The 222,582-nt window shown below is 40.0% G+C and overlaps 4 protein-coding genes and 1 long non-coding RNA gene across 12 annotated transcripts; 4 read left to right on the forward strand and 1 right to left on the reverse strand.

Annotated features, from left to right (window-relative positions):
* Positions 1-26,239: 26,239 nt before the first annotated feature.
* Positions 26,240-31,398, forward strand: LOC116440785. 2 transcript variants are annotated; one of them, XR_004238765.1, is made up of 5 exons: positions 26,240-26,807; positions 27,561-27,680; positions 29,175-29,334; positions 29,451-29,640; positions 30,928-31,398. It is a non-coding gene; the product is annotated as an uncharacterized LOC116440785 (long non-coding RNA). The 2 variants fall into 2 exon arrangements; XR_004238766.1 differs by lacking the exon at positions 27,561-27,680 and having other exon boundaries at positions 26,245-26,807.
* A 3,208-nt stretch (positions 31,399-34,606) lies between these two features.
* SNX9 (sorting nexin 9) lies at positions 34,607-95,305 on the forward strand. Of its 2 annotated transcripts, none has more exons than XM_032101939.1 (18): positions 34,607-34,711; positions 52,954-53,040; positions 55,421-55,495; positions 56,632-56,754; positions 70,255-70,438; positions 71,219-71,372; positions 72,788-72,872; positions 73,576-73,701; positions 73,989-74,106; positions 77,000-77,130; positions 78,535-78,638; positions 80,327-80,430; positions 83,144-83,221; positions 88,368-88,444; positions 89,357-89,446; positions 90,953-91,067; positions 92,496-92,587; positions 93,232-95,305. In XM_032101939.1, exons 1-18 carry the CDS (start codon positions 34,700-34,702, stop codon positions 93,277-93,279), a joined length of 1,803 nt encoding a protein of 600 aa, XP_031957830.1. In that variant the 5' UTR covers positions 34,607-34,699; the 3' UTR covers positions 93,280-95,305. The 2 variants fall into 2 exon arrangements, with proteins under 2 accessions (XP_031957830.1, XP_031957831.1); XM_032101940.1 differs by having other exon boundaries at positions 71,222-71,372.
* A 13,796-nt stretch (positions 95,306-109,101) lies between these two features.
* Positions 109,102-177,526, forward strand: SYNJ2 (synaptojanin 2). 3 transcript variants are annotated; one of them, XM_032101941.1, is made up of 27 exons: positions 109,102-109,568; positions 120,016-120,102; positions 129,751-130,021; positions 132,450-132,675; positions 140,965-141,048; positions 142,834-142,895; positions 145,662-145,758; positions 148,754-148,926; positions 149,334-149,415; positions 149,641-149,790; positions 149,881-150,046; positions 151,929-152,120; positions 154,227-154,311; positions 155,590-155,730; positions 158,641-158,833; positions 160,556-160,714; positions 160,921-161,077; positions 163,012-163,129; positions 164,925-165,143; positions 166,383-166,461; positions 167,711-167,879; positions 168,283-168,429; positions 171,014-171,148; positions 172,203-172,315; positions 173,025-173,133; positions 174,411-174,613; positions 176,366-177,526. In XM_032101941.1, exons 1-27 carry the CDS (start codon positions 109,448-109,450, stop codon positions 177,143-177,145), a joined length of 4,518 nt encoding a protein of 1,505 aa, XP_031957832.1. In that variant the 5' UTR covers positions 109,102-109,447; the 3' UTR covers positions 177,146-177,526. The 3 variants fall into 3 exon arrangements, with proteins under 3 accessions (XP_031957832.1, XP_031957834.1, XP_031957835.1); XM_032101943.1 differs by having other exon boundaries at positions 174,411-174,604; XM_032101944.1 differs by lacking the exons at positions 109,102-109,568; positions 120,016-120,102 and having other exon boundaries at positions 129,931-130,005.
* A 2,857-nt stretch (positions 177,527-180,383) lies between these two features.
* SERAC1 (serine active site containing 1) lies at positions 180,384-205,553 on the reverse strand. 2 transcript variants are annotated; one of them, XM_032101946.1, is made up of 17 exons: positions 205,475-205,553; positions 203,046-203,137; positions 201,668-201,704; positions 201,221-201,357; positions 200,822-200,911; positions 199,776-199,907; positions 198,092-198,213; positions 195,942-196,070; positions 194,495-194,608; positions 193,045-193,207; positions 190,671-190,821; positions 189,801-189,942; positions 188,928-189,028; positions 185,785-185,882; positions 185,067-185,249; positions 184,557-184,700; positions 180,384-182,646 (listed from the first exon to the last, which is right to left on the reverse strand). In XM_032101946.1, the coding sequence occupies exons 2-17, from the start codon at positions 203,134-203,136 to the stop codon at positions 182,516-182,518; spliced, it is 1,965 nt and encodes a 654-aa protein (XP_031957837.1). In that variant the 5' UTR covers position 203,137; positions 205,475-205,553; the 3' UTR covers positions 180,384-182,515. The 2 variants fall into 2 exon arrangements, with proteins under 2 accessions (XP_031957837.1, XP_031957836.1); XM_032101945.1 differs by lacking the exon at positions 205,475-205,553 and adding an exon at positions 204,316-205,420.
* A 9-nt stretch (positions 205,554-205,562) lies between these two features.
* On the forward strand, positions 205,563-208,251 carry GTF2H5 (general transcription factor IIH subunit 5). 3 transcript variants are annotated; one of them, XM_032101947.1, is made up of 3 exons: positions 205,563-205,671; positions 205,907-206,020; positions 207,637-208,251. In XM_032101947.1, exons 2-3 carry the CDS (start codon positions 205,986-205,988, stop codon positions 207,815-207,817), a joined length of 216 nt encoding a protein of 71 aa, XP_031957838.1. In that variant the 5' UTR covers positions 205,563-205,671; positions 205,907-205,985; the 3' UTR covers positions 207,818-208,251. The 3 variants fall into 3 exon arrangements, with proteins under 3 accessions (XP_031957838.1, XP_031957839.1, XP_031957840.1); XM_032101948.1 differs by having other exon boundaries at positions 205,568-205,621; XM_032101949.1 differs by lacking the exon at positions 205,563-205,671 and adding an exon at positions 205,755-205,777.
* The last annotated feature ends 14,331 nt before the right edge of the window (positions 208,252-222,582 follow it).

The raw sequence follows: 222,582 nt of genomic DNA on the forward strand, positions 1-222,582 counted from the left end.
GGATCCGGCTCCCAAAAATACCAATGTGGAAACCAGCCATACTCTTGTCCACACACAAATTTTAAAAGATACAGTTACTATAAGAGTAGCACAAAGGATCGCACTGTGTCCACGGAAATCAAAGAGTGGTATAAAGTCAGTAAGTCCTCTGGAATCAGGTAGAAGCTGGTTGAGCTGGTGGTCGGGCAGAGGTGACCTCTGCGATCTCTGGAACCGAGGCTGAGACTGGAATGGCTGAGGTCTCCGCTGATAGTGTGCCAGGGTGGTCAGGATCCTCAGGAGAGGTATTTAAGGATGCTCTGAAGGGTCTCACATTCTTAGATGGGATCCACCTCAGGCCATTCTCTGTAGAAACACAGGCAAAACCCCTTTGCCATGTGATGAGGAGATAAGGTCCCATGATCTTACCTGTTTCTGGGTCCTTAACAAGGACTGGGGCCTTCTGTTTAACCTCTAACTGTTGGTTATTGCTGAAGTGCCTTACAATCAGAGGGTTGGGATCCATCAGGGAACAATTTAAAAACTTAAAAACATACAATGCCTTCTGTAATCGCTCAGCTGGGGTAGCATTCCCCATTCCCCCTTTCTGTTGTAATAAAAGATGCTTTAGTGAAAATAATAAAGTAATAGTAATTAGTAATAAAAGATTGCTCAATGATAGCTTGGTCTGTTAAGGAATGAGGAATCGCCGTTTTGTATGTCATTCCCCAGAGGGCAAGAAAATTTGCAACTCTCTGGGAAATAGACACTGGGCCATTATCAGTTTTGGTCTGTGAAGGAGTTCCCAAGACTGCAAAGGCACTCGGAAAGTAATGGCAAACATCTTTTGCTGATTCTCCTGTATGACAGGATGCAAACAGGGGGCCTGAAAAGGTGTCTATAGAAGAATGTATATACTTCAGTCTGCCAAATTTGGGAAAGTGAGTAACATCTGTTTGCCAAATTTCAAGGCTCTGGAGTCCTCTAGGGTTAACACCTCCAGCTAGAAAGGGAAAGGAGTGCCTTTAATAGTCTGGGCACACAGCCACAATGCTAGAGGCTTGGCAAGAAGGCAAAGCGAAAGCTCTTGCCAGTGCAGCAGTGGAAAAATGAGTGACTGATTTTTGCCTGGGAAAAGCAATCAGGTTAACACCCGCTCAGGTAGTGTAGTAGGTCTGTCTGGCAATTCCCTTCTGCAATAAAGCCAGGCAAGGTAGTGTGAGATCTAACATGCATTACAAAATACAACTCTTGTCTATTATCTAAAAGAAAAACAAGTTGTTGCAGCCAATAAAACAACTCTGCATTAGGCACATCTTTCAACACAGCAGCTTCAGCTCTTTCCACAAGTCGTTACTGTGGCTGAGCTGTGTAAGTCCAATCTGGAATCACCTGCAGTTGCCAGGCAAAGACTTGAGGCAAGCTTCCATTGGGCATCTGTGGGGCTGGCATCTGCGAGGGCGGCTGAGGCATCTGTGTCAGAGCATGGCACTGCCATCCTGCACTCTGGTTCCAGTTTCCCTGATGTCCTTGGAGCAGGCGACCTTCGGAATCATACTTAGAGTGACACTGGTTAGCAGAATGTGGGCCTCTGTGGCACCATGAGCACGTGAGTGGTTTTGGGTTTATCTCCCTTTTTTAAGTGACCGGGTTTGCCGCAGCCAAAACAGACTCCTGAAGTTGCAGGGGACCGTCTCATGGCTGCAATATTGATGTTCTATTATTGATGTTCTATTTGTGCATATTGATGTTCTATTGTGCCAACATGGTTACACGCTTCAACCATTTCAATTAGAATTGGATTTTGGTTAGGCAGGGACTTAAGGAGTTTTTTACAGTCTGCGTTTGCATTCTCAACAGCAAGCTTCAAAAGCAAAACTTCACAAGCATCTGCATTATCAATTTGGCGTTCGAGCGCCTGCTTAAGGCGGTTGACGAACTGCATATAAGATTCTTGTGGCCCCTGGCCAATAGTCGTGAATGATTTCTGAGACGTTTTTACTTCAGGGACGTTCAGGAAGGCTTGGTGAGCCGCGTCTTGGGTTCCCTCAAGGGCTTCCCTGGGAATCTCTCGGGCTTGGACGGCGGGATTGGTATATGGTCCCATTCCCATAAGCTGTCTAGTTGTGAGGCCTGCCAGGGTCTGATTAACATGACCCACATAAGATAGAAGCAGATCCTGTAGACCTTTTTCCCACTCCTTTTCCCACAAAGCGTTTTGAGTGGGGGATAGCAACAGCCATGCCAGTGTTTTTAAGTCATATGGTGTCATGATATGAGCGGCAAACACACAGTCTAGCAGGCTTACAAAATACGGTGAACTGATACCGTGCTCTGTGGCCGCCTGCCAAAGCTCCTTAAGCTCTGGGAAGGATAGTTGTTCCCAATGGGCAGTTGCCTTTCTTGGTCCTGTATATAAGACCGGCGCCACAATTTTGTCTGCAAAGTCTAAATCCCCTTCCTTTAATGCTTGTTGTTTCAAGTGGACCCAGGTATTGTGAGGGTCGGGGGGAAATAAATCTGGCTCTTTTTCAGGGTAGATGGGTCCAGGGTCAAAAGGATCCTCTCCTTCATCCTCACTGCTGTCAGCTGTACCATAGCCAGCAGTAAATGCTTTTCTAGATGGTGAGGAGCCCCTCTCCCTTCTTGTTGCAAGGGGGACGGGAGCTTTTAGTGAAAGAGGCACAGTCTCTTCAGATTGTAAAGAGCTCTGAGGCTCTGCTTCTGCAGAGGGGGGGCAAGGGGCATCCTCTTTATCTTTAGGAAGAGATTTTTCCTGAGCTTTTAAAGTTTCAAAGATTACTTTCCAGGAGGGAATCATCTCTGCAGCAGCTTTATCACCATCAGCTACAGCATTCCAAAGTTCCACTCCTACTCTATCCCACAGATCCGCTGTACAGATTGTGGACTGAGTTACTCTTTGCAGTTTAGAAGCAGTCCATCAGAGTATAATTTTTAAATCATGCGCAGGCAAAGATTTGCCTTGCTTGTCTAGCAGCTTTGACATAAGGCCAAACACGTCTCTTTCTAGGGTGGTCATCCCCTGACCCTGGCCCATAGTTCCCTGCAGCGACTCACCTCCTTTTCAGAGGATCAGTTGCCGGCTGGCATGGCTCCCGCTTCTTCCCGCGGCTTAACCACAGTTCTGAAGGCTCCCGCTTCTCCTGCGGCTTAACCTTCGGCAAAGTTACTGAAGTTCTGCAGGGCGTCACCGACTGTCACTTAAGAGCAGTCCCGTCCTCACACGAGGCACCAGATGTCAAGTGATGGTAAGCAGTGGAAGAGACAGGGCAGATTGCTTGGATGCAATAAGCCGTTTTTATTGATACAGAGCTGAGTATTTATACCTTTTCAGCAGTAACTAAATTCTTATATAAACAATAATCACTGTAACAACTATATCTGTGTTTCTTAATAATATTGCAAAACTAGAAGCTAGCACTAACCGACACAGGTACATACCAAGCACGCCTTTCCCTTACTATTTTGTGGTAGGCTATTTTGTGGTAGGCTGTGCTGCCTGCCATAGCTTATGGCCTAGCAACATTACCATGTCCACTGCTGACATGAGTTTAGCAATGCTCTCACTTCTGCTTTCTAGCTGTATCTGCACAAATAAGTATTGCTAGAAGGCGCCCTGAAAGCTTCTAGCTTATCCTTGTGTCCCAGGGCGTACAAATACTTGTCTCTGTCACACCTGAACTGTTTATGGTTATATCGTGTTTAATGAGGGAGACTCTCCAGGCTCTCACCTTCTGTTGCTTCAGCAGCCTGAATTCATTAGACACGTTTTCTTAGGCACTAAATTAAATTTTAAATTAAATTTTCTTACAGTCTAGATTAAATCTCCCACAAGGTGACTGGTTCCCATTATCCCTTCTCATGGCTGTTGGGGGTACGTTGGGCAGGCAGCGCTTTTCTTGCCACTGGCACCTGAGTTCTCCTTGGGTAAACTGGTTTGCTCTGGTCAGGCTCCATCTCTCTGACCATGTTCATTCCCTTTCTCCCACCTCTCACTGGACTGGCAGCAACCCTGTGGAAAGCCAAATCTGAGACCGGAGCCCCAAGTCCTTTACTGAAGAGCTGTTAGCCAGCCTGCTCTACTTGCTTGAGCTGTGCTCTGCACCGTTTCCATGGGACACTTGGGGCTGTTCTGTAAAAATGAGTAACTGTAGTGGTTTGGGGAGACTTTATCAATTCCGCTTGTAAAGGTCTTCAATGGACATCTTACAGAAGATTCAGGACATCTTACTGGATTTGATTTTATTTTTATTTTATCCCCAAGATGCAAACAAATGAAGAAAATCTGAACAAATACTTAGATCCTATTATCTTACCTGAAAGTGTGGGGAAGATAATGGAGATTTTAAATAACTTCATTTCAGTGGATGCATTGTGACAGTTTGTTAAAGCCAGGTCATCCAAAATTCCTCATACAACTGATATAATTCTTTTGAAAGAAAACTTGTCTTCATAATACAGTTCTGATAAAGTTTTGGTACAACACAGATCATTTAGAAATGGAGGTCTCTTGGGAGATGGTTGGGGAAGGAGAAGGGGAGAAGGAAAGAAATGGAGTAAAGAAGTATGTATTTCTACAGGCATGAACTATTACCTGGTTTAAGTCTAACTAAGGAGATTGTACGTAGTTCTGCACTTCAGGATATGTTCTGCTGAAATCATTTGGATATATGGAGTCTGTGCTTTGCTTTTACATGCAAGTTCTGCTTGCTCAGCATAAACAAATTTTATGCTCCAGCAGCTGCTTCCTGGTTGCTCTGTGGAAGGGACCTTAAAAGCAGCACATCCCCTGCTCTCACCCCAGAGAAAATAGCATAAATAGCAAATACCTAACCAAATGGAACATAATGTATAATTTCAAGCCACCTTCCATTTGCAAAGCATTTGTGGATCTGCAGTGTTCATTTAGTCCCTCAGGCTCCCTTCTCAGTCATGGGGAGCACCCAGTAATGCTGCAGTAAGTGCTGAGTCCACTTGTTCTGGTGTGAAATATCCTGGGGCTCAGCTGCCCCAGCAGAAGTCTGAGCATGCAGACTGGTCAGTTTGAGGGTTCTTAGCTCCCTCCTCTCCCATACTTGAAATGCAGTCTCTTTGTATGAGAGATGTATTGCTGTATTTATTTATTTATCAGAGAAGTTGAATTAAGCAGCATTGCTGATGTTCTGTGTTTGATGAGAGGCTGCATAGGGCCAGAGGGGTGCTACTGTTCACTGGCAGGTAGCACGTGCCTCGTGCTGTGGTTCATGTAGTGCTATAAGGGTGTTCAGAGGATATGAAAGGGAGCTCTAAGGAGCGGGTGAAAGGTGTGTAGGTACGTGTACCTCCTGCCCTAAACAGGCAACTACACTTCCAACAGTTCAGTCTTTTCCAAAGCAGTTTCAATCATTACCTACAAATGGCTTGATGAGACGGTTGTAGAGGAAGAGAGAAGTATGAAAGACAAGTAGAACCTAAGAATGCATGTTGGGCTCTGGTTCAGCTCAGCCCTTGGCAGAAACCTTCTGAAAAGCCTGGCATCTCAGCAAGCAGAGGTGAAGGTAACAGTCCTCAGAAATCCTGCAATAACATCACTGGCCTGGAAATAACAGAGCTCTGAACTGGCCACTTGGCTGAAGCTATCACTTCCACAGAGGTTTGGAAACAAATAAAAAAGTAGGAAACACAAAATTAGAATAGTCATTGCTATGAAAATTTGATGCTTCATGAACACTCAAACCTCATGATCTTTCCAAGCTGTTTTTTGTTGCGATGAAAGCCCTCTTTTGAATAGAAGGTAGTAGCACTAAGGGGTTTTTTTGTAAGATTGGGAACCATTTAAGGCACATCTGCACAGTAATCATAGGGTAATTAATCTTGGTGTTCAGTCAGCAGACCCAGTCATCTGGAGCAAGTATGCTGTGCAGACCTACCCTGCGTGACTGAGTCGTAGGACTCAGGAAGCTGGGTGGCTGACTTGCTGTGTGCGATCTCAAGCAAGTTGTTTATTGTCATCATGTTTACTGTACCAAATGTTCTACAAACTGGTTGGGTTCATTTTGGGAACTAATGTTGTGTTACAATACAAAGATGCAGTTCCCAGGCAGAAAAGCAATTTCTCCTAATCTTCTGTTTCCTCATACATAAAATGTGGTTTCTTGCTCCCTCCCTCCCTCCCTTCCAGAGAGGAATTGTATTTACTTAAATTTGCTTACTTCAATGAAAACATGTACCAGTGGTCTTGAACTTGAGAATTCTGGGGTTCAGGTTTATCATGTTCTGCAGTCCCCAGGTGCTCCAGGTTGCTGGAGTAATATGTGCTATAATGTGATGTGCTTTAAGAGTACGTTTTATCACCTTACAGATTTGTCAGGGATTAAGTATTTTTCACACAGACCTTTACAGTATAAATTTACTACTTGCATATGTACACATGTACCTACACCTAAACACATGATAATAGCTGTATTTGTGTGTGGATAAACGTGTTCTGACATTGGTAGTCATGGCAGGTTACAGTCAGCAAAGAGGAAAATTGCTCCCCTTTCTGAGTTACCATCAGGCATTAAACTGCTTCATTCGGGGATGCTTCCTTCTTGTGCCATGCTGTAAGGAGAGAAAATGTGACAATGTTGCACTTCAATTGAAGTTTATTGTATTATTATATACTTACTAAGAAATAAATTGATAAATTAAGTAAATACTATATTATTAATTAGTATATAATGCAAAATGGCATCATATTTCTGAAGTGGAATGTGCTTCCTATGGTACACTGCTGAATGAAAGCTTGTGGTGGTTTTGACCATATGTTAGATGCTATACAGGGATCTAATGATAGCTAAAATAATGGTTTCCAAAGTCTGCTTCTCAGACTACCTGCAATTTTTGAACTTCCTGTTAGTAGTCCATTAAAAAATGAGCTGTTCTTGTTTGCTGTTGCTGCTGTACTAGACTTAACAGAAGCCGAAATTTATAATTTGTTTTTTAATTTGTTACCTCAGTAAGAAAAAAATGGTTGTTATTGCCATAAAGATGTTATCAGTTGCTAGCAGAAGGAAGAGCACTTATTTTCAGTCTAGGAACTGAACTGAGAACCTCTGGCTTTGTCAGACTTTTTCAGGCAATGTTTCTACAGTGTCTGCCAAGCCACATGATTCTGTACTGAGCTGAAACCTTTTCTTGCTCTTCCAGAATCTTTGTGGACAGATTGCAGTCCAGATTCAGAAGATCTTGGTGCAGCTTTGTTGGTTTCATTATAAATGTCCTTCAGATTTCTGAGAGTTGCACAAGAGTTCAGACATGCCAAGGTGTTGAAATGCTAAGTCATGTCTTTCCTCCCCCAGCTGTCTCTCCAAGGCATCATGGAAGCGCTTTCCTGAGGTATATTGCTGCCACCTTCCAGATCCTGAAAGAGTTTTTATGGAGTTCTTATTTTTAGATCCTACACATTGGTCATAGACAGGGTGGTACAGCTCTGGGGGTAGACTGCACAAAAATGACTTTACTCTCTGTGCTGCCCCAACCAGTGATAGCTGTGAGCTCTCTGATGCTCTGAGTAGCAGGTTGGTGTCCTACAAATTGCTGCAGCTCAGGCTTATCTGATAATACCTTCAGGAATCCAGTGCAGCAGAAAAGAGCTGGCAGAGTGCGAGGATCCACACTTCCTCATCCGAGAGGAATGCAATGCAGATGCTCCATAATTATGGTGCCACTGGAGATTTACTTTCCAGTGTGGAGACCTTGCAGTGACATCAGCCTTAGAGCCTTTAGTGCTGCCAGGGTAGTTCAAAGCAGTGACCGTGCAAGCCAGAATCTAGGCCAGTCCCTTTTTAAGCACATGCAGTTTGAAGAGAGGAGGAAATATTACGACTTCCAATACTTGGGCTGTGGCCTGAATGAGGCTATCTCATTGTTGGCACAGATCAAGTGTACTTGTCTGTCTGGCAGACGTGTGCTGGGAGACTTGAGAAGCAGGATGAAATGGTGTTGTCCTAATGCTGGGGCTGTCCTTACTGGATGCAAAATATGAAAGGGAAGACAAGTGTCCTTCCAACTTCTTTCCTTTGCAGTCTAGCACTCTCCCCAATGTGGACAGCAAGTTTTCAAATATCCCAGTAACTATGACCACTTCCTTACCTTTGTGGTTATCCAGAGCTGAACATGTGTCCATGCTGTAGCTACTCTAGTTATTAGTTAGCCTTCTCAATCCTTATTAGTATTTCCTAGGAGTGTGTAAGCCAGTATTTTCTGTGATCTGCGTTTCTACACAGTGCATAGGTCTGTATCCATAACACAGTCTTACTTCTGTGCCTTCTTTTGTCCTTTCAACCCACATTTCAAGATGATTCAGATATAGTCATGTTTTCTAAAATCACTACACCTTTGAAGGGTAGATATATGTTATTTTCAGCCTATCATTAAATCATACTGGAAACTGAATGGCAATTTTCCAGGTTGTAGCTGGGGTGGTTTGGGTTTTTGTTTGTTTGTGTGGTTTGTTTGCTTGTTAGTGTGGTTAGTTTGTTGTTGGGGTGTGGTTTGGGTTGCGGTTTTGTGGTTGGGGTTTTTTGATTGTTTGGGTTATTTTGATAAGCCAATAGATTGCAAGGAGAGGAGGGGGTTTGATTTCAGTCAGCCAAAGGTAGTGACACATGCCTACAACAGACACAGGGGAATGAGGATGAGCTGTAGCTGCTTGGCTTGCAACTGCTCTCCCAATGCCCCAGTGAACAAGAAAAGATACCAACAGCTCAGTGAATTTTATTTCATTCTGAAGGATTTGCTCTCTACAAATCATCTTACTGGAATGAATAACTTCTTTCTTACTGAAAAGTCCAGAAAACTGTGAAGAACTTCTATAAGTTAAGTTCATCTCAGCAAACTTCAGGAAAAGAATAGTTTTTATCACTCTTTTTCACTAGCACTAGTGTATAAGTAAAAGCTGTTCTGTAGAAAAGTTTTGACTAATATCACAGTTTTGTTCCTTAAAAATCCACTAGTAGATCAAATCTGTTCTACATGAAATTAATTTAAGTATTTCTTTCTTTTTATTTAATTCCCTGAGAGCAGAAGCGGTGGCATCTGTAGTGTGCTAATAAACCATTTAGGTTAATTCAATCAGGGCTGGTTTCACATGAGAAGGTTCCTGGAGCTGGTTAGTTTCTTTATTTCCTTATTATTTGGAATGATTTTAAACATTTTGAGATGTCTCTGTACAATTAATAAAATAGAAAGAGCAAGTTTGAGAAGTAGAACTATGTGTTACTTTAAGTTGTAAATTTAAATGTTGCTTCTTCTTTAGGCTTAATTACACATATAGCATAGAACCAGAGCAATTGTCAGGTCACTGATCTGTTTAGTCCAGTCACATTTGATTGCAATGGCCAGAAGGAAGATGCACTTATGTCCTGCCGTGAGCAGTGAGGAAATCATCTCTCAGAGGAAGGGCAGGCCCAAGATATGAAACCTGATGACTTTTAGCTATTTCATAACATCCAGGATGGTGATGTTAATTTTTTTGTTTAAAAAAAATAACTATAAAAAGGTGGGTTTGTGTTTCCCTAGAAATTTCCAGTGCTTTTTATTCCTGCTAAGATCTTGGCATTTGTGATACATGTGGTAGTGAGTTTCCCTGCTTAGTCAATACATGTTTCCTCCCCCAAAAAAATTTTCCAAACACTTTGTTTTCTTACTGTTGATCTCCATATTAAATATTTTGTTGTTGTTGTTTGGTTTGTTTTCTCCTTTACGTTCTGAGGCAAAGCAAACAGATGCATTGCTTGTCTGTGGTGCGAGGTCATCAGTGAATTTAGGCTTACTGCCATTTGCTTACATGTAGAGACAGATGCAGGGCCAGTTCTTAAGATCAGCACTCCTTGTAGATCGTTCCTCTTCAGACCAAAGCTCAGGACCCCTTGGGCTGTCTCCAGAAACAGCTTTCTCCAGGACTTGCATCCAGCTAATCACTGGAGCTGAACTGGGGTACCTCCTTTTGTGCAGCTGCCTACAAGTAACTGCAGAAATTTAACCATACAGGTGTGCATTTAAATGTAGCAGTGTACAAAGCCTTCTTCAACAGAGGCTGAGAGAATATACATTAATCTCTCCATAGAGCATCTTTCAGCTAATCATGGATAGATGACTTCTTGCATGGCACTTCCACAGTGCCTACATGGGAAGCTGCAGCATTAATTAGGGTCTACAAACAGTGCAAATGACATTTCGACTTCTGGCCCTCTGATACTTGTGCAGTGGTGGCAACAGCCAGTATCTGTCACCCAGTCCCTGTGCTCAGCCTCTGATATGTTATTTGCTCTTAGAGTACACTTCTATAAATCCACAGGGGTTCCAGTAATGCAGTTGAATTCCAGAGAGCTTTAATTATGCCCATGCTTTTCTGTTCCTCTCCCCTGGTGCCTGCTTTTAGTGAAGTAAGACCTTGTGATCAGAAGGGCAGGAAAGGCTGACCACCAAGGTTGGGAGGTTCTGGGAGAAATACTCAGGCTTTCCTCCCAGGGCAGCAAGAGACTGGGGCAAGAAGGGTTTGGCTGCCTTGTGGTTGCTTGTGTTGTTGATCTCTCAAAGCAATTTTTAGAAAGCGAAGAGAGATTGCCTGAATCGGTGTTTTCATAGCCTTTGTGCATGACACCAGCTTTTTTGCATTGCATTTTTTAAAAAAGGGGTGCATTCTGCTGCCTGCTGCACAAATATCCAGCTGAACTAACTCCATCCCTATCCAGTGAACCAAGCAGTTTTGTTTGAACAAGTAGTTTTCTTGGTGAATAGATGCAGAATAAATGAGTGCTCCCAATGTACACTCAGCAGAGGCCAATGGTTTAGGTCGTGTACAGCGCTAACTGTGCAGTACAACAATTTTTTCCCAAATTAGGGTATTTGAGGCTCAATCACGTGTCTGTGCAGAAGGTGTTCCCTCAGCAAAGCACACAAAACCTTGTGCTCAAAAACAGCTTTACTTTTACCAGGACTGATTTGTGACCTTTTTTCCCTATCATTTTGCCATGTTCAGTAAGACATGCCTGAGGTGTTGTTCCAAACTCCCTCTGGGTTCTTATAAAAGACAGTAAAAAAAGCCATGCTTATTTATCTAATGGTGAAAGTCTTGGATTCCACCTTCTCTAGGTGACAAGCTGTAGATGCTGAAAGGGTTGAGTCTTCTCTCTTCAGGGTGTATTTGCAAGAGAGAACTTCAGATTAACAAAGTAGGATCACTAGTATATCCCATTTTCACTTTATTTTAGAGCCTGGAGTTTTCATTTTCCTTTCTGCCAAACTTTGTGCTGTCCTCTCCTGCTGCAATTCCTGCCTTCCCAAATGTTAAACTCTATTAAGTAACTAGCACTTCAGAGCCAACCTGAGTCCTAACAGATTGCAAACCCACTGTGAAGCAGAATGTCCTTCCGCATGAGGCTGGACAACATTCATACTGCAGATTGCAGGTTTTTCACATAATTATCCACGTACTTGATATGAGTGTATGAATTTATGGGGTAGTAAATAGTATGATTTGTCATATAAAATTAATGGGGTTTAATGCACATAGCCTGTTACTGTGGATGCAGTATTGATTAAATCCCTTCAGTGCAGTATAGCATCTGTGAAGAACAGCTTGCCCAAACCCTACTTCTGAAACACAGTGACTTATCTCTTCAGGTGACTTATTAGTCAAAGCAGCACGCTTTGGCTTTTCTTCGCCAAAGTGTGAGATCTGAAATATTACCTAGGACCAGATCATTCCTTCTGCAAAAAGAGGCCTGGGAGAAGCTGAGGGACAAAATCTCTGTCAGCAGACTGCACCAGAGTCCCTCACTGGGGCAGGAACTGATGTACCATTGAAACCTCCCCAACGGGTGGCAAAACCTGGGACCTTACAAGACCTAGTAGAAGATTGTGTGCTTCTGTGTAGGAGCTTTCCCCCATGGCAACTCCCTGAGCTGCAGCTGCCTTGGGATATTTATCCATCAGTGTGGGGCTGTTACTGTTGTCTGAGGTGCTTCTTCAGTACCTGTCACTGTCACATCTGAACGCTTTGCACGTGTCCTGCACTTGCCCAGGATATGTGCTGGCAGCTGCTAACAGCACACTGCACCTCAGCCATGCTCAGCCTGCATGTGGCCCCAGGCTGAGGTGATGAGGATGGTTGGGCTCTTCCACAACCTCCCTTCAAGTCCTTGAGACGGACTGCTTGTGCCTTCAGTTCTACACCAGCCGTCACACCCAGCTGGTAAAGATCAACTCTGCAAAGACAGTGGGCACCTTCTACCTGCTTTGACAATTTTGGTAGCAGTGCAGGCACTTAAATAGGTGACCAGTGCTTAAATTGTTTTGAAGACTTGGTGTGAAGCATTTGAGTAAGGCTGTGTTATAGCCAAGAGTTGAAGTTTGCCTTCCAAGGCCAACTGACTTACTCCTTCTGACCTCTTCTGGAGAGGAAAAAGGAAGTCAAGTCTTCTGTTCCTGCATCGCTCCAACTGCATTTCCTCCCTGGAGCAAGGCCCCAGCACAGTCCTTGCCTAGTGAATGGGAGCCCATCATTGCACCTGCCTACGGATTGTGCCCTGCAAGCATGGGGTCTGTGGGGTGCACATGTGCCCAAGTTTCCCCCTTGCTGGGCACTTCAGTGCTGCATCCTTGCAAGAGCAATAGGAATTATAAAGCAGCCAGCCAGCTGGTGCCCTGGCAAGTATTTAAGCTTTGCTTAGAATAGTTGTGTTGGCCAGAACTGCACAGCTCCCTCTTCTACCTTCATCCTGGCTGAACAAGTGTAGAAAGACACCTCTCAGTTCAAGAGCATTCCAACATCTCCCCTGGTGCTTTGAAATATTTTCCTATCTCTTTTATCTGTTAATATTGGCAAGTGTCTGTGTTGGCAGCTTTCTGGCTTTTGTCAGAAGCCATTGGGTTGCTCTGTTAAGCTTCAGCACCTGCAGCCAAATGATAAATGACCTCTAGCCCTGGGGGGTTTTTTATGGCTGAGAAAGAAATGCCACCATATCAGAATTTTAAAATCTAGAAGCTAGGGGGAAAAAAAGAGAAGTGACTATTCATTGTTGTTAATAATAAAACCATGGTGTTATACTGCTAGTCACATTGTGTGTGACATGTGGCAGTGAAGAACCCTTACCAAACATCACAGAAATGTAAAATATTATTAGGAGGAAATTCTCCAGGCAACAACACACTGACACAAATCTTCATTCTGTATTGGTTCAGCCATTTGGGCAGCACTACTTCCCTCTCATGCAGTAGGTGTGTTGGTGTAATGGCTGGTATCTACAAAGTCCCTCACTGTTAGCAAGGACATGTGGGTACCTTCCAAAGCAGAGCAATTCCATTCCTCCAAATGCCTCTCTGTGTCCAAGGCTTGGCCTGTTAGTCCTATCTGCAGCCCTTTCTGTGCCCTCCTTCCAAGAAGAATGTGGCAGCCAGCCAGCATCTTTGAACAGAGAGGATCACACTGTTGGTAAGCAGAGGTAAGCCAAGATTTCCTTTGTTACAACAGAAAGACAGAGAATAGCTCGGTGTACAACACATTTTCCCAGCTGCAGGGATCTGCGCTGCTGGAGCTCAGGAAAATGGCTGTCGGAGTTTAAAGATTAGCAGCAGCATACCTCGAGTCACAGGATGACTCTGCCCCTTGCACTTTGCTCTGTCCCCGGCTGTGGGCTGGCTGCCCCAGGGAGACAGCTGATGCCTCTGCTCTCCGAAATAGCCACTGTTTCCTTCCTGGGGAGAGCTGTCCTGCCCAGGCAAGTCCAGCTGCATTGTCCTTTTCCAGGGAGGGAACTAGGGACAGAGAGGTTAAATGACTAAGTAAGGCCAAACAATGAGTCAATACCAGCAGTCGAACTGGAACTCACGAGTCCTTGGCTTCTGCTCCCGTGTTTTCCCTCCTGCTGGAGGAGACGGGAAGCCGAGAGGCGGGCGCCTGGGAGAGAGGCAGCCTGCAGAGGACGGAATAAACACCCTCTTGTGCGCCAGTGAACACAACCTCGTCTGTCTGCCCCTGTGCGCTGAGAAGGAGTCCAGTGTGTGCTCCTGCCATAAACTGGAGAGCCAGATCCTCTCCTGCACTGCAGCTGCTTTGTGCTGCCCGGAGGAGCGTGGCCCCAAGGCTGGCACGGCTGGGCAGGAGCGGACACCTCTGGCTTAGCGCGCTGTGCCGTGACAGCGTTCCCTGGGGCTGCCGGAGGGCTCCTGCCTTGGGAAAGAGGACTTGAATGCACCTGCAGGTGGCTGGCGGGGGGCTCCTCCAGCCTCCATAATTTGAGGGATTTTGGGGAACCTACAAGACACCAAGATCCACTTGACATCCAACTTCTGGGCACTGTCCTTGGCCACCGCTTGTAGTGTGACAAATACAGAAGAATGTGTTACAGTGTTAGCTCATTAGATGAAAATAGTTTTTCTGAAAGCGCTGCATACTTTTGATCAAAATTATTATTGTTATGAATCCAGATGGTTTGAGTTATATATCTGGATGGTTTCATGCCAGATTTCAGTCCAGACTGGAACTTTCACAATTGAAATCTATCCTCTCCTTGAGGGAGTTGCTCATGGAAAGAAAAATAGACCTTAAAATGCAGTGAATGCAATATTAGAAATAATTTTCTTACAGTGTCATTTAAAATTACATAAAATTAAAAAACTTAACTGCTTTACAATTTTAATGTAGGCCTTATATAGATCTAGTGAAGTTGTCAGAGGATAGTATAAGCCTTGAATTAAATAAAGCTAGATTGGTTGCATTCCTGGCCCTGACAATATGAGGTGACTAAAAGGTGACCTTCATTGACCTCCTGCCTTTTTATTCCAAGATACTTTTGACCGTTTCCTGGCTTTGTTTAGCAGAAGCATCCAGCTCTGTCATGGAGCTGACAGTCAGAGTGCCATGCTATATTTATGCTTTACGCAATATTTGTGTCAAAAAGCCTCTGTCTAAACAGACTCGATGTCAGTAAGAGATGACCCTGGAACAAATGGTCTGAAGTCCCAGAAAGCTGATCTTTCCCAAAAGTGACTAATGGAAATGGAAAATATTGTCCTGAAACAAGTCTGATCCAGCTGTGTGCATCTGATTAAAAACATCAATTGCTAGGGTTCTAATCCAAATAAATTATGACACATTTTGATTAAACAAAACCAGGAAATTTACCGTTTTTAGGATGTGTTTAAATGTGTCAGTATCTATTATCACATATACTGATACTTTTGGTATCTATTTAAAGGGACCCCAATGTACAGACAATACATGCTTTTTTAGCCCAAATTACTTTTGTTTCCTTGCATCCAAGATAAAAATTCTTGTCCCCCCCTAGCAATCCATCTCAAGATCACATACAGCTGGTTTTCCTGTAAGTCAGCTGCTTCCTTCCAGCTGGGATTCTGTGCAACTGAGTGGTTTTTTTCAGACCTTGTATAGGTCTATCTGGAGTGTTTTCACTGTAATGAGTACGCTACATAATAGTGGGGAAATTTTTTTAAAGTGTGTAACAGAATATAAAATCTGAGGAAGTCTGAGAACTCAGACGAGAAGAAGTCAAGATGAGAAAAATTATGTCATTTCAAACATAAAACATAATCACCAGTATAGCTTAATCCAAAGAAATTCATGTTAGCATCAGCATGCCCATATGAGTTTGGAAAGAGCTGAAAATGCTTCCTAGCACCATTCTTCTTAGGGCTTAGAATATCTAAGAATCTAATTCTAGTATCTTAAATAAACAAACAAACAAAAAACCCAACTCAGTTCATCAGCTGAAAAGGAAATCTAATTCTTAAGATGTATGCTCCATGTACATATCAATAATCATAATCATCTACTTCTAATAATTTAGTAATTACAGCCAAACTCTAGTGGACATAGCAAATGGTGACAGTGGTGGCAAGGATTACTTCAGAGGAGATATGGCACTTCTTTTGCAAGTAACACAAAGTGTAATATTAATAGTACATTTTCAGGATGTTGGACTGCTTGAAATACTCTGATCTGCTGAGATTTGGGTAGGTGGCTTGACCAGGAATTCTGCATAACATTAAGGTGCTGATATGCCTTCTAATTACAGGGCAATGTGGCAAAATCAAAATTTGGATTTAAGAACTAGTTTTCAGGAAATTTGATCTCCAGTAAGCAGCTTGATACACAGGGCAGAAGGGTACAGGAACTAAAAGCTGTATGAGATGATGTATGTTAATGCCCATGTGAGTTTTTTAATAATTTATGTTAGACAGAAGCAGTATGGGACAGCAAAGAGGATTGTTCTTGGATCCAGCATGAAGTGGTTTCACAGCTCTCCTAAAGAAACAAGAGGAGTTACTTCAGTACAGCAGCCCTTATTTCTGCCCAGTTTGTTTGGGGAAAGGGTGAGCCAGTCCATTACACACAGTGCAAGGGAATGTCCTCCGCTCTGCCAGAGGATGGCAAAATAAAAATTGCCTCAGACTGAATCCATCTGTCACCACAGTATGTTTTGCCCTCTCTGTAACAATGTGGTGATGGCAGTTCCTGATCACTCTGGCATATCGCCCTAAGGCAGACAAGGAGATTAACCTAAATTTAGCATGATATTGTTCAAAAAATAACCCCATCTCTCAATTCTTTTTCCCTAAGTAAGCAACAGCATTCTGATAAGTGGAGAAGGTAGGAAAGGGAAATGCCTTTTTTGTAGACTAGAGGCCTCTTAATTGCAGGATACCATCCATCTTCTCAGGATGCATCTGACACTGAATTTCCTCCAGTGGCTTGTGAAAAAGAAATATTTTATCAAACATCCTGAATTTCACTCCTGTTTGGGTCTAATTATGTCATTTGCTAGTCAGGACGACTCTGAGATACTTAAATATGCAAAGATACTATGAAGTTCTTTGAAGGTCTTTTAGTAAATTATTTTGTAATTATGCATAAACCCAATCTGAAGCAGATGCATACAGATAAAGCAGTGAAGGTTGATTAAAGTTATGTAGGTCATTAGAGTGAAATTCAAGACTTGTGTTGGTTTATGTTCTTACTGCCTCTACAGGATGCAACCTTGATAGTTGCTACATGATCTAACAGAAAAAAAATGTTGAGTCTTGCCCAAGGATATGTGTTAAATCAATTTCTTCTGTTGTAAATCTAATTATTATCTAAATTACATAAATCCTTATTTTGTAGAATAATTGCTGCTTCCTCCAAAGTATTTGTGACAGGTATCATAGTAGCTATCAAAGGCTGGCTTTTCCAAGACTTCTATGCTCTGAGTACAAGATTCTTCTGAAAAATTTCTCATTTAATGCCTGCATATAAGCTGAGCTTGCGTTTGTTTGGACAGTTTATACTATGCTGGAAAAAGTAGACAGATATTCCACACAGGGAACTTACACAGAGCCAGTTCTGGGTTTTCTTGTGTTTACTGGGTCATTTCTTTCAGCAGGTCTCTCTGTAGGTATGAGAGTACAAGGAACTTAGAGGAAAAAGTAGGGTACAGCCGGCGTTGTTTTGAGGATGAAGTTCAGCACTAGCACATGGAAAGGACTGTACATTTGCCTGTGCTCCAGTATAGGTTGCTTCTCAGAGACATGATCTTGTCACTCACTATGTTTTTCAAGCTCTTCCTGAATCTCTTGTCACATGTTCCTTATTTGTGGATATTGCATCAGAGTAGCGTGAATGGGCTCTATGTGCTGATGGGTGGAGGAGTGATTTGGCAGAGGAGTGTGATTCACTTTGTGAAGAACTTTGGCCAGCAAGTCATTAAAACGCGCGTGCGCATGCACACACACACAGAGCGCAATCCTGTCTAGGGAGGATATGTAAATTGTGAGTAGCGGAGGGGATTAAACTCCTGCTGACCCATCGGGCTTCAAGAGCTGAGAAAAGGAAGTTGCCTATAATCCAGAGCAAAGCACGTGATTAAATAGCAGCAAACTCATGTTTTAGGAATCCCTGAGTGGGTAATTCAGCCTTTTCAGGCTGCAGTGATGAGTCACTGAGTGTTTTTGTGGGTGTGAGCCCTCAGGTGAGGAAATGCTGGCCACGTGGAAGTGACCTCGACAACAAGCTCACTGGCACAGATCAGGGGCTGTTCTACAGCAGAAAGGCAGTGGGCCAGCAACACAGAACACATAGTTTAATTGTAAGGTTTGGACAGAATAATGATTTGTCAAGATTTAAGAGCACAGCTCTATTACATGTTTGAGGCAATGTAGGTGCTGTTAGCATCTAGCTCAACAAGTGATAATTATACACGCTACCTTCAAAAGAAAAGTAATCTGAGCTGCAGTGAAATAAAGTTGTAAAGGCAGCAGTGACTGGAAAAAAACGTGAGGATTTTCACCCTTCTTTGTCATTGCAAAGAGCTGACGGAGAGACATTCAGATTTTGGGTTTGGAGACTTGTGATCAAATATAATGTTGTTGTAGACCCATCAAAATCAATTAAGTTACCTTAAGCATGGGTTCGGTCATATTTCTGTAATTACAGAATGGTGTATCCATCTTAAAATATAGTACTTGTACAAAATGCCTAAGAAATCTTAACACACTCTAGAGGTTTTAAAGTGCATATGAAGTTTTGACCAGGTAAGTATGGGTAGCTGTGTGTACTTACTCAATAGCTCTCTGCGATATTTCTGTGATATTGTGTAAAACAGATTATTTTGTCATACTGTAAGTACCTTCAACAATAAGTTATCAAAAAGCAAAGTAGAGACAAGCTAGCACTGCAAGCAAAACTACCTGTCCCTGCATAAACAGTGCTCCTGTGCTCCAGGAGAATAGACAGACAGACAGACACCGCTGTAATTGTAGTGAGGGCCAGCACCTTGCAGGCATCAACATTGCTGGACAATGAGGGTTTGGATGTCACGAGTTTCCATGACCTCATTGCTCACAGAAGTTTGTTGTCTGGGCAGAACTGCTGTTGCTGCAGCAAGCCAGCTCTCCCCCTGGCAAGGACTGGGTGAGGAGGGCAATGAGGGGGAGTTGCATTAAAACTTGACGAATCACTGCTGCTACTCGCTGTTTTAGGAACTCTAAGAAGTTAGGAAATACAAGACTTGTTCCTCTTTACCTCCTAGATTGCCATGTAGGAGAGTTCATAGACAGCAACAACCCAATTTTGCAGCCTTCTCCAAATCTGGTGGGTTTAAAGGGCAATCAATTTAAATTTTATAAAAAGACAGCTCTGCCTGTTGGCAAGCAACCTGCTGCCTGCTCATTGTACTGAGTCATGCTCCATTCCACAAAAAGAAGTTAATCTGTCTGCCCAGCCACAGCTCTGACTTGTGGCTCAACACAAGGCTTGATCCAAAGCTTGTCCGCGGTCAGTAAAGGGGTGTCTGTCAGCTTTGGTGAGACTAAAACTCTGTGAGGGTCCCCAGTATCGAGATAAATCTGTGCTAGGGCTCTTTGGCTACAAAAAAGAACACTTAATGTCTAGTTTTAAGAAGCAGCATGAAGATTGTAGACTTGAGCAGAGTGTGGTGTTTGAGCGGTGTCAGTGCCCGTGGATTGTTGAATGGAGTTCATTCAAGAACTCCTCCGCTCACCAGGCTGTAAAGTCTCCATTAAAAAACAAACAAACCGACCAACCAACACTTCAGTTTTATTTATGCTATTATGAAAACCTGAAAAATGAGAGAAGGAAAAAAAGGAAGCTGTTTACAATTTCCTGAAATTTGAGAAAATGTAAAACGTTTTGATTTGCTATTTAAAAAGGAAATTTCCTGTAGTGAAAAACTCTCTCTGCTTTTATAAATCCAAATGTACACATTCTATCAGCTAAGGCAAAGCCAAAGGGTTTGGAACTTGGCAGAAAGTTTTACTAATGAATGATTAGCATTTATCTTGCAAATAATATTGTTTTGTTTCAGTCTTGCATAGGAAAAAAAAGTATCTGAGTTTTAAAAGCCTCCTCAAGAAATCATTACCATAAACTTAAAAACACCCGTTGCACTTGAGAACAGGGAAAGTGGAAATTAGCATGCTGTGCTGACTGTGCCCTCCTATAATTTTCCCTCTTGGAGATGGATAAAAAGCTGCTTCCTCCCATGCCAGTATCTGCTCTAGCATTTTCAGTGTCAAGAGAGGAGCAGATCTGGTCTGGGAGCATCATCTTTTGTGGGGAAAAATTATCTGCCATGAGTCCAAAGAAATGCCTGGAAGGGTGGAGCTGATACAGGGCATTTTGTGAGACAGCTACGACTTGGTGGCTAAACCACTCTCTAATCTGTTAGCACTTTGAATTTAAATATGGTCACTTTTATAGTGTTTTCCTCCCACTTACAAGTTCCACAGTCCCAGAGAACATGAAGTCCTATAGAAACTTCTTCTTTGGGAGATAGATTAATCCAAAAGGATCATAAAGTATCACATGATTAATACTGTGCATTAGGCTTTGTTTACTTCATAGACTGTAGGTTACGGACGGAGACGAGAGATCTCTGTAGGCTGATCTTTGGGACATCAGTTTATTGCAAAGGGTGTGGGTATAGGGGCACTGCTCAGAGCTGCCAGACTCAGCTCGGAGCAGGCCCAAGAGAGCAAGAGAGTAAGCGAGTAAGTAAGGAGAGAGAGAGAGAGAGTGTAAGAGTGTGCGAAGAGTAAGAGAGGAATGGAATAGAATAGAATAGAATAGAATAGAATAGAATAGAATAGAATAGAATAGAAGAGAATAGAATGGTGAAGTCCTGGTTACAATACAATAAATCATCTTCTGTACTGAATATTCTAATTGTCACTAACCAATCTAATACAAGATACAAATCCTATAGCATTTACATACAGCCTATAAGAGTTCTTATATTACGATAGAGTGTTACATCTTAACTCCTAAAAACTACTCTTTGGACCCCTTCTGCTGAGCTAGTAGGGTCTGCTCTGACCCTTGGACCTGCCTGCAAGCAGAGGGTATTGTTCAATCAAGAGGGGATTACCTTCAGTCGGCCATACCATTGTTTTCCAGTTGTTCAGTAACTAAGACTTGGTATTTCAAAAGTGGCTTTCATTTCGATGTTGCCTGTAGTTTTCATATTCCCAAAATCTTTTGTCAGGCAATCATATTTATAAGGCTTTCCTGTTTCATCTTCCCCAACAATAGACTTTGTTAATGAGGTCAAAACCAAGAACTTTTATTCAGAGGTAGACTCCATCCACCTACATTTTAGCTCATTAAAAGCCAGACATCCTGTTTCTCTTCTCCTAGTCCATTGACCTCTGGCCCTGAAAGTCTTGCTCTGGCTATGGGATGGCACAGAACAGTTTGTGGCAACAGCTCCTCCACCTCATAAAAACCCCAATGTCACTGAAAGGACTTTGTGGACTAAATTTTGTCTCCCTACACAGGGTCTGTACTTCTAGGTGATGCTTGTCTACAGGTCCCTTTTTCTTTCTTTTGTATTCATGTGTTACCTCTTGCAATTTGATTTTACTGTAGTAGAGAATTTCATACTTTAATACCATTGAACTTTTGCCTATTTGATCATCAGAGGTGCTGGAATCAGAAGAATTCTGCCAGCTCTTCCACATACTTCCCATGCAACCTTGTGTACCATGCACTTGGGCTGTATAGTATCATCCTTACTCATGTTGATGACCATGCAAAACACATGAGCAGTCCCACTGACTGCTCTGGCTAAGACACGTGAGTGAGCAATCACCAACCCAAGCAAAGGTTACAAAATCTTGTATGTAACCTCTCTGCACATGCAGAGAACTGTTAACTACTAGGAAACATTATTATTTCATTTCCTTACTGAGTGGTGCAGGCTAAAATACCTTAGCAGCCTGAGAAGAAAGATATAGCAGAAGGGTAGTGGAATGACAGGATGAACCTATTAAGCTCCCCAATTTACGCTGCGATATTTGGTAGCTTTGATAATTCTCTCTCCAAAATCCCAAACAGGAGACTTCCTCCCAGGTATGAAATATTCTGGGTCAAGGCCCAATTACTGTCTCTGAACTGTGCTCCCACCTGGCCTCCTGCAGAACTTTTCTCTCAGATCAAGCATCATGATCACATTTAAATATTTAATCTTCTTTGAAATATGTTACTGAAAAGCTTAACCGAAATCCATTCAGAAAATATCTGTTTCTGACATAAATTACCATTTTTCCTGATAGGGGTTTGTTTGTTTGTTTCCCTTTGACAGAAAAAAAAAACCATGTTGTCTCTGCCAGATGAGGAAAACAGGTCGTGTTGAAAAAGATGTGGGTAACATGCTCTTAGCACCCCCACCCCCAAACAAACCAATGGTAAATGCTACTTAAAACAGGTTTAATATATCTAAGAGATTAGGATCAGTCTTTGTCTCTACCCTAGGTAGCCTGCTTTTAAATGTGACCTCCTTTCCTTGCTTAGACAGATGCTCTTTGTCTGCTGGGACCACTCACCGTAAAGCCATCCTGACAGCTACCTCGCTTCCCAGTCTCTCCTGAAGGGCCAAGACTCTTCCAAGTGGTTTCCTCCTACTAAAAAGACTATAATTAGCTGCTTCCTCCATTTTCCTCTCTTTAGAATTGGCATTACACAGCCTTTCTTCCTATCTTCTCAAGCCTCACCCCCCACCCTGTCCTGCTTTCGGACCCATGTGAAAGGAAATGCTATGCATGTTGTTTAATAAAGATGAAAAGCGGAGTTTTATAGTAAAGAATCAACACTTTCTTCCTTTCCCATTGGGCTGTGGCTTCTCTGTTACCCAGAATAAATACTACCTGCTTGTTTCTGAGCTATGACTTTCTCCACATTTATGCTAAATATTGTTATTACCCTGTTTATTTCAGTAGCCCAAATATTAAGATTTCCTCTCTTGCTCTAGTGTGTTATTTTCCCTTATATATAAGTAGCTGCATAATAAACTTTCCTATCCATTTCTATCAGTGGAATAGCTTTTGAAAATGTAAATCCAGCAACAGTACTCACAGATTCAAAAACTTCAGCTAAGAATGTATTTTGAAAAAATGTTATGAGGAAATTCTTGGTTTATAAGGGATTTGAAGCTGAGAAGTCTCCAAAATCTTATAAGCAGAGACATTTTCTTACAAAAAGTGTCAGATACCATTATTCTTTTACCAGAATTTACTGTTGATATTTTTAAACTTCTCCAAAAACCCCCCCAAAACAAAGAGAAGAAAACCCAATCCCCAAAATCTTAGCATCTTCTGAAAACTGGCTTGGCAAATTTATGGAACTCGTCTTAGTTAAAACAAATTATGTGCCAGCTTTTCAGATTTTTCCTACTCAATTATGCAGGTCTCAAAGCTCAGATCACCAAAGAAATGGCTGAAAAGCTATTTTAAGTTATTTCATGTGTTAGTTTATCCAAGCCAAGCTTTGTAATAAAAATGTGACAATTAGCATTCCTTTGTAATTTAATACAAACTTATTCCTTTTTAATTTATTATAAATTTATTCCTTTTAAATTTATTTCAAAGGAGGATAGCTTTACAAAATAATTTTCTAGCTTTTTGCATAGGCTTTGGCAAGTACACTCTTATCTACTGAACTATGTGTGTTTGAAAATAGATAGACAGTACTTGAAACAGCAATTCTGAATTATTATGGAAGCATAGCTGTTAGTATGTATTTCTTTTTAGCCTTCTAGCCTAGGACATTTTGTAGGACACATATTCACTTTGCCAATTAAAGTCTTGTGTCAGTCTCAGTGTTGAGAAGCCCTAAATCCTGTTGTTTGTTTCCATACTTTGTTTCTGTCTGTTGTATCCATCGGTTCATAAATCTGAAGTCTAAGTTGTTGAATCCAGAATCTCCACCCAGTCCAAAAGGCCTCTGCATGTCTTTACACACCATAACTTTCAAGATAGTTACCCTCTCAGACCTATAGAATAAGCACCCAGTTAAGTTTTGTGTTTCATACTACTCAGATGACATACGAGACAAATTTCACTTATTCCTTTATTGCTCTACATAAAATCTGATTCCACCTCTTCAGCTAAGGTCCTTATTAATTAGTATTATCTAGCAGAATTTCTGGTAGTCAGAATGCAGTAGGTTGAACAAGGACACATCTAAGATGCGAGCAGTTTCACCCATACTCTTGAAAAACACTGAGACTACTGAAGAACTTTATCTTACTCCTTGTCTAAACTCAAGCTTATTGCTGGGCTTTCATGGTCAGGATCTCTGCTGTCATAGGTTGTGTGCACTGGTATAAACCAGTAAAGTAAGTGTATGCCCTAGGAAATCCAGTGTGCCTGGGGATGTTCTCCGGCCAAAACGGAGCCAGAGAAAAACCTCCTGGTTTACCATTGTCAGTGATTGCATTTAGCCTACCAATCCAAACAGTCACAGGAGACTGGCAAACCTGTGGGATTTCTGGTAATCCAAGGAGTACTGTAAATGCTTGATTCTGTTGTGTTGTCATTAGCACAACTATCTTTTCCATGGGCTGATATTCAGAGCAACAGCAGTGTGCCACTTCCAGAGATTTTGTGACTATGTGGTATCAGAAAGGAGAATCAGTGGTATCAGAAAGTGTGGTATCAGAAAGGAGTGCTCATTGTAGTGAGTACTTATGCTGAAGTTATGGGGAATCCCACGAGCTGTTCTGCCCTGAGGATTACACAGTAAAACAAGTGGCTCTCATCTTGCTTGACAAATAAGACACTCATTCAATTTAAACAGGTATACACTGTGACATCCTTTATCAGAGGAGACAATTTTCTACTTGAGAGAAAGAATGGCCAAATAGTGATACAAGAACACAAAGCTGACACAGAAAAGATGTTACACATTCAGCTTTTATTTGAAATGACCTTCATCCCCTAGAACAGCCAGGGCACTTCCCCATGCACTTCTGCCACTGGTGGCAGAGAATCAGCCTTAGAGAGAGCAAAGTGCAGTGGCAGCAGCAGCAGCATCATCCCTGCCAGGCCCCAGCTCTCTGCTGATTCAGGTTGTCACTGAGCCAACAGAGACTTTCATTGCACAGCAGGTCATCTACCAATGCTTTAAAACAAGACTGCACCCCCTTTCCTCATTTGACCAGCTTACTGAAAGCTCATAGCAAAATGTGCTGGTTTAACTTATCCTCAGGTGGGTAACATTCCAATTATTTTGACATTGTGAAATCTGGACTTTGCTAAGCAGGTAGGAAAAATAAAAAATGCTATTAGGTTACCCTGAACTGTCTGTTGGCATTCATGTCCCAGACGCCAACTGGTTGGAATAACAGCTATCAGGCTCAGTTATACTGGAAAGACACAAAGCAAAAACTGCCTGTTGATGGGGATGCCTGAAGGAGGGATGGTGTCAGAGGAACTCAGTAGAAAACAGCCTGAAGTGTTTCTTCTCACATGCTCTGTAATTAAACATAAGAGTGAAGACTTCTCTTCAGAAAAAAACACTCTTAAGGGAGACTTAACATCTTACATAAAAACGAATGAGAGAAAATCCATCCAGAATACAAAATCCAAGGCTGTCGCACAGCCAGAGGCATTTGGCTGAGGACAGTAAGCCAGCAGCAATTGCTGCAGGGAAAACCACTGTAGATTTGGCAGCAGAGATGTTTCCAGGCAGTCAGGCCATATGAATGGAATAATAGCATCTACATGGATGGGAGATATGCCTGCTGGATCAGATCTGGATATTCTGATGGTTGATTTAAAGGAACAGTCCTTTTTGTTTAGGAAGAGCATATCTCACTAGGCATAGGATATCCATGGATATGTTTGCCTCTGTCAAGGAACATCTCTTAGCTCCAGGTGAACTGTGTTTTTGTGAAAGTTCCGTCTTGCCTGTCTCTATCCTTCCCCAAATCATGTGACTGAGAGGCTAGAGAATTTAAGTCTTTAAGTCACCTGTCCTTGAGGAGAAGTCTGCAGTTACAACTGCTTTTGTGCAAGGAAGCTGCTGAGCAGCTGTAGCCTGAGGAAAAAAAACCCAACCAACAAATGGTTGTTGCCAGCTGGGGTCAAAGCAGAAGCTCAGCAGGGTTTGGTTGGGGATTGCTAGGGAAAACAGTGAAGAGGTTAGCAATGGGAGAAGTGGCCTGGAGGATGCAGTCAAAAGTGAGTTTCTGTGAGCTGGGAAAAACTGCTTGGCAGGTTAGGAACCACCTGTAGGGACGAGGATGAGGTAAAGCCCAGATTTTTATCTCACTGCAATTGCTTCATTTAATTGTGGTCTGCGCTTCTCTGCAGAGACCCTGAAAAGGTGCTAGGAAACTCTTCAATTTCATTGCCATTAAAAATTCCAGGGAAATCTCTGGATCTGATGTGGAATTAAAGCTTTGAATTTGCCTGACAGACAGGTCAACTATTTAGAACTGTGGGAAAAATGTTCATTGTGGCTACACTCCTTCATATAGAAGGGCATGGTTGTAGACTGGATGGCCGGAGGCTGCCACCAGTCCTACCTCACACAGATGCAGGGTAGATCCTGTATGTTTGTGGTGGAAAACAAAGCTTAGAAATAGAAGATTCACAAAAGAAAACTAAAAATATTAGTAGGTTTCATGACTCACGGCAGTGCTTAAGGGGTTTTATGTTTGTTTCGGTTTTTTTAAAAGTCGTATTACAATCACATTTTCTCTTTCATTTGTTATAACTTTAAGGAGTATCTTTTCAATTTAACTTTAATTTAATTTTGTGACATTGTCTGTAGCAGCAGTTTTTTATTCTTCTAAACACCTTGGACTGATGTAGCAATGACAGGAAACACCAGCAACCTCCTGATAAAGAACACCTTTTGGGTAAACCCATCGCCAGAGACACACTGAATGATGTGATATGCTGAAAAAATGCACAGGATGAGTTCAAGAAAATGAGAAAATGTACTTCATCATCTTGCAGGTCTTGTCCTCAGCATCTCTCTGGTAAGCTCACTGAAGTAATTTCTAAATGTCAGCTGTTACTTTCATAGCATAGTGCTTTTTTATTTGTTCAGTGACTGTTTTTTATGTCAAGAGCAGCTGTGTTCAGTCTTTTTTCTTTAAAAAAAAAAAAAAGGGGTATAGCTTAGCATCTGAAAAAATTGGCTTTGTGTGACTAACCACAAACAGGACACATGACTGACTGGTGCTGCATTTGCTATGTTCCCCTTCAGTTTAAACCGTTTGAACAAGAATATTCTGTAAACTTAAAGGGGAACTCTCAATTTACAGAATATGTTTAGAGCTCCTCATCGAAGCAAGCTCCAAGCTTTATCCTCTGTCAAAAAAATAAGAAAATCTGTACTCTGGAAAAGGGAGAAGCAGAATTTGCTCCCCTCTGTCTTCTCTCTTTAACCTCAGTGTAAGAGTCAGATTTCCAGGAAATATTTGTAGGGTTTTTGACAACTGCCTTTCCTGGGTAGCTAGAGCTATCCCTAGGGCTGTTTCTGAATATCTGAAGAAAAGAAGTGTCAGCTAGTACGAACATCTCACATGCAGAAAGAAGTGAAGCACTTAAATCCCTAATGTATAATTTTTATTTTAACACTGGTAATAAATTAAATGCTTGAGTAGACTTATTGGTTTTTTTAGTAATACTGGATTTTTAAAAAAGGTTTGAATACTTAATTCTATAAAGTATCTTGGAACTGCCAGCTATTTAATACTCCTACTAATGAATGATCTTGTACCCTGCAGCCAAAGAAAAATGCTTTTCTTCAAAACCTAATATGAGGCAGTGATTACAAAAAACCCCATAGATACTTGAAATTTTCTGACCTGCCCACAGTCACATAATTTGCTCAGCAGCAATGCAAGGTATGCAGCCTACAAAGCCTCTTTTGTAGCCCATCATCTAGCCATAGGCTTTCATTTTTCTTCTCTTGTACATTGTTATCTCTCTACTAGGATAGCATGATCTCTATTGGTTACAATGAGCAGAAACAAATCACAAAATGTAGGGTCAAAAGGACCTTAAGATTCCAAGATCCTCCCTCAAGACAGGAGAAACTTATAAAAGGACTACATCTAGTTTATGAAATTCACGAAAGTATAATGAATTTCAGGAAAGCTTCTACTTTCTCCCTTTATTTTATCCCCTCTTGGACTTGTCTGGGCTAGAAGACAGATTATGCTCTGGAGATCTAACATGGGTTGACTCAAGTGAGAAATATATATGCACTAGAAAGAGGCTTCATAACTCTTTCTCTAGCTGCAGGACACCCTAACCCTACTACAGAAAATGCAGATGAACAACAGCTAGTGGAAATTAATTGCTTTGCTTCTGCTTTGAAGCATTTCTCATCACCTTTACCTGCGTTCATTAAAGATGGGTTTATGAATGCAGGGGAGCTGCTGATCAGCAGCTTCTGTTGTGAAATAATTTCACTGTCAATTATTTCTAAAGGGATCAGTGGCTCAAAATAAGATTTGAGGGGTAAAGGACACTAAGGCCTGTTTTAGTCTTTTGGTGATCTCATAAAATGAATGCTACAGGACTGAATTCCTTGTATATGGAAACACAGTAAGCTAGAGACCCTGAAATCCCCAAAATCTCCATGATGAAAACAGAAAAAAATGTAATGAAGTAATAAATTTTTAGAAATGGAAAATCACAAACTATTTGAAAAGTCAGAATTGTATTGCTCCAAAACATCTTCTGTGTCATGGGGGAAAAAGCGTGAGTGAATGCTGTCCACACTGGAGAGCAATCAGTAAACCAGGGATACAACACATTTGAAATCCATGCTGGTCAGGTAAAATGATAATTCTTGTTTCATAATAAAGAGAGCACATAAATTACTTTGTTTACATTTAAAAGTATATACTCATGACAGAGCATTTATCCACCGGGTCTGCAGCTTTGCATGCTTACCATCACAATGCAGAGCAATGCATGCCTTACAAAGGTTTGATACTGACTGTCCTTTGAATTTAAATATAAATGGCCATAGATATATGCCCATAGATTTGATCTTACTTTCATTAAGCTGTCTCAAAAAGCTGCAGCCTGGTGCTACACAGGCAGACTCACAGTGTGCTACTGCTCCCCTCCACAGAAACTCAGAGACCAGTGCAGGAGAGCTCAGACCATGTTTGTCCTGCAGCCTTCTGTAGCTTTCTTCTGAGTGAGCTACTCAGTGAGGACAAATAGCTGGACCTTCATCTAAACACATCAGCAGAGAATAATCAATTACATCTTTAGCACAATCAACTGTCTTGTGCGTTGGAAGACAACTTGAGTGCAATCTTAAGAAGCAAAAGCTTATTAAAGTTGACAGGACCTCATCATTTATGTACTTGTATGTTTAGGTGAACACATAGTGGATCCCACTCCTGTTGCTTTGCTTGTTGAGACCGCAGTCCCCTGAGATGTGAGGGCACAGCAGCTGGCACAGCCCTTTCGCCATAACAGGAAAAATGGAAATAAGCCACAGGCAGTCAGCACTCCAGATGGAAAGGGTCACTAGTGGTAAGAATCAATAGTGTTAATGGTATGTCACTCTTTTTAAAGCTAGTAAGAAGAAAAATGGAAACATTTATCCCTTTTAAAATATACTTTTTACTGAACTGTATTCTATTTTTCAGGAAAGCTGAGTTCAAACCCTATTGATCCCAACAGCCCTAGCACTGACGCACAAATGAACATAAAGTATGAACAAAAAATCTAAATGCAAACCATCTAAAGTGCATGACATATGTGTGTACAAGTATCCTATCACAGATGTAAGCATGCATACTACCAAACAGTATACAGCTCAGAAGGGAATGAAAAAAAGTAAGAATTATAGTAATGTTAGGTGTTTTGAGAAATGTTTTATCCCTTGCACAAGAAAGTATCATTTTTTGTATAATTTCTTTCAAAGCTTACACTGCTAAAAATTACATACATCTATCATTGATTATTCTGCTGAAAAGTCAGAAAAAATAATACCAGAATTGCTCAAAACATTGGTTACAGTTAAGGAAAAAAGAGAGAAAAAACCTGGTTCACCCGCTACTATCTAAAGAAAGAATAGATCATCATGACCAAGCAAGCTCCTAGCTGTTGCAGCCATGGTGCTCATCCGTAAGGATCTGCACAAGGTGTTTAATCCAGACTTCTCCCTCTCCCTTGAGTGTGATCAAAACACGACCTTTGCAATCAGCTTCACCAAAGAAAAAGAGAAAAAAAGGCGCTTTCAAAAAATTGACCAAGTCCAAAAGCACATTGTAACAACATGTTGTCTCTGGAACACCCACACTTTCTTTCTCTCTTTTCTCTTCTTCTTCTTCCTTCCTTCCTTCCTTTTTTTTTTTTTTTTTTTTTTGGGGTAGCTTTTTCACATCTTCAATGGCCAGCAGCTGTTTTTATGGATTTTTAAACAGAAGATTGAGACTAGTCCACCAAACTCTCGGCTTCACAAAGATGTGTTTAAAACACCCCAACACCCTGAGAGTACAGAATTTAGCATAGCATGGCATTGCACTTTTCCCACAGTGTAAAGAAAACATCAGATTCATACAGGGCACAAAACCAGTCTTGGCTGTGTGTTTATTAGAAATATAAATACATAAAATCAGAACTTAACTTGAAAAGGGCTCACATTATATGCCACAGTTCAGATAATAATGGCACTTGATTACCAGCTCTAAGGAGATAAAATCCTTAAGTTAAAAGCAAATGCCTGAAGCACAGTTTTTCTCAGAACTGCTTATTCAGAAAGAAATTCGGAGATGGAAAACTCACAGTAATTTGGGTGCAATTTTGGGTGCAATTTTCTAAAGAAGCCTTTATGAGCTAGGAAATCCAACAGTATTTCAGGACTGTCTGCCTTACTGTTTTGATAGTGATCTTCCAGCGCCAGGTGCAGAGTAAGATCAGAAAGTGTGTCTGCAATCTCTTAAGCATCATTTTAAACTGCCACGTTAAGTTCTGGGTAAATGAGAGGTAAGATCATGCTTTCCTGCAATGCCATATGATTCAAGATTTCATGTCCTTTCTGTCCAAAAACTCCCAACACAAAAGAAAGGAAAATATTCTTTTTTTCCCCTCAGAATACATTTTGTTAAATGTATTTTTCAGATACATTTGCAAGTGATGCCACTGGACATTGCTGAACAGAGCAATGCACAAATGTGATTCAGCAGCTGCTCCCTTCCTGCTCTGCACAGATAACACGAGGTTTCATGCATGTGGCAGCTCCTATCATTTTCTGTCCAAATCTGGGGAAGGAGACAGAAGATAGGAGGAAGCAGTATTTTATATTGCTATCTAGCAAACTTCTCAGAAACATTGAAGAAATGGTGTCAACACACCTCTGAAAGAGAAACTGCTGCTCAGCTGAGAGGAAACATGACGCCCAAAGAACCTCTTGTGAAGAAGTGGATGAAGGTGTGCAGATACGACTTCTGAAGATGAAGAATACAGTACTATTCTTGATTCATAAAGCAAGTAATTGCTTGTACAGTTAATTTTAAGGCTTTGAAAATGTGAAAAATCTCTACCCCTTCTTAAGAGATAGTGTGTATCAGATGACTAAGGTAATCATGATAATAAAAAGGAATAAGAAATAGTTGAAATGTTTTTGTGTTAGGTTTCCTGATTAATGTAGTTAGAAATCTTGAGCTAAAAGCATTTAGTGTGGAACAGATGTTATCATGCAGGCCACATTGTTAGGCTTTCAACCAAGAAAAAATTCAATCACTTCTTACTTTATAAAACACCTTTGAAAGGAAAGACCTAGGACAATGTACTCTCTGTATGCCTCCTGCAAAGACTTCAGAAAAACTTGTATTTGACAGCCTGCTCCATTTGCAAAGTTGTTGGCACTAGTGATAATTGTTGCTCAAAATGTCTTCACAGCTGTGGTAAACGCCTCAGGGTCACCTCAGTCACCACAGTGCGTCACCCAGGTACTGCTCAGGGCACAGCCTGCTAGCAGGGAAAAATCCAAGGTGCACCACCTCAAGGAGCTCCTGGGGACAGCGGCTTAAAAACACAAAACATAGTTCTTTCTCCAGATCGTTTTCAATTTGAAGGTTATCTGAAGAACACTTTTTCTTTATCATTCCCCACCAAGTTTGCATAAGTCAGAACATACAAGGTCACTGACTTCCTGTGAGCTTGAAGCTACAGGCAGGCCTTGCTGAGCAGAGAACAGTATTTAGCAAATGTTCTCCATGTCCCTTCTCAGAGTCCATCTTTAATTAAAAAATCTGCATAGCACTGTTGGCAGGAGCTTTTCGTTTGATGAGGCTCTGCAACAGATCACTTCTCCGTGGACTCTGAGTTCCTGGGAACCACTGCAGACCAGCTAACTGCAAAGATACACACCTAGTAGAAATCTGTAGAGAAAAGTCACTTATGTGCCAGGCAAGGGATTTTCTTCTGTTACTGATTGTTTTTTTCTGAGTTGGAAATATTTGTTGTAGCATACATGGGGGCTTTAGTACAAAGTGAGTAATGAGTCAACTGTGTTTGAAAGCTGATAAGCTCCACACAGAGCACTACACTTCAAAACTACCAAAGGCTTAGATATGTAAACAACCCCACTGAAGCCACTGAGATTTCTTTTATGTCTAATGCTAAGCTAACATCCTGTCCTAATTAACTAGGACATGGCTTGGTAGCAAAAAAGTAACTAATTTTGGAAGTTTTGGAAATGTTAAGTGATTTCATTAGCAATTTGTGGCTATTTGGCCCTCTGTGTTAAGAAATAATAAATCTTAACGGCTAAAAAGAGATATGTTTACTTGCAATCCAAAGTGATTCCTAAGAATATCTTCATTAAGACAAGAATTACCAGCAATTAATTGCAAATAATATTGGAAAGCTCCCATAATAAATTGTTTTTTTCCAGACTATTCTCTCACACTGAAGGAAACTAATATTTCCTTCATCCCTCAAACTTACCAAGTAAGATTTATTTTCAGGAGTACCTCACAGTGGAAAACAGTAAACTGGAGGCTTTAAGCATACAGAGAGGCTGAACAAATCATGACTGTGTTCTTCATTCCCCGGATGGCAAGCAGAGCTCTGCTAAAGCACACTGGGTAGTGGCTGCACATTAAACTTTTCTGGCAGCTGTGCTGACCACAGGTAAAAAATGACACAGACTCGAGCTTATGCTAAAGCCACAAGTTTATTATATTTCACATAGCAAAGCAGCATCTGGAGAAAGGACAGAGGGTGCTTCACACACCTATCAGTTTGGGATCCCTAAGGGACACAGTGCTGGGTCTCTGCGTTTCATACCTCTCCCCTTTTTGTAAGATGTTCACTAGAGGATTGGATCAAAACATACTATGTTGGAAAGATTGTTGGTGGGAAGGTGGAAAAAGAGGGTCTCTTAGTACAGAAATGATGCCAGCTTCACGGAGTTTTGCTTCTAAGGTGGATGAAATGCCAGTCTGTTGAGGGACCACATGGCAAAGCTCATGCTAAATACAATACTTCTGCTTAAAGGTGGTGTCCTAAAAGGTCTTTTGTGGGCCACACACAAAGATTTCACTTTAGGTACTGCTGTTACAGAGAATAGGAAGTTGGAAATGTTGTATTTATTTGAATTCTGAAAAAGATAAAAAAAGAAGTGAATGAGTTAGAAAACTTTTGAAGTTAATCAGTTCAATCACTCAGAAAGTGGTGGCAACTGAACAGCCAGCTTCCTCTTATTTCCTCATCCTCACTCTCCATGGAAACTATTTCACAGGTCCAAGGTGGAAATTTTTTTCCAACGTAAAAAACCAACCAAAACCGGTGAACATATTTCTCTCTTTTAATAAAGCTCTCACTGAGAAACTATACCAATAGCAGAAGAAAAGCTTGTAATTCTTTGGGCAAGGAAATACAGATGTAGAGTTCTATGCAGTTTCCCTACCGCTTACCTGCCTCCTAGGGCTCTCCCTGGCATTCCTGACTGTTACACCGTGTATTTCCTTCTACAGAAAGGAAACATCTTCTGATTCCAGGCCAACCACTACACAAATACCAATGAGAAGCTGCACTTTTTGGATGGTGCAGTACCTTGCGTGATCTGCCACTGTATTTTCATATTCCCCTTCTTTTAGACTCTCATCTCATCTCTCCTGCAGGCTGGAAGTCAGGTAGGGTCGCAGTTAGTTTTTATGATATGGTCGTAGTGTGCCCAACAGGAATGCTACCGACCTTGAGCAGCTCCTTGGTGCTTTTTACTGCTGCTGTGCACCAAGACCCGGCTGAAACAGGTCAGGGGTGACGCACAGCGCCCTGACAACTGCGGATGGAGCATGGCCGAGGAAAAAATTGCTTTCCTTGCTGTACAGTTACTTTGAAATTTCCGTTCAAAGGCACCCGAGGGGCACATAACGCCTTCCTGCGGGCTCTCTTCCCCACGCGAGCGAGAATTTGAGGCCAAACTCTGACTACAAAGCGAAGCCCTTTAGGGCACTGGGGGTGGGGGAGGTTCGTCTGCCCCCATCGCCCCCGGGACCGGCCGGGGCGGCTCCCCCGGGGATCACCGCAGCGCAGCGGGTGCCTCCCTCCCCCCAGCCCTGACAGAAAGGCTGCGGGCAAACAGCTCCGCCACTGCCTCCGGGTGCCGAGCCGAGCCGGCGGAAAGGGCGGCCGAGGCGGGGGCATCGCGGCGCGGCCACATCAGCCTCCGCCTGCCCAGCGCCGGCGCTCGGCTGCTGAGCCGCACAGCGGCCCCCAGGAGGCGGCGGCGGCCGGGGGACGCTGAGGAGGAGCCGCCTGCGCGGCCCAGCGGCGGCAGCGGGCGGGCCGGACACACCGACCGACCGATCGAGCAGCCGCGGCACGGAGAGAGGGAGGGAGAGAGGGAGGGCAGAGCGGCAGCGCAGCCCGCGCCGGCAGCGCCATGGCCACCAAGGTGAGCAGCGCCCGGGGTTCGGGAGGCGGCGCCGGGGCGCCCTCTGCGCCCGCGGGCCCGGCCGGGCGGGTGGGGGTCCCGCGGCGGACGGGCTGTGTGCCGGGGGTCGGGGAGCCGCTCCCTCTCCGGCGCCTGCCCCTCGCCGCCGGCCGCGGGAGGGAGGGAGCGCCGCTCTCGGGCCTCGCCGCCGCTGCCCGGCCCCTGGTCGGGGCTCGGCGGGGCAGCGGCGACTCCGGGGCGGGGGAAAGTTGTTTTTCTGCTGTGTTTGTGCCCCGCCGTCCCCACGCCTCGGCGGAACGACCGTAGGGCCGAAGAGCCGCCGGAGGCCGAGTGTGCTGCTCCTGCAGCCCGGGCGCCCCTGCCCCGCTTCCACCGAGCCCGGCGAGTGGCGGGGCGGTGGGAGAGGCCTCGGCCACCCGCGGGCCCCGCCGCCCCGTCCCGGCACCGGCTGCCCCGGCCCGCTCGCCCCCCGCGCCCCCGGCGCGTCAGGGCAGCTGATGCTGACCCCCTCGGTGGCATCCCGGGCTGGCTGTGCTGGGTCTCTGGTGGAGTCCAGAGTCCGCACTGTGCGACCTCTTAATAGTAAGCTCTGATTTTACACAAGAAAAAAAAAAAGACAGGAAGTTAAATTGTTCAGTTCTTCAACAGTATCTGCTACTAATGCAACTGTCAAAATTAGCCCATCCTATCTGAAAATATCTAAATAAACAATATTTGTTTACTATATTGGTTGATGAAAGCACCTCGGCTTGTGTAGGTGTGAGTTAACATCCACCAGCAGCTCATCTGTGACTTGTCTAAATATCTCAGGAAGACTTTTTTGGTATTTGAAGTATTACTTTGAGTCACCTGATTCCATTAGTGTGGCCAGCTGTTTAAAAAACTTCCTTTTACTGAGGCGGTTCTCATACAGTGTACTACTTGTGTTGCAGTTCTCAGTGCTGAAGAAATTCCACATCTTTAACGTGTCAGATTTAATGTATAAGTAGCTGTCTCTGTAACCATGTAAGCTGATGGTGGCTCATGTTTTAATGAACTTTTTCAGAAGAACAGAGAACTTAATTTTAGGATTCAAAATCACTTAGGCAATTTAAAAATACAGTGAATATAGTCAATATAGTGAAATTTATGTTCCTTTTGAGCTTTTAGAATATTGTTGATAGATTTGGTTTTAACATTGGTGGGTTCCACTAATTTATGGGATGTGTGTATGAGTAATTTTTAATCAATCTTGTAGGTAGCAAGAAAATTACTTCTGGTGTGCATATACTACATAATACACAGTATGTTAGGCAGATACTGTACTAAACCAGTTTACTGTTTCTCTGCACGCTTTGAGGTGCAGTATCCTCATGGGATCCTGTGTTCTGTGCCGAACACGTGATCCATTTTATTCATACATTTGGAAACATTCACTTTGCTTTTCTTTAAATATTTTTGAGACATTGTGGTCCCAGATGGAAGGGCGTATAATTTCTGACTTCCTAACCTGGACTGGCTTGAAATCAGATGGTGCAGTTTTTTTCATTCTACACATTGCAAGATATGGTAATGTACTTTAACTTGAAGGCTAAAATTGGTAAGTGGTAGTCAGTAAAGAGTTGGTATTTTATTGTTATTATTTTCTTATGCTGAAACTGAGAGCAGTACTGAAGAGCTTACTTAATTTTCTGTGAGCTCTACTCGGGAGATGGGTCTCTCTCTGCAAACTGCCCTGTTTTGGATTGTAATTTGTTCACGTTGTGCGAACGTCAGCTGTAGTAATGGTTACATTGTTTTTTTGAGCAGTGTAAGGGCTGAAAAAACAGTTTTTAGGAGCTCGGCCAACAAGCTAGTCATCATTTCATTTCAAAAGTAAATTTTGTTATTTAAATTGTAAACAAACTTCTCACTTTCTGCTTCTGCGCCTTCAGATTTGCATCTTTTTGGAAGAAATATGCAAAGTGTATTTGTATTTTACACAAAATATTAACAAAACTGAACTGTAGGTAGTTGTCTGTAGTATAAATTTTTTGAACTTTAATGGTGTAAAATCCTATATAGCTGATAAGGGTGACTGACAGTCTGGCCTGGCCTGTGCTGTATGGGCTGTTAGCGTTTCCTGTATTAATTCCTGTTTAAACTAGAATATATTTTCCAAGGAAGGCTGGGGGCAAATTCAGTCTTGATTTGAATGCTTTCAATGATGGAAAATCCAGTCTGTCTTTTTTTTTTTTTTTAACATCAACTCTCCTAGTGTTAATGCTTCTTTATTTTGAATCTGAACTTGCCCAGCTTCTGTTTTCAGCTTTATCATTTTCTCTACAATATTTACAAATGCTTGAATCTAGGTGTTAGATTTTGTGAGGATGGAGGATGCAAACAGGGATTTCTTCCATAGCTAGTTTGTAGTCCTTGGCCAGTTTTCTTGCTCCCACTTTGATAAACAGCAATTAAATTCCTAGAGTTTTTCTGTATGAAGACATGGTCTACAGTTGTGTAATGGGCCATTCAAAATCAGTGCGTTTCTTATTGAAACAATAAAAGCTTTTAGGGGAAAGGACTACTATTTTCATACCAAGAAGCCTTTACTGATGCTTTCCTAGCATATTTGTTAGCTGGCAATTGGTAGGGAGTCTTTTGTCAAAACAGGTTGGGGTGGCTGTAGGCCTCAAGCACTCTGAAGGCTGTGCAGGCTGTGTCTGATGCTGTGAGCTAAACTAGCAGTGGCCATTGCTCCTTCTCCTTTCTTGCTCCTCATCTCATGGTGTATGTACATCCCAGGAGTCTACTCCAACACTTGTCAGGCCTGTTTTTAAGCTACAGTAAGTTGCTGAAATAGCAAAAAAAATTACTGAATGGAAGCAGCGGAGCCATTCCTCCAGTTCTAGGGAGTTGCAGTAGTTGAAAGTTTGCTCAGAGCTGATATGGAAGATTGGGTGGGGTGGTATATTTGGGAGGGGGAGACTTTCACGAGGAAGGGTGGAAATATACCTGGGAAATGGAGGATCTGAGGCTTCTGGAGGCCGTTCTTTTGTTGGCTAGGTCCTTACTGTAGGTTGGCAGTGGATTTTGTGGTTTGCTCAAGGTTACATGCTCTAAAAACTGAAACAAGTGTTAAACCCTATCAAAATAAGAAAAAAAGAAGATTGTTTAGGAGACTTCCAAAGTTTTGCAGTCATTTAACTGAACCCGACTTCAGAGGTAAAGCAATTTCACGTCCACATTTAAGAACCGATGCTTTAAGCTAGATACTTTTATTTTCGATGCTTCCTTCAGAAACAGAGTTAATCTTACTAATTCTTATTTTTTAACTGTGTCACAAATGATTCCAGAAAGTGCCTGAACCTAAAAAATTTTCAAAACTTGGTCACAAGGAAGATGCAGTTTTGTAAATGTCTTTCTGTCATAGTTGCTTACAAAAGCCACAGATGAGATTGTCATTCTTCTATTTGTTCTTCTGTGATTTCTTTGGCCTTTCCTATTCTTTCCCCACTGGAGTTTGCCAAGTCCCAGCTTTACTCATGCCCTTTCTTTTGTTTTTGAGCTTCATTGAATAGGGAGAGGTAGAAATGTCAGGGAGCAGTATGCTGGTTTTCAAACAACATTCTCCCTACCTTAGCCTATTTTTAAACTTATTTATTATTTTAGCATGTAGGCGAGTCCTTTTCTTGAAAAGGCTGATTTTTAGCCATTTGTTAAGCCCTGATTTCAGAAGGAAGTGATGTTATTGAGAGAACTGGATAGGCTATGGGCAAGACAGTTCTTCTAGAACCTGTGCTGCTAACATGTGGTGAGAGTTTTAATTTAGAAGTTGAAACTAGGAGCTGATTTATTGCAGTAACATCATTGATGTTGGTGACATTGGTTTCCCAAGAGAGGTATTTCATAAGGCAGCTGTTGATAAGCTTCATGAAGTTAGGCCCCTCTTATTGTCAGTACCAACAGTTTTTTCTTTATAACTTTAGGGGCACTTATATTCCACCATTATGTTCTTGATTGTTCGATGGTTTGTCTACTTTGAGGACTCATTTATCTGGTTCTGGTTTTAGGACGGGGCCCTTTTTTATGGGAGATGAAAGCTTAGACTGAAAATTCTGTTCTTTAAAGAAGATACAATGTAACAGTACTTCTAAAACAAGGAAATGCTGTTCAAGACTTTCTGTCCATCTAATCATGTTGGATTTTCTCTTGTGAATATCACTGGCCAGGTATAGTTGAATTCATCATGGTTCTTGCAGTTGTGGTGAGGGAAGGTCATGATTTACATATGAAAATTTCAGGTAGGGAATGGTAATAGCACATTAGACTTAAGGATTATTATCCTTAAGTGTGTATTCTTCCTTTCATCTTTCTTTTTCATTCTCCATTGCTCTCTAAGCAGTGTAAGGCTTCCCAAAGAGGTCCCACATTTTCCATTATACCATCACAAATCTGTATGTTTTCATTGAGTTGGTCAGAAACAATTCTTCGTTCTGATTTGCGCTGGGAAGTGAAGCACCCCTCTGTGCTAAACCCTCCAAAACACCCGGACTTTGTGTTCTGTTAATCTACATTTTGTATTTTCCTAACTTTGGAAGTAGACTCCTCTCGCAAATCCATCTTAAGGGAAGATTCAGTTAATAAATCTTAACACATCTGTGAGTTGGGATGATCCTCTAGTATGCAGATCACGTCATAATCCATTCAACATGTTCCATTATCTAATTCAGCAAAACAAGACATAAAGAAAAAATGAGATCACAGTTGATCTATATATGTAGGATGTGATGGAACAAAATTAGTTAGGTGAAGTAACAATTTTGATTTCATGGTCTAATCATGTGAAATGTTGTTTGGGTTTTTTAGGCAATTATTAAGTAGATGTGGGGATACTTCCTAGGGCTTTTTAGATTATTTTGGTTTGGTGGTTTGTTTTTTAAGGGGCAATGAGATAGCTAGAGAAGGTGAAAATGTTTGGTAATGCAGATTGGCCACAGATTCCTGACCTATTGGAGGAGTCAGATGTTAGGATGAACGTGAGAACCGATATGGTCTTATTTTATGAAGACACAGGTTTTCTGTTCTTTTGTCTTTCTGTCAGGCCTTATGCTCTTTTAAAGGTTCAGTGATATGTGGTTTGTGTTACATTGCAACAATTACGAGTTCAAGGTTTCTCATTTCTGTGCTGGAAAGCTGGGGAGCTGGTAAGACTCTGTGTGATGCTGGGCTTGAGTAATGATTCCTCTGACTCAGTTTTTCAAAGTTATTTTGAGCACCTAGGCATTGAGTCATCAGAGACTCATTACCAGAGGTCATCATTTAAAAGCATGATTACAGCAGCTAAAGAGAAGGAAGTCTGGTATCAGATGTCATAAGCTACATCTGGTTTATAGATTCAGGGTTTCAGATTTTCACTCTGGCAGAATTTCTCTGTATATTGATTTTATTTCAGCAATAAGTCTTTACAGTTAACTGTAGTTTCATAAAAAAGTTTATTTTATTCCATTCTTTCAAGGTTTTCCTGTGAATTATCTTCCTCCTCAGATTTTCAGGTCTTGAAAAAACTCTTAGAAGAGTGTATGGATATTCAATAAACTCCTCCTTATTTGATTAGGGCATCTGCCAAATTTCAGAGTTTACAGAGATCACCAAGGTAAAAATCATTTGAGAATTTTGCGATTTCAAATATGTGGGCTCCCTCCTGTATTAAATTTACGAGCAATTGCAACATTGATGATGTTGGAAGCAGTCTTGCAAAACATTTTAAAAGCAGGTAATAGAGAAGAGACTGTAAATAGTGGGAGTGATTTGTTTCAACCAGCCCTGCAGTAGGACAGACGGGCATTTAGATATCTAGAATTATTTTAAGTAAATAGCTATTGCAGTGTTCAGCATTTAAAGCTAAACCTCTTCTATTTCAAGGCATGTTTCACAATTGCATTTGCATCCAAACTCACTTGACACTTCTTGGAGGGCTGAAAATCAGAGCTTGTGCATTTATTTTCTTTAGTTGTATTGCTGCTTTCTCAGCAGTTTATGATTGGAAAGGAGCTTCCCAAGTAACAGAAAGTTCAAACAACAGAGCAATCTTGTAGTAGTCCAAGAAGCAAAATTCAAGTGCTACTGAAGAGAAAAAAAAAAAAGCATATTGCTTACTGGAAAATTTAATTTAAACTCAGAGCCTTATCATTTTTTTTCCAAAACAGTCTTTATCTTTGAGCTTCATATGAATAAGAAGCCTCTGGGAAAAAAAAAAGAAAAAAGACATTTAAGACCAGAATCATTTAACTTTGATAGATAGTCATCTGTGAGACCCATAGTAAGGGGAGAAGGGCACAAGGGACAGCTCTTCTTGTAGGGAGCTGCCATTATGCAGCCTGACCCAGCTGTTGTGTAGTTGTGAGGAGGCATTCAGGACATGGCAAGGTATGAAGGGCACATGAGCTGTCCTGGGCACTGCTGGTAACAGGGTGTGTGCTCATCGAAGTGTGCTGGGTAAAGTCAAACCAGTGACTCTGTGTGTGAACTTCTTTTTTTGTGGGTAAAAGCTCTATTTCCTCCTGTATTTTGGAGCAGCTCTTCCCCCAGGTCCTGCCCCTTAAAGGAAGCCACTATACAGGAGGGGTTTCCAATGTGCAAAATAGGTGGCTGGAAGGAGGAGGAGGTGGTGAGAAGGTAGGCAGTGCAGTTTGTGGGAGGTCTCTGGGGAGTCCCAGCAAAACAGCTGCTTCTGGGGACAGGCAGCCATGTCTGGCCTGGGGTTTCTGCAAGTGGGACATGCCCAGGTGAAATCATTCAGTCTCACTCTTGTAAAACAGTGGGACTGATGTACAACTGGTTGATGGGTGTTCTTTCTTACTACTTGTCATTGAGTTACTGACTTCTGCTCTGAGCTGCCATCTGCTCCTCCTTGGCAAGGGAACTGTTGTGCTTTTATTTTGTATATTCATATGGTATCTCTGTTTAAACACAGTAGGTTTTGGACTTGCTTTTGCTTTTCCCAGCCTTCTGAAACTGCAGTTCTCAATGTTCAGAGCAAAAATAAGTTGTCATCTCAATTCAAACGAAGTGTTTGCTTTCCTGGTTGATAGAACAAAATGGCTAATTTTAAAGATCAGCCATAAAAATTGTCTTAGAATAGCTTTAAGCTGTTTCTCCCTTCTGTATGAGGATTTTTTTTTCCACTACAGTGATTATATAAGTGGTTTCCAGAAGAAAGACTATTGATATAAGACTATTACATTTATTGTTTCTTCTAGTTCTGATTTAAATTCAAGTATTGCCTGGAGAGCCTATACAATTCATCTTTCTGCAGCAGTAAGGCAATGACTGATGAGGTGCTTCACTTCACCCTATACCTTCATCAGATTTGAGAGTGAAGCTTAAATATTTTATTTCCTCCACTGCATTAGTCCTGTTTTGGCGGGTCAGGGTTTAATTCAGTAACTGAATATTGCAATTACATAAGATAATATAATGTAATTAGTGCTTACCTAGTTACAGCACAGTTCTTTCAGCAGGATTGTAATTTCCTTCCTTAATTGCCCTATATTTTTCTTCTGAAAATTATTGCTTGTGGAATACAAAATTAAGCATCTTCCTTGTTGCAAATAACTAGACCACAGTCTTGGAAGTTTGTATGAAGGTTGTTGAATTACATTTTTTTTATCAACAGCTCTGTCACATTCTGTCAAGCTGCCAAATTTTCTAGTAATTCATGAGGAAGCAGAAGTTCTAACTTTTTTTTCAGACTTTTTTGATGCTTTCTGTCACTGTAAACATTGCTGGTACAAGAAAAGTTTGTGAGGTGTCCTGTCAAACTTTAAATGTTGCATGACTTAATCCAGTTCTGTCATTCATTATCTCATTATCTCTCTTTTTTGTTTTGTTTTGGTTTTTTTATGCATCTGTCCAGGCATTGTTTTTTTTTTTTTTTTTTTTTCTTCTTTGTCTTAAAGTGGGATAGGCCTACACTGGTAGTGTGCACATTGCATTAAATTGCAGATCATTAATGTCCAGTTCATGTGCTGGGTATTCTCTGGCCAGGTCTAATGACTGAGCTTTGCTTATTTGAGCTGCCATTTATCATGAAATGAAATTTGTAACTTTACTGGGTCTTGTACTTTTCTACGCTGCCAATAGAAAAGCCTAAAATAGCTGTAGGCTTGGATACTTTAGAACCCCAAAAATGTGAACCTTGCCCATTTCTAGAATAAAGAAGCTTCATCTGATAAAATGGTAATGCATTTATGTTGGTGTAACAGTTTCCTTACTTGCGTTCATAAACTATAAGTAAACATAGGCTTTCACATAACAGTGCTTCTAATAAGAGCTAAGAGATAAAAAAACATTAGTATATTGATTAATGTTGGTTACTCAAGTGACAGAGAATTTAGCAGAATTCCATGTGGAGAGTTCATCCTGCGGCGTTTCAGATTCCTTCCCAGCTGCTTTCAGGGAGTGTGCTATTGAGCATGTGTTTTCCTATTAATATTTACCAGTGCTTGGGACTTCAGAGTAGTACAGCTATTCCATTCTGTATTTTATGGATGAAGTTTTATTTGAAGTAGCATCATTTTAACGTGCACTTAGTTTGCTTTGCCGAGTATTCGTTTGCTTATACTGTGCATGTGGTGTATTGAGATGCACAATGTATAATAGTGTGCTGAGTCTGAAAGGGCTTGAAGTTCACTAGATAACCTTCGCAAAACTTTGTCCCTCTCCAATTATTCGGATAATTACTAATTTTTTCTGATTTCTGGTCTCGTAGAGGCAGCACTATTGTGTGACTACAAGCTGTCTTAATGAGTAGGTCACAATGTGGCGATTTTTCTGGTGAATGCTGCTGGATTTTTCTGAAACCTTCACATCTTACTGGCTTTGTTCTTTGGGGACAGAACTGTGAGGGTGCAATACCGATGGCTTTAAAGTTTCAGGCAAATATCAGGGGACTTGGCACAGCAGGCTTCTGAAACATGCCATTAAGTATTGGTTCAGCAAACAGTTGCAAGTGTTGCAGTTTGATTTCAGAGACTCGGTAATGATAAATCTAGGCAGCGATTTTAATCACACTTGAAATAAATGCATCCTGCCTAACATCCGTAAATACAAACCCATGCTGTACTTACTGCAGTTATTACTTGCTGTAGTCGTGGTGAAACTGGAGTTAATGTTCTCAAATTTGAAATTGTTGAGTCCCCAGTTTGTCTGAGGATCTGGAAAAGGTTGGTATTCAGAAAGGAAAACATGGGGAAGTCTGGGCACTTGGAGCAGTGCAGTAAATTGATTCTGAAAAAGATCTGATATCACTGGAGCTCCTCACTCATGGTAGAAGTTTTGCAGTACATTTTTAACTGAAAACTGGTTTATAAGTAATATTTTAAACAAGAAAAAAGCTTTTTAGGTGCTTAACCCAACTGAAAGCTCAGATATGATTCAGGGGAGTATCTGAGTCAGTATTTGGAAATATCTCTAAATCACATGAGTGTCTTGAATGTATTTCTGCAACTGAATTTCCCTTGCTTCAGTGTTGCTTGGGTGCATGGAGATTCTGTTCTTGGGTCTGAAAATACCCCATAAATAAGTCAGTATGAACACACCAAAAGGTAACCAAGCACCTCTTTTAATAGTGCATGATAGTTATTCTGAAAATATCAGAATTTGAATGCTGCTTTTTTAACCCACTGAACTGCTTATAGATAAATCTCAGACTTTAACATTTTAAAGCGCTGTTGTAAATCTGGAAAACATTGCAGTTTCTCTCTGCTTTTTTTCATGCTCTGTGGCATCTACCCACCTGAGTTATAACTGCATGGAAAGAAGCTATAATTTGCTTTAACACCTTAAGATTTTAAGATCTGTTATATTCTAAGACTTTTAAGAGATCTTAGTCATATAACCATTTTGGACCTCATTCTGCATCAATGACTTTTAGTCCCATATGCTTGAGCTGAACAAGAGGCCTCCTGTGTAGGAATTCACTTGAATGCAAGTTCTTGACATGCATTCTGCCTGTAGTGGTGGCCAGGAGACATTTCAGTGGGCTTTGGGGTGTACTGATGTTTGCTTACAGGTAGACAGCTATAAAGAAGGTCATGTTCTGTGAATTAAAAATAAAATGTGTAACAAAAAATGAGTGGGACTAGCTTGAACAGAGTTCAGGTGGTCCTTCATGACCAAAAAATTATTTTCAGCCAGACAGCGAAGTCCTGTGTGGTAGAGCTAATCTGTCCTCACTGAGGAAAGCCCAAGTTGCTGAAGAGGCTAGTAAGCTATTGTGTTTATTACTACAGAAAACATTTCCAAGTCTCTTTAACACTTGAAAACTTGCCTAGACACTTCTTTCTTACACAAAATCATACAGAAATGGTTTCAAGATACGCTTATTACACTTTCATTCTAGAAGTGCCAGTAGTTTAAACCACATGCATGTTGGTGGGAATTGGGTATTGCCTTGCTGTCCCTTACCCTATAAAGGCTTCAGACTTTGTATTTTGTACTTTTTGGAAACTCTTCATGTTTTGTTATCAATTCCAAGATGAGATAGGCCTTTTAATCCAGTGTGAATACTTAATTAAATACCTGCCTGAAATACTGTAGGCACGTGCAGCTTCTGAGGCTGAAGAGATCTCCTTGTTCTGCATCTGTCTGCAAGCATGTTTTACTAGCAGGAAGAAGTGATGCAAGTCCTTGTTTCTTAGCTTTTTGTCTGTGTTTAATTTCTAATGTGCTTATAGTCAGTATGGTTGACTTCAAATTATTAGCTGCAGGCTAGTGAGCTTATTTTTGAGTTGAAAAATTGCTCAGAGGAAAGTGAGCCAGCAGGTCAAGAGACATTTTTAATGTGAATTTGTAGAGTGATGTGAGGATCCAGCAGTTACAGCTGGTGAGGGAACTTGGAATAATGATACCTGGATATTGTGATCTCTCTTCATCCAGAAGTGGAGTTCTTTACTGAACTTAGTTTCACTTTTTGGATGAGTTTGCTTTCAATTCTGATGTTGCTGAAAGCAGAACACAGTTGTATTGAAAAGAAATTTAATACTAAAGGGAGGTTTTAAATAAACAAGTAAATTCTATGTTTTGCTTATTGTTTAATTAAATCATAGTATAAAATGTTCCAGTTTCTTCAGACTAGTTTTCTAGGCAGATGTTGAGCACATACACAAGAAGTGATGTCTAGCACTATACAAGCAATATACATTTTCTCCAGTTGCTCTGTATTAGTTAAAAAGATAAAATTGGTGTCTCTTCTTCATAATAATAGATCTTTATCACTTAACTGGCAGTTTCTAGTATAATGTATAATCTCTTGAATTCCCAAGGTACTGTTTCTGTAGAAGTCTGTCTTAGAAGACAGTGTCCCTAGTGTCCTCTTATGCTTCTATTGTCATTTTTCAATTTGTTTCTTGTCTCTTAAGAAAGCCTGTGAGAGGAACATGTAGGCATTTCTTTACCATAGGCAGAACAAAGAGTAGCTGCCTCTCCAGGCTGAGAGTCATAGGCACTTGAAGAGCCACTTGTTATTTCTGCATAGGCTGTCCAAATGCACACTTTGCCTTGCAGTCTGATAGAGTGTGTTTGAGGGACTAAAATGAAAAGGCATTTTTTGTCAAATCATAGCCCCAGCTGTTTCCTTTATTAGTGGTTTAAATGTTTTTTATACTTTCAAGGCCAGGCTGGATGGAGCTTTGAGCAGCCTGGTCTAGTGGAAGGTGTCCCTACCCATGGTAGGGTGGTTGGAAAAAGATGATCTTTAAGGTCCATCTAACCCAAACCATTCTGTGATTCTGTGATTCAGTGTTGCAGATGATGCAGTGAAAATCTCTTCAGACTTGGAGTACTTAGCTTTTGAACAAGCTTAGATTTCAGGATAAAGGGTAGGGAAATGATTAAGTCTGCCTGTTAGCCACTGTTGGAAGAAAGCTGGTGTCCTCAGTCCTCTTGAGATGGGAAAGATGTGAGGGGCTCCTGCCTGTATTCCTGTATTTATACTGTTTTTCTGGACATTTTGGACACCAGCTCTTTTAGACTTCTTGCAGTATTCTTTATGATATCCACAGTGGAACTTAGCATGTGTTTTGACCTGTGGAGAGTTTTTTCAAAGATGCATTGATTAAAACATGGCAATTTAAGTAGTCCGTTTGTGAATGGTGAGACAAAACAATGGCTAAGCTGTCATTTAGATACATGCCTACCCGATGTCTTCCCTGGACCTTCACTGGTGCAGTGAAGACAGCAAGGGGTTTAATGCTTCTGCTTCAGCTGATAACAAGTCAGATGTTTTGCACTTGTTCTAGGCAGTAAAATACCTAAAAACCAGTAGTTTTTTACAAACAGTAATCAGAGGGCAAATTGCTGTGAAAGATCAAACAGTACAGAAAAAAAAAGCAAAAATAATTTTAAGTTAATTGCCTGTTGTTTGCAGAGTATTGTCACTTTTTAAATTAAATGCTTCATTTTGAACCTTTTTTTTGGATGTAATCAAAAGATACTGCCAATTTCTGACCTGGTGTGTTTGCAGCTAGGTTTTTGGTTTTGTTATTTTCTTTCTGCTTTCTCAATTTCTCTGATCCTGAGATCCCAACCTGTATCCCAGGTATGCTATTTCTGTTTTGTTCTTTTAGAACTGCCCTTGAGAATGAATATTTTATTTCTAAAAACAGTATTTGTGGGTAAAAGTTATTCTGAAAAAAACCTAATACAAGAAACCTCACAAAAATGTATTAAAAAACCAAAACCAAACCCACATCTAAATAACCTATAGAAGAGAACTAATAAAACAAAGTCTGGGAAGAAAGATATGCATTTTCCTCTTCTGTGCTTCCAGCTGGGATCAACATACTGCTTATCACTATTTCACAAGCACTGGATTTCAAAGGCTTATGCTTACTAGACCTACTCAAGAATATATGTATTAACTGAAGCAGTTTTGTAGCAAACTGTTCTGACGTTTATTCATAACAGATGTGTTACTGGAGTTACTTGAGGTGACCAAAAGCCCTTTGTTGTTTATCCCAGCTGAAAGCTTAAGCTGCTATCCTAGAAGAAAAGTTCATCTTCTTACTGACACAGCCATTTAAAATTTAAGGACTTAACTTGTTTAGAGCCAATGCTAATGATTAACTTTTCTTTATTTTTAAATTTTTTTAAATTTTGTTTTTGACATTCTGCCAGGATTCCCAAATTATGTTTTCTGCTCTTCCAGTGGATGCAGATTTCAGAGTAACCTGCACTTTTCTGCCTCATATACTTCCCAAAATACAGAAATATGGAATTTGATCCTCTTTCTGTGAATATGGGAACTGCTGCCACCAACATAAAGTGTTGCCATCCTGCTGCTGTGATACAGCAGTTGTATTTGTGACAGTGGCACAAAGCAATTGAAACCTGTGAATCCCTGTCTCTTGACAAGAGCAGTGCAGGGTGGTTGAAGCACTGAACTGCTGAAGTGCTAACTGTGAAGAGGAATGTGTGCAGTTATGGGCGTTTCATGCTATGAAACTTCTGTAGATATTTCCTTTGTACTATTTGCCACTGCCAGCTGACCAAGAAAAGTTGTGGTAAAAGTTTCCTAAATTGTAACACATGGTTGAAACAGATGTTTCTGTAGAAGTCTGTCTTAGAAGACAGTGTCCCTAGTGTCCTCTTATGCTTCTATTGTCATTTTTCAATTTGTTTCTTGTCTCTTAAGAAAGCCTATGAGAGGAACATGTAGGCATTTCTTTACCATAGGCAGGACAAGGTAATTACAGGCGTAACACAAGATCTCTTTCTAATACCAGTGAAGTCCTGTGCACACCATTTTCAAAGGTGTGTCTAATTTTTGAGTGGCTTCTCCAATTTTTGTGCGATAAAGCATACTTTGATGCAGAACTGTCGTGTTGCAGTCAGGAAGTCCAGTGTTACAAAAACATTTTGCTTCAGAAGTGTGAACTCAAAGAAAAAGCAGTAGTCACCCTCTGTGGGTTGTTGATCATTGATCTCAAGGAAGGCTTGGGCAGGGAAGCTGTTGTAAAAGCTGCTCTGAGCACATCTGATATGCATTAGGTGTTAGCCTGTCTGCTTATGGCTGGTGAGGAATATACAGGGGCTTTCACTGTCCTTCTCCATGGCAGAGCTATCCTGCAGGTGAACTGCAATGCAGGAGAGTGTGGTCCTGTGTACATCAGGATTGTTCAGTTTCAGGGTCAGCTGCTTTTCCATCTCAGCCTAGCCTTGAGTGAAACATCTTGGAAAAGGCAGAAAGATTCTTCTCATGAGAAATAGGTGTTTCTGTTGCTTTATCACCTCTTTCAAGATTCTGGGGGCCATGCAGCAGGAGCCAGTGGATCAGGATGTCTGCAGAGATCTTGGATACTCATCTAGTAACTTAGTGAAGTGACAATGTAACCTTTCATTGGAATTTTATTTTAATGACTTTTGCTAGGCAATTTCCTTCTCATTTATGCTGAAGAGCCTTAACACTGACAGGTATAGTTGCATAGTCGTATGTTTGCTTTCAAAAATAAGTTGGCAAGTACTCTTGGTTTTTTGTTGTTGGGTTTTTAATATTACAGAAAGAAGAGGGAAGTGCTCAACTCAGACAGAAGTAATGGAGGAAAGCTAAGTCTGCTCCAGACCTGCAGAGGAATAATACTTTCACTAGTCTACATACTGCCTTTCAGTGTGACGAATCTTTGGTGTTTGAATATTCCTAGGCATGATTCTATCATAATTCTAAAAAGACAGTAATGATGATTGCTTGCAGTGCTTAGAACTTCTCAATGTTGGGAGGCTTCACACTGTAGTAAGTCAGTAAATCTGTAAATTGGGAAACTACAGTCCAGTTGTATAACTACAGCAGGTAGAACCAGCTCTGTAACACTGAGAATTGCCAGTTTCCTTTTTATTTCCTTCTCTTTATTACAATCTAAATATCTATATCCATACTGCTGAAGAGAGAAATTTTCCTTTACCTCTTACTGGTTTCCCCTATCTTGGACTTGTAGAGAAAACTGCTGGCTCCCTCTCATTCCGGAGAAACTGCAATATATGCCAGAGGTGCAGACATGCTGGGGATCAGAGAGCCCTTTCCCTCTTGGCATGTGCTGCTGCAGGGTTCTGCTTAATCCATGCCAGCCTTTTCTCACATGAGGGAGCATGAGATGAACGTCAGGATGTGTTCCAAACTCCCAGTGCAAATGTTCTGCTACCACCTGAGCAAAGAAAGCAGGGTTAGCAGGGTGTTTTTTCTCAAAGGAACTGACAAAACCACTTCAGAATCCAGAACTATTTGTATCTTGGAGCAGAGGTGGTGGTGGGAGAGGGAAGATATACGTGCAACCAGTAAAAGATACTAATTTTCTTATAGCTAATAGATTTATTAATGGTTCTTTCTTGTTTTGCACATTTGCAGTATTCTGTAAATGAAGCAGTGGCCTTTATTCCACTACAAAAATATTTTAATTTCTGAAGTTCCTGTAACTCTTGGACTGTTTGATCCTTTTGTATATGATCAGAAGTAAATATGAAACACAACAGTTACTGCAACAATTTTTTTTTTCTAAGCTGTGCTTTGAAGAAGTCGTGTTTGTAGTGTTCATTCTGTGACCTGGAATTCATCAGAGATTCCCATTTTATGAATATTCAAAGTGTTCCTAAGCTTAGCTCTAATATTCAGCGTGTATATTGCAGTGCCCAGGAGCTAAAATCCTTTTCTTGTTAAATGCTTTTTTTCATGCCCATTTGCAATTTTGCATGAGTTGCAAAGATCTATCTTTTAAGTCCTGTCTGCTACTTGGACATAATATTTATGGCCAGAAAGAAGGAAAAAGCTTATTGGAAAGTCAAACCATTTTCCATTTTATAGTATTTTGGAACTGATTGTCAGAAATTTAAATAGAGTTGAGGCTGATGTATCTGCCTAGGGAAAGGCTAGGGGGTTTTCCATTGTTAGCCATACACTTATTGATTGAGAGAAAACATTTAGTCACTTAGTGTTACTTACTTTGGAATTGGTTGAGTTTATACTATTTTCCCCATTAAATCTCAGCAGTAGGAGGGTAGTGTTAAAGTTTACTTGCCAGAAGTTCTTAAGGTCTTAATTTCCAGCCTAGGCAAGTGAGCCTAGAAATGCAAGTGAAATGGAGAGTACTGGCAGAAAAAGATGAGGAATGTATTTGACATGTCAATATACAAACCAGATTTCAGATGTACCTCAAATTCTTAATGTTCTGTAATAATCCATTTCTGTAGCATTGCAAATATCTTTCTTTTTATTTTTTTTCCCAAGTTGTTAAACTGCAGGAAGCAAGGTTTGTTTGTAATTTTTTTTCCCTGTCTTCTACTTTTTCTAACAACTTTTGAAACAGGGATCCAGAGCAGGTGAATAGGTGGACTTTGGCATAATGACTTTATTAAATTCTATATATCTGTTTTTTCCTTCTCTACAAACTGAATACTTCCATTTTTTTGTTCTGAGTAACTTTTATTTCACTGCTGTATCTGGAGAATCTAGTATTTGCATCTTTTACTAGACAGAAATATATTTTACCTTTCCAGTCTGGTCATTACTGGGGATGTTTTGCCAGTTTTTCTGAAGGCTGATAAAATTTATCTTTTGCCTTTGTCCTGGTAAACTCATCATTCCTGTGAATAGAATTCAATACTATGGTGAATTACTTGAAAAAGGCTCAGAAGACTCCCTGGTTAAGAAAGCTGCTTTCCCCTTGATTCAGATGCCCAGCATCTGAGTTAAATTGACTTGCAGAAAGTGGACAAATTTTGGTAACCTGCTGTAAAAAGGACATGTTCAACACCTCCATCTACTGCTTTTGAGGGAAGAACTCTGGAGAGTGGTGCTTTTTACACCCCTGCTTAAAATATTCTTGTATTTCAATAGGTGCGTGCTGCTTCTCTTCAGTTTACTTTTTAAGGAAAGCAAGGCAGCTTATTCTTATATTTCCATGGAGGCCAGATGTCTGCTGGAAAGAAAGAAGTCAGTTTTATTATCGAACACAGTTTTTGCCTCTTCATCTCAGTTTTGTGTGGCATAATCTGAAAGTGCTGAAAGCCTCCATTCTAAGGGAAAAGCTTTCATGCAAGGGAGCGTTCAGAGTGCTTAGGACGCATGGTTTTCTGCAATGTTGTGCTGCTGTAGTGGAGAAGACCAAGTGTTTGATTTGTTGTGCACATGGTTTGGGATTAGATTTGTCAGCTGAACAGCTGAAATGTGTGTTTTTTCTCAGATCTGTTTTTATTTACACTGAAGTAAAGTATCTTTTGACCAGCCAGAAGTATTTCCACATGCTACTCATGAAATTAAAATGGGGGGGGGGGAAGTTCTGTTTTCCTCTGGTTTTATGTTAGAAGATGTGTATAGGTGAGGATCATAACAACATCCAGTTTTGAGACAGGCAAGACTTGATGGTAAATGTCTGTCCTTTGGTATTTTTTTTTCCTATCACATAGCTTACTTTCAACAGAAATTATTTTATTGTCTCCTTTGACAGAAAATATTACTTTTTGTTTCATTTCTTTTTCTTCCCCTCACCCTCCAAGTACAAGAGGGGAAGAAAAAAAACCTCACTGCTGTACACTGAATGATGTTATTAGTAAAACCAAGTGTTTCAAACATTTCTTTATGTGGTGTAGTAGCAGAGTCAGTGCTCAGCAAAGCCTTTGTATATCTAAACACTTAAAATTAGGTTGGCTTTATTTTTCCCTCCCTCCTCATGCCAGATATAACAGACCTACTGTCACTGCTTGTTTCTGCATTTGCATAGTTCTTCCCATACAGAGTCTCAAAACATAATTTCACATATTACATTTTATGCACAGCAGTGGTTACTTACATCTGCGGTTACTTTTTTTTTCTGAATTGCTTGCTCTATGAAATACTTCCCTTTAACCAAATTTTAGTTGGAATATGTCTTGTATTAAAAAAAAAAAAAAAAAACGGAATTGTTTTCTAAAGTTAGAAACCTTTCCTTCTTCCCCTGGAAAAAATTGTACATATAATTCTGGACATGACAGAGAACGACCAGTCTTAAATCCTAGTGGTAAATTATCCCAAAGAAGCTCCACATGAGATTTTTATCTTTTAAAGTTGTTGTTACTGTTGAGTTTGCAGTTCAGATCTAGGAAATGTCAGCTTCCTGTGTGCTGAGTTGCTCTTCGTACATTCAGCCTTATCCCACTTACTATTTCTGTAAGTTAAGGATAATTTGTGCTGATACTTCCTTCATGAAATCTTCTACATAAGCTGGAAGCTTCACTGTTACATTCTTTTCCACATACAGGCTCGTGTTATGTATGATTTTGCTGCTGAGCCTGGAAACAATGAGCTGACAGTCAGTGAAGGGGAGATCATCACAATCACCAACCCGGTAAGAAAACTGAGATGGAATCAACTTCAGTGCACTTCCCTGACCTACTTCTACCAGCAGATGGAAGAAAAATGGTGCTGGGTGACATCTGAAAGCCCTGGCTATCCTGCCCTGAAGAATTAGCAAAAAAACTGAATACAAAGAATTTTCTAATAATCTTGTGGAAACAAATGCAATGTTTTGGAGAATAGGACCTCCTCAAACTGTGCCCACACACTTAAGAATGTGCTTGGCTTTGTTTTCCTCTAAACAGAGCTGAGAGACAAGGAAGAGGAAGGAACTAAGGATGGTGATATCCTTTACATGTGAATGCCTTGTCTTTTTTGTGTGTGCTTAATATTGCCCATTTTGTGTGTATGTAATCTTTCAGGTGTTTGCCACTTGCATTTAAATGTGACATTTAGCTCACTTCTAGGTTCTGGGTTTCTTAGTCAATGATTTCAGCATTCCAAGTTTGCTAAAGAACTCGCTACAAAAATTTGTTACTGGATTTGTGTGTCCTTTCATAATTAAAGAAATACAGACAAGGTATAGGGAAGAAACGGTGACAATACTATCATAATGCTATCAATTATGAATAGGACTTTTGAGCACTGATTTTTGATTTATGTGCACATTTTGAATTTCAGTGCACTTTAATTGTTGTATATAATTCTTACCCTTGGTAACAAGGTATTAGTTGATTCTGCTTTGATTTTTGTGTAATGGTATGACTTAGTGAATAGACTTGCCTTTTAAAACAAATACAAACAAAAACTGCTTTATCTTGAAGCCAGATTTTATTTATCTGTTTATATAGAACACATGAATTTTGCAGAATAAACGTAATTCTTTGAACATCCTAGTCATGTGTAATCCTGATAATTTTTAGTTTCACTGATCTTAAATACTTGAAGCAGATATTTAATAGATCCAGCACCCTCTTGGATAGTGTGCTATTGCAGGGGTAACATTTTAAATAAAGTCGGGAGCTTAATGCCATTTCACAAAAGTAAGACTAAATGTAAGTAAAGAGATCACCACTTTTAAGCTAGTTCTCACTAGCTTAATCTGTGGTTTAAGGCAGTGTACTCAAAACCAATTGAAACTTTTTCTGCTGTCCATGATAAATTGCCACAAAGGCTCTTGATCTTTTTTGGTATGATTAGATGGCAATAGCATAAGTCATGCAAGTCCACTGATGATTACTTTTAAGTGTAGCAGTGCAAATAGGACTTCTGGCTCAAGATGTCATTGCTCTTGCAATTTAACAAAGCTAGTTGAATTTATAATCTGAGATGTCTAGTTATTTTTGTGTTCTTGAGTATTAAGCTTTTAGGTATATAAGAAAAAAACAAATGCAAGTTGTTATTTCACTAACTGCTTGATCTTTACTGCATAAAATCTTGAATACATAAGCAGGCTTCTCCTTACAAAGTGCAGGATTACATAAAATTTTGAAGTGAAAGAACAAAATAGGGAATAACCAAATACTTCAATTAAAAAGCAAATTAAGAAAACCTAAAATTCAGTAGTTGCTGTCTAGCATATGTGTCTCCAGTTTTCATCTGTGAGCTAGCTTGACATGTAGCTGTGTGTTCCCTGAACAGCTTGATTTAAACCAGAGCTGGCTTATTCCAGATAGTGTTGTCCTGGAATTAACTTCACTTAACTGCAAAGGTCTGCAGAGCCTTCTTAGTGTATGTAGAGTATGTGTTTAAAAAACCCCGAACAATATCAGGATGTCCCTGAGATCAGAGCTGAACTGTTATTAGTTCTTTCTAAACTAATAGCGTAAGACTGCCTCTGAAAAGAAATGTGAAGCAGAAAGAGTGTCTCCAGATCTTACATGGCATGTGGCTCTTTTAATCTTGAGAATAGCCTTAATATTTCTGTGGGTGGTAGCTCTCACTCATCACACATCTCTGCACCTTCAATAAATGAGGCAGAGGTTTTACAAATATTACCAACAGCTAAATCCTTTGAGTCTTGTTTCTTTATAGTCTATTGATTAAAATTAATTCTTTGAAACTGACGTATTAATAGCTGTGTTTTTCTGCAGTCTGTGGTCAGACAGTTGACTGTGGTTTCATAAATGATCAGAAGTGGTGAAAAATCAATCATTTTCCCCTTCATGCTTGTTAAAATCTAAAGTCCACAATAGCTGTGTAAAACCAGCACGCTCTGCGTTGTGTTTAAATGAGTATCTGCTGCTTCAGCAGCTTTTAGTGAGTTTGTTCCACAGTTTCACAGTCATAACTGTGTTTTGAACATTGACAGCAAGACAGTGCTTCCTGCTGAGCATTTGACATTTGACAGCGAGACAGTGCTTCCTGCTGAGCTGTTTGAAGCATGTTGTAGGATCCATCTAGCAAAATTATTTCTGTATTTCTTCTTTTAGGATGTTGGTGGAGGCTGGTTAGAAGGAAAAAACAGCCAAGGCGAGAGAGGACTTGTTCCAACAGATTATGTTGAGGTAAGTGACTACACTGCTCTGCACTAAGAAAGCAGAACTATGGAAAAGGCCATCCTCTGGTTTGCTGACCAGACTGAAATGCTCAAATAGAAAGCTTGTAATACATAATCTCATTGTAACAACTGTAGCTGGCTTTGGAAACTAGTGCAAACATGCCCTCCAAAGCTCCTGAGCTTCTTAGTGGTTTCCCAAGAAATGCAACAGGAAGTTGTCTATAGTAAATACTGCTGATCTGTAGAACATGAGTTGTTTTGAATCTTCTTTGGGTTTTAGGGGTCTCATAATCCAATAATTGGGGTTTTTTTTCTGTCTGAAGATACAAATGTGGAAGTGAAATGAGTAATGCAAGTTTACAGTGGTGTTGCTGTGGCAGATTTGCCGTGCACTCATAAATCTGGAATGGAGCAACATTTCTGGGGCCCAGGATATGGGTTACCATATCTCAGGGACTACTCAGCTTCTTCTGTTGTCTCTTCAGTGCATGTTCTGATTTTTGTTTAAAGACCAGTTGTATTGTTTTGGGGATGGAATGGGATCTCAGTGCAAAGACCGGAATCTCATTAGCTCTTGAATGGCCCAGTGTCTGCATGTATGCAGGTTGCCAGTTAGGTGGGTGAAGACCTTGCCTGTAATTCCTGCAGCCTCTTAAGGCATGTGCCTCTCTTCCTTCACCGATGTTGTGTTTATTTAAAAAAACAAAAGGGGGAGGGAAAGCAGGATCATGTTGGCTCACATGACCTTGTGTTTTTACTTCAGTTGGCTAGCACATGGTCTAGTAGCTTTTGGCTCTCTGAACTTACTGTCCCAAATCCATTCTCTGAGCATTGAGTTCCCAGTCTCCAGGCACTTATATTAACAACCTTTAATCCCTAAAGAATTTATAGATAGGTATTCACTGCCACAACAGTCTTTCATGTTGCAATTACAAGGCAAAGCAGTTCCATCTGGTGTGGAAGTAAATCCTCCAGAGTATCATGTCAGTTTCTTGTAAAAAATTCAATTGAATTTGAACTTAAAAAGGTTATATGCAAACATCTTAAAGTCTAGTGATATGAGTGTTAGGGTGATTATATATGATAAAGCATAATTTGATTAATTAAAGCATGAAACATCTCTCACAACCTTTTCCATTTTAGATTATAACCGAAGGTGCAAAAGATGGCATTAGCTGCGGTAACTCATTAGCTGACCAAGCCTTTTTTGATTCCCTTTCTTCAAATACAGTTCAGTCCAACTCTGCTGCCAAAAGCAGTAATCAGGTATGTCTTGTGGTTTTTCGGGCACTGTGGGCATGGAAAGTTTTGTTGACGTAATTGCTTGCTGTACTGTATTTGTGAACCTTCATGAAAGTACTAATTAAAGTAATTGTGTTTTCATTAGGGAACACTTTTGTTGAATATTAATTATGTGTGTGTCTGCTCAGATCCTGTCACTGCTGGAAAATTTAGTAGTCTTAACACTTTCAGAAATGGAGCATTTTTATTCTTTCCAGTCTGCAATGATATAAATCTGTTACTACTTCAGTCTCTGTAAGTGCACTCTTAGCACATTTATTTTATTTTCAAGCTACTTGTTTTATGCTGACCTTGTTAAGGAACCACAGCTTTCTTTTCTAATGTCTAATAGAATTAGGTGGTCTATACATCAGCAGCCAGAGTGAATGGATATAATTCTTTCAGAATTTGAGTAAGAGTGTTTTCTTGGATTAAAAAAGATGAAGCAAGTTCATGCATTTTCTGCCGGGGAAGAGGCTGACTTTGGTTTTGCTGCAAGAATATTTTTGTCCCTCTATTCCTAGCTTTTTGCTTGGTGTATCAGTTCATTAAGCAGCAAATATTTAGTTTCAGATTAGATGTCTGAGGACACATTATTATCTTAAACACAAGCTGTTTATTATGGTCTACAGACTGGTGCATGTCCCACATATAGGAAGTTAAACATTTCGAAGTCCATAGCTCAACAGAAGAACAAAATCTGCTTTTTTCCAACAGCAGCATGCAAAGGTCTTTTGTGTTGGAAAGTAAGTGCTTTACTTATGGTAACAACTGGGGACACCCACCTGGTTTGTAGGTCAGTTAAATATCAGTTACTAGTTTACTTAATTGCACCACAGGACTTTGACATGGAGTGAGATCTTCTGAAAACTCTACATGGGACATTTTTGTATGACACTGAACATAGCTGTTCATTGACTGCATAGTGCTTGATTTGTGCTTCCTTGTAGTCCGCTGGACAACGCCAGAATTGTTATTCTGTGATCATGTGTTTTCACTAGAGGACTCCAAGCCTCACTGTGACCGTCTTAATGTTTATTTTTTTTAATTGATGCCCAGTTAATATGTAAGGTTAAATGCAGAACTCTTAAAATGCCTCATGAATTTTTCATGTCAGACTGAGCCAAAAGTATTGATTCTAGGCTAGCTTTCCCTCAGTAACAATTACAGTCATTTGAGCACAGAGTGGGGAACCTCTTTTCTTCTATGCTGTCTGTTAACCTTGCCTCATTTTTTTTCCTACTGTAGTGTTTCTAGCAAAACTTTGCATCTGAGGAAGCTTGAGATATTTGCAGCAGCTACTTGCTGCCAAATCAGAGAGTATCGTTTCTCAGAGGAGAAACATAACTTAATTTGATCTAGGAAGAATTACTTACTAATGCAATACACAGAATATTTTGAATGGTGGTAGAGGTATCTGTCAGAGTTTGTTCTGGGCTTAGCACAAGGCACTTGTTCTTGGAGAAGGGAAGAAAAAAGGTCTAGCCTGTATAGAGGGAAAGGTTAAAATAAAGGTATCTATTATATTCTAAATAATAGAGAATTACTCTGGCAATCTAGTCTTGGAAGTTGCATTTCTAGAGGAGTGAAAAGCTTGAAAATATGGTCACTTTACGCTGTAGTTTACAGCAGTATACTGTCCCTGTAATACATACCGATTTCAGGGTTTTTCATAGAGTTTGGAAAAGAGTAACTTCAGGAAAACAGCTTGTCGCATTTGCATCAAGGCCCTACTCTTATAAGTGTCCTGTTCCTCTCAGTTATCCTTCAAATGCTGTGTGAGACAGCTGGGAGAACCACTGTACTATAGTGCATTATGGTAAAACTATACTGCTGACATGAATAGGAGAGGGAGAGAGAGGAGGACAAAGTGCACCTGGATGCAGTCAAGGCCGTGCAAGATCCAGGGGAAGAAGATTTCATCAGGCTGGTGTCTTTGAGTCTTCAGTTTTGCTGGTTTTTTTCATAGGAGGAACCATTCTGTTGTGTGGTCAGGATTTTATATCAAAAGTTATTTTCATTTTCTCAAGTTTTTTTTCTTTAACTGAGTTCAGTAACTGCTGTATGGTTATATGTAGTTTCTAGAAAGTTGGAGATCTTGATTTGAAGATTGGTTTCCTCAGCTTCTGACATGTATCTGGTAGTTTTCTCTAGTGGCTTATTGTTAATGGGATTTTAATTTGTGTACTAAGCAGTCTGGAAGGAGTTGTGTTTTCCACTTTTGGCTGCTAGGCCTTTCTCCCAGATCAGAGAGCTCTCTAGTGCAGGCATTTTCTCCTTGCAGAAATTCTATGGCTAATTGTCTTCTTAATTATGAAATTCTGTCCATTCATTCTGTCCTTTTTCTTGCTCTCATGAAAAACAGCAAGCTTTCTTCTGCAGTGACTTTGATCCCGTGACGTGTCTGTGAAGCGCGTGCATTGCTGCTGTGTACATTGATAGCGTGGTGTCAAATGGGTTTGACATTGCTGTGCTGGCACAGAAACACCTGATAGAGTGAAGGATTGCAGTGGTTCCAGTAATACTGCATCAGGAGGTTAGGCTGAGTCGCTCATCTCCTGCATACTGACATCTCTCTTTGAGGCACTTCCAATAAGAATACAATCTTCTACTTTGTGGGTGTGGCCCTTCTTCCTAGATGTATTACTCTGAATTTGGTTGCAATAACATTTATGTTTTTCAACACGAGTTTGTTGAGGCGCTTGGGCTTGAGTTCAGATGCACAGTTGCAAGCAACTGACAGTCTGTTCAAATGCTTTAATGACTGACTAGGTCAATATACAAAGCTTTTAATCTTAAATGAAGCTCGTGTTCAGGCTATGGAGAGTTAAGAAAAATGACAAATTATGTGTCAATGTAAGTGGAATAGATGCTGGAGGTGGCACAGTAGCGGAAATGAAAATGTTTGTAGATATATTAGTCTGATAGACTGAATAAGAAATAGCAGCATTCCTAAATGCTGACATTTGATGGTATCTATTATATTTTGTGGTAACACGGGGGGAGGTTGCAAGTTTATTACAAGAAATCTTTATAAATGCAATTCTAAATAAACAGGATGTTTTAGGATTTTTTCTTACTATGACTGTATTGAAGAAATTGCTTTCTATAAACATTGTCACTCTAACATACACATAGTTACACAACAGCCCCACTCCCCAGTTCAGTAAGTCAGAAGATGTTTTAATTCTTGGAATTCCTTCCGTTCTTCTAACAGTAAGTTAAAAAAAAAAACCAAAAAACAAACCAGGTTGTTGTGTAGTCTTCAGTACCAAGCTTTGTTAAAAATAATAGATCTGTCTGAGTTGAAATGGGAGTGTGGTGCTTTTTCCTTTTTTATTTTTCGGAGACCAGTTAAACCACAGTGTTGTGGCTTAACCCTGGTAGGCAGCTCAACTCACTCAGCAGCTTATTACTCCCTCAAAGGAATGGGGGAGAGAATCAGAAGGGTAAACATGGGGAAAATCTTGGGTTGAGATAAAGACAGCATAATAGGTAAAGCAAAAGCTTCACATGCAGGCAAAGCAAAACAAGGAATTCATTCACTGCTTCCCAAGGACAGTCAGATGTTCAGCATTTCCAGGAAAGCAGAGCCCCATCGTGCATAACCATTACTTGGGAAGACAAATGCCCACTCAAACAGCTCTGCTGCTTCTTCCCACATCCCTTTTTGCTTTCCAGTCAAACAAGAGACTTTTGGTTTCCTACTCTGGAAACCATAACTTTTTGGTGTTAAGAAAACATCATTGACTCAAACACTGCCCTACTCCCTGTCTGTTTTCCTAAGAAGGTTTTTGTTGTTGTTCAGTAAATAATCTCCTGAAAAGTAATTAAAAAGTAATAATTAAAAGCAGTTTCTTCTTCTTCCTTTTCTTCACTGAGAAAGATTCAGTAACCACAGCAACACTTTGATATTGTACCCTACCTGGGTTTGCCACAGATGTAAAGTAGAAAAGGGGCACAGAGATACTTCCTAAGGGCAAGAGAAGAATTCCACCTGACCCTTGGCAGTTCACTCGCTCCAGCTCATTCCTTGCATCAGCCATGTCCCAGCAATGGCTGCCTTGGTAAAGTTTGCAGCTGCTCTTTTAAAGAGCTGTCTGAGAAGATGCTGGGGACATCAAAACAATCAGAGGAAGCAGTGAAGCTAATTAAACACAAAATGAGGGGGGAAAATTGACTCAAGGTGACTATTTACACACTTAGAAGATAAGCAGATAGGATAATTTAATGCTGCATCTGCCCATAAAATTTGTGGTTTAATGTATGAAAAAATTGTTCAAACAAATACAATATAAGGAAGCCTTAGTTGCCAAGGATGGAGGCTGTTCCTTGGCTTTTGTGTGAGTCTCATCCTGTTTTGACCTGGTAGCCCTTGGGCAGAGAGAGCAGAGGGAATGAGAAATCTTTCTTCTCTGTCAATCTACTGTTCCTCTGAGCAGCAATGCAGGATGCTAATTTTAGACTGTCATTTGGAACAGCCAATGAGTAAGTATATCAGCACTTATGCTATTTCTATTTGTTAGAGTTGCACATGCATGTATGTTTTAAAGTAAGTTACCTGTAGACTCTCTTGGTATTGGAATAATACTGGCAGTAATGGCACTGAAACTAATATAAGTTTTGTCAGGTTAAACCAAGTGAACCTGACAAATACAGTGAACAGAAAAGCTGTCATTTTGATGAAAAAATGCGTAACGTGTTTTTCTCTTATAGTATTTCTTTGCTGAGTTTCTTCCAGCAATAAAGGATATTCTGTTTCACACTTTTAGGCAGTGCTTCTCATTGCAGCTGACCAAGAGGTTATTAGCTTGGTGGCATTTGGAGTCTTTGTAATTCAAGTATGTATGGCAATACAATCATTAATGTAAAATTCATTCTGAGTTGTCTCCTCCATCTGGGTTGGTTTGGGTTTTTTTGTGGTGGTCAAGACTAGTGCTTCTCTAGTCACAGATGTATTTGCATTTATTTTGTTTGTATTTCAGGTTCAGAGGCTGCTGTTTTAACAGCCATGATCTCTCTTCCCCTATTCTGAACCACATCTTGTGGTGTTTTTTCATTTATCTAACTTAAAATGCTTTAAAAGTTGTGAACAAACATCAGCTCTGTTTTAATGATAGTGTTTGTCTGAATTATTTAGATTTTGTTACAACTATATTGGCCCAAGCTAGTTCTTCTTATTAAGAAGTCAAAACACTCTCTGTACAGTAATTTCATTAGTGGTCTGTAAGCAGACTGTATGTACAATTAGCCACAATGTAGTCCAGCTGTTTACAGTCTTTGTAAGCAGCAGTCTTGAACAGAGGATAGAAATGCTATAAATTTTAGTATATTATATTTAAATTTGTATGGTTTCTCCTCCCTTCCTTCTAGAGCTCAGTATAGTCTTTTTTCTTACTTTTCTTTCCCCCTCGCTGCAGAATAGAAAGCTAGTATTAGAAATGTATAAATGAAAATAAATTGAAGTGCTGCCTGTCTGTTTCAAGGTGGAAGTGGATCACAGCTACATTGACGTAAGAGCTGTAGATGTGGCTTCCCTATATTTGAGATATAAATATAGTTCTTGTACCTTACCATAAGTTGCATTTGTAGAGGAGTTTGTTCCCTTTTCTTGACGCTGATTCTGTAATCACTGCCAAGTCTACTTCTCTATGAAGATGACTGTATGGTTCTTCTAAGTTTGAGATAAAATAAGTATCCTGAGAGTTCGCATTTTTATGAATTACAGATTTTTCCGCTAATTCCTGTTGACCCTAGAGAATCCACATGTTTTGTGTCTTGTGTGTTATGTTGTGGGCAGAGCAGCAAGGCCCCATGGGTAGGTACAGGAAGCATTTAACACAAACCTCTCATGTTTGTGTTGTTTTATCCAGTGGTAAGAGTGAAATCCCTTTGGATAGTTTCTCTCTCAGAAGAAAAGTAAGATAAGTGGACTCTTATGTGTGCAAAACCCTTTCTCTTCAGAAGGCTGTGGGACTTAGGTATAGACAGGAAGAACAAGTAGCAGTGAAAACACATAGTTTGATATGCAGGAACTAAGGCAACTCAAGTTACCTGGTATGTAGACATAAGTTGTTGAGCATGCATAAAGAGAGCACTAAGGAAGCTATTCCCAAAATTTTACTTCATATATTCTAGGCTTTTTGCAATGAAGTGCTGGAAAGGCAAATTGTCATTGTTAAATTTACATACCATAACTCCCACTCCCCCTCCCTGAATTGCTATGAGCAGCAATGAATGCTAAGATTGAAGAAAATAAGTATGGTGCTCCTATTAAGAGTGCAGTATTCTACTTATGTGGAAATTCTGACATGCATGTTATCAAATTCATGTAACAGCATTTCTGTTCTCTGATGATTCTGTGTGTGTGGTAAAGCAGAAGTATTATCACAGAAAGTGTAACTCACCTGTACTTGACAGAGTCCAGTTTGTCTTGTTAAACCAGTATGCTGAATTATCATATAAAATATGCAGGTAGGTTCACCATGGGAGTTATAATTACAATTGTAATTTCTAGTTCCTGTTACAGATAATGACAGTATAAAATCCTCTATTGCTATGTGTGATTTGAAAGCAACTCTTTCCACCATCTCAATCACAATGTTGCATTCAGACTGGTAACAGGAATTTGTGACCAACTCTCATTTAACCAAAGTACAGGGCAGTGGCTTCTCTACAGTACTGGAAACAGTGGCTTTCTTGCTTTGAAATGAATCACATTCACATATTAAAAAATAACCATCTAACATATGACAGTGGTTGCATCAATTCCAATTATAGAGTTGTCTTGAGTTTTTTTGTTGATGACCCAGTGGAATGCAAAGGTTTAGGCAGGAAGTTATTACACTGCTGTAATACTGTGATCACTCCTTGCCTTCATCTGCACCCATACCCTCAGGCAAAATCTGACTATTGAAATAGTTTTCCACAATTTACAGTGTTGGTATGCTTCGTTTCCTGGTACGGTTCACAGAATCGCAGAATAGGTAAGGTTGGAAGGGACCACAGTGGATCATCTGGTCAAACCTCCCAGCTCAAGTCGGGCTATCCTAGAGCACATGGCACAGGACTGTGTCCAGATGGTTCTTGACTATCTCCAGTGAGAAAAACTCCACAACTTCTCTGGGTAATCTATTCTGGTGCTTGGTAACCCACACAGTAAAGAAATCCTTCCTCGCTCAGGTGGAACTTCTTGTGCACTAGTTTCTGCTCGTTGTTCCTTGTCCTATTGCTCAGCACCACCAAGCAGAGCCTGGCTCCATCCTCTTGACACCCTCCCTTCAGATACTCATAGACATTGATGAGGTCCCCTCAGTCATCTCTTCTCAAGGTTGAACAGGACCTGCTGCCTCAGCCTTTACACGTAAGAGAGATGCTCTGGTCCCTTAATCAACTTTGTAGCCCTCCTTTGGATCTGCTCCAAGGGCTCCATGTCTCTCGTGCTGAGAATCCCAACACTGGACACACCACTCAAGATGAGGACTCACCAGGGCTGAGCAGAGGGACAGGATCACCTCCCTCAGCCTGCTGGCAGTGCCCTTCCTAATGCACCCCAGAATACCATTGGCCTTCTTGGCCACCAGGGCACACTGCTGGCTCATGGACAGCTTGGTGTCCACCAGGACGCCCAGGTCCTTCTCTGCAGAGCTGCTTCCCAGCAGATCACCCCCAGCGTGTGCTGGTGCCTGGGGTTATTCTTCCCCAGGACTCTGCACTACCTTTGTTTTCATTTGACTTCTTATTTCATTGAGGTAGTCTTGTGGTTTGGTTTGGCACTGACAGTATAAAGAATGTTTTAACTTGCTAATGGTGACAATCTTGTCAACCCTCCTGTGAGCATTTCTGCTAACTTGCACACTCACAGTGCCATGTGGCACACATGGGTTGCACAGTCCCCTGCACCACAGTAGGGGGCTTACTGCAATGAGTAGTTTCCTTCCTGGGTTTTTGGTTTTTATTTTGTTCATTGAGCACTTCTTTTAAAGTGGAATCGTGGGCACTTGTAATTGAAAGTGATAAACTGAAAATAGCCAGTAATACTCTTCAATTCCTCAAAAAAAAAAAAAAAAAAAAAAGGCAACCGGGGAAACCCCTCTCCTGTATTTCCAGACAAAAAGAGAGTGCTTTTCCCAAAAAGAAAGGATAAACTTTGTAGCTTGATCCTGGGATGTCTAGAGAACATGAAAGAGGAACAGGGCGCCTTTCTTTTCTTTCTGGCATTGCTGTGATTGGAAAACTGTCTGAAATTTCTCATCTGTGTTTCAATAAGAAACCATTAAGAATTGAAATCAGCTTAAGAGAAGACAAGGATATAAGGAAGTGACTTGATTGCCATTTACATGTGCAGATGCGAGTAACAAAAACAGAAGCCTGAGAGAGCTCCATTGAATAAACTATATAGGATTTTTAGTGTCTGAAAGTTGAAACTAAGCAAACTTGAATTAAAAAGAAAATTCCTTGAAGCAGTCAGAGTGACAATAGATGGGTTTTCCCTCCCCTCATCCTATCACTGAGTATTCTTTACTCAAGTCTAAATTATGTATCTTTCTAAAACACCTTTCTGTACTTCAAAGATGGATTTTTTTTGAGCTGAATCAGGACATGATAGACAGAAATCGTCTGCCTGCACTGTGCACAAATAATGCAGCCCTTAGTCCAGTTTGGTTATGAATAACCTTACAGGTAAGGAAATGGGATTGGAAGCAGGAAAAGAACAAAAAACTAAATGCTCTGCTGTTCATGGAAGTGTCTCAGTTTGTCCACTGGTGGTTTAGATTTATTTCCTGCTGAAAACAAGGAGTGTCCAGTGGGTGTGTCTTGGCTTTGTGTGGTTTGTGAGCAAGCAAAGCCCAGCTCTTGTGCAGAGACTAAGTTATGAAGGGGGCAGTGGGGCTGATAGTGGAAGTATTGGACGATGGTTTCCTCTGGAAGGAACTGAGAAGACAGGAGCAGCTGAGGGACAGATGCGTTCCTAGGACAGCATTGCTACAGCTTCCTTGCCAGCTGCTTCTGGAGGTCATGTTGCTTTCAAGTATTTATCTACAGGAGCATTCTAGTATGTAAGTCCATAAAGTTGGTTATTCTTTAAAATCTAGCCCATCTCCACTTTTCCTAGAGGATTTCTTTAAGGATGTTTATGTTGTACTATAGAAAGAGGGCCTTCCTTCAGATGTGGAAGAAATGCCCTGGACCACAGTGCTTAGGTAATGATTTACCAAGAAGAAAGCTTAGCCATAAAGTATCATGGGTAAGGCAGCTGCTTCAGTTATCTACTAATGTGCACACTTGTTCTATCTTAAATACAGCACAGTGAATGCTGTTCTGTGATTGCTGCAGAATAGGCTTTTAGCCCTTCATCTTCCTTCCCGGAGAAAAACACTTGTTTTTGAAGGTGTCTGTCTATATACTCACTTAGTTGTTTGGGGTTTTTTTAATGTATCTTTCAGAGACTGTTATCCAAAGAACTTAAGTTTAGTGTAATGTCTGAGTATGCTCAAGGCTTTGTTTCCATGCAGGTAACTAAGGCAGCTATAAAACTGGAGAGGTATGTTCATTCCTGTGAGCTGTTCAGCTGAGTCACCTTGAGTTTTCTTGTGTTTTCTGTCATTGCTTTGTGCTGTCTGTCTCTTTTAAACTCCTCTTCAAGAGCATAACACTTCTCGATGCAGCTTTGGCTGTCCTGAACTTCCCTTGATCTGATCAGGCTTACTTCTGCTACTCACTGCTTCAGCATGGCTTCTGTGTCTGAGTAGATTTCAAGATGTATTTCTTACAGTTGGAGGTCATTATTTTTGATGGCACTGTTACCTAGGTCTTTTTGGGTACTTAAATCAGTTTTACCATCTGAACATTGTGTTTGTTTTGGCTTTTATCCCTCAGGGGTAGAATGGATCTATTTGTCCATCAGGAACATGCATTATTGGAGAATGCAGAAGGAATCTGCCAGAGACAGATTAGTTGGTCAAGAGATCAAATAAAGTTTTTTTAAATTTTATTTTTATTTTCTTTTTTAAAGATTTTTTAGCCAGGGCAGAGAGACACCTCAGTGCCTTTTCTTTACAGCTTTACTGTCTGTAGCTTTGGATTCTCTGGAAAACAGCAAATATGTCACTTCTCCTATTTAATTCACTATTCATTTGGTAAAGATACTGACATTCCACTTCCAAGCTGAGGATTTTTCTGTTGTGATGGAATTTTTTCTCATTCAATTACTATTAGATCTTTAAAAACCTACTAGACTTCTCTTCCTATCCCCCAGGCTGCACCAGTAATGTTCTGTTTCTGTAGTGAGTTTGAATCTGCCCTTAATGGAGTCCTCTTAAAACATTCAGTAATGGTTCCCTCTGTTGTCCGTTCCCGACATAGCCCTTTTGTCTTGTTTTTTCTCGTAGAACAGTAGGAATGAGCAAGTCCCTAGTAGTCTGCAAAAGGGAAAATCAGCTGCCTTTTAGGAGTTTATCCTTGAATTTAATCTCAGTGTACTTGTTTGACATTACCTTGGGGAGTAAAGAGATGCAGTGCTTCATTTGAAGGCTGATTAGTTTCTTAGTTGTGTGGTATGGCATTTCTTTTTGTGTGCATTTGAGATGGCTTGAATACTTGGATATTAGGTGTGCTGTATCAAATTATATTGACTAAATATCAGCTTCTTGCAAGGACTCTTCACCTTTTTTGTGATGACTAAGGAGAGATCAGAGGATTATCAATTTCAGTTACAGAAAACTAAAGCTGTAAGAATATGGCACTTAATCACTTGCAAAATACTTGATGGTTTAATTAGGGTTTATTCAACCAGAGCTAGGCCACGTAAATGGCTTCTTGTATGGAGATTGTCAGCTGCTGAGATCCACAGAACTACTCACTGGAGCTGAGATTACCCTCTTAATAACTGGTATGTCTTTATTTGGTCCTCCTTGATACTCTGGAACCTTGAGGATGCCAGGCCTGATTCCTGAGCCCTTCTCCATGTTTACTGATGGTTGACTACCACTTAGGAGTGTCACAGTATGTGTGCATGTAGGAAAACATTTCAAGAAAGTTGAAGGGAGTCCTGTAAATGCTCTTTGAAAGTTGTTGTCTATATATATAGATTCCTAAGCCCTCTTAGGAATCTTCCCCTGTGCTTCAGAAAGAAATGTGGACCTTTTGGCTGAAAGGAACTGAGAGGAAAGTAGCTTATTCCACCCCTCTTACAGCCTATAGATGATACACCTAGGGGCAAGACCTTACCCCACAGCTTTCTTGGATACCTCAGAAGTGAAATTTTCTGATTTGAAGAGTGCTTCCATATAGGTACATAGAGATAAGACATCTTGAGAGCACAATTTAAGTAATACATTTCCCTTTGCTGTACAGCATCTGTGTATATCAACATTTGTCTGCAAGTTTAATGATTGCTCTTGACAGTCATTATTTAGTAGTGTTAATATTATTGCCTTCCTCTTTTTTTTGCAGCAGATTTTAAGGTTTCTTTGCCTTTTACTCATGTACCAGATTTCACATTAACTACTACAGAAAAGAGGAAAATTTTACTCAGTCCTTTGGCAATCATCCCACTTCTGGACTTTCATTTGCTAGCGATCAGCACAACATATATTGCAGAAGTATAGGTATATAATATTATGCAAACTAGTCTTTTCTAGGTGCGCCAAGTTCTGTTAGAAGCACACATGCTTCTCCGTGTGGTTGGGCCCCATCCCTGTGTGTTTTCATTTAGCAAAGAATGGATCCTGACTAATGCCATGTATGGTTATTTCTCTTTACATAAACTCATACCAGGTGAACATCGTAGGAAGAGAGCAGACTGGTATAAGCTACCAGCAACTTTGTCATTTGCTCAAAGTAGCACGGTGTATCAGCTATCCAAGAATATTGCTCCTCCAGAGAGTAGTGTTCTTGTGTCAGTTTCATCCTCAAAAAAAATTTAAAAAATCCTCAAGCTATCACTGTAGAAGCTGTCCAAGTAATCTGTCTCTGTCAATTCCTAGAGACCCACGGACACTTGTGAGTCTTTGGAATAATGATTTTTCTCCTCAGCTTGGGGGCTTGGTCTTAATTTCCAGATTCTGAGGATTGTGAACTTAAAGATATAAAGATGTTATATGATATCAGCATCATTTTTGAGTCTTTATGGTTTGATAGTGTCCATGAAATCTGACTTTATTTGAGGAAAAACTGAAGGGAGAGTTCTTATTCATAAGAAGAATATCAAAGTTAAAATGAGAGGAGAGAATATTCAGTGGAGAAAATTGGGATGTCCTGTACCTTTTTTGTATAAGAAACTTTTTTGCAGATAATATAGTTTTTAGTGGGAGTTTTATTAAATTTCCTGTGTTGGCAAATGTTCTAGGATACATGTAAATGTTGTAGTCTAATAATTAATTTATATAAGGCACTTCTTTTATATGATTCTTTGTGATAAAAATAGTGCACTACCATCAGTAGGATTTGAGACTTCTTTTTACAAAACTCAATTTCTCCCTCTTTCGAATAAGACAAGCCTTCTCAGCTTTATTTGCTTCCTTCCTCTTCTCTTTCTTCCTCCTACACTTTGGGTGTGTGGGTTTCAATATGTGTGCAGTTTTTTCTTTCTGCCAGCAAGTCTCTGCACTAAGTGTCTGGAGTAGACTACACTTAACTAGTCAATGTGTTTTCAAAGTGTAGTGTTAAAATCAAGGAGCTGAGCAGGATGCTAAGCTATCTATTAAGCCAGGATGAACTTGAAAATGCAGTAGTTAGAGACATGTCTGCTCTGCACTCCTTCGCTGAGGTTTCCACCTCCACAACAGCATCAGCAGAGGGGGGTGTGTAAGTACCTTCACCACAAGCTTATGCTGAGAGAGTAGGTCTACAGGGAGATACCAGACTGTTCCCTGGCAGATGTCTGTTTTCTTCCACTGCCCCCCTCTGTCCCCCGCCCCCTTCAACACCCCCGTTCACTGTGAATGAGTTAAGCTCTGGCAGGAAAGCTCAGCAGGTTAGGCTTTAACTCCCTAGCTGCCACACCAGTAGTGATGACGTCAGTGGGCAATTTATTATTTGCTTTTAGTAAAGAAAATAAGTATTTGCAATAACCTAATTCTTGACTTCTGAGTTCCAATTTTAAATGCACTAATTTGCTCATGGCTTTAAGTAATTAATAGTTCACAAATACCATACTTATTACGGTGTAAGAGTAAAATAATTACCATGGATGAGATTGCTTCCTAATACTGTTGCAACAAATAATTTCCCTGAGGAGAAGCACTCTTGTTAATATGTATTGGTGTCACATTGCTGGAAAGCTGATCAGTTCTTCCAGGTGCTTGCTGCATGTAAGAGTTGTGTAGCTGGAAATGCAAGATTTGGCAGCTGCTTCTAAATCAATCAAGTGAAGTGCTGAATGCAAACTCAGCCTACCAGCAGGAGATCAAAGACTTGAAGAAGAAAGTATGTAGTTGTTGCTCAGTTCTTCAGCAATTCTTCTTTTGTCTTTGTACAATGTAGGCAAGCATTGCCAATGATCCTTGGTCCAGCTGGAACGTTGGGAAGTCTGGCAACTGGGATAATGGAAATGCTGTTGACAGCTGGGCAACGAAACCTGAAAGTGCACCTGGCCAGAGGAACAGCGCTTCAAATAACTGGGAGGCTGCAGCAGCATTTGGTCATCCACAGGCATATCAAGGACCAGGTGTGCTAATAATGCTCTTTTTATTTTTTTTAAAATAAATTAGAGTAGGTGGAGAGTAGCGGTAAGAATTATTTAATCTTTCATAACTGTAGACCATGGCTTATTTAAAAAACAAAACTAAACCAGTTTCCTAGTAGCACATTGCCATGTGAGTAATCTGGACACTAAAATAATAGGGGTTTTAAAAACTAAGTTGTTTTTTTTTTAATTGGATCCACAGTAACAGACACCTCAAACTTTTATGGAAATCTGACAAATCAAAGTCTTGCGCATACACGATCTGTTCTCAGGCATGTTGTTCAGCTTGTGTAACTGGAACTTTTAAACTCCCTTGAATTAATGCTCTCAGGCCTTTGAAGGAATAGTCTCTTAAATCCTTAGTTTTAAGAAGTGACTAGCCTTTCAGAAGGCTTCTTTACCTTTTTGTAGTAACAGCCTAAATTAAGGGGAGAACCCATAACTGGGGAATGCTAACTTGGGGTCTGTGAATATGGAACACAATTGAATTCATCTTAACACACCATCATCTCTTTTTTCTTGTTAATTTTGTTTTTTTTCCCTCTCCCCCAGTGGATTTCTAGTGCAGTGCTTTGCAGGTTGTATTTGATGGAGATAGTGGTAATTGAGGAGGAATCATAAAATAGAAAGGCTGAAAGAGATTTTAATATATTTACCTGGTTGATTATTTGTATGTGAGTGCTGAAGTACCTGCTTCTGCTTTTGAAGAGAAATTATATAACTTTCTCCTTTCCCTATCCCCTGATCCCTCCTGTACTTCAGCAGCTGCTGATGACGATGATTGGGATGATGACTGGGATGACCCAAAATCAACTTCACCATCTTACCTTGGTTACAAGGAGACTGAGGCATCAGAGGCTGGGGGGGTCCAGCGTGGAAATTCTCGTGCAGCTGCTATGAAGTTACCACTTAACAAGTAATGGAAAATGCAGGGGAAATGCATATATATTGAAGAGAATTGGAATTTGTCAAGATGTTTAAATTCAACATTCTTGAAACAACCAATGTAAATATTACAGTTTTGAGGCAGAAGAGAAGATGGATTTGTAGTTCAGCGTACTCCATAAGCAATCAGAGGACACAGATCCCTGAAAGCTTGAAAGTACCTGACAAAGCTGTATGATTTTTGGAGGTGTCATAAAGGCAAATGACCTTTTCACAATGCCCGAACTTCAAGTCTTTAAAATGTAACTGTCTTTGACTGTTTGCTCTTAATGAAAGTCAGAGGTGGTGGATGGCTCATCCATACAGTAGAAACTGATCAGAGATGCTGCCCCAGAGTTCTTGAGCAATTTGAGTTTCTGCTGGAGAAAAGTTCTGTTCTACTGAGTGCATCATCCAGGTTGATTCTTGAGCCATAGGAAGTTTGATTTTATAGATAAAAATCTTACAGTAGCATCAAGCTTTGTCAGGGTTATACTAGCATTATCTCATGTTGTAGCTTAATGTTTGTTTACTCTAAAACTGCTGTTACTCTGAGAGCTAGTGTGTGGTAATCTCTAAGTGGACAAAAGCAGAGTGGAAAAGGATTGTAGAATAATGGTTCCTTGGGCATGTGACTAAAATCAACTGTGTCTGCATGACTAGTTAGTTTTGTTCATCAGTGGATTTTTATGTCCAGTGTTGCATGAGTACCTCTGCATCATTGTTTACCTGTTGTAAACTCACAAAAATATCTGATCTAAGAGATTTTTTTGTCTGTGAAGTAAGTCCTACTTCACTGCTCATGTTTCTGCAAGCAGGTTGGCAATACTTCAAGGGCTAATTATCTTCCTAATTAGAAAGAGGACCACCGTGTGCTTTTTATAAGTCCTTTTGTAAGACTTTAAGAACATTACAGTGATTTTTTTGCTTTCTTTTAATTGATGGATAAATTATTTAAGATAACTCATGTTTGGAAGCACTTGATAGATCTTCTGTTTATCATTCTTTCAGATGATTGAATTCTCATAATTTGAAATTTCAGGTGCATGAGCCATCTGTGTGTTGTTTCCGGAGAGGGTGGGGCTGCAGAGGAGTGACAGATGTTACTTTGTGTCCTCCTGTTATGTTTGATATGATGGACAGCAGAGCACAAACAGCCACTTTGCTCTGGAAGAAGGGACCTATTACACACAGACACACAAAACACACTCAGAAAACCTGGATGTCAGTACCCAAACCTTTTCTGCGTTTTTCAGTGCAAAATGCTGGTTGTTACAGTAATTCACGTAAATGGTTTTCTATACTTGAGAAATACTTAAGGGTTTTTTTCCTATAATGGCAGGTAATTCTGCATATGTCAAAGGAAGGAGAATCTGGAATAAACTTATCACTTCATTTTATTGTTAGATTTCCTGGATTTGCAAAACCTGGAATGGAACAGTATCTGTTGGCAAAGCAGCTAGCAAAACCCAAAGAGAAAATTCCCATAATTGTAAGTTGGGGATGTGTGGAATTTTTCTGTGTGGGTGGTATGGTTTGTTTTGGAGTTGGGGTTTTTTTGGGTGGATGGGTTTTATAATCCTCCTCACCTTTCCCTGTTTTTTCAACTGAACTTTTATCCTCAAGGTTATTATATGTATTTTGGTCAGAAGAAACTGATACTGAACATATAATTAGAAATAGAAATGTCGTAATAAAAATCCTAAGTGTGATGATGATTATTATTTTCAGTACTTTTTTCCTCATGCTGTATCTGCACTTGTGATGAACATAAGCCTTTTTGGGATTGGGAAGCAGAGCAAATGCATTACACTGTCTATTAGTTATCTAGATAGTTACATGTAGGAGCTACATTTGTAGAGGTTTGCTATATTCAGTCCTGATGGTCAGGTCATTTTCTGATCTAAAAACCAAACCCTTCTGTATATATGCTGTTCTAGTGAAATGTGGTTGAAATAGCCCTAGAATTCATCACTCCTTTGTTATTTGGGAAAGACTAAAATACACAAGATAAATTCAGTTATGGTCATTCATCCTTGCTTGCAAGGATCCCCTCTGTTTCCAGAATTTCCAGACTCTCAGCCTCTCACTGAAATCAATGGAGACTCTCAAGTGAAGAGAGAAGATATTTGTCTCTTTGTTTGCAGTTGGTGCAACATGATGTATTTAAAGATAATATTTGCAATTTCTTACAGATTGGTGATTATGGCCCCATGTGGGTATATCCTACCTCTACATTTGACTGTGTGGTGGCAGATCCCAAAAAAGGTTCTAAAATGTATGGTCTCAAGAGCTACATTGAGTATCAGCTGACCTGCACTGTAAGTATATCTGAAACAGGATCTTTTGTCTCACAAGTATGTGTCATTTGTACATATAAATAATACAGTTTGTGTGACTTGGTAAGAGCATTGTAAGAGTAAGTGGTAGTTGTCATACTTTTTTACCCCAAGGATTTGCTTTGTTCTAGAATTTCAAGTTCTTCTGTATTACGGCTCTAAATCATAAATTTTATTTACATTCCATGTGGTTACCATGCTGGTCATGCTTGTTTCATGTCACTGTGTGCAGATGCCTTTCCAAGTTCAGAGTTGTGTTTCTCTTACAGAACACTAATCGGTCTGTCAACCACAGATACAAGCACTTTGACTGGTTGTATGAGCGGCTCCTGGTTAAATTTGGATTAGCCATTCCAATCCCTTCTCTTCCAGACAAGCAAGTAACAGGTAATTATTCCCAGTTTTGAATTCATGGAATGAGAAATAAGGAAATCACTTTTTAATAAGGTTCAGTTATTTCTTAGTGTTTGTTTTTCTCATTATTTTTAAAGAAGGTGTCAAAAACCCCAACCTTTTACCATTCAAAACTTATAATGAGTTGTTATGACTGACTGATAATAACAGATCAGTACTAGGAGAATCACTTCAAAACTCAGGTTCAATTATCTAGTCCAGTGATTAAAATAAAAGGTAATTAAAAGCAAAAAAAAATCCCCCTAGTTACTACATGAGATAATAATTACTATTGGAGAGAAGAGATAGCTGCTTATGTCCATACTTGCTGATTGGCTGGTCAAACGTTTTTGAGTGGGGTTTTTTTGAGGGTGGGGGAGGGGTTTGGTGTTTCTTTGGGTTTTTCTCTTTTGCATTTGATTGTATGTATGTTATGTGGTAGGAGCTTTGAAACAAAGTTCCCAGAGGAAAGGGAGCATCCCCTGACAAACGGGTTTTTTGCTTCCAAGTGAAATGCTGCAGCTGTTTCTCCTCTTGCTTGATTTCACACTTGATTTAGAAAGCATTTTTCATTCGTATAGCATTCTGCTCTGGTTTGATGTCAGTTCGGCTTGACCAAACTGTCTGAAGCTTGTGGAAATCTTTTGTTCTGACTTCAAGAAAAGTGGGATTGGATCCTGTAAATGCACATACGTTAGTCTTTGCAATAGAATATGACAGTGCCTATGCATTTTCAGTAGTCTCTGGCTTCCTTTCTACAAGTATGTGCTAGAGTGTATGTGAAGAAAAGAATGGACACCTGTATAGGAGTAAAATGCATTACTTTAGTCCATTTCCACTTGTATGTTTTCTGGTAAGATTTTTATACAGCCTTTAGGATAAACAGCCAAAACCAAACATACGAGCACTGGCATGTTGCCAACCATGTGGCTGTGGGCATCACTCAAAATGCAGCAGCTCTGCTGCGTTTGAAGAAAGCTGAGCATTGATGAAGTTGCTGGGATAAATGCCGAGGAAACTGAAAAGTGAGGAAGTGACTTCTTCCCCTTAGCCTCGTGTTTAGAATTGACCAGCATTTTTATTTAAACATGTGCATTTTTATTTAAACATGTAAAAGGAAACCAGAAGACCTGATGGGGTTTCTAGATTTCATTGCAACTGTATCTTAAAAAACTCAAGAGTCTGGCATTGCATCTTGGCAAAATCCATTGCCTGTGAATTTCTGTCTTCTGGAATCTGTGGGAGAGAATACCTTGCCTCATGCCAAAAAATAATAATAAAAAGCATGTCTCTTTCTGAAGCATTATGAGGAAACTGGGAAAAGGATACTTATCTTTCATTGCGTTTAGGAGGCTTCTTTCTGAAGATTGTCTACAAAAGCATTTCTGTCACTTGCTCTTGACAAAACAGGACTCCAGACTGACTTTGTCAGGATGCTGGTTTTGATGATATACTGGCGATGACATGCTTAATGACCAGCATGTAACTTGCAACTGCTGCTCTTCTGTTGTTTTGCACTCCTTGGAGGAATGCTGTGGAGATTTCTGTATAGATTAAAAGTGATGCAAAGGATAATATATATAATATATATAAGTATATATATAAGTATAATATATATATATATAATATATATAAGTATAATATATATAAGTAGTGTTTGACTTTTTTTTTTTTTTTGCTAATTTACAGGAAAAATACCTATACACAAAGTTCATTTTTCATTAATTCTGTTATTTACCTGCTAGTCTTGCTGGTTTCCATATTTTAAAAAAAACCAAAAAAACCCCAAAACCCAAACCACAAAAACCCCAACCTTGTAGATCCGCTGCCATAGTAACTATACAGTAGAATTATATTGAAAGAGTACACGTGTTCAAAGCTTGTTATCTGCGCTGCTATGGAAATTAGAAGAGTTGGGTGCTGGAGGAACCTCTCTTTCCTTTCAAATCCCGTTCCCTGTATGCTTTAGAAGTCTGATGTGATGCTTTTTTTAAAATTAGAAAAGATTCTATCAAGAAGACAGTTTGTACTAAAAAGAAAAGGTTCTTAATGAATACACAGTGATGATGCATTTCTGGTTTAAGAAAAAAGGGTTACTTATTTAGTTTGTGTTAAAAATATCTCAAGTACCAAAAAAATCAGTTACAGTCTTACACGTATGTGTATGTTCTAACCAGTTTATGGGTATGAATTATTGACAGTTTTTGATTTTTTTTTTTCCCCAGTTTACGTATATGGAAATATATTTAAAGAAGGCACTGCTTTTTAAATCTGTGGTTTTTATTTGACTAATTTCAAATGTTTCTGAGCAATGCAATTTCAATGTTTTGAGCAGTTTAATTTCAGTGCCTTGTTGGCTTGTACATGGCAACTTGGACTGTACTTCCTTTTTCTTCAATGTTTTTGAACCTCCTATTGACCAAGATTTTACTAGACTGTATCAGAAAAATACCTGCATTCCAAGCCAGTGCCTGACTTTTTTCTTGGGTCATCTGAATACCTAATTTTTCCATCCAGAAGTTTATTAATTTTTTTAAAAACGTGTTTGAATTGTGGGTGGGTGTTAGGTTTTTTTAATATTTCTTGGCTATCTTAAAAAGGAGGAGAACTCTTGATCAGTAATCAATATAATATAATTTAAGGTTCTTTTGATTTGTTAGCATAATGGGCCATTTATTTTACGAGTTGGACTCGATGATCCTTGTGAGACCATTCCAACTCAGGATTCTGTGATTCTTGTGAGTTCTAAGTCATTAAATTGTTAATACCTCACCAAGAGAATTACAGGTTGTTTCAATTGTTTCAATCAATAAAAAAAGAAATGAACATAAACAAATTTGAAGGTGCTAGCCTGTAAATGTAATAATTATTGTTCAATGTGTAACAGGGCGCTTTGAAGAAGAATTTATCAAAATGCGCATGGAGAGGCTGCAAGCTTGGATGACAAGAATGTGTCGCCATCCTGTCATCTCAGAAAGTGAAGTTTTCCAGCAATTTCTCAATTTCCGAGATGAGAAGGTAGGAAATGAAATAAAGTTCACACACAGACTGGGACTGAGGAATTGCTGTCTCCCAACAGCTCCCCTTCTAACCAAGAGTTCAGGTCTGTAGCCGCCCCACTGCGGGCAGTAGTGACAGGCTGGAAACTGCTGGGGTTCCTAACTCAGCTGATTGGTCAAAGAAGGCATGAAATTGCTCATGTGAAATGCTACACACTATTCCAACAGAGCTGTGCTCTTCAAAGTAGCTTTGTTGCCAGTCTCTTAAGGGATGGGTTTTGTCCTCCAGCAGAATAGGAACATATGTAAAACTCCTTTGGCTGTTGCCCTGCTCTGTCTCTGCTGGATTTACTAATCACTGTGATCCCCTGAGTGGTGCTGCTCTGCTAACAAAAACTACCTCATAGCAGATCTAGGTTGTGTCTGATCCTGTATTATATTTAAAAACAACCCTCTGCCCCCATCCCCATCCCTCAAAACCACAGTTTTTTACTGAAATGGGTTGCAATCTTGCCTGATATAACCAGCCATTTTTTATTCCCCTCATACACACTTTATTATGCTTTTTTAAAAGATATTTTAATATCTTAAGTAAATGATAAATAAAGTCAGAAAACCTTCAGTAAATAATGGTTTCTTCATGATTGAGCTCCAGCTCTGTTACTAATGAGGAAATAAAAACTCTGCTGCTTTCTCCTCAATATAATCATACTTCTAAATACACAAAGACTTAGCAGAAAAAGTAAATTATCCAGTCTGGTCTTAAAAATCTCCAAGGTTAAAGTCCCCTGTGACTAAGGTCACAGCTGACCAGTTTTGAGTCAGAGGTTGGACTACAAACCTCCTGAGGTACTTCTAACCAGAATTATTCTGTGACCCTGTAAGTAGAGGCTTAATAACATAGTAAGTAGTAGTCACGGTGCAATGCTGGTTTGATGGCTAGTGGGGAGTTGTATAATTCTGCCAGCTAGTCAGTTGTTCTTAGTTTCTAATTTATAGACATATAAACAGAACAGATGTTGCAATACAAAGGGAATTTTTAACCACTAAGAACTTAGTATAATAATTGCATAATAGTTTCATGATTTTCTTGAGCAGCTTCTGATATCAGACTTATCCCATGTGCAGAGACAGCTGAATATCATTGCTCTTACACTGTATTTCAGTAATACATAAAAAAGGTCTGTTGACCCAGAATTTAGATAACAAAGTACACAAAGGAGGAGGGGGAGAACTTTGGGAAACTGCAAAAAGCCTTGGCGCCTCTGAAGCTTTCATTTCTTAATGAAAGGTTTTAATTCAGGGGTGGTCTGTTGGTTAACAGTTCTCCTAAACATTTCATTCACTCCTTAAGTACATTCCCTTAAAGAAGGATGAGTGGTGGTCAAACTTTGTCTCTCTCTCTTTTCTTTTTTTTCTTAAGGAGTGGAAAACTGGAAAGCGGAAGGCAGAAAAAGATGAAACTGTAGGAGTCATGATCTTTTCTACAATGGAACCAGAAGCTCCTGACTTGGACATGGTAGAAATGTAAGGTGATTTCATTTTGTATGGGCATTATGCATCTGGGTATACAACAGATGCTGAGATAATCCAAAACTCAAATACTAAGTGTGCACATATATTTATAGATTTGAAGAGGTATTCATCAAGATAGAGCTGAAAAATTGTTTAAATAATGAGATTTTCATATCGACCTCTCCAAAACTTGGTGGAACTCTATGTGATGTCTTTTTTTACCTCAGTGGCTGAATACTGATCCTAAAACAATTTATGCAAAACTAGTTGATGGGATAAAGTACTGTCAGATCCTACGGAATTACATTTTATATTGCTGTGGAAGTGTATTTTGATCTTTAATCTTTCAACAGTTCAAAAACATGCTAGACTTACGAAGTAGCTTAGGATAATTGTAGATGGACCAATAAGCAAAACAGTGTTTCTGTAAAACAGTTGTATGTAATGCACACATAGTATGATTTGAATATATGTAATCCATGAAAAGCTATTAAAAATGGAAAGTGACTTAAATTATCAAACTTCATTCTGGAAGTGCAAATGGATATATTTATTTTATATATGTGTATATTACATATGCATGCACTTTTTAATGTATACCCTGTAGGTGATAAACCTTTGGGTTTCACGGAGTTAAAGACTGGATTTACTATGCAGCCTTTATTTCACTCTTTAGGATTAATAATTTTTCTTAGAAGACCTGTAGTATGCATGACATGCTTTTCTTGCTGTTGTAGAACACAGAAACCTGGATAAAGTTTTGTGTGTGTGTGTGTGGATAAACTGGATAGAAGTGTTTTTAGTAGCAAAGCAGTAGTGTATCTACACCTAGAAATATCCCAGCACAGGCTTTATGCATGTGATGCAGTGCATATTAAGTGGATAAAATAGCTGTGTGGTAGCAGTTCTGTACCAGCACAAAAACATGCACATTTTAAGTCACTAAATAATGCCTGTATCTGTCCTGGGGTGATGTTATGAAGCCGCTTTATTCCTTAACCGTCCGCTCAATGCCCAAGGACGCTGTGCCTTTGAGATGGACCCGGGGCCGCAGGACCCACAGGGTGCGGGGCCGTTTAACAGCGGAGCCCAACGGCTCGGGGGGCTCTGGGGCTCGGGAGGGAGCGCGCCGGGAGCGCTGTGCTGATCTTTGGGTTTCTTTTGTGTTCTGGATAGCTGGAAAAAGGTTCTGTTGGTTTCTCTTGCTCTTTTTCCCTTCCCTCTCCCTTGCCTCACTGCCTCCCTTCCCTCCTTGCCAGTCCGGGGAGCCTGTGGGTGTGGCCCCGGCTCGTCCGAGCCCAGAGGTCTCCTCTCCGGGAATTTGTTGTATTTTGAGGTTTTTTTTATCCTGCTCTACCCTGTTTTCTTTGTGTATTAATAAACAGTTAGTTTTTTTCCACTTTCACTTGCTGTGACCCACTTGTCTTATTGGTGGAGGAAAAGAGGAGGCCCTTTTCCCTTCGGAGGAGATGCTCACTCCGGAGTGTTTCCTCCTGAAGTTTTGTCTCCAAAACTGAGCCAGTATCTAAAGAGGGGAATTCTGAACTTAGTGAAATGGTAGAAATTTCAAGGAATTGATTTATATCTCTGATATTTTTAAGACCTAGTTGACATTACTAAACATTTCAGTATTGTGTTTAAAGTTAGCATAATGCATCTATTAAACTGCTTTTTGTTTTTGCTTTTTCAAAATGCCACAGAGAACAGAAATGTGATGCAGTGGGTAGGTTCACCAAAGCAATGGATGATGGAGTTAAAGAGCTGCTGACAGTGGGACAAGAGCACTGGAAGAGGTGTACAGGGCGTAAGTGTCCTTCTGAACTCAGCAGCCATTTCTGTGGTTCTTTTCTCTCTTTTGTAATGCGTGTAATTCAAGGCACATCTTAAAACTAAAGAAAATCCTGAATTATCATGGGAATTGTACAGCATCCTGGCTATTTGCAGTCTGAGAGTATAAATTGTGCAAGTTTTTTGTTGGTATGTTTGATGTGGGGCTTTTTGTTGGGTTGTTTGGGTTTTTTTTCTTTATCTCATAACAGAAATATCTGGTCCCTGCCCATAGGTTTAAAAATACTTAAATAATTCTAGTAAAGCAGCTAAAGCCCTTGTTGGACCTGTTCTCATATATTGGCCATTTATTTAAATTTAAGTGACATGGGCAAAATAGACCTGTTTATTTGATGAAATCAAATAATTGCATCTTATCAACCCCTTATTTAGGATCCTTGCATGCTAGGAGGAGTGATATAAAGAAGAAATGAGTTTAAGAGAAAAAGAAAAGAAAAACCAACTTGATTCTAACTTAATCTTTAGCCCAATTCTTTTTTTTCCTATCTTGTCTCTTCCTTCCCACAGATATTTAGGGTTGCAGAACTTCACACCAAGTCCCTATGACTCTGCCTGGGCTCTAATTTCCTAGTCCACAACAGTGTTCAGTGTTTGTGGCCACCACAAGGCAGCTATTGAAAGGAAGCAGGTACTACAGCTGAGGATCATAACAAGAAATACTTCAGGGCAGGCTGTAGTGTCTGGCAACCAAAGACCTATCACATAAATCTCCTCAAATCTCCTTGATTTTTTTTACTCTCCGTTTAACTCCCACAAAAAAACCCCAAAACATTGCCCCCAGAACTTGAAGTATATCTCCTGAGTTATGTTTCTGCCTCTTGCTAATCTAACACTACAGTTGAGTATTTGGGGCTGACCAGAGAGAATGGGAAATGTAGCAGCTTCATCTCTCATGGAAGTGATTACATTAGACCTTATATAGGATGTTAACTTTAAATTATTTACGTTTTCCCATTTTGAATAAAAGACTTTCCTTCTACACACCACTGACCTTCCTGCTGGTCAAAAATAGTCTAACATATGACACAGTCATGTGTTACCATGTTAGTCTAACATGGTACAGATCTTGCTTCACTAGCAAGTTATACTGAGGGGAAAATGGAGAGCAGAGGAAGGAATAAGGTTCTTCAGATCAGACTAGAAAAACAGCATTGCTTTGCAGTTACAGACGCAATGATCAAACCAAGGGCTGGCTGTGACTTGTGTTTACAGTAGAAATTCTGTATATTTTGAACTGCTAAAGTTTCTGTAAGTTCTCCTAAACTTACAACACTAGTGCTTTAGATACTGAATGACTCTTCTAATACTTACAACTATTATTTACTTACCTTTGCATAGATGCAGAAATATAGTTGTGGTTGTGTCAGGAATTTTAACTTTCTGTTTTCCAGACATTCATACTGAATACAAAAAAAGAGACTGGTAAACTGGAACATGCAAAACTGAAGAATTTTAGTAGTCTCTTAGGTTTTAAGTTCCCTGTCAGCTCTAGTCTTGACTCTTAATTGAAAGTATTTTTGGCACTTCCTGAGCAATAGTTACATGCCTTCCATTCAGTGATATTTAAAATGACTGATAGTGGAAACTTCTTAAATACATGTGAAAAGAAACCAGAGATTCTTCACTAAAGTTTCCACTGGGGATTCAGTTTCAGTGTAATGACCAATAACAGAACTCTAGTACTCTAAATGGTACGTTGTGTAAGACATACCGATTATCATAAATAGTCTAACTTCTGAAGAAGAGCTTGATCAAAGATAATCAATAAAATTAGGCAGTGGGGGGGAGGGGGTTGGGTTTGGGGTTTTGCGGTGGTTTTTATATCATACAATGGGGTTCTTCTGTAAAAATCAGGTTGTGTGGGTATGCTAGAGCAGGTAGAAGCCTTGTATTTGCCTGGACAGTGTACCCTCTGAATACAAATATTTGATAACAAAACCTACATCTACTTGGGTTTTTTTCTGCTAGCATAAGCAGCATATAAAAAATTGCTTTTGCTTTTCAGATGGCTTTTTAGGCCTCTGGAGTGGTGCTGTTCAAATTGTTAATAATGAATGCACTCATAAATCACAGCTGATTGATTTGTGATCGAGAAATTTATGCATCCATGTTCAATAAATAGATTATTTAAAAAAATTTTATTATTCAGATACTTGCATCATTTTTATCCCTAGATAATCTTGGTTTCTAGTGCCTTTAAATATAAAATTCATTATTTGAGGAGAGTTTAGGTATTATGGGTCTGTATAATAATCTCCTCTCTTAAAATATTAATGAGACCGATTCTCCATATCACACTGCAGCACTTCCCCCTCTTCCTTCCCCCATGAGGGGGAGGGGAAAAAAACCTCACTGTATGCATAGGAGGACTGAGCTAGAAATGCAATGAGATTTCATTTTTTAAAAATAGCATTCACACAGTGTTTCCCCAACTGTTTGTACCTTTCAAGGATCCAGATTGTAAATGCTTTATCCAGTTTTGGAACATGTGTAGTAGGGGAGGGGGGTAAAGAATATGTAAATGTTGCACTAGAGAAAATGTAAAACCTAGTTGTTCTTGATATCTGCTTCTGTCAACTTTTGGAAATGCTGCAGATTTAGTCTCACTTACCCTTGTTGGTTTTTTGCTTTTGTTTCCCCTCTTTTCCTCATCCTTTTCCCACCTTCAGCACTACCGAAGGAGTACCAGAAGATAGGAAAAGCATTGCAGAGCCTGGCACTGGTCTTCAGCACAAGTGGATACCAAGGTACATCTATAGCTCATTTGTACTTCGCTTAAAAAGAGGTATTTTAATTACATCATGCTACTTTTTTTTCCTGAAGATCTTAATGCTTTCCTCTTTGAGGTTTAGATGTCAAACAGGGTTCTGGAAAAAACACTGAAACCTTTCTTCTGTGTATGTTATGGGGTTTTTATGTTCTAGTCTGCAATCTTGTTTTCTCTAGCTGTATAATCTTGTGGTGGGTTGGTGGTAGTGGAAGAGTTTAGTTTGATCTCTTAATATATAATCTGGTCACTGACCTAACTGACCAAACATGCTGTAGGATTTTTGTGATATCAAAGGGAAAGGAGAGAAAATGCAGCCTTGAAAATAGCTGTCACAGAACTATTGTGTGACTTCATGATACAACAACTCCGCATGAGGATGGAAAACTTACTACCATGTTTTGTAATCCGTTATGCGGGCTGGAGGGTTGGCTACTGTAGCGTTTTCTTGTCCTTCACCTTTGCTTCTCCTTTAAGAGCCCTAAAAGAGAGCCTGTCATGTTGAGTATGAAAGTTGTGGGAGGGAAAATGAGGGCATCAATTGCTCAAAGTTTTCCTAAGGTGTAGTCTTTAGACCAAATTTAAAATTCTTTGATATGTTAAGCTCTGTTGATGTTTTCCAGACAACTGGAAAATATGTCCTCATATACAGAGGGAGCCTGTTGAGTCAGTTTTCTCTGGGATTCTCCTTTCAAAGGTGTTTGAGGTTTTGGTTTTTTTCTTTCTAAGCAAAATTACTGTGTTCTAAAACCTTAAATGTTATAGCATAGAAGCTTCCTGAAATCTTTCCATCTTAGAAATCTTTGTTGACCAGTGCTTACTCTGATTACTCATTTATCACTTGCTTTATAATCTTAAAACATTTTGCCCCATAAACAATGTATAAAATACAACCTTCTGAAATGCAGATTTTCTGCTGCTGGAAGCATTGGAAATAGGCATTGTTCTCATAGTTTGTTCTCATTTGTGTCCTGTACCTCAACAGGATGACTGCTTAGTTAGAACTGAGCATAGCATACTGCCTAAAAAGTCACTCTTGGATGTGAGAATGAAGTAGGGGATTTGCATGGTTATGTATTCTTAGCATGGGCTAGAAAACTGTAAATCCTGGCTGGATAAAATCTGTAGTAAGAAGTCTTGAGAAAGGACTGAAGATTGCCTGGCCTCTAGCACATTCTTGTGTCAACGTAAAGGGAAAACAATGTCATAAAGCTAGGATACAAAATTGCAAATCAGCCTTAGAAAGGAAAGCTTTGATTTGATTTCCAGCATCTTTGAATGGTATGAAAAAATAGATCTCATGATAATTTGGGAACAAGGCAAGCATGTCTCTCTTTGCTGTTTGCCCAGTCATACCTGGTTGCACCTGTATCTTGTTGAGGAAAGTGCCCTTCCTACAGATGCCTTTGCCCTGATTCCATGTATTTTGCTCTTTTCAATAATTTGTACCCTTGTATTATTTCCAAATTAATAATACATGGGATTCTTTGCTTTTTAATTTGAGTTCCCAGGAAGAGAGAGCAAGTAAAATGCACATGTGACTTTAAATGGCTTCATCACTGCTGCTCTCACTCTGTCCTGCCTGCTGCTCTTGTATGGATTCACTTGATCATTCCATCAGGTGCGGGTCTATGGATTAAGCAGACTCTCTGCAAGAGATGCAAGCACCTGAATTTAAACTGAGAGGGTGCAGCTTTCCTATCTCAGTATTTAAAAGAGGACACATTGCTTCCAATGAAGAAGTAAGTAGTAGCTAGGCTGAGTATGATGTATGATTTTTCTGGACTATCAGTAAAGAGGAATGGCTCATTCAGCCATGCTTAAAGACACTCAAGTTCAGTTTCTATTGGGAGCTGAATATCTTCATCCTTGTTTTTTTTGGCTTTTTGTTTTGGTTGGGTTGGTTTTTTGGATTTTTTATAATACTAGAGTTCTGGAAGTTTAAGCATATAGGCCACTGAAGATTGCAATGACTGATTTGATGAAAGAAACATTTTTAGCTACTGGTAGCTGACTTCTGACATACTGCATATACTGTTAGTTGGTTCATTTGCGTATTAGGATGGAATGTGTCTGCTGCCCGTACCACTTTAATCAGTGATGCCTGCTTGCTCTGCAAAGCAAGATGTGTGGTGATGTCTACTGCCTTCTCTTCTAATTTCTAGCCTAAAATATTTAAGATTGCACCAGACAAGCTGCACTTCTTAATCTGACTCACTCCAGCTCTTTTTCTCATGCTACAGAATGAGCCTTATCAATTAGTTGCCAGCCCCAGTGTGTGTTAGGAATCTGTCTCCAGTATTTGCAGAGGCAAGGGTACCTTTAAAACTGTTAAGGACACACTGATGTTCTGATTTAAGATTTAACTTGGCTATGGGCCTATGTACTGTCCAGTTGATCCTAAGAATGCGCACTTTGCGAGCATGATCCTGATCCAAAATATGCATATTGGACAGTACCAGAACATGCCTGGAAGTATCCTGCAGCCTGGCAATGTGTTGCCTTTGCTACTGTATCATAGGATACTCTAAGGTTTACACAGCCTTAAATAGTACGGCTTCTCTTTTGCGGTACCAAATCTGGAGGAGTCTTCCTCCTATATTAAGAAAGTGTGAATGACTGGTATGCCATTCAACCTAGTAAGATCTCCTAATCCTACATCACCCCTCAGGAATCCTGTTAGGCAGTTCCATGCAAGTTTCACTATCCTAGCAGCTAGCAACAGGCAAATCCTGTTTTACAAGCTGCTTGTGTGCTGAACATATTGGTTTGAGGCGTACTTATCAAGAAAAGTTTTGCTGCAAGTATTTGCTGCTAGTACATCAAGCTTTGTAACTTTTCTTACTGAAACTTTTCTTATATTGAAACATACTTTGAAAGAGAAGAAAACAAAAGCACTTCTTGACAAAAAAAAAATTCTTCTGCCCCAATCATGCCTTGGAGTATTAGCTCTCAATATGTGTGGTGTATTCCTTCCGAAATGATTATCACTGGCATTTACCAAACAGTTGAACTGCTAAGAGAGGCTCTATTAAACATCTCCAAAAGTCTCCTCATAGTTTTACATCTTCCTTCATCTCCTTATGACAGTATGTAGCCTGTAAACCAATGAAAATACCTGTTTCTCCTCGTGGTTGGGCTGAAATATCTGTAGGATATTACTGGCCATTTTAACTTCTCTTTTTATAACTACCTTCAGTCAATGCTTTTAGGCTCCCTCTGTTTCTTCTGGGGATATATGTGTTGAACACTAACATAATTTTGTTAAAATTTTAGCAACGTTTGGTGCTTTCTGCTTTTCCATTGATTAAAGAACCCCTGACATCCTGGTGTATCCTTGCACTGGGACCCAATTCACCTCTCACAGACTGATTTAAGAAGGCAGTTCCCAGCTTTGCATTGGTTCAGAAGCTGAGAATGCTCAGAATGAAAGATGATTGGTGTTGGAAATGTTTGTCTAGATCCTTTGAAGCTCTGACCTATGGAAGTTCCTTGAATGAGCTCTGCTCAGAAGGGAACAATTTTGTCATTCAACTTAAATATACATACTCTTCCTCTTTGTTCAGATAGGGAAAGTTACTGTCTTTTATGGCGTTACAAAATGAACAGCAACATCTAGACCAACCTGGCTTCTGACTCTGAAGCCACGCCATGTTTTATCCCAAAATCTATGAGTCAGTTGCCTAAGCAGCAGTTACTTCAAGGTTCCTTCTGAACAAACAAAGGAATTCTGAAATACTGAAAATACTTAAGCCTCCCTGAAATAATAAAATTGATCACCCTTCAATTTTTTAAATTGTTTTACAAAAAGGTGGCGATGTCTCATGAATTGTGTACCTCTTGCGTCTCACAATGGGAATTTGTGTTGATTTTTGTTTTTATTTATCCTAATAGGCCCAAATAGGAGAAAAAATAATAGTTTGTTTAGCAGTGTTTGTGTTGCTGGACTTTTTAGTTCTTAGGATATGTCACTTTGCCTCACAGCCTTTTGACTTTATGAAACCAGTCAAATGGAAAGTAGGAATCTGTTGATAGAACTGAACCAACATTCAGTCATTACCTTGTTTCCTTTAGGACTTGCTAAAATGAAGGAATCCTATGTAATCTCTAACGTAGATTAGACCATATGTTGTAGTAAACCAAGATACTTTAATGTTCAGATTAATCATTAATTAAATCGATGGTAATTTTCAATTAAGTCACTGATTAATATCTATAGAATAAAATCAAAAAGTTCATAAAAGACTAACCACTGCCTAATATCAAGACATGTCTGAAAGCATAAGAAAAATATTTTTTTTCTTAAACTAAAGTTTGATACCTGCAAACAATACCTTCGCCTTTCTACTCTCTACCTCAATATGCTTTCTGTACTGTTGACTACATGCTTTGGACAAGCTAACATGGATGGGAAGGTGAAGTGGCATGAAACATACAAGAATGTAAGGCTTGTTTCCATCTTTGTCCCACGTAGCCTGTCATGTTAGTAATACAGTGTTATGAGTGCTTGTGGTGTTGTCTAGCTTAGGATTTATGATGATGTCTGTATTGTTAAGTAGATTGTAGGGTCCTTTGATCTGTTTCATATCAGGATGAAAGTTAGAAACTCACTCTGAAAACCAGTGATTTTTACAGAGCTTGAAAATATTATCTAAGAGTTCCCTAAAGGATCAGAAGTCTTGTTGTCAAGGGAAAACTTACTTGAGCCTCCTTTTGCTTCTCTGAGCTTTGAACAGTTATGGTCCAGGACTGTTGGAGAGCTCAGGGCTAGTAACACATCAGCTTTGTCAGTATCTTTTGTCATCCTCCTCATTCTTCCTTCCTTTCGATCCTGGTAGACTTCCTGTTGCCCCATATGGGGGAATTATCTGTGTATTTAAACTGCATAATGTTATGAAATGTGGAAGCAAATAGTGCTAGTACTGTAGAAGAACGTTTATTTTCTACAAGGTCTTCAGTTTTCCTCCTTTAATGGTCTTTAAAAATTCTTTATTTCTCCTGGCTATAAAAGTATGGGTAGATATTTATTATTGTAAATAGGTTATTTTATAAATTTGCCTTGAATTAAGGCAAGTTTCGTGTTGCAATTGACTTATTTTAATTTGAACACTGATGTTTACTTTTAGGAGAATCTGATCTAAATGGAGCAATTACAGAAGCTGGGAAAACTTATGAAGAAATTGCCAGTCTTGTAGCAGATCAGGTAGGAGTATTACAAATGCAGTGGCATAGTGTGTACAAACATATCACCTGTTTGGATTACTTCTGACTTTTCCTCTTGTATTCAAACACAACTGCTAGTGCTGTAGAGCAGTTAAATAAAATTGCTATTAACACTTTTAAATACACTTGCATTTCCTTTTCTACTCTATGTCAGCTCAGGGGGAATGTGTTGAGAGGGTATTTCTGTGGGTCAGAAAGCCCATACTCTGTTTTCTAAAATACTAAAATGATCATTTCCTCTTTTAGTGTGTTTATTTTCTGGTGTCTGTGAACTGTCTTCATTACTGACACAAAAGAATGATATTTAATTAAGGATAGAGCTTTTGCCTTCCCTCTGCATTCCCCAAATGTCTACAGGATCCAGATTTTGCTGTTGCTCCATATGGGGGAATACCCGTGTATTGAACCTGTTCCATTGCCTTGACATGCAGACATAAATCGATGTTTAGCGTGTTAAGCCTAAAGTCTCCAAAATGCAGATCCTCTTTATCTCAAGGGTTAGTCTGAAAGTTCTTCAAACACCTTTCCAAACTGACAACTAAGAAGATGCTCCTGTGCATGTACATATTTGTATACGTAAACAGGTTGTACTGGGAAGTCTTCCTGGGTGAAAACTCAAGGCAGTTAAACCTCTCACTTGGTGAGCTAGTGTTGAGTGAAACAAAGAACAGAAGCATCTGCTCAATGACGCTCAGTGCCTTGCTCTAAAAAGCTTATATTTTAAAAAAAAACCCTTTCAAGACTTGCATAAACAATTAATATTTTGGTTCGGATTTTTTCTATTGATTCCTTCCCTTTTCTCCCCTTCGCCCTTTCTTGGCAACATAATTTCTTTTCTGTGATGTAAATATGCCACAGATACTTCTACTAATGCTTATGCTTTGTTTATTAGCCAAAGAAAGATCTTCACTTTTTGATGGAAACAAATCATGAATATAAGGGATTTCTTGGTTGCTTCCCTGACATCATAGCAGCTCATAAGGTATGTGAAGAGCCTTTCCTTTTAAGGGCTGGGCAGTAGAGACAGCAGCAAAAGTGGTGGTATGGTACCCTGCCTTTGTGCAGCAGCCTGGCCCTTGCTGCTGAAACACTGAAAGTTTCTGTGAAACTGGTGTGTTGATTTTTAAAATAAGAAGTACTTAGAGGGGAGGGGAAGGGAAAGGAGGGGAGGGGAAGGAAGCTAGGATTTCTCTCGAGATTTGAGAATATCATGACTTTCTGCTATAGTAGAGCAGAAGAAGGTTCATGATTTTCTTCAGATTGACTCATGTCCCAGTGGGGTGAATAGCAGTAGTGTAAATTTGTAATATTTGAGCCTTATATGGTAGTTCATAATAAAACCATATAAGTATTGAAGGAAAACTTGTGTACACTTATATGGCTGGTTTGCTGTTACGTGATACATAATCATGTACTGCCTAGAAGTTTCTTTAGTATCAAAAACCAGAGACTAGATCTAAGCTCTAACATTTCTGGGGGGAAGAAAAAACAAACAAAACACCAGCAACAAAACCCCACCACTTTGTTCTCTGTAATACAAAAGTCATGGTGTATAGTTTTGGATATTCTGCCCTTTTTTTTTTTTGGTCATAGAGTTTTCCTTATGTTCATGTGTCTGCTGCAATGTATTTCAGGAAACGAAATATTGTGAAGTAAATTAAAAAATAAAATTAAAAATATTGTGAAGTAATTAAAACAAGTGCACCAATATGTGGGTTTGGGGTTTTTTTGATCACTTGAAGTGTTAAGTGTATAGAACAAGAACATAAGAACATACTTCTGAGAGCAATGAAGATAAAAGCATATCAGATTTATGTATTCTTTCTTCAGGACACTTACAGTCCCTCATCCCACAGAATCATTGGGGGAAAATACCATAAAAGGAGGAGAAATGTTTTTAAAACTTGAAACATAAGCCTACTGCCAAGAGACATGTAAATAGATTCTCTTGAATGTTGTTTGGCACAAATACCTTGTGCAGGGGACGCGTATCTTTTTATGCTTGTTATTTATGTGACACAAGGATTTTTCTGAATCAATGGCTATACACTGCAATGAGTTGTAGTCTCTTGAAAAATAGTTTTAGGTCGCCTCATCTTGTAAAATGCGCAAATAAGGTTCTACAGGCATCTGATAGTTTGAGGCTTTTGGATGCTGGTCATGTTGATTTATGTTAGTCAGCTGTAATTTGAAACTTGGTCCTTTTGTCCTTTTTGTATATATCCTTGTGTATTACAGCCTGTACCAAACTCAGTTTGCTGATGACTCTGATCATGCCTGTGTTTGAAGTCACTTTTTTCAAGGACCCTTGAAAGCAGTAAAGTGAAATAACAAACTTTGGATGAAAATGTGAGAAGGCAGAATCAATCATTTTGTGTATATGTGTGTATTGAATGCAAACTCAAAATGTAGCTAGTGGCATTTCAGATTACCATGAAGACCTCTAAGTTGACTACTCTTTTAATCTTTCTGCATTTGGTTTCTACAGGGAGCAATAGAAAGAGTGAAGGAAAGTGACAAGTTAGTTGCAACCAGTAAAATAACGCCACAAGACAAACAGAACATGGTGAAACGTGTCAGTACTATGGCTTATGCACTACAAGGTAAACCAAAATTTGAGTTAAATGGCAATGTTGTAGACCTCGGAAGGACTTCTGTTAAGTAGCATAATTTGAAAGAAAATCTTTTACTACCAGGAATAAAACCTGGTCATGGGTTGTTTGTGGGGGCTTTTTTGGTGACCTGCTTAGATTTTTCTAAATTGCAGTTATTTTGCCTTCCCCTTTTTCTTTTTAATCTCACATCACTATTGCGAAAGACACATGTTTTGAAAATGCAGTTTAAAAACCCCAAAACAACTATCCCAGGCTGATTCTTTTATTTGGAAGTGATAATGTCTCGAATTGAAAGTATGGACCCTGGTGCAAGAAGAAAGTCATCATGAGCCAAAGTGTTTTTCTGACTTTCGGTTTAGTCAGACATAATCCATCTCCCATCTGAGATGCTTGTTCTTTTGGATAAGATCTTTATTTCCTGGATGTTCTTTGAATGAACTTTTTCTTCTTTAGATTAGAGGTGTTGTAAATATAAGGTGCAGCACACCACACTAGAAAAACTGGGGAATGAGGAGTCAGGGCTCAGTCCTGCAGGATATCAAGTCATTAAGTGCATCCTGTTACTGACTTCAATGAGATTACTCATTGCTGAGGGGGTTGCATCTTTTTTGGATGATTTAAAGTGAAGAGTACTCGATATATTATGTGATGAAGTCAGAGCAGCACACAAACTTGATTTTAAAAACAACCAAGAACACTCCCCACCTCCTTCTTCTTAATCACAGTGACGCAAGAGGATTGTGCTGTATGTGTGGTAATTGTGGAAGAGACCTCTAGGATGACTTTTACAATGTAGAATATTTCTTCTCCCTCCATTGATATCTCAAAATATATTTACCTTCTTTCAGCCATAAGCTGTGATCTGACAAGAGATGTAGAAAGTGGTGTAAGATGTTACAGATTCAGTAATGCTGTTTCTCGGGTGTCTATTGAAACAGTCTCAGTCAAGAATGGGTCAGACACTACTGGTTGTATCTTTTTTTTGTCCTTTTTTTTTTGAGCTAATTATTTACAGCTGTTGCTTACAACTTGATATCCGTACCCTTGGAAATCTGAATGTCCTAGCCAAAATTCTGTTGGAAAATCTTCAGGAAGGAACAGTTACCTCAGTAGAAGAAAATCCTGCTTGTATTTTTTATCAAATCCTTGTGCACCTGAGTATTGTAATACAAGAACCTGGCTTTGTCCAGGAAGTGTCTGGATTGGTGTGTAATTGATGCCCTACCAATTTGACAAACAGTTCCATTATAACCTGAGTGCTGCAGTCAGAACAGGTTGTGGAAGCATGAGAACAGTAACTATGATGGTAGGGCTGGACACTGAGCTTGCTGCAGAGTAACTAACTTGAACTGAGTGAAACTGTTCCTAATTATAAATGCTTCTGTTAAATAATTTGTCTCCTGGATCTGATTGCAGCTGAGATGAATCACTTCCACAGTAACCGGATCTATGACTACAACAGCGTCATTCGTCTCTATCTGGAGCAGCAGGCACAGTTCTATGAAACGGTAAGGGACAGGGCTTCAGCACTGTTTGCTTGGCACATATTGTGCTGCTACTTTTATAGGAAATACTCACAGGACTTAATCCATGCTCCAACAGAGCAGATATTTGAAGAGTTGTACAAAAAATTGTAAAAGGAATTGTAAAAAAACCTGAAAACTGAAAGAATGAGTTAAAATAATATCCTTCTGGTTGCAGCATCACCAGTTTCCTTGTACCAATCCTCTCTCCCCCAGTACATGTTCACATGGGGGGTCATGGCTTCCGTGGGAACTGTGGGGAGTGCACAGGAGCTCTGTTCTGATGTTTCAGCCTTGCTTCAGCAGGGAGGTGGGCTTCCTGGAAAATCTGGCTTTGTTCCTGTAGCTCTCTGGTGTAGTGCAGTGCTGGATAAACAAATAGGCAGAATAACAGCCCTGCCTACAGTGCTTTCTCCAACACAACTGGAGCAGTGAAAGTAACAAATTAACAAGGCAGAATGTGTATATATGAGAAGTCTTCAGAATGGAATGTTTTGAGAGTCCTGCGTACACAAACCCTGCAGTAATGCCTGCAGTTTTTTGTCACGAGGGAACACCTAATTTCTTAGCCTGCAATAATTTCTGCACAGTGTAAAGTGACTACATATTCTTCTGTTTCTTTGTTTCAGATTGCACAGAAGCTGAGGCAGGCACTCAGCCACTTTCCTGTGATGTAGAGAATAAGGAGTATTCAACAATAAAGAACAACTCCAAAGTGCTTTTTTGATGTGGGGGCAATGCTAATAAAAACTTGTTAGCCTTTGCCAAAAAAAAAAAAAAAAAAAAAAAAAAAAAAATCCCCAAAACCCCCAAACCAAAAAGAATCAGTTGTAAAAAAAAGTATTATTTAAAATTTTACTTTATCAGCCTAAATCGTACAATAAGACTCTCCTATCTTGAAAGCTCTCCCATTTGTATCATTATTTAAATAAAAACAGCTAGTTAATGCTGTCAGTTATAAGGATCAAAATTATCAAACTGATATGTTGCCATGGACTTCATGAAGACTTGTCTATCAGATGTTCTTCCAAAAACTCTGGATCAACATCAGAGTTACAGATTTGTAGCTTTTTTTTTAAGTGGGACAGCAGACAAACTTGAAAATGACTTAATACTCATTATATTCAATTGAGCTCTCCAGCGATTCAGTAACCAGGAGGAATTATATTCGTGTATGTTTCTGGCACATGTTCATGATAATCTCCTGAATGAATGCTTTGTTCTTAAGTTTTGCCTCCCATATGCAGCCATGGCATCCTGCTCCCAGTATGACTTCTGGTAAATATAAATCATTCTTCCCTCTCTTCTTTTTCCTTCTAACTACATCTTGTTCTTGTGGTGCACCACCTCAGACCTTATGTCAGGCTCGCTTTTTCACTATGCACTGTGTAAGAAGACAAAGTACAAACAAGGAACGAGCCATTCAGGAAAGTGTGAAAAGCAGTTTTCCATACCAGCACTTTGACACCCCCAACGTTATGCCATAAGGCACTGGTGTTTCTCAGTGCTGCAGAGGGCCAGCTTCCCCTCTGACAGTTTGCAGTGTTTCAGTAGAGGGGACACTGCCATATCTAACCCAAACTACTAAAAGTCCCAAATTCCAGCTAAGCTCAGGTCTTCGTATAGTAGTATGGTGTGCTATTGGTTCGGGTTAACTTTTTGTTGCCTTTTAACGCAAACCAAAAGGTGACAAAAGTACTGAATAACATCATTAATTATCACACAAACTCTGTTCTTTGATCATCATCTTTTATCAAGTGACTCAGTATCCTCTTCCATACTACTGAATACCATTTGAGGCCTTGGCTTTTCACAGAATCAAACCAAAAAAAGCCACCACCAACTGTGTTCACAATGGGCATCAACTACAGTAATTCACTTCTTGCCACAGGCAAGCAGGAAAGCCAAAATGCAGGTTTTGCTAAAATGTGCCTAGAAAATAAATATTTTAGTTAAAAAAAAAACCAACTAAAAAAGGCATTTTACCAATAAGCCATTCTAAGTGACGGGTACAGTCTGCCAGTTCAATAGTTGCCTTACTCTGTTTTGCATTGGTTTTACTTTTCTGTGCTAGAAGGAAAATCTGGGTCTGCCTGAATAACCAAACCAAACAAGACTAAGCCTAAGTCTAGATGCTTCTCAGTGTCATGAGTTTTGTTCACCTTTTATAAACCTTGTCTTTTTCTCCTTCCAATTTTAGTTGTTTGCTTCCAAAATTCCATAGCGCAGTGTTGTTTGATACAGCCATTTAAATATGTACAAATTGTAAAGAATGTGTATAAATGTTTTACACCAAATGTAAGATCTGCTTGCATGTAGAAGCAGCTTATATAATAAATTGTTACAATGTGTACAGTAAATTCTGAAATCACTTTTTCAAGCCAGCATTTTTCTAGCATTTGTATATTCACTTTTTGGTAATGAAATCTCTTTGTAACGGACTCTTCATTTGGGAGGGGGAAGGGGGTTCTTTTTACCAATCTTTAAATAGCTCCATATGCACTAAAGTTGAAAGTTCTTTATCTTGAATAGACTGTTTTGGAATCTTAAGTGTAAGCTCTGCATTCCCAGTGCAGGGAAGCTATGACAGTAGCAACTGTGTCAGATGCAACATTTTGGCAAAAAAGAAAAAAAGAAAAACTGTTTAAAGACTTCTAGTAAAATGAAGTTAAATTGATAATAAATATTTATGTATATCCACCAGACTATTTTATCTTTTTCTTTGAAATCATCATGTTGGTTTTTAACAGGGTGAATGCAGTATGAGGCAAATCCTCCCTGTAGCTTTTCACCAGCTAACACACGGGCCAGCTGAGGAATGAGAAAGCCTCCATGTGTCTTCCATAAAGCAGGCATCCCAACTGGATGGTATAATAGTACCAGTGACTGCAAACCAGCAAAGGCTACGCATATGTTGTAAGCTTTCTTTATTCAGGTCAGTCCAGCTCGTGGTTGATGGAACCCTCCTGACTGCAAATAAGTAGTAGAGCACAGTGCTACTGTGTATTCCTGGCTGTGTGTCAGCATGGTGTTGACCCAGAATAGAAACTGGATGGTCTTTGATATTTGTTTTTTTAAATTAGACATGAATAGTGGCGTAGTTTAATTGCATGAGTCGGGGGCAACAGAAAACGTGCATACTGAAGATGTAGTCATAAAACAGAAAGAGCAAGTTAATGTAAGACTTGAGCAGTGCTCTCCTGTGTTTTGTTTGTCACAGCTGAATAATTAGTGTCTGCAGCATCAAAAAGCCTTACTGCTGTTTCCTGGCTTATGTTTTCCTTCCAGGGTGAGCCAAACACTGGCACTAGCCCAGTGACTTCATAAAAGACACCAACAGTCCACACTGTTTGGTTTAACTTTATACTTTAATTGCTCATTCTGTTACTGTAACTACGTCCATTTTTTTAAAAATAAAAATGTAGCTGTACAGAGAGGAATGCTACCTGCATGTCTTGCAATTAATCCAACATGGGATTAGACTGCAGCAGCAGACTTTGTTACATGGTATGGTTTTGGAGGTGTACTGTCAACCGCAATTAAGAGTTCTTCAATGAGTCAGAACTTTACATGAGTACAGAAATTTTTGTACTACTGAGTAATTCCTGTTTGCTGTGACAAGATAATTGAGAAAGTACTACATAACATACACTTCATTCTGTAAATCCTAGTTAATACATCAATTTTACTGCTACCAAAAATAGTCTAGTTCAGACTCTTAGAAGGAATTCAGACTAACAGCCTTGTAAAGAAAACTCTCACAAAGAAAGAGGTGCATCTCTTGTGCTGTGGCTTAGTTTGACATACACCAGACACTCAGCCACTCTGGATTGGCCAAAATTACTCCCTCCACCGCCTCAGGGCATGCAGTCCAGCAGCAAGAAAAGTATTTGCTAGGCAAGTGTCCTGCTACTGCTGCTTCTGCCTTTCTCATGGCTTTCCACTAAGACATAAGCATGCACCAGGCAGAAGCCAGTTAGTTGGGAAGGAGTGGGGGGGTCTTTGGGCGGTTGTTTTTTCCATGTACTTTCCTATAACTCTTCTGATAAAATTAATGCTAATACCTGGGGTATTATTAGCATATTAATTACTTGAGCAGAAACAAACCCTTTTTCCTGTCTAAACAACCCCTAACAAAAACAACCTTACAGAATTAGAAATATATTGACTGGCTGGTGACCAGTCCACCCATTCTGTCACGTGGCAATATCAGTTACACCCAGACTGTTTTAAAGAACATCTGAGTCACAAACTTGGATTAGCTGTTTTCTCCCTCTTTTTTTTCTCCCATGGCTCTTTGTACATGAGTTGTGACTCTGAGATCTTTGAAGTATCTTTGGGATACTGAATTTAAACTGGCTTAATTTTCTTGTCCTATAAAGAATGTGTTTGCCTATTTTCCATCTTCTGGGCCTTTTAAATCTTTCCTAATTGGCCAGATTTTTTAAAACTGTCCTAAATTTTTTGCATTCCTTCAGATTCCAGCTACTATACTTACTGCCTTCCTGCTGAACTTTCTGAACTCTAGGTTCTTCTCATCTACAGGGTTAAAAACTGTTTGCTTTACAATAGGATTTATTCATTTCTTTGAACTGGTCCTGTCAATCTGAAGCCAGCTTTCTCATTTTTACTAAATATTATTCTTCCCTTATTCTAACCTGTGGCTGTATTCTGTTAAAATACATTTTTGTATGCCACATTTTTCTGTCAGGACTGAAGCAAGACTCTGTGTAATACTTACTATTTTCTGTTAACAACAGATTTCTGGTACCCTTAGTTTTCCTTTTATACCTACCATCTTCAACAACTATTCATTTTAACATATATTTATATGTTAAAACATATAACTTGTGATCCTTTTGCATTGCCAGCTCATCAAGACCTTTCTGGACCCATCAAAATTTATTGCACTCCTGACATACATTGCACTACATTCACTTCGTTGGCATCTCTGAGACCTGTATCCTCTGTAGAGCAGGAGGGGGTCATTGCTAGGATGTCCTTGCCGTTGTATAAGACTGTCGTGAGGGCTTTGGCAAGCATGGCACCCCCTTACGATACTATCAGCACTCACAGCTAAACTGGGAATCTGAAATATCTTACTGGCATTTCTTGAAGTCCCTTAAAATCCTTATGTGAGAATCCAAACTTTGTGTTTTGTTGGGGTTTTTAAACCTGTCACTATAATGTCCAATGACAAGCTGGAAACAAAGCCCAAAATGACAGCGTGACACTGTTTATCCAGTGTTCATCTATCTCTATTTTACTGGTTTTTATCAAATTCTTTCCCAGCCAGACACAGAATCTTGTCAAGTCTGGTGCGTCCATCAAGTTTAACTCATCAAGTTAAACTCTAGCTGAAGGAAAAGCTGCCTCAACAATAAGGGCAAAACAGGAGTGAGGGTCATTTTTCTAACTGTTGACTAGTTCCTGACTAGTTGAGTCATATTTTTAAGCTCAGTAAAGATTTTGTTTAAAAATTCAACAGCTGGGAGAGAAGTGAAAAGATAAACTTAGCATCTGTTGCAATATAGTAGCAAAATATAAACTAGGCTGCTTGCTGCTGGGATGCATTTGCTGAGCTTGACACACTGCCCCAGAAGATTCCCACCTGCTTGCACTCAAAGACTGCACCACTCCGGACTGGTTATGCCAGCAGAGAAAACTGAGAAGTAAGAAAACTGTGCATGTGTCTTCCCTGTTTAAGTAGTGATGCTTTTCTACCTGGTTACAAATTGCACGTAGTAAACTTAAGGCAAGGACTTTTTTCCAAACCTTTGGGAAGGAGGTAGGTCTAGAACGTTTCTTCCCTACTGTGAGCATGTTTATGCTTACTTGGCAATAGATAAACTATTGGGGTAACAACTTGTGCCAGTCTATCTGCTGTCTTACAGTCTTAATGCTTGGCAGAAAGGAAACAACAACCAAAAAAGCTTCACAAACCCACAATGCAACTGTTTATGAAAGTCTTCCAAAATTTAAACCAAATTCACAATCAGTAAGAGGAGGTTGCTATCCATAGACTGCTATACCACAAAATAAGTCTGCAGGATGGCTACAGGACTTGGATCTATTCAAATGTGCTGTAAAATCAGCACTGGAAAAGGGGAACTTGCAGGGACTGCAGTGGTTTCAGAGGGGATTGAGGGTCTGCTCCTAGAGTAAGAGTGGAGTTCAGAAAAGCTGTTCGTAGGTGTTGTCTGGCACAGCTCCCCTCTGAGCAAGGAGTTTATATTGTAATTATTGAGTGTTAGAATCCAATAAAAATGACTAGTGGTCTTAAGTAATTTTTAAAATAGTAAAATAAAACAGCCCTTCCTGAAGGGGATTTTTTTGTCACAGGGAAAAAAACCAAAACCCAACCCACAAGTAAACAGTGTATTGGGTGTTTGCAGGGGAGCTCGAGCAGACACCTTCAGCTGCACACAGGCTCTGGGCTGTTTCTCACTGCTCTGCGGGTAGAGAACAGTAATCAGCTCAGGTCCACTGCTGAACCCTGGCTGAGTCCGGGTGTGTGTGTGGCACCCAGATCTGGTGATGAACTCCTCTGCAGCATGGAGAAAGACAAGACAGATGTACACCATCACTGTCTGGTTCCACCTGAGCCCCCAGGATGCAACTGCCCCTCAGCTAGCCCTCTGTGGCCAGCTAAGATCATCAAAGTGGTTCTGCCCTGTGCTTTGCCAAAGAGGCTGTGCTAGACAGCTGCTGGCCCTGAGGGCAGAGAGAGGGTGTTGAGTGTGAGTGTAGCTGGCTTCTGGCATGGTGAGGAAATAGTCAGAAAAATCTGTCTCAGGATACCTTAGATTTTTCTCCTATGGGACTCTGGCCACCACTAAATTAAACTCAATAGCCGGCATTAGGCTATTAGTTCAAGTGCACATAATCAAACAAAAAGTAATGCAATCACCCTTATCAACAGGTATAGATGTGCCTCTTAAGGCAGCAGGTTTAAAAGTAGTCATTATAAAGGTTTCTCTACAATATGTTGTATCCTGACTCATCCATTCTGAGCAGCAGCTTCTAGAATTAAACGGAGATTAGTTAATCTGACTTCTCAGAGGCATTTTTAAGATCACAGAGCATCTCTGCTTTTATTCAGGCATACTATGAACTCCATGCATCAGTGTTTCCATGTGGAAAAGATCTGCACCAGTTCTGGCCCCTTCATGTAGTTTGCAGTAAATCTCCAAGATCGGACAAAGTCTATTTCAAATTTCTGGAATAAGTAAAGAGAGAAGTCTGTTGAACTCCTACCAAAATATGCAGGGAACATTATTCAAGATATCTACTCTGCAAGAGCAGCACAGGAAATCTGTCACTGCACCCAACGTTTTAAAAGACATGGAAAGCAATTGCAATAGCTCTATGTATCAGGGTCACTAACTACAAAATCTAACCATCAGTGGACCAGCTGGGCAAAAAGTGTCAGAGACCGAAGCAGGGGGACAGAAAGAGAAGAGGAAGGGTAATGGAATTATAAGGAAAAAAGTTGGTGATGAGGGCAGCTAGGAAGGCAATCCAAAGGGCTAGTGAAGTAGAGGTAACAAAACCAGCAGCAAACAGACATTGCACAAGGTGAATCATAGTGGATGGGGTCTGTGACAGAAGAAGGGCTCTTACTTTTGGCTTCAGAGGGATGACATGAGCACTGGTGTCATGCTTCAGCTTTCCCTGCCCTCCAAAGTTAGTTTTACACGGCCCAGTAATTCTCACACGCCAGGAGCTGGCTTTCTCCCAAACCCACGGTTTTGCTGAGCTTTTCCAGCCACACCCACACAAGGTCTTTCCACTCCACATGCCCTCCCCGCCAAGATGCTGAGATTATTTTGGCCTGCCCACACTCTGTGCTCACCCCTTCCCAAGCACACCAGCATTCCCAGGTCGCTGGTACTACTGGGGTACTACTGGGGTACTACTGGTAATGGTGGCTGAAAGTGAGGAAATGTCGTAAGAATGGTGTGCAGGCTACAGGGGAAGCCTGTACCTCCCTTTCACCCTGGTAATTTCTGAGATACAGACACACACACACAAACACAGACACATATTTGGAGGGGGGAAAAAAAGGATAGTAGCCTGCAAATAAGTTAACTGTAATTCCTGCAACTTTCAACCTGCTTTCAACTTTCAACCCTAGCCTAGCCTACTCACCTATGTGGAATAATCATTTTTGTTATGTGCGCCATGACCCATCCGCAGGCTAACAGGGATTGTTTGAGAGCTACAGGCACAGTGAAATCTAAACCACCTGCAACCTGGGGTGGGAATGTATCATTCCACTGAACCTCAGGCTCACATAATAATTTATATGTTAATAATGAATGTGGCACGAGTTAGAAGTACAGGCAATTCTTGCTGTAAAAGCAATGCAAACATCTTGTTTTAGTGAAACAGAATGGCACACCTAAATAAACAAGTCAAATTGTCAAAAAACAAACACTGACTAGCAAGCAGAATGAAGCCAAATTATGTTTACTTGCACATACATATAGTCTGTGTGCATTAGGATTTAACTGCTGCATTAGGAATAATGTAACATACCAAAATGGTTGTTCAAATAACTTCGAACCATGATATTCCCTCAGTTCTCTTTTCTGGTCTGTTCCCCTCATTCACACACTGTGCTTTGTCAGCTTCCCCTTTACAGCAGCACTGACAGAGATAACACCTCATTCTACAGTCCTCCTTTCCTTTCAATAAAAACATATGCTATTCACTCTGCCTTCACCATAAATGGGGCTGTGAAACAGCTTGACTCCTCGGCCAGTTTGCTCTATTTTACTGTTTCAGTTTTTCTTTAACCTTCTACTGTTTCAGTTTTTCTTTAACCTTCTCCAGTTCAATGCTGGTGGCATACTGAGGGACTCCATTAACTACTCTGATTTGAACTAGTTCATATTCACTGTCTTTTCAAACTATTCAGTCTAAGTTATCTTGTCATAAAGCTGCTGAGGAGGAGAGGAACACCTGAGATTTATTTCCCAATTCCATTTCTACAAGATTTTTCAAACTTTACCAAAAGCAGTTGAAAAAAACCCAAACCCCCAGTCTTCCAGGTAAACATATATACATAAATACGTTCTCTTCCTTCAAGGGAATGTGTTATTACACTGCCTCTTGCTCCCCTTGCTCTTTGGTCTGAAACCCCTCCCAAATCTGAAAATTAATGGACAGGGCTTTCTAAAGCATGGGGAGGCATAATACCACAAAGCATCTCTTTATAAAATGAAATGAAAGAAAGAAGCCTAACTTCATTCTAAAAGCACTACATATGCTGTGCTGGAAACAACTCAAATGGAAAAAATGTCGAACATTTGATCATAGAAGACCAAATCCATGCATGCAAGACATTTTCTGTTCCTTTTAGACAGTGACTGAATGACTCCTTTTGCTATGTGGGTTAGTATCTGGCATACAACAAGTAGTCCATTATCAAAGGTCTGTATCTTAAGAAAGATGCAGCAAACAAATCCCAAACCTTAAACCTGGGGAATGTTTCCCATTGAATTTTGATGTACCAACTGGGATTCTGGATTGTATTTCAGATTTTGGCGAAATTAAGCTGCTCATTACAGAGCCATAAGGCTTCTTAGTAGCTGTAGGGTGGTGGTACTGGTTGCATTCCACAGATCACACACTGTGTTTAAGGCAGTTTTGAAGACCTACGAGAGCTTTCTGAAGAAAAGCATGAAACAGTAAAATACTGCTAAATACTGATAATACATCCATTTAAACTATCCATTACATTAAGATGAAGTAAGCGTCAAACAACAGCAATAGACTTTTGTCCCTTGTGTTCTCCAAAGTTAGTTACTTTTTTTTTCTTTTGGAAAGCATTAATTTAATGTACTTTTAAAAAAAAATCACGTTTCTGAAGATAAACACAGCTTCTTAAAATCTATTGATGGCATGACTTGATTGTATTAAAGAGGTGTTCTCCAAATAGAAAACTATTTTTAACCCTTTCTTTTCCATTCAGATATTTGAATAAATCTGAAAGTTTTAAATGGACAGGTTGCATCCAACATTCACTTTTGTTCACACACACACAAAAAATCCTTAGTTTTGCTTTAGCTTTGTGTTTTATATGCAAGGAAAAAACAGAACTGGAATGTGAGAGAACTTTAAGATATGAGCCTCTATTGGGTTTGTGTATGCATTTCTGTGAACACAGAACACCTGTTCATCTAATTAATAAAATCCTATTATAAAATACTACAACTGTAAATAGCCAGTACTGGACATAAACTCAGTTAACATGTCCTATTATGTTCAATCAACTCTCACTAATGTTTACACATAGAAGCTTCATAAAAGATACTCTCCCTTAAATGTCTGATCCCACTGAGGGCAAACTATAGTTGAATAAGCTTTAAATGAATTAACATTAATTAGTTATGAACTGAGCATGGAAATGCCATTCTCTTTGCCCTCTTTTCCCACACCTCCATTTCTAAATGCCTCCATCATCTACCCTGTATGCTCTTTTTTTTTTTTTTAAGTATAGTTTGTGTTATCCAATAGGACAAAATAACTGAAGATTTTTATGTTAATGGAATTAATTTACAAATGAATCATAGTAAGAGGGATCAAAAGTTAACATCTTCCTAAATAAATAGAGTGTACCATCAAAATTATCCAGAAACACATGAAATCCTGCTGTCACTTGCCTGACTGTATTTTGTCCTTGACTTTTCTGATTTTTGTATGATTTGGTTACTCTAAAAATACAAGGGTGGGTTTTATTCTTTTAACTTATTTAGCTTTCAGGTCCATTGTCTGTATCATAATCAGCTTTCTGTTGTGTTCTTGCATTGTCCACTCTTGTATTCATCTGTTTCTGTCAGGCTAGTTAAAACATCTCAACAGACAATGAAGCTTAGAGATTCTGAACAACCATGAAAACTCTGTTCTTCCTTCTTACAGATATGGAGCATCAACAGAATAGTTAAATTCTTATTTAAGAATGAAGTTAGGAATCACTCTGTTGCAGGCAGTCTCTTCCAGCAGTCCAGTGTCACACCATCTGTGACAATGATGGCCACAATTATACTGCTGAAATGCCCCACCTGCCAATCTGGGATTGCCTCTTCCTGGAGTTTTCTTCATAGTTGATTCATGGAAAAAAGGAAGGCCTTTTTTTTGCCATCCCTTGATATGGGGTAATCAATAAACTCTGCTTTCACTCTTGATACTCAACAGAGGTGTGCACAATTTTTGATCATGAGGCATGTGCTCACTGAGGAAAACTGCCAACATACTTGCTGCAGCTCTTCCTGGGCAGATATTAAGCAGTCCACTTTAAATTCAAATTTTCTAATTTTATTAAGCATTTTGTTTTTCCTATCAGGAGTTCCAGAAAATGAGGCAAGAAGAAGTGGAAAACTCTGTGGCTTTCTCATGTCCTTTGAACATGAGAAAGGGATGCCTACAACTAATCATAAGCATGTCAGTCTGGAAGAAAGAATAAAAATTTTATCTGGTCTGGTCACTATTACTGCCTAAATAAACACCATCTGACTAATGTTGCTCTACTGCACATAGTTTTGGGATGAAGAATGTTAAGCTTTAAAACAGCTGCTGTTACTGAAAATAGTCTCTTAATAAGAAAAGCCTAGTGGCTGTGAATGCAGTCGATCTGCCTCTCTAGAGAGACCTCTTTCATTTGGCACACACAGAGTTAAAATATAGGTGGAAGAGGAGGTGAGAAATTCCACTGACCTCCCAGCAACACAGTTTTTCATTAGCAGCATTTCTAAAAGTGTTAGCACTCCACCAGAGCATGTCTCAACCACTTCTGGAACACTTTCAGAGCTTGAATTCACAGCCCAGTCTTCTGACAGTGTGGAGCTACAGCCTGCAGCCAGATAGACCCTGACTCAGTCTGAGCCTAAAGCTAGTTTGCTTCCAGTCCAGCTACCGTGAGCAGCCGAACCCACACTGTTTATTCACTTGAGAAGGAAGTTTATTCACCCAAGCAAGGAGCTGTGAGATTTAGGCTACTGATATACTTAAAGTCAGGCATATGTTTAGCCGAACCAGAAGCTCAGGTCTGAGCCCATCCACCCACCCCTCCCCCTTCCAAATAATTGGTTAAAGGGTAATATGATACAGATTTATTAGCATTAAAAGTTTCTTTCTCCTGTTGTAAGGATTGCAGACCCCAATGGCAAGGAGTAAGAGGAGCGTGACAAGAAAGGTTGTAAACAGTAGAAGAAATTTGAAAATATTGTCACTGACTGAAGCAAAGAAAATGTCCCTGCATCACTTCTCTTACACTCATGGCAAGGTCAAATGTTCTTTGTCAAAATCTAAACAAATAAAGCATACCAATATATCACTCATGTTTCTCATGCTCTTCAGTTATTTTTGAGGAAATGCAGTTGATGTTGAGTAACAGTGACCTAGCTCAAACTATATTGAGTGTCTTTGTAACAAAGTACCAGATGTTCTTTACTAGGCCAAGACAGGTGTAACCAACTAGAATAGAAAGCTCTTCTCTCAATTTCACTGACAGTGTAAGAGGTGACATTAAAACCCCACAGTTACTTTCAGAGCAACATTTTGAGCACTTTAGCCTAAAAGTGTTGTAAATGCTTCTCTGTGTCAAATTCAGCTTTAAATAAAATTCATTCTAATGTTAACTAGAAAATGTGGAAACATAGTAGAAGTTTTTGCATATTAGCAGCAATTACTTGTTGTTTTGAATGCCATGTGCAGGAAAAAATATGCTGAGATATTTCCCCTAGTTCTTCTTTACTTGCTAAAGTCAAAAGTTTGTCATAAAAGGCAAAACACAAACTGTTTTCAATGATCTTGTAAGCACACACATTTCCTGAGAAATTTGTGACCTCTGAGGCTATGTGCAAGTGCCCAAAAGACCTGAGGAAGTGCCATCATAACTAAACTTTTATATTTAATCTCAGAGCTTCAAAAAGTTACTGAAAAAGCTATTTCAGTAGCATAATATCGGACAAAGAAAAGTATATTTTGGTTGTTTCTACAGTGTATCACCAAAGCTTTTTCTAGAGCCCCAGATTGCAAAGTTCACTCAATAGTACCTGAAGACAGACAAGTAATACAGTAGGGACATTCACCCATTCTATGCCCCAAACTCCAGACAGCTACTTCAGACAGAGAGCAGACAGCTAAGCCAAAAACTCCATGCTCTATCCAGTTCTTCTAAACTCTGTTTTGCAACATGCCTGTTGTTCCTCTTCAGACGGTCTTCAGACAAACAAACAATGCTACCGGCTAAGATCAGCATGCAGGACTCTTTATCAGGGAGGCAGTTATCCGGACCCTGGAAACATCCATTACCATAAGGATCTAGGAGCTGGAGTCATTATAGTGCATAGCAATGCTTCAAAGGTAAACAAGGGGCTAGGGAGGAGAAGGGATCGGAAATTCAAACTAAATGGAGTGACTCTGAAAAAGATAGAAGGGTTCAGAAATTACACTGAGGTGATTTCTACAGCTGAGGTAACAGCTGAATGCTTAAAAATTTGTATAAATGCAGTGTGGACGTTGTCTTCAATGCAATTTAAGCTTAGAGGTGAGTTAAGAGGAACTGAACTTGATTTAGTAGCTGAAGGCTCCATCCTCCTACCATGAAGGCTGCCCCTAAAATACCACTGCTGCAATTCTGTTTGAGCTGCATTTCACATAGTTCCACAGTCAGCAAACATCAGATCTTAAGGATTCCTCCCCTTCTGATACAGAGGGAGAAGGATTTCCCTGCCCTTATGAAGACAGGAGCTGGAAGAGGAGTTGGAAAGAGAAAAGGTAAGCAAAGGAACACTGCTGCAAACAAGAGAGATTCCACCCTCCTAAAGTATTGCCACTATTCTCCACATGCTGAATAGTAGAGAGAGCCCACTGGCTGTTGCTTCTCTCAGCTGAAGGCTGCAGGGGCAGCAGCAGATCACCTCCCACTTTTTAGCTGTGGGAACATTCAGAAAGCAATGCAAATTATCTGTGACTGCTCAAAGGCAGAAAGAGTGATAAAGAACCAAAGATGGGTGAAGAGGGGCAAAGAAGCTAGGATGATGAAATTGTCAAGGCAGGAGATTAAAAGGAAAACTCCACAGAGAAAGGAGGATGAAACAAAAAATTACTGAGGAGGTAATGAGGGTGTATGGCCTGAGTGAAAACAAGTGATGTGCACGACGGAATGAGTTCACCTGAGGGACTCCTCAAATGACTGCAGGAATTAATGTTTCCATGATACTCAAATACATAAGGTCCAGAGCAAGACAGCTCAACACCAAAGGTCAGATAAAAGGTGATCTGTCAGTTTCAACACTTTCCCTTAAAAATGGATTTCCATGCATTGAAACACAGATAGTTTGGTTAGATGAAAAGATCTTATCAAAAGAACACCTTTGCACACATCCCCAGTATATCAAGTAAGGTTCCTATATGAGCCCTAAATTTGGATGTCTTTCTTCGTGAAGGAGGTTAGTAAAATGAATGGTTTTATTCACTGCTACTCTTCACCATTTTCTGATTGTTGCTTTCTCAGGCTTGTGTTTCTAACACAAAGTCTAATTAACCGATTTACTGCTTTTTGAGTGGATGTTTTGCAACACACTGAAGAGATCTGTTTGTAACAGATTCGAACAGACTAAACCAGAGACCCACCTATAAAGCAATGCTTTCTCATACACAGTGCTAAAGGTTTCCAGTTTCCCACCTTCATCTGAGTTTTCCTCTCACATACTTATCCTCTCATAATGATTTGAGGTGCTAAAAAATACTATCCCATGTGCACTTTCTTCAGTATTTTACCCAACAAATTGGACAGTAAACTTTTTATTAACAATCCTAACTTGTGTGCTCTTGGAATTTGCAGTGAAAAGAACTAATGACAAAAATTACTAAGGAGTTACAAACACAGGCAATAGAGAAGGACATACCTGTGTCCTCCCAGGGAGAGTTTGCTCTCATGATGGAGTTTAAAGGGGACTGTGAAGAATTATTCCTTAAAGGCAAAGACACACACACGCACACACAAAAAGGAGTGGGGGGTTTTGCTGCTATTTTTAAACATGTAAGCGTATGATCCAGGGCAACTTTTTAAAATAACATGATAGAACTGTCTTGGGAAGCACTGATTAAGCAATACTTTAAGTATTTCATCTCAAATGAGCACTTTCCTCAAGGGAAAGAGTGAAAGATGTCAAAGACATAAACTGATTCTTGGCCTGCCATTCACATTGGCTAGCTGTTAGAAAGGCATCCCTTTTCTGTTTAAAATGGACCATGGTTAATCCATGTTCTTACATCCTCTAAAACTCCCAAACTTTGAGCTATGTGCTGTCTTGCTTTTTTTATCCTGGTCACTTAATTTCTACAGTTTTTGGGTCATTTCTTTTGCTTTACCTAGTACTTTTAATCTCACCCTACGTACTATAATCAAAGTTTAGGATCGGGGGGAAAAAAGCCTTATGCAAACATCAATTCCACTTTCCATACCAGATCCTTTCAAAATGCTTTTGTAAGGAGGCACCATAAACAAATGTAAAATTAATCTCCTTTCCGAATTACTGCTGGTTATAAAATAAACAAACCAGATGTGTGTCATAGGCAGTACTTGCTTTTCAGTTTGTTTCCATTACGTTCAAAGAAGGCAGGGAAGCTGACATTCCACCTGGCAGCGCACAACCATGACTCACGTTCTCGACGTAAATGTGAGTGAACAATAACAGATGGTAGTTTGGGTATTTTGAATTTCGCTGTTTTCTCTACATATAAATTTAAGTTGTAATTCCTGATGTTAAAAAATTAGAATTCTGCCTGGTTTACCCGTGTATGAATAGGACTACATTTTCTGCTAGAGATTACAGCGAGTTTTTCTCTCATCCGAACACACTGGCGTACCTGTGCCTACCTCCTCCATCCACTCCTTATGGATGAACTCCGGGAAAAAAACAGGACTCACCCTGCACAGACTCACAGGGAATTGTGAAGGGAACCCTGCAACACCAGAACACGTGCGCTGTGCCTTTACCCGAAACTCTTTAATACGCATCCCGCGGGACAGCGCACAGTCAGAAGGCAGCCCCGAGGGGAGCTCCCTGCCAGCCCCGTCGGCGGGGAGCGGCGCCGGGAGCCCGGCGGCCGCTCCCGCAGGAAGCGGGAAGGAGCGCGGCCTCTCCCCGGGCAGCAGCCTCGCCCGCCGCGCCGGCCCGGGGAGCAACTCCGGCGCCTCAAGGCGCTGCTGGGCCCGCCGCGCTCCCGGCGGCTCGACGGCGACCTTCGCCACCCGCGGGGGTGGGGAGCGGCACCGCCGCGCCGGGGCGAGCAAAGCCGGGAACAACGGGCCGGAACCCACAGCGCCCCGCTGGGTTCGGCAGCGGCCGCCGCTCCTCCCCTCGCCCGCGGGCAGGGCGGGGGCAGCGCCCCGCCGGCGGCTTGTACCTGTCCCGGAGGAGGAGGAGCCGGAGCCGCGCAGCCAGAGGGACAAAGTTAACTCTGGAAAGTTTACCGCGGGTGGGAAGAGAAAGGCGGGGAGCAAAGGGGAAGGTCGCTCCCGCCCCGTCGGCCGCAGCCGGGGCTCCCCGAGGAGGAGGACGCAGCGGCGGGGCCGCCCGCGGGGGACGCTCCGCTTCCTTCGCGCTGGGCTGGGCGCCCTCGCAGCGGAGGCACCCGGCGGCCTTCTGAGGCGACCGGCGAGTGGGAGCGGGAGAAGCGGCCAGGACCGGGGACGGGCGCCCGGAGGAGCTCCCGCGGGGCTGCCGGCGGCCCCCGAGCGCCGCGCCGTGCGCCCGACGAGACGGAGGCTCCTTCGCCCCCCCCTGCACCGGGAGCCCTGCGCCCTCCTCCCCGCGGCCGGCGGTTCCCATGGCTCTGAGCAAAGGGCTGCGGCTGCTCTGGAAGCAGGAGCCGGGGCCGAGCGCCCTGCTGGAGGCGCGCAGCCGCCAGGACTGCCTGTTGCTGGAGGCCGGCACCGTGGCGGCGCTCAGTAAGTGCGTGCGGGGGCGGCTGTGGGGGCGCGGAGCTGGCGTGGCTGTGGGTGCCCGTGGGTGCGCGCCTCTGCCTGCGAAGGGGCGCTGGGGTGCAGCGGCAGCAGGCGATGCCCAGGAGCATTGGGGCACTTTCCCCCGTGGTATGGAGAGAGGAAGGGGAGCGCGTAGACCCGCCACGTCCAGTGGGATGCTAGATGCGGAGAGCGCCTCGCCTCACTTACAGCCCGATCTCCAGCACGGTCCCCAGGCTTGGCCACTTGCTGTCGCATTTGGGTGACCCTCAGTACGTGCCATGCACGGAGGGTTGGCCAGCATCTCCTACCGATCCGTGTCCCATCGCTGCTCTGGATGTCTTTAGCCGCCTCACCAGCAGCCGGGTAGAAGAAGCAGGAGAACCTGGCTGCCTGGTGGCGGTGGGGTCTCGGCACCGGGCACCTTTAGTGTGCAAAACTTATCCTCGACAGCCTTGACTGCAGAGGAGGGTCCAGGTAAAGGGATGGGGTCCACCGTCTCTTGAGGAAGTTTCTACTCAGCTACATCAGGTGCTAACTGCCAGTGAAGACAGCCAGCTCACAGCAGAGATGTTTTGGGATGACTGACTTTTCTCCCGTAAAAAAGCCCAGGCTTCTTGCTGTGTTGCCCCTGTGATTTGAACGGTATTTGGTTACTTGAGTGTCTGGCTCTTACTGGAGGAGTCTCGTAAACGTGCTCAGGGTTATCTCACCTTGTGTTTTTGATATTTGTCACACTCGAGCTAATGCAATGGTGATAGTGCTAATGCTGCGGCAGACACCGAAAAATGAGGTGACTGAGAATGTGAGGTGCAAGAAGCAATGCAGGGAAACACATGCTTGTGCTGCGCTCTTAAATTGTTTTCTGTGTGATACCCGTGCCTGCAATCATGCTTCTGTTCGCAGCATTGTCAGAGTCTGTGTTCAAGCAGCTCAAACTGTTGTAGAAAGACCCTGTGTGTACACTGTGATTTGTACAATGTCAGTCACAATGTCTCCTCAGAATCTGGGTCTACTGAGCTGAATCTTCCACAATGTACAGTGGTAGGACATGCAGACAAAAATACTTGATTTTCAGGTGCTGGGGACTTTAGGAATGATGAAAGGCAAAACGGTCATCAAGGGGCAGCTGATTTTCACAAGAATAGTTCTGACAGTGGAAAAATTTTGACCTGTCATGAAAAAGATGTTATTGCCACACTGTGGGGATTTTTGTTTGTTTGGTTTTGTTTATTTTATTGGAGTTTTATATTGTGTAATATTTGGGGGGTTCTGTTTCTTGCTAAATTCTTCAGTAATAGTGGACATGAATGTGTTACATTTTTTCTAGGGGAGTTTTTTGTGTCAGTTTTCAGTGAGCTGGCAGTGAAAAGGCTGTTAGTACTGAGCAGCACTTTACTCACTTTCCCTGATTCTAAAACCTGTTGACATTAAAACTCTGTATTGATATCAGTGGGGTTTGGTCTGTATTTTGTTTTTCTGATAAAAATCTAAAGCACCTCTGCTTCCTAAAACCAATGTGAATGAATAAAATTGAGAGTCCAGTATTTATCTAGCCAGCCCTGAGCCACCTGTAGGACCAGTGGTTGGAAAGATTTGAAATCTCACTAATTAAAGGAATCATCAACATAGAGTAGATTTTTTCTCCCCCAGTGTTGCCATCCCCCATTTGAATTGCTATACCTAAAATGATTTAGTGGCTGGAAAATTGCCCAGTGGAAAAGGACCTGGTGGTGCTGCTCAGCATCCGTCTGAACATGATCCAGCAGTGTGCCCAGGTGAACAAAGAGGCCTATGGCATCCTGGCCTATCTCAAAATAGGACCATGTCCAGAGAAGGACAGTGAAGCCAGTGAAGGTCTGGAGCACAAGTCCTATGAGGAGCAGGTGAGGGAGCTGGGGGTGTTCAGCCTGGAGGAAAGGAGGCTCAGGGGAGACCTTATCACTCTCTACAACTACCTGAGATGAGGTTGTAGCTGGGTGGGGGTTGACCTCTTCCCCCCGTAACAAGCAACAGAACAAGAGGAAATGGCCTCAACTTGCACCAGGGGAAGTTTAGATTGGATATTAGGAGAATTTTCTTCATGGAAAGGGTGATCAGGTATAATGGAACTGGCTGCCCAGGGAGGTGGTGGAACCACTATGTCTGGAAGTGATCCAAAACTATGTGGATGTGGAAGTTGGGAAACATGGTTTAAATGATGAACACAGTGGTACTAGTTTAATGGTTGGACTCAATGATCTTAGACATCTTTTCTAATCTTAATGATTCTATGATTTTGTGATTCTATCATTCTAGAATTTATACAGTCTCTCTTAAAATGTGTTAGGAGAATTCTGAAGTAGTGATTTGTATGGTGTAAAAAGCCTGTTTGCCATGCCTTTTGGAAGTCCAGTGTCATGTCTTGAGACAATTGTAATCACTCATCCGTTGGCATTCAGCCCGCTCCATGGTAATAACTTTGTCATTTTATTTCATTTGATTTCTCTATTCCTTCCTGGGTCGGTTCCTGTATTATAGGAAAAGCTAGTTTGTCCAGTGGAGCCTGTTTAGATAATTTCTTCTGTTTATGCAGCAGAGGACCAGAAAAGGAGGGAAAACCAGTAATAGGTATTGTGATGGTGAATTTAGAAGAATTGTGAAGAGGAAGCTTCACAGCAGGGTGGTAACAGAAACAACAATAATTCTGCTTTGTTTGACTTGCCTTTAGGTTGTTACTAACCATAGAACACGACTGTGGGAGGTTAACATAAACTTTGTATATGTGTGGTTTCAGACATACTAGTCCTAGGATTGTGTTAGTTTTGGCTTCTCTGTCTATTTTCTGTTTCTAAAATAAAGTTCTTTAAAAATTGCATACCTGTGATGAGGAAGAATTATGCAACTGTGCCTTATACAAACCTCTACACTAAATAAAAGCAGATTGGTATACCTGGAGCACTTAAGCTGTACAACATTTTATGTAGTTTTGCAATTGCACCCTCATGTAAACAGAACTGTAGAGAGGATTAATCATAGATGGACAGTGAAGGCCCAAGAACAAATTTTAGTCATTGTTCATTATTAGTTTTTCCATAATTACCAAGTATCTCTGCCCTTGAACAGGCATGACGTCTGCACTTCCAGAGAGTTTAATTGCTTCTATAATAATTTTGTACTAGAAGAAACTTAAACGTTGAATTTAACCTAGTTCAAGTGGCAGAAGGAAGTGGGCATTGTCCTGGAAGAAGTGGTGTTACAAAAAAAGAAATCTGAAAAACCACACACTTGGGCAGACACAGTGTCAATACAGGCTGTAAACCTCTGTCAAACTCCTCATTAAAATAAACACTTTCAAACACTTGTGAGCTAACAATTTGATGCTGTCTTGTGAATGGATGACTTTATACTTTTTCCTCTCTCGATATGCTATAAAGGTAATGATGACAATTTTAGTTGCAAATTGGTTATGTTTCAAATTTCTGTACTCCATACAGAGATTTAATACCTGGAAAATATTTGCATCCTGGATACCAGTAGTGGAAAAATACTGTAAAGATCTCAAATTGTCTGAGATGTCAGCAATTTATAAAATGAGAACACTTGTTCTGCAATGGAAACCTAAACTAAGAAACTTTAGGAAAAATCAAGAAATCAGAAATCACTGGAAACTAGGAAACCTAGTTGCATATCCCTAAACCCCTTGACTTAATCTGTGTAGTGATGCGTTATCAACAGAACAGTTTTCTGCTCTACTGTAAGTCAAATAGTATTTTTGAGGATGGGAGTTTGTCTTCCTCCTCTCATGATGTCACTGTAGGGTGGGGGGTAAAATCCAGTGTTTTGAACTGAGTGACACATTTTTCTGGAGGTTTTGTTTTTTTTCCCTTTTTGGCCACTGGCAATCCTAGAGCTCTAGTTATCTCCAGAAGGGTGGGTGACAGCCTGTAACAATTCTTCCAGGAATTCTCTGAATTAGAACATCAATGTATTCTGTGGAAGAAACCCATAGTCATGAAGGATGAAGAAAAGTTGTCATTGATTTAGAAGTTTTTGCTTACTACAACAGGGAGTATAGATACAGATGCTGTTCCTCCTTGAAACACATTACAGTTTCAGTGGTTTACAGATGAAGTGAACTGCACACGGTAGTTCTGGACTGCTGTCAAGGCAGTTGCTAAACTAAACTAAGGCTATAGTGGTGAAAATATGGTGATTTAACTTTATTATGGCGGGTAATTTCAGTGAAAAGCTGTCAACAGGAGTGCTCTGCTATTGAAATTCAGCATAATAATGTGTTTTCTCAAGGGCAGAGCCAAAGGGTGCAGAGATTTGTTTTTTCCCCGCAAGCTCTTTGATTCTGCAGCTGCTTTTATAAAGGATGTTACATCGCCTGTTACGGTAAATCCTAAATGACCATGGTGTCTGGAAAGTACAGAAGTTCAAAGCTGATACAGTGTGTGTTTTTGCAAATATGTCTGAGGTTTTTCCAGACTTTTACTCACAGATCTGGGAAGTTAGCCTTTACTAGAGACAAACTTACACAGAGTTGAGGTGTGTGTACACTCTGTGGAGGAGTTCTGTGCCTCCTCTGCCACTTAGTTGCAGGTGTGTGTGTGGTTGTCTGATGCAGCTGAGTGAAATCCAGGGTAAAGTCTTGCAAAACCAGGAAGTAGCAATTATTTACCTGTGCATCCTTTTTTTTCTTTTGTACAGAAAGCAGTTTCTGTGCTGTATGTACATTCACTGTTTACAATGAGCTCTGGTTTTGTAATTATGTGAACAACTATGCCACTGAGTGGGGTATGGGAATCAAACACCAATACTTGTATAAGCACACTGTGCATGTATTTCTAAGCACTACACTCTATCCAAGACGGTGAGCCCTCCACCATGGCTCATTTCTACTCTTATGCCAGAATATTCATGTAGCTAGCACAAACTCTTATGAAGTTTTCTGTAGTTTAGTGGTGTTCCAACTTTTTCCCTACTTGTGGAAGCAGTCTGCAGAGCAGAAGTCCTGTCTTCCTTGCTTATGCTGGCAGTGGGCACTTGCAAGCTAGGGTTTCTCAGGCTGAACTTCACTGCTTTAGATTGTAGGAAAAAGTGTGTGTTGCGATTCTTTCGCTATTGTCAAAATGCAAACTGGGTACAGAGAAGAGGGAAGATGTATTAGTGTAAATGTAGAGTGTTGATTACAAGACTTGTTTTCTATGCTAGGAAACAAGTAGTAGTTGTGAGGGATAAATTCTTTGTGGTGGTTATGTCTATAGTGACTGCTGCATGTTTCTATGTAAATATGAGTCATACACGGCAGAAACCACATAAAGATAATGGCCAAGCTTCAGAGAAATCACTAAGGGACTTCTCTTTTATTTTCTTGACTGTCTGCAGCAGCATGGAGCTGGCCAGTAGAAACCCAGTGGTTTCATTAATCCATTATTCTTTGATTGTGACTGAATATGTTCATATGTGCACATGCAGGTATGAAAACATAATCTCTCATTAGAAGCAGATTGTTCTCAATCTCATATAGAAAACCAGGGAATTGATCTTTCCAAAATGCCAATTTTCTGTTTTGTTTGTTGTGTTTTCAACCAGAAACATCTCTTACTAGAAAATTGGTAAATACATTGCTTAATGTTTTAAATATTTGGACTCTCTTAACTATAATTCTGAGCACAGACTTCCTCCAAGCTCTGTACTGCTTGGCCTATATGGTGTTTCTGAATGCAGTCTGACTTTCACAATGCCTGTGTAGCTGGGATTGAATGTGAACAGGAAGATTTTAGTGGTGAAATATATCGAAACCAAAACAAAGTACTTTAAATGTGTCTGCAGATGACTGAAAACACAATTTGGAGGCAAGTTAATTGTCTAAACTCCTATAATACATGACATTGGACTTATTTCTAGGTAAGATGCTTGTGGTAGTGCATATATGGGAGTTTTGGTATGAAATTTGTTTGATTACAGATTTCCCCTTTTTCTGGGAAAAGTTCACACCTCTTTCCCCCAAATGCTAAATGACACAAATAAAGTCATCCCATGACACCAAACCAATGTTTCTTAAAATACTTAGAAATGTGCTTGAGATGACATTCGTATAGCAGTCCCTACAGCCAAGCAGGTGACTATTTCCAGAATCAGGCTGAAAAATCACAAGGGAGAAACAAAATCCATAACCTAGTCTCAGGTTCTTTCTTTTTTTCAAGAACTTTTCCTTCATTTTTATCTTTAAGTTGTAGGTATTAGTATGTCTGTCCTTAATGTTGGACTTGGAATTATGATACCTTTCTCTACCCTCTTACTCCAGTCACTAACCTTTCTGTGCTCCATGTGCTTGGGAGTTGTGCTGATTCTTGCTGAAGTCTGGGGGTTCAGTCCTAAGGAGAGGTTGAATAAAGGAAACTGCCTATGTCTGGCCAGTTCCTGCTAGCTGGTAAATTGAATTAGCAGGTTTTACAAGCAGGAAGTCACACTTGGTTAAGGCATACAGCATAATGTAGTTGTATGTCTTTTCATGGTGGGAGGTTTTTTGGCTCTGAAGTATTTTATGCATGGAAAAGGTCACTTTTAATTGATTTTATTGTAGGTTAGTTTCATTGAATTATTGCATACCTGTTGTTTTGCAAGGGTTGAAGTGTTGAGGTAATGTGCCAACCTTATGTTTACATCAGGAGCTTATTAATAATTAAGGAAAGTGCTTGAGGAATGCAGATCGTGTGCGGATCTAAAGCTGTTATGAACACAGCACAGTTATGGTGATTATTGCAGGAGAGCTGATACTCATTACATGCTTAGTGGAAGGAAAGATTACTAAAGAATTATTAATGAGAAGCTTTAGTGGAGTTTGGTGATTATTATGTGTGCCTTAGTTATTATTAAGTAGTAAAGAAATGCACTATGTAATTTCAAACTAAACTTGTTCTCTAAGTAGAAAACTTTTTTGTTTCTTCAACTTGTGTAGCAGTATTGTGTATTAACTCTGTATGTATATATGTAGGTATCTCAAGTTGGCTGGCTTAAAAGAGGAAGGATTTTACATGTGAGCAGAATATAGCTAAACATGTAGCTCTCATCTTAGGTTTTCAACCAGACCACTCTCACTGTCTCTGCATTTCAGAGATTTTATGAAAGCTGTTGCAGAATAAACCCCCTGATTTTGGGAGACTTAAAAGAGAAGCACAGAAATAGTTTTCATGTTACTACAGAATCACAGAATCCTTAGGATTGGAAGACACCTCTGGAGATCCTCCAGTCCACACCCCCTGCCAAAGGCAAGGTCACCTAGAGCAGGTGACACAGGAGCTCGTCACGTGTATTTTGAACTTCTCCAGAGAGGGAGACCCCATGACCTCCCCGGGCAGCCTCTTCCAGTGTTCTGCCACCTTCAGTGTAAAGAAGTTCTTCCTCATGTTGAAGTGAAACTTCTTGTGTTTTAGTCTATGGCCATTGCTCCTCATCCTGCCACTGGCCATCACTGAGAAGACTCTGGCCCCATCCGTTCAGCAGCTGCCTTTGAGATATTTATATGCATTAATGAGATGTACCGCCAAATATTGGTAAAACTGTATTTTCTGTATTGTTGGAACTTGTCAGATAGTCAGATATTGATATATATTTTCCCTGTTCATCACAGTCCTTTAGAGTTTCACAGAAATTTTTCCCTTTAACGCTCTTCATGCAACAAAGTAGCATGTAAGTTTTGTTCTCTGTGTAGCCACACTCTTTTTGATTCTGACTCCTGTGTCGTAGCACTCTGATTGCTCTAGGAGATGTTTCAGGTTTTGATGACAGTTATATGAGATTTTAATAAGATTTTGAGATTTATAAATGTTTCATTTTAATCATAAGATATGAACCTGCCTCGAGCACTCTGGAGTAATGTCCTTTGTGCAACACCAAGGAGTGTAACAGGACAGGAGACTGAATTCCATCGGTATCTCTAACAAAGGGAATTTACACACACCACCCCCCAAATGTGGTCCATAGGCACTAAAACATTCTGGCCTCTCTGTTTACATGACCCACAGACATATCTGTGCCTGTTTGGCATTTTCCTTTCTTGCTCCTTCCTGCTCCTTCCTTCCAGGCGGCTCTGCTGGTGCTGCTGCCCCGACTGATGCTGCTGTGCAGGCATAGGTTCTGACAAGTGGCCTGCCCAGAACGGCGACATTTCTGTCCCAGTACTAGCAAAACACAGCTATTTGGCTGTGTGTTTGGAGAAGTCCTGTGCCAGGAGCTGACATGTGTGTGATGCCACTGGCTTGACCTGGGAAACCCCAGTGGGTTCCATACATGCCAGTGTCAGGTACTTCTTGCCAATAGTGGAATGAGCTGTGTGTTGCTTAATTCCACACTGAAATAAATTCCGTTCTTTTGGATTGTGCTCTTACCAGACACTTCTAACAGCCAGCTTTCCAACTTGTAATTCTATTTTGAAGAGTATCGCCATGCTTTCGAAGTGACTTTTGAAATGCTTTCAGGTTGTGCCTGGCCTGCAACTTTATGAGCTCCCACATGAGTCTCAGATCTGAACCTCTCGGTGTTTTTCCCATTTTAGATTTCTTCCTAAGCTGGAATATTTGGAGTAAGAATTTTGGTTTTGGTTTTCCCTTTTTATTTTAAAGTAGCACAAGTATTTTAATGTAGACAGGCTCTTAAAGCAGGGAAGAGATTTAAGAAAAACCTGTCAGTATGTTGTTGCTGCTCTTTTCTACTTAGTAGAGATGTGTATCTGTGTCCTTGAACAACTGTTTTGAAAAGTTCACTCAGTTTTTTTTCCTCTCCCCCCTCTCAGGCTCAGTTTAAAGGCACAGAAAGGCACAAAATTAATTTATGGGCATAGAGCAGCAATAGGGGATACACATCATAAAGTCACACCGAGACACCATGGTAATGAAACATCACCTTTTTTAACCTGTTTTTTTAATACCTAAGAGAGTCTTGACAGGGAGGGTTTTTTTCAAAGACTGAAACATTGTTATAGTCTATCTAAACTGGTTCTGTGAAATTGTTTTTATAAGTGCCTGTGAACTGAGCTTGCAGAGTCTCAGCTCTTAAAATGTGCCATTACCGAGTATTTAAGTTATTGTGCAGAGATTTATGTTACCCAATAAAAATCACTTTATCCTCTATCTGCTGATTATGCTTTGCTTCACTGGTGTGTGTGGTATCAACATTCTGCTAGTTTCTCCTGATTTATTCGGTGTTCTAAGAAAGTAGAGTACGTAAGTTGTGAAAGTATGGTAGTAAAAACAAAATTAAGAAAAAATTAACAAGTCTTCTTTATTTGTCAAAAGTGCAAAAATTGAGACAAACATGTTTTAATTGCTCTTGGGGGTTGTCTCTGTTAAGGAATTTTGCAAGAGGAATTGTCCTTCATTTCACTTCAAAGTGTCAGCAATATATGGGATATTTATTTGTTTTCTATGCTTCTCACTGAGCTCCTTGCCTCTTGAGATTTATAAAGAGAAGTCTCTTTCTTTTCTCTTCTATCATCCACTGCAAGCAGTTCAGTTTGTCCTTTTTAAGCCCAGAGGTTTCAGGGGTTTTTAAACTGCCGAAGTTAATTAGGAGCATAAGATTGCATATTATTAGCAAATCTCTGAAAGTACAATGTTGCTGTTTGTCTGTAGTTCAAGAAGTAAAAGGACATTTGAAGGTTACAGTCTACTTTCCTCATTTGGGAGATTAACTTTACTCCTCATTGGGAAATATATACAAAATGCAGACTTAGTCATTCAGAAAGTATGCTGATTTTATGTTAAAGCATCCAGTGACAAGTTTGATCTGTGGTCTGGCTTAGTATCTAAATGTTCAGTATGTGCCTCTTGCAGTTACTTGTTGGAGAAATGCACAAATGTAACCACGAGCATCTGACCCTTTATTTAATTAACTAATTCTTACATCACTAAAATATGTTTAATTCCTCTTGAAATCAACATCTGGTCTTGTGTCTACATCAAATCATGCTATCCTGCATAAAAAAAATCCAGTTCTGTCTGAAATTAGACTGAGAGTCTGGAAGTATAAACTCTCTTTGTACATCAAGAAAAAATATTGTATTTTAGCTTATGGCAAGACTGATTGTTATTTTTGTTCTTATTTTAGAACAGTGTAAATTTTACATGTGATTATATATTTCTTTATTTATTCTGGATCTGATGTGGCATCTGTACCATAGAATAAAATTGTAACTGACAATCATGTTGTTTGAAAATGTAGTGAGTGTTCTTCTTTCTTCTAGGGTGGTGTGTAGAGCTGCTATGCATTTCTGTCCCATCATGTTTTAATCTCTGGTTTTACAGCATTTTAACCCTACTTTTGTACTGTAGTCTTGTTAACTGTGAAATGTCAACTGTGGAAAGCATTGGCGTAGGCAATAGCAATCTGAAAATTTTATAAAGACTGGATAACTAAGTTTCCTGCCTTTCTCTTTGTTTCTTAGCTCCAGAAGAAAAGGATGCAATTAAAGAACAGTATGAAAAACTCATGGATGCTTATGGCTGCTTAGGAGAGCTTCAGCTTAAATGTGGTAAGTGACCATCTGTATGACTGAGATTATAAAATGCCTTGACAATGCTAAATGGTAGTAAGTGGCTAAAGTTGTCTAATTCCTTAAATTGTGAAAACTGGTTGCACCTTGTCATGGGTAGTCTGGAAAAGATCAGTTTCTTTTTCTATTTTGTGCCAAAAGCATATCACTGAATGATGGATGGATTTTTCTTCATTTGTTATGTCTAACATTCTTAACTGCCTGAAGATAATTGCCATTCTTCTTTCCCTACCTCATTTGTCCAAGGCAAGCTACGATTTCTTAATTCTTCTCTTCTTTAAGGATCATGTTTAGACACTATCATGGTCATCTGAGAGTACAGTACTACAGATTGCCAGTTCTTATTATAATGCCTAATTACCTTTAATCATTCATAGAGATAGGGATTTGCAGAAGAAAGCCTCTGGCTTCAATTAGTATAGTTAGGAATGTTTATTGTCATTGATGTAAATTTTTGGACAGTTTGGGAATCTTGATTTAGCAAAGGACTTGTTATTACACTGCCTGCAGGAATGTTAATGGAAAGAACATGTTTTAAGAAGAGAACTGCAGTGATTGATTTGCAGATTATAGGACCTTACACAATACTTAAAAATCACTGATGATTTAGATGCATAAATAAAAAAGCACTGTATGTATTGTTCCCAAGTTGTTACAGTGAGCCCTAATTTTCACTTGGAGAAATGATAAGACTTTTCCGTATTGCTTGGTGCTTGGTCAAGGAGTCTACCACAGGTAGTGGTGGTGTGAGCATTGGTGTATTTAGGCCAGTAGATATAATTGTGTCTTTTTATACCCCACTTACCATTTTGCAGCCTGAGAAATATGACTTGATATTGACCTGAAGAGGCAACTGCAATCTGGAGGATTTTTGTGTCATAATTTAAAACTGTAGACCCATCTAGTCTTTTAAAATGAATGTGGACTTTTTGTTTGTTTTGTTTCTTGTGGAGTTAATTAGACATTTCTCTGGAGATTTATATCAATTTGCTAATGTAATTTAAAACGGAGGACTCGTGATTAGTTTTTCTTGGCACTTGGATCTGTTTTTCTTCATAGAAGTTAATGAATCCTGTTGTAGTAATAAAGGAATGTAGCTACTGAGTTCAAGCTCTTCAAGCTACAGATAAGGGTAGTTTTTGTATGTGATGGGAACCAAATATATCCAATTTTTGTCTTTATATGAAAAGGTGAATGATTTCAAATGGGCTGTGAAATATTCTCAGTCTTACTTTTTCTCATGTCCTTATTTCTTCTTGAACAACATATGCTTAACTTCAGTGCTCTGAAAGTGTGAGGTTTTTCCTTTCTGAGCTTTCTCACTGCACCTCTGCCTTGTTGTAGCATTAGATTACAAGTTCTGATACAGGACTTACTTTGGGAGGGATTGTTAAAATTCAGTGAAAAGTCAGAGGGTCATGCTATAATGGTAAGTGAAGGTAAGCAAACATTTTCTGCTTCTGAACATTTTTTAAAAAGCAAAGATGCATGTCTGCTATCTCACTATTCAAGAGGTAGCCCAGGTTTTTGTCACAGTCTGTTTTTGATCTTCCATCTTACATGTGAGTTCTATCCCTTTAGCTGTTGCCTAAATAAAAGATTAACACTACAAAGGAATTGTACTGGGTTTGTGTAGCAAGATTTTGGTAGCAGGAGGGTCTACAGGTGTGGCTTCTCTGAAAAGCTGCTGGAAGCTTTCCCTGTGTTCAGTGGAGCCAATGGCAGCTGGCTCCAAGATGGACATGCTGCTGGCCAAGGGTGGGCCCATCAGCAGTAGTGGTAGTGCCTCGAGGATAACAGATTTAAGAAGGGGGGAAAATACTGCCCAACTGAAGCTGGAGAAGAGCAGAGCTAAAATATGTGAGAGAAACAGCTCTGCAGACACCAAGGTCAGTGGAAAAGGAGGGGCAGGATGTGCTCCAGGTGCCTGAGCTGGGATTCATCTGCAGCCTGCGGTGCAGACCATGGTGAGGCAGCCGTGCCCCTCCAGCCCATGGAGGTCCAGGGTGGAGCAGAGATCCACCTGCAGCCTGTGGAGGACCCCACACTGGAGCAGGTGGATGCCTGAAGGTGGCTGTGACCTTTGGGGAAGCACACAGCGGACTAGACTCCTGGTGGGACCTGTGGACCCATGGAGAGAGGAGCCCACACTGGAGCAGGTTTGCTGGCCAGATTTGTGACCCTGCAGGGGACCCACCATGGAGCACTTTGTTCCAGAAGGCCTGCAGCCTGTGTGAAGGACCCACGCTGGAGCAGTTCATGAAGAACTGTGACCCATGGGAAGGAGTCATGCTGGAAAAGTTTGTGGAGGACTGTCTCCCATGGGAGGGTCTCCATGCTGGAGCAGGGGAAGAGTGTGAGGAGTCCTCCCCATGAGGAGGAAGGAGCAGCGCAGACAGTGTGTGATGAACTGATCACAGCCCCCATTTCCCATCCCCCTGCACCACTGGGGGAGAGCAAATTGGGAATAAGGTTAAGCTTGGGAAAAAGTGAGGGGTGGAGGAAGGTGTTTTCAAGACTTGGTTTATTTCTCATTGTCCTTCTCTGTTTTGATTAGTAATAAATTAAACTAATTTCCACAAGTTGAGTCTGTTTTGCCCATAACTGCTAAGTGATCTCTCCTTGCTCTTATCTCAATCCACAAGCCTTTCATTATATGTTTTCTTCCCTGCTCAGCTGAGGAGGGGACTGACAGAGCAGCTTTGGTGGACACCTGGCATCCCACCAAGGAGAGTCAAACTACCACAGGAATGCAATGTAACTTTTTCCCTTTTTGTAGAATGTATTTTAGCAGCTGCAAACAAAGGCATAATTGGCCAGCTCTTCACGGAGGGTTGGTGATCACATAGACTTTATTCAGGAGTATCGGCGTTTTTTCTTACTACTGGAAACGTGCAGACCATAAGTATTAAATTAACTGAGAATATTTGTGAAAATACATTCCACTGGGATATTAAGAGTATATCTGTAGAGCAGAAGGGGAGACTTTTTGCCAAGACATGAAAGACGTCTTTGAACATTTTAATTAATCTGTAAATATCACTACTTAGAAATCCAAATAAATCACGTTGTATGCCTGCCAAAGTAGATCATGCTTTTCACAAGAAAGTAGATGAAATATGTGAAACTGACTCACAAAGTTAATGTTTCCCACCCGTAGTAACATTCACTTCTATGTACTTATGTCTGTTAACATGACTCACTAAATTCTTCTTCTTTCTTTTGTGAGATGGATGGCAGCAGAATGAATTGTACAGTGTCTCTGAGCTGTAACTCAGCCAAGATTTTGCTGCCAATGAAGATCTAGCAGTGACAAATACATCTTAAGCAAAGTGTTAAAAGAGCTGGCTTTACAGTGTTTTGTTCAGACACTGTGATGTCAGGAAGAGATGCATACATAGGGTGGTATTTTAACACCATCACCACATAGGTTGTTTGGGTTAATACAGCTGCTGTATTTGGGGAGGCATTCTGAATTCGTTTGATTGTGTATGTACTCTCACTCTTGTACACATACAATGCGTAGTTGAAAGGAAGAAATTTCAAATGCTAAAAAGACAACTAAGTACCTGTCTTCTATTATTTTTGCACTTTTCCTAAAAATGTGATTGTATTTAGAAGAAGGAGAAAGAGGAGTGTCTTTGAGACTAAAATGGTAGTTTGGAAAATCTTGGCTCTTTTCATAATTCTGCTGTAGATTTCCTCAGGAATTGTCAGCTAGGTGGTTAGAAGGTACTGCTCTGCTGTGTTCTGCTGCTATTTTTGAAGACAGACGAGAGGCAAAAAATTTTTTAGTGGACTATAAAATGGAGTAGAGTATATGTGGAGTGGAGATGGAAAAGGCTGAGGGAACATAAGGCAATGGCATGACTGTCACAGAATGGAGAAAGAGTAAAAATTGGAGAAAATCCATTTAAAAAAGAAAAGGCAGTCTTGAGTGAAATAGTTGCAGTTAAGAAGGACAAAATAAGAATTTAATATTGTCTCCTTTTCACTGTAGCTCAAAATAGGCAGCATTGAAATCATCCCCTGAGCTGCAGGGGAAGCAATTACCTTGAGTCATGTAGACAGGTTAAATACAGAAACTGCAGCTTATTATTGTACAGTGTGACGTACCAGAACTGCATTTCCTGTTCAACTTGGATAAAGGCAGTTGGTTTCACAAGAGCTTTTGAAAAAATGGATGGAAATTATTATTGTCTTGTTTCTGTGCTAAATATTCTTCATCCTCTGCCTCTCTTGTGCAACCTAATAAAAGGGCATTCAGCACATATCGCTGTGAGCAAAACATTTCTTACGTGTCTTCACAAGTGTTTTTTACAGATGGTTGTAGTGCTTGATAGCTGTAATGAAGCAAAATAATGATCTTGGTCACATTTGTACCTATTTATCTGAGATCAAAGTCTGGTCCATAAGCTTTGAAAGAATTTTTTTCTTTAGTACTATATGTTGGTCTTGCTTTTTCATAGATGTGTTGCTGTAGAAAGCATGACCAGTAAGGAACACTTCATTTCTTGCTCTAAAATTATTTCAGAGATTTCTTTAAAACGTTCCAGATTGCATTCCAAGGACAGGAGGGACATTTCTATAGTTGTGACCTTCAAGTGCAGTTCTTACATTCCTAAATGACTTTCATCTATATGTACAGTTTACAAAGGCTAATATGAATCAGGATTGTACATTGAACTACTAGTTTAAGTTAAAGGAAAAAAAAAGTCTCCAAGGTGGGATATGATACATAGTCTACAGCTGATGTGCTTGGTGGTTGGTACAAAGTGAAATAAATATAAGAGCCAAATCTGGAACCTTGATCACTTCACAGGAAAAAAAATTCCATTTTTTTGATTGCTTTTTATTGGCCTTCATGCTGGTCCCATTCATCATGCAGATTGCAGCTGTTGGGTGAACATAACATGTTCTCTGCTACTGTATTGAACATAAAATAGACAGGAAATTGCCGTTAATTTTCCACCCATTGTATTTCCATTAATTAATTTTTTTAAATAAGAACTCCTGGGCTTGTCTTTCCAGAAATGAGTTTGGCCTGTCCCGTACTCCAGATATGCAAGGAAGTCCTGAGAGCAGGGAGCCTCTGTAGACTGGCTGCAGTGGTAGTACTGGCAGGGCCACAGACTTTAGGGAATTGATTTAGTGTTAATTCTCCCTTTGATCTGGAGGATGCACTGCCAGCATTTTAAAACACAACTTTCTGTCTTATTTGAGCTTGCACTTAAGGGGTGACTGCTCATTTCATGACTTTTAATACTTTTCTTTCCATGTTGTTGTTGATGTTCTGAACAGAAGATTTGTAAATACCTTCAATACTGTTTAGCTCCTTTTAGAAGCTGTAACCCCATAATATGCTTCCTGGTGATACTGCCAGGTGGGTTTGACTGGACTAGCAGGTAATTTTTTCTTGTGTTTGGTGTTAGTCTGGTACTTCAAATGCTACTTCCATAAAACAGTTTTACTGGAAACTTAAAAGGAGCAGTATTTTTAATTTAATTATAGAATTGGTAATGGTAGTGAGCTGCAGTTTTGAAAAGTTACGTCTGTAGAGATTTGATTGAATAGTCTGCATTGTTTAAAGGGGAAATACCTTCTGGGTTTAAGGAATATCTGGATGTTTCAGTTTGATCTATTTAATTGAAGTTGTGACATTTTCACAGTTTGTTCACCAAAACCAATTTAAAAACTCTTTTCTTTCTTGTGTGATGGCCTCACAAATCCACTTACCAAAGGAAATCCCATGTTGTGTTCATAGCAAGATTGTTTGTTTGCTTTGGAGGTGGGTGGGTGTAGTAAACCAGGAGTGCCACTTCAGGCATTCTTTTATGTTTCTACCCTTAAATTTAAGTGCATTTAGGTTGTGGTTGATACAGCTGCTTTCATGTTGCATGTCTACTTTCAACAGGAAAGATTATGGGTTGTTGACATTTACATAATGGGAAAGAAACCATGTTCGCTTTTTAAAGTTTGAATTTAGAAGTAAATGGACTGATTTTTTTTTTTTTTTCTTTAGTACAGTCATAATCAGCAGACTTTCAGGGACTGGAAAATAAGCAGGAATATTTTTCCTGTGTCTGAAAATGTTATGTTTCTTCCATATTAGGTGCTACTTGGATACATAAAGCTTTTGTTTCATTCCTTGGAATAACATTTGCAATATGAGAAAATGCCGAGTGAAAGCATGAGTGGAAGCAGCACAGTTCTCATTTCCATTACAAACTGGTCAAATGTGTTTATCAATATATATACAAGCATTGACAGCCTGAGTTGAGGGAAAAGGTGGGAGAATTGTTTGAGATTAAATGAACAAATTCCTAGACATAAACTGCTGGTAAAGAAGGGAAGCTCTGTGTGTAGCTGTATAGTGTAGTGGTGAGTAATTTCTTACACCTTAATGGATACATGGCTAAAAGATGAATAGTGGATTAGTGTTTTGGCAGCATTAATTCTGCTGTGTGAGATTCTAAAAGGGTGAAAGGCTGACAGGAGCATTACCTTTGTTCAGAACCCCATGGCTACATCTATGCTGTGAATAAAATTGGGCAGGACACAGGCCTTGAGCACTGTCAATAGGATATTGTGATTAGCTTGTTCCCTATGCCAAGAAGGCATGTGCATCAGGCAAGGATCTTCCTCCTGCAGTGATAGCCCAGAGCTGGTTCCCGGGAACACTGTCCAAATACCACCTGGAATGAAAGTGCCATCAGAGGATGGGGCTTGGAACTTTTTTCCAAGGTACAGAGTCAGAGAGATTTGTGTTAAGATGGGGCTGTGGTGTTGTAGGGTTTCTGCATTCTGTCTGTTTTGTAGCATATCCTGAGTGATTTAAGCAAATAAGAGAGGTTAGAGCTGGTCTGAAGACCACCTCAGCTCACACAGCAGCCTGGGAAGACAAAGTGGCAAAGCAGGCTAGCTTTATCATACCTTAAATCTCTCTTTTCATCCTTTTTCTCCAGTTTTCTGGGCTGTAAGTGTGAGCTTCTTTGCCAGCCTGTCTCTGTTCAAAGGTATAATGCAAAGTGTATGGTGGCTGCTTTGTAATTTGGAGTACTGTAGAGAGACTTATTCTGTGATATATAGAACTGTAGAATGACTTGAGTCAGAGGGGACCTCTCTAGACCATCTACTTCCATCGCCCCTGTCATGGGCAGGGACAGCTTCCTCTAGACCAGGTTGCTTGAAGCCCCTTCCAACCTGGCCTTGAACACTTCCAGAGGTGAGGCATCCACAACTTCTCTGGACAACCTATTTCTCTGTTTCACCACTCCCATTTTAAAATATGTCTTCCTTGTATGCAATCTAAACCTGCACTCTTTCAGTGTAAAGCTGTTGCCCCTTGTCCTATCATTACAAGCCCTTGTGAAAAGTCTCTCTCCATCTTTTGTTATGGGCCCCCCTTTAAATATTGAAAGGTTGTAATAAGGTTTTCCCTGAAGCCTTCTTTTCTCCAGGCTGAACAGCCCTAACTTTTTCTTGTGGAATTACTGCCCAGTGGCAAAAGAGTATTAGAGTTTCAGAAAACCAATCTCCTTGTACTTCAGTGACAATACAATACCTTCCTAGGTGTGAATACTTTTTTTGAGCTTATTAGCTAGTGATATGGGGGAGTAGAGTTGCTGGACCTTTGAATGTGTAAATGAGTATCCCATTTGGGGGTGAGTGGTTGAGTGGAGGAGGTAGCAAAAAGAGTTTATAGTCTCTGGTGAGCAAGTTTCTAGGTAAGGCAAAACTATGGTTTTGGTTGGCTTTTCTGTCATGTTTTATTCCTACTCAACGCCTTCTTAAACTAGAGGATTACTCTATTTAGATCCAGTTATTTTCCACTGGTTACAAGCTCCTCGAAGGACAGAACCACAGGTAACAAGCCCTCTATTATTAAGTTTTTGTTCTCTTTGGCTATTTTAATGCTGACTTTCTCATTTGATCTCTTCTGAACCATTTAGAAAAGTTTAAGGTCACTGAAGGCAATGAAAGTACTTGTACTCTGTCTCAGCGTCGCACCCAGGCAGCTATCCAAGTCCTTCACTACTGGTTTTTGTGACTAACAAAGCTGACTGATATTAAGGCATATTAATAGTGTTTTTATATATTGCTTCCAAATTCTCATGAGTGAAGTTTACTTTGAGCTGATCAGTTTTGTGTGGTTTCAGCTAAGTCACAGAAGCTATTAGCTATCCTGAGAGACAGCTAACTCCTCCTAACCCTTTCTGGAGGCTGCAAGGCAGTATTTGGTCAGTTATGAACTCTTGTGGTGATAACTGATGTGTCTCCTACTCTTAATTCTTTATAATTATGCAAAGTCATGTGCAAAGGAGGAACAAACTATCAGTATTTCTGGCCCTCTGCTATGATGTCGCAAGCACAGAAGACACTTCTTGAAAGCACTCAAGAAGGAGAACACAGCACAGCCTTGTTACAGAAAGAAATGTGATGAACAGAGCTTTTTAGTAAATACCACCTACACTGGCCTTTATACAAAACTGGAGTCAGCAGACCAGAATGAATAAGATCTAATCTCTCACCTTGTCCTGCCATTCCAATCCCACATGCCTATGCAAATATTCTGGCCCTGCTGAAAACCACCCCTAACTCTAGTTTCTATACCCAGCCTGTTATCTGAAAGCAAGGACTCCCCTTCTGGTGTTTCAGAAAAAGAAGAGTTGTTGTGTGAGAGCTGGTGTGCGTTTTCAGGCAGTGGGTCACCCTGGAGGGTTGAAAAACGATCCTACGAAGTGTTCCCTTTAGCTGTCTGAAGCCATACTGTCCCAGATTGTCACCGTGCCCTTAGCTAATTAACTTGCTCTTGGCAGGTCAGTTGTTGGTTCTGCTGTGCTAAATTAATAAATCTTGGCTCATTTCCACCTTTTCTTACTAACTGGAGTGACTAGCATGACGCTGTCTCCATTACAGGCCAATTTAAGTGAATCAGTTTCTTCATAGCAAAACTGGCGTTTCCAGAGAAATTGTTCTACTGTTTCTTAATTGTCATTTCAGAGAGAATGAGCAGAGGTTGAAATGGTTCTGTGTATGACAGATCCGATTACAGTGGTGTTCTCAAGCTCCAAATTTATCTTTTATTTTTGGGGCCCTGAAGTTCAGCTGGTTCATGATTTCACAGTTATGGCAGCTGTAATTGTTTTAGTGATAGCTGAGGTTGTCATCAAATCATGTACACGCTTTTGTGAGAGAAAAAGCAAAATCTCAAGAATTGGTAATACTGAAATTTTATGAATGTCTGAACACACCCAACTTCAGCTGAAGCCAGTAAAGAATCTGAATACTCTATGTTCTTTGGTGATGAAATTGATTTTTTGAGTAGTGTCCCAACAGTAAGCACATTGCTCTTCATAAAGTCAGTGGGGAAAACTCTGGTGCAGCAAAGCATGTCGATGGATAAGTATTGTGGAATATTGTGCAATTGCAGCCACTTAACTGCAGTTAAGTGGAATTCAGAAATGTAAAGAACGTGGCCTGCGTGCCTGTTGTTCCTGTTTGTTCTCCTCTGAAGCAAAGATGCTGGCCTCTGCTGGAGCCCTGTCGGCATTGCATGTGACAGGACTGGTGAGCAGCTGTGTCCGCCTGGAAATAACCCTTCTGTAACTGTCTGTTGCTTTCTAGGTAACACTCGGCTGCACTTTCTGGTCCTGGTGACAGGCTGTACATCGGTGGGAAAAATCCTGGACGCTGAAGTTTACAAAATTACTGCAACAGATTTCTGTCCTCTCCAGGAGGAAACCAAGGAAGATGAGCGCATTACTGCCTTGAAGAAAATACTGAACTCTGGGATGTTCTATTTCTCCTGGCCTAATGCAGGCTCAAACTTTGACCTCACTGTGCGGGCTCAGAAGCAGGGTGATAACAACTATGAATCTGGTAACTCGTTCTTCTGGTTAGTACTTCATGTTATACCCAAGTCTTCTGTTGTCCCCACCTGTATCTCATTGATCAGACATTCTCAGAGGGAAGTGAATGTGTGTATTTCAAGTGCATCTCCTTTCATTTCACTCCTTTTACAGGGCAGGTGGCCTTAATGAGTTCATGGTAACTTGTGTTTAATTAAAACTAATCTGGTAGTGAAATGCAATTATAAAATGACATTTTATGCTTCAAAGAGGGAAAGACAGGATGTATTTTGCTCATACTACAGAAACATGTCTCTAGATGCCATGAATAGTTTCCCTTGCAGTCCTTTTTAATAACTTTCTTTAAAGTTATCTAATAGAAGCCTGCACTTGAACTATTCATAAATCCCATCATTTGCACTGAAGTATCTGTTATTTTTAAAAAGTGTATGTGTTGAAAGTCTGTAGTTTATTGTTTTGGCAAAATGCCCTAGTTTTTATGTTGAAAACATCAATATTAATATGTTTACAGCTCAGTGCAAATGTAAGTTGCACAAAAGAAAACTCCCAGGATACACTGTTCTGTGCTCTTTACTTTCTTGTGCTTATAAAGAAAAGAAAAATTATCTTGTATTGTGGTAAGTATTGGTTGAGGGGAAAGAAGAAAACACAATGCTAGGTTTTGTCTTTTCTGGGTGGGGTCATGGTCAATGTAATTTCAGTTTGTTTGCTTTGCAAGTTTTGGCATAATGCTTGAATTTCTATACCCTTTCCCCCCCGCCCCCCCTTCTTTTTAAACAGAAAGATAGTCACACAGCAGGCGTAGCTGTTCTGGAAATAAATGAGGGTTTGATGTTGGTGGAAAATAACTGGCAGGGTTAATTGTGGATGTGCTGCTAGAATGTGCAGTGAGGCTTGTGGCCCAATGTAGGTGAATATTAAATAAGTAAAAAAGTTCATAATAGGTGATGAATTAACATGAGAGAGCAGTTCAGTTAGGCTAAATAATCTTTCTAGCTAGGATGTGATTTTGACTGGTAAGATCTAGTGGTTTAACTCTGAAGAGAGATACATAATAAATACTTGCTTTCAGCTGTGCTAATGATGCATTCCTCTCCAAAAGGTCACCAAGCATTGTCAAGTTAAGACACATGGCAGAAATGAGTTGTACTCCAATGATGAGACTGCCAAGATGGCAATATCCCTTAATAAAGAAACAACACTTAAAGCAACTCTTTTTCCATGTACTATCTTTTGAAACTTTTCCTCTTGGAAGATAAGTATATTTGAACTTTCCTTCTTTGCTACTTCTGGCTAATCTAGAAGTAAATTTTGAAGAGTTGCCATTCTCCAATGTGTTGTAGAACAGGGATAAATGGTGACAACATCACATTTAGGGCAAAAAGAAAGATCTGGAAAGATTTTCCAAAGAAAATTTGTCTTAAGGTAATTAGTTGATATGGGGAATTTCAGACCAAACAATAGATGCTTGAGGAAAGTAAACAATGAGATAAAGTGTTACACAATGAAAAGTGTAAGATGACCTTAGTTATAGGCAACACAAACTGCCTGTTTAATGAACTGCAGCAACAAAAAAAATTCTACTGGAATTTGCCTGAGTGAGGACTTCCTCTGTGAGTAGAACTAGGAGAAAGAGGTGGAAGAGATAGCAAAACTTCTTTTAGAGCTGCCTTTTCTGTTACATATTTAGATTAAAAATGTAATAATACCTTGCACCTTTTTCAGGTAAATGCTGTACTCTAGAAGAACAATTCTTCAGGGGTTTCACTCTCTTTTACAGATCTACTGTTGAGCAATTCGTGGTCATAAAAGATATTTTCCTGGCCCTCCTTTGTAACTAAAGGCACATTTTGAAACATGAAATAAAGAAAAACATCATAATAGAAGAGACTAGCATCACTGTTAACAGACATGACAGGTTTCTTGAGTTGTTGATCTTGAAGGTTAGAACAGATGTTCCTCTTCATTTTAGTAGTACTTTTTGCAATATCTCCAGTGACTTACAGGTCCAGTTTCTGCTTGGAATTATTTTTTCTGAAAATCCTGGTGGATTTTAAACCAGTTCTTCATCCTGTAGTGAATGCTAAGGTCCAGATAGTACTGTTCCAAAAAAAGTAATTAGCTTGACGGCACTGTAATTTATGAAAAGAGATTACTAAATATAAATTTCTGGAGCTGAAAGAGGTGACATTTGCATCCAAATTTGTAAGACAAGTACAAGATATAAAGACAGCACCTTGGTGGTAGCTGTGCAGTTAAAGTTTCCTCTGTTCGGTTTACTGTAATAGTTCACAAGGGTTTCTCCCTGATATTTCCAGGGTTTGGATAGAGATAAAGTACAGGAGAAAAGGGGTCATAAAACATTAATTGATTAAATTAGTGATTGTTGTCAGGTGGCAACCATGCCTGTCTGTTTGTTTTATTCAGTAATGTGTATGTTGTTGAACCTTTCAGGAACCAGCTGTTGCACATGCCCTTCAAACACTATCAGGTGAACTGCTCTGACTGGCTGCTGAAAGTGGTGTGTGGTGTTGTGGACATTCGCACCGTGTATGCTTCCCACAAGAAGGCAAAAGCCTGCCTCATCTCTCGCATCAGCTGCGAGCGAGCTGGTGTCCGCTTCCATGTCCGAGGGGTCAATGATGACGGACACGTCTCTAACTTCGTTGAGACAGAGCAGGTGAGTGGATATATCCAATGGCTTTGCATAATTTAGTCCACTCGTGTTTAATTGGGGCAGAATTTTCAACGAGAATTAAAGGAGCTCAGGAAGTGGTTTTTTTCAAGAATATTTAGAATATTATTGCCGTGCAGATCTATTCGTTCTTGCCTATTAAGCATTTCTTTGCAATCTGCTCTTTTCTTTGTTTCTGACTTTTTCAGTCACATGGTTTTCACTAACGCTTTTGATTTTTTCCTTGAGTGTGAAAGTCTGGCCGTTTGATACTGTAGTGAAATGCAGACATGGGTTTTTAAACCATTCAGGAACCTGTCTAGAAAAGGTGCTGGGATGTCATCTTTGACTAGTAAAGTTCACTGTCAAATCATCTTTCACTAATAAAGAAAATGCTGAAAAAATGACATCTTCTTAGAGACAGGAAAATTCCAGTTCAACTAATTTTGGAGGAGACTGCTTTTATATTCCCCTTTGGTTTGTGGGGGATTCTCTCCAATGAGAGGTGGTATGACAGTTTTTATACATACATGGTAAAAATCTCATTTCCAGCTGATGCTGAGACAAATTAAGTGTGTGAAATGCATTTAGCAGGCTCCCTTGATTGGCACAGCCAAACAAAACAACAGAGTCACTTGGTTTTATTGCACATGGTTTAGCTTGTGGCCTTGAAAGTCAGTAAAAAGCACTGGACCACGAAGAATCTGAAGTCTTCTGTGCCAGCTGAAGTGAGTGCTTTCTTACTCAAATACAATCCCCTTTTCCCTTTTGAACCGAAGTAGTAATTATTAGCAGTCAGAACCATCATACAGAAATGGATCACTCTAGAAGCAGAATAGATAAACGGCTGGTTGTTTTCAACAAAGAACAGGGCTTTGCTCCTAAAATTTGGTAGTTTTCAGCATCTTCTGGGTGTATCTACAGAGCTGCATATGTGTCACAGATGGTGTGTGTATGTGTCTGTGTATATAGGTCCGTGTACAATGGAAGTAGGTTGCTTGTGTGGTGTTCATAAGGGGAGCATGAAACAGTGAGTGCAGCATAGAGACTCTTCAGCTGTGTCTTTGAAAGCCTGTTCCTGATGGCTGAGGATGGCACCACCTCTCAAAGGTGCCCACAGATCAGCACTAGTATTTCCTTACAGCAATATGTGAATGTAGCAGCTCACACCCAGTTAGCTCCTTCCCATTATCCCACTGCATGAGCCAGGGATGCCTTCAGGCACCTGTTTGTCCAAAATCCAGACATGTTTGGGTACTTTCTAAATTTCCTCTAAGATGTTGTCTTCATAATACAACTTCAACCTTTTCACCTGGTTCTGCCTAAAGACACATATCAAGCTACCTTAGATTTGGCAGTGCTTTGATCCTCAGGAGGATGCCTGAAGGAGTTGCAGACTGGTATTCTGCAGCCTGCTGGTGAGGTTTGATTCCCAAGAGGTGCTCAAAGCATGCACAATGTTACACGTGTGACCTTCTGCCCAGTGGTCAGAGTTCTCACTGGGGATGCGGGTGACTTTTTGCTGATGTCCTTCCTTTTCCTGGTTTGCCTGCATTTTCAGTTAGGCTGACAGCTTTCCGCTTAGTGTTCAGGCTCCCACAAATTTTGCTTGTTGAATGTGAAACTGTTCCCCTGCAGTGCTTGGGTCTCTAATGTCAGCCTCTGAATTCTCTGCCAAAAATCCTCTTGTGTGCTGCTGCTCCAAAGCAAATGCAAGTCAAGTTTTGCAACATCTACACCTTTCTAGAAAGTCTGTCAGTGCATTGGGAGATACAGCTATGTCAGCTTACTGAAAAGTGGAATTTTCCCCAGGAACCTGATAACACAAAAAGTGAGATCTGCCATTTTGAGTGATAAACTTGGTACATTCTCCTGTTTTAGTTGAGTGTCTTCTTATGAATATTAGTGCAAAGCACTAATCCTGTTACTCAGGATTTGAAGAATGTTATCTTGCTGAAATGCTGGGGAAAGAAAATGTTAGAAGGGATTGTCAGGTTTTTTTCAGCGAGTCTCGCATTTGTGGTACTGCACTTATCAGTTGACTTATTATGGGAAATACTTCTGCTGTCCTGCTCACTAATTGGGTCAGAAGTAACTAATTCTATTTAGTTATGTTCCTGAAGTACATCATGATGCAAATGATTAGCATGAAAAATGAGATGGCCTTTGCATTCCAGCAGAAAACCTGAGGATTGGCTCCTGGTGAGTAGCAAAACAGTACTTGATTGCTGATGCTTCTCTTGGCTGAGTCTGGGTCAGGCTCTTCATGGGAACTGCTGTGCTTTGTTCCCATTCAGCCAGATCCTGAAGTGGGAGAACTGAGGGCTTTTGAGTGTTTTTTTCAACTGGGTAAGCAAAAGCACAAGAGTGAAATGGATTTAGGGTGAAAGGCTTGAGTGGGTTTAAAATTATAGCAAGAGTTTGCAGTTTTAAAGGGTTGTGTGTTTTTGTTTGGTTTCTAAAACCAAAGAAAAGAAAAAGGAAAAGAAGGTTGCTGTTACTGATGGTGCTAAACACTAGTTTTGCCAAGCTGCATGTCCTAAGAAGGCAAAGTTGGGCTAACCACTGGGATGCCTGAGATCCAGTTCAAGCTGGCATTCCCCTTGCCATTAGGAAGGAAGAGTCCAAGAATAAACTCTCTCCTGCTTTCATAGTAAACGACTGACTAATCTCCTATGAAGTAATACCTTGGCTGAATAACATTTTGTTTCCATTTGCTTCAGCCTGTACAGTATAATGGCATATTGGCTATTTGCTTTCATGGATAAATAGCACCCTAGGATTCTGAAAACCCAGGACTTTCCCCCTCTTTGTAGCAATTGCTTCTAACATTTTTCTGTTTTTAGAAGAAGGAGAAACAATTAATCTTATCTCCAGGCAGCTCTTTTATGCATAGATGGTATGCTTTTGTCTCCCACTGTGTTAGCCTTGTGGCATTTCAGCTCTGCAGTGAGTCATTTTTTGTGGGCTCACTTAACTGCTGTGACTCAGTGTTTGACAAAAAGGGAGGAAAAGTAAAATATCTTAACTTTTTCTTTTAAAAAACCCCACAACTTCTAGTAGATCCTTTGGCTTTTTGATCATTTGGCTTGAGTCTTTACAAAGAAAGAAGAAAGAAAATATTATAGGAAACACTTAAGGAAAAACAAAATGAAGAGAAAAGAGGGCAATCCCTTCAATGTGTGCTTTCAGATTTGCTGACAAATATTTTGTAATGGGATGGTAGCCCTTTCTACTTGTAGTGCATGCAGTATAGCAGTTAATTCTCGAGTAGTTTTAAAATCAGACTCTGTATCTCAGTTGTAGCTTAAATGTTTCCTTTCACCTTTTCTTCCTCCCCTAGTAATCCTTTGAAGTTGAGACGTGTTGCATTTTTGTAATTCTTTTCTTCTGATAGCTTTGAGAAACTAGAAATGCCTTCTTCATTTCGTTTGTGTGCCTGTTCCTATTTACATTTCAGCTGTTTCCCCAGTTATCCTCCAAAGAGTTATGCTAAAATCTTAGTATGTGGCTTACAAGGAACAATTCTAACCAACCAAAGACAACTACACAGTTTCAGTTTTTTCCCCTTCATGGAATTGTTCAGTAAAGAAAATTGAAACCTTGAGGAAGCATTGAAAGGGAATAGCATGAATTTGGATTAACCTTCCCTTTCTTCCAATTTAAGAAAAAAATGTCAGGCATGGATTAAGGAAAATTATCCCTATTTCACAATATCTCCTAGACTGTGTTGGCTAGCTCTCCAGGAGAGGAACGGATGCAATCATGTGGTTGGTTTATTTTCTGGATCAAGTTTTAGTATGACCCCAGGCAAGGCAAAAAGGATTATTTTGGCAAATATATCCTTGGGTCCCATGAGCTGAGCTAAAGGGACTCACAGAGAGGTATGTTTAGGCCAGCTGCTGTCCATGCTGTATGTGGGTTGTGTGGCAGAGCTGGGGATCCCCAGATAAGCCATCTGAGTATCCATTTCATCATGGACTCTGTGTGCCCCTTGAGTCTCTAATGAATTTTGCTGTTTGAAGTTGTGACTGGATGATTATTTGTTTCTAATGACGCCGGGTGATGGAGATTAGTGAATAAATTATTCCAACCAATGAATGGGCACAGCATGCTGTGATTAGAATACCAGAGGGTTGACACAGATGTTTGCTTCTTGCCCAGAAGCTTTCTAGCAGTCCCTGTGCATGAAGCTTTTGTTACCAGGAAAGATCCTTGGATTGCAGGGGCAAGGTCTGGCCCTATGCAACAGAAGAGAAAGATTGAAAAATGTCCTGTTGAACTGTCAGTACTATCACCCTTGATCGTGGAGTTGAAGAAAGAGACCACAAAGAGAGTCTAAGACCACAGAAGTTGAAAGAAAAACATGGCAAATTCTAACACCAGACATCAGAGGCCAAGTAATCTGTTGTTAAGGAAAAGAAGTCTTCCAGATGGGTTAAGTGTTCAGTTGCTGCTATGTTGTCTGATGGGAAACTGGTCTGAAAGCTCATGCAGCTGACTGGATTGGATTGTACTATGGGCCAGAACCTTTGAGATTAATGAAGTAGTCCTCAAGTGTTTTGAGGATTTAATAGGAAAGAACATTCTCTCTGGGGCACATGGGTACCAGCTTGCTGTCATTTTGGATCTAAGACAAGATAAGACTCCGCAAAGACAGAGATTTAGCAGTATGTATCAATCCTAATGACCAAGTGTTGTCCAAAAAACTGATTGTTGTTGAACTTTTAGAGAAAAAACAGTATGATCTTCTTGTCCATGAGTTAAGGAAAAGAGAGGACAGGAAAATTCTGGACATAAGGCAGTTTACTTTTCTTTAAGTTTCTTTTCTTAAAGAACTGTTCATCTTCTGTGTAGTACCTTAGAATAAGGGAAATGGATCTGCTAGAGAACAGGGTAATAAAGCCAAAACTAGAACAACAAAAAAGTGGGACACATATGTGCTTGTGGAAAATATGACATTGTGCACAAAAACTGATCAAGGCCATGAAGAATATGAGAAAAGAAACTGTACTTGTCCATTCATAAGCAACGAAGTTGGAATCTTTTATTTATGAGTGTAATTTCAATCTGAATGTATTATCAGTGCTTATTTAGGATTTTAGCAAATAGGGCTTCTTATAGTGTATGTGGCTGCTAAGATTATATCCATTCCTGATGTGGAAAGTCACTTAGTCTTTAAATCTGATTGCTTAACAAGTCTGCTGGTAGGAAGTCTGTTGCTACTAATCTTGTAAGGTCGAGGGACATATATACTAAAAGGCAATGTCAAGATCAAGGGTCATGTTCTTTGGAGTGGTGGATGAAGGATAAGTGGGTATTGCTGAAATTGAGGGAAGATTTGCACAGTTGTAATGCTTAATGAAATGGTTAGAGTCTGTTTAGGAAGGAATGACTGGCAGAAAAGTCATTTTAATGAGTCTCCCACTCATTAAAAAAATATTAGGTCTTTTTCCAACTTGCTGGCAGCTTGGAAGAAAATAATTTTAGATTCATCTGGGTCATGAGAATGAGGTGAAAGGATTGTGAAAGACCAGAGAATTGCTTCAGAGAACAGAATGATGAGCCCTGTAAGTGAACAGAAAAAAAAAGTACTTTCTTGTGAATGACTGTGTTGGAGAAGCTGTGCTCCCAGTTCAAAAACCCTCATCTACTTTCTAAAGCTACATGGCAACATACCTAAAAAGTGTCAGTTTCTTTAAAATGCTCAGTCATCATAGGAGAATCCTGTATTAGACCTCAGCTTGACAGAGGATTCCCCAGCCCATCACGTCAAGGTTTAGGCATGCTGTTTAGGTTACAGGAATGATCAAATAGTTTAAAAATTTTGGTTGTTGTTCAGTTCTCCAAATGGGCAGCTTAATAGAGCAGAAAACAGAAGAGGTAATGGGTCAAAACCAGTGAACAGAAAATATGAGTGATAGTGGTAACAAACATCTGTTTACTCACTAATAAGTGGAAACAGAGCATCTGTTAATGCAGAAATAAATGTTTGGTCAGTATTTTTCTTCTGTGTTTGGCAGGAAGAAGGCAGGTTATATATTCATGGTCTGTAACTGAGGAAATACTTTCCATTTAAACTGTAACTCAGAAAGATGTTAAATTGCAGGTACTGAATTAGAATTACTACACTGAGTCAGTGGGTATAGAGATTTGCAGCTGGATGTCTAAAGGAGCTGGTCAAAGAAATACTTGAGCTGTCAGTTTTGCAGTTAGGTGTGGAAACAGGGACTTCCCAGGATACTGTAAAGAAAACTAATCCTCTGTAGCAAGCTGTTTGAGTGGCCAAATTGTACTTCTAGTAAAGCTTTGTCATCATTAGATATTTCATTTCAACTGCTAAGGTGATGATTGCTGTCAGAATTTTAAGTAAGCCAGTCTTGAATCTTTTTTTGCACAGATTCAGGTCCCGATCTTCATTTAGTATTAGTCAGGATAACGCTGGGGCTGTAGTAGTGCTATTAATTTGCTTTACCTTGGAATGAGTTTCTTTAGCTCATGACTCACATGACTGAGTGAAAAGATGATTCAGTGTGTAGAAGTCACTGACTCGTCTTGGAACAACCAGTCTCAGGGAGAATGTGATAAAGAGGAAGTAGTCCAGCTGCAGGAGGAATGAACTCTTCTGAACAAAGAAAGCAAACAACTCTACAAAGAAAAGGTGCAGCAGTGTGTTGCCATGGTAATTACCTCCTGCAGTTGGGTGCCAGTAATGTTCAAAAAACTTTACTGGGAGAGCATGTTTTAGAGCCACATTACTCAAACTGTGACACAGGCCTTGCAAGAAAGCTTCTCTGAGCAACACCTCTCTTGCAGGGGGTTGTGCTAGGAGGGAATGTAACAGAGAAAAGCATTCTTTGGTGAGAGCAAAGCTTTTTTGGTGAGAGAAAAGCAAGCTTTGGTGAGAGGTGAAAAAAATCGAAATATTGTTTTGCACTCCATCTGGGCTGGCTATCCTTCTAACACTGACATTATGTCCATGACAAAGCCACTTAAATCTTTCACCTTAGTGAAATGGAGACAGTTTTAAGTGCTCTGCGAAAATCTGGTAAATATTCGATAAATATTTTGTCACCAGTTTTATCTGAATACCCACCTCTTCTTTTTTTCACACATACAGCTCTAAAAATTGTACATTGATCATGCTTATGAAGATGAGAGGTCAAGGTCAGGCACTTTCCCTGTGCCACCCATTGGCCACATCTAGTGGCAAATCCAAAAAGACAAAACACTTTAAAGCTGTAGAGAAACCCATTTTAATGTTCTATTCCATTTTCAGAGCTACTAGCCAGCTAGCAGCAGCTGTGCCAAATGATATGATGTGGTTAGTGCAGCTACCTAGATAACCTGGATACCATTCCTCCCAGGGGCTGCAGAACACTCATTGTCATGCATGAGATAACGGAGATGTGTATCATGTGTATCATGTATCCCCTGTGGAAAGCAGCCAGGATTCCACTGCTAAGTATAGGCCAGAGGAGTGAGCTGGGCGTTGCACAGTTGCTCTGTGGTCATATCGAATCTGGAGATAGTACCTTTTATGCTATGTTAACACACAGTGCAACACTTCGACTGGGGGCTGTGGATGGGAGAAGGCAAAAGGGGAAGTCAGTCTTTGTATAGATTTGCCTCAAAATCACCTTGTTAACAGTTATCATAAGAACACATAAAGGGAGAGCTTGAGGTCTGGTTAGGAAAGGAAATGGAGAGTTTGGGACCTCTTGTTGTAAGCAAGAGGAAAAGAAGTAAATCACATTGCTTTCACTGTACCTCAGGATGGGAGTGGCAAAGCTGCTGGTTTCACAGAGTTTTATTTGGACTCTCTGACAAGGCACAGCATGCAGTGAAATAAGAAAGGGTAAATACAGCAGGAGATAAGCTTATCCCCCACCTGACGTTACCCATCATCAGTCACAAGGAGCAATGACATTTTGCACAGTTAAGTTTTGTGAGAGGGACAGCAGGAGAGTATATGCATGGTCTTTCTGAGTGCCTCCACCAGTAGATGAAATCCATCTTGATTGTGGATGGAAGATGTGGTGGTGTTTTAAGTTTTCTCTTGTTTCTGGTGAGAAGTGAATTGAATCTGCTGTGATGACATGAAAGCAAATACGTTGTGCTTTGTTCCACTGCCTATGAGACTATGGAAAAGAGGCTGAGTGGTAAGTGGATACCGGGAGATACATGGTTTACTTTTTTTACCCTTTGAGTTCAGTGTCTTTAACTGTCACCTGCTGAAGGGGCCGCTGATAGATCTAACTGCAGAACACCTTTCCTTTATTTTATTTTTTGCAGACAATCTACTTGGATGATGATGTCTCTTCCTTTGTGCAGATCAGAGGTTCTGTTCCACTGTTTTGGGAGCAAACAAGGCTTCAGGTAAAGAAATAATCAGGAAGCCTACCTTGCTTCTCTCTCTTGCTACTTATAATTTAGAATTAACAAAAAACATATTTTTTTTTTTTTAAATGAGGCTTCAAAGCTCGTTCTGTGAAACTGGTGAGCCCTTTCATTTTAGGTTTACCTTGTAGGAAATTTCGTGTGTTTAGATAAACAGAACTATACCAGACAAATGGCTATAGGTAACTCAAGTTTAATATTTTTGTTCATTTGAGTCCCTCTACAGGGAACTGTTTGTAAGGCTTTGTGTCCTAGTGTTATAAAATGAAGGTTACAGCTATATCTTTATAACATTTTCAGTTTTATTTGGAATAACCTATTCCTCTGAAATGACTGGTTCGCTTGATGATATGGACCTCCACAATATAATTGGAGTATCTAGGGATACCAGTACCTCTACAGGAGCATGCTACCTTGAAACAAAGTAACGCATCTGGATGGTGTGTTTGCTAGATTTCAGTCAAAAGGGTGATAATGATCTCATCTGATCTTCTGTGAGGCAGAGATGTAGGATTTCATCAGGAGATTATTGCATCAAATTTAATGGATTACACGTGGTCTGTGACTTGCAGTTATATACAGTTGTAAGCCCAAATAAGAATCTTCCTAGCACACTTTACATTCTCTTAACAGAGGGATAAGCAACAGAAATGAGTATGCACATATATTCATGTGTATTAGTAGAGAAAATACATCACATAACTGTTTTTTTAAGATGCTTTAAAGGTTACATGGTTCTTTTTTTGATCATTAAACTAGAACCTATGTACTATTCAGAGGCACTGGATTTAGCACAAAAGGAAATGACTAAAGGATCTTTGTTGCTGTCTAGCACCATCCAGCGCAATACTTGCTTCTTTTTATGAAACACGTTTGTCCGTATGATTGTGCGTGTCCTGCCCGTGGTGTAGCTGTATCCAGCAGTGTTGTTCTGTATGTTACAGAGACATTGAGCATTGCCTCAAGTATTTTTGACTAGTGGATAATATCTCTAATTAAACAGAATTTTCAATTTTTTAGTAGGCTGGGGTTTTTTGCCTAATCTGGATTAGATTATGTACTCTTACTCCTTGGGTGTGAATGTAGTGGCACTAGTGTTAGAAAGAATTGCAGAAACCAACTTCATGAAAAACAAAGATGATGAAGTGTAGGAAACAATGCATGGTCCTATATGTATTTAGGAGTGTAGTTTTTGGAGAGGAAAGAAGCCCTCTGCATACTGTAATAACAGTAGCTACCATTCAAAAGGAGCTTGAGGCTACTGTTGTTGACATCCATATCAAAAGCCCTGTTAGTTTGATGGCACAGAATTTCATCCTTTATATTTTTGAATCACTGTTGTGATACTTTTGAAAGAGTCAGAATACACAACCCATGGAACTGGTGTAAATGTAGCCTTTTCTACCAAGGCAAGGGCAGTAAGAGTGCTGGGCTCACAGAATACTCATGTGAGGCAGTGTGTGCTATTTGCAAGAGGAAGCTGGCAAAGAGATGTGATTTGTTTGGCCATAAAAAGATGTGTAGGTATCCCTTTGGTTAATGGTAATTGTGTTTTCACTTGTAATTGTAAATGTTGTCTAGTAAAAGCTGGGGCTTTTGTGTTAAGGATATTATGTGTGGGGGTGGTTGGAGTCTGTTAGAGGTGTTTGGTGCTGTTAAAAAAGGGGTTTTTCTCTGAAGGAAAAAGGGAGACATCTAGTGACTTAGAATTCTAGCAGTTTAAGAAGTTTTTCTCTTTCTTGGTCTTCTAATATTTTATTTTAGGTTGGTTCCCGCCATTTAAGGCTTAACAGAGGTCTGGAAGCCAATGCCCCTGCCTTTGACAGGTAAGTTTCATTCCACTTTGGCAGCAACACAGCAGCCTGGCATGTAACCAAGATTCCACAACTCTGTCTTCCTAGAAAATCCTGAGATGTGAAATATCTCTCAGATGATGTGGCCAATCCCCCAGGTGTGGCACATTATTAGATTGGTTTACTTAATTTAGTCACTTATTTTTGTGCTTTTTTCCTTCTTGTTTTCAGTGGTAATTGAATTAATTTGGTCTTCCAGCTTATTCCTGTAAAAGTTTAGAAATGCTGAGTGATATGCAAAAGAAGGGTTTGTGTAAACCTTTGTGAGCCAACAGATGTGAGTTTACACGTATTGTACACAGATTATGTGTGCTTTACCACTGTAACCGAGGTAGTTAAAGAGTAAACACTGCTTTCACACCATTCTGGATTTGTTTTTTCCTCACTGTTTTACTCCCATGCAGAAATAGAACAGTGCCGGCTATTGTGACCAGTGTTGTATGATGATATTATGCTGATGTTTTCTATTTTATGCAAAGACTGGCTTGTAGACCTTTTTAAACCATTAAGACTCTGTTTGTCAGCTGGAAGCTGTAGAAAAACACATGCATTAGCTTGATTCCTTTGAATGTCTGACTAGGAAGTGCTATCCTCTAACGGCGTATTTCTACTGATATCCATGGGAACAGTGCCTGAAAAGCACATGAAGAATTTGATCTGTGGGAAATTTTCACCTTTTAAGTGCAGATCAAATGATTAATTTCTGTTTTGGTTTGGTTTTGGGAGAACAGGGTGTATGTTGATTTTGAGTAAAGCCTCTTTATAACTGCAACTATTAGCAAACAGGACATTAGTAACTGTTAATGGTTTTGCAACGCTGAAGACCCCAAACAGGGATTAAAATCTAAAGGGACTATGCACCATAGCAGTCTCTGCTCCAGAGGTTCTCGGCCTGCATTCTCCAAGCTTTTAAGGCTCTTAGATCCTACTGAATTCAAGTGCCTTTGAGACTCTTGGTCTCATGGCCATCTGGTGCTGTGATAACTTGCCCTGGCAGTGTCCCTGAAGTTCCATCTTAGAGGTCTGCATTTCACAGCAGACATATTTCATACAAGAGGAAAACAATAACTTATTTAGCATCTTCTTGTACTGCCCATGAAATTGAGAGTAGCTCAGGAAGGAGCAACTCCATAAGACCATTTATCCCTGACACTAATACAACTGGTGAATAGCTTTCTCCTTAGAAACGTGAACATACGGATAAACTTGCACTGTTCCTTCTTTCCCTTGTGCCTTTAAGTTAAATGAACTTAGGGATCTCTCTGCTTACCAATTTGCAAAAGACAGTCCTTTGAAAATGGGCAAGGAATAGGTGACTGATTATATGGAAAAGTACACTGGAATTTAGCAACCTGCTACAGCTTTTCTGAGATGTTAATTTAGCCTGTTACATTTAACCACGTGAGAAAGGGATGATAATCTTGTTAGAAGATATTTTTTCATCCTGTCTCTCTCCCTGAGAAATCCACAGGGAGCTTTGCTTAAGATACTCAAACAGGCGACTTGAGCTTCAGTAGTTTTGTTGGGAGGAAGCAACACTGGCAGAGAGGTAGGATCTTGATGCTGCAATCAGAGAGGTGCAACTGTGTGGGAAGAGTTGGCATACAGAGAACTGGTTGCAGAATCAAGAATGCACCAGAAAATATATTTAGCTGTGTTTCCTGAAGGCAATGCTGATGACTTCTTTCTTTTCTCCCCTTCCATGGTTTTCTGTGTAACTTATTTCTGGTTAAAGGATTTAAAGAGTCATGCCGGAAGATGTGTTCTTGCTGTTTTTCTGACACTTTGCCATTACATGTCATTTTGCAGCATGTAATAACTTCTCATTTTTGTGAGTGTTTATTTTATTTTTCTTTCTATTTCTATCCAGCTTCCTCTTAAGTGCTACTACAGCGTTGTCTGTAAAGGATGGAAATCAACTTTAAGATCTAATTCTTTCTTGATGAGCCAGCACAGCTTCTGTAGACTATGCATGCCAACTTGAAAAAGATGTATTGAGGGAAGAATGGGTGTCTCGGCATCTTGCTAAAAGCTCTTGAGAGTCCCTAAATCTCAGGTTTCAAGATTTTCGTGACATAGACAAAACAACCAGCCCACTTTATACTTGTCCTATTTTGTGCTTTTCCTGAAGAATCTGGGCCAGATAACTTGGCTAAAAGGACCTTTGTTCTGATCCAGCGCAGCAGTTCTTATGATTACTAATCTTCCTGCTTGATTTCAGAGTGAATGTCTCCACGCTGTAGTAGCTCAGAGATATTTGAACCCTGTCACCCATGACATGTGTTTGGACCTCTCTGGCCTTGGCACTGGAGTCATAGGCCCCGTTGCTGCTGCCGACTCTTAGTAGTCTCAGCTCTGCAAGATGCCAGGCAATTCCTGTTGAAGTGTAATACTTTTACTTCTCTTCTTGTCTTTCCTGTGTAGTTCCTAGGCTAACAGCCAAGAGGTAGGAGCATAAGGGCAATGTCAAAGCTAACAGTGACATAAAAGATTTGGGACCTATTTCCTAAGACACTTCTTTAAGTTCAGTACGAAGTGCTATATCTATTAATTGTGTACTTTCACCATTTTTACTGTAATAATTTATTGCAAGGAAACTTGGAAGATGTCTGTAGATGGTGTGGCTGAAACTTTCTGCTGGATGAAACCACCAGTGATCTCTACTTCTGTATGTTGAAAATGGCAGTAGGCAAAGTAACGTGGTGTTGTTTGTACCTATTATGGTTACTTTTGCTGTAGGCATATGATGCTTCTGAAAGAGCAGTATGGAAAACAAGTGATCGTTAACCTGTTGGGAAGCAGAGGAGGAGAGGAGGTGCTCAACAGAGTTTTTAAGGTAAAAGCAATAATTTTCATTTTAACAGCTGATTTCCCTTGAGCCTCCATGTTTTTCTGTTTTCCTTCTGGCCCAGGAGGTGATGAATAATATATCTAAAGAAATTATGTTAACCCTTTGCCACATGCTACATACTGAGAATAGTGCTTCTTGGTCTCATGGCTTAATTTCCAGCACTTCCTTTCTGCTTACTTCGTCATACATTTGTGTACGTTGTCTTTAACCAAACTTATAAAGAAATTGCCCAAATACTCCTAAGGGTAGTTCATACTTGCAAAAGTGAATCATAGTCAGCTTTGGCATTGTATGTAGCCACCTATGCAGTCAGGGGCCCCCTGGGATTGCCAGAACTGCCTGGGGGCTGGGCCCTGAGCCTCAATCACTGAGCATAGTGACTTAGCATCACTAAGCTGTCTTGCTCTGATAGTAATGGGAAATAGCTATCCAGCACTGATTGTGTTGGGAATTGGCTGCCTGAGCACCAGATGAGAGTTTGGTATATGGAGAGAGATTTTCCTGGCCCCTGCGTGTCCCTAGGCACAACTAATACCTGAAAGCAAGGATGTCAGGTATTGTAGAACTAAAACTGTGCTTTGTTCTAGTGTGGTATTCTTTTTAAAACTAGTGTGACCTTAAAGCCACAGATTGGCACTGAGTGGGGTTTGCAGCAGTGCAATAGCTGCCTGAATCTGGCTGGAGGTTGATGGAAGTCTGCCTCCTTAAGTGCCTGTTGCTTTAGCAAACTGACATAGATTCTTCGGAGATTATGGTCCTAAAACTGATGATAGCATGATTTAAGTACACACCTGTAGTAAGTGCCATGTATATATCGTTGGTAAAGAGTGATACCAGCAGTTCTGAGCTGAAATGTTTACTATGTGAAGCTAAGCAAAATTAAAATTGTGGTTAAGTGATAGTGTCTGATTTCTGTCCCTCTGTTGCAATCGTGAACTTACTGGGAGTGTCAAGGTTTTTGTCAGTTTTTCTGTGTGACCATTTTCTCCTCCTACAAAAAAGCTGGGAAGGACTATCTGCTTCCCCAGCAGAAAATGACAGAGTGAAGGTCTCCCCTTGTACAGAATGTGGCCAAAGAAAGTGATTATGACTAAAGCTTGCAAGGCAATGAGGAAGGCACAGAAGTGAAGTCTAGTCCTAGGTTCTGTTTTCAGCTTCTTACTGAATTTCTGCATGACACGGCTTAGCCTCTGTAATCTTTTGGTTTCCCTCTCTTTAAAACAGCTTTTCTAGTTTGTTTTGCAAACCCCACTGAAATTTAAAGGTAAGAGATAACCAATTCTGAAATGCTCAAATAACTTACGCAGATAAAAATACAACATTTGTTGTTAATTTACTACTGATACTCTCTCAAACTCTCGCATTGTTGAAGACCATGTTCTAGCCTGTATCATGCAACCAGAAATTAAGTCAGAAACCGGGCATCTTCAGAATAAGACCTTGCATTTGTTAATTTAATTTAAATAAAGACCTGTTCTGTTTAAATTGTTACATTTTTTGCCTACTTTAAAAATAAATAAACTCTGAACATACCTTGTGAGCTCAAAGAATTTAGACTGAGATCACTGAAAAGCAAAGTTTTGTAATCATTCAAAATGACTCCTTGGTCATTTCTTTACCTTTGTGTTTTAAGAAAGGGATGTTAGGAAATAATATAGAGTTAATTTTACTTTGATGATTTTGAAGGGCTGGAATTATAAATAAAGTAATTCATAGGAGTGTGATTAGGGTTGCAAACCTGTCTCCTCTTCTGTCATTAGTTTCTCCATCTTTCTTTCGCTTTTATTTCTTCCTCTTCTCTCCATTCTTGCTTCAACCTTATTCATTCTTATCAGTGTTGGCTCAAATTATTCTTGTAATTACTGCTGCTGGGCTCTCTTGATCAGAATGGCAGGGTTATCATTCATTTACCATTCATTATCTGTTACCTGAATCAGCTGCTACCAGACCAAAAATCAATACTGTTCCCAGGAAACGCTGTTCCTCCCATGAGCTTTCCCTGTAACAGTTGTAATTATATTTACAGTGAAAGCAAGGCTGCAGTGTAGAGTTGCGAATACTCTGACAATAATTTACACTGCGGCAGTGGGTAAATGTCATCCTCAAGTGCATTACTAGTGCCAGCATCTGCAAGGGCAGATTGGGGTGTGAACAGTAACAGTCTAATGAAATACATTTTACAGGTCTCTTTCCAAGCACTGCCTTTAAATTTGTTTCTGCAGGAAAGGCTTAATGGCTTACTCAATACGATTATGCTGGTGTAACTGCTACATGTACACTTTCAATGTAATATCAGATTTGTTTTGTCCAGTGTGTGTCACAATGTAAGTGGAGAAAAGCATCCATCTCTTGGGGTGAAAATGTGCAGGAGGGAAGAGGATAGACAAAGGCTTGCATAGTTGGAGTTAATGTAATTGTTCTCTCTGGCTTTCTTGTGGAGAACAGGATGTATTACTGTTGGATTTGTTGCAGATACCGTAATGAAATTTGTTGGGATTATGGAAATAGATGTGAGGTCATTGAAATTGGAGATGAAATAGCGAGGCTATTTGTGCCTCTTCTTTCACTTCTGCAGTTTACCACAAACACTTTATAGTACATTTCCTGGGATGTAATTCCTTACTTACTTCCTCCCCCTAAGCCTGCCTAGACCATCGCTGTTGCTGTCCACCCTCATGCAGAGAGGTAGCAGCAGCCCACTGCTGCAGGGCTGCCACCAGCCACAGCACAATTCTGATGTCTACTTTGCAGTTACAGTTTGAGTTCCCCTGCAGGAAAATTGGGTTCTAACAGTCAGGTTTACTTCTGTGAAGAAAACAAACGAGGAACTTCAGTTGCTTTTTTCATGTCTGGCCTTTCAGAATTCCTATGAATTATGTGAATAACAGTCAAGGCTTATTAATGATAAAAGCATGCTGGTATCAATCCTTACACATGGCTTGAGCAGGATTTGTTTTCCTTCACTCTCTTATCTAAACAGAAACTGCTATGGGCCTCTTCCCATGCAGAAGACAGTCCCATGATAAACTTTGACTACCACCAATTTGCAAAAGGTGGGAAAACTGAGAAACTGGAAAATTTGCTGAGGCCTCAGCTGAAGTTGCACTGGGAAGACTTTGGAATCTTCACAAAGGGCGAGCATGTAAGTCCACGGTGAGTGTCTCTGCCCCTCTGTGCCAGTGTAGCTGGGCACTGTTTGTCCTGGCCTTCCCAGGTTTCTTGCTGTTTTCGGACCATGACTGTAAAGGACAATCTTGAAATACAATTTTGAGACAAAGTGTAGTCTTGGTGCTAAATCAATGATTGTCTTAATTGCATCTCCATGGTTTTAAATCTGCAAACTTACTAGTGCATGGATTTGCCAATATAGTGTTGCAGACATGGTCAAGTAATGAGATGTGTTAATGGAATATATTGTGCACAGTGTGCTTGCACCATCAAAATGTGGGTGGGTATATTCAGGCTGAACATTTGATGATCTTGTTCAATCAACTCATGATTAGATGTTGTTTTAAAATATACCATTTTCTCCTCCCTCCTCTTGTGTTTGGTTACCAAAGTCTGCAGACAGGTACTTTTCGAATGAATTGTTTGGACTGCCTGGATCGTTCTAATAGTGTACAGTCCTTCGTTGCACTGGAGGTGAGTTTGTCAGAGGACCTTCTGTGGGACACCTGTAGTGCATACATTGGCTGTTCCATGGGACAAACAGGAAAGAGGCTGTAAGTCTCAGTTATGCGAGTGTCTTGCCAGCTCTGATACAGAATGGTGCTGGCTGGAATACTGAGGATAAAAAGCAAAAAAACACATTTAAAAACAATGTTGGTTTCTTTCTTGTTTTTTTTTCTCCTTCTGCACCTAATTCAGATACTGTTTGCTCAATTAGAGAGTCTTGGTTTGAATTCTAAACCTATAATTGAGCGCTTTGTGGAATCCTACAAGGAGATGTGGACTCTCAATGGTCAGAATCTGAGCAGAGTATTTAGTGGCAGTCGTGCCCTTGAGGGGAAGAACAAGGTAAAGAAAAATGGCAAAACTGTTTATTTACAAGTAAAGAAAGATGTCCTATTTAGTATCACTTGCACTCATAATTCCTGTCTGATGTAGGTTGGGAAGCTCAAGGATGGTGCCCGCTCTGTTTCTCGTACCATCCAGTCAAATTTCTTGGACACAGTAAAGCAGGAAGCCATCGAGTTGCTGCTCATGGGTGACTTCTTCCGTGAGGAATATGCAGACAAAGGCAAGATGCTCATGGACCAGACTGCACTGCTGGGTAAAGCCAGTATAAGCCCTTCGCTTTTCTTTTGTATGTGCTTTTAGCTGTCAGATATAAGCAATTGTACTCTTTTGAAAAAAAAATCAATAAATAAGCTGCTTTTGTACAGATCTGTTGTTTAAAGCACTACATTCAAGTGACGATAGCACAACTCTGTGTGTCTTAATTCCACTGTGCTTATTTCTCATATTTTGTTTTGAACTTTTGAGTATGTTTTTCTGCTCTTTGATAGTGTTATTCTCTGACAGTTTAGAGTTGGACCAGAGGGAAGGATTTTAGGGCTATATTCCCAGTCTGGTCCTGTCTGAGTTTGTCTTGAGGAAGTCTCTTGAGCTCAGCCTTTTTATCTCCTTATTTGTGTCCTTGCTGTTTGCACGTGCTTTCAGCCCATTTGGATCTTTAAAGGCACATCTCTGTTATTTTAGTTCATTTGCTGCTTTATTCCAGGCCCCTAATAGTCCACAACATAGACACATTTGTTTGCACCCATCTAGAATAAACTCAGCTCTCTCTGAGAAGATATTTACATGCAAAATACATGATAATTTCACCCACAAGCAGTATTGGGTGGTCGGTTTACTCCAGAGAATCATTCAGTCCTGGGCTTGTTCCCTGATGTGGATCTCAAGGGAAATATAGATAACTTCTCTGTGCCTGACTGCCAATGCAAGTCAGGTAGTTAAAGATTAGCTCTGCTTCATTTGATTAGAAAGCAAAAGCACACCACTAATTTTCTATACTCAGCAAAATACATGAAAATATAGCAGTTTCCTGTGAGGAGTTTTGACCAGGTTAGAGAGCCATCACAGTGCTAGATTTGTACTGATGTGAAACTCTGTACTGTTCTCCATCTTCCACATTCTAAACTTCTCAGGGCTTCAGTTGAAGTTGTAAATTGTGACATGCTTGATTGCTTGTCCTGGTTACAGGAATAGAGTTCATTGGCTTCCTAGTGTCTTGTATACTGTTGTGGTTTGGATTTAATATGAGACTAATGAGTGAGCGAGTGATTGTGTGTTGTACTTAGTTGCCAGCTGGGTTTAAACCACAGCAGGTTGGTAACACACTGATGGTTTTAGTTGTTGCTATATAGTGTTTATACTAAGTCAAGAACTTTTCAGCTTCTCATGCTCTCCCATTCAGAAGGCTGGAGGGCTACAAGAAGCTGGGAAAGGATGCAGCCAGGACAGTTGGCTCCAAATGGCCAAAGGAATATACTATGCTATATGATGCCATGCTTGGTATATAAACTGGGGGGGCAAAGCTGACTGGGGGCTCCTGCTTTGGAACTGGCTGGGCATTGGTTGGGGAGCAGGGAGAATTTACATTGTACCACACTTGTTTTCTATATTCTAATTCTATTATCTTTTTTTCGTTTCCCTTTTCTGTCCCATTAAACTGTCTTTATCTCAATCCATGAGTTTTCTCACTTTTACTCTTGTGATTCTCTGCTGCATTTCGCTGCGGGTGCAGGGAGGGAGTGAGTGGCTGGGATGAGCACTACTAAGCCCTGGTTGCCCAGTGGGTTTAAACCATGACAGCACTATAGACTAAACTGAAAAGATTATGGGAATTAAAATAATTTTTTGCTTTTTATTTGAAGAAGTACAGAAAAATGTAGGCTGAAAGTGAGTGACCAGCCCTTCCCAAGCTTTTAAAGGGTGCCTGCTTTCTGGAAGAGAAATTGCTGACATCAACGCCAGTTATCTTGTAGTTATTGCCATTTCCATAGGAGTTGTTCCCTACCTTTTGTATTGTTCCTGCTAGGGTGATGTCATTATTTCACAGTGACTGTGCTGCTGCTGTCTGGATTGTTTCTTTCCTTTTACAGCACATTCTTCTTTTACACACCATCTTTCTCTCTGCCCTCTTCTGTCAGTAACTCCAAGTATTCTGAAGGCCATGTCAGAGCGTCAGTTTGAATTCACAAGCTCCAAGCGTGTTCGTGTTGCCACGGGGACCTGGAATGTGAATGGGGGAAAGCAGTTTCGAAGCAACATCCTTGGTACCAGTGAGCTGACAGACTGGCTGCTGGATTCTCCCAAGCTCTCAGGAGTTTCAGAATTTCAAGGTAAGGCTTCACAGTTAAAATGTGTAAGCAGTATTTGCTGGCATCTCTAGAGACAGTGAGTCAGGACACAAGATTTGACCAGCCTTTCAAAGGCAGTGCATTTTGGAAGGCATTTTCTGACAGTTCTTAGGGGTGTATGCAGCTCCTCCATGCTTTTGCTGCCTCCCTGCAGAAGTGGAATGGTGTGTGAAGAGCTCCTGATAGTCAGAGTGCTTTGAACACTTTGAAACAGTCCATGTGACTGTTTCAAACCTTCAGCAGGTCAGAATTCAGAGCTCTCTTTCATGCCATCATGGGATGTATCTGCCTATTCTGCACCCTGCATGTCATTTTCTTCTTCCTTATCTCTGTTCTTTACCCTTTATTGTGGGCGGAAACTATGTGCTTAGGTGCCATCAGAACACCTCCTAGGTCTCTCATATCTGTACAATATGGACTATGAGCTTGACTGGAAATGTTACTATCAAAGCCTTCAGACAAAAAGATTTACTTTGCTGAAGGTGATATTTCCTTTCTTTAGCAGTTTAGAAAACTCCTCTGCTTGTGGCTTGATGAAATTGGTTGCTGGATTTCTTATTTATGGCACAAGGTCAGGTATTGTAATTGATTTACAGATGTTTTATTAAGGTAAACGAAAAGTGAACATTCTGTCATTTAAAAATTGAGTGGTTGCAAAACTAAGGCAAAACCCATGCTTTTGTTGTTGCAGTGGAACGTTTAGTTGCCTGCAGGCATCACAGGGATAGTCCTGTACCTAACCTTGTAGCTCAGGAATACATTCTTCAAATCCTTGGCTCCCTTATGCAAGTTGTCTAATTTGAACCCTTAGTTCCTGAGTGGTATGTGATTAGGTGTAGACCACTGTATTCTGAGCAGCCTAGGTAAGTGATTAGTCCAGTCAGGTCTGTTTCAGAAACACTTTAGATGTGTTAGAACATGACTATGCCCATGATACTAAAATCTGCTGAGAGCCTGTCATGTGTTAGTTTTGCCAGGCCATCCCCTGAGAGAACCAGAGGAGCAGTGCTGCGTGGTACAGGCAGCCGTGACATGGACAGTCTGAGCAGCTTCTGGAAGAGAGCTGAGTTATGTGAACGGGCAGGGCTAGGGTGTGACCCTGCAAATGTCTGTATCCATGTTAATGTCAGTGCAGTGCCTACACAAATGGGCAAGTGCTCAAGGACAGATGTCCAAAATTATTAATGGGAAATACATGTGACAGTGCCTGTCTGGTTAAGCTAGTAAAGGAGGCTAGCTGTCGTGCTAGTTTCACCCTTGTGTCTGCAGCGAGTTGCTGCATATTTTACTTTTCAGTCGTGTTTTCTGAGTCAGATCTGATTTAGGCTCCTATGTTTGTCTATATTTAGATCTTCATGTTGAATTAAGTTACTGTCACTGTGGCCATATAATACTTAAAAAAAAAAACCTCTTTAGGCAATGGACAGACCTAATGGGTCAACAGATTTGCTTCACAGTATTATATGAGAGCATCTGATCTTTGGTGTTTTCTCAGAGTAATATCCACAGAGCCGGGGAAGGGGGAGTCACTGTGCTCTAAAGTGACCTAACCTTAAATACAGGTGATCTAAGAAGGACTTGGTAGAAAGAAGGCAAGAAGAAACTTTGAAGGCATCCTTAAACTATGAGATAAATTTACTAAAGGCATTGAGATGGAGGTGACATACTGGTGTGTGGCCAATTAAGTTCAGTTATGTAGGAATCTGTGTCAGAAAGGAAGAGCATGTTGGGTTGTTGTGGCGTAAAATGACAAGTGGGTAAAGGATGGTGAGTAGTGAGATGTTGTGGCTTTAGTGGTGAGTGGGGGAGAGAGATCTTAACACTGCTACAATATAATGTTCTGTTCTGAACTGCTTCCTGCAAGAGAGATGGAGACCAACTGGTGGGAGAAAAGCAGGAAAAAATTTCAGAGGAACTGCAGGGGATGTTTTATGAGATTAGATTAAAGGAGCTATGAACATGTATAGCTTGGCAGGGGACACACAAGATAGAACTACAGGAAGGATCTCTGACAGAAATTAGAATACAAGTTGTTAGAAGAAACAACAAAATAGTAATTCTGGTATAACTTTTCCTTCCTGCCAACAGATGATGATAACTGCCCTCCTGACATATTTGCAGTGGGATTTGAAGAGATGGTTGAGTTAAGTGCAGGGAATATCGTGAATGCCAGGTACGTAAAAAAAACCAAACAAAACCAACAGCAAAAGCCCCTAACCAACCGATCTAAAAAACCAACCTAAAAAACCAACCTACCAAGAAAACCCCCACAAATGTAAACAAACCAAACCAACCAACCATCTAAAACCCCAACAAAAAGAACATAAATTTCCCCAAAGGAACTGGCTGTATTCATTTTTATGCTCACTTGTATCGAATACTCCCTTCCAGGTCTGTTGCTTGCAACCATAGCTGGAAATATGTTTCCCATCAACAAATGTCACTGGGATGGTGTTGAAAGTGCTCTTTCTCTGTGAACTTTTGCACAGTAGAATGCACTGTGTTTGCTAAGTCTCTTAAGTCTTTATGTTGGCAGAGAAGGATTCTGGTGGTTGAGATTGATTTAACACTTGTCCTTAAAACCCTGTCTGATGTTGGAAAAATGTGCTCAATGACTACTACAAGCCTACTTTGCATTCATGTAGGAATTCTAAAATTGTCTAAAAACGTCTCTGTGGCTAGTTGTAGTTATGAAAATTACGGCTGGAGAAGTTGCATGCAAAGCCTGAGGCTGGCATATCAGCATGTGCAGTAGGCTGTTGTGTTTACTGGTCCTTGTGAATCTGAATGGGGGTGGAACTCTGAAGATTGTTTCCAATGCTGATTCATCAGGCTGGCCAGTTAGTTGTCTGTTTTGGAAATGACAAGTTACAGCAGTGCTTAGTGTGGCTGCTGGGCCGGCAGTATATGTGCGTGGATATGTTGACTTTGGAGAAGAGAAAAAGCTAGTTCCACTGAAGGTATACATGCACCCATTCACAAACCTTAGCTAAGAACAGCCAACAGCTGGGAGTAGCCAGTCACCTTCCAGTCAGAAAATCCAGAGAAGATCTCTTCACTGTGAACATAAGAAATCTTACAAGTCATGAGATTGATATGGAAATTGTTTTTTAAGGTTATGATTGCTATAATCAGCTTCCAATTATCCCCAGTGAATAGGTATAGCCAACGTCATGTGAGTGTGGATCTTTCTAAGCATGGTAGACAAAATCCCTCTCACATCCAGAAGCAGGATAACTCTATTTGTGTGCTGTGCCTGGGCTCACTGACCCTGCTGACTCTGGGCGGGCTTACAAGGAGGTATTGTCGGTCTCTGCCATGCATTCTACAGCACTTCAAGTTCTACAGCCTAATGGGATGTCTGTAAACCTAAGGCACAGTTAATATGTTCATTTTATTGACTGTATGTGGTTTGTTTTGGTTCCATTAAATGATTTTATGTTTGTTCCAGTACAACGAATAGAAAAATGTGGGGAGAGCAGCTTCAGAAAGCTATTTCCAGGACTCATCGCTACATTCAGCTGACATCAGCACAGCTTGTTGGTGTTTGTCTTTTCATCTTTGTACGACCATATCATGTCCCCTTCATCAGGTAAAAAAAACCCAAACCAAACCAAACAAAAAAAACCACCCCAAAACCCCACCAAACCAAAAACAAAGCAGAAAACCCACTCCAAAATAAAATGAACCCAACAACAACCTCCAGACCAGACAAACAAAAAAAAGCCCCCAAACCCAACCTGTGTCTTCAGTAACATCCAGTGTTGGAGTGTGGCCAGAGAGCGTGGGAGTGATTGTGCATCTTGGTGGGAGTCATGCAAACCTGGATTCTGGTCTCTGTTCAGCTGGTAGAGAGGCATGCTTCCAGGCAGCAATAGGCTGGAGTCCATCTCCCTTGGGTAGTACAAAGGCCAGGCAGCCTCAGGGTCTTCCTCCAGTTAGCTCAAAAGCCAAGCATGCTCCAGGTGGGCAGTCAGGGTGGAGCACCTTGTTTAGGTGGTCCTTTTCTGGAAAAGGAATGACTTGGGCTAGCAAGTCCAAGAGTGTTTGATGCACCAAATGGAGGCAAGTGCCTGCCTCTGCCTGAAGGGCAGGTTTTACCTTCTAGCCCTGTCCATACTATTTCCTTATGGAAACGGGGGTAGTTCTGGACCTCAAAAGAATGGTGGAAAAGGTAGGAAGGCAGACGGGGGAAAGAGACCTAATTTTGCCCCTTGACATTTTATAGAATTGAGATGTAAGAGAACCTATGAAGTGTTTGTCTCTCCCAGATGTCATGAGAACTGTGTGCCTAGTCCGGAGGGTGCAGAGCTGTGTATCCTCAGCTTACTAGCTCAGCTGTCCCTGGAGAGTGACCAAACTCCTCCTAGAAGATTACCGACCCACGGGGATAACTTGCATCAAAATGCCTTTGCTGTGGGCAAGAATTATGCAGGCTAAGTGTAAATGCTTAGGAAGTGAATAGTCAGAACTATCTTCGGGCATCTGTCTGACCTTAAAGGTCCCAACGATCCAAACACTACCCCATATTAGGGCACTGATTGGCCACTGGATTTATGATTAAAATATCAAAAGCTGCCTCTTTCCCCTGTGATCTCATATCTGCTGGAAACATCAGAACAGAGCTTGTGCAACATCAAGTGCTGTAGGCCAGACAGAGCAATGAAATCCAGGTAACTCTGATGGTCTTGCATTGCTGCTTTCCAGTAATCTTTTTTCAAAATTATTTTAAAGAATTATTTTTTTTGCTGCTATAAAGCAGTCCAGAGGAGAAGTGTTTCTCTCAGTTTTTGACTTTTCACCTGACTTAAAAAACATTTGAGTAATCCAGTAGGAAATGCATGGTTTAAATGGAAATCAGAAGCAGAACACCACAGTGACTCTGTCACAGTTGTCAAACTGACAGAAATTGGATGTAGCCATTTGAAACTCAAGAGAGCTTGATTTTAGTGACCAAGTTTCATCATTTAAGGCAAATGTGCTGCTTTGTGTTATGTGACTATAATCAAACCTAACCTGTATGCTTGCGTATTTTTTTCCTGTGTCTAGAAAAGGAAAGGAAAAAAGATCAGAAGTGCAAAAACAGGCTTCTGTGCTTACAGAGATTGAAGAGATTTAGACAGAAGATAGAGAATAGAGAAATAATATGAGACAGTAGCCGGTTTATACAGCAGTGAAAGGGTTGATGAAATACAAGGAGTCGAATTTAAAGTGGGTTATCTCAGCATAACCTTTGCCATTAATGCAAATCAGCTGAATACCAGTCAGGAGAGGGTAGGCAGGCAGCAGGAAGGGAGAACTCTTTAGAGTGAAAAGACTGAACACGTGCTTCTGTAGGAGTGCTTAAAACCCATTGTTTCTTAGAAAACTTTGATGTTCCTCTTTTGCCTCCCTGAGGGTGTCTTCTGGTGGTGTCCTGCTGTCAGGAAAAGACAGGAAATTAAAGAGGGAGAAAAAAAGGTACAAAAGATGGGGGAGGAAGAGAGAAGAAAATTAAGGGGGTGGTGAAAGGGGACCTGTAACATCTTGCATCATTTAGATCACGAATTTCTGAGAATATCTCAAATAAGACTTAGCAGTTTTCTGCATGTCACTTCTTAAAATCAATAATATTCTAGTCATATCTGCTTGACTTCTTCTCTGCAAAGTAAAATTTTCTCACTGGGAAAGACATACATGGTGCTGGGGTTGGCTACAACAACGATCTCATCATTTACTTATCTGATCAAACAGCCATGCTTTGTTCTTGGAGTGGCCTGACTGTTTGGGAGAAATTACCCTGAGAACAGGTGGTCTGCTTTATCAAGTTATCTTTCTGTAGTGAAGTGTGTGCTAATCATCACATTGAAATAATAAGTAATTAACAACGTGGAGACTTTGAGCAGTTTGTCATCAGTACAGAACTCACTTGAGGAGTTACATATAAGTAGTTATAATAGTAAAAATAGTATCCAATAATCACTGATTTTATCACATCTGATTTAAAGAATTATGCGTTATGATCTGTTGCTCTTTAATTAAATGGAAAATCCATCATGAACTGTGAAGTTGGGTTTCAACACATATGAACAGTAAATTGTTAACTGTCTGAAAAGCTGATTCCCATATGTTCAAAAGTAAAAGGAAACATAATAGTAAATGTAGGTATTGTCAATATTTTAAGGATCATGGTAGAGGTAAACTAGAAAAGTATATTCTATAGAAATTCCCCATATTTCAGAAATAAGGTCTTGCTGGTCTGTTTGGAAGGGACAAGAAAAGGAGAAAAATATTTTCAAATAGTTTTATTACTGTACTATTGTATTATACTTAATTTGAAACGTAAGTACATGAACATCAAGAAACCAAAAGATGTGCCTAAAAGCAGCAAGCTTTCTAGAGGGGAGAAGATATGGCATTGTAAACTGGCTTTTCCCTTTATGTTGCAGTCAAAGTTAATTGAATGTTTGTCCCTGAAGCCCTTTACTCTGTTCTCTTTCTATTTTTTTTTTTTTTAATGCAGGGATGTAGCAATAGACACCGTGAAGACAGGAATGGGAGGAAAAGCTGGAAATAAAGGGGCAGTGAGCATTCGTTTTCAGTTCTATAGTACCAGTTTCTGCTTTATATGCAGTCACTTGACTGCTGGGCAGAGTCAGGTGAAAGAGAGGAATGAAGATTATAAAGAAATCACACAGAAACTCAGCTTCCCAATGGTAAGTGTAGATGTATGTGTGCTAAACCCGTTGGAGATAAAGGTGATATCATTACATCACGAAAGCTGGTCACAGGCTGTCTTTGATGACAGGTCATCAAAGGAGGCATCTCAGTGCCATAAAAAAAAATGTAAAAGAAAATGTTAGTAAATAAATAAATAATAGGGAAGCATGTTTCACAGAAGACTAGATACCACCCAATATAGCACATGCTTTACAAAAGTACTACTCTTTTCAAAAAATGGAGTTGCTCCAGTTCTTGAAAAGTCCTTGGCTTTGTGCACCTTTTGATCTTTCAGAACTGCAGCTTAACTGAAAAGTCTGTAAGGCTCCATGGATAAGCTCTAGGTGATTGGTGTTAGAGCTGGAGAGCATGATATTGATAGCTCTTGCTGGCTTTAGTTAGTGAGAATTCCTGGAAGACCATCTGTGCCATTCAGTGCAGCAGTGCCTTGGCTGCTTCTGGTCGGGTACGATCTATCACTTCTTGGTCATGGACATGTTACCCTCTGTTCCGTTTGTTTTGTCCTCGTGAATGTGTCACTCTCAAGGAACTGCTGGCTTCTCTCAGAGTGTGGCAAATAGGCATCACTGGTCTGGATGAATAACTTTTCCCCTAAATGGTGTTAAATCAGTCACCCTAGTGTTGTAATTCCAATTTGTCTCCTTAGGCCAGTAGAAAACCCATGGGATTCGGTAGCAGGGCTCCTTTGCTTTCCTTAGTGTTGATTGCTTTAATTTCCACAATACTTTCTTTCTTGGACCTCTCTGGAAAGGTCCTAAGCCAGGAAGGGATTGGACCAGTTTGTGTATTCTGGTTAGTCAGCAAAAAATGGCATTTAGGTTGCAAAGCATAAAATTTTAACTTCCTGTTGTTTGTAAGGCTTAGAGGTTTGGCATGTGCAGCATATCAACCAGTTGTTTTATGTGGGAGCTAATACTGACATAATGGACATCCTGCATAGGAGATCTGTTCCAAATGACCATAAAGTTGTGCTTATGGTAGTTTTTCTCTCTAATACCTCGTTAACTATTTGATGTCCTTTACACTTAAAACAGCTAAAGGTACCTTGTGTGTATAATGCATATAAAGAGTGCCCTCTAGTGCTGTGACAGCCACGGTCTGGAACGTTTCCCTTATAAATCTCTCCTGTTTAGAGGTTTATAGCTGAACTGGAAAAAAAAAAAAAAAGACTGGTTAGAGGACAGTATGGCAAATTTAGAACTGGAGTGAATTTTCATTAATGTTTGATTTCAATACCTTTACAAAACTGTGACGTGTACATAAGATCAAGTTTGGAGCTTGTTCTTACTCAGGAGCTTTGTTGCTAAATTTGCCTTGGTACCAGAAGCACATTTTGTGTTATATTTAGTGTATGTAAATATATGCATGTGAAATGTGTTAGGGAAACAAATAAACATATATTTTGAATATTCATGACAGACAAATTGTGAATAGAAAGGTGTGCTCCAGCTTAGACATATCTTCAGGAGAGAGGGGTCAGAGTCTGACACTCTTGTTTACAAAATTCAGCTCAGTGGGGTGCCAAAGACAGTGAAGGAACCATTCTATTTTAGCACAAAATGAATTTTGACAAATAAATTGTGACAAGTAGGTCCAGTATTTAGTAATTACAAACTGAGTGCTACATTTCAGTGCATTTTAAAGGAGTTTTCATGAACATGATTTAACATTAACAGTATTCTGTACCTCAAAACTAGGGGCAGAACATGTTCTCCCATGACTATGTCTTCTGGTGTGGTGATTTTAACTATCGCATTGATCTAAAATATGAAGAAGTCTTTTATCTTCTCAAACGTCAAGATTGGAAGACACTTTTGGAATTTGATCAACTACAGCAGCAAAAATCCAATGGAAAAGTAAGACAGTGTGTCTCGTTTTCTTGAATAACTGTGTGTTGGCTGGGTCTTGTTCCTTGAGAGAGTGAAGAAGTTGCATTTTCAGACCTTTGTTTATAGCTCTTGAACACAGCAATTGGTTTGAAAATTGGAGCATTGTTTGCGAGGAAGTTGTCACTGTGGCACCTTCCTCATCTGTAACTTAGAGATGTTCTTTATTTTAATAGATTTTTAAAGACTTCCATGAAGGGACTATTAATTTTGGACCAACATATAAATACGACATTGGCTCAGAGGCTTATGATACAAGTGATAAGTGCAGAACCCCAGCGTGGACTGACAGAGTGCTTTGGTGGAGAAAGAAACTGCCCTTCGAAAAAACAGGTGCGTAGGATCCTTCTTTTTCTGAAAGTTGTTTCAGAAAGTTGTTTCATCTAGAACCCACTTAAGGGGATTTAATCTAGTGAATGGTGCTTTACTTAAGCAGATGTTCTTTCAGCTTCACTGGATTAAGTTTCAGAGATAGAGAAGGCCCTTTCTTGAGTGTGTGAAAAAAGGCTTCATGCTACAGATCGAAAAGATGCTGGGAGCTCACCAAGGAACTGAAAACGGTCCAGCTGTAGTAATACAGAAATAATTCTGTTGTTTTTCAACAGAATCATTAGTCCACATAAAGCTCCTGTGTTATACTGGCTAGATTGTTAAAACTGCTGTTCTCAGTAGATGTATAAGCAGTTTTCTGTAATTCCTTCTGTATCAGTAATTCTTAGGAATATTTCTGCCAGTTTATAGAATTGGGGGAGGTTTCAATAGTTAGTGCTTATAAAGTACTTTGAATTTATGAGTGTTCAGCACAACAGAAAGGCTGTTTTCACTTGTTACTCAAAAGTTACAGTTAAGAAATAAAAACTATTTCTTTGCGTATCCAGGGATAGTTTTCATAATCATTCTGTCAGTCTGCAGGAACATCTATGCCCCAATGTTTCTAAAATTTGAATAAATTCATATTAAAAGTGTAATTGCTGGACAATTAATTTGGTCTGTGCCTGCAGATGTGCTTTTTCACATGCCTGGAAACTTCTGCTTGGAATCTAAGTCATACCATGACTATGTTAAGTGTAAAAACTACAAAGCAAAACTAGGGCAATCAGAGGGTGCATGTCATCATGATATAGTTATTCACTCTTATTTAAGGAATGAAAACAAAGCAAAATGAGGAGCTTAAACCATTGATAGAGATGCAGTCCAGGAAATAAAAGCCGTATGAGACATAAGGAAGTTAAAACAACCCTCTTGTGCGGACTGTTTTCATTTTAGGGAAAGAACACCCTTCAGCATCTGCAATGCATATTCCTTGCTTTGCATGGCAAAGCTTGCCCCTGGGGAACTTTAGGAGTTGGAGTACACATAGCACATAGGACCTAACCAGCTGGTCTGCAAGAGTCAAGGCAGGTCCCTTTCTTTAGAGCTTGTAGGCCTCCCACAGCTGGCTCACATGAGTCCATAACTGACTGGTGCATTCCCAGCCCTGCAAAGCTTTCTTGGTTGGCTGCCAGAGTTCCTCCCCTTTACTGCTGGTGGCAAGGCTCTTCTGCCTCTCAGCTCTAATTGTGTTGCTTCTTATTGCTGTTACAGGCTAAACAACTACTCGCTCTACAAGAAGAAAGCATAGCCTCAGTGTGAGTGATTAGGAAGAAACACCATATTCCATATTAATTCATTTTCAGCTTCACAGAAAAGAGAGGCAGAGTTATCCATTTATTCAAACAGTGACCTAAAAACTTCCTTATTAACAGCAATAAAGCACCTCACTCTAGCATAATGTCTGGAGCACTTTCTTTCACCTTAATGAGTTGCAATGGAATTATTTGGACGATGGGTTTGCCTGGGTTTGGTTTCTCCTATCTCTTGTGTATTATTTCTCCAATCCCTGTCTAATATTCAGATTTGCAAAATAATTTCCAAGTACAGTGTCTGTTTTTATGCTCGGTGTTGAGGTCATACTAATATGAGTCTATCAACCCAAGTTGTACAGATAATTAATTGGGTAACATTCAGGTCAACCATTTTGCAGGTGTCTTACTCTATTGATCAGCTGTCTCAGTTGCACTTCCAGTCCTTTCTCTCTTTTTTCTTTCTAGTCCCTAATTTGTAAATCTTGTAGGATACAAGCTCTTCTTTGAATGATTTATATAGAAGAACAAAAAAACCCTACTTCCCACTGCTAGGGTCTGTGAAGAGCATCCTAATGAAATAGTGTTTAACTGTTAGTAAAACTAGCTTTGAGTGAGTTTTAAATTATGTTTTGTGCTGCATAGCTGGAGAGATCAATCTTCTGGACAGTGATCTGAGTGCTGATACTAAAGTCAGGCACACTTGGACCCCTGGAGCCTTGATGTACTATGGGAGAGCGGAGCTGCAAGCATCTGACCACAGGTAAATAAACAATCAGAGAGAGGATTGCCAGGTTAAAATGTGTCATCCTGAATTACACCTTCAGAGTGAGGGACCAAGTCTGATTGTAACAGGAATTACACCCTTATTCCATGTTCAGTATCTGCTTGATGGGTTTTTCCTCTCATGGTGGGTTTTATACCAGGCTGGCAGGTATCTACAGTCATGTATTTATTTTTCCTGCACAGTGATCTCAGCAAGGGTTGGATAAGTTGCAGCAACAGGTGTAGAAAACAGGGCTTTCTGTTGCTTGGTTTTGGAAAAACTCTGGTAACTAAGGAAGCTGCTCTGATGGATTTCCACTCAGCTTGCTGTGGGAGAGAAGGAGGTTGGGACTGTGTGGCCTAAGAGGTGTAAGCCAGGCCACACAGGGGCAAGTTTGGCCTCTTCACAGTACTCAATAGTGGGGCTTCTGTGCACCCTTTAAAAATGGAGATGGGAGAAGGTAGAAAAAATCAAAGACCAGTGCTTCTGGTTGGTCTATACCATTAACTTCTCTCTAGGGATAGGAATGACCTTTCTTTGGTAAACTTGTTCTCTGCTTCACTTCTGAGAAACAAATTCTGTAATAAATACACTTTGAAGGTCCCTTACATTAACAGAATATTTGTCTCACCCCTTGCATGTCTTGTGCAAATCCTGCAATATTGCTCCTCCTAGCAGCGCTCAGTGACCCCCCCAGTGGCTGCCTCTGTGCTTCTGGTGGTGCTCTTGCATGCCAGGACTGTTCTGTATTCCTCTAGCAATGGAAGAATATGCCTCTTGCAATCAATTTCTCTGCATCAAGGCTCTGACATTGCTGTGTTCTGCAAAGCACAGTGGAGCTGCTGCTCTCATTATATGGGACCCTGAGGATGCAATCTGCGAAACATTGCTGTTATACATGGTTTTCTATTTCAGCAAACTTGACTCCAAAAGCTGCTTTTTAATTACAGTCAGCAGGTTTGCTTTCCCAAGGTTTGTGCTAGAAAAAGGGCATAGCTGTATCTTTGTGACATATGGAAATGCATTATGATTCACAGTGCTTATGGAAATAGTTAATGCTTCCTCTACATTTTTCCCCTTTATTACCCCTTTCTAGCCCTGCTGTTGTTGCTTTCATATGCTCTGGTAATGCATATTCAAGAGCCAGGTTATTGCAAGTAGAAGGCAGCAATTTTGACACAGCTGTAAGAGCAGCCATCCCAGTCCTTGCTCTGCATGTATGTGCAGGTGGAAATCTGAGAATGTGGATTGCATCCACTGAGATGAGACGAGTTCTACTCTTTCAGACAGCTCTCTCAATTTTATTCAGATCTAACACACAGAGAAGTAATTTGTAAGAAATGGCTCAAGAAGCAAGTTTGCAATGTTGGCTGCTTATAATGTAATGGATTGGCACATATTTGCTACATGACAATGTTATACACCTAGAATACTATGTCCTTAGTTTTTGGAAGAAGATATGTGGCCTTGTCTAACAGAAAATAATATATTTCCATCCTGATTTATAGATGTTTGGGACCACAGCTGTTTGATAATGAGTGAAGTATCCTGATATTTTTGGTCTGTAGGTTTGCCATAAGTGCTGCATACAATTGTTATTTCAATTCCCTTATGGTGTGTCTTCACTGTTACATGCAGCTAATGCAGGACTGGGAAATATAATTAATAGTGCTCAAGGCATGATCTTGACCACTGCAGAAAAAATGAAGCTTTCCTCCTTCTTGATATAGATTTAAATTTTATATAAGCATTTCTTATTTTTAAATAAGCATTTTTCCTTTGTTTCGTGCAGGCCAGTGTTAGCTATTGTAGAAGTGGAAGTTCAGGAAGTTAATGAAGCTGCCCGTGACAGTGTTTTCCGGGAAGTGTCATCTTTCCAGGGACCACTGGATGCCACAGTAGTGGTAAATCTGTTATCACCAACACCTGAAGAGAAAAATGAATTTCCTGAAGACTTGCGTACAGAGCTTATGCAGATGTTTGAGGATTATGGCACTGTTGTTCTGGTCAGGTGAGTTTGGGAACTGAAATGGCATGGCATCTATTAAAAAGCGTAGACTAGAAGATCCCTTTTGTCCTGACAGAGTTAACTTTGTATTGGAAGGTAGTATGTAGAATTCCTTTACTGCATGTTCAGTTCTTCATTAGAAATTGAATCCAAGTGTTTTGAATATCTTACACCTCTTGACAACCTTTTAAAGAAATAATATCAAAGCTCTCTTGACTGAGTGGAAAACAATTTTATTCAATACAACACCATAAAGCAGAGACTTTGATGTAAATCATCATCTTTAGATTCAGGCCTCACTTCCAAGCATTGCTGCTTCTGGTGGATCCTTGGGCCCTGCTTCACCTCCTCTGGGGAGGTCTGCTCTCTTCCACCACTCTTTCACACTCAGCAGGATTTCCTGGCTGGCTCTCCTTCCTGTTGGGGGTCATTCTGCTTGTTTGTTAACAGTACAGCTTCTCGCAGAGCTATCACCCACTGGGTTTGAGAGGGACAGTGTGATACCTTCTGGCAGAGCACCTTAATTTCATTCTGATTGATTCTCTACAGGGTTCCAGCACAGCTGTGAGACTTCTGTTTTGAGAAATACAGGTGAAAGATTGACCTCTGGGAAACACTACCAAAAACTTGTTTATGCTTATTTGATTCATTTATTAATGAAGAAAGCTGATGACCTGTTGTTGTACAGTTTTATGAAGTGCCAATATAAGCTGAGGGTTCGAAAGCAGCCTTGCAGGAATAGCAGCACCACCTTGCTTGTGAAGAAAAAGGAGCAAGAAAAGAACATGTTTTGGTGGATAGTTCTTGGTTTATTTTGTTTTTAATTGCTTTAGATCTTGGTGGAATACTAGTCTTTGGGAGCATCATATGTCCTCTGAGGTGAAGGATATGCAGACCCATGGAAGTTAGTCCAGAGGGAGTGTAAATATTGGACTGGATATCCTGTCAACAGCTACTGAGATGTTTGTCCTGCTGTTCCAGGGGTGATCCAGAAAAGGGCACGGTGCTGGGGTCACACAAGGGAGGACTGGAGAGAAGAGGAGCCCAGCTGGGATTCATAGATCACCTGCTTCTCCTCAAAAGTTAGAATTGTGAAGAAAAATACAACTAAAACCAAATGCATAGCACTACATATGTATCCTGTATCTAGATCTATGTGATAGTTTTCTGTCATGCTTGCCGTCAAAGGGTTTTATTCAATGGTGAAGTAAAATGTTTTTTTCCTCTGCCTTTTTTCACTAGGATCTGTGGAGGTCAAATGCTGGTGACATTTGCAGACAGCAAGTCAGCTCTTCGTGTTATGGATATAGATGGTGCCAAAGTAAGATTTTCTCAAATCTATAATAATAATTTCATAACAAATTTCTCAAAAGTGGTTGTTGAGAATGAGGTATTTGAGTTTCTACCTAAATGGAGTAGCATTATTTCAAAGAAAGTTAGTGCTCACGATATCCTTAACTTTCACAGCTGCTGAGGCTATTAATGCAGTATTTTAGTTTCAGGATGGCATGAGGTGACTTTTCATGGAGCTCCTAAGCAGTGCTTAGCATCTGGCCTCTGATACCACTGCAGAACACAAGGACTTGTTCATGAGTGTGGCTACTTGAAGCAGTTCTGACATTCTGTGTGACTTTATACTGTTGCTAAAGCATCCTCATGACTGTGCTTTGGAGATTTTTTGTTTCTCTTCATTGTATCAAAGAGGCTTCTTCTGCTAAGCTGTAACAACATGATTCATTGGCTTCCATGGCAAATCCAGCATTAGCGGTAGGCATTTACCTTCCCATCCCCTGCTTTTCCTTCGCACACACATACTCTACAATTCATCAACCCCCTCATTTATGCTGAAAAAACTGTTTGTAGGGCTGCCCTGTAAACTTAAGACTGAAGTAATGGATTTAACTCTCATTCTTCTTTCATATTTGCAGTTTTATCTTTCGACTCCTGCAATTGATGTAATTTATAGCACAGACTGAAACACAATTGTATGCACACAGTATGTGAAGGTGCAAGGAATCTGGGTTGGGAACTTTTCAAACTAATTTTCCTGTCAAAGCTGCTGCCTTGTCTGCATTTCACCCCAAATATCACAGAGCAACACACATAAGCAGCTGAAGTCCTAATCTGTCTGAAAATACACTTTCCATATACATCAGCCATCATACATGAGATTTTCTGGTCAGAGTCTCCTTACAGGTGGCAGCAGGTACAAAAGTCTTGTGTGTTTTAAAGCTGCTGACTCAAAAATGGCATTCTCCCATGACAATATTGCTATCACAATGTTGTTTTCATGGTATTTGATGTTTCATCTATTTCTCTATTATTTCCCAAATGCAGCAGCAGTGCTTTTGAGCTGTGAAGCTCATTTTCTTTCAAGAATATTGTTACAGTCTGAAAACTTGGTTATGGGAGTAAAAGAGTGTTTCCTTTCCATTTAGCTTCTGAAGTGAAGCTTTAGTTGCATCAATTTCTGAAGCAGTTGTACAACAGGCTGGCAGCACTTGCTTATTCTGTTCAAGCATTCTCATTTTTGTGAAGGTGCTTGGCAAAGGGAAACAATTCTTTCTTAGATTAGAGGCAGAACAGTGAAGATCCAGCCCAAGACTAAGGACTGGCTAAAGGGCCTTCAGGAGGAAATTGCTCGAAAACGGGACAGCGTTGTCCCCATGTCCCCCACGGCAAACTCCCATCTTCTGGAAGAAAATTTTGACTTCTCAAGTTTGGATTATGAGTCAGAAGGTAAGCAACAGGTTTCTAAGCTAAGTAGTGAGAAATTGCTTTGCTGACTTTGGTTGCACAGAGAAGGTACAGTATGAGTGTCAGTGGCACCTTAATTTGTAGTGAAGCCACACTTCTTAAAAAGAGGACTGTAGTTAAAGCCACGAGCTGACTCTGTGCCTGGGCAGAGAACTGTTACTTAAATCATCCTGTCAATTTAGTGTTATATGTTAGCAAATTCAATGTATGGTGCAGGTGTCTGTATAGAGACACTCTGTAATGAAACACATGGGTTGGTTACACAAGAATCTTGCCCAGCCTATATATTAAATTAACTGATAGTATAGATTAATTAGTTGGTAGTGTGGAGAGACAGAGAATGAATTTGCTCATTAATTCTTTGTTATCTAATACTTTAATCCAGGTGATATAGAGGATGAAGACGATTACTTAGAGGATGCTCTGTGTCAACACCTAGTAGCAGACACAGAAGATATGTCTGAGAGCTCTGGACACTGTGCATCTGTAGCTCTTTCAAACAAATCTGGACAAACCCCCCGCCTGTATAAAGGTAAAGTATCTGCCTTCCTTAGGGTAAGACCTGAAGGTTTGTTGTTTGTTCTCCTGTCATATGTATTTCCTTGTTCATTTATATTTTCATTCTAGGTTCTCCTGTAGTGCCTATTTATGCTCAACTCCGCTTGAGTTAGTGATTGTAATTGAGGTCCTCAGGCATAACAGCAACAGAAATGATGAAACTTAGATTCTCCTTCTCTCTAGGCCAGGGCAAGGCAGGAAGGCTGAAAAACGCTTTTTTTCCTTTTCTAGACAGAAGAAATTAAGTCTTTTTAACCATTTGATGTTGTTCGGCACCAGAACATACAATCAAAAAATTGCATGCTATTTTCTTATTGGTGAGGGCCAAAGCAAAATCAAACCAAAAGAATCCTGTTGATTCAGTGATGGGCTCAACTCTGTCCTTTGAGCAGTAACAGTGGCAGAGCAGTCAGCTGTAAGCTGGGAGGTTGTGTTCAAATTACTTCAGAGACCTGAAGTTTCTCCCCATTTGATTTATTTCTGAAAGAGTCAAGGTTCATAGAAAATATATATATATATGTATATATTCATTCTTTAGGTTCTTCATAAATGTGTTACCGTTTTTCTCGCTCGTTTGCACATTACTGTGAAGTGACTTGGTAAAAAGAAGATAAAGCTGTGGAGAGAAAACTGATAGAAACTGCAGAAAGAACTAGCCAAGCCAGTCATGGTCTTACAATGGGATGTGATCAGGACATGCTTCAGTGGCCAAGCATTGACAGGCTGGGATATGTATTAAACACCTCATTGTGACAGCAAGTGATTCAGTAGCTGTCATTCTGCACTCTCTCAGAAGTGCTTTGTCTTCTGACATAAAAGTGAAAACTTTATTACCTTCAAAGGTTGAGTCAGAAGTAGAGTTCACAAAGATTAAATGAAATTCGTACACTTACACAGACAGATTTTCCAAACAGAGTGATTTATGGCTTTCTTGCCCACCTTGAGTCATAGGCTGGGTTCAATGTGGCCAGACCCAGAAGCCTATCCCTGAGTCAAGGAGTAATCAGTCATTATTAAATACTGTGAAGTCAATCACTTTGTATTATAGGGTGCCTTGCCCTCCAAGCACCTCTGGCCTACTGTGTGATGATTCATTAAGCCACAGAGAATTGCAGTGAGTCTTGTCACCCACACTAACTCTTCTCCACAAAAAATATCACAAAGTAAATAGAGGTTATGGAGTATAGTTTGAAGGAGGTCAGGGTGGGGTCATGATCTCACACAACTCAAAATATGATATATTCAATTAATCTTAAAGTGTCTGCAATTTCAGATTCCTCCATAGGCTTCCAATTCTGCCTGACTAACTCCTAATTGAAGGTATGATGACTGTGTAGCTGGTGGTAGACACAGATGGAAAACAGTGACAGGCACAATAGTGTGTATGTATGCTTCTGAGGTCAGGGAAGGGCACAGCCTCATGAAACTGATGTCCCTGCCAGCAGCCTTTCAGGGACAGAATTGAGTGGTGGTGGCTGGTTTTTGTTGTGTTCAGTTTTACTGCCAGGACTTCAAACCGTGCCTCCAGGTGCCTGCATGACTCCTTGGATCTTACTGATGAGCCCGTATCTGCAGCTTAGAAGTATTGAAAATGCAGAGAGCATGGGGAGGGCGGGCTGGGCAGACCACAGGCTCTGTGGCTGCCATCTGCTGCTGAGTGGGAGCAGGAAACTGTGAGGCAGCTCGTGATTCCCTGCAGAGCATAGCTTTCTGAAAAACAAGGACTTGTTTACAAATGCCTGAAGTACAAGAGACTGCTGCTATGTAATTCCACCCCCATCTCTCCAAACCCCAGGGACAAAACTAAACCCAGTGAATCTTGGAGCCCTAAAGAACAAGAGCTGCATAGCTGGGCAGCCGTGGCAGGGTGAGAGGACTGAAGTGAAAGTCCTCCATCTAAAGCAGATGGGGGAGAATAAAGCAATCCACACTTCTCCCCTCTCCAGCTGTCAGAACGGCTTAGATGGGATGAAAGACTGAGTAACTAGTTAGCAATGTACAGTGCAGCCAAGAGCCAGCAGATTGAGACAGCTGTACCTGTTAGGAGATGTTGCTGGAAAGCAGAGATGTGATGATTGAGCCATTCAGACAGATTTTTCTGTGGTATAAAAACAGTTCTCCTGTGCAAGAGAAGGTGTCTAATCCTCAAATGGAATTCCTGTGTTCGGCATGGAAGGCAAGGAATTCACCATGACTAGCCAAGACAGTTTGGATGGGAGCAGGTTGCCACCAAGTCTGGCTGTGAAAATCTCAGAATCTAACAAGGTGCCCAGTAACCCCGGAATCAGATGCAGGCATTCTTTGTGTTGGTGCAAACAGCTAATAAATGGTGGAAAAGGAGAGAGAGAAAGAAAGAAGCATTTGACAAAAGGGTAGACATTTCTTGCAGTGGGAGCAGGTAGACATTGGGGGAGAGCAAAACAGTGTGAACAGAGCTATGACATGTTGCTGAGAGACCTGGCTGAGGCCACTCATAGTCACCTCTCTCCTGACCTCTCAGATCTGGTGCACCTCACCCAGTGTGTATCTCATACAGACACTTTATAAAATGTCCCTAGATGATGCAGACCTGGCTGATCTGAAGCGGGAGCTGGAGGCGAGTGGGGAATGCAGACGCCGGATTCCAAGCAGGTCTCTGTCTATTCCTACCAGGCCTCGGCCACTTCAGCCGCCACAGAGGCCTCCCCCTCCTGGTAAGTTTAACTTTCTTTAATGTGGTGTTGGCCCCAACTGAACAGTTTTTGCCTGCCATGTCTGAAGACAAAGAAAGTAATACCTTGTTCTGAAATGTGAGGCTGTCGAGGTACTTCTACTTGCTTCCCAGCCTGTTTCAGCCTGAGTATTACTGCCATTAGCAATGAGAGAAGTTTGTCTTTAGGATGACACTCCACAGAATAAAGTTTGTCTTTAGGATACTCCACAAAAAAAAAAGCCTTTTGTAAAGATAAAATGACCCATATGTTTCATACTAGCTCACCACTCAGGTTAGTGAGTTGAGCAACCACTTTGTGGCAATAAAGATATTGGTACTTATGCCTGCTGACTTCTAAAGTCACTGAGTGTTTTCTTGCAGTTTTTTGGTTTCTGAATTAATTTTAATCAGAATTTCAAAAACCTTTGACAAAATACTTTCTCTGGACAGTTTTTGTCCTTTCCTTCTTTCCAAGCAATTCTTGTATGCTTTTGTGTTTATGAAAGAAATGCAAAGTGGATGATGATTTTCAGTGAGGCACAAAGGGGAAGTGATGCTCTTTACCTAAGCTCTGCCCACCTGAGATGCCATCCAGAGCTGTGCTGTTCCTGTTTTTATGGCTGCTTCTGGATGAATGCTGATTGCTAGATGTGCATAATGATCTTTGCCTCCTGTATTAGACAAGCTATACATCACATTTTTCTTGCAGCCCTAAAGTCTCTCCTTTGTGTAAATTTTCCAGACTTAAATGAGAAGTTCTGTGATGCTCACCTGCTAGAAGATGAGTTCTTTAGGATTATTTCCATTCATTTTTGAGTCTGTTGCACAGAAGTGCCAACACTGGTCTCTGTATTTCTGTGCCTAGAATGCAATGTTAATGCTCAGCCGAGGTTATCTAATTAATTAAATTAAAGAAAGACTAACTAGAAAACTGCTTCCTGAAACAGTTCAAGATTTTGGGAGGGTGATGGCATGCACACTGGTTTTGCTCCATTGCAGATAAAATGTTGTACCAGCTCTTGAATGTGAAAAGCTGTTTTTTATTCCTCTTCCAGCTGGAACATCAGGCAAAAAGTCCCCCTCAGATGGTTCCCTCTCTCCAGGAAGCCATTCCACCTGCTCCATCCTGGCTACGGCAAAGCTGCTTCCCGGAGCCCCTCAGCAGCCAGTGAGTACTGCTGCTCAGCATGGCCCCTTGGCATTGTCCTGATCCCTCCCATCCACACTGAGTATCACGTACAGGATGCACCTGTCATACAAGGAAGGAAGTCCATCACATGTCTGAGCTGAAAATGCCAAGATAACTTCTTGTACTGTAATACTAAACTGTAGGCCCTGTTAGGCAGCAGAAAAATGTTAATAAATTGCCAGGAACTAGAAAGGCCAAAGAGGGAGAGAGAGAATGAATTGTGCAAGACCAGGGCACTGGTGCTGCTTTCTGACAGATGCTAAATTGAATTTTTAACACCATCATCATATGGTTTAATTCTTTTCTCACCTCTGCTTTGGTGGGCCATGCTAGTGCCCCAAAAGCATGAAAAGTCTTGACCACTGCCAGCAAGGCTGTTAGTCCCCTGGGGAGACCAAGACCAGAATGTGGAAACACCTCCCCACTCCTGTCTTGCTGGATGAGGACCCTAATGCATTGAACAAGGGATGGCTAAGGGACTAGCTGTGGTATTCAGGCATTGGCCTTCTGTCAGCTGGCAGCAAAGATGTAGAATTTGCCAAAAGATTCCCCACTATTTCTTTAGTATTTATAGATCACTGAATAGCCACTGGCAAGAACAGATTTTTACAGGTGTATGAGCTTTATTACAGGCGTACAAGAAAAATCAGTTCTCTCAAGATTACTCATTCCCCTGTATTTTTTAAAGCCTAAAGTCCGGACTGGAATAAGCAAACCTTACAATGTCAAGCAGATCAAAACTACCACAGCTGAGGAAGCAGAAGAAGCTATTAGATGTCTTATGGAGGCCAAAGGAGGTGAGCACAGCTTTCTAACTGACTTCTGAAAATCTTTAAAGAAAGAAAACTGTAGGTGTATTCATCTCATCATAGCCCAGATGCACATATTGCTATTCAGAATTTCACCTGAACACGTTCTTGCAAAATTGTACATGGTATTCTCTGTCAGTTCTGGTAATATTAACCTTTTTTCAAGATGATTAAAATTTTATATTTTGTTGTAGAACCTGCTGCTAGAAGCACCTTGGGTTATTTATGCCCAGATTTAGTTGGAAAAATTAAAATATAGAGATGGGATTTTACTAAACTGATGATGCCTGTGTTAGCTCAGAGTTGCATAGAGGATATTTGCTGCTCTATTTACTGAATGCTCACTATTCCAAGCAGAACTACATAGCAAATGCAGCTCTAGGAGAAATAACCTGGATTCTGCTCACATTTGGACAGCAAGTATAGCTGTAACCTAGATAAAAGCTTGCACTACTTCAGCTTGAATAGCTAAGCTAAAAGGCTACTCTGTGTTTAGGCTCTCTGTGTAGTCCCTGGAGAAGAGAGCTTCTTGCAAGGGCAAGTTGGAGTACGAAATTAGCTTAGGTACTGTGAATGTACACCCCAGGGCTGCATGCAGTGTTTCTGCTGATGTGGTATGAGTGAGAATGGCTACCTAAATTTGCAAGGCTCTCAGTTTAGGAGAAAACCATCCCTTTTCATTTATATGTAGAATGAATGCAGTCTGGAATAATCCCATTTATTTAGAAATATCGTAAAGGCATCTTGATGTTTGTTCCTCAGTGCTGTTCATTTAATTTTGAAATCAGATTTACTCTCCATTGATTTTGGAATTCACATTCACTTGGTGTGGGTAAGAAAACTAGTCTGGTCAGCATCACTTCCAGTCCCTTGTGCTGTACCACCAGTTGGCATTTGCTTCCCAAAGTACTCTACAAGATGCACTTGGTATCGTTAACTTGGTTTTCCAGATAATGACAAAAGGAGACTCAGAGCTTGAGCCCAGTAATCCTGAACCCCCAGCCAGTGTTTTTTCTACTTGACCAAATGGTGGCACAGCACTGCTAGTTTGGCATGAAGTTATTTCAGACAGGGAAGTTTTTCCCTAACAGCCTTTTAAAGATGTTATAGGATTGTAAAGGTCTGTGCTTATTTCCAAAACCTACGTTCTTGGCCTGAGTTGGCCCTATAGGCATGAACATTTTGGGAAACGTGATTGTGAAAGAAATTATTTTGAATCTATGTTCTGATCAGCCTGAGATGCCATATTTGGTTTTGCTTTTCAGGACTACAGGAAGATGCAGTAAAGCCTGTTCCAACCAGAAACCAAACTTCCTCCAAACCTGAGGCTCTTCCCAGCATCACAAAGTCAGCATCATTTCAAGGGTCACAGGCAGGAGCAGTGCCCGTGCCTCATCGTCCACCACCCAAAGTTCCAACTCCAAAGAAGCCAGTGCCCCTGCAAAGGACTGGAGTCAAGGTGGAAAATGTAAGAGAGTTGCAGCAAAATGCATCCAGCTTCCACTACACAGTGTGAATAATGGAGGGGTGGGCTGGTTGTTTTTTATAGGAAGTCCTGTCATGTCAGCAGGTGCTGGAATGATTTTGTGTATTATACTCACCAAGGCACAAAAATGCAAGAAAGATTGGAAAGTGAGCCATATTCAGCTTTTCTATTTGTCAGTCCATTCTCTTACTTTTCTTCTGGTTTGTCTAAACCTTGTCAGAATTTAAGACTCATTTGTTCTTTATCACTTTTGACCATGAGTGGTCTGCTCTGTAATGATTTGAGGCAGCTTCTTCATCAGTTCTGTGTCCTGTGTCATTCCTTGCTTTTCTTGCACACCTTGTAATGGGATTCAGCCTTTCAGTTTGAATTCTGGAGTCTACTCAAGAGTTCATGTTCTCAAAAAATGCAAAGCTGTAGGTGTTTAGATTTTAATCTATGTCAGGTCTCTACGATGGAGATAATAGTTCACCTCTAGAGCTGCTAAAATGATCATCTAATTTGTAAAGCAATGTAAGTACAAGAGAAAGACAAATAATAACCTTTTATATTCTTCTTTTGACAGAATCTCTGCTAAGGAAGCTCTCTTCTAAATTGTTAGGGCTCCTGCCTTATCTTCCTTTGGTAAAGGCATTCACCTCTTCTCTATAATGGACTTTGTGCCATCTTTACTTAGCAGATTCACCAAAAAAACCAACCCAGACAGCACAGTCTATGCCAAGGAGTGATCAGTTTGTTTTCTTTATGTCACCATTCCCAGGTCACTCCTGAAAGGTGCTGAGAGGGATTGCTATTTTGGTGTTAGTTACATGAGAGCTTCTGCAGGAATAGATCTATTTCAGTTTGACTCTGCTTTGGAATTCCACTCCTTCCTCCATCTGAGGGAGGTCAGATGGGAGTTGTGTACTTGAAAGCCTCTACCCAATTCCCCTCTACCACAGTCAAATGTAGGCAACTTAACAGCACAAAGAAAGAAGTGTCACAGGATATGTCCAGCATGAGATACTGACTAAACACTCTGCCTGCATGAAAAAGCCTGTACATTATCTTTTCATACTATGCAAGGGTAATAAAGAATTTAAATGCTTTCATTCAATCACACAGAGTGTGAGAAATCTGAAGCAGTCCTTGCTCTCCTAGACTGAGCTAAGCTTGTTATTTATATACTTTTAAATGGTGGATGTATGCTAGTCTGGACTTTGAGAGCTTATTTTTATCTTCAGTTGCCAGCGAGACAGGACAGAGCCCTTAATGCATTTACTGAGTTAGCCTAAGCTAATTCTCCTTCAACCTTATCTATCCAAATAAGCTACACCTAAAGGCACGGGCCCATTAATTTAGGCCTCCCTATGCAATCTTGCTTAAATAATATTAGACAGCAGAAAGCTGTAACAAATAAATAACTCCTCAGAACTCTGTTAATTTGGCCCAGAGCGAAATCCTAACTGGAAAGGAAGATGGTCAGAAAGAGCTGCCAGTGAACAGGCTGTAGGGCCCTGGTCCTCCACTAGCTCTCTGTAAATGAAGATGGGTGCAAGGCACAACACGTCAGCCCAGAGCCCAGCAGGTACAGTGGAGAACTGTGCTGTCAAGCCTCCTCTTTGTACTGCTTTTTTTTCTTCCAGGACTGTCAGGTTTTCTTAGTAATGCTGTCAATTAGACTTGCACCAGTAGTGAGTCAGAGTTTAAGGTACCCTTTTTGTTCTCACATTTCTTCTTCCGTTTCCTCCTCAGGCCATGTCTCCAGAAGAGCAATTCAACCAACAGACAGCGCAGTCTCCTTTTGGCTTGCTAGAGCCCCATCTAGAAGCTGGAGCTATTCTTAGTCCAACCAAGATTACTCCAGTCCCTAAACCCAGAACACAAGCTGGGAAGCCTCAGGAGAGCAGGGGGAACAGTGAAAGGCAGCCCCCGTCAGCAAGCACGGCTGAGGCCATTGTACTGCCTCCCCAGAACACTCCCTTTGCCCCAAAGGTGCCACCACGAAGAAAGAAGTCAGCTCCTGCAGCTTTTCATCTCCAAGTTCTCCAGAGCAGTGACAGCCCCCTTTTTAGTGCGTCACTGTTCAACTCCAACAACAACAACCCTGGGCCCTGCCCCCAGCCTCATGGCCCTGCTCACTCGGGTCCTACAGCCTCTGCTGGCCCAGGAAACAGCACAACTCAGCCCTTGGCACCAAGTGCTGCAGAACTGATGGCAAAGCTCCAGGGCGCTCCTGCACCAGCAGGCCAGCATCCACAACAACTGGATACCAGCTCCCTTCCAGAGAACACCAATCTTCTGGACCTGGACATGCATTCTTCATTCCCTCTTTCCATACAAGCACCATCAGCTACTTCTCCAGCACACACTTCAGAAAATTTAAATCACCCCAACCTGCAAGATTTCAGTCACTGGGTTACATTTAGTGATGATGAAGACAGCACTGCAGTGGCAGAAGGGTTCAACAAACTGCTCAGCTTAGAAAAGAACAAAAATACCTTAATGAAAAAAAATACTGATTTAGAGTTGTAAAATTTTGCCTCCTTAGTGTTCCTACAGAAATCATAATTATGATGCAAAATAAAAAATAAATCTTTTTTTATTTAATGAAATAGATTATCTGTCCATGCTACATTTCCTTTTCATGTTTAAAGATACGGCCCCTGGAGGGAAGTATATAGAGTACATACAACCTAACATTACCTACAGTTCATTTGAAAACTTCCTTATTCTAAGTTATTTCTTTTTATTAATCCATCTTAAGATGTTTTATTTCATTTCAAGTACAAATCATATGTAAGAACATGCAATGGTGTATGGAAGAAAAGACATTAAGAAAAACATTTCCTGTGAAATGTATATTTTAATCAATTTCTGTTGTTTGAAATAAAGCATCCTGACTTCGAAGAATTAGACTGCCATAGTTATTCTGGAACGAACATCCAAAAGGGGAACGTACACCAGTATAACAACAGCAATAACACTGCTATTGCTCTGCTACAGGTTTCCTGGTCTTTGTTCCCAAGCCCATGTCCAACAGCATACTTTGAAAACGGACTGTAGTTTTCCACATGCTGTTTCACTGCAAAGAAATGCTAGAGGCTGCTTGTGCATTATCTCTGCAGATCCTGAGGAAATATGGGGAATGGTTGAGACCAGCTGCTGCCACAGGTACTGGCTTATGGATGTCTTTTATGGCTAAAGGCAGTTTAGCAATTCAGTAGTTGTGTCCCTGTTCCCATTCTGTGTCTTCATAAGCAAATACCATGTCAGTCTTCTATTTCCATAGTGCAGATGAGGAAAGAGCTGGTCCTTTTTGCCTTGCCTGTGGGGTAAAACTGCACACAATAGATGCCATTTGTGCAAAGCAGGCACTTAAAAACCGTAACCAGATTGCAACTTGTCATGGTAACTTGTTAAGAGAAGCATCAAGATCTTTTATTATTAAAGGAAGGAGAACATTTTTAAGCAGTTGGTGAAGCTGAAAAAGCAACTAATTAAAAAAAAATTAAGATGTATTCAAAACGTTAAGGGTTTTTTTTTCCGTAGGAAAATTAATTGCCTTGTTGTCAGCTTCCTGAACACTGGGAATTCAGCCATTTTCTTCCTCACGATGCCTACCTGGTTTCTCTGCCACTGCCAAATTTTGAACACAAGAGGTCCTGTCAGAAAGGATGCTGCCTTTGAGCACCTGTCACCCTCCTCTGCTCTCTCGTTTGCCAGACACTTTAAAAAAATCCCCAGAACCTTCAAAGGCCAAGCCCATAAAACCCAGTGCTAAGCTTCTCCTGTGAGTGTCAGTTTAACGTGGTTGCAGGCTGGTGAATAATGCTAAAGCAAGAGACTCGTTTCCCTGCAAGATGACACAAAGCCTTTGCCTCTTGGTCCTCCTCTTAAAAAAAAATACAGTGAGTATTTATGGGCACATCTCAGTATAAAACATTAGCAGTAAAAAAGAAAGAGTACGGTATATGACCATATCCAACATTTTCTGCAAAGATAATTAACAGCTCTAGGACAGCTAATTTACATGTTAATGAAAGTGTTAGCAGGAAAGCCAATTAAACTGGATTTATACAAGTCAAATAAAATCTGCTTTATTACTCTCCTTGAATAAGAGACGGATGTGGCCTTTAGCATTCCATCTTATGTCGGTGTCTGTGGCAAGCTGCCCACTGAAGGATGAATCCCGGCAGCTCGCTGGTTTATGCTATCAGTGACAGCAGATACTGCTCAGCTGCAGCAAATCAAGGGAAGGGGACAGACAGTCCAGCTGAAAAGGTTACAGCACAGAATGAGGAATCTCCTGTCTCAATAAATTACCTTCCACACCAGTGCCTAACATCCAAGCCAAGTGTTTTCTCAGAGGCAGGAGCCTGTGACCTGCTTGTGACCTGGTTCTAATTTCAATGGTCAGCGGAAGCAAAGCAAGGCCAGACTTGCTCCATGGTTTGGAAATCACTACAGAAAACTCAGACTGCAGGAGGCAGTGATGCTTTCCCTCTCATTTGGGATTAAGCCAGCCCCCACCACGTGAAAAGAGGCCAAGTAACCTGAACCCTCATTACTTGATGTCCACAACCAGGGAACCCACAGCACAGCTCTGTTCTCAGCTCTGTTGCCCATCCTCACTGGGACATAATCGATGGAAATCAATGTCCTCAGTGACAGCTAGCTGTCAGCCTTCAGGGACATACATGGGTTGTAGGGAGTGGTTATCCCATGACATTTTTCAGGTCATGAACCCAGCCCTTGGCAATCTAAAAATTGTTGATGGCAGCTGTGAAGCCAGGTATGAATGGTTTACCTGACACAAGTCTACAAGTGTCTGCTTATTTAATGCTTTGGCAAGACACCACATGAGTTTGCCCAGGGCCCGCAGCACTGCAGCTTCAAGTTGCAGCAGGCATCTGGCTGCTCTGCTGCATTCGTGTTTGGGGTGGGTAAGTGGTTCTCCTTGGTAAAGCAACTGCCTGATGTAGCTTTTTTTAGAGGGCTTACCACTGAAACAAACAAAAAGAAAGAGAACTGAAACATTGGTTAGAATTTTCACTGTAACAAAACAACATTTTTGCTCTTCCCTTTTCATCCAGAATTGCCATTTTCACCAGATGGAAAATTTCTCATTTCCAGCCAACTGCTCCGGCTGGCACCAGGAAGCAGAAATCCCAGCAAAAGCCAGTTCACAGCACTGTAATCACAGCAATTGAACACTCGGTGGCTGTTGCTGCTAGAAACACCAACACAGTTATACCACAGTGCTGGACAACAAGTGCAAGAGGACTGACCAACCCCTTTTAGTCCTCGCTTCCTGTCTCACTATTTTACTCTTGGATGCCACAATGCAGATGAAACACCATCTCCTCAGATGACTCATACACAACCTGCCTGCCACACACCTGCAGCTGAGCCATTGGATGGGATTAAAAGAGTAATTTGAGACCTGAGAATTTCCAGAAAGACACTACTCTCAATTAATGTGGCACCAGGAAGCACAAAAGTATCCAATTCCTAATGGGAAGCAGACATGAATGCTATGCAACAGACCTGCTGGCCCTCAAACTAATGTCTGTATACACTTCAGGAGGCATTGCTGCAAAATCCAAGAGCACAACTGAAAAACTGTTCAGGTTGGCAAAATGTGGCTGAGCAGTTGGCCCCCAGCACTGTGCCTCTTACCCAAGTGAAGGGTAATGTTACATTGTCCCAGCACAAGACAATCACCAAAAAATAATGCAGGTCTTTAACAAAATGAACATGGTCCAGAGTATTCAGCCGGCATATCATTAACCTTTAATACACTTTGTGACATATCCAAGACATTTTTTAAATCACATTTTATTACTATATTCCAAAAAAATAAAACCCAAACCCCCAAACCTAACAACTCCCCCACCAAATATTAGTTTTAGAAGTTACACATATATAAATACAGTTACAAAAAGGAGAATACTACCTTAAGAGTTCCAGTTACAAAACATAGATGCATTTACTAAGATTAATGTTTAATGTCACTGATCTGAATCCGTGTAAGCCAAAGAAGTCTATTAAAACCAATAGATTTGTCACACTAAATAAGCATTCAGTTATTAGAAGTCTTGTCTATTCACCATGAATTCCACATACTCTCTACTTTGTGAATACAAAGTGCACTAATATATTTACACTCTGAAGTCTAGACCACAGTGTAAAAAGATAAAGCTCTTTAGAAATTACGACATTTCTGTTACATTTTCTATACAAAATACTGCCATGGAGTGTTCTTACCTACATCTCAGTTAGGGGGAAAATGCTCTTTTTGCCAGTGTAGTGCTGTACTGCTCTTGTGAACTTTACTTCACAACTCCCTCAACTTGCAGAAGTGTATTTTCAGCTGCAGTGTCCCGCTCAGCTGGCCTCAGGACCTGGCAGGACTGCGATGCCCACCAGCACCAAGTCCATGCAGAATTGCAAGGTGCATCCCACCTCTTTGAGAGCTTTCACAGCCATCATTTGAAGGGCAGTAATACTGGATCCATCTCAGAGAAGTGACGTGAGGAGACACCTCAAGCCTGTCATCAATACAGACCCTATTTAACAAATGGTCAGCAAAGGCTGCACAGCCTTACACAGCCTATGCTTGGTTTCAGAGAGGGTTGCAGGTGTAAAGAAAGGAAGTAAAGAGACCACAATAACACAAGGCTGCTTTTAACCACAGTGCAAAATATCTAAGACTTTAAAAAAGTGACTGTGCACTGACATTTTTTTATCTGTCTAAAAATAGTGATTTCTCATCAGTACCGTTATGGTATCCTAAACATAAACAGAGTCAAATAAGACACTGCTGTTTTTTCTGTGTCTACACCAACAGACATATTTGGGCCCCAAGAAACCAAACCATTTGTGGTAATTTCCAGTGAGGCCTTACAATCTGATTTTTTTCCTGCTTTAATTTTTTCTACCTCAGCTCCAAACTCTAAGCATTACCTTTCTTGTCAGGGTCTACATTTGTTGTGCTCCACCTGACCATTTTCAATGCTCCTCTTTAAATCAGCTACAGAAAGGTTTCTGTATGAGTAACAGGAGTCAGGGATTTGAATGTACCATCTTCTTAGTGTGTCCCAAGAGTAAAGCAGAAGAGCTGAGCCCATTGAGCACATCTTCAATGTGAACAAGCACAGAACTGCCCTGGCTGACCAATATACCCTGTCCTAAGGAAAGCAAGGTCACAAGTTGCTAAGATTAGGAGGGAAATGTACAAGAAGGTGAATATTTATCTTTTTTTGTTTTCATTAATACAAACAGACTAAAACAACGACAATTTTCTAAGTAAGGCAAGTTACCAACCTGTCTCTTTCTCATGCAGAAAAACAGATGCCATGACCGCTGGCAAATCTGGGTGGTCTATTAAATAAAAAGGCAAATGACAAAACCTCCTGTAACTGGGCCATGACCAAAATGCCACCTTCATTCACTTGGATACTATTTTTTCAGGTTCCAGTCAGGCTACCTAACATGAACAATAAACCAAAACTTTGCAGCAGTCACATGCCGCTTCTCCCCTTTGACACAACAAATAACCACCTCAGTTAATAGTTTCTAATCCTCTCTATAAGACTTTATCCCAGCTGTATATTTATCTGCTTTCAAAGCAGCCTTGGGGTTGTTTTTTTTTTTTTGCTAAAAGAAGATATCCTGGGCACACACTTTCTTTTTGTCAAGTTTGTATTTGTTTTGAATGTATTTTGAGAAATAAATTGGAGAGGTGTCTGAAGTTTGAGATGTACAGAAAATGATTCAGCAGCAGATACTATTGACATAGCACCCTTGTAATTCTGCAGATCCCCTAACAAATGTTAGGAGAAGTTTCTGTGTTACACCAAAAAGAGGACACAAGCAGGAAAGGAGGGCAAAACCTCAGTCTCACAGTTCTTGGGCTAAAACATCCTGAATGAACTTCAGTGTACGTTGATACAGGAAAGCATCCTTCTTCTTTGGCTTACAAATGTTTAGATGATTAACATCCACTGGAATAAGGTCTCCAATTCCTAAGTCTGGGAAAGGGGAAAAAAAAAAAGAAAAGAAAAAAGAGAAGAGAAGAGAAAACTACCAGAGTTCATAAGGTGACCTAAACTGAAAAGAACATCTTGCATTAGCAATTTCTCTCTCAAAAGCAACTTCTCCTATCTTCAATATAACTCTTTGGTCATCATTATTTTTTCATGTGCTAAAAGCATCAGTACATAGTTATGGCCAGATAGAGCTCAATGCTGCCACAAAACCCACACTGGCACACTACACCATCACGTCAGAGTTCTGCTGCCTTTGTTCGAACTACACAAATGTACATTTCTCCATACAGACAACTTTGCTGAAACAAAAGTTCATTTACCAGCACCTGACCAACAGCACAGTCCTGACCGAGGTTTAAGCATTGATATGATCAGGGATGTAGTTTAATGCATGGTATCTTGAATCTGATCACCACTAACTGCCCATATTCCTTACAAAAATACTTTGATGTGGACATTAAAATTTGTACTAGAATGAACCTGAAATATGCTGCAAATCACTACACACATTTCCAGGTAAATGAAATATTTACATTGCTTAATTGTAGAATACAAATATTCCATTTTCAGCTACTGATTTTGGGGCACACTACAGCATTTATTCTTTCCTGACAGCCATTACTACCAACTTTCCAGTTAGGATGATGTTACTGCCAGATTCCAGTTTATTGTCTATTCACTTCTCATCTAGAGAAATCCTCCATTTTGCTTTGAACTTTAACCACGTAAATTACACTAGAGCAGGACAAAGCTCTGCTTTCATGTGCCCAAGCAGACATGCAAGAATCAGGGAGCTTCCTGCTTGTCAGCCTGTGTTTTGAACAGAATGAGTGTCCTGCTACTGAACTGCCATGTGCCCTCTAAGGGTTTTCAACAGCACTTAGGTGCTGCACTGGGTGTCATCTCTAGAAGAGGAGAGAGATGCTACAAAATGACAAGTGCACAGTGCTCATTTGGGCTCTGTTATTTGGCCCTCTTTTTAATCTTATTTTGTTAAATAATAACACAAAAAAGTCCAGTTTTTCAGTCCTCGACAATAAAAGTGCATCAGCAACATTTCTGCAGAACATTGCTGCTCAAGAAAGACATACTGTAAAAATACTGTTAAATAGTGATTCAGAGAAACAGGGATGTATAGTACACCTTTTTCAGAGCATCTGACCTTGCACTCAAGCTAGTGGATTTAGCTGGTGGAAAGCCTGATCTAAAACCTAACAAAGCAATGGTTTCTGGCCTTACAGATACCTTGGGCAGTGCAAAAGAAAGCCTGAAAATATAAGACTTGAAACAGTTCTCTAAGTTGAACATATAAAAAAAGCAAGGGAAAAAAAATAATCTGGTTTTCCCTTTTCCTACAAAAGGCAAAAAGATGGAGGGAACTCTTCAGGAGGCAAACTCTACTGCTTGAGTTCATGAGATGTGAAAGGTAAAGGATTCTCAGCACTAAAAACCGGCTTTGTGACTTTTTCCTTCCCTTAGCAGTTTACCAATTTTCTTTCTTAGCTTTTAAAGGAGGAAATAGCTGGAATTTACAGAAGCATCTGAAACACTATTCAGCTTACCTATACAAAGATAAACCACAAGTAGTCATAATTACAGAGGAAAGGACTCCAACAGTGTAACATTAGATCAGGGTCTATCCTCCTTTCTTCAACAAGCCTCACTCTCATTTAGAAAACTCCAAACAAACAAACTGCTGTTCTAAGATCTAAACATAGCTGCTTCTGATCTCAGCTGGGAGGCTCAGTTAAAAGTTTAAACAAAACCCCCCACACCACAACAGATGCATTTTTCTAGGTTTTTCTACCATAACATTTATAACCCTTTCTCATTGTCAATGATACATCAATATATACCAAATTAAATAAATTAAATGGCTATTTCTCACTTACCTGCTGACTCCATAGGTACAACATGCAGTTTTATCATGCTGCCTATGTGTGTTGGTAGGGTTTCTGCAAAACTCAGCACTGAAAATTTCTTGTCTTTGGCAAAAGACAAGAAGTCATCATTCAGCTCTTTAAGGGCAGGAGAATCTGAAAAAGAGCAACATAGTTTTTGCAGTGTTATAAGATTATAGCATTTTTCTGGCAAGAGTGCATTGCTAAAGAGATGTTTTTATTACTATGACAGTAAAAGTAGTAGCATTTTGTTTGTAATCCCCTTTTTCCAACTAGCATATGCAACAACTTGTTCTGACTCCCCCTTTTCCTCTCACCTCTGCAATCAAATGAAACAGCTACTCAGAATTACTTGCAATAATTCAACACACAACCCAAAACACAAAAAAGGGGGTTTGTTGTTTTTACCCAGCTTTTTCGGACAGCACGATGAAAAACCCCAAAGCACCATGAACAGATTAGCAGGCTCCCTGTTGTTAGATGGTAGCAAAGTGAACATACCCTTGCTGAGTTCTTTAACCTCCACAGACGGGAAGAGGAGGTATCTGGCATTTATAGAATATTCAGCCAGCTGGGAACCATGGTGAGGTACACTATAAAATACGATTCCTCTGGTGTTGTTTACAATTTTATCCATTTCTGGATTCTTGGAAGCATCCACCAGCATCTTTTTGACTAGAAGACCTGGCAACAGAAGCTGAATTAATGCAAGGATTTAAATCACTGTGAAATAATGATCATGCTATATTAACCATGAAACAACTACCACATTCTTGCCTTGGTTGATTAGTCCTTAGATTGTCAAATATGTAAGATTAACTTGAAAAAAACCCAAACCAAGCCTGAGGAGGCATCAATATAAAATGTCAATGAATGATGCAAATCCAATTTTGATTTGCTTTATGTGTTGCTAATGACATTTACTATATGCCTGATCATGGAGAAAATTTTGCCTTTGGATTTCCATTTACATGAATTTCAAATGAGTTTTTAAATCAACACAGTAAGAACAAACAGCACTAAAAATCCTTTCAAAATGTATATGCTATTAAATATAATGCAGTAAGAAAGTAGAAATCTGTTTTTCATTTTTAGGTCTTTGCCAATTTTTTAAATGAACTATTCTAAATAATTGCATTTTTACCTGAATTTGGTTAATGGCTTATTCTGAATTCTAACTGCAAATAAATGCTTTATATGAAACAGGCAACATGCTTACCACCCATGCTATGGGATACCCACACCAGTGGTCTGTCTCCAATCCCAGCAGCTTTGAGCTTGTCAAGCAGCTCACTGCTCCTGAAAGCAATAGACTTTCTGCAAAGAAGAAACAAACACAGGCATAATGGAGCATGACAGGTTAAAAGGCAATGTTAAACCACAATGAATTTTAGTGCTGCACATTTATGAAAGTGAATTTGGTAAACAAATATTAACAATTTAATTATTGTTTCCACATTGAAAAAGGCCAAAAATTTTTGTAAGGATGGCTTCACAAGGTCAATGGGAATTGAGCTAAATTCAGTTTCTTGCTCTTGCTAGAAAGTTTTATTTTAATTTTGCTCAGCAAACATTTCTGCTTTCTTGGCAAGCTGTTTTATGGAGTTTTAGATAGTTTCATTTACACATTGTAGCAAAACAATTTTTATTCTATGAAAGCAACATCAGCACATAATGAACTTTACTCCCTCCAACACGAACAAACCTCATGTACTTTGCTAAACAATGCTCAAAATGTAGAGCAATATACAGAAATTTAAAAACTATGTGCATGATCAACCGATAAGTTAAAAAAAAAAATCACAGCTAATGTCAGTTACATTTGCCAGACAACAATCTCCAAATGCTTTATACTGGAATAGTGCTGAAAAGTACTGAAAAGTACTGAAAGCACAATAATCTCCATGTTATAAATGAGAAGACTGAGCTCTGGAAAGGATAAGCTACACATCAGAGGTTTAAAATGAATCTGCAGTAGAACCAAAACAAAACCAATGCCAATTCCCAATCCAAGCTTGGAAGTGCCACATTAGCACTTTACATTACTCCTTGCAGTGTAACAAGAATCAAACACAGAAGGCCCTTGGGTAATGAAAACATCAGGACATGGGGGCAACCACCGTGCAAAAGAATTCACTTCGTCTCTATTGATCTCAGCATTCTCACCAGAAATTGCTTTATAACACATATGAAAAGGATAATCAAATGTGTCTTTTCAGTTGAACAGTATGCTCTAGGCTAGCAGAGAGACATAAAAATTCACTTCTGAAGCAGTGAATGAGACCATACATTTAAGAGCAAACGTAAGGTTGTGTTTCTACTGCGACCTCTTTGCTCCCACTAGTTAGAAATATCTTCAATATCTTTCATTTATTATTAGCCATATCCAATTATAAAATGATCAAATACTATGGTTGGGTGACCATAAATAGCAGCTAATGTAATTTTCTATTTTGTAATGAAAAAGACGTTACCTTAGGAAAACAAAAGGAAATATATGTTTATTTCTTTTAACATACTTACTCCAGACAGACACAGGAAGAGTTTTCTTAGAATCATAGAATTCACTTACGTTAAAAAGACCAGTACGACCATTGAGTCCAACTGTTAGCCCAAGGTGGATGGCCAAGTCCACCACAAACCCAGGTCCCTAAGGGCATTATCTGCCTTCTTATTACCTCCAGCAACAGAGGTAATAAACCACTTCCCTGGGCAGCCTCTTCCAGGGCTTGACAATGCTTTCAGAGAAGAATTTTTTCCTAATACCTAATCCAAACCTCCCCTGGTGCAACTTAAAGCCAATTCCAGTCTTCTTTGGACCTGCACAGGTAACCACCTACATGCTTCTTACTGTCATTTTTCTGCCTAATATCAAATAGGCACATTAACAGTCATGTTTTCCTTGTTTTTTCCCCTGCTTCCATGTTTTCTTTAATGCAATAATTGCACTGATCTTTCATGTAGCCAGAGGGAAGAGGGAATGAACAAGCACAGAGTTCCCAGTCTATTATACACATGTTGAATTTTTTTCTTCCCTGCACAAAAAACATCATTAATTTTCAGATTCTTAACCTGTAAGCAGCCATGTACATGCCTCTGCTGCAGTACACAAGTCAAATTTACAGTACTAGTTACATGCTTAAGTATCTGCATAAATGTTTGAAGGATTCTGATTTAAAGATCACTGAACTTAATTACCAAATTCTATTAAAGACAAAAAACCTTTACAGGCCCAAAGTGTTCTTATTTTTCATGAGGAACACATTTGATGGTAGCATCCTCCTCTGACCTACCCTGTTCAAGGTCAGTAAAAACACCATTCCTCTGGCAAGGGCAATTACACTCTGATTGAATCAGATACCGTTGTCATATTTTATCATCAAAGTACCATTTTTTGAATGAAAGTATGTTTATATCAGAAACAGTGTGGCCAGCAGGACTAGTGAAGGGATTAGTGAGGCAGCACCTCGAGTCCTGTGTTCAGTTTTGGGCCCCTCACTACAACAAAGACATTGAGGTGCTACAGCAGGTCCAGAGAAAGGCAATGGAGCCAGTGAAGGGTCTGGAGCACAAGTCCTGTGAGGAGAGGCAGAAGGAACTGGGATTGATTAGCCTGGAGGAAAGGAGGCCCAGGGAAGACCTTACCACTCTCTACAGCCACCTGAAAGGAGGTTGTAGCCGGGTGGGGACTGGCCTCTCCTCCCAGGGAACCAGTGACAGGACAAGAGATAACAGCCTTAAGCTGTGCCAGGGAAGGTTTAGGTTGGATATTAGGAAAAATTTCTTCCTCAAAAGGGTTGTAAAGCTCTGAAACATGCTGCTCAGGAAGTGGTTGAGTTCATCCCTGGAAGTTTTTAAAAGGCATGTGGATGTGGCACTTAGGGACATGGTTTTGTGGTGGCCTTGGCAGTGCTGGGTAAATGGTTATACTTGGTCATCTGAAGGGTCTTTTCCAACCTAAACGATTCTATGAAAATATATGCTTCATTTTATCAGGAGTATAAAGCCACAGTACAGTGATTTTTTTGCTGTGCTTATGAAGCATTATTGTGTCACTTTAAAAAATACTCACCTTAAGATATAAAGTTGATGATGCATTTTCATTAACCAATAGTATAATTTACTGTGTCCCTTAACATGAAGGGGAACAGACTGTAAGAATTAATGCAATTGCCATATGTAGCTATTCATGAGGCTAAAAACTAAAGCGTACCATGACTATACTTAGTATTTTTCCAAATTTGATTTTTCAAAGCAACAGGAAAAGTTAAATTCACTCCTTCACACTAGGTGATCCCAAGGATCAGCTTTACAGGTCTACTTCCTGCCCCCCCTCCAAACTGCAGATGCTGCTTTTGTTACCTGTGAGCCTCAACAGGACATTTTGCTTTCCAGTCACTCAAATGGGTGTCATACTCCACAGATATGATTCTAAGGGAAGGACAGTCTGAAGCAAGCCATGTCTAAATTAAAGAAAAGCAAAACCAAAGGAGCTTATAATTAAAGTACTTAAACTCTTGCAAGCAATGGAGGAAAAGATGCTACTATGAGGACAATATCAAGCAAGATTTTTGCTCTTCAGTTAATCCCCAAATACATTTTATACCTCAATTATTATTCTGTTATTACTTGCTGAACTCTAGATTGTTCCTGAGCCACAAAGCAGGCAAAGAATGAAGATTCATCTCTAACTCATGCATTGCTGGCTCCCTCTCCTGGGTGAAACAAGAGTTACTAAGATTACCAACAGGACTAAACAGTTCATATTTCACAGAGATACTTTAGTGGCTATACAGGTGTGAGTTTGCTTGGAGCAGTAGTTACTTATTCACCAACAACCCTTAAATGGCAACCTGCACAAAGTGAGGTACTCAGACACCTATGTAAGAAAGGGAAGTTAATTTAAAATGCTATTTTATAAATCTTTTCCTCAGCAGTAACATTCCACTAAAAAAAACAGAGAGCATAAGGAAAGCAGCCATTGCCTCCTCTTTCACTAGCATGCGAAAGATGTTGAGAATATAAAACTTAACAGGGACTTTTCCATGCAAGAACAACAAACAACTCATTAACAAAAATTTATCATCAGGAACTCAAAAACTGCTACTTGTATAATAAGTTACAAGTAATTGAATTCAAAAGAGACATCTGCCAGACAGCAATCTTCTAGATGCTCTGGACAGCTCTCATTAATGAGAAAAGCAGCCACATGTGAAAATGATACTGTCTTTTTACCTTTGGCCAGCACTGAATATAGTCCTCTTCCTTTTCTGAGGTCTTTTTATCCAAATGCCGGTCAATGTCTTGCTGTCTCCAGGTTTTAAATGCTGCTCCCAAAAGACCATGAATGAAAAGGATGTCTGCTCTGATGGGCTGGCTGATCAACAAAAGGAAATTTTAAGAGATGTGTGGTACATATTCTTTTAGCAAGTTGGAACTTTTAACCTAAGTGATGCCAAAATGCTTTTTTTTAACAATACATGTGATTTCTTATCTTATGGACAACACTTCATGATATTTCAAAGAGCATACTCAGATAAAAACAAAAACTAGGGACCTTTCCCTCCAGCTACTGTTAATGTGGCTCGGTAGCTCCAGCTTTATCATGATATTAGAGCTTCACTGTAACCTGAGTTACACCAATGACCCAGGGAATAGTTACTACTAAGTGACACCCCACACTGGAGACTGCTTCAGTCCCAAATACACAATCACTATTAATAAGGATGAAAATTTACTGCATTTTAGGCCAACAAGAGCTGTTGCCAGCAGAATAATTACAAGACACTGTATCCCAGTGTCTTGTCACAGTTGCAGTGTCACAGTTGCAACCCACACAAAGCAACAACTAATTTCATGTTTTGTGTTCAGATTTCTCCATGCATTCCAGTAATACTCTGTTCACATTTACGGACTGCTGCAACCACTTCTGTTGTTCTTCTACTTGAGAATCTAAATTCAGTCCTCTCAACTCACCAAAGAGCAGGAGGGGCAAGGTGACATCAGTACAGCAGCTCTTTGATGTCAACTCTGCCAAAGTTTTGTAAAGAACAGTAGAACAAGTGCCTCCAAGTACAGCACGTAAAATGACTCCTTCTACTTTACCTGCTACGATACTGTGGATGTAAGACATAAACACCATCTGGATATTTTTCTTTCACCGTGTCCCTGTCTAGATTAGCCAAAGCTCTTGATGCATGAGAAGACTGAATGACATGTGGGGATTTCATTACTTCAGCAAGTACAGAAACCCAACCTACATTGAGAAAATGAAGTGGCAGGTTAACTAATAGAAACATCATCCAAACAACAGAATTCAGAAACATCACCCATCAAACTATACTTCTGAAAATAGATGTTAAAACTTAAGAATGGTAATGTCAAAATAAATTATTTCAATCTACTCTTTACTTCAGGAAAGCCAAGGCTAGGTAAGTGGAATCTCCAAAATTCAAAAACTCAGAGTGGCAAGGTGGCAACGTATTTTACTGTTCAGCTTATGATCTGAAGGAGAACCCCTTCTCAGAATAAAAAGGAAGTGTATCAGCAGGTCAGCACAGTTGTAGCAAGAACAGACCTCAGATCTCTTTTTGCAGGTAAAATGCCAGGAAGATGGAGACAATGAAGTTAAACCATAAGAAAGGCACAGGAAACAACCTACAGGAGCAATGGCAGGTAAAAAAATTGATGCTTGCTGTGAAAGTACAGTAATTTTTAATTTTAAAATCCAGAGTAAGAAAAACTCTAAGTAATTAAAATCACCTTCCCTATTCTAAAAATTATATACTATTTATACCTTAGAAACATAGGACAATTAAATTGGATACAACCCTCATAAATTTTAAGTCAAAGATACTATGACTTACAGACACTTTATGATACTCTACCTAAGGTGTAAAATTTTCTTAAACATGGATGGGAATGTTCAGAGACTAGTGAGAGATGTAAAGGAATATATTTTATGTGCATATGCACGTTTCTTTAAAATCCTGATAAATCTTATTGCTGACAGCAAAAGTGGCCTATAAATTACAACTACATTACAGTCAAGTTCATAAATAAAACCTGGGTGTTTACTTCATGAGCATTGTTTGAAGACCATGTTGCTACTAGTATAGTCAGTAACTTCCTAATTCAAGATAGTTCACTGTAGACTGAGGAAAAGAACGAATTGACATTTCAGTTTTGTTTTGAAAAAACAAACAAAACTGCTAGTACCTTTGAGGAGTTTTTTGAGGATTTTTTTTTTAAGAATAATGTATTTAAATTATGTTCCTAAGCAGAATATATGCGGACCACTGTGAAAGTTGTACTTAACAAGAATACTATCTAAAGTCTACTTTCAGTTCTCCAAACACAATGGAAGACTGCCAAGATAGTCTGAGTAAAACTAGCTTGGTCTCTGGTTTTTCAGTTCTCTTAAATGAGCCAAGATGAAGAGTCAAAAATAAGTGTTCAGAATCAAAGATAAGTGTTCTGCCCCCAAATATCCCATCACAGCTATTACACAGTATATCGCTGGTTTTCTTCTTCCTGTCCCAGCAGTTTTTGCAAGAAAAAGAGCCTTAGAGGTTATTTCTTCTTATGCATCATTCAGCAATAAATGAGAAGCTTTATCCAACTCTGGACTAGCAGTATCCAACTGCTCATCTCTGGAGTTTGATTCACTGTCTAAAATTCCTTTTGTACTGAGAGCTCTGTCCCAGGGAGCTCCTGACAGGTCTCCTGTTTCAATCTCTTCTTCTACACATATGGTTTCAACAATCATAATAATTTAAGAATGGTGCCAGAGCTCAGAACAAAGGCCTTTATAGTCCAGCTGCCTTTCTTCAGAAGTGAGCAGTGTGGAAGCTGCAGAACAATATAAGAATAGAGCAATAAAAGGACAATTATATAGTGCTGATTCTAGTCTATACCCTCAGGTTTTCTGCAGCCAACCTAGTTTCCATGTGTAGAACTTTGTGGATTTTTCTTTATATGAATTGTCTAATCACTCTTTGAAGCTTTGTAAGTCTTCAACTACCACAATGTTTTGTGGCAAGTTTTATTTTGGTTATGCAGTTTATGGAAAAATACTATTTATTTCTGTCTCTATACTTTAATGTACAAGAACCTTTGGTCTTGCATTACAACTAACAGCAGATGACCATTCCCTCTGCCTCCTCTATGCCAGTGAAGAGAATTTTATTAATCTTAGTCATATTCTCTTTCAACTGCTTTTTCCAAGTGTCTTAGTCTAGTTATTTATTCTTTTTATCACAGCCATTGCAAATTTTTAACCACCCTCACCGTCTTTTCCTGTGCCTTTGCTACTTCCCGTTTGTATAACAGAGATTAAAAATGCACACCGCTTTTAACAGGCAGACGCCAGCTTGGACTTACACAGAACAGCACATTGATATTTTCTATTTATTTATTTATTTTATTTATCTGAAACTTTTGGAGTAGAAATCTACCACTGAAACAGCTTTCCTTTTACCTGCACGTACTATGGATGAGTGAAGGCGTTCATCCAAAGCCATGTTCCCAATAATGCGAATTATGTTCCTCTGTATCTTTGCTGAATCTTTACGTAGCTGGTATATCCTCTGCAATAACTGAAGGCCTCCTTTAGCTTCAATTTTATCACAGTGAGAAGAAATCTGGCATTACACAGTAAATACAGTGATAGTAAACAGATGTTCTGCAAAAGGTTCTTTAGACGCTGTTAATTCACAAATTAGGGAGTTTTAAGAAGCAGGTATAACACAGCCCTTGTTTCATAGGAATTACTATTAATCTAGAATTTATTATGCCATATTTGAAGAAGTAATAAGTATTTTAATATGCAAAATGCAAGATCTCTATGAATTGACAACTTGAAAAACTCTGAGTACCACCTCTCTACTCTTCTTCACATCTGAGGGAGATGAAATGGTTTCCACTTGGCATGATCAAATTTTAACTCAAGGTCAAGAGGCTGAACAGGTCAATTGTCTGCATTTGCTAAAGCACTATCTCAACCAGAGCCACTTGTCCATCACCTAAAATGCAATCATTATAATTCCTTCTCTTTGAAATGAAAAAGTTTTTTTTGCATTCCAGCTAGTACTGCTATCATTACTGATCCTAAGGGCAACAATTTAGTCCAGATGAATATGTGTGGTAGCTTTGGAACTGCTGATATCCTCGAGTCTGCAGCTTTCAACAGGCATTTGGAATGAGTACAGTCACAACTTGCTTAAACTGAAAATCTAGAATATAACAAATTCTAGACTAAGTCAGAATTTCTATGTATATGGAAGATGTGAAAAGAGTACTGGGAAACTGCACTTTATCCATCTCTACTATCAGTAACAATTTGGTGTTCTCAACACTGTTTCTCAGTGTTCTAGGCTTGCGAACAATTAAGTGTACACAGAAGAATGTAGCAATAGGAAACAAGAAGAATCACTGTTACAAAGTATCTTCCACGCTCTTCATCTGTGTCTGCAAAAAACCAGACTGGTCCTGGGAAGGACACTGTATTAGCTGCTTGCTGTGCAATGTTCTACCCAAAGAATACCTTTATGTATGGGTAAGGTTTGCATTCTGTTCTGGTTTCTGATTAGAGTGAATTCACAAGGCTATTTTGTTTTGTAGAAACCTGGAATTTCAGAGCTGCTTTTTTACTTCTTGAATGATACATACAGGTATAGTACAGGGGAACTTGTAAGGGCGTATTAGAAACAACAACAAAACTTACATACACTTCCCCCTGAGGAAAAAAAAACTAGTTTGTTATACAAATGTGTTCATTTCACACCTGTCTCAGTAGTTTGAACATTCTTACAGAAAGAGTGAGGGGTAGGAGACAAGGAAAGGATAACTCCTTCCCAGTACATGAGAGTGCATTAGAAAGGAACGTCTATAAATGTAGCTTTTCAGTTACAGTTTAAAGGACAAACTACCTTAGAATGCTGTACTAAAGCCTGCAAGCAAAAGAGTTCCACTGTCTCTGAAGGGATTTTACTCAATGTCTCACAATATGGAAGTCCATTTCCTCCAAAACACCATAAGCTTCCCTGAAATGAAACACAGTAAAAATTATAACACATTTCAAATGGCTACATAAAAAAAAGCATTTCTAAACTAGAATGTTAAGTGTGTAATGATCTACAGAAATTTCTTTTAAGAGTGCACAGCATGCATGCACTTTTCAAAATGTACAAATTAAGCAACAGTACATCATTAAAGTATTCACTATTTTTAACTGGAAGTCTGTAGTCTCCTTAGTCTATTAAGTTCAAAACATACAATAAAGGGGAAAATGTAGGATTCTTATTTTGTTAATGAATGTCATCTTTTAAGATCATTTGCTTAAGCATAAAAAAGCAAGAATCAGATTATCTTTAGACTTGCAAAAATTAGAAGAGGAGGGAAAAAGGTCTTCAGTATGTGGCACAGCCTCTGAAGACCAGTCTCTTAATCACGCAGCAGAAAGACCAACATAACCTCAACAAAAATCAAAATACTTCCAAGTGTGGTGTCTTACCAAAGCTCCCTTTGTAGCACGAGCTCTGGCTGTGAAAACAACAAAGGAGTGATAGTGTAAAAATAGCACACATAACTCTGTCATAGAAAATAAAGAGTTATTGCACTGTGAAAACTTTATAAATGAAGATTGACAAGCATTGTTATTAAAATGACATTCATTTTTGTTATTGCATCTTATAAAAAATAACAATCACTGATTAAAGAAGTCAGAACTTTTCAACAACAACAACAAAAAATTCACGAGAGAGTGGATGAAACTGACATAACAAATATTACTTCAAAATAACAATAACGGCACTTTAAACAACATTCCTAAAGCCACTTAGGAAGTTGTTGCACAGACAGAGTTGAAGCATTCCTAGATCCAAGTCCAAACAGACCATAGACTACTCCAATTCTGGTTTGGTAACGGGGACCTGTTTCAGGGAGACATTTCCATGTGATGTAACAGAGTTTACTATTTAAGGTGTGCTAACAACCTACCATTTTACTATAGACTTAATAGAGGTTTAATAAACTCATCAGTAAAAGAACATTCAAACAACAGTAAGATGCAATGTGAAAAATTTTATGAGCACAAGGGGAAAGAAAGTCTTGGACAGAGTGTTGAAATGTCTGCTTAACGGGAAGATAAAATATAATCTTGCACTAGACCTTTCAACTAGTACAGCTGGGAAATGTAAACAAGCTTTCAAGCAGACACTGTATTTACAAGAGATTTTGCTTATGTTCTACAATCACAAAGTGTCTGTACTTCTCTTCCTCTTACAACGATCAAAAAAATATGGAAAAAGGTTTGTATCTCTGAGCTCTGCAGGAACAAAGAACCCAAACAGTTCTGTTCTGCAGATGGAAACTCACCCTTTGTGCAGCAAGAGTCTGGCTACTTTCACGTAATGCAAGAGATGTGAAGTACTGGACACATGGATCAAGACCAGTCTGAGGTAAAGATACCAACAACAAGCGAAGTTCATCTTCTATGGGATAATCCTGTGAGAAGCAAGCACAAATAGCTTTTAGGTTTTTTGTTCAAAGCATGCAGCAAAACACAGAAGAAAGAAGTATTTGAAATAATGGAATCAGTCATACTAATGAGGCCATAAAATATGAACCCTGGACTTAAGTGCTCTGCAACTTCAGTTTAATAGTTCTACCTGTAAAGACTTTGGAAACTGGTAATTCTAAAACCACCAAATAAGTGATGAAAAGCAAGCTTTACACTTCATACTTTGGTGGCCTTATTCTAATGGCTCCAAAGAGCAGAAGAAAAACCAGTTCCTCTTGGCAGAGGAAACTTAAAAGTCCCCCCTTAACTACACAGAATTTTCATAGAAACATAAAATACTCAGAATTGCAGGTGACCCACAAGGATCACAGAAGTCCAACTCCTGGCCCTGCACAGGACCATCCCCAAGAATTACACCATGTGCCCGAGAGCATTGTCCAAAAGCTGCTTGAATTCTGTCAGGCTTGGGGCCATGACCACTTCTCAAGGGAGCCTGTTCAAGTGCTCAATCACCCTCTGGATGAAAAACTTTTCCTGATATCCAACCTAAACCTCTCCTAACAGAGCTTCAAGGCCACTCACTCAGGTCCTGTCACTGGTCACCAGAGTGAAGAGATCAGTGTCTGCCTCTCAGCTTCCCCTCATGAGGAAGTTGTAGACTGTGATGAGGTCTCCCCTCAGTCTCCTCCAGGCTGAACAGACGAAGTGATCTCAGCCACTCCTCATACAGCTTCCCCCAAGGCCCTTCACCATCTCTGTTGCCCTCCTTTGGACCCTCTCTAATAGCTTAATGTCTTTTTTATAGAGTGGTGCCCAAAACTGCACACAGTGTTCAAGGCACACCAGTGCAGAGCAGAGTGGGACAATCACCTTCCCCATTCACCAGCTTGTGATGCTGTGCTTTTGGTGCTGCACCATTAAAATCAATGTATAAATTACTAGTAAAAAATAAAGACATTTAAGGTTTTGTCTAAAAAATTAATGTAAGTATTCATTTAACAATCCATATATTGTTTGATAGATTCAACAAAGTAATTTCACTTGCCCACAGTCATGGAACTTGCAGTTATTCCAATCCTTGATAAAATAAGAGATGGAGACTTATTTGTGTAGAGCTGCCACAATGATTTGCTTCAACTTCCTAAGCAGCAGATAGGCAACTCTTAGCTTCAATCATCTAGCAATCATACTGCTGTAAATATATATCCATTACCATATACTAGTGTAACCTGGTATTTAAGGACTGACAGGTACAGATCTGCTATCACATAACGTAACAAAGACAAGAAAGCAAAAACTGAGAATATCACTACCAATCAAAGCACATATTCAGAGTTCTGTTGAATAAGATACACAGGTATTTTCTGACAAGGGCCTTCTGCATTATTCATTCTTATAGCATTACAAAATACCTTGTATACTATACTTCATATGCCAGCTGTTTATTGAAGAAGCTGATGACATGACTCCTCAGGCCATCATACATATATATAATATATACACACACACACATAAAAATTAACGTTAAACGAAAGCAAGGCCAAATTTATCCAATAAGGATTTGTTGGCACCCCAAAGCTGGCAGTGAAGAGGTGGGCCTACAGCAGAGCACCACAGTAGTACTGAGGAGGCAAAGGCCTCCAGGAGCTCTGTGTGTAGGATTCTGTCAGTGTCAATAAGGCATGATTTCTTCACACTGCCTATTGGGTATAGACAAGCAGTGCCTCTGTCAGACTGGTAACTGGCACAGACTTCACTGTTTGTAAATATGTAAACTGGATATACAGTCCAAGAACAACAATTTATCAATGCTTGCAACCTTATTTCTTTCCACCATGCCACTTGTTAACACAGATACACCCCAGGGGTATATCATACATTTGGGTCCTAATTTTACTACTAGTTAGTTACTTTAGAAGAACTCCACTTTAAACAGTTAACAACAACAAAAGCAGTAAAAAGAAGCAACTAAGAATCATCTAATACCTACTTTTCCTTTACTTACAGTCTTTATTTTTGGCAGTGGTGGTGGAGGCAGGAAAAAGCGACGGTCGACATCCTTGGATCGAGCCAAACCTATAGCAGTCCTTTGATCACAGGTTTGAGCAACTGTGCCATATTGATAATCTGTTGTACAAGAATTTCACTATTAGTTTTAACCCTAACTTTAAATATTTAATTTTGTTTTACATGTAGTTTGTGATCTACTTCGTAAACATACTTGAAAAGAAGAACCATCTCTCCATAGCCTACTTTAAAAAAATCCTTTGATTTTATAACCACAGATGCCAAAAGTTAAAAACTGCAGATTTTAGACCAGCACTATACTGAGCTGAAATACACCTGGGCACTAACTGTTCATTAAAGGCCAGTTTGATAGTTCAGTGGCAAACGGAAGGAAAAGAAAATATAACCTTGATGTAAATCAATACTTTTTTCCATAAAAATTTCCTTCTATTCCTGTTATTGTTATACAATTCTAGAACAAAACTGAGAAGCCATTTAAAATACACTTTTCACAGTTGCAGATTGGCAGTATTTTTTCTCTGGTGGAGATCATTTATACCTGCAAACTGAATTCACTGGAGCTGAACACTTTGGTCCTAGCTGTGAAACATTAGCACATACTTTCAGTCCTAAACTTTCTATGACTTGGTTTTGAAGTATCAGGTTAAAAAAATCCTGTTTTCCTCATGAGGCAGTTGACAACAATAATCAGTGTTTGTGAAACATCCAAATACTACAACAATGAGCACTACAGAAAGAGGGAGATAAAAAGCAACTGAATTCCTGATACTGGACATCTTAGGCTCTGAGATCCTGAAATCACCTGCTAACAGTATTCTTCTACAAAGGACAAAGTTTCAGTTTTCGTACATCCTAGCTTTCAAATGTTTTCAAACAGTTTACTGGTGTAAATTCCCTGTGGAAATTACTTAGAATTTTAAAGAGGCAATTTGAAACAAGATAAATCCCAGTGTGGAATTGCACTGGAAGAGTGAAAGATCCACAACTGACCAAATTACCAGAACGAGAGTCCAGAATAGAATGTCAAGAATAGAATGTCACCTAGTTTATGTAGCTTGGTGATGGAGGAGAGAGGAGGAAACACAAATACACATACCCACACCTCCCCTTTACTTGGGGTTTCAAGGATATCTGTTGCTAGAGCAAGAGGGAGAACTTATTACTATTAAGTAATAACTAGGACAAAAAATGGCTTACAGATAATGCTTGCACATACAAACCCTCTACCTCTGGTTTGTCATTACTACCTATCAGCTCCTAACCAATTTTTATTAATTTAACCATGGCCTTAAACTCACTCCTACAGAGCCTTATAAAAAAAAATCACTGCCAAAACTTGAGACTGTGTTAGCAGTCCCAACAGAAAGCCCAAGGAATTAATGAGCATGAACTGCTCTTCCACACCACAGCAATGGTTACAAATCTCTGGTGGGGAAACAGAGAGAGGCCTGCTCTGCAGACACTCACACTGTGTCCGGGTACTAGGAAAGAACACCTACTTGAAATGTAAATAATTCCCCCACATCTTAGACCAAGTTTCCCAGCATATTTATGCTTCCTGCAGCTACTAGCTTTTCTTCATGTTGTCAGCAGACTTGGAACAGCTAACTGAGACTGTGTGGACTTTCTGGGACAAATTAGGCTACATCAGCATACATTACCATGCCAGTGACTGTTGCTTGCCAGGTCTTGTACAGCCTGCAGTCGGACTGCTTTGTCTTCTGACTGACTTCTCTTTAAGAGAAGCCATAAGGCACACTCATGATCTTCTCCATCAAAGGTACTGAATTGTTCTTTGACCAGGAAACAAATAAAATCCAAGTTATTATTAATGAACATTTTAACCAGCCATGTTTCTCTGTGCTGAATAAGGAAACATGTTTTTTTCTAATATCTGAATATTACTCGTTCACAGTAATTCAGAGGGTAACGTTTTAACATTAAATTAGTACAATAAACAACTACAGAATGGCATCAGTAAAATGCTGGTCTTGAAATGGTGAGTTTGACTCATTTTAGTGGCACCAAGTCGATATTTCATACCTATGTGACACCCACAACCCCTGGCTGGCGCTTACCAATCAGAATTAACAGCAGGAGCTGCAAATTGTTAGCAACTCTTGAGGCTCTGACCTTGAACAATTAATTTCATAGGATGACACAATGGAGATGCACATTGCTATAATCATTTAACGGAGAGTTAAATGGGAATAGACAGCATGCCTCAGGAGCACAGTTTCTTATATAAATGGAAATTCTTGTTTTAAATTACTCGAAAAAGCAGCAACACTGTTCCAAAAAAGTGTGCTGCTTTCAGTTAATACTGTCAATTTTGATGAAAACATAGCACACTTTTCTAAAATGAGATTTTAAGAGTATTTCATCCCACAAATACCTTTTGTACACAAAACTGGTATCAAATATTAACCTGGTAACTTAAGTTTTAAATATCTTCTGGAACAAGGAAAAAACCAACCCTCAAATCTCCTCTTAACCATCACTTTCACTTACTTTAAGAAAAGAAATTGAAAATAGACAACTAACTGGTAATCCATATTAATATAGAAATTATAAGCTATATTATCACTGTTTCAGGAAGAAAAGAACATGGTAACTTTGTGAGAAAAAATATTTTACTTGCTAAATGCCCTACTTCTTACTGTTAAAAAATAATCATCATACATAAAGTCCTGCTTTCAATACCTACCATTAAAAGGTCTCCGGAAGATTTTAGCTTCTGTTTCTAGAATTTTTCTCACTGCTTTATGGATTTCTTTTCTGGCTTTGTATGTGATCCCTACAAGAGTATTTTTATATTACTAGAAGTTCTGAAAGACAGTTCCCTCACATCACTTTTCATAAATATATGGGAAAAAAATACACACACACACATACATACAGACATTATATAAAGAGAACTATCTCACATATAGAGAACTATGTATAGAAAAAAATATCTTAAAAAAAATACAGTCAGCAGCTTAAAATAAATTTGGTGACATTTCTTGGTAACAGACCTCAGGAAATATAACTTTAAGGAAACTTCCAGAAACATTCTATTCTCTTAGAATTCTATTTTCAGAACTCAAACAATTACGTATCTTACCTTGATATTCACTTGGACGTAGAGAAGCTGTACGTACGTATACATAGGATTTAAGTTTTTCTTGATGTAGAGCTTGAGTATCAATTTGCAGTAACTTATTTAAGGACAGGACTTCATATGTAATGAATACAAAACCTCTTTAAAGAAAAGAAAACTGCATATGAATATCAACTAAAACAACATAATGAAAAAAGGTTAGCAACTACAGTGGTATAAATCATCCAGATTTTACAAAATATGTAATAGTCTGCAGATTATTTTGATCTAGCAAAGTACAGAAAAGGCTACAAAACTTGAAATAAGTTATAACTATCAGAAATTCTGATTCAAGACTATATCCTACCATGTCTAACATCCCCTAATATTAGCACGTTTTCTGGAAGATACATATATTAAAATTTTAACTGTATACATAAGTTATGTATATGCTTATCAGTTACAACTTACCCTAGTATAAGCGATCCAGTTACCTTTGCAATTTTTCCTTGAAAAAATTAAAACCAAATGTCAAACAAAGTTGTGTGCATCACCTCAATATAAACACAGTTACCATTTGATAATCAGACAGTAAGAATACCAGCCATTAAGAACAAGCTTTAAAAAAATTTTCTACTGCTCTCTGGCTTCCAGGAAATTATTAACCAAAATTTACAAATGGAGAAAACATTACTTGATTTGGATTTCCTGCTCTCCTAAGCAAGATGATAAAACAGGTATCCTGCCAGTGCTATTTACTTTGAATATTGCTACCTCTCAATTGCATTCATTGCTCAGCTACAAGAATCAACAAACTTTCTCTGCCTGTAACACTAGCAGTTATTTGGAACTCTAATTTTAAGGAGTTTGCTTTTTCTTACATGTTGGAGCTATATTACATACAGGACTGTGTATGTTCTTTGAGAGGCCTGCAGAGTCTCCATAAGAAAATATATTTTAAAAAGTAATACCATTGAATCTAATTTATAAAGCGAACAGATAACAAACACGTTACTTGCAACAATTTGCCTTTTAACCCTAATGATTCCTATCAGATTTCAGCTACTTTGTACCTACAAAGTTGATATGATTATCTGGATATAAGGATCTCTATACAGAGAAACTCTTATCATTACCAGTAGCAGCAAAGCCACTGGAACAAATCTCACCTATCATGAATAATTTCTTTTCCTCAGCATGAATTGGGAGATTTGCCCCACAACCACTGCTACCAGCTTCCATCTTTGTGAGGCCATAAGAATTTTGCATGCGGACAAGAGGCAGCAGCTACATGTTGAAGAAATAACTGGCAGAGAACTTTGAAACAGAAAAAAATGCAATGCTTCCTGTAGAGCAGAAATTGAAATATCCTATCTTTAATGCTCAGAAATAAATTTCAGAATTGTAAGAATTGTCATTATATGCCGAAGGCACTAAAGAAAGCAGAGACTAAGCAAGAGAGACTGCAGAGCTGAGTAAAAAAGGAAAAAGAAATAATAGAAACAAGCTTTATTCACTGAGTATGAACGTAATTATTTCATGGCTCTAGAAGTTACAAAAAAAAAAAAAAAATCAGATACAAGTGAAATTGAAGGTAGTTTAAGGAGATCACATTTAGTTAGGGAAAGACCCTCATCTAGTGTTTGTATCTGTTCCCAGATAATCTGCTGGTGTCATGTTACATAGCAGTATGCAAAGCAAAGTCAGAAGCAGAGAGCAGGGACAAACAGTAGCTTTTAATCGCTAAGTGTTCAAGGGCTTAGAACTTAAGTATCATTTAACTATGCATGGTGTCATCTCATTTCTTTTTATTAACACTTCGGATCAATACATAGTGACATGTACTTACTGATATCATTCCAGGGTAGGTGTGTTTTTGTGGCTGGACCAGAGGTTCCTATTTTTCTGTAGCAAAATACACAGTAAGCAGCCACTGACATTCTGCATAATGGGGGAGCAAAAAAAAAAAAGTAATGATTGATTTAAGAATTACAGCAGAAAACCCGTAGCATTTTTTTTCTGTCTTTTTACAGCAAAGGTCATGATGGTAAAGGTCACAATAAACCATGTTTGTCATTTTGCTCTATATAAAGCACTCCAATTAAAGAACTCTATAAACTTCTCAATTTAATGGGCTGAATTTCAATTACAAGGAAAGTTTAAAGCAGTTTTTTCTCAATTATGTTACTGTTGATTCTAGTGACTAAGTTTCTCCAATTAACTTCTCCGCTTCTAAAAGTTTCCTTCCCTACTTCTTAGTCACCCTTCCTTAAGTACCAGATATGGTCATATCTCCATCAAGACATTACTCAGTATGACACGGGATTTAATACAACTCAGTAACCAACTGCTTTTAAAGTTCATAATTTATTGTGCTGGCAAGCAAGTCTTTCATTTTGACTAACAAGGCTTAAAGAACTACTACATATCAACTAATACTCTTTGCATATGCTGCAGAAGTAACATGAAACTTTTATCTTTGAAGTGAAATTTCAGTGTCTGCATCGATGCATTTATACTAAATGAAATACTGAGTTAATGTGTTTAAATGGATGTAAAAACACACCAGTATCTTCATGTACTATTCAAATTCTTGTTGGAAACATAGACGCCCTTATTAAATGTCAAATTCGGTCTCTGTTACCACAATCACAATTAAAGCAAAGTGATAAAATGTAAACCTGATGTTGAAATATGGAAGCTTGATATTTTCCTTGAATTTAAGGTAATCTCTACAGACTAAGAAAAGTGCTTATATGATTTTTATCGTCAGTGTCCAACATCTCTAAACAACGGGACTCCTTTTGTTTCATTATTTTAACATGTCTTCCCTCTTTTCTCATTTCCCCAGGTTTTGATTTTTCCCTTCTGTCTTGCTTGTTTGGGAGATTTTTGAAAAACATCAGCTCTACCCCAGCACTGTCACAATCACTGCAGACTGCTTTTTGACTTCGTAATTTCAATATTGTTTATCCATTCACTTCAACAGAGTACACCACACTGTGAAACACTTTTCAGACATTGATAATCAGTCCTCTAGAGACACCTCTCTTGCCTCCAAACTCTCTGTCTCACGACAGTTCCTTCACTACCTTTACTCACAGAATCACAGTACTCACATTTACTCTTCTCTCTAACCACAGTCTGCAAGAAAAATGTGGTTCAGTGACAGCAGGTGCCAAAACTACTAAAATCTACAACATGCATCTGCAAACACAGGAGGCCAAAGTGAGTGCCACTTCTCTGTTGCCAGGAGCTTCTGTTCAGGTCCAAGAGCAAACAGTGAATCATCAAATGTTAAGGGTCTGGAATGGACCTTAAAGACCACCTAATCCAAAAAACCCTGCCATAGGCAGGGACACCTCCCACTAGACCGTGTTGCTCAAGGCCTTACTCAGCCTGGCCTTGGACACTTCCAAGGTTGGGACACCCACAACCCTCCTGAGAAATCTGTTCCAGTGTCTCACCACCCTCACAGTCAAGAATTTCTTTCTAAATATCTAGTCTAAATTTCTCCCCTTTTTATCTGTACCCATTACTCCTTGTCCTATACTACAGTTCCCGATTAAGTGTCCCTCTCTGACTTCCCTCCAGGACCCTTCAGATACTGGAAGGTTGCTGTGAGGTCTCCAATGCAACCGTCTCCTCCCTATGCTGAACTGGCCCAACTTCCTCAGTCTGTTTTCATAGGAAAAGTGCTCCAGTCCTTTTTATCAACTTCGTGGCCCTTCTCTAGACTTGCTCCAGCAGCCCCATGTCCTTCTGATGCTGGGGAACCCAGAGCCGGCTGCAGGCTGCCCAGGGATCCCAGGAGGGTCTCAGCAGAGCGGAGGAGGGCGGCAGAATCCCTTCCCTGGACCTGCCGGCTACGCTGCCCTCGGTTCAGCCGATTGCTCTCCGGGCTGCGAGCGCGCTCTGCCGGCTCACGCTGAGCTTTTCATGCTTAGGGGCACACGAGTTTAATGCAAAAGGACCCATTTCGCACCCTGTTCCACAGCTAGTCTAGGCAGCTCCAAGCCCCGGCCCGCCCCGGGGTGCGGTGCCCACCTACCCGCCTCGCTACTGCGCAACTGGGGCGTATTAAAAAAAACCAAAACAACAAAACCCACTACCGCAAACCCAACTTTAAGCAATGAAACATGTAAAAGGAGCTAAGCGAGGGTGGCTCTGCGCCTCCTTCCACGAGGGAGGAACAAAACACCCATTATCCTGCGCCCCGGCCTCCCCCTGCTATGCCGCCCGCCATCCCCGCGCCCCCCCCGCGGCCGCCGCTCCCACCTTCCGCCAGCGCCGTCGCTCCCTGCGGCGGCCCCCGCGTGCCGCGTGACGCCATCGCGCCGCCGGCAGCCCCGGCCAATCCGCGGGCGCTGCCGGGGGCCGGCGTGCGCGTGCGCGTGCGCCGGCCGGGAAGCGGCGGGGCGGAAGGTGCGTGTGAGGGATCGGAGCCCCGGGGAAATCTTCTGTCCGCGTCGGAGGTGAGGGACGGGACCGGCTCCCCGGGGAGCCTCTCTGTCCAAAGCGGAGCTGAAGGACGGGCGGGAGGGATCGGATCCCCTGGGAGCCTCTGTGCCCAAGGCGGAGGTGAAGGGCAGGAGGGAGCAGCAACTCCGGTGGGGAGTGGGGTTGTCTCAAAGAGTCTTTGAGTTTAACCGAGGTGTCGTTTGTTTGGTTTTGTTTGTTGGGGGTGTGTGGGGTGTGTCGTGCTTTCAGATTTCCTGTGATCGCCGGTGCGATCCAAAGCAAGGGTTGTTCTTGCCGATTCTTCAGCGGTCGTAAGGAAACCGAGAAGATGGTGAATGTTCTGAAAGGTGTTCTGGTTGAGTGGTGAGTAACAGCATTTACTGCCTGTCCTTCTGTCAAAGACTGTGTATTTCTTTAGACCTGGAAATAATCTAAGTAACTGAAGAGTCCAGACAAAAGGAATTGTTGTGGGGAAGGGTGGTGCTGAACAAGCAGAGAAAAGTGTGACCTTTGGGGGAAGAAGGAGAGAGGCAGTTGTAGGTAATCCTAATTCCAAACTCCCGTTTTTGTTCTCAAGAGACTGTTTTCCACTTACGCTTAACCTCTTTAAAGAAAAGAAAACTACGTATGAATATGGGCTAAAAAAATACGATGGCAAAAATGTTAGCAATCACATTGGTATAAAAATCCCATTTTTTGGTAAAATATATAGTAGTCGGCAGATTACTTTAATTTAGCAAAGTAGAGAAAAGGATATAAAATACTTAAAATAAGCATTAACTATGAGAAATTTTGCTTCAAAGCTATATCCTACCGTGTCTGATGGTCCCCCAACATTGTCACATTTTTTGAAAGGTACACAAATTAAAATTTTAGCTGTATACAAAAGTTATCTCTATGCTTGTCAGGTACAACTTACCCTAGTATAAGCGATCCAGTTACCTTTGCAATTTTTCCTTGGAAATATTAGATGCTCCCTTTTGTTCTTTATATTGCTTGCAAACTAATTTTCTTGGTGTTGTTTGTGAACAAAGTGTTTCTCTACTGATTCTTAAGGGAGATGAGGTAATCTTTCATTTCTCCTTTCCTGGTTTTTGTTTTAATCGGCTCTAGACTGAATTCCATGCAAGGCTGACATGTGGTTGTGTTTGTAGATCATATTGGAAAGGAGTTTGGAGTTTGTAAATGTCAGTTTTTGATGTAGGTGCAATGTACATATTTTCATATAATCTCATCTCTGGACTGAGACTCAGGCCCCTGGCTACCTCCAAAATAAAAAGAAGCCTCATTTAAGATTTGTGGGGTCATTGTATAGCATTATATGATGTATGAGATTTCTGCTGTACACTTAACGTGTTAATGTATTTGCAATCTATAACTGCACAAAAGCAGCTCCATAATTCCAAAATGTTTTCTTCTAAACATTTAAATTTAATTTAGAAGGTGACGTGACTGTTCAGTTAGGGTGTGAGAAATGTGCAATTCTTATATGAGCACCCTTCGTCTATACTATTCTACTTTGAGTGAGATCTGTGTTCTCCTGTGTTTTGGTTATCCTTATGCTTTAAGAAAACATGTTTTTATGAGGCTATTGCTGAAATCAGAAATGTAAGTTCAGTTTTGCCTTATTAAGGGTTGTATTTTTGAGTTTTAGTTTTGGTTTGAAACTTTTGAAGCTTTTGGTTCGAATTTTTTTTTTAAGCTGCCTTAGCAGCAACATAGGGAAACTTATCTGCTAATCAAGCAGCTGGTTCTACTCATTAGACTTTATTACCATTTTATTTTTGCCTCTAAAGTAACCAAAACTACTGTGAAAGAAACAACTTTTACTAAAGCTTCCTAAACTGTATTTAAGTTGTGAGGGACTCTTGAAATTAATTTTAGTTTTCCTAAAATCTTTGGGAATGTCTTCAAATGGTGTTTCTTCTGTTTGTAACTGTAACTGTGAGGTGGAATCTGATGTGTGTTTGTCTCTACAGTGACCCAGCAATGAAGCAGTTTCTGCTCTACCTGGATGAGTCAAATGCTTTGGGAAAGAAGTTCATCATACAAGACCTGGATGAAACGCATGTCTTTGTATTAGCAGAGTTGGTCAACTTCCTCCAGGAGAGAGTGGGCGAGTTAATGGACCAGAACTCTTTTCCTATTACTCAGAAGTGAGAAAAACGAGAGAAATTAGATTACTGCAAGTTTTGGAACAGTGAATTTCAATAGCTTGGGCGGTTACTGTTTTAATAGATAGCACTGTGGCTTGTAAGTTCTACATAGAAGTGGCTACTCTAGAAAATGCACCATTTTCATAGACAAAATAGTCTGGAATTGGATTTTGTTTCTCATTTTGAAAGAATGTGGTATCTTTATTAAAATGCTTAAAATTATACACTTGAGGACTTCCATTTAGAATTTTTGATGCATGCTCTCTGGTTTTCCTTTAGGCTTTTTATCTTGCAAGATGATATGACCCAAAAAGTAGAGTAGTGCTTTTGTACTGGAATGCTGTATGAGGTTCTCTGACATGTTGTGTTCCTGTAGAATTGATTGAATCTGATTATAGTGTGACTGATAAAAAGTAAAGAATGTCTGTTGAAGCATAATCTGTGCTGGATGGAACATCTCTCTGAGCTGGAGGCACGGTCAGATACTGCTTTAACTTGATGGGTTTTGTATGGCAGGATGACAGTTGATGTGAGTGTTTTGTTGTGTTGTTTGGGGTTGGGGTTTTTTTTGTTAAAACATGTTACAAATGCCCCATACTACTTGCCTACTTTTACCAATGCTGTGCTTTCTGAGTTTGGGGAGGGGTGGTGGGAGTTTGGAGGGGAAGGAGAGATATCAAGGAATCGAGACAAAAATAAATGCATTGCCCTAGATCATCACAAATTAAAGCGGCAACAGAAATGGGACGCCAGTCCTGTCTCGGTTTTGGAGACAAAACTTCAGGAGGAAACACTCCAGAGTGAGCGTCTCCTCCGAAGGGAAAAGGGCCTCCCCTTTTCCTCCACCAATAAGACAAGTGGGTCACAGCAAGTGAAAGTGGAAAAAAACTGTTTATTAACACCAAACAAAACAGGGTAGAACAGGATAAAAAAACCCTCAAAATACAACGAATTCCCGGAGAGGGAACAGACACCCGGGCTCGGACCAGCCAGGGCCACACCCACAGGCTCCCCGGACTGGCAAGGAGGGAAGGGAGGCAGTGAGGCAAGGGAGAGGGAAGGGAAAAAGAGCAAGAGAAACCAACAGAACCTTTTTCCAGCTATCCAGAACACAAAAGAAACCCAAAGATCAGCACAGCGCTCCCGGCGCGCTCCCTCCCGAGCCCCAGAGCCCCCCGAGCCGTTGGGCTCCGCTGTTAAACGGCCCCGCACCCTGTGGGTCCTGCGGCCCCGGGTCCATCTCAAAGGCACAGCGTCCTTGGGCATTGAGCGGACGGTTAAGGAATAAAGCGGCTTCATAACATCACCCCAGGACAAGTCCTATAGGTATAATTGCTTGTATTTTTTTCACTGATGCTGGTAGTCACAATAAGTTATCTGATCAGACTCCCATGCTCTACCTACACACAAGAAAGCTGGGTTTGGATTTTTGGTTATGTTTTTTTTCTTCAGCTTAGCTCTTCCTCCCATATTGCCCTTTGCTGCCAAGCAAAAAGCTTTGTAGTGTCATGGTTTTGTTGTTTGGATTTTTTTTTTACACTGTATTTGTAACTTTAGCTGAGACACTGGCTTGTGATCACATCTTTTTTTGAGAAAAAGAACAAGTGTAAAGAGAAAGGCTTTTATAAGGAACAGTTTTCCTTACTGACTCTCACTGCTGCTCATTTCTTTTGCCCAGTAGATACCAGATTATTTGGTGGATTTGTCCTTGTTTTTTGTTTGGACTGTTTTTTTTGGTTTGCTTTTCTTCCCCTCAGGAATAGGGAATCTTCAGGAGAAAGTTTCACTAGATGTTCTTAATCAAAAAGCTGTCCAAAGAAAGTTCTGTAGAATTGTATATATTCAGGCTCATGTGCATGAGCAAATAGCCCTGTAAAATTTAACTTCATGTCATTTCTGGTACCTTCCCTTTTCTCTGACTGCGTAGAACAATGAGTTTTGGTCCAAGTTGTTTAATTTCTTTCTTTCGCAAGTGGGTGCTTCCCTGGTCATGTAGATTAAGAGCCAGCTACATTTCTTTACTTGAAATAAGAAGTTTAAACCTTATTTATAAATGGTTTGTGGTTCCTTACCTCTTTCTTGAGATTGACCTCAAGAGATTGATCAAACATTGACCTCATAATTGTTTTGTGGAAGATTATTGGGTGGTCATTTAATGGAGAAATATCAGTAGTTTTAACATGGCATTATAGCTTAGTACAATTTATTTAGAAGCGTCTGTTTCCTTTCTTTGGAATCCTAGTTTATTTTCCATCCAGATTCTGCTGAAAGGTAAATCATCCATCACTCTTGACATGGCAGCATTTGAAAAGTCATGTTTGGAATTCCACATGTTAAGCTTCTCTGTATTTAGTATGTCTAGTGCTCAATTTCTATTGTGACTTTCATTTTCAGTCTATAATAAACTCCTTGCAGTTCTTGTCTTTTTCTCCTGGTTAATTGTACAGCTTTGCTGCTGCATTCCCTGTGTTTTAGCTTATATTTACAGTTGATAAATGGCTTATGTAATACAGAGGGATAGAAGTTCCAAACTGTATAAACTAAACAGTTAGGCATGCACTCTTATACTCCCTGCTCATAATTTGGTTTTTTTGAGCAAACAAGTTCATGGACTTTTAAGTTCTAAACCTGTCAATCCTTCCTGTAACCTAACAAGGCCTAACGGATTCTGTGCTGGAAGAATAAACAAAAGATGTGAAGATGCAAATTGGTCATTAAATGTGGTCTAAGGAACTGAGTTCTTTGTAGTTCCTAGGGAAAAAAGGGTCTTGAATCAGGTAGTATGGTGAAGGAAATCCAATGAGGAAACTTTTAGAACTTGAGTATGTGTATGAATTAAAAAAGCAAACAAACAAAACCCCAAGCGAGGGTCTCTGGGATTTGAATAAACTTGGACCTCTGAAAGGTTTTGATTGTTTTTAAATGCATGTAGTCCTGGAACTTACATGCTTAGATGCCTGGAACAACAACAGCAAAAATATTTGCACAGATGGGAGAAAAGTAGATACTAGTGTTAAAAATATCAGGACGTTTTGAGATAGTTAGCATTTACGCTTACAGATTTTAAATGTTTGTGCTGGTTTTGATTCAGGTGTGAAATATTGAGGAGAGCTTGGAATGAAACACTGTGTTAAAGATATATTTTTTAAAGGCTGGAAACATTTGAGAATAAAAGCTTTAGGCGATCTGTTTAAATATATGCATGCTTTGATAATAGAGTTGATAGGGTGAGAAAATCAGCTCTCATTGTATTTGGAATATTATATGTTAATTTTATGTTTGTATCCATAACTAATAAGTTCACTTTTTTGCTAGTATCTAGCCAAGAACTATAGTCTTCTCAGGTCCTGCTTGAGCAGGAAAAAATAGAGCTTGAATGACAGACTTCTTGCTGCTTGTAAAAGCACCAAATTTTTTCTTGAAAGTCTTTCACTGCTCACTTTTTGCTTTCAGTCTGAGTTGAAAGTATTTTGTCTACTGGAAGGAAGAGCATGGTGGAACAATTACCTAAAAGACACTTACTTGAACTTCATTTTTTACTTGCTACTTATTTATACTTAGATCTAAAAAAGATTGCAAGTTCTCTTGTTTGCATTTTGTAATGTAAACAGTTGCTCTTGTGTAGTTACTGTAACTTGAACATGCTCATAAATACTGCTTTCATGAACACGTGCAGGAGCTTAAGGAAAGATGAGAGAGATGTCTAAAGCAAGATAAGAGAATTAGAATAATTTGAACAAAATGTTATGTGGGAAGAGAGCAATGGAAACGGAAAATGCAGCTTCCTAGTAAAATAAAGCAGTAACATCTTATTTTTATTGAAGATTATATGATTGGGCATTTTGCTTTTTTTGTTGAAGCCTCAGACTTTTTTTGTTTATTAATGGGCTTCAAAGAAAGATGTGTAAAAAGGAAATAAGTCTAAATGCTGTCACATATTTAGGTAGTTTTATAAATTGTGGGATAAGCTAATTCTGGAGAGTGGGTTATTTTAGCATGGGGGCTGGCAGCACAATGAATATGACCCAGTCAGAATAGATAGGGGTTATAATGACCTGGTTAGTTTGTGATCAATGCCTAAGTCCCTTTTCCTTCTCTCTGGTACAACTAGCCCAGGAAGAATAATTGTCCAGTGCAGTAAAGGAGGAAATAACCATCAATCACTAGAGAAAATGGATGTGGCCTCAAGAAAGAAAATAGAAAAAGCAGCTGAAAGAAAATAGAGAATGCTTTACGAAATTCTACCATTTTACCAGAGTGGATTTTACTCTGTAGCTAAACTGCCTGTGTTGTTTCATAAAAAAAGTAGGCATCTGAATCCATTTTAGTTATAGTGGTTTTGTTTATTTGTGTAATGTACTTATAATTGGGGGACTTGGTGGGGTTGTTTTTGTTTTGATTTTTGGTTTTTGTTACTTAGTGCTGAGAGCTAGATGGCTGTCTGATGCACTGTACTAAACCTTCTCCAAGTGCTGTTGTACAGCATGAAATCCTATTTTACAGTCATTCCAGGTTAGTAGGGTGCATTCAAAAGTATATCCCTCTTTTTTTTTTTTTCTTTTTGCTAATGTGCCATTACAACAGATTTTACAGTTTTTTCTCACTCAAGTCTGCAGGGCCACCTCATGTGTGTGAGAACAATCTAGAGAACATGTATTTTATGCATTAACAGGATTGATTACTTTGAGCAGAAGTAAACAGGATTGTTTATTGTGCATTGAAGATAATGGTATTTCATGGTGTCATTAAAATGACTTATATTAACCTTTCTTAGTTGGCATCTTCACCATAAAAGTGCTCAACTTCAGTCAGCCCCTAGGCTGAGCTTGCAAAAGTAGGGCACTAAAAATCATACATAAATGTATGTATGTATGTGTATATATATATATATATATATATATTTATCTCAACAAGTCTTTAACCATATAACCCAACAAAGTCTGAGGTATATTTCAATTAAGCAGTACACCATTACAGAAAACAGTAAGCTTTCATGACAAATTTTTTTTTTGCAATTCCAAATTCCATACAAATTTCCACACTGCCTCCTTGATTATCCCACAAATGATCCCATTGAAGCTGGTGGTGGTTACTGTGAAATGAGTGCATTACTCAGTATGTTAGAATTGGATGTCCATATTAGTTTTGTAATTTAGATTGTGGCAAGGCCTGTATGTGCTATACAAAATTAAGGATTCAGAGTAAGTTGAAGTTCATAGTGATGGAAGAACAAATTCTTCCTAAAGTAAGTCATTATCTTTGAGTTTAAGACTTAACACCTAATAAGAAATATAAACAATAGGATGTCTGATAGAAATTTGATGTGGAGCTGGGTTTTTGTTTGTTTGGGTTTTTTTAATGTGGAATAGAAGTAATATTTTACTCATCTTTGTTTCTCCTAAGAAGATTTTTAGGACTGAAGAGCTGACAATTTGAAGGTAGACCAGTAAGGGGAGCTCTTACCAATATTTTAAGCTGCTTTAAAAAAAATTGTTGCAGCTTGGGCAATGGTGGTTCAGAGACTTACTGTGCTTTGGAACATTAGATATGCTTTCAACTAGAGATGAACGTTCAACTTCAAAGGATCCTTCTCAAAAGATATTTTCTGTTGGAGATTTTGGAATATTTTTAGCTCAGAAATTTCTTAGATTTTTAGGTATCCAGTGTTTCCTTTCTAAGCTGAGGTACACAGCCATGTTCCATTAAAATGATGTCTGAAATGTGGTCTTCCTGTCAGATGTTACTGGTAGGTCTGTGTATCTCCCCACCATGAGCCTGCTTTAGAAGTTGCTCCATATTAAGTTACATAATTTTCAGTGAGTGTAAATCAAAAGAAGACATTGTTGATAAGAAGTAACATTTATTATTTTTTTCCTCTTTATTTCCTCCTAATACAAAATGCATGTGATTGTAGGGTACCTGTTCCTCAAATCACATGCATCATGCTGTATGGAAGACCATGCAACATTCAGTCTTACTGTATTTGAGTCTGCACTGGGGATTTCTGCATCTATATCCTTACAGTGTTGCTCATAGTGCATGCAAATGAGACATAGAGAAAGTTTTCCCCTCATTGACCCCCAAATGAGTAGCTTTATTGGTTTACACGTATATAATGGTAAAATTCAGTATGTTCCCTAAACAAACAAAAAACTGCAACACCTACCAATTGAGTTTTAATATGAGGGGAAACCTCCCCTAAGAATTTGAATATTAGGGATTGTATTTTTCACGTAGACTGAAAAAGTAATTTTCTCACTTCTGATTGCATAGCACTAGTAAGATGATTAACTGCAGACTAGAAACAGACTATAAAATTGCTGCCCAGTGAAAATACTTTAAAAGTGAAAATTTTAGACCATTATTGTTAGCTTTTAGCTTTTTGTGCTTGAGCAATTTGAGGTGTTAGTAACAACAACTGTAAGGTTCCTGGAAGAAGTCTTAAGACTCATAATACCCATGCAGGAATGTGCTTGAACACACCAAAGGAAACCCATCCAACACCAAAACTGACAGATAATTGGTTAGCCACATAACTATCCCCTCAGGAAAGAAACAGCAAGCAAAATTTCTGGATGACTACAGACTGAAGGAGTTGGCTGTCAGAGCTGTACAGCTCTGTTTCTATTACAGAAAGGATGGACCCAGCTGTAAATCGCAGGATGTGCAGAGTGATGGGTACACTTGCAGTTGCGAAGATACCCCTTGCAGATAAGTTAGTAGTGCATGTTTCTGCAATTTTGGCATAGCTCATACCCTGTCAGTAGAGAGAGATACACCAAGCAAATGATCTCTCACCATTTTGTGTGTCGTGGTTCTGATGTGAGCAGAGGGGTGAGATGGGAGGGCAAAAGAGAAAAAAGGCAGGAAAGAGGGGGAAGAGTATTTTAGGCTTGTAACTATTATTTCCTTTTAATGCTGAAATTGAACAAGATCAGAAGGAGCATAAAGATCAAAAAATTTACTTGCAATTAACTAGAACTTAATTGGTTTACAAAAGGTTCTGTGTTTATCATCAGACCCAACATATCAACAAGGACTGGGAGAGAAAATTTTCTTAATATTACACCTCCTATTCTACATTGTCCTGAATGGGACCACTTTTCTATGTGGAATGATACTGTAGTTTTACTTCCTCTTAATCTCTTTGTTCTCCTACACTGGCAACTTTATTGGGTGTAAGACATGTTTTGCATGTGTGTCATATGTATGTTATTAGATATACAGGTATTCCAGAAGCTAGAGATTCAGCAGCAGTGAGTAACCCTGGAATACTGATGACCTTCTGTATCATCAACCAGCTTGAAATTAAGATATGACAAAAAAATGTCTCTTCAGCTGTAAAATGAAGCATGCTCCCTATATTTGATTTTGCTTTTGGTCTAAATGGAGACTAATTTTATCTTTTAATTTTAGGAAAGTTATGGAATCAGAATAAAACTGAAGAAAAATGAAGCCTGGTTTCTTAATGAATATTTGAAATCAATATTGGTAAGCACAAGCACATCAAGGTAAATGTGATAGAGGACTGTGACAGCTTTTCCATATTGGCCAGGTTGCCATTTGGGCAGAGGGAGCTGCAAATAGCATTTGAGAGGAGCCCTAGAGTAGGGGTGAGGAGTGGGCAAAGCTAAGCATCTGACCAAACCTGTCAGGAGGACTAGGGAACCTGAAGTCTTGGAATCAGTAAATGTTTCCCCTTTTGGCTTTGAGTAGGGTTTTTTAAAGCTATTTCTGCCTGTTTAGCCTGCTGTGTGACAGCAGGAGCCAGAAGGAACTGTAGGGAGTGGGAAGGAACAATTCTGAGGGTGGCTGTGTTTCAGAAGGTGGTTCCTAAAGTAGTTTGCTGCAAGTATGAAAAACTAGACCAAACTGAGGCTGCCTTTTCAATGTGCAGTAATTCTAGCTCATTATTTTTATTGTACTATAAAACAAAAGGAACTGGGAAGGTCCTATAAAAAAGTTTTATTGTTTGACTTGATAGCTATGAGAAGCAACCCACTACACCTCTATATTTGAAACAGTGAAGGAAGCTTTCATGTAACGTATTTTTTAATTGTCATTATAGTTACATGAATATCATAAGCAAAACAAGTAATAAAAACAAATAGAGAAGACTGTGAATATAGTCTACTTGGACTTTACTAAAGTGTTTGAAACCATTTCCCACTGCATTGTCCTAGAGAAACTGGCTGCTCACGGTTTGGCCTGGTGCACTGTTTGCTGCATAAAATCCTGGCTGGATGGCAGGGCCCAGGGAGTGGTGGTGAGTGGTGCTACAGCCAGCGGGCAGCCGGTCACAAGTGGTGTTCCCCAGTGATCAGTGTTGGGGCCAGTCCTGTTTAACAACTTTATCAATAGTCTGGACAAGGGGATTCAAGGCTCCTTCAATCAGTTTGCAGGTGACACCAAGGTAGGTGTGAGTGTTCATCTGCTGGAGGGTAGGAAGGCTCTGCAGAGGGATCTGGACAGGCTGGATCGATGGGCCAAGGCCAGTGGTGTGGGGTCCAATAAAGCCAAATGCCAGGTCCTGCACTTGGGTCACAACAAGCCCAGGCAGTGCTACAGGCTTGGGGAAGAGTGGCTAAAGTGGCCAGGCAGAAAAGGACCTGTGGGTGCTGGTCAACAGCAGCTGAACATGAGCCAGCTGTGCCCGGGTGGCCAGGAAGGCCAATGGCATCCTGGCCTGAATCAGGAATAGTGTGGCCAGCAGGACCAGGGCAGTGATTGCCCCCCCTGTACTCAACACCGGTGAGGCTGCACCTCAAGTGCTGTGATGAGTTCTGGACCCATCATTACAACAAAGATACTGAAGCACAGGAGTGAGTCCAAAGAAGGGCAACAGAGCTGGTGAAGGGTTGGAGCACACGTCTTACAAGGAGTGGCTGAGGGAGCTGGGGGTGTGTTTAGCCTGGAGAAAAGGAGGCTTGGGGGACACCTTATTGCTCTCTACAACTGCCTGAAAGGAGGCTGTGGTGGGGTGGGCGTTGATCTCTTCTCCCAAATAATGAGTGATAAGAGGAAATGGCCTCCAGTTTTGCCAGGGCACGTTTAGGTTGGATATTAGGAAAAATTTCTTCACCAAAAGGTTGGTCAGGCATTGGAACAGGTTGCCCAGGGAAGTGGTGGAATCACTAACCCTGGAAGTGTTCAAATGGCATGTGGATGTGGCACCTGGGGATATGGTCTAATGGTTACCATGGCAGTGCTGGGTTAACAGCTGGACTCAGTGATCTTAGAGGTCTTTTCCAACCTTAATAATTCTATGATTCTACAATACCCTTACCCTGTGCGAGAAAGAGACTTTTCCTTGCCCAACAATATTTCTTAAAATTTAGGGAGGAAAGGGATGTTTTGCAGTCCTTACACGGAGTGGCATTACTGTAAGGTGGGGGTCTCAAGGTGGAACAAACATAGAAAATTGGAGTGCTAATAAGGATAACCAGACCTTTCACATCTGGAATTTATTTTTGTGTCCTTCTAACACAAGGATTAAAAGGATCAGTGAAATCCCTAATCAGGTATTCATGAAAGTAAGGGGTGTTTCTTAAATCATTTTGTTTGGACATGGAGCTGCTTTCTATCATATTATATTTTGCTAAAACCATTAAAAATGTAAAAAGTCATCATATTCTTGCAGTGTATTTTTCTACTCTTAAATCTAGGTTGAAATGTGTTTTTTTTCCAGTGGAATAAATGGACTTAAATATTTGATCATGTTCCTTTATAGAACTACCCACAATAATGCAGGCATTATGCTGTAATTATACTGGGTTTGGTTTGGGAGGTTTTTTTAAAGAGTTAACATTTGATTTTGCAACAATCTCTGTATTTGTCATATCTTCTAATATGGAAGATGATAGTACAGACTATACTAATTTGGGACTCTGGTGCTAAACTGTGCTTAAGACCTCGAATATTTTGGTGGCTTTTTTCTTATTATTTCACATTTTTCAAGAATTCTCTCTTTATTTTTGTATTTGAATATTATCTCCATTGACTTTTGGAAAAAAAAATAAGAAAAGGACTGCTTAAGCTTTGCTGTCTTTTTACTTAAACTGCTCATGAGACCACACTTGGAAATAAGAGGTTTTGAAGAAACTATATATGGCATGGGTCTCTGTAGATTTAAGCTAAAAAGATATAAATTTATATGTCAGCCATTAGGCACTTGTCTGAAAAGCCTAGGGACCTTGGAAGTATTTCCACCAGCTGCTATTTGTTTTAATACAATTTGTTTTCTCTGCTCTTTGCTGAGAAAGTTATATTAATTGATGTTTTTTATATTGTAGACATATTCAAAAGGCTCACTTTGAACTAGGGTCTCATAATGCTAAATTTCTTGTGAAACGCATGATAAGAGAGCCTAGCCTGATGTAGTAAATGAAGCAGGCAGAATTACTCTGTTTAATAGAGCAACACACACATAGTCATGTCTATTTCTCCTGGCCCTCCTTAGTACCCATTTCAAGTTTAATTTACTATTCTTCAGTGTCATTGATCACTATTGCATGGAGAATTCTAGGTGAAGTCTTCCCAATACCAGTGCAATACTTTTCATATTCCAGAACTCTCTTTGAAATTCTGGGATTATTCACTTCTTTCATGATGTCATCGAATACCTTAAAGGTATTCTCTTGCTGACTGACAGATGCAGATTTTTCTCCTCCTCTCTTTTCACTTGATGCCTTCAGTTTTAAATTTTCAAGTCCTTCAATTCATGACTTTGTACTATCATATTTAATGCTACTCTTTTTAGTGGTCTGCTTCTGGGGGTCATCCATTGTCTTCTGAATGATATATATCTATTTTGAATCTAGGCTGTATTGTTGATCCTTAAGTTTGTGTCATCAGCAAATTTTATTAGTACACCCATGTTTTTGTTCTAAGGTCACCTAACAAAAATATTGAAAACATCAGTATCATGACTAATTCTTCAGGGACTCCATTTATTGTATCTTTTCGGTCTGTTTTCTTTGGAGCACCATGCGCTGCCACACTTAACTAGTTAAGATGCCTTGCCATATGTACTAATCCTCATCCCTTCAGTTATTGTCTTGTGTGGCATTCTTTGAAATACTATGTAAGTTAAAAAAAACCCAAAACAAGCCAGACATGAATATATTTCATTTGTTTAGCACTGTAGTGGTTTGACCCTGGCTGGATGCCAGGCACTCACCAAAGCCATTCTATCACACCCCTCCATAACTGGACATGGGAGAAAAAATATAACAGAGCTCATGGGTTGAGATAAGGACTGAGAGAGATCACTCACCAAATACTGTCACAGGCAAAACAGACTCAAATTAGAGATATTAATTAAATTTATTATTAAAAAAATCAGAGCAGGATAATGAGAAGTAAAATAAGACCTTAGAAACACCTTCCCCTCCACCCGTCCCTCCTTCCCAGCTCCACCTTCTCCCTCTCAGTAGCGCAGGGAGACAGAGAATGGGGATTCTGGTCAGTTCATCACAGTATGTTTCTCCCACTGCTCGGGGAAAGGAGTCCTTCCCCTGCTCCAGCGTAGGGTCCCTCCCATGTGGGATGGTTCTCCATGAAGTTCTCCAACATAAGTCCATCCTACGGGCAACAGTCCTCCCCAAACTGCTGCAATGTGGGTCACTCTTCCATGTGGTGAAGTCCTTCAGGAACAGCCTGCTCCAGCCTAGGTCCCCCATGGGGTTGCAAATCCTACCAGGAATCCTGCTCCAGAGTGGGTCTCCAAGGGTCTGCAGGTCTTGTTTTCCCTGTTGGAGAAGGGGGACAAAATATATGTGGAAGGTTGGAGCTAGCGCTTCCACAACAAAAATGAGGCAGGAGGAAGCTGGAGTGAACAGCCAGGCAACTGGAGGGTTTGGTCAATCCTCATTCAGCCTGGTTATTCCTCAGCTATGGAGGAAATCCTTGCTCTGTTGGAGAATCTGCCCAGGCAAGCCGACTTGTTTCTCTTTCTCTGCTGTGTTCCTCTGTGGAGGAGGAAAATTGCAAGTACATGAAAAGGAAATGCCTTTTGAAATCAGCTGAGCATATAAAACTAACAAAATGAGTTAAGTTTGTGTGTGGAAGGAGTGAATAGATTTGCATGTGAAAAAATTGAGCAAGGTTGGATGTAAAACTCTCCAATGCATTAAAAATCGGACAGTCATTCATGCTGTAAATCCAGATAGAGGTGAGGGAGGAAAGTACAATAATGGAGACATCTACAAAAGCAGTTTTTGCATTGTAACACAAGACACTTCAGTACCTATTCTAGTTTAGGTTCTGTGAGGTAGTGTTCTGCAAGGTGAATTCTATGTGCCTTTTTTTTTTCACAACCTATAAAGGAAATTTTTCTATTTCTTTTAATTTAGGACATTTTGGTAATTCTCTGCTTCCCTTTATTTCCTGAAGGACTGAAGAACTGGAGTGAAATAGACATACCTGAGTTTTAGTTTTAGGCTTCTTGATTCTATAGCATATGTAGTTGAACTGAGCTTGTTGAACTCAAAGATACTGCTAAGCTTTTATAACAGTCAGGCTTGTGTGGATTTAATCACATGCCACCATCGAACACGTTTTTGCTTACCTGCTGATGATTACACCTGAAGGGTGCAAGAACTTTTTTGTTGTTGCTTGTGTAGAAACAGGCCATTTTCCCCTCAGTAACTGATTTTGTTATTCTTTACCTCAGTTATCTGGATTTAGTAGACCTGCATCTTAAATGAAACTGTCTTTATGACGGGATTAGTTAAGAAGAGCTACATCCCAAATGATACTTAAAAAAACCTAAGCACACCAAAAAACCAAACCCCAAACCAGCAAACAAAACAGCTCTACGTTAAACTAAGGGATTCAGAAGGATCTTAACAATAGTGATTACGTTTGATTTTTCATGTACACTTTCCCTTTCTCATGCATCATATGAAATCCTTCTAGGAAGTGTTTGTATTATTAAATAACCAAACCACCTGTGGCTTTACATTTAATGAGTATATAGAGAATTATTGGCTCACCAGTTCTGGGAACACAATGCCCGTGGAAATCACAGTTCTGTTCTTTGCAGTCCTAATGTTGCTTGCATTTGGAAGGCAACCAAGTCCCGTGCTTTGTTTTCTGTCCCAACATACCCAAGTTGTATAAGTGACAATGAACAAAGTGAGTTTGTGAAAGGTGAAGAAATAATGAAAACTGAAATGAAATAGGAAGAAAGTGTCTGCAATAAAAAACATTTAGTTTAAGAGAGTACGAATATTTTACCTGACAAGAAAAATATCTGAGATGTGCTATTGGGCAGAATAAGGAAGGTGAGTTGAAGATGTTTTCTCATGTTTTTGAAATTAAAAAAAAAAAGAAGACATTAAAAAAAAGTCGCATAGTTACTTGTAGACAAATGGAATTTATCATCTGGCTTCATGAAGGGACATTACTAGTTCTTTTAATGGTGTCTGCCTTCAAAAATAAAGGAGATCTTACAAGAAAGTCATCCTGAAAAAGTGGCCAGCCTTTGGTTCCTTAGAAGGTTGTGAATATGGGATTAATGGATTATAGAAATTGACAAATATTAAAGTAGCTGTTTAGTCTCACAGCTGGGTAAAATGGACAAGCATAGGTCTGGGCATGATTGAAACAGAGCTGAGTTCCTTCTGAAAAAACACATCTATTTGTCTTTGACCTTAAATTCACAATATTCCAACAACGAAAATTAATTTACAAGCTTTTCTGTACAGTTACTTGACTGATCTTTATTATCCAGTCAAGTTGGCTAAGTAACTAAGCTTTTCTTTAGGTCAGTAATACCAAGAACTGAGCAGAACCAAAGCATTCAAACAAACAAACGAACAAAAAAACAAATGAAACAAATAAAAAAAGGTGGGGTTTTTAAGCTTTGTAATAAAATTAACAGTGGTGCAGGAGATGATGATTTTGATGACATAATTTTAGGTTAATGTTTCTATTAATCTGTATTGCTGAAGTTGCATTAAATATTACATTTGGACTATGGAAATGTTTATACTATTAGCACCATAATGTAATGAACTGGTACTTTAGGTCAAACTTAGTAGACTGGAGGAAGGGATGAGTGAAGGAAAAGGTTGCCTCTTTCCTTTGTGTTTTATATGTTTTATATGTATCTTTAAAAAATGCTGTGAAGTGTGAATTAAGTATGTTTTAAAATGCTTCATTATCCTAGAGATGCACCTTTAGTCACAGAAAAAAATGTTAAAAAAAATACAAAGTTGTTTCACAAACCTGATGCAATATGGTAGTGGTATTTTCCCAAGTGTGATCTGCCTTTGCATTGTAGAGCAACAGTATCCCATAGGCAAGATACAAGACCATGTCCTATTTCTATAAATAATAGAGATTTTAACTTCTATTTTAACTTTGGAAGCTGAGGCCTTGTCTTATCTGTAAGGATACTTCTGGATTCCACTCACTCAGATTATGGACTTCATTTGAGATTGCTGTAGCTTCCCTTCTGCACATGGAGGAATGCTGTAAGTCCATCCCTGACATGGAACAAGATCTTGTTGATTCACACATGTGGATGAAAAAGACGGGGAATCGTTCCTCTGTCACAAGTTTATTAAACAGCCGAAGTATCTGGTTCTATTCCTGGGACCCTTGTGCATCTGTGTAAATTCGTTCTTGGAAAACAATGTGTTATGTTGATAGAGCGAGATGGAGCAAACATCTTCCCATGTATTTTCCTTCAATCCTCAACACACAACAGGGTGCAGGATGGGTGGGACTCCTGCAAGGTATCCGAGAGTCACGTTCATAGTG

The sequence above is a fragment of the Corvus moneduloides genome, chromosome 3 (genome assembly GCF_009650955.1).
Source record: "Corvus moneduloides isolate bCorMon1 chromosome 3, bCorMon1.pri, whole genome shotgun sequence".
In the NCBI taxonomy this organism is placed as follows: domain Eukaryota; kingdom Metazoa; phylum Chordata; class Aves; order Passeriformes; family Corvidae; genus Corvus; species Corvus moneduloides.

Coding starts and splice junctions, on each gene's coding strand:
- SNX9 (XM_032101939.1), top strand. Junction 74,107..76,999: donor TCCAGACAAGCAAGTAACAG/GTAATTATTCCC, acceptor AATGTGTAACAG/GGCGCTTTGAAGAAGAATTT. Junction 80,431..83,143: donor CTGGAAGAGGTGTACAGGGC/GTAAGTGTCCTT, acceptor TCCCACCTTCAG/CACTACCGAAGGAGTACCAG.
- SYNJ2 (XM_032101941.1), top strand. CDS start 109,448: ATGGCTCTGAGCAAAGGGCTGCGGCTGCTCTGGAAGCAGGAGCCGGGG. Junction 166,462..167,710: donor TGGATATAGATGGTGCCAAA/GTAAGATTTTCT, acceptor ATTCTTTCTTAG/ATTAGAGGCAGAACAGTGAA. Junction 174,614..176,365: donor CTGGAGTCAAGGTGGAAAAT/GTAAGAGAGTTG, acceptor TTTCCTCCTCAG/GCCATGTCTCCAGAAGAGCA.
- SERAC1 (XM_032101946.1), bottom strand. CDS start 203,136: ATGTCAGTGGCTGCTTACTGTGTATTTTGCTACAGAAAAATAGGAACC. Junction 194,609..195,941: donor AGACTCTTGCTGCACAAAGG/GTGAGTTTCCAT, acceptor GTTTCATTTCAG/GGAAGCTTATGGTGTTTTGG. Junction 190,822..193,044: donor CTCATCCATAGTACGTGCAG/GTAAAAGGAAAG, acceptor TTCTCAATGTAG/GTTGGGTTTCTGTACTTGCT.
- GTF2H5 (XM_032101947.1), top strand. CDS start 205,986: ATGGTGAATGTTCTGAAAGGTGTTCTGGTTGAGTG. Junction 206,021..207,636: donor AAAGGTGTTCTGGTTGAGTG/GTGAGTAACAGC, acceptor TTGTCTCTACAG/TGACCCAGCAATGAAGCAGT.